The sequence below is a fragment of the Mixophyes fleayi genome, chromosome 6, assembly GCF_038048845.1.
Source record: "Mixophyes fleayi isolate aMixFle1 chromosome 6, aMixFle1.hap1, whole genome shotgun sequence".
NCBI classification, from domain to species: Eukaryota; Metazoa; Chordata; class Amphibia; order Anura; family Limnodynastidae; genus Mixophyes; species Mixophyes fleayi.
In genome coordinates, this window is record NC_134407.1 from 223,328,302 (window position 1) to 223,616,659 (window position 288,358).

At 41.8% G+C, this 288,358-nt stretch overlaps 10 protein-coding genes and 1 long non-coding RNA gene across 17 annotated transcripts; 5 read left to right on the forward strand and 6 right to left on the reverse strand.

The window, feature by feature from the left end:
* Positions 1–12,246: 12,246 nt before the first annotated feature.
* Positions 12,247–28,022, forward strand: LOC142160591 (uncharacterized). Its single transcript, XR_012693278.1, has 6 exons — positions 12,247–12,320; positions 17,029–17,145; positions 23,264–23,325; positions 24,448–24,509; positions 27,733–27,769; positions 27,861–28,022. It is a non-coding gene; the product is annotated as an uncharacterized LOC142160591 (long non-coding RNA).
* A 1,825-nt stretch (positions 28,023–29,847) lies between these two features.
* LOC142160080 (uncharacterized) lies at positions 29,848–235,156 on the forward strand. 2 transcript variants are annotated; one of them, XM_075214995.1, is made up of 5 exons: positions 226,065–226,123; positions 227,777–227,873; positions 228,267–228,425; positions 228,544–228,622; positions 232,834–235,156. In XM_075214995.1, exons 2-5 carry the CDS (start codon positions 227,796–227,798, stop codon positions 235,065–235,067), a joined length of 2,550 nt encoding a protein of 849 aa, XP_075071096.1. In that variant the 5' UTR covers positions 226,065–226,123; positions 227,777–227,795; the 3' UTR covers positions 235,068–235,156. The 2 variants fall into 2 exon arrangements, with proteins under 2 accessions (XP_075071097.1, XP_075071096.1); XM_075214996.1 differs by lacking the exons at positions 226,065–226,123; positions 227,777–227,873; positions 228,267–228,425 and adding exons at positions 29,848–30,095; positions 36,662–36,857.
* Positions 38,560–44,175, forward strand: LOC142160111 (uncharacterized). Its single transcript, XM_075215072.1, has 2 exons — positions 38,560–39,018; positions 40,088–44,175. The coding sequence occupies exon 2, from the start codon at positions 40,141–40,143 to the stop codon at positions 41,803–41,805; it is 1,665 nt and encodes a 554-aa protein (XP_075071173.1). The 5' UTR covers positions 38,560–39,018; positions 40,088–40,140; the 3' UTR covers positions 41,806–44,175.
* LOC142160099 (uncharacterized) lies at positions 51,041–75,604 on the forward strand. 3 transcript variants are annotated; one of them, XM_075215048.1, is made up of 6 exons: positions 51,041–51,132; positions 57,442–57,574; positions 57,741–57,899; positions 57,979–58,102; positions 58,405–59,679; positions 74,728–75,587. In XM_075215048.1, exons 2-6 carry the CDS (start codon positions 57,497–57,499, stop codon positions 75,432–75,434), a joined length of 2,343 nt encoding a protein of 780 aa, XP_075071149.1. In that variant the 5' UTR covers positions 51,041–51,132; positions 57,442–57,496; the 3' UTR covers positions 75,435–75,587. The 3 variants fall into 3 exon arrangements, with proteins under 3 accessions (XP_075071149.1, XP_075071147.1, XP_075071148.1); XM_075215046.1 differs by lacking the exons at positions 51,041–51,132; positions 57,442–57,574; positions 57,741–57,899; positions 57,979–58,102; positions 58,405–59,679 and adding exons at positions 64,596–64,644; positions 68,165–68,335; positions 72,489–72,593; positions 73,269–73,392 and having other exon boundaries at positions 73,765–75,604; XM_075215047.1 differs by lacking the exons at positions 51,041–51,132; positions 57,442–57,574; positions 57,741–57,899; positions 57,979–58,102; positions 58,405–59,679 and adding exons at positions 66,697–67,144; positions 68,165–68,335; positions 72,489–72,593; positions 73,269–73,392 and having other exon boundaries at positions 73,765–75,604.
* On the reverse strand, positions 79,999–87,675 carry LOC142160115 (uncharacterized). Of its 2 annotated transcripts, XR_012693057.1 has the most exons (5): positions 87,296–87,675; positions 86,958–87,116; positions 86,773–86,839; positions 83,255–84,541; positions 79,999–81,667 (listed from the first exon to the last, which is right to left on the reverse strand). XR_012693057.1 is itself a non-coding variant. In XM_075215076.1 (4 exons), the coding sequence occupies exons 1-4, from the start codon at positions 87,473–87,475 to the stop codon at positions 83,331–83,333; spliced, it is 1,617 nt and encodes a 538-aa protein (XP_075071177.1). In that variant the 5' UTR covers positions 87,476–87,675; the 3' UTR covers positions 79,999–83,330. The 2 variants fall into 2 exon arrangements, 1 of the variants encoding a protein (XP_075071177.1); XM_075215076.1 differs by having other exon boundaries at positions 79,999–84,541.
* Positions 100,254–108,348, reverse strand: LOC142160079 (uncharacterized). The gene is made up of 6 exons (XM_075214994.1): positions 108,042–108,348; positions 106,521–107,026; positions 103,318–103,461; positions 102,779–102,964; positions 102,582–102,660; positions 100,254–102,316 (listed from the first exon to the last, which is right to left on the reverse strand). Exons 2-6 carry the CDS (start codon positions 107,007–107,009, stop codon positions 100,611–100,613), a joined length of 2,604 nt encoding a protein of 867 aa, XP_075071095.1. The 5' UTR covers positions 107,010–107,026; positions 108,042–108,348; the 3' UTR covers positions 100,254–100,610.
* LOC142160097 (uncharacterized) lies at positions 120,566–127,412 on the reverse strand. Its single transcript, XM_075215044.1, has 6 exons — positions 127,285–127,412; positions 124,163–124,653; positions 123,170–123,322; positions 122,758–122,937; positions 122,557–122,680; positions 120,566–122,438 (listed from the first exon to the last, which is right to left on the reverse strand). The coding sequence occupies exons 2-6, from the start codon at positions 124,640–124,642 to the stop codon at positions 121,267–121,269; spliced, it is 2,109 nt and encodes a 702-aa protein (XP_075071145.1). The 5' UTR covers positions 124,643–124,653; positions 127,285–127,412; the 3' UTR covers positions 120,566–121,266.
* Positions 134,321–140,792, reverse strand: LOC142160084 (uncharacterized). Its single transcript, XM_075215007.1, has 6 exons — positions 140,739–140,792; positions 138,850–139,234; positions 137,069–137,224; positions 136,532–136,720; positions 136,344–136,407; positions 134,321–135,988 (listed from the first exon to the last, which is right to left on the reverse strand). Exons 2-6 carry the CDS (start codon positions 139,213–139,215, stop codon positions 134,349–134,351), a joined length of 2,415 nt encoding a protein of 804 aa, XP_075071108.1. The 5' UTR covers positions 139,216–139,234; positions 140,739–140,792; the 3' UTR covers positions 134,321–134,348.
* LOC142095509 (uncharacterized) lies at positions 146,722–149,636 on the reverse strand. Its single transcript, XM_075178454.1, has 5 exons — positions 149,417–149,636; positions 148,132–148,238; positions 147,520–147,708; positions 147,326–147,440; positions 146,722–147,192 (listed from the first exon to the last, which is right to left on the reverse strand). Exons 1-5 carry the CDS (start codon positions 149,634–149,636, stop codon positions 146,744–146,746), a joined length of 1,080 nt encoding a protein of 359 aa, XP_075034555.1. The 3' UTR covers positions 146,722–146,743.
* On the reverse strand, positions 167,517–180,475 carry LOC142160085 (uncharacterized). Of its 3 annotated transcripts, none has more exons than XM_075215009.1 (6): positions 180,420–180,475; positions 176,208–176,593; positions 170,251–170,415; positions 169,855–170,043; positions 169,652–169,730; positions 167,517–169,330 (listed from the first exon to the last, which is right to left on the reverse strand). In XM_075215009.1, the coding sequence occupies exons 2-6, from the start codon at positions 176,571–176,573 to the stop codon at positions 167,796–167,798; spliced, it is 2,334 nt and encodes a 777-aa protein (XP_075071110.1). In that variant the 5' UTR covers positions 176,574–176,593; positions 180,420–180,475; the 3' UTR covers positions 167,517–167,795. The 3 variants fall into 3 exon arrangements, with proteins under 3 accessions (XP_075071110.1, XP_075071109.1, XP_075071111.1); XM_075215008.1 differs by having other exon boundaries at positions 169,652–169,775; XM_075215010.1 differs by lacking the exon at positions 180,420–180,475 and having other exon boundaries at positions 169,652–169,775; positions 176,240–176,320.
* LOC142160122 (uncharacterized) lies at positions 192,948–200,298 on the forward strand. Its single transcript, XM_075215086.1, has 3 exons — positions 192,948–193,015; positions 197,055–197,133; positions 198,163–200,298. Exons 2-3 carry the CDS (start codon positions 197,100–197,102, stop codon positions 199,482–199,484), a joined length of 1,356 nt encoding a protein of 451 aa, XP_075071187.1. The 5' UTR covers positions 192,948–193,015; positions 197,055–197,099; the 3' UTR covers positions 199,485–200,298.
* Positions 235,157–288,358: the final 53,202 nt, after the last annotated feature.

A 288,358-nucleotide genomic window follows, 5' to 3' on the forward strand; every position in this document is an offset into this window, starting at 1 on the left:
CTTAAATTGGTCGGGGGGTGGGAATTGCTTCCTTGTGGCTGGTAAATAAAAGTTGCACAAAAGACCCCTCAACAGGCTCTACAAGAGTACTGATATTGAAGAGAATTACTAAACATCTAACTATGATCCAGGACGGGTGCTCTTTGGCTGTTTGGGGTTTGGACTCTCCTCTTAGGGCTACTGTCTGAAGCTCCATAATCCATGAGCTCTTGTGTCGGGTCATTGTCGGCATTTTCAAAATTTAAATTTTCAATACCTCTTTCTTTTATCGCGTTTGCTACCAAAGGTCTCAGTGCAGTCTTCTGATGTTGGGCAGTCTTTTTGCTTTTTTTCCATTGCTTCTCCCCCTAGTGGTGGGTGTATGGAATTGCTGATCTTTTATGTACTTTCTCATGTGATTGACGATGTCGCTTTTGAATCTCCTACACTTGAAGTCAGCTCTGAGCACAGTATAGTATTAGACCTCCTTTGCTCCAGCATTACTCTAGCATTCCTTGTGATACATTGTCTTGAACCTGTGTAACAGTTTTTCAGCTTCTTTCCTAATCCTGACCTTCTCTTTGGATTGACCTTACCATACTTTTGCCGGCCAGTTCTAACCCTTCAATGCCAGCTCATTATTAACCTGGCTAATTTTGACATACACTTTTGTCCCTGTGTACCAGCCTGTCATGCCTGGAACCTGGGCAAAGGGACGCAACCTGTGTGTCACCTACAGTGGAGCCAAATTTATTTGTTAGCATCCCTGGTGAAGACCGGCAATATGTAAGACTCCACACCTTTGGTTGTAGTAGTGCTAATCTAGTCCAGGTTTCATAGTTTCTCAATGCATACTAATGGATCCTGCTGGTAATTTTACAATGAGATACATTTTACAATATCTTGTAGGATGAGTCAATAAAAAAGATGCGAGACAGAACCAACTTATGCAGATTTTGAAAGATATTTCCACTTGTCTGAACACCCTCCAGAGTACTTACTTTAGCCATTCCAGCCTCTCTGCCAGTACCAGTTGGTGCTCCTATTTCTCTGGTGATACCATCTCAACTGTGGATTACAATCAACTGAAATTTGATGTTGACCCCAAAGACTGTAGGGACTTCTTGAATCAATGTGTTATCAAAGTTAAATTTCTTCAGGGAAATTTCCTTTCCGAGAAAGCCAAAGAGGTCTACTTTATTTTCCTTCTGACAGGTCAAACACTGGCCTCGGCCTTGCCTCTTAGGGAGTGCAACAATGCACATTTACAGCTCCTCTTTCCTACTTCTGTTGATTTTAGTACTCTTCGCCTTCACCATAGCTCTCAAACCATGGGCCAGAAAGCCATACAGTTCCGTACCTTTCCATCAAAATTACAGTGGTACAATGAAGCCTTGGTGGTGAATTTTTGGCAAGTTCTCTCAGATCGTATCAAAGACATAATGACCTCCCAAGGACTACTGTCTTCTAGACAATCTGATCTCTTTAGATAGCAGAGTGGATATATGGTCAGGGAATGTACACTGCAAATAAAGCAGACTTGTTCCAGTATTAAACTGGCACTGCACCTGCGGTTTCTCAGGAGGTGCTCATTCAACTAAGTCTCATCTTGGAGGAATGTGAACGGAGGTTCAAAGACAATCTATGCCTATATTGTGCCAAGACAGGGCACCTGTTGACATCCTGCCCCGATCATCCAGGCTATGTCAGAACCTAACTAGGAGAGGCCAATTTTATGTACACTACAAACTCTCCCTCCTCTGTTAACTCATCTACCTTGGTTACCCTGTTAGACACAATCTTACCTTAGGTCTAATGTTCAAAATGCTCAGGAACACTGTGATGTAGGCATTTGTTCAAAATATTCTGTCTGAGTTCCTTAGACCTCAGAAGAGGAGATCTTGTGCTTCTACCAGCATACAATAATTGGCAACTGGATCTCAATATGTATATAACATAGGTGGTGTTACAGTTTGGTAACAACTCTAATCTTATATTTAGTGTCACCATGGGCAAATTCCTTTATCTTATTCTGTAAATAACCATATACACTTTTTACTCACCATTCCCATTTTATTTACAACCATATGTATTCATTCCTAGTTGATCATTTCTCCAGTTCTTTCACTTGGTTTGGTGCCACCATATGTAATACAGAGCTGAGTCATATGTAATACTGAGCTGTGCCATATATAATACAGTTATGCCCTATGTAATACTGTGCTGTGACATATGTAATACTGGGTTGTGAACTATGTAATAAAGAGCTGTGTCGTATGCAATAGAGAGATGTGCCCTATGTAATACTGATCTGTGCTATATGTATTACAGAGCTGTGCTATATGTATTACAGAGCTGTGCTATATGTATTACAGAGCTGTGCTATATGTAATACTGAGCTGTGCTATATGTAATACTGATCTGTGCTATATGTAATACTGAGCTGTGCTATATGTAATTCTGATCTGTGCTATATGTAATACTGAGCTGTGCTATATGTAATTCTGATCTGTGCTATATGTAATACTGAGCTGTGCTATATGTAATACTGAGCTGTGCTATATGTATATGATTACTCCCATTTTAAAAGAACAGAATTCTGACCCTATCTCTCTCATAAATTACCGTCCCATCTTCCAGCTCCCATGCCCCTCCAAGCTTCTCGAGAGAATTGCCTACACTCGCCTCACACACTTTCTCACAGCAAACAACCTATTGGATCCTCTTCAGTCAGGCTTTCGCTCTCAACACTCCACAGAGACTGCGCTGACCAAAGTTGTCAATGTTTTGATCACAGCAAAAAATAATAACCAATACTCTCTTCTAATTCTCCTGGATCTCACTGCTGCATTTGACACTGTTGACCACTCTCTTCTCATACAAACGCTACAATCCCTAGGTCTTGAAGGCACTGTCCTATCCTGGTTCTCATCCTACCTATCTAATCGCTCTTTCAGTGTTAATTTCTCTGGATCCACCTCTGCTCCACTTCCTTTATCAGTTGGAGTTCCACAAGGCTCAGTCCTAGGTCCTCTGCTATTCTCTATCTACACCACTTCTCTTGGAAAACGAATAAGCTCCTTTGGATTTCAGTATCATCTCTATGCGGATGATACACAAATTTATCTATCCTCTCCTGATCTTTCACCATCTGTGTAGTCTCGCGTTACTGACTGTCTTTCTGCCATTTCATCTTGGATGTCTTCTCGCCAACTCAAACTCAATCTCTCAAAAACTGAATTAATAATATTCCCACCCAAAAACGGAAGCTTCCTGCCTGACAGTTCTATTTCTGTCGATAACATGACCATAAATCCCACCCCGCAAGCTCGTTGCCTAGGTGTAATCCTTGATTCACAACTGTCGTTTATTCCCCACATCAACTCTATATCTAAATCATGTTACATACACCTAAAGAACATTTCCAGAATACGCACATATCTGACACAAGACACTGCAAAAACATTAATTCATGCACTCATCCTCTCCCGCATCGACTATTGCAATTCCCTCCTTACTGGTCTTCCCAAAGTCAGACTTGAACCCCTACAATCTTTTTTGCACGCAGCGGCTAGATTGATTTTCCTTCCAAACCGTTATTCCTCTGCTGAGCCACTCTGTTAGTCTCTACATTGGCTGCCTGTATTTCAACCAATCCAATATAAAGTTCTTCTACTAACATACAAGGCCATCAACAAAATTGCACCGACATACATCTCCTCACTTGTCTCGAAATATCTCCCTACTCGATACCTCCGTTCTGCACAAGATCTACGTCTCTCCTCCACTCTCATCACATCCTCCCATTCTCGGTTACAGGATTTTTTCCGGGCTGCACCCACTTTGTGGAATTCCCTCCCTCGCACAGTAAGACTTTCCTCTAGCCTTCAAACCTTTAAGTGTTCTCTGAAATCCCATCTCTTCAGACAAGCTTATAATATTCCTCAACCACCATCTTAATCTCCCTAGGTTACACTATTACCACCCTCTACACAGCTAACACAAGATAACAAGCTCCTGACCAACATTGCTACACACACAGCCCACTCAGTACTTTTACCTTTGCAGTCTGGCTGGTCCATTGTGCAATATGATGTAGCACATGCCCTTGTGTTTCTAACTCCCATTGTGCTATAGATTGTAAGCTTTCGAGCAGGGTTCTCTTACCTCTCTGTCTGTATGTATTACCCAGTATTGTCTTATCAGTGTTTGTTCCCAATTGTAAAGCGCTACGGAATTTGCTGGCGCTATATAAATAAATGTTGATGATGATGATGATGTATTACAGAGCTGTGCTATATGTAATACTAATATGTTACATAATGAATCCAGCTCTACCCCAATATGTAGGAGATGTATACAATTACAGCACAGGGAGGATGGTAATTTCAGGTAAAATGGCCACATGGTAATGATTAATATCCTCTCCTGATGTTAGGAACCCCTCTGTCACGGGCACTAGGAGTCTTTACCCAGGGATCACCAGGTGATAGGCTTACCAGAGCAGTATAGATGGTAATATGGTACTCTGGTAGCAGGGTGATCACGGAACAGGAAATAGCAGATGATGGAGATGCTCAGGAAAGTCTATGACTAGCAGCACTGGTAATATGGATGTAGAAATACACGAGGAACTGTATGGACAAAGGACACGTGAAGGTAGTCAGTGGTCTGCGGTAGCAAGTTGTACCACTGCTATAGTGAGGAGGAATGTCCAACAGAAACGAGGAGGTGATGAGAGTCAGCGGTCTGCGGATAGCAAGTTGTACCGCTGTCTGAGTGAAGGAATGGAATCCACGTGGAGGTATCCGGGGAGTCAGTGGTCTGCGTTAGCAAGTTGTACCACTCCTATGTGAGAGGATACTGGAACAGGTGACACAGGAAACAGGGATCAGTGGTCTGCCTCTAGCAAGTTGTACCACTGAATATATATGTGAGGAGGAGCACGGGGAGAGACTGCAATACAGGGGATACACGGGCACCTTAAACTTGATCCACAATAACATGCACAATATATTAATGACTGAACAGCACTGCAATAATAGAAAGTCACTTGAGGTAATCCGGCACAAGATAACACAGTCAATGATGGCAATAGTCTCAGCGGATAGTAAACTCCAGAGGAGAACAAACTCAGTCCAGCAAGATATGCAATACACCAGCACAGTCAATGAGAAGTATGCATACCGTGGTTCAGAAGCAGGCTGTCAGACAGGAGTGCAGAGATAGCTGAACGGCTGGAGGCCGGCAGGATGCGAAGTCCCTGGAGGGGTGAAGCGGTAATCAAGTAGGTGCAGCGCACAGGTAGGTAGACCAGCAGGGGAACAAATACTCAGGAAGCAGTAGTATGTAGGACTGGACTCCTGGAGGACCCTGAAGAGTAGCGATGATCTAGATGAGATGAAAACAGTGAGGCGCAGATCCGATGCAGACTGGCGAGTAGAGACCAGCGGGAACACGGAGAAGCACGGAGAGCGGGTCAGCTGTTGTAGGACGAGTAGAACTGAGAAGTAGCAGCAGCAGGACTCTGCAGATACACGGAGGTAGCGGATAGCAACCAGCAGGTGCAGCAACGATGAAACACGGGAGAGCAGAGCTGAGCTGGAACTGTTGAGCACGGAGAGTAGCGGATAGGAATCAGTTGTAGCAGTCTCGAGGAAATACGGGAGAGATGAGATGAGCTGAAGACTGAAGCGCACGGAGGCAGCGGATAGGAATCAGCTAACAGTCATGATGGCACACAGGTGAGTTGAAGTAGATTGAAGACTGTAGTGCATGGAGGCAGCGGATAGGAATCAGCTAACAGTCACGATGATACATAGCAGAGTTGAAGTGGCTTGAAGACTGTAGTGCACGGAGGCAGCGGATAGGAATCAGCTAACAGTCACGATGATACACAGGAGGGTTGAAGTGGTTAGGAAACCACAGGAGTAGAAGTGGTCTGGAAACCACAGGAATCAGCAGCGCTGAATACACGAGGAAACACAGGAACACCTTCAGAGGCTCATGGGGAATGAGACTCCAAGATCAGGCAACGTGGTATTGACCACAGGTGCTTAATATAGGGAGTGTTGCCTGATCTGCCAATTAAGTTAAAGGAACAGGTACTGAAGGGTTTGAAAGGGCTGCGCATGCGCAGACCCTCAGGATGGAGGACGGCCACGGTTCCTAAATATACGGGAAGAAGCACTCACAGTCCGGTGAATGACACCCTCCAGCCGGCACAACACAACCCGGAGTCTACTCTGCCAGTCAGGTGTTCACTGGAGCCCCTGATGGTGGGGACAGAGTGGGCCGCAGACTGACAGAGGGTCGTGAAGTGTGTACCGGCTGGGGAGAACCCAGGTAAGCGGAGTGAGGTCCACGCAGAGGTCAAGGGCCGGCAGCAGGTAGCAAGTCCAGTTAACAAGCCGGGGTCAAGGGTCACAGACAAACAGGAGAAACGGTAAACAGGCCAAAGGTCAGGGTCACGGGATACACAAGCGAAGTCCAAATCCAAGCCAAGGGTCATACACGAGAGGTGAGCAGAATACAATACACAGGAACAGGAACAAGCAGGTCAGCAGACTGGGAGTCAGAAGCTATAACCGGCAATGAGGTAGCAGACCTCATTGCCTTAAATAGTGACCCCAACCAATCAGAGCCTAGCTCTGCAAGAACACAGCCCATTGTATTAATTAGCCCGCAGGCTATCTAGATGCGCACGCGCCCAGCAGTTCCCCTTGCTGGGACGCGGCGCTCTCACACTCAGCGTCCCGACCGTTGCCTAGGCAATGGTCGGCCCAAACCCCCGGAAGTGACGTCCCGGTCGTCATAGCGACGGCCGGGACGGAGGTAAGGGAGTCGCGGCGGCTGGGCACCGCCGCTGCTCGTAACACCTGACCCCATGAAATATGGAGTGTGAGTGGGAATGTGCCGCCTTTTCCTCAATTTTCACCTTGATACACAGAATCCTGTATATCAGCACAGCAGTGAGCCAGCGGGATACAGGAGTCGTCAAATACAAATATAGATAATTATTTTATTGGTTTACACATCTTTAAACTGGTAGTAATTGTTATGGAATATAATTTAGCACCAATGTTCTTTTACTTTAATGCTTTTCCTAGTTAAATATAGAGAACGGAGGAGGAGCAAAATGCTGGTTAATAGAAAAGGTTAAATCTGTATTATTAGTCTATAAAGATTCTCCAGCCTATCAGCTGGGGATCAGTTGGTCAATAGTAGATTGACTGAATACAACAAAAGTTTATAAGACAGGGACAACAGCAAATTTGGGAGAGACGTGAAGGATTATGACAGTAACAAAGTCAGAACATTTAGGAAGTACAAGAACCTCGCCATTAATTTGGGTAACTCCTATCCCTAGAATAGGAATTACTTTTGAGATAATGACAAAGATAGAAGAACTCTAATAGATCACCGCAAATTTCCTTATGGAACCCCTTCTCTTGAGTATAAAACTTCTAAGGCTAATAAAATTCCATTCAATCAGAGAATATCTTTGGGGACATGTAATACTTCTGACAAGCAGTCAGACACGCAATGTACGACCAAAGTGAAAACAGCAGATCCAGGGCAAGGCCTAAAATATATTCAGAATAAGTTAAAACTTGTTTGGAAACGGATCTAGAGAGGATACAAGAAGCTATTACTCACAAATATGAATTCAAGCCTTTTCTCCAGAAAACACCAGAATATTTAAAAGAAGGAGAGGAACAAGAGATTGAAGAAAAATTTCTGCAAAAGAAATAATTGGAATAATACCTAAGGGTATTTTTTTTTTTTTTTTAAGATTTTACTTTTGTAAAGGTCAGTAGAAAGTTACATTCTGTATAGCAATGTGATAGAAACAGTTTAGGCATACACATGCATTAAAACATACAGCGTCTTATTAGAAAAGAATACAGGTAAGGATGTTGACACGATTTTTCAATAAGGAAAGCTGCAACTTCAGAGAGAGAAGTTAGACAGAGGAGAGTAAGGAGGGGAGGCGGCGTGGCGGACCGCCTGAGAATAAGAGAGAGGAAGCAGTGGAGTAGAATATGGAAAAAAGAAGAGAAGGATGAAATAGGGAAAAAAGGATCCAGATGGAGCGATGCTGTAGAATCACATGATGAAAGGAGTTTGGATTTGGAAGTATGAGGTCCATGGCGCCCAAACCTTATTAAATGATTTAGAGGTATTGCGGATAATACATGTCATGCATTCCATTTGATAAATGTACCAAATCTTACCGATAATCGTTTGCAGTGTTGGCGCAATGGGCTGCTGCCAGTGGCAATTTGACATAGGGCAGCAGAGACTACGTGGCGAAACATTTTCATTTGATGTTTAGTGGCCAAAGGGATCCCGAGAGGGAGATGGAAAACCCTGGGGGAAAATGAGATGTCAAGTTGCAGTAGCTGTGAAGCAAAGTCCCGAAGTTCCATCCAGAAGGGAGTAAGTCTGGGGCATTGCCACCAGATATGGAGGAAGGACCCTTCTGTGCCACAACCTCTCCAACATGTGCTAGATGAATATGGGAAGATTTTTTTGTAGTTTTGCTGGAACCAAATACCAACGATAAAGAAGTTTATAAGCATTTTCTTTCAATTTAACACAGATTAAACTGGAGGCTGAGTTAGTTCTTATTTCCTCCCAGTCTTCATTGTCTAGTGTTTCCCCCAAGCCCTCTCATGAGAACCTCGGTCGTCCGAATCGGGGACTCCGAGTTCCCAGTATTGTAAGGAAATGAGACCTTTATTAGAAGACCGCTGGAGAGAAAGCGATTCGAAAAAGGTCAATGGTCTACAGCCTAAAGTTAGTTTATTGGTAGAATGAAAATATCTTAATTGCAGGAATTGGAAAAAGTATGCGTTTGGAGTATTAAGTTTTGTTTTTAAGTTATCAAAAGAGGGAAATGAAGTGTCTTTGGTGATATCGTTAAGGTAGCGTATATTTTTCCGCTTCCAGTGTGCAAAGGATGGAATTATACACCCTGGTGGAAATTTGGGGATATCAAAGAGTGGAATGATCGGGTTGGGAGCAGGAGCAAGCTTAAATTTCATGTTTGCTCGATCCCAAAGAGTAAATGAGTGTGCTACAATTGGGTGATGAGAAACGGACTGTGGGCGACTAGCACGAAGGAGCCACAGGAGAGAGGATGCGGAAGAGATACCCAAGCTTTCAGCTTTGATCGAGACCCAAACTCTGGAGGAGCTAGGAAAGTTACATAACACACATCGGGCAAGTTGTGCCGCTAAATAATATCCAAGGGTATTTTTAATCTCTCATCTAAACAGTTAAATTCTAGTAAAATGGCTGTACTGGGAGAGGTTTGACTTTGCACTCTTTGCAGAGCCTAATTTGTTTGATCTGTACCTTGCGTTGAACCAATATATTAGAGACATGTGTCGGCAATGTTATTTTGCATTGAAAGATTTTAAGCACAAAAAATGGATGATTGCCTACCTGTTATATTACATGAGACAGATTATCAATGTTTAGAATTTTTGGAGGATCTATGGGGAAATAACAATACCATGAATACTAAGGGAGAAGATGTTGTCCCAATTGTTGATGTTGATGTTTTCCAAACTCAACATATGGGATGTAAGACTCCATTAGTAGTGAATTTACTACATTTAGATTCAAATCTATTTTTTAACACTTTACATCAAAAAAAGTTCATTGTTACAATGCTTGTATAATGCTAAAATGATGGAATTTAAATAATGATGCCATAAGGATTACATTAAAACTATATATAAAAATAAGCATAATATATAAAAAAAAGAGTGGATAGCTTTAAAAGAATTACAAGCAGATAAATCAATTACTATTAAGCCAGCGGACAAGGGAGAGGGAGTGGAGATTTTAGATACTGCAAATTATGTGAAATAAGCCCTTCGACAATCCTTCTACAAACACCTTGAAAACGATCCTACTATTGTATATGAGAATGAATAGAAAATTCTGCTAGATGGAGCTCTGTCCGAGGGGGTCATCTCCAAAGGTTCATGGTGTTTTTTGTTTGTACAGCACCCAGTAGTCCCATATAGGGAGCAATAGGGAGTCATCAGTATTTATGTCATGCCCACTGTTACGCCCAATGACACTACTCCTAGATACAGTTATCTAATATATGTGCCAGGTGACCTATGACCTCAGTCAACTGTGTGTGTTCCTTCTTAACTCACTATCCACGAGTCCGGCAAGGGTTTCCCGAGCCAACCACCAGTAGGGATAAAAATATACAACCATCCCAAGAATTGCTACCAAGATTTGGGTAGAGACACTGTGCCATATATCAAGGTGAGCCCTGAATTGTACACACACCTATCAACACATAAATACCCTGTTACTCCTGAGGATTTTTCTGTAGCTGAAGAACTGGGCCAGGTGGTGGTTGCTGAGAGTTCACAGGATTACTAAATATGAGTGGCACTGGAGACTGGCAAGAAGTCGAGAAAAGCAAGACAGTGATCAGATTTAGCAGGAGAGACAAGACTGGAACCAGATTGCTGAACCAGACTGCAACTAGATTGCTGGATAGGACCGAACCTGGATTACTGGAGTGGGCTGTAACCGGATTGCAGACTGCGTTATCTGAGCAGACATTACAGACTAGACTGCAGGCTGCTAGAGACCAGGTTTGCATCTAATCAACATTGCACTGGCAATGGGTTATAGCTCAAGGAAATCCTTCTATAGAAACTGCTATCCCCTGATGTGGTGGCTGCGGTCAGGTGAGCTGATGCAGCACTCTGACTGGCTGAGAGGGGGCAGGTGACAGAATCCAAGATGAAGGCACCCAGGCACTGGTTTAGGAGGGATCTCTGAAGTTGAGACCGGTTGGGCAGCACCCTGCAAGGAGACCTGAGATCAGCACAGTGAATCACAAACACAGCCAAGAAAGACAACGGAGGAGCAAGTAACAGAACCTGAGAATCCGGTGCATGACATACCCTTTACAGTAGAAAACAATAAGGGGTTACACACTATCAGGTCAGTCAGAAACAAGACAGTGGAAAATGGATGGAGCTCAAAACTCAGATAATAGCATATGGTAACATTTACTACCTGTAGGCTCTACCTTCTGATGGAGACCTCTGAATGTCGACCTCTTCTTCTCTACCCAGAGTAAGGTAAATGCTGCTCTCTGATTGTTTGGAGGTAGCAGAATCTGGGAAGTGACAACATCTCTGACCTAGGCATTGACACTTTTACCTCTGCGAGTGGTGGTGTCAGAAGAGGTAGAAAAAGAGCTATGTGAGAATAAAACTCTCAAAAATCAACTTGGCAAAGACTGAAAAACCAAATAATGTTTATACAGGCAGAGAAGGATAGACCTACCATTCTGTTAAATCTGCTAAGTCAAGGGGATGTAACCCCACCAAAAAACCTTTGCAAGTGCAATCCAAGATGAGGAGAGAGAACCCACCAGAGGAACTCTTTCCAGAAATTTCAAGTCAATAGAACCCCCCCCCCCCCCCCCATGAGATTGAGGGGCCTGAGAAGTTTGCAAAAACCCTCTGCATGCGGAGCAATGAGCTGGGACTGCAGCACAAAAGTTGTCTATCTCTAACTTACTACTTGAGCAAAGTGCTGGAAAATGTTAGATATTTATTGCTCAGTTAGGGGATTTGTTTTCATGCTGTCTAAAGGAAGAAAATCACTGCAAGTCTGGTAAAAGTCCAGTCCAGTACTGGACATGGACAGTATTATTTTTCCCCTTTATAAGCACCAAACACATCAGCAGATTTACTGGTGTCTATATTCTTCTTTCCGACTTTCATGGTCTTATCTTGTTTACAGGCTGATGGCTGTCTCAATTAAACGCATCATTTTCTAAGTAATCCAATATAATTTATAAACCATAATTAAGTACAATAAGAGTTATCGTAGGATTCAGTGGTGTTGAATCAGGAGGGTTTGTAATCTATCTCTATTCTTTTATGGGTATTTTGCTGCTCACTGTAAACATCTCCTGTTCCTTCTCTTTACCATACCAATCTGTAACCCCTGTGGTTGTATATTAGTACAATGATGGTCCACCAAGATGGACCACCTGGCTGTAGCTCAGTCCACATGATATGAAGTCTTGCTGTATCCTGTGCTGCAATGTAGTCACTGAAAGAGTTAAATGAACATAACTCACATTCTTCCTTAGTTTACACAGGCACAGCTCCCAGCATCTACATATACTGGGCACTAAGTTTACTTTGGAATAAACCAATCAGGTTACACATTTGATACGTCTGAGATAGGTTTAATTGCAAAATATTTTTCTATAAAATCTGCCCCTGTAGCCATTGCTCCATCAGATGAAACCTCAGTGATCTCCTGCTGAGACTCGGGTAAGTCTGAGATATTCAATGCAGAATGCTCTGATTGCTCTATGTGTTTATAATTGTCCTTATTACAGTCCCAGCTTAACAGCCTAAAGCTGGGTACAGATCTATGTAATTATTGAACAGATCACACGATTCACAACCGTCTGTTCAGATGGTTCAAGGGTGTATACGCTCCCACGATCATGTTTTATCGCACAAAAACACATAACATCTGTTAATTTGGTTTTCTAAACTTTCTAAAAACCACGATCAGCGACAGGAAGATGTTGGGGAAATGTGGCAGTGTGTACACACTCATGACCAACAGTGCAGGCAGATCTCTGTAGTGTGTACACACTCATGACCAGCAGCGTAGGCAGATCTCTGTAGTGTGTACACACTCATGACCAGCAGCGTAGGCAGATCTCTGTAGTGTGTACACACTCATGACCAGCAGCGTAGGCAGATCTCTGTAGTGTGTACACACTCATGACCAGCAGCGTAGGCAGATCTCTGTAGTGTGTACACACTCATGACCAGCAGTGTAGGCAGATCTCTGTAGTGTGTACACACTCATGACCAGCAGCGTAGGCAGATCTCTTTAGTGTGTACACACTCATGACCAACAGTGCAGGCAGATCTCTAGTGTGTACACACTCATGACCAACAGTGCTGGCAGATCTCTGTAGAGTGTACACACTCATGACCAGCAGCGTAGGCAGATCTCTGTAGTGTGTACACACTCATGACCAACAGTGCAGGCAGATCTCTGTAGTGTGTACACACTCATGACCAACAGTGCAGGAAGATCTCTGTAGTGTGTACACACTCATGACCAACAGTGCAGGCAGATCTCTGTAGTGTGTACACACTCATGACCAGCAGCATAGGCAGATCTCTGTAGTGTGTACACACTCATGACCAGCAGTGTAGGCAGATCTCTGTAGAGTGTACACACTCATGACCAGCAGCATAGGCAGATCTCTGTAGTGTGTACACACTCATGACCAGCAGCGTAGGCAGATCTCTGTAGTGTGTACACACTCATGACCAGCAGCATAGGCAGATCTCTGTAGTGTGTACACACGCATGACCAACAGTGCAGGCAGATCTCTGTAGTGTGTACACACTCATGACCAGCAGTGTAGGCAGATCTCTGTAGTGTGTACACACTCATGACCAGCAGTGTAGGCAGATCTCTTTAGTGTGTACACACTCATGACCAACAGTGCAGGCAGATCTCTAGTGTGTACACACTCATGACCAACAGTGCAGGCAGATCTCTGTAGAGTGTACACACTCATGACCAGCAGCGTAGGCAGATCTCTGTAGTGTGTACACACTCATGACCAACAGTGCAGGCAGATCTCTGTAGTGTGTACACACTCATGACCAACAGTGCAGGAAGATCTCTGTAGTGTGTACACACTCATGACCAACAGTGCAGGCAGATCTCTGTAGTGTGTACACACTCATGACCAGCAGTGTAGGCAGATCTCTGTAGTGTGTACACACTCATGACCAGCAGCATAGGCAGATCTCTGTAGTGTGTACACACTCATGACCAGCAGTGTAGGCAGATCTCTGTAGTGTGTACACACTCATGACCAGCAGCATAGGCAGATCTCTGTAGTGTGTACACACTCATGACCAGCAGCGTAGGCAGATCTCTGTAGTGTGTACACACTCATGACCAGCAGCATAGGCAGATCTCTGTAGTGTGTACACACACATGACCAACAGTGCAGGCAGATCTCTGTAGTGTGTACACACTCATAACCAGCAGTGTAGGCAGATCTCTGTAGTGTGTACACACTCATGACCAGCAGCGTAGGCAGATCTCTGTAGTGTGTACACACTCATGACCAGCAGCGTAGGCAGATCACTGTAGTGTGTACACACTCATGACCAGCAGCGTAGGCAGATCACTGTAGTGTGTACACACTCATGACCAGCAGCGCAGGCAGATCTCTGTAGTGTGTACACACTCATGACCAGCAGCGTAGGCAGATCACTGTAGTGTGTACACACTCATGACCAGCAGCGTAGGCAGATCTCTGTAGTGTGTACACACTCATGACCAGCAGCGTAGGCAGATCACTGTAGTGTGTACACACTCATGACCAGCAGCATAGGCAGATCTCTGTAGTGTGTACACACTCATGACCAGCAGCATAGGCAGATCTCTGTAGTGTGTACACACTCATGACCAGCAGCATAGGCAGATCTCTAGTGTGTACACACTCATGACCAGCAGCGTAGGCAGATCTCTGTAGTGTGTACACACTCATGACCAGCAGCGTAGGCAGATCACTGTAGTGTGTACACACTCATGACCAGCAGCGTAGGCAGATCTCTGTAGAGTGTACACACTCATGACCAGCAGCGTAGGCAGATCTCTGTAGTGTGTACACACTCATGACCAGCAGTGTAGGCAGATCACTGTAGTGTGTACACACTCATGACCAGCAGCGTAGGCAGATCACTGTAGTGTGTACACACTCATGACCAGCAGCGTAGGCAGATCTCTGTAATGTGTACACACTCATGACCAGCAGCCTAGGCAGATCTCTTTAGTGTGTATACACTCATGACCAGCAGCATAGGCAGATCTCTGTAGTGTGTACACACTCATGACCAGCAGCGTAGGCAGATCTCTGTAGTGTGTACACACTCATGACCAGCAGTGCAGGCAGATCTCTGTAGTGTGTACACACTCATGACCAGCAGCGTAGGCAGATCACTGTAGTGTATACACACTCATGACCAGCAGCCTAGGCAGATCTCTGTAGAGTGTACACACTCATGACCAGCAGCATAGGCAGATCTCTGTAGTGTGTACACACTCATGACCAGCAGCGTAGGCAGATCATTGTAGTGTATACACACGCATGACCAGCAGCGTAGGCAGATCACTGTAGTGTGTACACACTCATGACCAGCAGCGTAGGCAGATCTCTGTAGTGTGTACACACTCATGACCAGCAGCGTAGGCAGATCACTGTAGTGTGTACACACTCATGACCAGCAGCGTAGGCAGATCTCTGTAGTGTGTACACACTCATGACCAGTAGCGTAGGCAGATCTCTGTAGTGTGTACACACTCATGACCAGCAGCGTAGGCAGATCTCTGTAGTGTGTACACACTCATGACCAGCAGTGTAGGCAGATCTCTGTAGTGTGTACACACTCATGACCAGCAGCGTAGGCAGATCATTGTAGTGTATACACACGCATGACCAGCAGCGTAGGCAGATCACTGTAGTGTGTACACACTCATGACCAGCAGCGTAGGCAGATCTCTGTAGTGTGTACACACTCATGACCTGCAGCATAGGCAGATCTCTGTAGTGTGTACACACTCATGACCAGCAGCCTAGGCAGATCTCTGTAGTGTGTACACACTCATGACCAGCAGCCTAGGCAGATCTCTGTAGTGTGTACACACTCATGACCAGCAGCCTAGGCAGATCTCTGTAGTGTGTACACACTCATGACCAGCAGTGTAGGCAGATCACTGTAGTGTGTACACACTCATGACCAGCAGTGTAGGCAGATCTCTGTAGTGTGTACACACTCATGACCAGCAGCCTACGCAGATCTCTGTAGTGTGTACACACTCATGACCAGCAGCCTAGGCAGATCTCTGTAGTGTGTACACACTCATGACCAGCAGTGTAGGCAGATCTCTGTAGTGTGTACACACTCATGACCAGCAGCGTAGGCAGATCTCTGTAGTGTGTACACACTCATGACCAGCAGCCTAGGCAGATCTCTGTAGTGTGTACACACTCATGACCAGCAGCGTAGGCAGATCTCTGTAGTGTGTACACACTCATGACCAGCAGCGTAGGCAGATCCTTGTAGAGTGTACACACTCATGACCTGCAGCGTAGGCAGATCTCTGTAGTGTGTACACACTCATGACCAGCAGCCTAGGCAGATCTCTGTAGTGTGTACACACTCATGACCAGCAGCCTAGGCAGATCTCTGTAGTGTGTACACACTCATGACCAGCAGCGTAGGCAGATCTCTGTAGTGTGTACACACTCATGACCAGCAGCGTAGGCAGATCTCTGTAGTGTGTACACACTCATGACCAGCAGCGTAGGCAGATCTCTGTAGTGTGTACACACTCATGACCAGCAGCCTAGGCAGATCTCTGTAGTGTGCAGAGTCTCGATCTTTTCTGCAGATGGTTATGAGTTATGAAGATCACAGATCTAAAGGTAAATCTTGTAGATGTGTATGCATGAATCAGCAGGTTTATCCGAGGTTTCACTTGTGAAATCATTACATAAATTGCATCTGAACTAAGATTACATTGGTGTGTACCCAGCTATAGACAATGTACAATTCGGATGTTAGTAATCTGACTTCAGCAACCTGTCTCCTTAATCTGTCCCAGTATTTGATCTCTGCAATCTTAACAATCGATCTCACTAATCTGTACCTGTATCCGATAGTATTAATCTATCTCAGCAATCTGTCATAAATTTATCTTCAACAGTCTCTTGATCTCATCATCTTATATTATCAGCCAACAGCACCTGACGATTCTACTTAATGTGATGAATCTTCCCTTGTCTCATAAATCCATAATATCTTATCCACCATTATTTCTCTAATATGTTATATTCTTCTATAGTATTACATATTTTCTTCCCTTTATTCATATCATTGTGTTTCTCTGTACATCCCGCACGTTGCCTCCTGTGATCGTTGTATTCAGTTCCACCTCCCGCAGTAATGATGTGGAAGTTGCTGTATTTGGTTGTCTTCGTTGGGATTCTCCTTCCATCGTCCATCAGTTTTCCCACCCCCAGTGGCTCAGATACTGGGGTAGAAAGTGAGTATTTTATCTATAATGCAGTCTCCCACTACATATTCTCTACATTTGTATTAGACTCCATACAATATGCATTTGTAGCTTATAATATAATATTACAGTACAGAAATCTACATAATACTGTATACAGGGTTGTTCTATGTGTGTGTGTTACATGTAATGCCAATTTTATGTATGTACATTTAGATTATCCAGGGACTCTATCATAGCGACATATGGAACACAACTTGTGAGGTTTCCACCCTAAAACATCTGCAGCATGGATCCCGTTGTCCCACTTTTTCTTAGAGCTGTCCCATTTTTTCCACCTGAAATCACATATTGCTTATTTTCCCCTCTGCTCACGCAGGGTCTGATTCATGTCTGGTTGTTAGTCCGTTTGCTGTATCTTGTGTGAGCTTGCTCTGCGTATGCTCCGAATTGGACCTTTATTACATGCAATTGATGTCTGATACAAGTGACATTTACAACTGCCTGCGTCTTGAGAGGGAGAGTGGGGTAAGGAAGGGTGGAGTATAGTTGGCTGTGTACGGTATGGGTGTGCCAAGGGTGTGCGGAGAGTGTGCCAAGGGTGAGTATGATTGCCACAGCATTGTCCTTGTTTTAAAACTACACATATGCATGCCACCAGCTAGACATTGTATGTACAGTATGCAGGAAAGGCATCTTTCTTTATTTAATGTTAAAGAAAAAATTAACCAATTTTCTTTAGTGATTATACTGCTAAAAGTTGTTAATTTAATTTAATTTACCATATAACATATTATTAAGTTTGTACAAACATGAATCAGGCCCATAACCCTCCTGATGATGGGCAGCACGGTGGCTCAGTGGTTAGCACTTCTGCCTCACAGCGCTGGGGTCCTGAGTTCAATTCCCGACCATGGCCTTATCTGTGTGGAGTCTGTATGTTCTCCCCGTGTTGTGTGGGTTTCCTCCGGGTGCTCCGGTTTCCTCCCACACTCCAAAAACATACTGGTAGGTTAATTGGCTGCTATCAAAAATTGACCCTAGCCTCTCTTTCTCTCTCGGTCTGTGTGTGTGTATGTTAGGGAATTTAGACTGTAAGCCCCAAAGGGACTGATGTGAGTGAGTTCTCTGTACAGCGCTGTGGAATTAGTGGCGCTATATAAATGGTGATGGTGATGATGATATACAGCTAGTTTAAAAGCTCCTGCTTTCTGGGTAGTTCACCATTTCCAGGACAATCTGCCCCCCCAATTTTACTCTGACCAGCACCAGGCTGGCAGCACTGTCAATACCCAAACAGCTTAACCAATCCTAGTGCTGCCAGCCTAGGCTGGTACTAACAAAATCAGTGGACTAAAAAGCATGGGGTCCCTCTGATTTTACTATAAACAGCACTAGGCTTTGTCTGCAAGGAAACCTGCAGAGTGGGGTTACCCTGTCATAATGCCAAACCAGCCCCAAGTGGGTCAACATGTGACTGGATTCACAAGGGAGATTGGGTCCACAAAATATAATGCGGATCATCCCAGCATGCCCTGGCTGCCATGGCATGCTGGCACTTGTGGAACCACAAGTGCCAGCATGCCCTGTCACCCAAGGTCCAATGGGACATGTACTGCACCAAAGGCAAATCTAAAGAAAAAGCAGACAGCAGTGTAAATATTACTTTAATTGAATTAATACCACCCTGAAATATCCCTCATTCACCCTATTTATTGCAGAACTATATCCAGGGTCTTCATCTGTAATGAATCCATAGAGCTGTGGCTTGGGAAAACACAACAATCTCTTAGACAATGCTGTACCAGCTCTGAAGAGCTCCCGTCGCATTTGCAGTTTTTTCTAATAATGCTCCATTTAATTAAAAATATTTTGGTATCCACATATATATTAATTTGCTTTGCTGGGGGATAAAACACAAAAATCATTACTAGGTCTTAGCTTATTCCAAACATACATATATCTTTAAATGACACAAAGTTATTGCCACATTTTAGAAATAGTTAGAAACAATTAGATTTCAAGCCAGTGAATCTCTCTGGTGAGTAGCATTTGCCTGCAATATAAAAATCACTCATTAAACAAGCCTGAATAGAGAAAATGACTAATTATCCTGATTTGTGTCACTGAGTGTATTGCATTGAGTATGGAGAAAAGAAAGAAAGCCAGAGAGTTGTCTGAGGAGGTCAGACAGGAGATTGTAGCCAAACGTCACGACACCAGGATGCCCAGAGTCTTTTTCCTATGGCCTACTGGTTGGGAGTATGACCGAAGGTGATCGGCAATGACACCATCAGATCAGCGTTTACAGAGATACCTTCAGCCAAATCCAGTACCGTGGAAGTCTGAAAACATCCTACACCAGTGGTTCCCAAACTTTCTCAGCTCGAGGCACCCTTAGGGTCACCATAATCTTTCCAAGGCACCCCTAAGCAAAAATAATTACCGGGTAGTCCTGTTTTTTAAGTAGTTGGGTCAAAATGACGTAAGATGTATTTAGACCCCTTCACCATAACATTGTGTCCCTTTATCATATCACTGCACCCCTTCACCATATCACTCTGTATCCCCTTCGCCATCTCACACTGTTTCCCCCTCTTCATCAGCTCACACCCTGTGTTCCCCTTTTCGCCATCTCACACTCTGTGTTCCTCTTCATCAGCTCACAATCTGTCCCCCCTTCAGCATCTCTCTCTGTCCCCCTCCTTCAGCCTGTCTCTCTGTCCCCCTCCTTCAGCCTGTCTCTCTGTGTCCCCCTTCAGCCTGTCTCTCTGTCCCCCTCCTTCAGCCTGTCTCTCTGTGCCCCCCTTCAGCCTGTCTCTCTGTGCCCCCCTTCAGCCTGTCTCTCTGTGTCCCCCCTTCAGCGTCTCTCTGTCCCCCTTCAGTGTCTCTGTCCCCCTTCAGTGTCTCTCTGTCCCCCTTCAGTGTCTCTCTCTGTGCCCCTTCAGTGTCTCTCTCTGTCCCCCTTCAGCGTCTCTCTCTGTGTCCCCCTTCAGTGTCTCTCTCTGTCCCCCTTCAGTGTCTCTCTCTGTCCCCCTTCAGCGTCTCTCTCTGTGTCCCCTTCAGTGTCTCAGTGTCTCTCTCTGTGTCCCCCTTCAGTGTCTCTCTCTGCGCCCCTTCAGTGTCTCTCTCTGCGCCCCTTCAGTGTCTCTCTCTGTCCCCCTTCAGTGTCTCTCTCTGTCCCCCTTCAGCGTCTCTCTCTGTGTCCCCCTTCAGTGTCTCTCTCTGTCCCCCTTCAGTGTCTCTCTCTGTTCCCCTTCAGTGTCTCTCTCTGTCCCCCTTCAGTGTCTCTCTCTGTCCCCCTTCAGTGTCTCTCTGTGGCCCCCTTCAGTGTCTCTCTCTGTCCCCCTTCAGCGTCTCTCTCTGTGTCCCCCTTCAGTGTCTCTCTCTGTCCCCCTTCAGTGTCTCTCTCTGTTCCCCTTCAGTGTCTCTCTCTGTCCCCCTTCAGTGTCTCTCTCTGTTCCCCTTCAGTGTCTCTCTCTGTCCCCCTTCAGTGTCTCTCTCTGTCCCCCTTCAGTGTCTCTCTGTGTCCCCCTTCAGTGTCTCTCTCTGCGCCCCTTCAGTGTCTCTCTCTGCGCCCCTTCAGTGTCTCTCTCTGTCCCCCTTCAGTGTCTCTCTCTGTCCCCCTTCAGCGTCTCTCTCTGTGTCCCCCTTCAGTGTCTCTCTCTGTCCCCCTTCAGTGTCTCTCTCTGTTCCCCTTCAGTGTCTCTCTCTGTCCCCCTTCAGTGTCTCTCTCTGTGTCCCCCTTCAGTGTCTCTCTCTGTCCCCCTTCAGTGTCTCTCTCTGTTCCCCTTCAGTGTCTCTCTCTGTCCCCCTTCAGTGTCTCTCTCTGTCCCCCTTCAGTGTCTCTCTCTGTCCCCCTTCAGTGTCTCTCTCTGTCCCCCTTCAGTGTCTCTCTGTGGCCCCCTTCACTCTCCTTTACTTACCTTCTTTCCTGACGTCCTCTCTGCTGCTGCTCGTCACTGAGGCTGACGGTCGTGATGAGGTCACGCCCGGCAGTCAGTGAGGTGGAGGATCCAGCGCTGGATGATGGGTAAGGTTTTTTTGTTTTTCTTTTCAGTTTTTTTCGTTTTTTTCTTTTTTTACTATGGCGATCGCGGCACCCCTGTGATAGTTTGGGAACCGCCGTCCTACACCCTGGAAAATATCCAGATGAACAAACACAGGTTTATTGAAGAGAAGCAGCATCAATAGAAGAAATAGCACTTTTAAACAATTGTACACTCAGTCATACTGCGGGGTTGTGTCAAGACAAACACTGGACACGGGCACACATGAGTAAGGTGTAAGGCCATTGTCAGGGTGAGGGTCTAAATAAAATATTAAACTGATAAATAAGAATGTACATGATTTCCCCTTAGATAAATGTGTTTGAAAACATTTGGTTACTCAGCCCAGGTAATTGGGCAATAAAGTTAAGCTCAGGAAACTCATTTAACCTATGCAGATCACAGCCACGCATTCCCTCTGATCATTCATGTAATTTCCTATTTAGGGTAGACTGTCTAATTAAGGCATTGTAATAACAAAGTAGCCCACTAGGTGTAACCGGATGGACCTCCTATGCCTCCTGTCTGTTGTGTTGCTGGGGACCAGCTGGGGTTGTCTCGCCACCGTCACATTTCTTTCTCCCAAATGCGCCCTCTAACCGCAGTAGGAGGGGCTTTAGCTGTTGCCACCACTAGACTCCTTAGTGGCTCCAAGAACTGTGTCCTTCTGGATTACTGTCGCAGCTAGTGTATCCTGTCACTGGTACCCCTGACCTCTTCCTTCAGATCAGGGTTGCTGTGGATGGTTCCCCCTGGCCTATCACACTGATCAGAGCTGCAGGTAGTGGGCAGAGCGTTGCTACTGGGAGCTGAGTCCCAACCTCAAAACAGCTGGATAATGGATTAGATTGGTCTAAACTGTGGTCACAGGAATTACAGCAGGTAAGTAGTCGTCAAAGCAGGTTCATAAAGCAGCGATGTTTATTAGCTCAGGAAGTCCTAAAAAGGACAGTTACATACTTACTAGTTGAGGTACTAGTGATATCCAGAATGTACAGATGGTATAAAAATACATGGTCAAACAGTCCTCCTTTTATACAGATTTACACAGATACCCTGGCAGGAGGCAATCCAGCCTTCTGCCCCTCTAACCAATTCAGGTGCTTCATGCAGCCTGCACATAAAGCAGCCTAAAGGAATTTAACACCTTATTACATTGCTGCTAGCGGCACCACTACGTCTGTGATTTTCTATTGAATGTTTACCATCAGGATATAACATTTCTCTAATCTTGTTTTGAGCGCATTTTAACTTGCAGTATTCATATTCACCTGTGACCACTTGCACAGGGAGTCTACCAGTAAGAGTATAATTACCTCCTCCTATCTTTTAAGCTCAACAGAAGTTTGGTCACTGAGTGATGAAAAGGTCTAATTAACATGAGATTACCTGTCTCCAGACAGTTGCAAAACCCAAATATTTCATACTGTCTCAGAAATCCATACATTATCATACAAAACACATACCAATATAAAATAAAACTCCATTTGCAATGATAGACAGTGGGCGTTGATCCACATCAATTACCACTAACAAGTGGAACAGGTTGACAGAACACAACTGAAAAAGCCATTTTGCACTAAAGAAAAAAAAAAAAGAGTACAGAATTTGAGCATAATTTCACCTGTATTCACATCCATGTGGATCTTGAGATGCTTTTCGATTTGAATCTGTGTGTTAGTAAACTCTTCCTAAATGGTACTTGTCACACGTTTACAGACACAACAAAGTGCGGGATACACATGTGCAATAAAAAGTCATCAGAACTCAAGCAAAAAAAAAAAATTAATAAAATAAATACCTCATAATACTATAAACAGTGGGATGTTGTTAATGCATACTGTACATACACAATGCATGTGTGTGTTCTCTTGCTTGCATGTACATGTTCTGTGCTAGCTAGGGGCACACATACGTGTAGTTTTAATACAACACAGGAGTAACCCAGACAGATAACACTAGCTCGGTTTAGGACATCTTTACATGTGATACCCATATATAGCGCTAACATTTCTCTATACCAAATGTTTTAACAAAGAGATAAATATTACATAGCTTAGCACTAAATTTACCCCCAGCCCTTGTCCTTCTCTTCACAGGTGCAGATACGCCTCTGTCTAACGGGTACATGGTTGAGAAGACATTCAGTCTATTTCCTATGGTATGTAGTTACATCTTGTCTATATTCAAATGTTATCATTCTACTCTACCCTACAGCAAAACCATTTCTTACCATTGAGATTTCATCCCAATACATCCAACTATGGAGTGCAAACCAATCTGTGTGACTATAGTGAGTGACAGCCTAAAGGTAAATGTTACACTTTAATAAAAGTATGGCAAGTATAACGTAATCACAACGACGCCACTAAGACAATACATAAGTTAATGAAACGACATTACACATGAGTTTATATTTCTTTTTGAAATACAACACACCCTCCTTCAGCAGTAACTTTATTATTAACGTTCTTGATTAGAAAGACGCTGCACATAGCACTCTTATACCTCATAATAAAATGAAAACACTGGGAGGTACAGAAGCAGCTTTTAGACTTTTTTTAGACCCCATCAGGCGGTATTCTGAAGATGTGGGAGGGACTTCCGCTGTGTGTATGAAGGGGGAACTAACGCGGTACAGTGGAAGGTCAGCGTAACACTGAATTATGTGTTTTATCTTCAGAAATAAAAATGTCAGTTTGGGGCATTAGTGATCCTGTAAGAGCAATTTTCTTATTTATGTCACTTTTACCCTACATAAGACAAAAATATATATTTATCCTAATACATCACCGAAATAATTTGTTTTTATTTACTCAGATATTATTATTATTATTATTAATATTTATTTATAAGGCGCTACAAGGCATCCGCAGCGCCGTACAGAGACAAACAAAATCACAATACAATGGGAGACAGCACAGTACAGTAAACACAGCAACTCAGTACGCTCAATGCACAGCTAGAGAGGGCAGGGAAGGGGGAGGGAGGATCCGAAAACGACGGGGCCCAAGAAGGGGGGCGCGGAAGACAGGGGAGGAGGGAGCGAAAGTGGACGTGGGGTGGAGGACCTTTGAGGAGGAGGGCTAAGTAGCTGGAGAGCAGAGTTAGAAGTGGTGGAAACAGGAGGAGAGATGGCCCTGCTCAGAGGAGCCTACAATCTAAGGGATAGACAGCGAAGAAATTATTTATTCTCCCTGCAAATAAAAAATGCTTAAAACAGAAATGTGTAAGAACGGGTCAATGAACTAGTTAACTTTGACTTTTAATTTTTTTGTTTCAGATGAAAGAGTTCTTAGGAGCCTGGGAGTTAAAAGTTTCCACTTCTCTGTGGGGCAAATAACGGTAAAATATTTTTACATAGGGCATACAGGGTCTGATTGAACATCGGATGTAAGTCATACTTGCCAGCTTTTTGTTAAACCCATCCGGGAGTTCCCAGAGAGGGTATGGGTGGCAGGGGCGGGGCTTGACAAATCACATAAGTTAGGCTACGCCCCATGACACAATGAAGCAAATGCCTCATTTTACAGTGGGGGCGGGGCCAAAATGACGGGATTCTTTGAGAATCGCGCCATTGCAGCCCTAATTCTGCCCAGTTCACTAGGAAGTGGGCAGATTCGGGAGGATGCCCTACTCTCCCCGGAGCCAGGAAGACCTACCCTGGAAATCGAGAGTCTCCCGGGAATTCCGGGGGAGTTATGGGCAAGTATGATGTAAGTCCATTTAGCATCTTGTTTGAAATAGCTCTATACAGGTGTCAGAAGGGGATATACTCCAATGAGCGCAATTACATTCACTGCTTGTCCAACTGCAAATGACACTTTTGACTGCCTATGACTTGAAGGGCAGAACAGTGGAGGGATGGGAGGGATGGACACAGGCAATGTACAACAAGGGTGCGCCAATGCGGATGAGGCTGACTCAAGCCCGGGGTTTTTTTATAAGTATGTGTTTGCAACTTTATTGTTTGCACCAGCTGCAGTGCAAGTGTAGGGGCCGACTGAAAGTGATAACTGGTATGATATCATCTTTGTATTAAAAACTACAGGTATACAGCTTAATTCTTGATGTACTTTTACCTCCCGGCGGTAGACATGAGAGGGAGTGGAAGAGGGATCTGGGCTCCCCCCCCCACCCCCCGGAGGAGGACTATTGGGAGATCATAAGGGTACAGGTTGCCACCAGCTCTATCTCCACTTTGGTTTAGGAGAACGCATATAAAATACTCTATCGGTGGTATTACACCCCTGACAAACTTATTAAAATGTTCCGCTCTAGTTCTCCGTTATGTTGGCGGGGTTGTGACCAGATGGGATCCTCTTTACATATCTGGTGGACCTGTCCTAAGATCTCCTCCTTTTGGGACCGAGTCATGGTTCTCCTCTCCTCCCTCCTCCCACGTCCCGTTCGGAAAGACCCATGGTCTTTTCTTCTCTGTTTTCCCCTGATTGATAATAACAGACAGTCTGCGAAATTGGCTTCCCATATCCTTGCTGCTGCGCGATGCCTAGTTGCTAAGTCATGGAAACAAGCTGAGCCCCCCACTATGGCGGTCTTACTCCTATATTTGTTTTATTGCCCAGATGGAACAGATTACATAACATCTACTCGATAAGGATGAAAAATTCCACCAGATTTGGACCCCTTGGCTTTACTTATAACCCCTTAACTTCTACACCAGCTCCTTCCTGTTGAGGGAACTCCCTTTGTTCCTTATTAGCGATCGGCTCATGGGTGGTCTGATTTTTTAAGTTGCTCCGCTTTCCCGAGTGTTTGGGTAGTATTTTCTTCTGCACTTCATTTTTTCTTTTTTTTTCTTTCGGTGACGACCAATGTCCCCTGGTTACTCAAATGTTTGGATGGTTCTCCCTGGCCTATCACCTATCACACTGGTCAGAGCACCAGGGTAGCGGTGAGAGCATTGTTATTAGATGTTGAGTCCTAACCTCTGAACAGCCGGATAACGGATTAGAGTGGTCTAATCTGCAGGTTCCAGGAATTACAGAAGGTAGGTAGGCGTCAAAAGCGGGATCGTGAAGCAGTGATGTTTATTAGCTGAAGAAGTCCTTATAAGGACAATTACACACTAGTTAGTGTGACTAGTGCTCTCCAGAAGCTTATATGGTATAATACAAAACATGGTCAAACAGGGCTCTTTTTATACAGTTTCTGACACATATTGCCAGGGGATAACCCCATCCCCCTGAGCCTAGCTGGCACCACAAAGTCTGAGATATTACAGCCAATATTTTCCCTCATGATGTAATATTTTTTAGACTTGGAGATAAGACGATTAAATTGAAAAAAAATTACATCAATTTGTGATTTTCCAAATCACTCGCTGTTCCATTATTCAGGCAGCTTTAAAGACACAGAATGAAAAAGCTACACAGGATAGAAAGGTAATGACCCCCTGAAGTGCATTCAGACTAAACGAAACTCCGAGATGAAAATACTTCATTTTCATGGGAGTTCCTTCCTTACAAATACAAGCTTCCTCCAGCATGGCATATTACCTCATAAATCAATACATGAACAATTTGAAAATAAATACATCTACACTCCAAGCGCCAGGACTTAGTCCTTTTCCTGCACTGCGTGCCAATTGCTAACTGACGCCACAGTGCCCATGAATTAAATATTTACATTTAAAAGAGAAAATATACCATTTAATACATCTTTAATCCTTTAGTGCTAAGGTTTAACCCATTCGGCCATCAACATAAGGTATTAACCCATTCGATCCTGCAGCAGTCATCTCTATAAAGCTCTCCACCAATTGTAGTCAGTCCCTCCTAGAGGAGGTCATGTGACTTGTTTCCCAATGCAACCCTATGCTGGTATCTCCCACATCTGCTTAGATTAGATATAGAAATACAATACTTCTTGTTGAATCCTTTGTATTGCACAGTTGTGGGAGACAGGGCCTTTGTTTGAGAGCATTATGTGATTGGATGGACACAGCGTTTACATAATCACGTTTCATGAAATCCGGCACAGAAGAACCCGAAAAAATTCTAACATTGAAACAGTCTGTAACATTAAAACATTAGTGAAAATTAATCTATTATATTAGATGCTCTGACCAAATTGAAAAATTTTCCAGCGTTGGGGTTATGAGTTCCCGACCATGGCCTTACCTGTGAGGAGTTTGTATGTTCTCCCCGTGTTTGCGTGGGTTTCCTCCGGGTGCTCTGATTTCCTACCACACTCCAAAAAGCATACTAGTAGGTTAATTGGCTGCTATCAACATTGACCGTAGTCTCTCTCTCTTTGTCTGTGTGTGTGTGTTAGGGAATTTAGATTGTAAGACCCAATGGGGCAGGGACAGATGTGAGTGAGTTCTCTGTACTCTCTGTATATAAATAAATGGGGATGGTTATGATATCTACACACAAGACAACTCTCCTATAGATTTCTTTCTGCAAGTTAAAACACCTAATATCGGTGAGTGTACCTCTCCTGGCAGTGATTCATGGGGCTATCTAACATCAGGATTATATGGGACTTTGATATATGGTCACTCTCGTCATCTGGTACTGATCACATGTTTTCAACTTTTCAGTCACATGGCCCCATCATCAAAGTGTGCTGACCTTCACGTACGTATAGACCTACATACCCACACTCACCAGCATACACACCTTTACTGGGTAAATTAATATAGCACATATTTTTCCATTATTAATGCAGATATGAAAGAAGAAAGATCCTGGATCACATGACCACCCTATTGATCAGAAGATGTCTACCGGAGCTTGCACTGGATTATGGGTAGCTGCAACTAAGTTTGGAACCAGTGTTCTCTGGACATAAAGATTTCCTGCTTATAATAAATCACACACACTGCATTAATTTTTTGCTTTGAGTTTATTTTTTGTTTACAATATGTGTGTCTGAAACTCTATAGAGTACATCAATATTACCTTTTTACTTATAAAAAGAGGAATTAACTAAATATATGGTTATTTAATTGACAAAGAACTCTGTTGTCTAGGTACAACGCAATATATCTGTAAAGTGACCCAAATCCCATTTCTATCCAACAGACCCATATTTCAGGAGATTAATGTACAATAGAAAGTCCATAGTCTGATGTCTACTATAGAATAAAGGACCCATAGCTTCGTGACTAATGAACAACACAAATCCTACTGACTGGTGGCTAGTATACATACAGACATCATTCCCTGGTGGCTAGTGTACAACAAAGCCAACAAGGTAGCAGTCTGGTTTCCTTTTCACTCTGCTATTGGTGGACACATAGTTTCACCAGACCCTTATGGATTCTTGCAGAAAGAAGAAGTCTAGTTAATCTTCACAGTTCTTCTGCAACTCTCCAATCTTCATTCAGTTCAGAACTGTAATCTTTAGCCAGTCCTGACACTTATTTCCTTCTTAATCATGAAACCTTCTTTCGTTGTATGAAAAAGGGTTCTCTTAAACTCATGGCATATGTGTGATAGCTTGCCTGGCTGACAGACAGCATCAGGTTTTGCTCGCAGCTCACCATGGCTTAAAAACTTCACAGATATTCCTTTAACTTGCCGGTATGGATAGAATCTCCCATTTAAACAATTTAATATATCAGCCACAGTCTTACTTTTCGTCAGTGAACGGCATCTTTAATTTAAATTCTATCAGAAAAGTGCTTCCATGTTGTTGAGATAATTAGTATGACAAGGTTCTCACGCGTTTCTCCACTTCTTACAATGTGGTTTCATCAGAGAGTGTAGATTTATTACAATTCTCCTTCCTTCAAAAGAAAATTTGATCCAATAGAATTCAACTGACAATTAAACACAGGTGGGTCATTACTGTCATCACTAAACTGAAAAACTCTAATTCCGTTACAAATGGTTGGTGGTCATAAGTTATATTCGTTCATAAAAAATCAATATCACTAAGCATATAAATATAGATATATAAATATAAAATCTTATGTGTCTGTTTAAAATGATCTTAGAAAACAATGTATGATTTTATACTTTACTCTCCTTAAACATCTCTATGTTTATTATGCAATTTCTAGAACATTAATCTATTTTGTCTACTACTTTAGTAACTTGTAGCAGTAGGCAAGTAAAAATATATTTAACACTTCATTTCATTATACAATTGTTAGTTACTTAAACATCATAAAAAGAAACAATTATATTATGCTTAGGTCACCCAGGTCTAAAAACTCTTCCATATCCTGTGATGTCAACCAAATTAGTTAAACCTTTTGGATTTGACCAAATTCTAATCTATTGTGCAGCATGGGCAAATCTAACTACAGACACCCTATAGGTTAATACATAGTATTCCTTAAAAAATATGTGGAAGTTTAAATAGTACTTGATCTATTTCACCTAAGGGATAAAATCTGTGAGATACTAACTAGTCTAACTCTTCTAAGATGAAAACTTCCCCAAACCTAATAAATCCCATTCAACTCAATGGACTCATCTAATCCTCTGGGGAACAAAGATCTAAGACAGTGTTGGCTAACCTGTGACACTCCATGTGTAGGGAAACTACAAGTCCCAGCATACCCTTCCAGCAATAAGCTGCTATATACTGGCAAAGCATGCTGGGACTTGTAGTTTCACAACACCTGGAGTGTCACAGGTTACCCAACACTGCTCTAAGGGAACAGATCCAGAAGCCCCCTCTGACTCTAGGATGTATTTGTTCTATTGCAGCCACCCTACAGTTACAATTACTATGGACGGTTACTGTTCTGTATATGTCCCGCAGTGACGGACTCCGGGAAAATGGCGGCGCCGGAAGTAATCGTCCTGCACTGCGGGGGATTCTGGGAGTTGTAGTCTGTGGCGGTGATAGAAGAAGATGGGGAGAATGTGTCCTGGTGAGATGATTCTGCAGAGAGAAGGAAACAGAGATACTGTCACTGTGTACTGCTGTATTTACCTACATGGACAGGTATATCCGTCTGACTGCAGCATCTATCCCTATAACCCCATGTATACATGTATAGTACTCCCCTGCTGTGTCTGTATCTCCTCCTCCTTTATGTATAGTACTCCCCTGCTGTGTCTGTATCTCCTCCTCCTTTATGTATAGTACTCCCCTGCTGTGTCTGTATCTCCTCCTCCTTTATGTATAGTACTCCACTGCTGTGTCTGTATCTCCTCCTCATTTATGTATAGTACTCCCCTGCTGTGTCTGTATCTCCTCCTCCTTTATGTATAGTACTCCCCTGCTGTGTCTGTATCTCCTCCTCCTTTATGTATAGTACTCCCCTGCTGTGTCTGTATCTCCTCCTCCTTTATGTATAGTACTCCACTGCTGTGTCTGTATCTCCTCCTCCTTTATGTATAGTACTCCCCCGCTGTGTCTGTATCTCCTCCTCCTTTATGTATAGTACTCCCCTGCTGTGTCTGTATCTCCTCCTCCTTTATGTATAGTACTCCCCTGCTGTGTCTGTATCTCCTCCTCCTTAATGTATAGTACTCCACTGCTGTGTCTGTATCTCCTCCTCCTTTATGTATAGTACTCCACTACTGTGTCTGTATCTCCTCCTCCTTTATGTATAGTACTCCCCTGCTGTGTCTGTATCTCCTCCTCCTTTATGTATAGTACTCCCCTGCTGTGTCTGTATCTCCTCCTCCTTTATGTATAGTACTCCCCTGCTGTGTCTGTATCTCCTCCTCCTTTATGTATAGTACTCCCCTGCTGTGTCTGTATCTCCTCCTCCTTTATGTATAGTACTCCCCTGCTGTGTCTGTATCTCCTCCTCCTTTATGTATAGTGCTCCCCTGCTGTGTCTGTATCTCCTCCTCCTTTATGTATAGTACTCTCCTGCTGTGTCTGTATCTCCTCCTCCTTTATGTATAGTACTCCCCTGCTGTGTCTGTATCTCCTCCTCCTTTATGTATAGTACTCCCCTGCTGTGTCTGTATCTCCTCCTCCTCCTCCTTTATGTATAGTACTCCCCTGCTGTGTCTGTATCTCCTCCTCCTTTATGTATAGTACTCCACTGCTGTGTCTGTATCTCCTCCTCCTTTATGTATAGTACTCCACTGCTGTGTCTGTATCTCCTCCTCCTTTATGTATAGTACTCCCCTGCTGTGTCTGTATCTCCTCCTCCTTTATGTATAGTACCCCCCTGCTGTGTCTGTATCTCCTCCTCCTTTATGTATAGTACTCCCCTGCTGTGTCTGTATCTCCTCCTCATTTATGTATAGTACTCCCCTGCTGTGTCTGTATCTCCTCCTCCTTTATGTATAGTACTCCCCTGCTGTGTCTGTGTCTCCTCCTTCTTTATGTATAGTACTCCACTACTGTGTCTGTATCTCCTCCTCCTTTATGTATAGTACTCCCCTGCTGTGTCTGTATCTCCTCCTCCTTTATGTATAGTATTCCCCTGCTGTGTCTGTATCTCCTCCTCCTTTATGTATAGTACTCTCCTGCTGTGTCTGTATCTCCTCCTCCTTTATGTATAGTACTCCCCTGCTGTGTCTGTATCTCCTCCTCCTTTATGTATAGTACTCCCCTGCTGTGTCTGTATCTCCTCCTCCTTTATGTATAGTACTCCCCTGCTGTGTCTGTATCTCCTTCTCCTTTATGTATAGTACTCCCCTGCTGTGTCTGTATCTCCTCCTCCTTTATGTATAGTATTCCCCTGCTGTGTCTGTATCTCCTCCTCCTTTATGTATAGTACTCCCTTGCTGTGTCTGTATCTCCTCCTCCTTTATGTATAGTACTCCACTGCTGTGTCTGTATCTCCTCCTCCTTTATGTATAGTACTCCACTGCTGTGTCTGTATCTCCTCCTCCTTTATGTATAGTACTCCCCTGCTGTGTCTGTATCTCCTCCTCCTTTATGTATAGTACTCCACTGCTGTGTCTGTATCTCCTCCTCCTTTATGTATAGTACTCTCCTGCTGTGTCTGTATCTCCTCCTCCTTTTTGTATAGTACTCCACTGCTGTGTCTGTATCTCCTCCTCATTTATGTATAGTACTCCACTGCTGTGTCTGTATCTCCTCCTCCTTAATGTATAGTACTCCACTGCTGTGTCTGTATCTCCTCCTCCTTTATGTATAGTACTCCACTACTGTGTCTGTATCTCCTCCTTCTTTATGTATAGTACTCCCCTGCTGTGTCTGTATCTCCTCCTCCTTTATGTATAGTACTCCCCTGCTGTGTCTGTATCTCCTCCTCCTTTATGTATAGTACTCCCCTGCTGTGTCTGTATCTCCTCCTCCTTTATGTATAGTACTCCCCTGCTGTGTCTGTATCTCCTCCTCCTTTATGTATAGTACTCCCCTGCTGTGTCTGTATCTCCTCCTCCTTTATGTATAGTGCTCCCCTGCTGTGTCTGTATCTCCTCCTCCTTTATGTATAGTGCTCCCCTGCTGTGTCTGTATCTCCTCCTCCTTTATGTATAGTGCTCTCCTGCTGTGTCTGTATCTCCTCCTCCTTTATGTATAGTACTCCCCTGCTGTGTCTGTATCTCCTCCTCCTTTATGTATAGTACTCCCCTGCTGTGTCTGTATCTCCTCCTCCTCCTCCTTTATGTATAGTACTCCCCTGCTGTGTCTGTATCTCCTCCTCCTTTATGTATAGTACTCCACTGCTGTGTCTGTATCTCCTCCTCCTTTATGTATAGTACTCCACTGCTGTGTCTGTATCTCCTCCTCCTTTATGTATAGTACTCCCCTGCTGTGTCTGTATCTCCTCCTCCTTTATGTATAGTACTCCCCTGCTGTGTCTGTATCTCCTCCTCCTTTATGTATAGTACTCTCCTGCTGTGTCTGTATCTCCTCCTCCTTTATGTATAGTACTCCACTGCTGTGTCTGTATCTCCTCCTCATTTATGTATAGTACTCCACTGCTGTGTCTGTATCTCCTCCTCCTTTATGTATAGTACTCCACTGCTGTGTCTGTATCTCCTCCTCCTTTATGTATAGTACTCCACTACTGTGTCTGTATCTCCTCCTCCTTTATGTATAGTACTCTCCTGCTGAGTCTGTATCTCCTCCTTTATGTATAGTACTCCCCTGCTGTGTCTGTATCTCCTCCTCCTTTATGTATAGTACTCCCCTGCTGTGTCTATATCTCCTCCTCCTTTATGTATAGTACTCCCCTGCTGTGTCTGTATCTCCTCCTCCTTTATGTATAGTACTCCTCCTCCTTTATGTATAGTACTCTCCTGCTGTGTCTGTATCTCCTCCTCCTTTATGTATAGTACTCCTCCTCCTTTATGTATAGTACTCTCCTGCTGTGTCTGTATCTCCTCCTCCTTTATGTATAGTACTCCTCTGCTGTGTCTGTATCTCCTCCTCCTTTATGTATAGTACTCCTCCTCCTTTATGTATAGTACTCCCCTGCTGTGTCTGTATCTCCTCCTCCTCCTTTATGTATAGTACTCCCCTGCTGTGTCTGTATCTCCTCCTCCTTTATGTATAGTACTCCCCTGCTGTGTCTGTATCTCCTCCTCCTTTATGTATAGTACTCCCCTGCTGTGTCTGTATCTCCTCCTCCTTTATGTATAGTACTCCCCTGCTGTGTCTGTATCTCCTCCTCCTTTATGTATAGTACTCCACTGCTGTGTCTGTATCTCCTCCTCCTTTATGTATAGTACTCCCCTGCTGTGTCTGTATCTCCTCCTCCTTTATGTATAGTACTCCCCTGCTGTGTCTGTATCTCCTCCTCCTTTATGTATAGTACTCCCCTGCTGTGTCTGTATCTCCTCCTCCTTTATGTATAGTACTCCCCTGCTGTGTCTGTATCTCCTCCTCCTTTATGTATAGTACTCCCCTGCTGTGTCTCCTCCTTCTTTATGTATAGTACTCCACTGCTGTGTCTGTATCTCCTCCTCCTTTATGTATAGTACTCTCCTGCTGTGTCTGTATCTCCTCCTCCTTTATGTATAGTACTTTTCTGCTGTGTCTCCTCCTCCTTTATGTATAGTACTCCCCTGCTGTGTCTGTATCTCCTCCTCCTTTATGTATAGTACTCCACTGCTGTGTCTGTATCTCCTCCTCCTTTATGTATAGTACTCCACTGCTGTTTCTGTATCTCTTTTTCCTTTATGTATAGTACTCTCCTGCTGTGTCTGTATCTCCTCCTCCTTTATGTATAGTACTCCCCTGCTGTGTCTGTATCTCCTCCTCCTTTATGTATAGTACTCCACTGCTGTGTCTGTGTCTCCTCCTCATTTATGTATAGTACTCTCCTGCTGTGTCTGTATCTCCTCATTTATGTATAGTACTCTCCTGCTGTGTCTGTATCTCCTCCTTTATGTATAGTACTCTCCTGCTGTGTCTGTATCTCCTCCTCCTTTATGTATAGTACTCCCCTGCTGTGTCTGTATCTCCTCCTCCTTTATGTATAGTACTCCCCTGCTGTGTCTGTATCTCCTCCTCCTTTATGTATAGTACTCCCCTGCTGTGTCTGTATCTCCTCCTCCTTTATGTATAGTACTCCACTGCTGTGTCTGTATCTCCTCCTCCTTTATGTATAGTACTCCCCTGCTTTGTCTGTATCTCCTCCTCCTTTATGTATAGTACTCCCCTGCTGTGTCTGTATCTCCTCCTCCTTTATGTATAGTACTCCCCTGCTGTGTCTGTATCTCCTCCTCCTTTATGTATAGTACTCCCCTGCTTTGTCTGTATCTCCTCCTCCTTTATGTATAGTACTCCCCTGCTGTGTCTGTATCTCCTCCTCCTTTATGTATAGTACTCCCCTGCTGTGTCTATATCTCCTCCTCCTTTATGTATAGTACTCCCCTGCTGTGTCTGTATCTCCTCCTCCTTTATGTATAGTACTCCACTGCTGTGTCTCCTCCTCCTTTATGTATAGTACTCCCCTGCTGTGTCTGTATCTCCTTCTCCTTTATGTATAGTACTCCCCTGCTGTGTCTGTGTCTCCTCCTCCTTTATGTATGGTATTGCCCTGCTGTGTCTGTATCTCCTCCTCCTTTATGTATAGTACTCCCCTGCTGTGTCTGTATCTCCTCCTCCTTTATGTATAGTACTCCAGTGCTGTGTCTGTATCTCCTCCTTCTTTATGTATAGTACTCCACTGCTGTGTCTGTATCTCCTCCTCCTTTATGTATAGTACTCTCCTGCTGTGTCTGTATCTCCTCCTCCTTTATGTATAGTACTCTCCTGCTGTGTCTGTATCTCCTCCTCCTTTATGTATAGTACTCTCCTGCTGTGTCTGTATCTCCTCCTCCTTTATGTATAGTACTCTCCTGCTGTGTCTGTATCTCCTCCTCCTTTATGTATAGTACTCCCCTGCTGTGTCTGTATCTCCTCCTCCTTTATGTATAGTACTCCCCTGCTGTGTCTCCTCCTCCTTTATGTATAGTACTCCCCTGCTGTGTCTGTATCTCCTCCTCCTTTATGTATAGTACTCCCCTGCTGTGTCTGTATCTCCTCCTCCTTTATGTATAGTACTCCCCTGCTGTGTCTCCTCCTCCTTTATGTATAGTACTCCCCTGCTATGTCTGTATCTCCTCCTCCTTTATGTATTGTACTCTCCTGCTGTGTCTGTATATCTCCTCCTCCTTTATGTATAGTACTCCACTGCTGTGTCTGTATCTTCTCTCCTTTATGTATAGTACTCCACTGCTGTGTCTTTAACCCCCTAACCCCCGTCCTCTGAATATGTCTGTGCTCCCCTGCTGTATGTATCTATCCATGTACCTGTCCTGCCTTCTGCCCTCCTGCTGTGTCTATCCTTGTACCTGCCCTGCCTTCTGCCCTCCTGCTGTGTCTATCCCTGTACCTGTCCTGCCTTCTGCCCTCCTGCTGTGTCTATCCCTGTACCTGTCCTGCTTTCTGCCCTCCTGCTGTGTCTATCCGTGTACCTGTCCTGCCTTCTGCCCTCATGCTGTGTTTATCCTTGTACCTGTCTTGCCTTCTGCCCTCCTGCAGTGTCTATCCCTGTACCTGTCCTGCCTTCTGTCCTCCTGCTGTGTCTATCCCTGTACCTGTCCTGCATTCTGCCCTCCTGCTGTGTCTATCGCTGTACCTGTCCTGCCTTCTGCCCTCCTGTTGTGTCTATCCCTGTACCTGTCTTGCCTTCTGCCCTCCTGCGGTGTCTATCCCTGTACCTGTCCTGCCTTCTGTCCTCCTGCCGTGTCTATCCCTGTACCTGTCCTGCCTTCTGTCCTTCTGCTGTTTCTATCCCTGTACCTCTCCTGCCTTCTGCCATCCTTCTGTGTCTATCCCTGTACCTGTCCTGCCTTCTGTCCTCCTGCTGTGTTTATCCATGTACCTATCCCTCTAACTATTGTCTTACATGAAACCATTAGAAGTATTCAGTGGTCCTTCCTGCTGATGTCAACTTATACCCCTCCCTCTTCCATGATAAGTACCAAAATCCCAACCACCTGACCTTGCCTGATGGTGGGCAAGGCAGGAATGGGGTGACTGAGAGTATAATAAATCTCACTGTAATCTCTTTTAATAAAGAATGAATCTGACTGGTGAGGTGAGACTAGTCATATCAATCTTCTCTATATTACCAAAACTAGGACCTGCTTGAGATGCAAGGGATTCTGGGAATACCTTAGACATATCTAGAGACATAGTCTCCGTGTGTCAGGAGGATTGAGCAGGACCCAGAGCCCCATCACGGTGCCTCCACCTCACTCACTGATACATGAGAGAGACAATGACCAGAAGATCCTGGAACTGACCAACAAGGTCATCCAGCTGCTGACTGGAGAGGTGATTGCTGGGAATGGGACATTATACAGTAACACCAGGGGATGTGTCTGGGTGATGACCATTGTGTGTGTCAGGTTCCTATAAGGTTAAACCAATCCTAAAATTGAGTTACAATAACGCCATGTTCTAATCAAGCGCTCACTTGTAGTGCCCAGTTCCACCTTTATTTCGGAACTATAACATATCAGTATTTCACACCACATCATGAAGACCATTCAGCAACCAGTGGATCTCTGTCCCTGATTCATCATGAATGTTGGATCATTTGCACCGTAAAAAATGTATCACAGTGAACCCCATGCATTCTAGTTGGAATATAAATGGTCAAACATGCTGATATTGTCGTCTGCTGACCAGAATTTCGTACCTTCACAATGAAATAAGGCCACAATTTGTTGTGTTATTTCCATTCATATAGAGGCCACAAACACACAGTAATGTCAGGCTAACCTCCAAAAGTGACCATTTGTGTGAGAGAATCACTTTTTCAGGAGGCCACCAAGAGACCTATCTCAACGCTGGAAGAGATGGACGAAATTTTCCATGGGACAACAATAGTTGTTGAAGAAACCTCACATGAGTTCTTGTTTATGGTTTTCCAGAAAACATGTGGTCTGTAAAGATTATATGGTCTGATGAGACAAAGAATAAAATTGGCCTCAATGCTAGGCTCTAAGTTTGGTGCAAGACTAACACTAGGCCTCATCCCAAGAACACTGTCCTTAGTGGCGGGAACGTAATGTTATTGGGACGCATCTCTGCTTCCAGGACTGAAAAACTTATCAGATTAGAGGGCAAAAGGTTTGTAACAAGATGTAGATAAATTGTGAAGGAAAACCTGCCCCCGTCTGAAAGAGACCCAGGACTCGGAGAAAAGACTTGTGCTCTAGCAGGACAATCACCCAAAGCATCCAGCAAAATACATTGATCCCTGAAGAAGCCTAGTGCAAAACGCGTTGGATCAACCAGCTTTGCCCTTCAAGGGCTACACAGACTGACCTTATTACCGCTGAGGATAACGAACGGATCCGGTCACGCATGCGCAACTCTGCCGACTATGAGATTGCCCGCTACTTCCAGGCTGTTACATCGCTCTACAGCGCATCGCCATTACTGTACATCGGTTTTCTTGGCAACAAGCAGGAAGCTGTGAGGACGGTACTGGCCCTAATTACCTAAGGGTAAGTCCTTTATTGCAAAGTCCGTTTCAAGATTTCTCCACTGGATTTCACTGTCGGCTGACAGACCCAAAGGAGATTTGTGCATTTGCCTATCTGCACAGGACTTGCTTTACTTGCCTTGTTGGTGGTATAGTGGACTATTATTAGCCCCACCAGAGAACCGCAGTATTTATGGTTCCTGTGGATTTATCAGGACTTTATACGGACATCGTTTGCCTGCTTCTACGGTATTTAATATGCTTATGTGCCTTTTTTATAATACTATGTCAGTGTAAATTACACTGTAAGGTTGTTACCTGTTTACTGCCTTCATTAAATCCGGTTTTGTTATCACTCACTGTCCCCTCTGTTTCAAGCGCCAAGGGAGTTATATCCAATCTAATCCTCCATTAGGGTTGAGCTATCCCTATATTCCCCCACTCCCAGGTGGCTGCTTATCCACTGACACGCTACATTAGGGAGCGCTGAACACCCATTTCCACAAATCCAGCAAAAGACACATTGGTTTAAATAGATCAAATATCAATGTCCTGGAATAGCCAACACAAAGCCCAGACCTGAATTCCATGGAGAATCTGGAATTATTCAAAAACTGCTGATAACGAACAGTCAACATCCAACATTTCTTCGCTCTGTGTGACTTCCTCAGCGATATATTCCACCACAATTCTATTACCTTTGATAATTCTTTGACTGGATGGACCACAGAATAATCTGACAGCCTAACACGGCTTTACCTATTAGCGTTAATACTCTGTGCACATGTGCACTGTCTGGCCACGACTGAGTCGAACTAGTCAATTCATTAGAAGTGGCAGTCACCCACATAGGACCGGGACCCCCAGGGCGCTACGCCTAGAAGGATCAAACACCCCGCCCCCCCCAGACTTTGTCCCACTACCACCCGCCAAGAAACAACCATCCCAGGATTATCATACTGAGATCTAAAGTAGGACTTATCCACACAAGCTTGACAGTAGGTATGGAATCTATATTCCCGTTTCTACATAATGCTTGGACTTGCATTTTACTGAGACCAACATTATTAATACCCTTCTTCTTTAGAGGTCACCATAGGTTTTACTGCATTTTGAATTTTGTTTTTGGAACTCTTTTTATTTCCTATATTGAACCTATTCACAGTGTTCAGTTTGTCTCCTTTGTAGTATAGTGCAGAGCTTATCTGCTATTACGTAAGGACTAGGACCAGTACATCATTTGATCTGTTATAATTAGTCATTAATTAATTAAATTAAATTGTATTGAGGAGCTACAGTTCTGTTTTGTTTGGATATACATACGGTACTTATTTTGATGGAAACAAACCAACACACTGAGATCACCTGCACTGGTTATACCCTGATACCTACTTAGGACACTATGCCCCATGCCCTTTCCATCTTATAGAGAAACTTGCTTTTACCTATTTAATGTTAGAGTCTGGGAATCTCTGTACTCGAGCAGCTCCCGTAAACAACTAGCCATCAGAATCGAATAGTCCTTGCACAGATCAGTTTTTACCTTTTTGCTATCAATAATTTTGTGATGGCATTTTGTGTATAGTTATATTTAGTTAACATTATAGCTGGATTAATTGCTTTACCGGCAATGATTGTACTCATCTTTATACATATTCATCGATCTTGACAGTATTCATCCAGCTTGATAGTAGTAACTTGGAAACGTCACAGCAACATGATATCATGTATGGCCAATCCGACATACATCTTGGCTGTTCAAAAGCCCTTCTAAGTGGATCAGAAATATAGGATGAGTGGCCAGTGACTCGCATGGGTGGCATAATTGGCTGACTGGTATAAGGGTGTTGCTCGTGGCTATGCCAGACATATGGTAAGCTTTTGCTGCAACGTGTCTCTAATTCTGCAACATATTGGGTGAGTTCACAATGAGACAAACGTTTTACGTTTTTGAGACTATGCCAGAATTATACATAATGTGTTCTAAATCAAATGTTTTTAAATTTTGTATGGTCATTGAGAAGTCTACCAAATGTTACTTGTTTAATGCAGTTAATCTGTTTTCGTACAGATGGATCCTGAATCCGTATCGACCATAGAGAGCTTAACTTTTTAGCGGTTTCTATGAATCAGGAGAAGATGGCTACTATACAGCCAACAAGACAGACACAGTGTGTGTCTTCTTATCTTAAAGAGGACTCAGCCTCATGTGATGGAGGAAACCTCAAAGACACTGACATTTATACACCCACAGATCATACACAATATACATCTACTGATATTAAGGAGGAATCAGTCTCATGTGATGGAAGAAACCTCACAGACACTGACATTTATACACCCACAGATCATACACAACATACATCTACTCATATTAAGGAGGAATCAGCCTCATGTGATGGAGGAAACCTCACAGACACTGACATTTATACACCCACAGATCATACACAATATACATCTACTCATATTAAGGAGGAATCGGTCTCATGTGATGGAGGAAACCTCACAGACACTGACATTTATACACCCACAGATCATACACAATATACATCTACTCATATTAAGGAGGAATCCGTCTCATGTGATGGAGGAAACCTCACAGACCCTGACATTTATACACCCACAGATCATACACAATATACATCTACTGATATTAAGGAGGAATCAGTCTCATGTGATGGAGGAAACATCACAGACCCTGACATTTATACACCCACAGATCATACACAATATACATCTACTGATATTAAGGAGGAATCAGTCTCATGTGAGGAAGGTAACCTCATGGACAGAGAGTATGCTTCCATTCATATAAAGGAGGAAAAGGATTTGTGTGAAGATGGAAAGCTCACAGAGATAGAATATACAACAGTTCGTATAAAGGAGGAATCTGTCTCATGCGATGAAGAGGATATATCAGGCACTGACATTTATAAATGCACAGAGATCTCTACACATTTGGCAGAGGAATCAGTCTTGGATGAAGGTTTGGAAAGTCTCACAGACCAGACAGAGATAGAATATACAACTGTTCGTATTATGGGGGAATCGTCATCATGTGAAGAAGGAAATGTTACAGATAGCGATATTTACACAGCCAGAGACCACACTTATATGGTCACTCGGACAGAAAAACGCATTAAAGCACCTTGCAACACAAGGAAAGTGCACAAAACTTTGAACTGTAACGAATGTGGAAAAATCTTCTTCCGAAAATCAGCTTATCGAATACATCAAAAAGTGCATAGAGGAGAAGCCATTTATTCGTGTTTGGAATGTGGCAAACAGTTTTCTAGGAAATATTCATGTGAAAAGCATCAGCAGACAGCCCATTCCGGAGAAAAATCCTATAAATGTCCCGACTGTGAGAAATACTTTACTTCTAAATTAAGTCTGACTTTACACCAGCGGATTCACACGCGGGAGCTCTCATTTGCCTGTGAAGAATGCGGGAAGAGTTTCACTAGTAACTCGGCACTTATTAAGCACCAGCGCATCCACACAAGTGATAAACGTCTCCTCTGCACTGAATGTGGGATGTCTTTCAATGATAAATCAAATCTTATTAATCATCAGATCACCCATCCGATACAGCAGTCATTTCTATGCCCTGAGTGTGGGAAAACATTTAACCACAAGTCAAATCTCGTTGCCCATCGCAGAATTCACACCGGAGTGAAACCATTCTCTTGCCCAGAATGTGGGAAATCTTTTAACAGGAAATCGCATCTCTTAATGCACCAAAAAACTCATAACCCAGAGGAGCCCATTGCAGAAGAAGGGCAATAATTCAGACAAAATCCAAGTGTTGTCTTACAACTCAAAAATCTTGAGCATCCCAGTATAAAGAACAAATTATGTACAGGGTTATGGTTCAGTGTGACTGTATTTAGCTCTGTATTCTTGATGTAAAAAGTAGAGTTTTAATATCGTGAAACTCCCCCAACACATATATTTTTAGATATGAACAATGAAGTTAAAAAACATTGTTCATTGTAACTATTACCTCCCTTGCTTTACTGTAGACAGTTAAAGTCCCTCACACATTTTTTGGGATATGATGCCGGTTAAAGGTGGGACTGCAGTTATTTGCGCTGCTGTGACATCACTGACCCTCCCCTATGTGTGTAGTCACCAATCCACACTACATTTGTGTACAGTAAGCCTCACACATTGTCTAATCTGTTAGACGTTCCTCCTAAGATGGTAACCAGCTGCAGAAGAGGGACAGAGTATAGTAGACATATTTTTGTTAATTATAAATACTTCAGTTATTTCATTTATATTATTACATTTGGCAATGTGCAGACTTCAATCTGTATAGTAATGTCCAATAGTGTTGAGACAGGATGGACCTCCTATGCCACCCTGTTGTGTTGCTGGGGACTGGATGGGCTTGTCTTGCCACTGTTCCCTTTCTTTATCCCAATTGCGCCCCTCTAGATGCAGTAGGTGGATTTAGATCCGCCTACTGCATTTAGATCATTTCTGTAGTTTACAGCAGGTAAGTAGGCGTCAAAAGCAGGATCTTAAACCAGTGATATTTATTAGCTTAAGAGTCCTTAAAAGGATAGTTACACACTAGTTTAAGGTACTAGTGATCATCCTGAAGTTACAGATGGAATAATACAAACAGGGCTCTTTTTATACGGTTTCTGACACACATATTGGCAAGAGGTAACCCAGCCCCATGATCCTAGCTGGCACCACAAAGTTTAAGATATTACATCAAATGTTTACCTTTGGGATGTAATATTCTCTCGACTTGGAAATAACTCAATTTTAAACTTAACAAAATTTACATCAATCTGTGATTTCCCAATTTACTTGCTATTCCATTATTCAGACACAAGATGAAAACGCTAAACAGGATAGAAAGGTAACGGCCCCCTGCTGTGCATTCTGACTAAAAGAGATAGGTTGGTCACTCACAGTGAAGAGACTTATTAAGCATGGGATTTCCTGCCTTCAGAAGCTACATAAAGAAATTTCCTCTTACATGACATACAGCCACAGAAATCAATACATTTCCAATACAACAATCATCATCATTTATTTATATAGCACCATTAATTCCGCAGCGCTGTACAGAGAACCCATTCACATAAGTCCCTGCCCCATTGGAGCTTACAGTCTAAATTCCCTAACATACACTCACACACAGACAGACACTAGGGTCAATTTTTGATAGCAGCCAATTAAGCTACCAGTATGTTTTTGGAGTGTGGGAGGAAACCCACGCAAACACAGGGAGAACATACAAACTCCACACAGATAAGGCCATGGTCAGGAATTGAACTCATGACCCCAGTGCTGTGAGGCAGAAGTGCTAACCACTAGGCCACTGTGCTGCCCCATCCATACATACAGATTAGGTGCATATTCTGAGTGTTACAACCAGCATACAGAACAAGAGAAATGGTATTGTTCAGATGTACATACATACAACAATCGGTACATTTGCTATGATATACATTGGCCAATAATTAAAATAACTTTATATAATAAGTTATCTATAAGTGATCCAGCCACAAGTGTCTTTACTTGTTCTTTAACATCCTTCTTTTGAGAATGAGTGCTTGTACTAGACCTTAGTTTAATGAACTTTGAGGGGTTTCCTGAGATAATGATCCAGCTTTTACCTTTCTCATCCGTCTGCTACTCTATTTTACGTTTCTTCCTGCGACAATGTATTTTACTGTTTCTATGGTACTGACGAGAGCAGAACATTTCTCCTGTTTTCTACATAGAAAGTGTAACTAACGGAAACGGTGCATTTAATTTCTTATAAAGAATTATTTAGTAATTAAGAGGAGATCTCTGTTTTCTAAAAGGCAACCTTCCACTCTTGTTTGTGCATTGTCGTGTGATTGTGTCAATGTATTCAGTGTCCGGACAAGTGAGATAAATGCAATCAAATGGAAACTATTTTCTTAATTAATGTCCTGTAATTGTTAATGCATGCAGACCTATTTAAAAATGTGCTGTATATAGAGCCAATATGCTGTAATTCTTAATCGGTCAAATAGTTGCTTGTAGCTGTCAACTGCAAGCTAACTGGGACGCCGCTGTGGCTATATTTAACGTATTGTGGAACTGGTATATAAACAGACACAGTGCTATCACAAAAACAACAATAAACTCAATATTTGATAGTAATTGCAGAAGTCACTGGCTGTATTATGTAGTATGGTCCATATATATGTCCAGAATAGAAGATTCCACTGCACATCTATTCCAATGCACTTCAATTGTTTCATGTTGAGTTCCTCTTTAAATAAGCCTTCTGTAAAGTAGTAATTGAGACTTGCTGGATTTTCTGTTTGTGTATGTAATTGTTTCTGCTTGTAGCAGAGGATACGTTGTTACGTCTATTGAGTATATTTTATGACATTACAAAAGCATGGTGCGATACAAGTGTTTCTACACCTTATTTCAGGTCATATCCCCGTCTCACTGCGGACAGAAGCGTCTGTACAATTACATTATTAAAAGGTGATGAACACATCATCATTTATTTATATAGCGCCACTAATTCCGCAGCGCTGTACAGAGAACTCACTCACATCAGTCCCTGCCCGATTGGAGCTTACAGTCTAAATTCCCTAATATACACACATAGACAGAGAGAGACTAGGGTCAATTTGATAGCAGCCAATTAACCTATCAGTATGTTTTTGGAGTGTGGGAGGAAACCGGAGCACCCGGAGGAAACCCACGCAAACACAGGGAGGACATACAAACTCCTCACAGATAAGGCCATGGTTGGGAATTGAGCTCATGACCCCAGTGCTGTGAGGCAGAAGTGCTAACCACTGAGCCACCGTGCTGCCACATCTGTCAGGCATTAGACACAGGTAAAGTGGATTTGTTATTCCCACAGACAAATCACCTTGGTGATTGTAACCCCTTCATGCCCACAGGCAGACTATAATTATTAGTTATAGAGAAGTAACATGACTACTATTATGTCAGACCTGTGAAATAATGAACTTGACACTGAATGACCAGAATCCTTAGTGGTAGGTATACTAATGTGCTGGCTGTGTGTGGGGGGAGTCTGTGTAAGCGCTACGATGTCCTCCACCTACAAGGTAATACTTGTCTGATCATAGCCGTCGAATCTGTAGGTGGTCCCTAGATGTCCCATGGATTGACGTCTCGGGTGGTGTACTCCTATTGGTTTTTCACCAGTGAGGTGGTGTAGTGTGGGTAATAAAGAGAGCTAAGTAAGAATAAGACTATGGTAGTTCTAAGATGTGCTGGAGTTGGTGTAGTAAGGAGTCGGTGCATGTGTGGCAGATGGAGATGTTTGGTTGTGGGGTTAGGATACAAGTAACACTAGGGGGTAAATGTAAGCTGAGATTTTTCCGGCAGGTTTGAAAAGTGGAGATGTTGCCTATAGCAACCAATCAGATTCTAGCTTTCATCTTGTAGAATGCATTAAATAAATGATAGCTAGAATCTGATTGGTTTTTCAACCCCGCCGAAAAACTTTCAGCTTGATACATTTAGCCCCCCAGGAATGAAATTAAAGTGGAGAGATGAGAAAAGGAACCCAATAATGCATAAAAGGAGAAACAAAATGTAAAAGCAGAAGAACAACACAAACAAACATAAATAAATATAAGAAACTATGCAGTAGTCCAAACGACTTTCGCCATCCTAGTTGGTTTCCTCAGTGGGTTCTCTGTAAGAAAATAGAAGCCACCAAACATGCCATAAGTTACCCTGAGGGTATTTGCATCTCCAACAATTTTTTGTGGGTAAAGACTCCTCATGTAACTCCTTACCCTATACTTTGGTAAATCAGGTAAAGTTTCTTGCAAGAAGAAAAAGTCAATTACCTCTATAAACCTGCTAGGAGGACCGTTGTATGTAATCATGTTTTCAAAACTTATCAGTTTCCTAATGAAATATAGTCTCCCCACTTTTGGTGGGCTTGGTCTGGCAAACTTGGCCCTTTTGTAAGAAACTTAGTTTTTCTTCAGGCTCTCACAAAAGTTGTTTGTTTGTTTTTATACCGGGCATTTTCCCATATCTTCTGCGGGGGAGCTAGGTTCAGATTTTCCAGTAAAGGACCATTATCAGGCACTGCTACTGCGTGTAGATGTCCTAGGGGCTACTCATCCATCTTGCCTCCCATGCAGACCCTTGCTGTGGAACATTTAAGACAACGAGTGCAAACATCTAACAATGGAGCAGTGAATGCTTGGAAAGGAGCTGAGTTATATACTCCCTTGTCTGAACCCCTCAGCGCAAAGTAGCCCTCATCCCTCCATGGCCACCAGAAACTCTCTTGATTGGGTTTAGCTGGACATACACAGTAACCACTGATACATGGCACACACAACTTAAGACCATGTTTTTGCAGGGAATAGTACGCTTAAAAAACTAACAAGCTACTGCCTGGGATATATAAGAAAATGGTACCCATTAGGCCACAGCCCTTTATTACTGTTGCAAGGAGAAAGACAAGACCAAGGAGGGCATGACCTTTCACCCCATTCAGATGTGCTGTCCTTGGGATGTGCAGCAGAGGGAGTAGACCAAGTGTGACGTTCAATGCAATGCAGAATCTTGTTCCTCTTGCTGGGGCAGGTGTTTGATTAGAACAGGGTACCGGGCCGTTTCATTAAAAGTTAAGCCCGCCTGAGACCCTCTCTTTTTGGAAGGGATCCTGGGGCATTTGCTTGTGTGTTCTTACATGCTACCGTATGGCTTCTGCAGTGTGCCTGTAATAATCGGTTTTCAACGTGCTATAGCCATTCGGTGAATTGGTAAATGAATCTCGTATGTTTTCAAAGATACTTAACTAGGTATTTTTTCTGTACTCACGAGTAGCAATTTCGGGTGAGGTCAATGTGATCAGAACATCCCAGACTTTTTGTATCGGATGCTGGAGTTGCTCTCGAATAACTTGGAGGACACTCCTCACTCGTTGGCACTGAGAAAGAGGCATTTCCATGACTCTTACAGTGTTTTTATGAGTAATAATAACGTTACGAGCCTATATTGTTCCCAGCATTCCGGTGAGCCAACTAAGAGTGTTGTGATAAGTTACTACCATAAGTTAACTCTCATACCGATAAGGTTGTACCTTCTTAACAAAATATAGCTCAGCACTCCTTCTTGGTAGTGGCGTATGCTCATATGCCACTTCTCTGTCTCGTAGCTTGCATGAGATGAAAGTTATGAGTCCAAAGAGACCAGCAGGTACGTGGGCTATTGTGTTCAGATTGTAGAAGTCTTTCTCACACTTAGAGAACAAGGGCCTGACACATGTTCATATGTAAGCCTGTTTGCGTGCCGTATCGCGAATGAAATTGCTCTGCGCATGCTCCGAAATGGACTTTAAGCCAATGAATGCAATTGCATACATCTGAACCCAAATGACACAAGGCGGAACGGAGGAGGTAATGGGCGTACGACTAACATAGGCCATGTAAAATAAGGGTATTTAGATGCGGCCAATTCAAGTCCTGGGTTTTTCCTAAGTCCATTTGGTTTCAACCGTATTACTTGCACTAGCTACAGGGAGGGGTAAGTGCCGACTGATCGTAATGACTGACATGGCATAGTCTGAGTTTTAAAGACAACACATATGCGTGTCAGTAAATGCCACAGAAAATGTGTATACAAGTAAGGTAGACTTTAACAACATATTGTATGTACAGTACGATTAAAAGCATCTTGTTTTTTTAATGTAAAAAAAATATTAAATATTCCTGCTGTTAGTAATGATTGCACTGCTAAGAGTTGTTCATTTATTTTGAAATATAAAAATATTTGTATTCATTCTTATGTGACCTTATATTGAACAGACGCTACTGCGTATACTGCAGACTGTTCTGTATGTCTACGTACGTCAGGTACTATGTAGGCTGAGGGTACTTACACCCAGATTCAAATGGAAGCATATCTTGAGATATACACTCGGATTTGAATACAGTCGGAACTATGCACGAGTTCTTTGCTCTCTTTTAAAATGCAACTTGCGTGCAGGTTGCGTCTGAACATGATATAGGCCACAAGGCTCAAGATTCAGAAATGAAGATTGTAAGCTTGTCACGGTTCAGAGGTCGAAGGACCCTGAGATCTGCCTAATTTGGCGTTACCTGCATGGGAGGCCCGGAGTCTAACGAGAAGGATGGTATTCACCATCGACCCCCGCAAGGGGATATGGGCTTGGCTGCTTCCAAGCCGCAGGACACGGCCCTCCTAGCTGGTATTAGGCGAGGCCTAGTGGAGAATCCCTAGTACAGGGATGATGGTCAAGGACAGGGAGCCATGAGCAACACGTCCACACAGTAGAAGAGACTCAAAGAACTGGCAATCATGGATTGTCACAGCTGTCTTTAGGTAGTGCAGCCACTAGGGGGCATCAGCCAATAGCCAAAAGCACAATGTGTCTGGCCATGCGCAGACCCCATCAAAGATGACTCTGGCCTTGTGTTTTCCTCTTTCCTCATGTTTTCCTGCCTACATTATCTTCTCCACTTGCGCCCCCATTTCCGGCACCTTCTGCTTGATCTTCTAGTCTCTGCTGACAGCGCCTCGTGTCCTGCTTGTTGTGCCCATGCTCCTGGGCACAAGCTTGCTTGACTGCCCCTTGACTGTATACTGGTACTGGGGGCACACACACACTGTTTACTGGTACTCGATGCACACACTGTATACTGGTACTGGGGGCACACACTGTATACTGGTACTGGGGGCACACACACACTGTTTACTGGTACTCGATGCACACACTGTATACTGGTACTGGGGGCACACACTGTATACTGGTACTGGGGGCACACACTGTATACTGGTACTGTGAGAACAGACTGTATACTGGTACTGGGGGCACACACACACACTGTATACTGGTACTGGGAGAACAGACTGTATACTGCAGGGGTGGGCAAACCTGTCCTCAAGGGCCATATCCAGTTCATGTTTTTAGGATTTCTGTCTGTAGAAACAGGTGGGATAATTACTGACCCAGCCAAATAGATTAACTCAGCTGTACATGATTAAAGAAATCCTAAAAACATGAACTGGATATGGCCCTTGAGGACAGGTTTGCCCACCCCTGGTATACTGGTACTGAGAGAACAGACTATATACTGGTACTGGGGGCACACACTGTATACTGGTACTGAGGCACACACACTGTATACTGGTACTGGGAGAACAGACTGTATACTGGTACTGGAGGCACACATTATACTGGTACTGAGGACACACACTGTATACTGGTATGGAGGGGATAGACTGAATATTGATAGTGTGGGCACAGACAATATACTAATGAAGATAAACAAGGTGCTAAATAAAATTGTATAATATAGAAAAAAAAGTGTATATAGTAATAAAATGGAGCAATTACCCCTAAATGTAAAACAAAACAAATATTTATCTAAAACATCTGTAGATGGCAGAATGATATGTGAAAATTGACTAAGAGTTGGTATAAAATATAAAACTTTTTTTTTTAAGAATAAAACAGCCAATTAATGACAAATATAAAACCAATATATAATATATACTGATAATCATTCAGAAACTGACTGACACATCTTTTTAGAAAAACAAGAGACATTTGTGCAGAATCGGACAAAGATGAAATGAATGCTGTTTTTATCTCAATGCAGAATCAATTACATTAGGAACTCAAATTCAGTCCAAAAGTATTAGGAAAGATTATAAGAATATGAGCCACATGAAAGTCATTAAAGGTCGAGTATAATCCCTCGGAGCAAAAAAGACCCAACGCATTTCACAAATAATCTAGTGTTGTAAAGAGAGGTAATTACTATTGAACACAAGAGCACACGATTCTGTAGATAGATCCTCCACACCTGACAATCATAGGCTTACATCCCGTATAGCAGTCAGTTACATACACGTCAGTGGCCAATTTACTGAATGAAGATGAAATTTGCACACTAAACCTTACATATCCCATATATAGTATCTGTATATCTCCCATCTACAGATAGATATATATATATATATTTGTTTTGTTTTTACATTTAGGGGTATGAATGTATAATGGTATTAGGCATTGGGAATAAATTCTGTATACCAGTGATAGGCAACATGATGCACTACAGGGGTCGCTCGGCTGGTCCTTTAACCCTCATAGGGGCCGTATATTTCCCTTAATTACAACAATTAAAGAGACACCAAGGATCCAATTTAATTCAGCGCACTGTGCGTCAGGAGCCCCCGACACGGTCTTGGGGCCCCTCCACAGCAATGCAACATCTCAGATCTTGCCTCACACCTCATAGAGGTGGGCGGGTATATGTTGCGTACGTGATGAACATTGTGGTAACGTTCAGCCTCACATCAGGCTGGATTGAAACGGCGCCCAAGCTGCTATAACGTATCAGTGGGCAGTTTAAATAAGTATTACCAGCAATCACAAACAAATCTGACAATAAAGCAGGAAGGAGCTGGAGGCCGCAGGTGACGTCCCGGGAGGGCCGGATGAGGCCCTTGGGCCCCCTGTTGCCCAGGACTACAGTTATTGACCCTCACACCCTTGCCACTAGTTATTTTATATTGGGTGGGCGTGGCTTTGTCACATGGCTGTTGTCATTGCCCCGCCCACCCACCATCAGTGCTCCCAGGACCTTTACCTAAGCTCTCTGTAGTCTGACATGTCTCCCACTAATCCTGGAGTCTCCCCTGCTGTATGTACGCCCTGTTCTCCCCACTGTGGTGCCTTCCACATCATACAGTCATGTCTCCTGTAATGTGTATTATCTCACATGTTCCCACAGTGCTGTATTATACCTGGTACCATAGCTGTAGTCAGCTACTGTTTATTAAGGAATGTCCTCCACACAGGGGAACACAGCTCCCCTTAACCTCAATGACAATAGATCTCCGGAAACATGGCCGCCGCCGTAGGCAGACTACAGAGACGCCGGAGACAATATTATGCAGACATTCGCCCTCTGGTGACCAGACAGAGAAAGTCTCTGCGAGGAAATGACTACAACACCCACAATCCTGTGCGGGGCACAGCTGTCACTTCCGGTGTGGCGTGTAAGGGTCTATAATGGAAGTATTCCTGGTACTTTATCTTGTTGTCTGCCCAGTGATGTCTGCTGGAAGGTAATATCTCTGTTATTACATGTATGTACCATATAATATCCAGTATTACAGCACTGTGATATTGTATGCCACAGATATATCACTATGTTATTATACAGGTTTGTATTATATCAGTATTATATCAGTATATACTTTTATGTCTGTATCCTCTCACTATGTTTTCATATATCACTGGCATTATTATATACCTGTATTACTACACTGTAATGTAACTGATATTGTATATCTGTATTATACCGCTACATTATCATATATCTGTATTCTGCCACTGTCATTATATAGCACTGATCTTACTGTATAGCTATATTATATCACTATATCACTGTATTATCATATGCAACCTATATATCTGTATTCTGTTATAGCACTGATATTGCTGTATATCTGCATTATATCATTCTTATGTGCTAATTATATATCTGTGTTCTGTCATTATAGTATTATATAGTACTTGTATTATTATATATTTGTAATATACCATTATATCATCATTTATCATGTATCACTTCGATCAGCCACAACATTAAAAAACCTGGCTAATATTGCGTAGGTCCCCTTGAGGCCTGGACTCCACAAGACCTCTGAAGGTGTCCTGTGGTATCTGGCACCACGACGTTAGCAGCAGATCCTATACGTCCTGTAAGGTGTGAGGTGGGGCCTCCATGGCTTGGACTTGTTTTTCCAGCACATCCCACAGATGCTCGGATTGAGATCTGGGGAATTTGGAGTCCAAGTCAACACCTTGAACTCTTTGTCTTGTTCCTCAAACCATTGCTGAATGATTTTAACAGTGTGGCAGGGCGCATTATCCTGCTGAAAGAGGCCACTGCCAACAGGAAATGCCATTACCATAAAGGGGGGCACTTGGTCTGCAACAATGTTTAGGTAGATGGTACGTGTCACAGTAACATCCACATGAATGCCAGGACCCAAGGTTTCCCAGCAGAGCATTGCCCAGATCATCACACTGCCCCCGCCGGATTGCTTTCTTCCCATAGTGCATCCTGGTGCCACCTCTTCCACAGGTAAATAACGTACCCAGCCGTCCACATGATGTAAAAGAAAATGGGATTAATCGGACCAGGCCACCTTCTTACATTTAGTCAGTCGCGGCGAGCACCGCCACAACTCACTGTATCTCCTCCTGGCGTCCTGGCCGTCGCTATGACGACCAGGACGTCACTTCCAGGGCAACGGCCGGACGCCGAAAACCGTCTCTAGGCGCTCTGGCAGGCTGAATAGCCGGGCGCATGCGCAACAGATATCACAGCCTGTGGGCTGATTAAGTAGCCTATTAAATGTACTAGCCTGTAGGCTAATTAATCTATTTTGTCTATTAGGCAGGGGCTGTGAGTGATTTCAGAGCTAGGCTCTGATTGGCTGGCAGTAGTATTTAAGGCAGTGAGGACTGAGCCTCACTGCCGGTTATAGCTTTGCTGTCCCAGTCTTGCTGACCTGCTCCTGTTTGCTACTCCCTGTCCTGTGGATACTCTGTTTGATTCCCTGTGTATGACCCCTGCTTGGATTTTGGACTCTGCCTGCTTTCTTGTGACCCTGACCCTTTTGGCCTGTATTTTGGACTCTGCTACCTTGCCTGTGACCCCGACCTCTGGCGTGTTAATAGACTACCCTGCTTGCCTGTGACCTTTGACCGTGGCTATCGTTTGACTACCCGCTGCTTTCTACCAGTCTCCTGGCCTGCCGCTGTTGTTCTGCATTACCAACTGTCAGGATGAGAGCATAAATCTGATATGCTGAAATAGAATATTCAATGTCAGGACCCAAATAAATCTTTGCATGAATACCTAAATTAACCTGATCCGTCAACTCAGATAAATGTGTGACCAAATGAGCCCAGGAGGAGGTAATTGAATTAGGTAAACCCTTTGTGCAGAGACCAGCTCAAGATATGCAGATCACAGACATCCATTGTATTTGATCCTGTATTTCCCTACCTGGGTGTAAATTGGAGAGCCAGACACCTAGGTGCAAATCTTGGAGACTCTGGTATAAAAATCTGCATGGTCTCTATGCAGGTATATAGAAATATGACCTTCAAAGGAAATGTTGTCATAGTTCATATTTTGGGGAAATCTGGATGGCACTCCGTACTGAGGGGCAAAAACCACACAAGGGTCTTAAAACATAGATACCAACTGCACAGGGAACAGCTATAATCACATGTATTCCAGGATGAGATTGGATATTGTTGTAATCTCATCATATTTGGTATTTAAACGTGCGGGAGATTATGACCGGTTTTTGAGGGGGGTGTTATTTCTCTGAGATATATCTGTGAAGAATTACCAACAGGTCAAAACTTAGGAATAGTTTGACCAAACCTGAGGTAACACCCAGGGGACATTTCCGCCCCCACATTAGATTCACACTGCCCCTGTGAACGCCGACCCATTTGAGTTTGCTTAAAAATCTGTGTTCTGAGGGGAAAAGCTGTCAGACTTTTGAGGAAATCAAGTGACATTGATAAGCTGTCCATCTTCCTAGCCAAATTCCCCTTGGCCAGAATGCAATTCATGTAAGTGCAAATCTGAATGTAATCCATTTTATTTTAAACTGTTTTTGTTTGTTTTGTCAATATATTGTTTATTCATTATTTTTCTTTATATCTGAATGCCCTGTATTTTCGTGTATTAAATCTAAAATTTAATAAGTTGCGTCCTTGATACTCTAAAGAATCCATAGCCTGTTTAAAGAGATTGCTCGTCCAGGTTACCCTGTGTGTGATTTGTTGATACATTTGATTAACAAGCTGTGTGTGCTTGTATTTACATTTGTGTAATAGTCTGGAGGTGTGAAGAGTTAACCCTGTGTGTGCTGGTGTGGGTCTTGCTAGTTTGTGGAACTGGAAGCCTGTGTGCCAGCGTGGGACAGTATATTGGGGTCCTATTGCCCGTACCCAATAGGTGGTGGCTGTACCTGAAGTGTCTGGGGGTGTGATAGCGCTGTGTTTGGGGACGATTCCGTAGGTCTAGAACCTGTGTGATAGGTGAGAGAGACAGCGGGCTGAAATCGTGTGTGACCTCATACAGCAAACACCCCAAAGTCACAGCAGCTTGTTCGTGACACCAACCCACACTACATCTGGAGCTAAGGCCTGGGGGCATCCGAGTACCAGTGAGCGCATCAAACTCTAAGGGAAAGGCGGCTGCTATAGGTGAAGACATCCGCCATCTAGTTCTGTGGTTGGTGATCAGGCCAGCAGCCTAACACTTCCATTGCTCCAGGGCCAATTTTTGGCACTCATGTGCCCATTGTAGGCGCTTTTGGCGGTGGATAGGAGTCATAATGGGCACTCAGACCGATCTGTAGCTGCACAGCCCCATACGTAGCAAGCGGCAATGCACTGTGTTTTCTGACACCTTTCTATCATAGCCAGCATTATTTTTTTCAGTAATTTGTGCTGCAGTAGCTCCTCTGTGGAATTGGACCAGACAGGCTAGACTTTGCTCCCCATGCACATCAATTATCCTTTGGCACCCATGACTCTTGTCAAAGTCGCTCAGATTCTTACACTTGCCCGTTTTTCCAGCTTCCAACACATCAACTTCAAGAACTGACTGTTCACTCACTGCCTAATATATTCCCTCTACAGGTGCCATTGTAACGAGATAATGCCATTCACTTCACTTGTCAGTGGTTTTAATATTGTGGCTGATCAGTGTGTGTGTATATAAAGTGACAAAGGGAGTGGTTTACCACAGCCCTCTAAGAGAGGAGTTAGGTACTCTGTGTCTGCAGTGAGGTCAATCAGAGCAACTGAGAACTCCTCTATAAAGACAAGGTGGGAGTGTCACCTGTCCATCAGGCTAGGGCTGTGGAAGGAATGTAAGCCTGAATTGTTCATTATGTCAGTGAGACTGATGCTGAACAAGCTGCCTGGTGTCTAGGGAGTTCGTCTCTGATTAACTTAAGGTCACAGTGGTCGCGGCACTCTCTGCTGTCTGTTGGTGGCGTCCCGGCCGTCTCCATGACGCCCAGGGCGTCACTTCCGGCTCCCCCGTCCCGGTTGTGTGGGCAACAACCGGGACACTTCAGGCTCCCTGCCGCCGCTCTCGGCCAGCGGTCAAACAACCGGATGCGCGCGTGCAGGGCTGTTAGGGATCAGCCAATTAGGGCTGATTAGTATGCACTGCTTTCACTCTTCTCTTCCATTGGCTGCAGTAACAATTAATTATGCTGGTGCTGGGAGCACTTGCAGGGCTTTGCCCCGATTTGTCCGTTGTATTATTTAAGGTAGTGAGTACTAAGCCTCACTGCCGGTTATAGCGTTCTATTCCAGCCTGCTACCTGCTCCTGTGCTACATTGGTGTTAAACCTTGGATTGCCTTTTTCTGTGTATGACCCTTGCCTGTTCCTGGACTCTGAGCTTTGCCTGTGACCCTGACCTTCTGCCTGTACCCGGACTCTGAACCAGTGCCTGTGACCCCGATCTTCTGCCTGTACCAGGACTCTGAACCTTTGCCTGTGACCCTGACCTTCTGCCTGTACCCGGACTCTGAACCTTGCCTGTGGCCCTGACCCTGCTTGTACAAAGACATCTCTGCCGGTACTGACTGGCCAAGTGGACATTACCATCACTGTCCAGTCCCTACTTCGTGTATTACCTACTGTACCAGTGTGCTGTCGTGTGACCATAAACTTGTACTATGCTGAGTGTAAGTCTTGGGGGCATCCGAGTACCTGTGAGCATAACCAGTCTCTACTGGAAAGACTGCTGCTATAGGTGAAGACCTCCTTCTCCTAGTTCTACAAGTTTATGCTGCACTGGTGGCCATAACATTATAACCGGCCCAAAGAAGATTGAAGGTAATTCTATCATGGACGACAGCAAGCTGAACCTTTCTCCAGCCCAGGTTCTGGGCACCCACACCCAGGACTCCCGTTTATTGTGGAAGTGGATGCCTCTGATGTAAGAGGAGGCGCCATTTTTTCTCAAAAAGATCCACAAGTAAGAAATTGCATCTTTGTGCATATCTGTCCAGGAAATTCTCGTCTGCTGAAGTTAATTATGATGATGGAAATCGCTAATTGTTGGCCATCAAGTGGACTCTCGAAGAGTGGCGGCATTGGTTAGAAGGAGCAACCCATGTCATTACTATCTTCACTGACCACAAGAACCTCCAGTATATTCAGACTGCCAAAACTCTAAATCCCCGGCAGGCCCGCTGGGCTTTGTTTTTCACCCGGTTTAACTTTCTCAACACATTCAGTCCAGGTTCAAAGAACACCAAAGCTGACTCTTTGTCTCGGCACTTTATGGCATGCCATCCTCAGCCACCTGACCCGCGCCTGCCCAGAATGTGCCAAAAACAAATCCTCTAGGAACCGTCCTTGTGGTTAACTGCTACTCTTGCCTACTCCGAGCAGGCCTTGGACCCATCTTTGGATCGACTTTATTGTCGACCTCCCATGGTCCTCGGGTCATAACACCATCTGGGTGGTCGTTGACCGTTTCAGTAAAATGGCACACTTTGTACCCTTACCCAAGTTGCTGGATAACTATAAACATAGAGAAAGAAAAGTTGTGTTAGATGCACTTCAACTCTCAAAAATAGTAGGAAATATTGAGCATTGTACCATATTCAAGGTAATAAAACTTAACTCTTATTGACCCAATATTAAAATAGAATAACGAAATATAAAATGTGTAATGTGTAAGTGATTAAAATGTGCTGTAAGCACTTTCTATTCAAAAAGTAAAAAAGTAAATCTGAAAAAATTAAAATAGAGTAACCCATATGCTATTGGGCTCTATATAACAGTATAAACTATGCTTTTTCAAGACCTTGAAGAAGCACAGCGAAACGCACGTGCACTTTGATCCATTAATTATCAGAGCAGAATCTCGTGGCACTCAGAATAGGCTCCTTATACCCAAAGTTAGTGGAGCTTAAACAGGTAGCTAGCAATGCACTCCCTGTGATTTTCCTAGAGACCAACAATGACGATATATGCTGGGCTTATTGGGCTGGTGTAGGAGATGGATTATATAGAAGTAGACCATTCTCTAAGGGAAAGGCGGCTGCTATAGGTGAAGACCTCTTCTCCTGGTTCTACAAGTTTATGCCGCACTGGTGGCCATAACAGCTACATTGCCATCCTGACAAATAAAGCAAAGTACAAAGCAGGAAGTCTCTTGTGTGTGCATCATCAGGAGTGTGCTTGTGCCACTATATATATATATATATATATATATATATATATATATATATATATTATAAAATCATGCATTTTATGATTTATATATTTCTAATTTATTAATTTTGGCTCTACCTTTTTTCATTTCAGATAGTATATGTAGTATCAATATTTAGTGAGATTCTCCCTTCCACATGGACTAAGGATGAGCAAGTACAGGAATGAGATGACTGAGAGGATTTTAAGCCTCACTCTGGAGATCATCTGCCTGCTAACTGGAGAGGTGAGGGATTCTGGGAATGTCACAGTGACATCACTCTTCTATAAACAAAGATGATTTGGCTTGTAGAGAATGTCAGGGATGTGGGAATGATTTCATCTCTGAAGGGGAAAGTTCTATTGAGTGGATGTACTTTTTGTCTAAGAGAAATATTCCCCTTGTTATGTAGGACTATATTGTTGTAAAGAAGCCTGGTGAACATGAGATACTTGGCAGGACCCAGAGCCCCATCATGGTGCCTCCACCTCACTCACTGATACATGAGAGAGACAATGACCAGAAGATCCTGGAACTCACCAACAAGATCATTCAGCTGGTGACTGGAGAGGTGACTGCTGGGAATGGGACATTATACAGTAACACCAGGGGAAGTGTCTGGGTGATGACTGTATCATTGTGTGTGTCAGGTTCCTATAAGGAGTGAGGATGTCACCGTCTATTTCTCCATGGAGGAGTGGGAGTATTTAGAAGGCAACAAGGATATGTACAAGGACGTGATGATGGAGAACCACCAGCCCCTCCAAACATTGGGTAAGGGGTTAACTTACTATTAAATGTGCTAAGTAACAGGATTGTTAACCTGCCATAACATAGTTTAGAGGTTTGTGGTTGCGTCGGCAAGATCCTGAAAAGTCATGGCCAAGTGCCTCGTTTTCCAAGACAAATATAGATGTTTGATCAATAGAGTTCTGATCTGGATAGAAGTAGAAAAGACAAGTGATGTTTATAATATTGATATGAATTATTAGTCTAATACTTTTCTTATCCACATAAGCCTACTACATATCATGTTCTTACCAAAAGTGTATTCACTATATATTTATATTCTTCAGATAAATCTATGGCTGATGAAACATCATCTGAAGAATTTTACGCCCGCACCAGCTTATGCAATTCTATAAATGCTGAAAAAACTAATATTAAAACTCGTCAAGCAAAATGCTTGAAAATTAAGGAAGAAAATGAGGTGAAGAAGACATCTAAGAGCGATGTGACTAATCTTACCAATCAATCTGTCTCGGCTGAAGAAGGAAATGTCACCAACACGGACATTTATACACACGTGGATCGTACACAGCATATACCTACTTGTATTAAGGAAGAATCGGTTTCACGTGAACAAGGAAACGTTACAGACATCAACATTTATCCACCCACAGATCATACACAATATAGATCTTCTCCTATTAAGGAGGAATCAGTCTCATGTGATGGAGGAAACCTCACAGACACTGACATTTATACACCCACAGATCATACACAATATACATCTACTGATATTAAGGAGGAATCAGTCTCGTGTGATGGAGGAAACCTCAAGGACCCCAACATTTATCCACCCACAGATCATGCACAATATAGATCTACTCATATTAAGGAGGAATCTGTGTTGTATGAAGAAGGAACTCTCACAGAAACTGCCCTTTATTTACCCCCAGACGTATGTGAGGAAAGTAATCTCAATATATTTACACCGATGGACCAACTATATAAAGATATTGACATTCTGGAATTTAGCAAATGGGACATCAGTCCAGAGAAAATACAGAACTCCTCATTGGTGAACTACCCTGAGTGTGAGGAGATTTTCACCAACAAATCAACTTTTCCAGTGAATCAGAGGACTTCTGTATTAGACAAACCAACTGGTTGCCCTGACTGGTGGAGATGTTTTGGTAGTAACTCAGATCCGGTGGTGCCACAGAAAGCGCACACAGCTGCCAAACCGCTTGCGTTTTATGAGCGGGAGAAAAGATTTACCAAACAATCTGACTTTTTTAGGCATCCAAGATTTGATCCCAGAGACAAACAGTTCTTCTGCTTTGAATGCGGGAAATATTTCTCCAGTAACCCCCATCTCATCCGCCACCAAAGGATTCACACGGGCGAGAGACCGTTCTCTTGCTCGGAATGTGGAAAGAGCTTTAACCAGAAGTCTATACTTGTTACACACCAACGGACCCATACAGGAGAAAAACCCTTCGTGTGTTCAGTTTGTGGGAAATCTTTTATCAAAAGTTCGAACCTCGTCACCCATCAAAGGGTTCACGGAGGGGAGAAGCCATTTTATTGCCCAGAGTGTGGAAAATCGTTCATGAAAAGTTCCAGTCTTGTTGCGCACCAAAGAACTCATAGAGGCAGAAAACAATTTACCTTTCTCTGATACCAGAAACTTTCTGGAATTAAAAATGACTTGTAACAGAATAGTAATTAATTATTTAAAAAAAACTACATATTATTCTTAATGATAATTGTGAAAACTCCCCTTGCTGAATAAATCAAGGCTGCTCCTTCATTTGAGATTTTTTTTGTTAATGTTTCTCTTAATGATATGGTCTTTCTATTCAAGATATGTCTGACTTTATATACAATATAGAATGGAAAATCGTAAACAAGTCTGTTTTGTATTTTTCCTTTAATCGTTATGCTTCCAGCATATAAACGCTATGTTTTGTTCGTATGGGAGTTAAAGTCCCATGAAAAAAATAAGATGTGTAACCAAGCAGGTTGGTTACATTTTATTCCTTGGTTTCATTCTTCATACTGCTATTAATTATTCACAATTCTGCAGACTTTCTACAGTGTAATGTGACTACCATGGCAACCACAGTCACATGGCATATGATGTAGTGAGCAGAGAGGCTTTGGAACGCCCCTCTGAGCTCTGTGAAATCCTCCTCCCTCTGCCATATGTGTCTGGCAGCCATACATTTTTTCCTCCAGAGCGATTTTGAAAAGGAAGATGATGATTTGTAAAATCATATGCATACTTAAAAAGTACATGCCATTTTAAAGGGAAAAATGTCTTATTTGGGAGTGCTGCTTTAAACTAATTATTTTAAATTGAAATGATCGCAGGTACATTTTCAAGAGATTTATAAGTGTATGTTTACAGCCATTCATTGTCTAATGAAAGAAAAAGTTGCCTGTTATTTTCTGTGTAATATATGTATTTTTGAATAACATCAAAATCTTTAGCAAAATTGAAATATTACAGAGTTTATATAATGTCACCAAATAAACACATAAATCATAAAATAAACAATGGGAATTGATTTTGTGAATTTACTATTTAAGTGATCGTTATTAAAGACCACTTTTACAGATAAACTGGATGCTAGTGAATTAGACTACATGTTTGCTACTTATATGGATTTGAATTAAAACTTCTCAGAAACATTGATGGTAGGGATCTTTGTTAGTGGAATTGTGTTCTTTCGCTGATACCGATCTAAACTACACACTGTTTAGTACTGTGCCTGGACAGAGTGACCGGTGCATGCAGCATTATTTTACAGGGCCATCACATGTGGCTGGTCTCCCTTTACAAAACAAGTATCTCCAGCTGATTTCTCTAGAGGAGCCGAACCGCTTGCCTTCTGTTTCATTTCACGAAAGTTGACTTGGAGAAGAGGATGCTACTACTGCTCCCTACTTCTGATTAGTGAGCTTCCAGATCACACAATTCAGATCTTGCAAGAGTGTGTACGCTCCCTCGATCGTGTTTTATCGTACTAAATGACATCGCATCTGTTGATTTGGTTTCCTAAAACTTCCTAAAAATCACGATCAACGATGATGTCGGTCAAATGAGGAAGTGTCACGACCAGCAGCGAAGGCAGATGTCTGTCGAGTGTACAGAGTCAGGATCTTCCCAGCGTAAAGGTAGCCAGTCTGGGCTTGTCAGCATGACTCCAGGCAGACCTGCCGCATGGTTTAAAAAAAAAAAAACGTTTGCCAATAGCAGCCAGTTCCAGCAGCCACTTTGAGAAAACTGTAGTCCCGACAGCTAATGGTGATACAGAGTTCCCCAGCAACACACCTCTATATCCCAGAGTCCTGCACACTAACTACACACCACACGTGAGCTCTGTTCTCACACCTCTTAGACTCCCCCCGCACTCGCACCAAACACAAACAGGTGCTTTCGCTTCTCCATACACACATGCACTCACTCGTGCTTGCTCCCTTTCAACGTACACATTATTATCATTTATATAGCGCCAGCATATTCCATAGCGCTATACAAAAGGCAGATGTCACACATACACAAACATTATTTCTATTTTTATACATGTGCACTCACACACGTATATACACATACACACGTGTACATGCGCTAACAGATCCCCGTAGCTCTATCTACAGAGTAATAAACAATGGATTAAATATGGAGGTAACTTAACGACAGAATGGAGTAAAATGTTACTGGGATTAAACTACTCCCTCCTGAGAGTGATTTAGTAACGTCTTATAATATCTTGCCTAGTACACTATGATGTAATGGATGTAAGGATTATATGTACTTTATATGCCCTCAGAGATATGTCTGTAAGGTAAATTATATTGTATCCTGTGCTTGTCTGTGTCTCTGATCACTGAAAGGGTAAATGGATGGTTTGTCCATGTTCATAATACACCATATTGGAGTTGATAACAGAATTGTAGGTTATTGTATGTGGAGGTTAATAGATGTGTGGTACTTGGGCGTTCTAGAACCCGGTGGAACAAGGGAGTGACGTGGGTAGCTCCTAGGCGGGGCCTATCTGCCTAACAACTTGGACTCTACGATTGTACTGGTACAAGAAGAATTATTAAGAGGTTTAGTAAAAAGATGCCTCTTGAGAACATGTCATTTCGTATTTTCGACATGACAGAAACAGCGTTAAAAGATGTAAATTTTATTTTACCTCCATAAGAAATAAGTTATTAATAAAAAATGATGATGTTTGTCTTATTATTATTAGGATGGACAAGTCCAATATATATATAGTATGTATATACACTATATGGACAAAAGTGAAGGGCAATCTTAATGCTTCAGCACACCAAGTCATTTTGGATAATGTTGTGCTTCCAACGTTGTGGCAACAGTTTGGGGAAAGCCCTTTTCTATTCTAACATGACTGTGCCCCAGTGCACAAAGCAAGGACTACAAAGACATGGTTTGATGAGTTCGTTGTGGAAGAACTTGAATGGTCCGCACAGAGCCCTGACCTCAACCCCATCAAACACCTTCAGAATGAACTGGAATGGAGATTGCGAGCCAGGTCTTCTCCTCCAACATCAAGGCCTGACCTCATAAATGCTCTACAGAATAAATGTGCACAAAAACATCTTGTGGAAAACCTTCCAAGAAGAGTGGAAGCTGTATGTGTGTGTGTGTGTATATATATATATTCCTACTACATGTGCCAAGAATTTTGTCGTTACATGTAAATGATGCACATATTGTCAGACGCCGTCCCCGCTGATCTCCTGTCAGACGGGGAACGGACGTCTGACCTCCCGGCGGCAGCTTCCGGCTTCCTCTGTATTTTCGGGCGCATGCGCCCTGCCTTCTCCAATCACCGCCTCCTCCTCTCCGCCAATCAGTGCATCATGACCATTATTTAAACCTGTCTCTGGCGTCATTAGGGTGCCAGAGTAACAGGTTCACCACCAGTGTTCCTGGCTTCCTTATTCTCCATACTCCTGAGTATCCTGCTTCCTGATTACCTGTAGTGACCTTGGCTTGGCGACCATTCTACTCTTCTGTGTGACCCATTCTGTACTTTGACCTCGGCTTGGCGACTATTCCTTTGGATTACCCTCTGTACCTGATATTCCTGATTGCTGTGACCCGGAACCGTCTGACCTTTCTACACTACACTGGTGACTGGCTAGTAGGACCGCGACCTGCGTGCCCTGTGCAGCAAAGTCCAAACCTCCTTGCGGGGGTCCCTGGTGAACACCAGGGGCATGTTAGACTCCGCGCCTGTTAGACCAGTTGCGCTAATACCGGTTAGTGTTTACTCCTCTCCAGTATCCCTAGGCCTACGGCCTGACACATATATGGAAGACCTATAAACCTTACATTGTGTTTCAGTGTATAGTATGATGAATAAACACTGTACTGGGTGTAATATATAGCCTCATATCTATCATTGTGTATATACAAGTGTCTTTCACATTATATAACCCTCTGTTGGGGCCCCCTTTTCATCCAGCACATAAAATACAGAAATATCTAGTATCAACCGGCAGAGAGTGTAACTGGCAACGACTCAAATACCAACGAGCCAAATATTTGATGACAGTAGTTAGACGTTATTAACCACCAGTTGTCCTTTTAAAAAGAGTTTAACAATTACCCTACAAGCTTGTATTGTAACAATAACAATACAAAGGAACAGAAGCGGTTTGATAAATACACAATAGAGCCGACCCCTTGGGCACAATACGATGGACACCGGTTATGTCTCTTGTCCTGTCAGCAAGGGACCAGGTCCAGCCTAGTGTTACATCGCTCTCGGTAGGCACACAGCGTAGCGTGGACCCACAGCGTGCAAATGGAGTGACGAGGACACTCCGCACTAACGTCTCTGGGATTTCAGTACAAAAGAGCTTGAACCGATATCAACCAATGTCCTGTAGTTACAGTCACTTTGGGGTTCTCAGGATGTGGGGTACTGACGATGGCCATCAGCCTATTGGTGTAGCTGGAGCTCAACATTTCATGAGGCGCTGTATAATGAAATAAACATGGCTGTAGTGTGCATGCCGCCATTCATCATCATGGATTTCTTCTGCAACACCAAACAGTCAATAACACAAAGAGCACATAACACAAATAAATATGGGATCAAATGAATAAACCTCTCAAATGAGGGCTTTCCCCCCAAAATAAGGTCAGTGGGTAGGCATGGAAATATATATACATGTAGCTTATATGGTGACAGACATTTACATCTTTATTATTAATAACACATTGAGCATGGTGAGAGTTGTACTAGAAAGGAGACAGCGGCCACTCAGACATCACGTCCTCTATCACATCGCTCTCCACGCACAGCTCGGCGCTATCACCTCTCTGATTTGCTGACTCGTATCATGTGACGGCTTTACTCCGCAACAGTTCAGCGCTAGGATTGAATAACGGTAATATATTGTTTTCTACATCTGTCCTCCAGATCCCCGACAATATGGCGCCCGTTACATACCCCTCTGACTACAATTCCCACAACTCCCAGCTCACTAACGAGACTGTCTCTGTGTTACATATAAACATTTCCCCCATTCACTGCTGAGAGGTAATAGATTCATCTGTATCTGTTATATTCTTTATCACTAGTGCTCCAATATCTGTGTATTATTATATTATCACACTCTAATATCTATATATCAATATATAATCACCTACACTGTAATATCTATATATCAATATATTATCACCTACACTGTAATATCTGTATATCATTATATTATATTATACACTGTATTATCTGTACTCATATTATCAGCTACAATGTAATATATGTATAGCATTATATTATATTATACACTGTATTATCTGTACTCATATTATCAGCTACCATGTAATATATGTATATCATTATATATTATCACCTACACTTTAATATCTGTATATTGTATTACATTATCACTTACATTGTAATATCTGTATCTTATTATATTATCTTATACACTTAATTATCTGTACTCATATTATCAGCTACAATGTAATATATGTATATCATTGTATATTATCACCTACACTGTAATATGTGTATATTGTATTACATTATCACTTGTAATGTCTGTTGCTCATTACATTATATTATCACTTACATTGTAATGTCGGAATTTCATAGCATATTATCAATTACACATTAATATCTGTATCTCATTTTAGTATTACACACTTTAATAACTACCTTATCACTTACTCTGTAATAAACATATCTCATTATATTGTATTACACATACACTGTCATCATTATCTTGTTGTGTTACACTGTAATAATGTGGTTCAGCATTGTAAATTCTACATCATTATCATGTAGGATAATAGAGTTCTAAGGGGGGATTCTTTTAGGTCTGTGATCACAGAGAATGTTCCTCCAGCACCTCTCAACTTCCGCTGTACAGCTCCCACCAAGTCTTGTTCTCCTGTAGCCCATGATCACAGTGAATGTTTTTACAGCACCTGCTGCTCCCACCACATCTCTTACTCCTCAAGTCCGTGATCACAGAGGATTTTCCTCCACCACTGGTTGCTCCCTCTTCTCTCATCTTCCAATCTTCCACTCCCACTATTTCCAGTTGTACTCTAGTCTGTGATCACATAGAATGTTCCTACAACACTTTCTGCTCCTTCTCTCATGTGCTGCTCCCACCACGTCTTGTTCTCCTCTAGGGACACATATATCAATCTTATCATAAAGTGAAAAATAGTTTTCAATCCTTATCACATTGATAAGGATTGAACTATTTCTCAAATTTATGAAAAACGCAACACAGAAACAACTGCTCCTTCTGTGATAAAAAAAAATCACACTTACCCCCCTCTTCGGAACGCGATGTCTCCGGATCTCCTCCTTGTCCTCTTCGTTTTTCTTTACACTGGAATTGTGCATGTGCAGTTGGAAGAACTGGACATCTGCACAGACATCTCCGCTCTGTCTCTGCAACTATAGTTGCAGGGAGCGAGCGGTGAGTGACAGGGAGGGATCATGTGATCCCTCCACACATGCGCTGTCCAGCTCTGCTCTTCGAAATCCTTCAATTATGATAATGTACGCCAGCTTCCGAAAAAAACTTTTTTTTCGGAACTTGTTAGATTGCGGTTGGGAGCAGTCACCATACTGTAGAACGGTGACTGCTCCCATATCCACGATATCTGCTGCAATGCACCTTTCTTAAATATGCGGGACACATGGATTTTACAGTAAGTGCACGATAGTGCACCATCACTGTTTGTTAAATATGCCCCTTTGTCTGTGATCTCAGAGAATTTTCCTCCACTACTGGTTGCTATCTCTTCTCTCATCTTCCAATCTTCTGCTCCTGTCATGTCTAGTTCTCCTCTAGTCTATGATTACAGAAAAGGTTCCTCCAGCACTTTCATCCTCATCATTATCACCATTTATTTATATAGCGCCACTGATTCCGCAGCGCTGTACAGAGAACTCACTCACATCAGTCCCTGTCCCATTGGACCTTACAGTCTAAATTCCCTAACATGCACACAGAGAGAGAGAGAGACTAGGTTCAATTTGATAGCAGCCAATTAACTTACCTGTATGTTTTTGGAGTGTGGGAGGAAACCGGAGCACCCAGAGGAAACCCACAAAAAAAAACGGGGAGAACATACAAACTCCTCACAGATAAGGCCATGGATGGGAATTGAACTCATGACCCCAGCGCAGAAGTGCTAACCACTTAGCCAGCGTGCTGCCCCCACTTTCTTCTCCCTCTTCTTTCATCTTTGGATCTGCTGCTCCCACCAAGTCTTGTTCTTTTCTAGTCTATGATCACAGAGAATGCTCCTACATCACCTGCTGTTCCCTCTTCTCACCCATCACGTCCCTCAGCATCAGTTTGGTGTAACAGAATAAACTGTGGGACAGGAGAAGATGGAGTGGGTTAGCCAGGTGTCATGTTTGACCAGTCATTACAAATGAACTTTATTTTGTGTCTCTCCCTTAGTTAAACATCTGCCCCTGTTACATAGAAGAAACCCTGGACCAGGGTCATAGGTTGGGTCTAGTAGTCTGGAATGTCCTATAACTGAGAGTATATTGGTATAGTGTAAGTGAGCTGATAAATGATGGATTACTGTAACCAAAGTGTGTGTGTCAGTGTAGACAAAAGCACGTAAAACAAGAAAAACACAATGGTACCTTATTTTCTTAACTTAACAGGTAAAATAAATCTGTAAATGGTATCATTTTGGCATCCTTCCTTTCCTATATATTCTTTTCAATATACATTTTATATTAGAAAGAGCGATTGCCAAATGCAATCAAGTATCAAGATATCTGAGAGTGACAAAAAAAGGAGCAGAGAGCGGTCAAAGAGGAGACAGACTAAACCTCTCAAGTCTTCTCCTAGCTGCATTTAGGGATAAACAAACCCTATGTCTAATATATACTTTGTTGTTTCTTCACATTCAAGCTTCTCTCAAAATCTGAATCCTTCATGAGTTCCCTTAATTGTTGTCCAACAAATTTATCCTCTTTAATTTTTGCATAACTTATTCTAGGAAACTTGTTCTTTAAGAAAAGAAAACCTTGGTCATTATGATCCATTACTTTGAGGAAATTCTTCATTAAACTCAGTTTAATATGCAGTGGTGGTAGGTACTCAGGGGTCACAAGAGTAAACAAAAAAACGCAGATTAAAGCTCTATTTAAAAATGGAGAGCGACTCACTCAGAATTACAGAATTACACATACACAGCTGATTCCTCAACTTTATTTTCTGCTTCGACATAAATAAATGATTAATAGGGAATAGCGAATGCATTTAACATCATTTTTGCTCATTATAAAAAGTTTGAAGTAAAAATAAATAATTTTTTAAAATTAAGAAAAATAACCATACAACTGGCTGTTTTGAGCAAAATGTATGATTTGTTTAAAAACAAGTATGTCTGTCACAAAAAAGTGGAGGCCTTAGGACAAATTCTGACCTAATTTTCGGAATTGGCACCCAAAAAATACATAAGAAGCAGCAAAAATTAGGCATTTAGCAAAATCATTGTTGACCAGTGTTATTAACATACATTTCTGCTTATGCGGAACGCTCATGTTTTTGTTTGATGTTTAGCATCTGGAGCAACTGTTTCTGTCCGCTGAGGTCACCTTATGATAGGTCTCACAAACCAGAAGAATTCTCCGACCATTTCAAAGGAGCCTGAAGATGGAGAAGGACCGGGACAAAATGACTGAGAGGATATTAAACCTCACCCTGGAGATCATCTACCTCCTGACCGGAGAGGTGAGGGACTCTGGGAGTATCACATTGACATCACTCTTATCTCTATCAGTAAAACAGGGACCTGAATGTAGAGGTGAGGGATTCTGGGTAAAACAGGGACCTGGCTGGAGAGGTGACGGATTCTGGGAATGTCACAGGGACATTATCCTTGTGTCTATTAATTAGGCTTGATTTTATCATGCTAAAGCGGACAAGAAAAGTGCTTCTCGTATACAACGAGTCATGTTTTTTGTATTTAGCTGGTGGAGGGAAGGATAATTATTATTATTCAAAGTGGAAGAGGGCGCAGCTGAAACAAGAGGAGAGAATGTGGCTTATAGTGGAGATTGGGACAGCTGTGAGGGTGTGAATAGTATCATCAGGGATAAGGAAAGCTTTAAAAAGAGATCGGTTTTTAGAGAATGTGTAAAAATTTGAAGGCTGTGGGAAAGCCTCATTGGGCGTGGTAGGGAATTCTTAAGTGGTGAACAGAACGGGAGAAGTCTTTTAGCCGCGAGTGAGAGGTGGTTACCAGAGACGAGCCAAGGTGCGGGTAGATCTAAGAGGGTGGGAGGGAGAGTAGTTTGATAAGAGATCTGAGATGTATGAAGGGGTGGTGTTATTGAGGGCTTTGTAGGTTAAGGGGTGAGTAATTTAAATTTGATTATGAATTCAGATATGAAGCGATGAGAAAGGAAGATCAGTCATGTAGCAGCATTTAGGATGGATTGAAGTGTGGATATATGGGTGTCGATGATGAGAGAATGGATAAGAGTTTTGGTAGCATGTTGAGTTAGAAAAGGGCGTATTCTGGCAATGTTTTTAAGGTGGAATTGACAGAACTGGGAGAGAGTCTGGATGTGAGAAATAAAGCAGAGGGCGGAGTCAAGTGTGACACCAAGATAGTGGGCTTGGGGGACTGAGGAAATCATGGTGTTATTAACAGTAAGTTAAATTTGAGGGCAGATGGTGACTCTGGCAGGAGGGAAGATAATAAGCTCTGTTTTGGATATGTTGAGCTTTAGGTAGCGTTGGGACATCCATGTGGAGATAGCAGGAAGACATTTGGTTACACGAGATAGTAAAGAAGGAGAGAGGTCATCAGCATAGAGATGGTATTGGAGGCCGAATATGGGTGAAATTAATTCTCTGAATGGCTGAATGAACAAAAACATTTGCAACTAAACGCCAGTGAATAGCTACCCACATGTGAAAGGTGGTTTATTGAAATGTACAGCGTAGAGGTGGTATTGGAGGCCGAATGAGTGAATTAGTGCCCAAGAGAAGAGGTGTACAGTGAAAAAAGTAAAGGGCCAAGAACAGAGCCTTGTAGGACCCCAACAGATAGTGGGAGTGGAGGGGAGGATGTGCCAGAGGTAGAAACACTAAAGGAGCGTTTCGATAGGTAGGAAGTGAACCAGGAAAGAACTGCGTCACAAAGGCCAATGGAGTGAAAAGTGTGTAGGAGAAGACGGTGATCAACAGTGTCAAAAGCAGCAGAGAGGTCCAGGAGTATGAGTATGGAGAAATGACTTTGCAGTAAGTAGATCATTAATCATTTTTGTGAGAGCAGTTTCAGTGGAATGTTGGGGGTGGAAGTCTGATTGCAGAGAGTCGAGAATGGAATGAGAGCAGAGAAAGTGAGACAGGCGTTTGTACACTAATCGCTCAAGTAGATTGAAGGCAAAGGGGATGAGAGAAATAGGACAGTTGTTGGAGAGAGAGGCTGGATCCAGAGATGGTTTCTTTAGAATTGGTGAGATGAGCACATGTTTAATGGTGAATCGAAATGTGCAAGTGGAGAGAGACAGATTGAAGAGGTGAGTTAGAGGTGGGCATGCAGTGGAGGAGAGGGAGCGTAGAAGTTGGGAGGGAATAGGGTCTAGTGGACAGGTTGTAGGGTGAGATGATGAGATTAGTGTAGAGACTTCATCTTCAGTTACTGGAGAGAATAAATTAAGGGTGGATTGGGAAGTGTAGGTGAAGGTGTGGAAAGTGGGTGGAATCTGGCATGAGAATTATCTTGTTGAATGGTGTCGATTTTAACTTTGAAGCAGGTAGAAAAATCATGGGCAGTGAGGGAGGAAGGAGGAGGAGGTGCAGGTGGGCAGAGAAGTGAGTTGAAGGTGGCAAAGAGGCGATGTGGGTTAGAAGACTGGGTGGACATTAGAGATTTGGAGAATGTTTGTTTGGCAATTGAAAGGGCAGCGCTGTAAGATGAGAGGTTGAATTTATAGTGGAGGAAATCGGGATAGGAACGAGATTTCCTCCAGTGGTGCTCTGCAGTGGGGGAGCACTTTTGTAGGTAGCGGATCTGTTTGTTGTGCCATGGCTGGGATTTGGATCATCGGAGACTATATGTAGTAGCTGGAGCTGCATTGCCTAGGGCTGAAGTGAGTGTTTTGTTATAGAAAGAGGCAGCCTGATTAGGACAGGACAATGCTGTCATTGGAGAAAATAGTTGTTTTAGTGAAAATGAGAAGTGGATTGGGTTAAGAGTACTTAGATTTCGTTGTGTACGTGTGTATTTGGGTGCAGGGAGGGAGGTGAGGCTGAAGAGAAGAAGGTTGTGGTCAGAGAGTGGGAAGGCTAAATTGAAGAAACAGAACCAATTGGGCTTAACTTCTCTTTGAAATTATGTCTGATTTTCTAAATGCTTCAAAGGGGAAATCTTCGTATGTGTTTAAATATAGATCTATAAAGTGAAAACCAATTCTTCAACAAATACATCTCTCAGTTGATTTATGAGTTGCAAAGAATTTTTTTGTTCTGCCAAAGTTGAAAATTATGGAAAGTTTAATCAGTTTTATTTGTTATTCCTAAGGTATCAGTACTTGTCTTTCTTTTGTAAGTTCATATATATATATATATATATATATATTGAGAGAGAGAGATTGGGGGCGCCTCCTGTAGTTATGTCTTGTTGAGCATTATGGAGCTCAGTTACAGACGGGAGTAAATTCAACTACAGGGTGGAATTTTGTACCTCAGCAAAACCATGCTGTTCTGCATTTAAACTCGGTTACCGAAAAGTAGGTTATTAGGAATAGACATGTGAAAAAGATATTGCACCCACTTTAAGAGCTATGTTTTTATATATATATGAGTATAATCAAGCATTGATAGGTCTTATAATGTGATACATTTATTATCATGTAACAGGCGATAACAGATTTTACTTTGCTTCATCATTTGATCGTCAAGAAGTTCTACCTTCTTTATATATAAAAGCAAAATCTTTGGCTGTTTAGTCTGCAGTATTTATGTTTATGATAACATCTTGCCAAGGAGAAAAAACAACTGCAATGATCTCCCATAACCAGTTGTTTCTGCCCATCAGTGTGGAAAGGTCTATAGGGCCATTTGCAAACAGTTTGAACGGTGAGAAAGATTACTTATAAATGGAGAACATTGAAGACAGTTGCCAATATTCCCAGGAGTTGACGTCACAGCAAATTCACCCAAATATCAGACCATGTGATGCCCCATATATCACAAAGGTTTTAGAATATTGTAACAAGGAGTGGGCCAGAATACATGAAATACGATGGAAATGACTGATAAACTCGTACAGAAAATGTTTACTTCACCTTATTGATGCTAAAGGTGGTTCTACAAACTATTGAATTATGGGGTGTACTTACTTTTTCACACGTCTTCTTCATGTTGGCTTGATTTTTGTTCCATAAATAATGCCAAAGTAAAATATTTTATGTGTTACTTATTATATTACATTAGCTTTAGCAACTTTTAGGACTTGGTGAAGACTGTTTGATTGTTAATTATATCCTGATATGTAAAAACACAGATTTGAAAAGAAATTGGCGGCACTTTCTTTGTCACTGTATATACTTAGACATTCTGAACTTAAATTTATGTACTAAGGGGTATATTAAATACAAAGCAAAGTACTGCCGGAACCTCACTTGATGAACCTTCGCGGCGATGTCCGAACTGAAATCTCGCCTCATAGAGATACCGCTACCGTAATAACCAGAAGTGCATGCAGGAGGATATCGCGTAAGGCTCCTGCGGCTCTTTACAGTCTATTGAATTCCTCCATTAGATTATAAAACAAGTTTATTCTTCGTTGATAACAAGACGTGCTTTAATATGTACGGCTTTTACATTAAAATACAACTTGTATTTCTGATTCTGTCTCCAATTATAACAGTGCTCCGTCACAGTACCTCCACCTCACTCACTGATACATGAGAGGGACAATGACCAGAAGATCCTGGAACTGACCAACAAGATCATTCAGCTGCTGACTGGAGAGGTGACTGCTGGGAATGGGACACTATAAAGTAACACCAGGGAATGTGTGTTATTATTATTTATTTATAAGGCGCCACAGATTCCATAGCGCCAGAGAATTGTACAAATACAGATAGGACATTACTATTAGAGTAAGAAAAATCACAAATACACGAGGCAGTTACGGATAAGTGGCACAGATGAGTGTGAGTAAAACGGGAGACGAACAGAATTTAGCAAAAGTGATGACAGGACATACCAGGAAGACGGACTGTAGACAGACATGAGAGAGAGAGGACCTTGTCCATAAGAGCTTACTCTTTCTAGAGTGAGAGGTAGTGAGAGACAGTAGGAGCGACGAATAAAATGAAGATGTGGGCGAAGGAAGAGGAGGTGATAACAAAATGGTTAACAGGTGGTAGGGTAGATGAGCATGAAGAAGTGAGTTTTGAAGGAGCATTTAAAGGATTGTAGCTTAGGGGAGAGATGGGTGAGGTGGGGTAGTGAGTTCCAAAAGTCAGGGGCTGCACGGGAGAAGTCTTTTAGGTGAGAGTGGGAAGGGGTAATGAGAGGTGAAGAGACAGAGTCATAGGTCAGATACAGAGCAAGGTGGTTGGGTTCGGGTGTCCGTCAAGACGAGGTCAGAGATGACAAAAGAGATGTGTCTGGGTGATGACTGTATCATTGTGTGTGTCAGGTTCCTATAAGGTGTGAGGACACCACCGTCTATTTCTCCACGGAGGAGTGGGAGTATTTAGAAGGTCACAAGGATCTGTACAAGGGCGTTATGATGAAGAATCACCAGACCCTGACATCACCGGGTAAGATAACATTGAATTGTTATTAAATGTGTCATATAAGAACATAAACTAAAATGGTTGCAATCATCCGAAGACTACTGGAGAGTCAGGATCTGAGAGGTGGGATTAGTGCACGTTAATACTTTTATAGACTATGGTGATCTTCTTAATAAACATGTGACATCACAAGACTGGGCAACCACTAACCCTGACCTTGGCAATTTGGGAAATATATACATGTGTGGGAACACCAATGTTCATGCCCACATTTTGTAGGAGTCTTAGTCTGCACCCATACCTTTCTGAATCAACATCATCTTTTAGAAAACAGTTTAGATAATATGTTACTTCTGTTACTCAAAGTGAACTTGCTGTGTATTTATCTCATTACAGACTCATCAATCTCTTACAATGAATCTGCAGGAGAATTTCATGCCCATATATCTTTATACAATTCTGCAAACACTGACAAACATTATAGTAAAACTTCCAAGGAAGAAAAATGTGTAAATATCTATGAAGCAAATGAGATTCAGAGGACTTCTGTGAGGGATGTGTCCTACAAGTCAACATCATTTGAAGAAGGAAACTTCACTGACATTTCTACAAACAATGATCGTACACAATATACGTCTAGCAATGTTAAGAAGAAATCAGTTTCATGTGATGGAGGAAACCTCACAGACTCCGACATTTATACACTCACAGATCACACACAATATACATCTACTCATATTAAGGAGGAATCAGTCTCATGTGATGGAGGAAACCTCACAGTCACTGACATTTATACACTCACAGATCATACACAATATACATCTACTCATATTAAGGAAGAACCAGTTTCATCTGAAGAAAGAAGTATCAAAGACACTGATATTTATAACCCCACAGATCATATACAATACACATCTACTCATATTAAGGAGGAATCAGTCTCATGTGATAGAAGAAACCACACGGACGGCAACAGTTATACAGCCAACTATCTTAAACAATATACATCTACTCATATTAAGGATGAATCAGTCTTGTGTGAAGGAAATTTGACCGATTTGGACAACTATATACACACAGATCATGCACAATCAAAATATAAGTCCCCTGATATTAATGAAGAATCTACCTCTATATTTACCAATGAAGGTTTCACCGATGACATTTATATGCCTAGAATAAATGCATACTGTAACTCCGAATCTTCTAGACATGAAAACACTTGGAAGATTGGTAGACAACAAATGGATCTTAATTTGTCAACGTTGACTCATGGAAACTGTAGAAATGTTTCCAACGTCATGAGAGACAAATCCTTCATATGTTTCGAATGTGGTAAATGTTTTTCTAGTAGTCCACACCTCATCCGGCATCAAAGAACTCATACAGGGGAAAGGCCGTTTGAGTGTACAGATTGTGGTAAATTTTTTTCGAGCAGCTCAAACCTAATTATGCATCAGAGAACACACACAGGGGAAAAACCATTTGCCTGCTTGGAATGCGGGAAACGTTTCGCCCGCAACCCTCATCTTATCAGACACCAGAGAATTCACACAGGTGAGAAACCCTTTGAGTGTTTGGAGTGCGGCAAGAAATTTAATCAAGACTCAAATCTCCTGAAACATCAACGGACTCACACAGGAGAAAAGCCATATGTGTGCTTAGACTGTGGCAAGTATTTCACCAGTAACCCTCATCTTCTGAGACACCGGCGAATCCACACAGGAGAAAAGCCATTTTCATGCTCTGAATGTGGGAAATGTTTTTCCAGCAGCTCAAATCTTGCTACTCACCGCAGGACTCACACAGGAGAAAAACCTTTTTCGTGTTCGGACTGCGGGAAATGTTTTGGCAAAAGTTCAAATCTTGTTGCCCACGAGAGAATCCATAAACCATTTTCATATTCAGAAAGTGAGAAAACTTGTCATAAAAATCTTGCTACCTATCAGACAAATCACCACAGAGAGGCCAGTTCCAATGAGGAAAATGTCTTGTTAAATTTCAGAGAATTTGCCGAGGAGACAAACAGTTTTCTTGGTTATGAGATAGAAAGTGAATGGATTTAAGCATAAAATGTTACCTATTCACAAAAAGGTTGTTTTAGCTTTATTTTGTTTTAGTGTATAATAGAACAGTAAAAAAGGAAATATATTTTAGCACTGTGGTGAATGTTGTATATGTCTTAATGAGATGCACAAGTTATTACAAACATTGTTTGCTATCTATAGTTTATTAAACTACTTCTATAGAAAACAGACATTTATTTTCTTCTAGCACAAATCAGATTATGTCTCATGTTTTGAACCTGTGGATTGGGCTCCAAAAATGGCTTCATCATGCCATTTAGAGATCTTGTACTTAGTTTTATATTCCTGTTTTATTATTGTTATTTTGTTCACATCAGCTTGTTACTGTTTATTTTATTTCTTACAGCAATATTAATTAATCTTAAAGGAAGTTATTATTAATAATAAGTCACAAAGCTGATTCACAGGCAATTTGGGTCTCGGCAGAAATTCTTTGGAGTTCCGTCCCCCGATGAGCTCTGTGACCATATAGTATTTATACAGGTCACAGAAATCCGAGGCGGCTTCTGATATTACACCATTATCGTGTGTTTATATAGCACCTCAAACGTTCTGCAGCTCTATACAAAGATAGGACGAGACAATGTAACAAGCCGGATGACATAATCTGACGTGATAAATATAGTAGTAGGACGTAATTGGCGTGACAAGGAAAACGGACAACAGCACGGGTGAGAGAGGGCAGGTTGCATGGTAGAATGCCGACATCCGCTTGTGGGGTGGAGCAAAGTGCTCCGCGTGGGAGGAGACTAAGAACTAGATCGTCGGACTTTAGGTCACATGTAAATGAGAGGAACAGAGTTCCGTGGACACAAGAGGAGGGAGAGCTCATGATGATGATATCCATAATAACTTACCATAGGGAGTGCATTATTCCCTATAATACACAAATTTTCCTAGTGACACCCATTATTTTCACCATTTTAACCTGTTTGAAATCTGTTCAAACTATAATAAATCATAAGTGGTGGAATATATAAAGGGGACAATACAACAATTCCTATGACAGGAAACCTGTATACTATGAAACAAATGACCATAGCATAACATGTATGATAATTTAACTTAAACTATCCACTCCGCCACTTATTCAATGTGACCTCCATCCTTGGTATGGCAGCTAGAGATCCACCCCAGTACTAGACAAATCCCGGGTAGTCGTGACACCTTACAATGTACAGCCATTTACATTATTTAGTATCAAGCTCAATGGGTTTTCCTTGCTGGATACTGAATTGTACGGTCTACAGGGGTCCATTGTAACAGGAGTGGTTTAAAAATCACTGTGATCTAAACATTCACTGTCATTTATGGCTGAAGGGAGATTAAATTTATATGTAGCACAAGACTTTAAGGGGAAGGCAAGAAATAAGGGATATTTGCCATCCCAAGGTATGGACCGCCGACAGAACGAGAAAAGCGTCCTGTTGCCTAGCAACGGAACGCGCCTTTTGCGCATGTGGGCCCGGAAGTACATCCCACTGCTAGGCAACAGGACGGGATTTGCTACGAGAGGCAGGCGGCCGTCCCCAGCACCTATGCCTGATTGCGGGGACAGCGTCTGACAAATATTAGTACATTCTCAGGTATATTGTACTTTTATAGTGTCTTGTCGTATAAGCACATTGGGCCCGATTCATTAAGGCATACAGAGCCAAAACAAAATGAGTAAATTTGCACCTTGGCAAAACCATGTTGCATTGGAGGGGAGGTAAATTTAAAAAGTAGGGACAGATTTATATCTGGGATAGGGCATGTCCAAGATCAACTTTAAATTTCAGTGTAAAAATAAGTTATCAAGTATTTGTGTGCTACATGAACAAGCAGGGAGTATTTTCCTTACGTGCAAAATAATAAACTAATTTGCACTCCTTGCATTGTAACAGGGTTTGTCCAGGAGAAAAGTTTACAAGTCTAGGTAGTGTAAGAAAAAAAGAAAAGAGGGATGCTAACATATGGAACAAATAGGCAAGTGAACAGAGGGGAAAAGAATGTAAGAATATACAAAATTATAGGGTCAGAGTCAAAAGAGAATCAAGTACAGATAATAGGAAATGTGAAGGTTTACCCGCTGTACAGAGGTGTATATGTGGATATTGTGGAAACTCCCCAGAAGAGAAATGCATACGGTGGTGTCACAATTCTACAGACAAAGAACCAAATTCACTATTATATTTACTCAAAAAAAAAAAAAAAAAAATTATAATTGTTGGATTTGATCCAAATCCCCCCCAGCTCTATTATTATTATTATTATTATTATTATTAATTTTTATGTACAGGGCACCACAAAGTGTCCGTAGCGCCGTACATATACAAACAATAGGACAATACAAGGTGAAACACCACGGTACAGTTAACAATAAGCACTATAACTCCAGAGGCTCAAAGCACAGCTAGAGAGAAAGGCTGAAAGGTCAAGGGTGAGGGATATTTAGCACAAGCAGGAAACCTGTGCCCAAGAGGGTGGGCGCGGCTGACAGCTAAGAGCTGCTGAGAGGAGCAGAGAAAAGCGAGAGGAGACAGAGGGCAGAAGGTCCAAGAAGCAGGTGGGCTGAGTAGCTGGAGAGCAAAGTTAAAAGTGGTGTAAACAGGAGGAGAGAGGGCCCTACTTAAAGGAGCTTACAATCTAAAGGGAGGGACAAACTGAAGATGCAAGGGTGATACAGAGATAGAGTCACACGGGACGAGAAAAGAAGGGATGAGAGGGAGAGGTAGCCGACAAGGTGGGTAGTTAAGCAGATGACTGAAGGGTTTTTGAGAAAAGGTGGGTTTTTAATGCCCGTTTGAAACTGCACAGAGATGAGGTTGAAAATGTAGGGAGCAGTGGAGTTGGCGAGGGCCTAACTCTGGTATTTCTGTGGGTTGCAGTAACATTAACTTTAAATGAGAACAAGGGAATGAATCACACACAATGGAAAAATGTTGGTACAGTTTTTAATGATGAATCACTTGTATGAATCTCTGAATTGAAACTCTCAATTGTATAGGTTTGTTTTGAACCATTTAGGAGAAAAGACTATACATATGTAGACCGTGAAACTAAATTTACCATATATAGTACAGATATGTATTTGGGAAGATTACTATGCAGAAAAACAAAGGTTAATTATTTCTCCATATATGATTATATAACCACCATAATGTCAAATTATTTGACTAATAGGATGTGCCAACAATTTTGTTCTAAGAGAGGAATAAATCACACCTATTTAAAAAATTAATAAAGAAGGAAATCATACAACACAGAATGATTCTAGATTACTTGACCGCACAATCAGGAGGATGTTGTGTAAAATTAAATACACAGATTAGAGCTCAATGTTGTACATTCTTTACCAACAATACTGATGACCCCGAGAAAAGTCCCATGCCTGTGATGGTGGATGGTTTGGCTGGATCCATCTTCATGGTTTTCTGGAATAGGTGGATGGCTTTCTGGTTTATGTCACTCACTCATAAAGTTGATTCTATATGCCTTGTATTTTATGATCATGATATATTTGATTTTTTTTTAAGTGTGGATGCTTAGCTATACAATGCTGTATGAAGAGAACAAGTAAATTACTAATCAAAGAAACAAGGCAGAATGAGACTGAATTCTATGAGAACATACAGGGAAAGTGAGGGTGTTGGATGTCTGCATACCCTACATTGAGAGGATGGAGTTGTAAAAGTAATTTTAATGGAAAATACCACATTTAGTACATTGCTTATGTATTACGTTTTTATAATCACAATTTGCAAATAACTGTATATATATTACTAACAGCTTTTGAACGTGTGTACGTGACAAAGTGCATTGTCTTTAGCTTAAGACAGGAAATATCACATGATGGATACAGCTGCAGTCCAAATTCATTGTATACAATATATAAGGGTAGATTTACTAAATTGCGGGTTTCAAAAAGTGGAGGTGTTGCCTATAGCAACCAATCAGATTCTAGCTATCATCATTTATTTAGTACATTCTACAAAATGACAGCTAGAATCCAAATGGTTGCTATAGGCAGCATTTCCACTTTTTCAAACCCACAGTTTAGTAAATATACCCCATAGGCTTGTTTATCTCTAAAGAACATACTAGTAAGAAAACATAAATGGAACTTATATTTAGTATGACGAAGTATATCCTATTAAGATTATAGAGTATAAGTTAAGGCATTTTAGGTGTGCTATGCAGTTGCACACTTCAACCCTGGGCTGCATCTCAGATAAGGGCTCTGGCTTTTGCTGAATAAAACGTCATATTCTTATTCATATTGAACAAGAACTCTTTTAAGAAACTCCATTTTACAGTGTGTACCAGTCTTCGTGTTCCTGCCTTTACTGTGTATTCAGTATCGCACAATGCCTCCACTTTGGTCTAAGTACTATAGGACTTTGTGGGGTAGTTGTCTGGAGTTAGCAACACCAAAGAGAGACCTAGGAACCCTCTGCCCCCTACACTGGACCACAGGCACATACAAAGGAAATATTACTACACCAGACTGGTCTTAAGTAGCCACACCGACATGGTTATTAATGAGATTAATTTATAAATAAATCTCTGACTATAACAATGGTTAAGGGTAACTTGAGAACAATACTAATATCCAATACACAAATTACACAGGCCTCACTAGTTTTACACCACTATGAGGTACATGTATCCCTTCTAATGACTGTCTTGTAATTTCTCTCTAAACACGAAAACTATCACTAGTAACATACACTAAACACTATCACAGTTAATTTAACTTTGCTAATACATATAACCCAAATGCAACTGAATATTAGACAAATGCATACAATCAAGGAGTCTTTGTTAATAGGCAGGTAAAATACAGATCAGTTTTTCTCTTTCCCAGGTGATTTGATAAAACACACTCCATTGTCCGTATTTCCTCCAATTTAACACAAATTCAGAATATAATTTACACCCCGCTGCTCCCTCTCTTCTTCTAAGGCATAAGCAGTCACTTTAACAAAGGTGGTTCTTTGACACAGTTATAGGCTTTCCCACTGATAGCAGTTTGGTGCAGTTTTTCTCAGTTTTAAACTCAATCTTCTGTCCCTTATCTATCTGTCCTTACACTTCACCCTTGTTATTATATCACAGTCCCGCAAAAGGATATTATACAATAGTCTTCAGGCCTCCCCACCTGTTCCTTACCTAATAACACAATGCTCAGTCCAAGCAGACCTCCGTTTACCTCTCCACTTGTCTTCCTGCAGAGTATTCTCCCGGCATCATATACCTTTAATTTATCTAGTACATTTGCTATGGACTTTTCTTTTTTAGAAGATTTGATAAATCTGGCCCCTCGTGTCTTCTCTCCCCAAAACGTCACCATAGTTCCACGAAACTGCTTCTTGTTTGTAGTTGGGCTGTGTCAGTTGTTTTGGGGACCTGCTCTTTGTATGTGTCTACTAACTCTCAAGCGTAATAATTTGCCCAATATGAATCATAGGCACTTCAGAAGGTATACCACATTAGTAGAGTTACATGTGAAGAAAGCTTAAATTGGGATCTTAAAACTTTTAGATGGACGATAGACAAATTTCACCTATGTTGTACTAGCGCAATTCTGACAATTGAGGTGAACCCAGGTACCAATATTTCCATTTCTCTTCTGGAAGTGTAATGTCAGCCTTTGCCCAAAGATTTGCCCTTAAACTCCATATTTAGGATTATATTGCAGTATACACCAATATTTGTGTATATCCTTCTTATAGGATCCTGGATTGGAGTTACAAGTACTGACACATACTCTTTGGGATGTGGGAATTAGGCTGAGCGGTGTGCCAGTCAAAAATACAATTTTCATCCATAAAGCTACACAAGGCTTTTATAAATGGACAATATTGTTTGATATTAAGAATCCTTGTGCCAAACTCTACCATAAAGGTTTTGGCAAAACTTGATGCTACTGCCGATTTCATCAATGTACCTTGTAGATGAAGGCAGAAGTCAGATTGAAACCTACAAAAATTTTAGCCCAAAATAAGCCCTAGAAATGTCAAGAGAAAGTAAGCAAAGAATTAGACAAGGTAGCATCTTTCAACTATTGAGTTTGTTATGTAGTTCCTGGGTGTGAAAATACTACATCATATGGGGTAGAAGGAAGCCGGGTGAGATTTGGGGTAGGTGTGGCTGCAGTTAACTTCAGGTACACTCTCTGCCGGTCGGTGCAGGCAAAACCTGTGTGTTCCTTGGTTTTGTGACACACCCTAAAGAAGACGAAAATTGCATTGGTGACAGTTTAGGAAACAAGCTCCCTGAATTGAATTAAAACATGGGATAGATTAGATCTAATTGCTATTACACATTATGTACCATGGCTGGCAATACAGTAAAAAAAAGACTAAATGTGAAAAAAAATTCCCCCCAATACAGCTTAACCAACCCCAGTGCCTCCAGCCTAGGCTGCTACTAGCAAAATCGGTGGGCCAAAAAGTGTGGGGACTTCCCGATTTTATGATTACTATCACTAGGCTTGGTGGAATTATAGTAGGGAATACGTCCTGACCATTTCATCCTCCTTCGTCAGCTCCACTGAAACTTACATCATGTAGCAAACTATAGAGTTATATTCTCAGATTCACATCTGGGACCAGTTAAAATCATTTCCTTAAATATTAATTCTCTTAATTTCCCACACAAAAAAGATGACTGCCCGAGTGCTTAACGCAGATAGAGGGGTGATGCATAATTTTAGAAAAGCATTTTGCTAATCTATAATAACTCATTGTACTAATGTTGTGGTCACTTTTTTCCCTTCCCCATTTTGTACCCATATTCCTTATTTTTAAAACCAATAAATATTTCAGAAAGAAAAAGTTAAATAATAATCATGGGACACAAAAAACAAAAATCAGAATACAGAATGAATGGTAATGTAAAGTCAACAGCAACAGAGGAAGGGAGCTTGGAGTTTTACCAAGATCAGCAAACAGTGAAGTCCCCAGTGGGCAAAGCCAGTAGGATACTTGGTTGTATAGGAATTAGTAGCAAGAAGAAAAAAACACACTACACCAATGGTTCCCAAACTGTGCTCCGCGGCTCCCTGGGGTGCCACCGTGATCTGACAGGGGTGCCACGGCCAGGTTCGATGGTAAGCAAGACGGGGGACTACTTGGTAATTATTTTGGATTAGGGATGCCTTGAAAAAATTATAGAAACCCTAAGGGTGCTTCGAGCTGAGAAAGATCCACTGCACTACACATTAAGAAAGGCAGAATAGATGAACCTTTGGGTTATTTTATGTTGTCAAATTCTATAATTCCACATTTCTGCCAGCAACAACCGTTACAGGGGGTGCAATGGCTACGGGGCACCAAGCCTGCACATGTGGAAGCCACACATGCATTCTCAATGGAGCAGACCGGAGTCTGTAGGATGACGAACCACATCACCACCCCCAACCCCAAATTTTGCAATGGGGCCTGACCCTCAGCAAACCCGCGACACACTGAATGACCTCCAACATTTAGCCGGTGCTGAATATAGCCCTTCGCCCAAGTAGCTGTAGTGTTATTTGTTTACTGTATTGTACTGTTATACCACGTACTGTCTTGTTGTTTTCCCCCTGAACAGCGCTGCGGACCTTATGGGGCGCCCTATATATAAAGGTTAATAATAACACATAGGTTCTTTAGGTATATTATCGATGTGGCTGAACTAATACGACATTTATTTTATCTAGAAAATAAAATGGTTTTATTATAGACCTGTTGATATTTTGGCTTCTGAGGCGCATACAATTCTCTAGACAAGATATTTCCCAACATTCAGTGCATATGAACAGATTCACTCACATGTGGCTTTGATAATTAAGTATGGGATTGTGTTGGGAACATTCCCCAAATTGGTGTTTTTGAAACTTGTCCCTCCTCATCGGTGACGTCTCTTACAATGTTTGGCGAGATCACAGGCCCTCATGAAACTTTGGCTGCATACGTTACAGGAGTATGGTCTCTCGCCGGTGTGGCCTCTTAAATGCGTATTTAGCCACAGTTTACCCAAAAAACGCTTCCCACACTTAAAACATTTAAAGGTTTCATTCTCAATGATCGATCTTGATCCTTTCGGACAGGGAGAAACGGGAGCTGACTGGCTGATCTTTTTCCTGTGGGATTTGCTGTGTAACACAAGTGACGATTTATTGTAGAAAGTTCTGTCACACTCGGGGCACCTCAACAGTTTGTAAATAACAGGAGGTTTTGCAGGAGGAAAAAGTTTTTCTGCTATATGAATTCCCTGATGTGAAACCAGATCCGACATTAAAAGAAAACACATATCACAATCAAAACAGACAAATTTTACAGATATATTTTCTTCTGCTGTTTTTTGTATCTGTATGTGATTTGCGTTTCTATTTCTATTATCATATGAGAGCTTTCCGATTTCTTCAATATCAGTAGATGTATATTGTGTATGATCTGTGGGTGTATAAATGTCACTGTCTGTGAGGTTTCCTCCATCACATGAGACCGATTCCTCCTTAATATGAGTAGATGTATATTGTGTATGTTCTGTGGGTGTATAAATGTCACTGTCTGTGAGGTTTCCTCCATCACATGAGACTGATTCCTCCTTAATATCAGTAGATGTATATTGTGTATGATCTGTGGGTGTATAAATGTCAGTGTCTGTGAGGTTTCCTCCATCACATGAGACTGATTCCTCCTTAATATCAGTAGATGTATATTGTGTATGATCTGTGGGTGTATAAATGTCAGTGTCTGTGAGGTTTCCTCCATCACATGAGACTGATTCCTGCTTAATATGAATAGATGTATATTGTGTATGATCTGTGGGTGTATAAATGTCAGTGTCTGTGAGGTTTCCTCCATCACATGAGACTGATTCCTCCTTAATATCAGTAGATGTATATTGTGTATGATCTGTGGGTGTATAAATGTCAGTGTCTGTGGAATTTCCTTCACATGAAGTTGACTCAGTCATATTTATTCCATATCTGCTCAGTCTCTGTGTATAGACATTGCAGTAAATAGCAGCTTGGTTATTTTGAGGAACATCTAAGATATTAAGAGAACATGGAGCACGTAATCTGCCCAGGTTAGGTCCAGTTTTGGATGCATCTGTGAAAAGAAACGCACTCTGATTAGACAAACCAATCAAAATCACCTTCTCTTATACATGTGATCTCTATCAACATATCCATATTAATACAAGTAGGCTGAGCTAAGAAATCCTTAACAAGTATGCAGAAAACTGTGAAACATCGTGGTCTATGATTATTATCATCAGAGAAAGAGCAGAACTGAAAGGTTAAGGCGCTAATTATCATCAGATATACACCTCAAGTGATTGCTTTGGATAAAGATTGTTTGGATATTGAGGAGATGTAGATTACTTAATAACCATTGTTCTTTTGAGTCCCATATTTTATATATATATATATATATATATATATATATACATATACAAGTTAACCCGTGCATGATACTCATGCATTCTAGTCAAATCAAGCTACTTAAGGTGTTAAAAAGGTTCTTGTCATGCATTTGGGCCTAGCCCAGGCCTCCTCAGGGGAAGAGCGTTACTTCCCGACGCAAGCGCCCTTTTTTAACGTGGTTTTGTCCACATGTCACCACCTCATCATTTTTCTCCATCACCTCATCCTTCATCTTCATCGCCACATCCTTCATCAAGCTACTTAAGGTGTTAAAAACTCCCCACTGTCACCCCCGGCAACCACCAACCACTCCCAACTGTCACTTCTCCTTCAAGAAATATATAGGTCAGTGTATAACTCTGCCCAGCAGGTGGCGCTTCAGCTTGGTTGTTTTTTTTTTCACACACGCCCCTAGGCATTTATATAGTAGATATATATATATATATATATATATATATATATATATATACTGCAAGATTCTCTCTTCAATTTGTGATATAATGTATTTATATTTGCGATTGGGTAGTTTAAAGTATTGCCCTGTTTTAATTATTGGTCTGTTGGAGGTTCTTTAGCTTCCCCTTTGAGATTTTTTTCAGGTGTGTTTGTCTATATATGATTGAAATGCTGTTAGATAGCCCTTTCTGTGAAATAGAAGCAGTATATATGGTCCTCTTAACAAAGGACTCTGAAGTGAAGGAGCATTGTACAACGTGTGTGGGAGATAGTGATGCAAATTCTGTCACAAACTGCATGGGATCCAGGAGGGCAGCTGTTCTTCCAGGAGGACCCCCAAAATTCGTGATCCTCCCATCATTCCGGAAGAGTAGCCAAGTATGCTTAAATCTAAAAATATAGTATTTATTGTAGCTCTTTCTAAAAGGTATTGGAATTCTGGTATTATTATTTTGCATTGTATTTTACTGCATTTCATGTTGTTATTTGTATTTTGTAGTAATTTTTTGCTATGGTTGCTATGAAATACCGAGCCACTGATCCTGCAGGCTGATACGAGCCTTGGCTAACTAATGAGACTAACCCTGATGATGCCTTCCTGGCAGGCTGGACAATCCTCCCCTAGGTCTAACTAACCTGGCTCGGCGCATGTGCTGCTCTATGACGATGCATACGCAGTGAAGACTCCGGAGTTGCGAGTACCACAGAGTCACCACCGGGACAGCCTGTTATGGGACGTGCTGTCCCACTAGGACTTTTTCAGAAATAGGACTGAAACTTCATCCGTTATTGCTGGGAAAAACGGTCATATGGGATGATGATTAGCAGGAAAATATTCTGGTTGGTCATAAATAGACCTTTTATACTCTCAGCATATAAGTTCAGCTTCCCCATTGTCGTTATCATTATATTAGCGGTTACATTTTTGTATTTGGAGACATAGGGCCTGAGTCATTAAGGGGAGCATAGCAAAAAAAAGGAGCAAGTTTGCTCCTGGACAAACCATGTTACAATGCAAGGGGTGCACATTAGTTTATTATTTTTCACATAAGTTAAATACTGGCTGCTTTTTCATGTAGCACACAAATACTTGATAACTTTATTTTTACACTGAAATTTAAACTTGATCTAGGACATGCCCTACCCCAACTATAAATCTGTCCTCCCGGTTTAAATTTACCTCCCCTCCAATGCAACATGGTTTTGTCCAGGTGCAAAGTTATGCTTTACTCTCCTTAATGACTCAGGCACATAGTGTTTGTCTTTTAATATCTGGGGGCATATTAATTGTGTGAGAGACTTTAACATTGTGTATAATAATATATATGAATTAATGTGAGTTTATGCTTTTTTATATCATCAGCGAAAAACTCTACAGTCAACAGAACATAAATGGCTAAATTCACTTCCTGCTTTCTGATACGCTCAACAAACAATGGTTATGAAGCCTCTTCTTACCCAGTGATGTGAGGGGCTGATTATTCTGCATCATCACATCCTTGTGTCCTTCTAAATACTCCCCCTCCTGCATGGAGAAATAGACAGTGACATCATCCACCTTATAGGAACCTGACACACACAATGGTCATCACCCAGACACATCCCCTGGTGTTACTGTATAATGTCCCATTCCCAGCAGTCACCTCTCCAGTCAGCAGCTGAATGATCTTGTTGGTCAGTTCCAGGATCTTCTGGTCATTGTCTCTGTCATGTATCAGTGAGTGAGGTGGAGGCACCGTGATGAGGATCTGGGTCCTGATAGGTATCTCATGCTCACCAGACTTCTTCACAACAATATAATCCTGCATATAGAGAGACACTAATAGATATCACTGTGTAGAAAGACAGATACCCTGCGCACAATCATGTCTCTTCCTAGACACAAGTACATCCGCTTACTGGATCCTTCCCCTTCACAAATGTGTAAATCATCGCTTTATCCTGAGGTGTTGTCATTATATAGATTCCCAGAACCCCTCACCTCTTCAGTCAGCAGATATATAATGTCCAGGGTGAGATTTAATATCCTCTCAGTTATCTTATTCCAGTCTTTGTCCATTTTCAGGTTGGGCTCTCGGTCTTCTGGTTGGGGCCAGCAGGTATGTCTACTGCACAGATTCAAATTTACATTCAAAACATGATCATAATTTTCATTGGTCATAACTTTGCTGTACTACAGTAAGGGCTGTTTCCATGGACAGATTGACTTTTTCAATAATGTTGTCGGATCATCTGGCTGCTACTGGTAAGATAGAGCCTTTCCTGAGCTCCGGGTCGACTCAAAACAGTGTGTGTAGGTCCTTGTAATGCTTAGAACAAGCTACAGAATTCTATTCCAATTCTCATAAACCCTAACTAAGACATTCATAATGCAGTTAAAATAACTGGGAGCTCCCTGGCCCGAAGAGCTTACATTCTAAATTGTATACTGGGAAAAACATACAGGCAGATGGGGGTGAATTGTATATTTTCAAGGGAAGTTCCCTCAGCTGGTAAAATGATACGGCTGCCCATAGACGCTTACATTGTGTGCTTTCATTTTGTACAGTACTGTGTACATTGGTGGTACTCAACGCATTTCACAAGAAGTTACAGAGGGGATTCTAAATCCTTTCCTATGTGTATATAATATAGTTTTATATATAGACTGTTTGCTATATGTAATAAGCTCCTTTGGATTTCCATAACTCTTCCATGTGGATGACACTCACGTTACCTCTCCTCTCCGGAACTCTAAACAACTGTGTTGACCCGCGTTGCTGAATGTCTTTCTGCCATTTCATCTTGCAATGTCCTCTCGCCCCATCAAAGTCAACCAGGCTTCATCTAGAGAGGTCTGAGCGTGTAACACTATCCACACATACATAGTATATTATATAGAACACATTTCCTTTATCTGCGCATCCTTTCTGCTCTTATTAGCAGTGTAATAATTAGAATGTGACACTAAATGCACATTCTATAAAGTCCATTTTGCAAAAGGGAGTTTTGTGCCGTGACTGCTTTAATTACTTTGATTAATCTCAATTTGATTCCCTGTATAAATATATATTTGATCTCCCCCCTAGTTTCTCCCATGGACCCCCACCTCTGGTGGACCAGTCCAATTGGTACCCTATAACTTTGCTGCCTATGTGTTATCCTTAACTCAGAGATGTCCTATTGTCTGCATCCAAATCCTGTTACAGAATATATATGTATATCAGTAATAGTCTACTGCAAATCCCTGCTTACTAAACACCACCCAACTGTCCCGATTTTGGATGGACTGTCCTGATTAGTGAACCTGGGAAGGGGCGGGGCTTACACTAATGTTTTACTCAAAACCGCACATTTCTCGGCAAAGCTAGGTTGGGTTTAAGTTGTATTGGGGACATTTTTCCCCAATTTTCTTAATGTCGAGTGGTATGTTACTATCGCCCCTACAATCTATTTTGAATGCATCAACAAGATTAATTATCTTCATCACAAATGGGCAGCTCTAGGAAGAGAGTGGACAGTCCAGCGAGGAGCTGTAGGAGTAATCTGCAGGATGCCTGTAAGACTGAGAGGCCGTTGGAGCCTCACAATGCTGGGGTCACAAGTTTGATTCCCGATCAGGGCACTATCTGTGTGTCTGTGTGGGTCTCCTCCGTGTGCTCCGGTTTGCCAAAAACATACTAGTAGGTTAATTGACTTCTAACAAAATGGACCCTAGCATGTGGGTGGGGGTGAATTTAGTTTGTAAGCTCCAAAGGACCAAATACTGATGTCAATGATTACATATTCTATTTTTCTTTCAAATATTGAAATAAATGGTCATAAAATCTATTAATACCACTTAATGTTAACCAAATATTTTGTGTGTGTATGTGTGTGTGTGTGTATGTGTGTGTGTGGGGGGGGGAGATAGCTAAAATTAAAATAAATTCATTTAATTATTAGGCTGCAAATTCTATGTTATAAAAATATGCAGAATTGCTACATGTTATTTTGTCAATGCACCAATATGTAACTTCTGCAATGTTACAAAGCTCCCAAATGCTGCACTGAAAAGGGAGATTGGTTCAGGACAGTATCCTAATGAGCAAGAAGTGGATTAATGCATAACTTGATTAACTACTAGATATTCCCATTTACAGCAAGGACTATAAAAGGGAGAGATGAGAAAACATGCACATTTACACCTGCCCAGGAAATGGTTCTGCTCCAGTTATAAATTGTGGGCTGTAGAGCAGATATATATTAAACTAATGATATGCACAGAATATTACCTTCCATCAGACATCAAAAGACATCCAGCACTCTCAGTACAAACATTCCACACACAGGATGTGATTCCTTAGCAGAGCAAGGCATTCTGGGAGTTGTAGTCTGCAGGATGTAGCAGACAAGACTGGCTGAGTATTACATTACATTTACATGCATAAGAAGAGGAGAGCTGTGCTGGTGATTGATGTGCAGCTCCCTCAGAAGGAGATCCCATTATCCCTTTTATGTGCATAGCAAGGCATGATGGGACTTGTAGTTCCACAAGTGCTGCAGAGAACTTTACTGCTTATTTGGAGCTGTGTACTATTGCATTGTGCTGTATTAAAGGCATGTTTGTTTTTACAACACTTAACCAATTCAGCACATGTTACTGCAGTTGGAAGGATGTGGGAAAATCAGAAGCAAACTATTATCACACCAGAAAAAAGGAAGTCAGTGTGATGTATAAATAAGTTCTGCAACATCATACTGTTTAAATATATACAAATAAATAAATGTATAAATGTACAGTTCTGAACCAAAAATGCAGTGATCCTGACATTAAAATTGCTACAGACATACAGCAAGCAACCACTAGTACACATACATTTATATATTCTACCAACATTTAGAAATATGAAATTGGGACAAAAAAAACCCACCTCTGATTCAACAAGACCCACCTCTATCTGCCCACTTTTGTGTAACCCTTGCCTCATTTGAGGTCTGCGAATATGTACTGACCTACTAAAATAGGGACAGTTGGGAGGTGTGAAATATCGAAGTCTCCCCACTTTCTGCTGGCTTACGACAGACATTTACCGAGGAAGGGAATGGTGTATTCATACCATACTTGCCAACTTTTTGTAGTTGGCGTCCGGGAGCCTCCCGGGATGAGGTGGGCATGCAGGGGGTGGGGCTCTGAAATTGTGTCATTTTGGACCTGTCTCCCGTGACGTAATGACCAAATGCCATGATTACCGGAGAATCGCGGCATTTTGGACATAATTGTGTCCACTTCATTAGGAAGTGGACAGATGCGGGAGATTGCCATGTGCGGACCCCGAAGTTTACCAGGTTGCCCATCACTAACTAAAACATACTTGTCTACGTTTAAAAAAATTATTTCAGTGGGATTGTGCGAGCACAACCAAGACACGGCAAATCATGGAGGGGACATGCCCTGCTCCACCCATGGGTGTATCCAGTGATACCTAGAGGCGTAAGCAGAACCGCCGGGTGCAATTTATAGTGTGAGCAGCACGCCGCCAGAGATGGTTTGTGTATGGGTGGCACACTGCCAGAGATGGTTTGTGTATGGGTGGCACACCGCCAGAGATGGTTTGTGTATGGGTGGCACACCGCCAGAGATGGTTTGTGTATGGGTGGCACACCGCCAGAGATGGTTTGTGTATGGGTGGCACACCGCCAGAGATGGTTTGTGTATGGGTGGCACACCGCCAGAGATGGTTTGTGTATGGGTGGCACACCGCCAGAGATGGTTTGTGTATGGGTGGCACACCGCCAGAGATGGTTTGTGTATGGGTGGCACACCGCCAGAGATGGTTTGTGTATGGGTGGCACACCGCCAGAGATGGTTTGTGTATGGGTGGCACACCGCCAGAGGCTGTGCAGTGTAGACGGGCTGTAGGGAAGATTATTTTTATTTTACTGTAACAGCGATGGCGATGCAGGCGATAGCCAACAGCGCAGCAGTGAAATTACTGCCACACTACATCAAGGTCTCTCACGCAGATACATGGGCACCCGAACACTTGTGATAACGAGGTGAATAAGGAGAGCAAAGGAGAAAAAAAAGCCCCATCGCTGTGATACAGGGTCATGAGTGGGTTGAAGCAAAGCGCTAAATTAACTGTGTAAATTAGCCATTTGGAACACCAAGGGTAAGTTGTTCATAGGTCTTAATCTGCAGGTGTGAGTAGGAGCAGAGGAAAGACCCCTCGGATCCCTGCAGAACCCTCCACCAGTACACAGATGGCTTACCATAACTAAAGTAAGACAAGTAAGCAATCTAAAGAAGTTCCTACCCAGAACATATGTTTTAAATAACATGAATATTTCGCAGATCTCCCTTCATCACTGCGGCCCCTGCATGACATTGTGCCCCTCATTACTCTCATCACACTGTGCCCTCTTTTATCATTACACTGTGCCCCCTCATAATCATACTGTGCCCTCCATAGCTGAATGTTCCATGCTTTCGTTCTGACAGCTCTCTGGTATGACAACATTTGGTCTTTTACCTTCCTGACCTGACAGTGGCACGATTGGATTACGTGGTTCCATTGTTAGGTTAGAGACAGAACATCCGCTGAAGTCTGGCATCTCATGTGACATCACTGTTTCTTTCTGTTGTACATGTGCATATTCATTACATGTTGAACAGTTGCTGACAAAGTCTCTGATCTCACTTCGCATGTTGGGCTACTACAATGCATCTTTCGCTTCTCTCTAACATGCATCACCCCCGATGAGGCTTTAATGTATGCGTGCTAGTATCTCTGGCCTTAAAGATTTAGGTATAATGACCCTTGGTCCCTTATACAGGACACGATTCTGTACGGTGATTTCATCTCTGAATGATCAGTAGTCCCTCACTGTGAGTGGTGTCTGCTCTTTCAAATCTGGCCATCCAGCCAGTAGAATGGACTTCAGCATCTTCAAACTATCATCACCCATGGAATGCTGCATGATCTTATAGAGTCATTGATCTGTGATGTTCAGTTACTTTGATTGGCCGATCTATGCAATGTCAACCTGCACTTGGTGCACTGTGTAGACACTGGTCGGATCCTGATTTCCTGTTGCTCTGCTGAGAGTTTCCCTGATGTACATCTCAGGGCCTAGCTTGTAGATTACATTGAGGTTGTACTGTTGCAATGCATGCTCTGAAACCGTTTTGGTGCACATAGGAGGCTTCTTAAAGATGGCAATTAACGGCTTGTGATCTGTCTCTGCTGTGATTATTTTCCAACCATACAGATAATGATGAAAGCGGTGATGAGCAAACACCATGCTCAGCCACTCCTTTTCATAATTCTGCTCAGTTGCGGTCAATACCGTGGAAGCAAATGCTACTGATTGACCCTCTTGAATCAGGCAACCTCCCAGTCCAGTTTTGCTTGAATTATCTATATAGTGACTGGCTTGGTAACATCATAATACTTCATCACTGGTGTTACAGTGACCAAAAATATTTGATTTCCTGCAACGCTCATGTTTTGGAAGCCAGTGCCACATTGTCTCCTTTTCCAGCAGTCTGAAAGTTGAGGCATAAATTTGGCCAGATATGACACAAACCCAATGAAACGTTGAACCGACTTCACATCTGAGGGCTCTGACATCTCCAAGACTGCTCTAATCTTCTCTGGGCTGACTCTCAAACCTTCAGAGGACAGGATATGACCATGGGAATGGTCCTCTTTAAACATCCGCTTCTTTGTTTGTCTCACCACAGCCAGCCAGATGAATATCATTTGCTATTGACTCAATGCCACTAGCCCAGTCAAGAGCTCAAGTTGCTTTCGCTAGTAGACTTCGGGTGCAAGGGAGATGCCAAACGCTAATTTAAGCCATCTTTTCCTGCCCCACGGAGTCCAAAAGGTTGTCATATAGCTCCTTTTTTCATCCAGCTTGCAGTGCAGGAGTGCATCCAAAGCATCAAACAATGCATGCCCGTGTTTTAGACAGCTTGTGCAAGACATCCTCCATTGTTGGCATGATGTTGTGAGATCTCCGCGGAGCTTGGTGAAAACATTTTGGATCAATACAAATTCTAAACTTCTCAGATATTTCCACAATGACCATGTTGCCTATTCAGTCTGTCGGTACTGACACAGGTGCAATATGGCTGTGGGCTTCAAGCTAATTAAGTAGAGCCTTCACTCTTGGATTTAAGGCTGTGGGCACATTGCGTGGGTCACAATGAAATGGTGGGACACGGACAAAGGTCAAAATGTACATACCTTGAGATGGACTCGATTGGCCTTTTGAATACATTCTTAAGAGCTGCTCTTTTGTCAGTGGTACGGAAAGAATTTGTTCCATCTTGTGAGCCTCAGATGGAATAGAGAATTGCATTAGTCCCAGTTGCACACATGTAGAACCAAAGGTTTTTGTTACGATTTCACAATCCCAAAGGTAAGCTCGTACGTACGTCCACGAACAGCACATTCTGTTTGGAACCATCCTAATGATTTCATCAGAATAAAGCTTTAGTTTGGCATAACTTGGCTGTAGTGTGGTTCTAGGTGTTAGATTCATCTTGTCTCTCAGACTCATCACATGACATGACATGAGTCTAACTGGCAGGGTAGCCTATAATTATTTACGGTGAGATGGGCAAACCACTTTGGCCTGCTGATCTTACAGTTCCAATGCATTCTGTTAAGTAGATCACCTCAGCACTGTGGAAGTCTGCGTCAGCGGATTTGTTTCTTCTAAAGTGTTTAAGGTTTGACGAAAAAGGCCGAATATGCAATGCTGCCACTGGAATTCTCCTTCTCCGGCAAGGGAGTCTCTCCGTGGAGCAATATGCCATTCAATTTAGAACCATGGCATCAGAGCTTCGGTGGAATAACAAGGCCCTGATTGCTACCTTTTGGCAGGATCTCTCGGACTGGATCAAGGATGTATTGGTCTCTCATGAGCTTCCTACCTCTCTTGTCGAATTGATATCCTTATGTGTCAAGGTAGATATTCGTTTCAAAGAACAAAACCGGAGAAAGAGCAATCCCGATGCAGTTCCAACCGGCTGGCACCCAATTTCCAAACCCCTATTCAACAGCCACCTGAAGAAGCTAAAATTCGATTTCACTTACGGCCATTGATGGAGGCAAAATGACAGGGGGACTCATCCACCTGAGGACGGTCCCTCTAACACTCAAGATTGGAGTATTGCATAAAGAAGTTATTTCCTTCCTAGTGATACCCAAAGACATCAATTCTCTTATTCTGGTAGTTCCTTGGTTGCGTCTTCACTCCCCTTCTGTGGATTGGCATACCGGTGACATTCTATTGGGGAGTACTCATTGTCATGCTAATTGATTTTCTAAAGTGGTTCCTATTGTTTCCAAAATTAGCGCCCTACTTAGTAGTCTCCAAATGCTGCCCACTCAATACCGGAGCTTTGCAGATGTCTTCTGCGAACAAGCCACAGAGTTACCACCTCATAGAGATTGGGACTGTGCTATCGACCTTCAGCCTGGTATACCCATTCCTAGAGGGCATTTTCCCTTTGTCTATTCCAGAGACCATAGCGATGTCTGAATATGTCCAGGAGAATCTTAAGAGAGGATTTATACGAAAATCGTCTTCTCCTGCAGGTTTGGGGTTCTTTTTTGGTGATAAAGAAGGATGGGGGTCTCCATCCCTGTATTGATTATCAGACACATTGAATAATAGATACCCTCTCCATTGATCTCTGAACTCTTCGACCGGATCAAGGGTGCTACTATTTTCTCCAAGATAGACCTTAGGGGTGCCTACAACTTAATTAGGATAAAAGAAGGGGACGAATGGAAGAAAGCATTCAACACCCATGATGGATACTTTGAATACCTTGTAATGTCCTTTGGGCTGTGCAATGCCCCCGCGGTATTCCAAAACTTTATGAATGAAATCTTCCAAGACCTTCTCTATCAATTCATGATAGTCTACTTGGACGACATCGTTATTTTCTTTTCAAACCAACAATCGCACCGTAACCATGTGATGGAGATTTTGAGTCGCTTGAGGAAATATCATTTATTCTGTAAACTCGAGAAGTGTGTCTTTGAGCAGGAACAACTGCCATTCTTTGGTTATATTATTTCAGGGACCGACTTTAAATGGATCCGTCCAAACTTAAAGCTATCCTGGATTGGCCACAACCATCTGGCCTTAAGGCTACTCAACGCTTTTTAGGTTTTTCCACTTATTATCGGCAGTTCATAAGGGGGTACTCTTCATTAGTAGCTCCCATCACGGCTCTCACATGCAAATCTGCCCATGCCAAAGTTTGGTCTCCGGAGGCGATCAATGCCTTTAAGAAACTCTAGACCTTATTCTCTTCGGCTCCAATTCTTCCTACCTGCAGAAGAGAGTTATGGAATTGGCAATAAAGAGTTGTTAGCCATCAAGTTGGCTCTTTCAGAATGGAGACATTTACTTGAAGGTGCTCAATTTCTGGTAACCATGTATACTGACCACGAAAATCTCTTATATCTATGATCAGCACAGTGTATAAACCCTGCCAAGCCAGGTGAGCCATATTTTTCTCCCGCTTTGATATCAAGATCAAGTTTCGTCCGGGTTCTAAGAATACCAAACCAGATGCTCTTTCCTGCTCATTTGATGCCTCTGATACCGAATCTTCTAACCGAAAGAAGCTGTCCTCCTGGTAAAACCTTTGTAGGTGTCCACTTATGTTCTAAATTATTGCATTGGGCTCACTTTTCTCTCTTCTCAGGCCATGTGGGCATTTGAAACACCTGGGAACTGTTTTCTCGAAAGTACTGGTGGCCTTCCATACGTACGGATGTTATAGCCTTTGTTTCTGCATGCTCTAATTGTATCCAGCTAGTCTCTAGGCAAAAACCATTTGGTCCTCTCATACATTTACCAATTCCTGATGTTCCGTGGTCCCAAATCTCGATGGATTTTATCCCAGACCTTCCTGTTTTCAAGAACTGCACCGTTTTTGGGTTATTACTGACCACTTTTCTAAGGTTGCACATTTTGTTCCCCTCAAGGGTCTTCCATCATCTTCCCTTTCAGAGAGGTCTTTCATCTGGTTGCCCTAAGCACATAGTTTCTGATTGGGGATCTCAATTTGTATCTAGGTTTTGGAGAGCCTTTTGCCATAAATTAGAAACTAAGCTCAACTTTTCTTCTGCATACCATCCCGAGACTAATGGATTGACCGAGAGAATGAATCAAGATTTGGAGAAATTTCTGAGCTTCTACGTTTCTGCCAATCAGAAGAATTGGGTTGATTTGCTTCCCTGGGCACAGTTTGCGCACAATTATCATTATCATAAAGCAACTTCCAACTCCCCCTTCTTTATCTTATATGGTTGCCATCCCAGACTACCAGCCTTCTCTTCTCTTCCTCAGTTGGAGGTACCAGCAGGTTTTCAACCATCTGGGATTCTGTGAAGACCAGTCTGAGGAGATCTTCTATCCGTGCCAAGAAGGTGTACAACAAAAAAGGAAGCTAGTTCCTCGTCTCACCCTAGGGGATGAGGTGTGGCTCACCACTCAGAATATTTGGTTGAAAGTTCCTAGTAAGAAATTGGCTCCTAGATTTATCGATCCCTTCGAGATTTCCGATATCTTTAGATTAAGATTAAGACTTCCTTCTTCATTAGGCATCCCCAATGTTTTTAATATCTCTTTTCTTAAACATGTGGTCACCAATCAATTATCTACTACTAAGAGACCTCCTGTTGTAGTTCAAGATCAGCCAGAATATGAAGTCAAGCAAATTCTGGATTCCCGCCGATCCAGAGGTGTTTTGCTGTTCTTGGTAGATTGTAAGGGTTACGGTCCCGAGGAACGTTCCTGGGTTACAGCTTCTGATGTACACGCTCCGTCTTCTTCTAGCTTTTCACAAGAAATTTTCTACCAAGCCCTTTTAGGGTGTCCAGAGTCCACCCTTTACATAGTGGGTACTGTTACACTTACCTCTCCTCACTCAAGCGCCGTGATCGCTTCTTCATCGGTCCAGCGCTTCCAGGTATCGACAGGTCACACGATCGCTTGTCGGAGCAGTGAATTGGAACTGCCGGTATACTTAAACCACACTCTCACGCCTGTCCAGTGTCAGAGCAACTTGTATGTATCCTGACTCCTGACTAGTACTGTGCCTTGGTACTGTGCCTATCTCCTCTGATTCTCCGTGTTCCAGTTCCTGCTTGTCTGACCATCCCGGCTCTCCTAATCCTGTGTACTGTACCTGGCGTTCTCGACTACTATAGTTATTGGTCCCTTCTGCCTGTTTATACTGTGTACCATACCCCGGCTATCCTGACTATGTTGTTGCCTGCTGATTCCACTCCTCAGATTGTGTACCACATCCTGGCTATCCCGACTATGTTTTCGCCTGTGTTCCTCAGAAGTCTCCTTTCTGTCTCTCCCGCAGTGCTACCTCTAGAGGCCGACCAGTGGACCTCAACCTGCGAGCAGGGCCGGATTAAGGGAATGGAGGCCCCTGGGCTATGGGGCCCTCCATTCCCCGCGAGGCCCCCAATGTGAGCCGTCCGCCGCCCCCCACCCCCCGCGAGGACCCCCCCAAGCACTTACCTGTCAGTGCAGTCCTCTGTCCCGGCGCGCTGTAAGCTCCTTACTGAGGAGATCTCGCGAGAGTTCATGAACTCTCGCGAGATATCCTCAGTAAGCAGACTACAGCGCGCCGGGACGGAGGACTGCACTGACAGTACTCAGCAGCATCGATCGGGCCGGGGGCGCCCCCGCCCCCGCCCCCGACCGATCAATAATGCTGCTGAGGAGTTTGAAGGGCGCCCTGGATGCCCGAGGCCCCTGGGCTATAGCCCAGTTAGACCTCGGGTTAATCCGGCCCTGCCTGCGAGCCCTCAGCACCTAAGTCTATCCCGCCTTGCGGCGGTTTTTGGTGAATGCCACGCCACAATAAACCTGCAACAGGCACTATTTTTGTTGAATTATAGGCAATGGTCTTTGTTAGAAAAAAGTAGGGGGGGATATAAAACTAAACGATTTATAATTTCTGTGTAATTATACATTTTTACGATAATGTCACTTGCACATACCTGAAATTGCTAGTGGATATTGTTCAGGCAGGAGTAAGGCTGCAATGAAAGAGTATCTTACTTCTGTGACAGCTAATATATTTCAGGACATACTGTGACTCTGGTCTTCCTGTTCACTGTTCCAATCCGTGCCTGTAACTAAAAGCATAAGCCTCTCCAGGGATCACCCGACTTCTATAGTGCCAATGAGGGCCAGAACTGTAATCCATCATGTGACGAAATGAGTGGGATAACCCTGTGAGCATTCGGTGTCTCATTTCTCACATAATGTGGATTATAGTACTTTTTATAGCCCATGCTTTGTTCCCTAGCTCACCAGACTACAACTGCATTGTCCAATAACATGTGGCTAAGAGGACATTGTAGTTCAGTGTACATATGTATATTGTGTATTGTATATTGATGACTTGCAGTAAGGTTGCTATTCATTGTCTTTAAAGTGAAGCCAGGGGGATTATGGGTAGGGATCAGGTTGCCATGTGCTGGAGTAGGAAAACTAATTAGTGTCCATTGTTCTCACCAGGCTAGTCAAGACAGGCCATCTAACAGGGGAGGTTCTCTGGAAGGACAGCTCATCTTCACTCCCCTGTCCAACTCCCCCCCCTCCCTAGTCCAGCACTGACCAATGGTTAAGTAGAATAGACCCAGGGGTTTGCCCAGGGAGGGGAAAGACTGTGGAAATTAGACCTGGGATATAAGGAACAACTCCAAGGGGGAGGGGGGTTCATGCTGAGATTTCATTCATGAAGGTGCATCTAGTTTTGAATTATTGTTTTCTAACTAGTCTCTATATATGCAGCTGAGAGGGATTCATGGGTCGTGAAGTCTGGACAGCAGGTGACTATATCTCCTTAAGTTATTGGGGTAAGGGAGAGATGATGTGGTAAACCTGCCTGGCATTTATTTACTGTGTGTACATAAGACTCTAGTGTTGTTTGTATGACAATAAATATACTGTTGTATTTTTATAACTGCATTTTGCCTGAGTGACCATACGAATCCTAGAAGGTGCTGGGTAGACTTCCCTGGCATAGGAAGGCACCCGTGGGTGGCCAGCCAGCGTGAAGTGGGTAGCATTGGGCCAGATACACCCGGTATCTTCACACATCACATGACATCTGTAGAGCCAATCATGCCCTGAGCAGTCATGCGAATCTACTGCAATCAGCAATGACAGCGATTCAGCTACTGGGGGCTGGTGCTAGATAGGAACATGACAAAGAGCGTGCTGTGCATCATTGGTACTGGCAGATTACCTAATCTGAGCATGTGGGGGGGTTTCTGGGAAACTGGAAACCCCCCTGCACGTGCGCATGTTCTATATAAACTATCTGGGCATCATATCACATGCATAATGCACTAAAACATAATCACTAGTCAATTGTTTCAGCATAATCATTTATCATCCTACCCTTCATCAGGCTTATCAGGAGATATTATATACACTTGTCTCAAGAGCTCACACTTACTAGACATGTAATACTTTCTCTCTTCCTGATTTGAGTTCAGTTGGGTGGCTGATTAATGGTCCCATAACTGGAGTTGACAAACTGATCATTAAATGTCTGTAAACTATACTGTTGGTCAAAATACCCAAGTCCCCCCTAAGGCTCTTACTGCTGTGTTCAGTGCAGAAAAGGGCGTTCAAAACATAACTCAGGACGTCGTAGACCATTCAGGTGGCAATCATCCATGAGCAAGTGGCTTTAGTTGGATAATCTATAGACTAGCCCAATTTATTGTTTAAGAACAGAATCTTTGTACACAAGTCATCACATGGTAAATTTGCTTTGGGGTACAGCTCCTTTGCTTTTTCAGTAATCACTTTCATGAGCATCAACCCCCCGCCCCCCTCCAGCCACTGAATCATGAGATTATAAAAAAAAATGTATATAACACAATACACAATAATTACACACGTAGACAAAATAAACTTTATTAAGGAAACTTGTCCAAATTAAACAACTCCTCTAAATTATTGAGAAGCGACTAAGTTATGTGCCATTTGTGTCCATGGCAGCAGTAACAAAGTGATCACTTCCGGTATTTCAGATTCAGTGGGCACTTTCTCCCTGAGGCTGTAATATGCCATCCTTTGTATTCCTGAGAACCCCACTGCGATATAAGGCAATGCGTGCCGGCAGCCTCCGCATTTACTGCATGCAGATCATTTCTTTTCCAATGGAATTTTCAGTTATTGAGCAGAATGTCACTCTCCACAGTCTGGTTATAGAAACGACTTTCTTTTACACCAATACTTTGATGAGTAGCAAGAGCTTAATGACAAAAACGAATCCCACATTCAGAGCACTTGATTCGTTTTTTTGCCGAGTGGTTTACCTGATGTTTAGCAAGGTCCAAGTTACTTTTAAAAGCTTCGTGACAATCAGGACAGTTGTACAAAATCACCATCATGTCTGGCCTCTCTTCAATTGTGTAAAAAGGTTTATTACTATTTTCCACAGGCTTCTTGCAACCTAGCTGTGACGAGGTAGCATTATTGTTCGTATTTTCAAGATCTCCAACCTCAAAATCTGTAGAAATCTTAGACTTACATGAATCCTTAGCAGATGTAACAATGTCAGTGTCTGTAAGAATTCCTTTTTCACACAAGACTGATTTCCCTTCAATATGAGCAGATGGATGTTGTGTATGATCTGTAGGTGTATAAATGTCAGTGTCTGTGAGGTTTCCTCCATCACATGAGACCGATTCCTCCTTAATATGAGTGGACGTATATTGTGTAGGAGTTGTGTCTTTGAGGTTTCCTCTACTACATGAGCACTGAAACCATTTTTCTCTGTTGTGCATTATCTGATGTCTAACAAGGTCCAAGTTATTAGTAAAAGATTTGTCACAGTCAGGACAGTTGTACAGAATCACCATAAAGTTTGCCTTCTCGTGAATTCTGTAAAAAGGTTTCTTAATATTTCTGACTATATTCTTCCCACCTGATATTGACACGTTAGCATCAATTGTTGTGTTTTTACTATTTTCAACTATAACAGCTGTAGAGATTTTAGATTTAACTGCATCTTTAGCAGATGTAACATTGTCAGTATCTGTGAGGTTTCCTCCATCACATAAGATTGGTTCCTCCTTAATATCAGTAGATGTATATTGTGTATGATCTGTGGGTGTATAAATGTCACTGTCTGTGAGGTTTCCTCCATCACATGAGACTGATTCCTCCTTAATATGAGTAGATGTATATTGTGTATGATCTGTGGGTGTATAAATGTCAGTGTCTGTGAGGTTTCCTCCATCACATAAGATTGGTTCCTCCTTAATATCAGTAGATGTATATTGTGTATGATCTGTGGGTGTATAAATGTCACTGTCTGTGAGGTTTCCTCTATCACATGAGACTGATTCCTCCTTAATATGAGTAGATGTATATTGTGTATGATCTGTGGGTGTATAAATGTCACTGTCTGTGAGGTTTCCTCCATCACATGAGACTGATTCCTCCTTAATATCAGTAGATGTATATTGTGTATGATCTGAAGGTGTATAAATGTCAGTGTCTGTGAGGTTTCCTCCATCACATGAGACTGATTCTTCCTTAATATGAGTAGATGTATATTGTGTATGATCTGTGGGTATATAAATGTCAGTGTCTGTGAGGTTTCCTCCATCACATGAGACTGATTCTTCCTTAATATGAGTAGATGTATATTGTGTATGATCTGTGGGTGTATAAATGTCACTGTCTGTGAGGTTTCCTCCATCACATGAGGCTGGTTCCTCCTTAATATCAGTAGATGTATATTGTGTATGATCTGTGGGTGTATAAATGTCACTGTCTGTGAGGTTTCCTCCTTCACATGAGACTAATTCCTCCTTAATATGAATAGATGTATATTGTGTATGATCTGTGGGTGTATAAATGTCAGTATCTGTGAGGTTTCCTCCATGACATGAGGCTGATTCCTCCATATTGTTAATAGATGTATATCCAATTTGGCTATTTTTCAATGTATCTGAAAGAAATGCAACACAATGGATTATGATAATGTACATGTTATTTTGCCTCCAAACCAAGGGTAGATAACTAGAATATCTATCTATCAATATCCCTTCTACTTTAGGATATATTTGGTATTAGAATACAATTTTGCTTGTACCACTTGTTTGAGATGGATTTACTGTACAGCTCTCTAGATATATAGTATGTTACAAGCTGTCTACAGACATGATAACATTTTCTAAATACACAAACATTGCAGAGATTAAACCACCTCTTACCCAGTGATGTGAGGGGCTGGTGATTCTCCATCATCACGTCCTTGTACAGACCCTTGTGTCCTTCTAAATACTCCCCCTCCTGCATGGAGAAATAGACAGTGACATCATCCACCTTATAGGTACCTGACACACACAATGGTCATCACCCAGACACATCCCCTGGTGTTACTGTATAATGTCCTATTCCCAGCAGTCACCTCTCCAGTCACCAGCTGAATGATCTTGTTGGTCAGTTCCAGGATCTTCTGGTCATTGTCTTTCTCATGCATCATTGAATGAGGTTGAAACACTGGGCTCTGGGTCCTGCTCAATCCTTCTGATACACAGGGATGGCTGCTGGGTGCCACATGCTCACCAGATGTCTTCTTCACAACAATATAATCCTACATAGAAACACCAATATATATCACTGTGCAGAGTGATAGACACCTTCCATACAAACATGTCTCTTCCTAGACACATGTAGATATCCACTAGCAGGCTTCTTACTCTTAAAACTATAAAAATATCCCCTGATCGCTGAAGTTTTCTAAATAAGAAATTATGTATACATGCCCCAGAATCCCTCACCTCTCCAGAGATGAGCAAATAAACATTGCTGAGATAAAACTGGTTTAATAAAGAGATAAGTGATGTCACTGTGACATTCCCAGAATCCCTCACCTCTGCAGTCAGATCCATGTTTTATTAATAGAGATAAGAGCGATGTCACTGTGACATTCCCAGAATCCCTCACCTCTCCAGTCAGCAGGTAGATGATCTCCAGTGTAAGATTTAATAACCTCTCAATGATTTTGTTCCCATCCTTGTATTCTTCTTTGACGTCAGATAAATTTTCTTTGATATACTCATTGGCTCTCTTTGTCAAATCTGCGTTAGCCTAAACGTGCAAAATATACAGGATCACTAAAGATATTTCTTTAGGTGCATTTACAATTGAACATAAATACATTTTCATATATACAACTATTAAATTTTTTTTTCCCAACAATAAAAAAAAACATTGTTTATTATTAGCACTAATTACTAAAATACATCATTTAATTTCATATTAGGCAGCAGTGGCCAACCCATGTCACTCAAACCGCATTCGGCTTTTTCAGTGTGGGAGGTGTGAGGGGTAAGTATGTGAGATCTGATGGCATGTGAACAGGTTGATGGGCATGTGGGGAGGTTTTTTGGCATGTGGGGAAGTAAGATGGCATGTATGAGGAATGTGAATGAATCTGATGGCATGTGGGGTGGCTGATGGGCATGTAAGGGACATGTTGGGGAGGTCTGATGGCATGTAAGGGACAGGCTGGGGAGGTCTGATGGCATGTAAGGGACAGGCTGGGGAGGTCTGATGGCATGTAAGGGACAGGCTGGGGAGGTCTGATGGCATGTAAGGGACAGGCTGGGGAGGTCTGATGGCATGTAACGGACAGGCTGGAGAGGTGTGATGGCATGTAAGGGACAGGCTGGGGAGGTCTGATGGCATGTAAGGGACAGGCTGGGGAGGTCTGATGGCATGTAACGGACAGGCTGGAGAGGTGTGATGGCATGTAAGGGACAGGCTGGGGAGGTCTGATGGCATGTAAGAGACAGGCTGGGGAGGTCTGATGGCATGTAAGAGACAGGCTGGGGAGGTCTGATGGCATGTAAGAGACAGGCTGGGGAGGTCTGATGGCATGTAAGGGACAGGCTGGGGAGGTCTGATGGCATGTAAGGGACAGGCTGGGGAGGTCTGATGGCATGTAAGAGACAGGCTGGGGAGGTCTGATGGCATGTAACGGACAGGCTGGGGAGGTCTGATGGCATGTAAGGGACAGGCTGGGGAGGTCTGATGGCATGTAAGGGACAGGCTGGGGAGGTCTGATGGCATGTAAGGGACAGGCTGGGGAGGTCTGATGGCATGTAACGGACAGGCTGGAGAGGTGTGATGGCATGTAAGGGACAGGCTGGGGAGGTCTGATGGCATGTAAGAGACAGGCTGGGGAGGTGTGATGGCATGTAAGGGACAGGCTGGGGAGGTCTGATGGCATGTAAGAGACAGGCTGGGGAGGTCTGATGGCATGTAAGGGACAGGCTGGGGAGGTCTGATGGCATGTAAGAGACAGGCTGGGGAGGTCTGATGGCATGTAAGAGACAGGCTGGGGAGGTCTGATGGCATGTAAGAGACAGGCTGGGGAGGTCTGATGGCATGTAAGAGACAGGCTGGGGAGGTCTGATGGCATGTAAGAGACAGGCTGGGGAGGTCTGATGGCATGTAAGGGACAAGCTGGGGAGGTCTGATGGCATGTAAGAGACAGGCTGGGGAGGTCTGATGGCATGTAAGAGACAGGCTGGGGAGGTCTGATGGCATGTAAGGGACAGGCTGGGGAGGTCTGATGGCATGTAAGAGACATGTGATAAAATCTGGAGACGAGGTTTGTTGACAGGAGGTGAGGTCTGTTGAACATGTAAAGGACATGGGGGTGGGGGGCGGTCTAAAGGCATGTGGTGAGATTTTACAGCAGGTGTAGAGGTCCGGTGATGTGGAGGGTTTGAAGTGCATGTAAGGGGCATCTAAAGAGGTCAGAGGGGCATGTTGGCCATTTATGACCTTTTTATCCAACAGGCCCCTCCACAGTGAGTAGCAGCGTGAGCTTCTGTGAAGAGACTACGAGTAGCCCTTTGAACCCTCCTCCGCTGGACACAGCAGTGAGGTGAGATTTGTGTTGATTTGGTGATTATTGTGAACATTTTATCAATGTTGGATATTTTCTTCTTCACTGATATTGTAAGTTATGGTACATTTCAATGTATGTGTGTACGGTATGTATGCGTGTATATGTATATGCGCGCAAATATAACTCTCTTTGCGGACCTAGAGATATTTTTTGGCTCTTGGTCTCTGGTCGCCCACCTGTGATATAAGATATGCCTCCCTTCCGATATTAACAGACTATTGTTTACCTCCCTGTTACAGTGAAACTTTATAGTGTTATGTGACGCCTTCTTTTACAATCCTCTGTCAGTGTGATTTACCCAATTAACATTTATCATAATTCCTTACCTCTTCAGTCACTCACGTGATACATACACTGTGGCACAGGAGAGGGAGAGGGACAGACTAGGGTCAATTTGATAGCAGCCAATTAACCTACCGGTATGTTTTTTTTGGAGTGTGGGAGGAAACCCACGCAAACATGGGGAGAACATACAAACTGCTCAAAGATAAGGCCATGGTTGGGAATTGAACTCATGACCCCAGTGCTGTGAGGCAGAAGTGCTAACCACTTAGCCACCGTGCTGATCCAGCTCACAGCAGCTGGAGTAATGTATTTAATTCAAACTCTATCTGTGTGGAGTTTGTATGTTCTACCAATGTTTCCATGGGTTTCTTCCCGGTGCTCTGGTTTCCTCCCACACTCCAGAAACATACAGGTAGATTAACAAACTCTATATGTGTGGAGTTTGTATTTTCTCCCCGTGTTTGCGTGGGTTTTTTCCCACACTCCAAAAACATACTAGTAGGTTAATTGGCTGCTAACAAAATTGACCCTAGTCTCTCTCTCTCTCTCTGTCTGTGTGTGTTAGAGAATTTAGATTGTAAGCCCCAATGGGGCAGGGACTGATGTGACTGAGTTCTCTGTACAGTGCTGCGGAATTAGTGGCGCTATATAAATAAATGTTGATGATGATGAAGATGATAATAAATGCAATATAAGATTATCTACAACTTTCTCCATGGGAGGTTAGTTAACTAGTTGTGTAATCATCCTCTCATCTGTATATCAGACCAAGTTCTGACCAATGTATTCATTTGCTTGACCAACATAGCACTTAAAACTTAAAATAGTCCTCAGAGGGGAAACAGAATAAACTATTTAAATCTACATTAACCCATTTCCATAACTTCAGCCTCTAATTTCAATGCAGGATTCTGCAAAAACAGAATTGACGAGAATCACTTACCGGAACATATTGACAACATTTTGGAAAATGCAATGGTCCGTTGTCAGTTAAATCAATGGAATCGTTGGCGCTTTGGTTTACATTATCATGAATTGAGATTTTCACCTGTCCATGCTTGGGGCCAGGTTGGACCCATGGAATAGCGGAGTAATCCATACGTGCTTTCTTACATGATGGTTTCAATGGGGGGTCACTTGGGAATACTGTTGGAACAGCATCACTTTTTAAAGTTCTTTTCTGCCCTCGGAGAACGTAGGACTGGTTTGCAAAATGTTCTGAACATATTCGGAATGGGTCATTTCTCCCCATTTGAAATATTTTCTCAGCGGTTTCATTAAAGTTGTGGATCACCTGTCCAGACTGCTCAACGTGCCTCAGCCATACTTTGATCCCCTCCAGACTGCTGGGAAACACATGCATGACTGTATTCCCATAATCCACTTTCTTCCGTGAATAATTGGTGCACCTGTCGACAAAGCACTTCGCCATTTTCTTCTGTTTTAATTCTGTAAGAAATCAAACTTTTTTAATTAAGTACATGCTGCAAACCTCGTCTATAATAATAGCATCTGGGAGTCAGTAAACACAGACATTGCGATGGTGACAGGAGTAACTGCATAAACATTCACCCGGCGACCGATTAATGCGGTTCAGCTTTATAACTGTGATATTTGGAAATCGTATGTCATGCAAACATTTGTGGAAAAATATATTTCAATGATATAGGGAAGGCCTGGCCAACCTGTGACTCTCCAGGGGTTGTGAAACTACAAGTTCCAGCATACCCTGTAAGCTATCAACTGGTTATTGGCTAGAAGAATATGCTGGGGCTTATAGTTTCACAACCCCTGGAGAGATACAGGTTGACCAGGCCTGTATGTAGGGTATAAGCCATTTTCTTTTGAAGCAAGTCTCCCTGGACGTTTACATATTTTTTGAAGCTGCACCTTACAACTCAAATCCCCAACGTAGCAGCGGAACAGACAGGGCAGTAATGATCACAAACCATACTCTGCCATTAATGCTGTTGAATATCCCACATGTTTGAGCTGGAGAAACGTTGTATGATCAAATGCAGCTTAGAGAAAATGACAGAATGGAATAATTTCTTTATATCGGCACCCAGATTGTATTAATACAGAGCTACAACGAGGATCAATACAAAGATAATTAACTTGTCATGCACGTGGACCAACACCTTGCAAAATGTAGTGCAGACATTGAAAAATAAATGCATCAATGTGATTCTGCAAGAGAAAAACTTGGCTTTTAAAGTAAATTTTCCCAAATACAGGTGAAAACCGCTGTAATGTTCTACAGAGGGATCTGGGGCACTTAAATTCCACCAGTAGTGGGGTCTCCCATCTTCATGTCATTTGGGGGGTTGAGAGTGAGTGGTGTAACCCTTACTTAACCCTGTGACTCTTAAAAGTACTGCTGGGACATATGGGGTTAACATGTGATTGGCATAATGCTACTGTACTGCCCATACAATCCATTCCCCCTGCTGCCCATACGTACCCCGCTAGTTGTGCACCTGTGTTCCTCTGTTCTTCTCTGCCCCCCGGCCAGACCCCTGCAGCCCAGGATAAGTTGCATTGAACATGTAACTTTTGTTTAAATGTAGCAGCTTCAGGTCGTGAAGATGTTGTCGTCAGACCAGATCGTACAATAAGTGCTCAGCACACTGTATCTTTCTACAAGTGCAGCACACAGACTTGTGTTATTGGGGCTGCCTGGAACCAGCTACCCCTGTCCAGGAAATTGTATTATGTCGTTGGAATCATGTCCCATTCTTACAGAACGCTGACCTGGAACAGCAATCAGTCCCAAGTCATGTGACAAGCTGAACCAATCCGAAAGCTACAAGCGTACAGCCCTACTGAAAGACAGGAGGTGGGGGAGAAGGGGGCTGGGGGCTGGCACTCAGCCTGTTTAACTCTTTCCAGGCCCGTCACATTTCTGCAAACCTGGAAATCTACACATAAGGACCCTAAGCCCAATATACCACTTATCCAGACCCAGCAATGCTTTCAGAAAAAAGATTTCAAAGAAGACACAAAAAAGCAACAATGTATTGGTAAATGAGTGCAGTAAAATGTATACAATAGTTGGGAACGATCTGTATTTATCAAACAGAATCTACTTTAAATACACACATAGAGCTTACGCAGCTGACAGACTAATAACACAACACTTCAAACAACAGAAAAGGTTATAGGATTAGGGCAGGTACACCATGACCACTAGGGGGGGCTGTCTCATGGCAGCTCATTTGTAATATGGGCAGTATTGTGAAATTGAATGCAAAGTGGGGTTATGGTTTTTTTTTTGCCATTTTTAATTTTTGTAATCTTTCGCTCCACGTGTTAACCCCTTCACGACCAAATGTGACTCAAACCCCTGTGATCAGATGCAGAACACAGGAATTTTTATTTTCTCTTTAATTTTTCTACTTTTATACTAGTTCTTTCAGATTTCATCAGATACCCCACTAGGCGTGCCCTAATTTTAGTACTAATAAATGCAGAATTGTACGGTGGCGCAGTGGTTGGCCTTTTGGCTAAGATTAAGTGAGTACCTGTCCAAGTAGGGAATTCCTGCACGTGAAAGGGCCATGGGAAAGCTTGGTCTGGCCAGAAGGCCGGGAGCTTGAAAGCCTTGGGATAGTGCCGCTGGAGTGGTGACCCAGGGGTGCCGGAACTTGAACCTCACTTTCAGCTACCACTTTTCCTTGCCCTGGCAGGAAAATTTTTTAACATCTTGGCCGAAAGGCTGGGGCCGTTTAGCCCGGCACTATTTATTTTCGCACTATTTTGTCAATTTGACTTATTTTTTTTTATGTTTTTTTTCACTTGGATTGAATGGGAGTGCAGTAGCCCTTATGGGTCCAATCCCCTGAAGATCTAGGGGAGGTGGTGTGGTCCCAGTGGCTCCCACTGAACCCCTCTGAGGTCTCCCTTTTCAAGGGGAGGCAGAAGATTTGGTGCCAAGGGGGAAGCTCTGGCAGAACCCTTGGCAAAAGGGACCCCCCCTAGCATTGCGGCGAAGGGGGTCTGAAGACCCTTGCCCCTTAAGGGACCTTATGGATCCAGGGGTCAGGTATAAAGGGACCCTTCCTCTTTTGAGGAGGGTCTGAACCGCAACCCTGTGCACGTCTTTTGAGCACCTCACTAATTTTTTCGCGCACTCGGGAAGAAAGCACGCTTAAGAAATTAGACTATAAGCACCACTGGGGCAGGGAATGGTGTGAATGAATAAGACATTCTCATTAAAGCACAGTATATTGGAGCTATAGAAATAAAAGGTATTAATTACAATAGCAGTTACTAACGGATCCATTTCAGGATGGAGGAAATAATAAAGCCTTACATTGGACTTCTTATGACAAGCTTGTAATGATAGACTAATAATGAATTGGGTTTCACCTCCAGACAACGTTATACTATTCCACACAAAATCTACAGGTTATTTACCTAAAGTACTGCAAAGTCTTGCGCACCTTGTTCCGCTCACAACATGGGGTACAGCATCAGAATCTCTGATATCGAGGACACTGACCGCTTCCATGCTCCAGCAGAATGTCTTGGACCTTAGTGCCAATGACTTAGACCTATCCATAACTATTTACACTTCATTTGCATCCATGCACCTGTCCCTAATGTTTGTCTTCGCCATTCTACATGATTTGTTATTCCTAAACTCCTCAGGCTCACACGTCTACATCTGCCTCTTAAAATTACATTTGTTTATATTGATTGTTCGAATATCCAGGCTCGTCTAGTCCTTCTAAAATGTCAGGGCTGAGAGCTTATCATGATTACTATGCTGAGGACGGCAATAAGAGGAGGCAATTTATGTATTTACTAACTACAACTCCATAGCACAAGAACTTGAGGCTTGCAGTCCACAATCCCGCTAAACTTAAAATCTTCACACCACAAAGTCCATAATGGTTCCTCACTCCTCCGTAGACCCTACAATTAACCTTAACCACATTACATAAGATCAGGTTGTGGGTATCTCCAGTATACATGGAGTCCACAACTAACTTTCACAATCTGATTTTTTTTCTTATACAGTATATAACTCCCTTGTTCCAAAACTTAAGGCCCCTAAAGCTTAGCTTGCACTCTCATCTCACCATGGCCCACTATGGTTTCAATTACATTTTACACCAACTTTACCTATTTTACTTCGAGAAGTCTGATGTGACTTTCAGGGCTCATTTAGAAAAGGAATATTTTAACTTTGAGTTCATTCCAATGAATCATTTGTGTTCCAGGGTGCTGCCAAAGCTACTCTTAAGGGCCACATTTTTTTCTGTGGTGGTGCATAGGCACAAACAATGTACACCTACCACACCCTTAGTGCTCAGCTATCTCTGGCTGTTGCTGTTTTTATATGCCATCCTACTGCAAATTAACAATCCTATTTTGACAAGAAATCTGCCTTTGAGACATCTTAACACTCTGTATCATTCTAATTCAGATAGCATCTTCTCTCACCATTACAGTAAGGCTGGTAAACACCTGGGTTTGAGGATATTAAAGATGTACAGTCAAGATTGGACCCCAATGCCAGAAAATGATTTCCCTTTGGGATGCTGGGGGTGAGACACATGTTGAATGTAATTGCTTCTATTGACATTCACTCCTTAAACGCTGTCCTTGCATTCCAGCCATCTCAGGTGACCATGTTCTCTCCTTCTGAAGCACATCCAGCTGATAGCACGTCTTTGTAGACAGGTGGTCCATGTGGTGTGAGCACGTGGTAGGATTGATGCCCATGCCTAGTGAGACTAGGTCTGTGGATCATGACCTATAGGTTCCCCATTGGAAAAATACGTGACTCCTTTGCAGAGGTCCTTAGTGAAAACTCCTTACCTTAGGTTGAGACCTCACCAATAGTTTCCAGCATGATAGGTTTACATCTTTCAAAATTTGTTACGGATCCATGAATCTGACTTCAAGTTCATTGTTGATCATTCAGTTGCCAAAACATGCTTACTCCTGTTTGGACTACCCTATAATATCTGGGGAGATTAAGCAAGTTATAGCTCCTGAATCTGATGGGTGTTGCAAAATATAATCCTACAGGAGGCGGTAGTCTAAGGTCTTCAATGCTCTTCTCTTTGCGTGCTTTAGCCAAGATATTGTAATGATTGTCCTGAGGTTTAAGATTGCCATTTATCATTTTAATGTTACTGCCTCTATAAATATCCTAGATACTGCATTTTGCTCATGTAAGCTCTGTTGAGCTTGAGTTTAGTTTCTTGGGGAAGTACTTGTGTCTTCTCATCTATGCCTCAACCTTGAGAAGTTCCTCACTTTCTGCCAGTGTAGCTTTAACTGCCAAATAACAAGATTTAATTAATGATGAGTAATTATGTTTATACGCCCAGCTGCGTCTGGTGTCAAGTTATGCTGTACATATAGTATTGTTCATCATAGGAGGCGTCAGCTCTTTGCTAGAGTCTGAACCCACGCTGTACATACGGTTTTAATAGCACTAAGGCCTCAGATAGTCGTCATTAAAATCTGCCAATTCAAGGATGAGCATCATGAGTTTCCCCCACCTTCTTTCTACAGCCATGGTTTCATGCTGTGAGACTGTCTGAAAGTGTCCAAATGTAGAGAGTTCCACTAAACATCAACTAAATAATTTATTTTCTTCCAGAACATGCAGGAACATGGTATACCTTAGGGGTAGATTTATTAAACTTTCTATAAAGGAGAAGTGGAGGTGTTGCCAATAGCAACCAATCAGATTACAGCTATTATTTCCTAGAATGTACTAAATAAATGATAGATAGAATAAGATTGGTTGCTACGGGTAACACCTTCGCTTTTCCTTTTTGGAAGGTATGATAATCCTTAGTCACTTCTATGTGAGTGCTATCAGAGTGGACATTATGCACAATACTGCTCATCACCACCCAATCCTCTGATTTAATTAATCGCCTTGTCTATAGGTCTCACACAGGAGGTGCAGAAAGACTGATATAGATTCAGCCCTGAAATGACTGTCCTCTCATGCTAGTTTACTGGTCTTTGATTCTTCATGTATGGCATGAAGAACATTGCCTCCACCTATTATACTGACATTCACCTAAAATATATAGTAGAGCATACATCTCTCCTCCTATTAGGAACACATGTATGCCCTCTGCCAACTTTCATCATCTTAAATACCATTCGGATGCTAAGTTCACTCACTGCATTTGCTTCTGCACCTAGAATGAAGAAATCCAGGTCTTAAGACTGACATAAAATTTATCAACTAACCCGTAAATGTGTCTTTCAAGATCTAACTGTATGTAACTGAGATGGACCATCAAGTGGCTTAAGCAAAAATCCTTCCTGCTGAGATCTGTGCTACCTTAAATTCTAAGCAATAGGTTTCTGGAACTCCTGGAGCCTGTGGACTAAAGAGTGCAGAGAGCATACATCCATCTGCAGATCTTACTCTATAGGAAATCTCCTCCTTCTACTGAAAAAGTTGCACTCATATTCAACTTGGGTCTGTAACTCCCTTATGCTCTGTCAATGGGCTGGAACCCAACCTGGTTCTAAACAGGTCTTCCACCTTTCTTTACTGATGCATATTTCATGTGCTGGAGAAGAGAATTATGGGAGTTCGGTGTCTTCTTTAAACCTTGAAAATATACATTTCATCTGTATGCTGCATCTTTCATTTTCCAATGAAGAAAAGCACCTTTCCTTACCTAACGTGTTAAATCCCTAATCAGTTGAGCAGAGACAGGGAAAATAAACTTACCTGGAGAGTATATTAGGTGACTCCTCATTCACTCCACAGCAGCCCCAAACCCTAAGAATCTTCAGCCTGGACACTCCTCTTCATATTGGCATCAACAGCCAGCTTGTGTCCTCTTTGGAGCTCCCCATGCCTTTGGGAACCGGCAGTGGCTCATTGCACCACACTTTTAACCATTTTACCCGATAAATGAAGTTGGAGACATGATTACCAGACAGTGTAAAAGGTGAGATTGGGTGGTGGTATTCAGTATATCGATGCTGACTACACCGACAAGACTTACCACAACATCTTGAGTCCGGACGGCTACTTCCTGACGAGGATCCATCACAACTCTTCTGTGAAGCTACTTGGAGCAATCCCGAAGAATGGAGATGCCTGGCGGAACTGGATAACACTGCTCTTAAGGGGGATATGTAACTATGCGGCCATGTACAACCCTTTGTAAAGTACATTGTTACATTACCACCTTAAGAGCAGCGTTAACAGTGTTGCCTATGTCAGTGATGTCATCCAGTCCCGCCGGCGTCTTCTTTCTTCAGGATTGCTTCAAGTCGCTTCACAGAAGAGTCGTGATGGATCCTCGTCAGGAAGCAGCCGTCCGGACTCAAGATGTTGTGGTAAGTCTTGTCGGTGCAATCAGCACCGTTATTACGTACCCCACCCAGATTGAGGGGCACAGGACTCTGCTTTATGCTCTTCAAACTTGCATTGCTGGATTGATGCTGTAATTCACTGAATGCCTGTTTTCACCAAGAACCACCGCAAGGTGGGATGGACTTGGCTGCAAGGGAACTGCAGGTCGCAGCCCTTGGTTTGGCTCCTAGACGTGAGAGGGACAGATTAAAATGACAACAAAATAGGAGAGTAATAGGGTACCTTGGGGAGTGCAGTGTAGGTTCGCTGGTAGGTAGTAGACGGCAAACTGGGCTGAGTAGGCGGGAGGTCTGGACACAAGCCGGTTCGGTACACAGGATTGAACAGGAGAGTAGTCTGGTCACAAGTCGGTTCGGTACATGGGTCAAATGGCAGCGGTACACAGGATTAAACAGGAGAGTAGTCTGGTCACAAGCCGGTTCGGTACACGGGTCAGGCAGCAGTACACAGGGGAATCCACAGATGCAGCCAAGACTGGAACACAGATAATCAGCCAAGCAATGTGCTGGAAACACAAGGGCAGAGTCAAGAGGACTAACCTGTTGATCTGACACAGGTACAATGTCAGATCCTCCTTTTATTTCAAATACCCCGCCACGAGATCACATGATGTGTTTTCTGACGGGGAGTCACGTGACCTCCTCGCCACGAACCTGTAAGTGCGCCTAACAGCGCTGGAACGAGGACAGATAAGCGCACTTACAATGCCTGATTATCCTGTTGTCGGCTCAAAAAAATATTGTCTACAAGCATACAACGCTGCACAAATGAATGGATCCAGAGCCCACCCCCAAAAAGCTGAAAGACACCTCTGCGTAAGCTTTTAATTAAGTGTGATTGCTACAAACTCTTTTTTAATTCTTTTTTCATAGTTCTTTTCCTGGATGATGAAGTAAATGCAGGAAACCCTTGCTACAGAACAAGACAAACAAGGAACAAAAAAAGGACAGAAATCAAAGATTACAGGGGACGTGAGGCCTGGTCAAAATAAATGGACTAGGTCTCTAGTGGACTTAGAATCTATGTCCGAAGGAGAATCAGGAGAGGTTACAGAAGATCCCATATTGTGTAACCTGGATGTTGTTAATTTAATACTTAAACATATCAATAAGTTCATGAGAACGGATGCTACAACAGTCCCTCAGGAGTTTTTATAAACACCAAGTTTGAAAAATCTAGTGTACAAGGAACGGCAGATTTTGGACAAAAACCAGAATAACATGAAGAGATTTAACCATATGTATCCCTTTCAGTATGTTGTCTCTAAATGGAGTCTCGTGTTCAAAAATGATTTAGCTATAGCAAGAAATAATCCTATGGATAGGAAAATGGAAAGCTGTAGCCTGGGCTAATACTTTACATTCAGATATTGAATAAATTGAAGAAAAGATTAGTAGAGAATATCTACTGAAATTTGTGGAAAATATGCAGAAAAGCATAGAGTTCATTTGTGAGGCCTCACTGGATTCTACTGTCCCCTCTTATAGATATTGGACTTCAGCAATAGTGGCAGGAAGGGCTCTTTGGCTACATCCGTGGGCTGCTGATCTGCAATCAAACTAGCACATGGCTTTGTTTGCATTTGAAGGTACTTTCCTTTTTGGTCAAAAACCTGATTTGATGGTTAAGAAAATCACTCAAGGTAGAGCTAACCGTCTGCATGATAGAAGAGGAAAGAGTTTTTCTTATTCAGCTAGAAAACCATTCAGGGAAGCTTGTACATATCAACCTGGGAAACTGTATTCTAGGCAGTTTACAGTATTTGTTAAAAGCAATGAGGATTGTTCCTGCTCCCTCAAATCAGGTACGCACTGTATTTTCTTTCAAAACTGTTCCTAGTACAGAAACCATGAAGTTTCATGAACTGTTCTGCACTTACAAATGTTCAATGAGTATGTGATATACAAGACATTTCTAAATGGAATCAGCCAGTTCCATTCTCAATATAATAGGAAAGGGAGATTTTTTTACACTTCTATTGCAATACAGCACCATTGATTCCTCAGATCCTTTATCCAGAGTTGTATCTTCCAGTTCACCTGCCTTTCATCTGACCTTTCCACATCTCCAGATCTCGTCTATCGGATGTCTCTGTGACAAAACAAGTCTGATAACACCTTAACCAGTCTGTTCCTCTTTTCTCACAAAATGTGGATTATAACATGTACTTTTTATAGCCTTTGCTTCTGTTCCCCAGCTTAACAGAGTACAACTGCAGTGTCTAATTACATGTGGATAAGTGGACATTGCAGCCATGCCTAGATAAGAGACTTCTAAATTCCAGGTTACCCATTGTAAAAACATGTTGGCTGTTAATTCAGTGATGTTCTTATGTATTGTTCTCAAATTGAAGGCCGGTGAGTTATGCGTAAGGATCGGGTAGTCTCCATGATACAGATGAGGAGGCTGGAGCTACATTCATTCTCTCCCCTCCTTTCTCTACAGGAAGCATGGAACAACTGGGGACCCTGTGACATCACAAAGTAGCATAAGAGGTTAATTTTAGGACGGGTTAACTGTTATCTGATATTTGGAGGTGTGGAAGGTCAATTAGTACCCATTGTCCTCCACAGGACTGCCTGAGACATTCTGAGAAACAGCAGGGGAGCCACTGTGTAATAACAGCTCATCTCCACTCCACCTCCAACCCCCTAGTCCAGCTCTCACCAATGTTTAACAAGGAGAAGCCCAGGGGTTTGCCCATGGAGAGGAAAACAGGGTGACTATTTTTTTGAGATGCTGTCCTCTACCAGTGGAATACATTGGCAGATCCATGGGTCGTCAATTTGGGACAACTAGGTGACTGTAACTCCTTAAGCTAGTGGTGTAAGGGACAGATAATGTGGTGAACCTGCCTGGCATTTACTGTGTGTATATAATATTCTAGTGTTGTTTTTATTACAATAAATGTACTGTTGTACTTTTCTAACTGCAATTGCCTGAGTGACTATACAAACTTTAGAAGGTACTGGGATAGGCTTCCCTGGCATAGTTAAGCACCCATGGGTGGCCAGCCAGCATGAAATGAGTAGAATTTAGCAAGAAAACCCAGTATCTTCACCGTCTCTATTTCACAGGTATTCTTCTGTGGGCAAGGTGGTATATGCAAAACCTACAAGTAAATCAACTAGTCCAGTTTGATCACATCTTAGAATTTTACGGTCAATCTATCAAAAGTCACAGAACAGTCATTTGACTGGTAGCAACGTCCAAGGTTAAGAAGTCACGGTATGGCTCTCAGAACCAGAAGGGATGGTGCTCACGACAGATTCAAGATCCACAGGTTGGGAAGCTCATCTGCTTACAGAAATATTACAAGACACATGGCCAAAGAACGAAAGACATCTCCACACAAATGTTCTAGAAGTGAGAGCAGTTTGCCACCCAGTATTTTCACTTTCCTACAACACAAATATTTCAAGACCTTGACAACAAAATAAGAGAACAGTAGTTACTTTTATAAGCAAGCAAGGAGGCACATAGAGCAAGAATATGATGTGAGAAGGGACAGCAGTAAAGTCCTGGACAGAACACAATCTAAAATCCCTTTCTGCACTATTTAGCAGGCAAGGGATAATATCAGAGCAGATTACCTCAGCGGCGTCAGATCCACCCAATTGAATGGACCTAATATGAACAGGTGTTTAAGCTACTACTTCAGAAGTCTTCCCAACATGGATCTTATGGCAACAGCCCAGAATGTCAAGGTAATCCAGCTTTACTCTCATCACTAGGACAATAGGGCAGAGTAGAGAGTACTATATGTCAATACCATGGAACTTCAAGTTAAGATATGCGTTCCCTCCTTTCCCCATCATTGTTCGCATTCTGAGGAAAATCAAGAAAGAAGCAGTAGCAATCCTTTCATTTTTGTCTTGATGCCTATGGTTTGCAGTGGTTTGGAGAATGCATCAGGAGCAACCTTGGCCTCGACCATGCATCAGATCTTCTATACCAGGGAATAGTTCTTCACCCAAATCCAGACTTCCTCTCTTTGATGATGCCATGTAGATTGAACAGTCACTATTGAGAAACAGGTATGTCTCTGGTAAAGTTATTGATATACTGATCCAAGCAACAAAACATAATAATTCTATTATTTTAGAATTTGGAGAACATTCATTTTCATCTTTAGTATTCCTTCTTGACTCTAAGCTGGCATCTAAAGACCTTAGTTTTCTTTCTTTTTTTAATCAGTAAAAAGATTTTGGCCTAGGATGAAACTTTTTGTGGCAACTTGGGATCTCAATATTATTCTGGATGCCTTAAATTCAGATCCATTTTAACCTTTGCAAGATATTTCCCTGAAACAGCTCACTCTTAAAGTATTGTTTCCAGTAGCAATTACATCTGCTCGTCAAGTGGTAGAACTACATGCTTTTTGGCATAAAGAACCTTTCTTAAACATCTATGAGGACAACTGTTACGTACTCTGTTTTTCCTGGAGGTTCCCGCTAAGGATGTGCTCCACCTAAACTTACTTTGGCAATATGGATGAGAAATGTCATTGCAAAGTCCTTACAAGAGTAATGGGCATAAAGTGCCTGAAATTCTAAACGCACAAGCAACTGGATGGTCATCTCTTCATAACTTCACCAGACACTATGTTCTAGATCACATTCTCTGCAGACATGCAGTTTGAGAGGAAACCCCTTCAAGAAGTCAATGTTGTTGTTTTGAGGCTTCCCAGTTTGATTATACTACTTTAATATGTTGCATTGCAAAGATTTCCATGGAATAAACACAGGAAATGAGAATTATGCTAATTTCTTTCCCTTGAAGAACTCCATGTCAGCCCTATGTATTTATGTTTTTGTAGGACAACTTGGGATGTTTTTTAAAGACACCAGAGTGAAGGAGTCACTCTCCTCAGCTGATTATGGTTATCCCATTGTAAGTACTTCAAGGAAAAGAAAAATAAATTAACAGTAAGTATAATTCTTATTTAGCGATGACCGCAACAAATTTCCCCTCTGTTCTCTCACATCAATAAACAGCAGTAGTGTATGGCTTAAATTCCATGCTAGGGCCTCACCATTATCAGCTGTGTAGCATTTTCAGCAAGCCACAGCTGACAATTTTGGAATAAGGCTACCTTCAGCTTTGGTAATTGTTCCTCTGCACCTAACTTAACATAGACAGTGCTCATTCATCCACTGCCCTATTCATTATTTATAAAGTATATTGGCTTGGCATCACCACAGACCACATTGCACTTCTTCTAAACACCCAGAGAAAAATCCAACTTAAGTTCCCTTCGCCTTCTCGTGATACTTACATCGTTGGGTTTTGCTGATCTCCAAAGCACCCCATAATGCTTCATTTTCCTATATTTATAAACACTTATCCAGTTATTCTGGCTCTTCAATCTGGCCCAACCTAAACCTATCATATTCACGTATTAGCCTTCTCCTTTGAAGGTTTCACACCTATTTCTGATTGACATACCTTACTAGCGCACCCTTTATGTAACCCTTACAATTAAGTTTTACTTTTCCTTAAAATACACCTCATAGGAAGTCTGTCGAATTTTCTAACTAAAACTAGCCTCATTAGAAACCCCAAACTCTCTCTTACTTTGGCCTCTTCACAACACCAGGGCTTGTGCCTCCACTAGCAGAACCTAGGTATTCGCCTAGAGCACTAGCGTTTAAGAGCACCAAAAACCCCTGAGTGACATATCACTCATTCAGTGTTCTTCTTTACTTCATGGTGCTTGTGTGTCCAGACCACCGGCATAGGGACAACAGCTGGAAGCTTAGCTGTTAAGCTGCTGTTCCTGCACGATGGTAAAGGGCAGGGAGTGCGACACTAGCCAATGTTGTCACAGCCCAGCGCCATATAAGGGAAGGGTGAGAGATGCCCAGGAAGAAAGGGGTGCACCTAAGGCCTGCGCAACATCTAATACTCCATTCTCTCTCTTCATATAGTAATATTGTCCTTGCACAAGATCTGATGGCATGCAGCAGGACTGAGAACTTGACAAAATCCTATATTTGTTAATATTTTAAAGCTTGTGGATTGTATACATCGAACTATTGTGCCAAAGATAGCTTTTCCTGCATCGTTTTTTTGCGTGTTCCTAATGTTATCACTGTATGTACAAGTGACGTTGCAGCAGAATATGTTAGCACTATATCATGGATGCCGATGATAAGGACAGTGCAATGGCAACAACTCAATGGAAAAAGGACTGGGTGGCATCATGCCACACAACAGTCCAAGCTCAATTAAATCTTCAAAGTGGTGAATATTGGTGACACTACAGGGTCTTCCCATTAAGTTATTTAGAGGAAATTGTGTACTATATATAAAAAACATTCTGGATATGAATACCTCTTTGAATTAAAAAAAAACTAGGTAAACCCTTAGCAGAAAAACTAAAAATTATTTATGATAACCTAAAGAAAGAACCTCATGAGCACTAACAAGTGATTTTCAATAAAAGGCTGCAACATACAAGACTTCAACACTTCCAGTATTATATACTACCACCAGAGCTCTGTGCACTTGGTAAACAGGTAAAATATACTGCTGCTAACTGGGTTTTTATTTATTAATATAAGTTGATGACTGACAACATAAAACCTTGAAAATTAAGACATCAAACGTATTTACCTCAGCAACGTAATGAGGATACAAACATGTTTAATTACGAGAGGTTATTTTTACAGAACAAGCACCAACACACGTGAAGATATCCAGGCGGGTAATAAACAGTCTTTAATAAAGACATTGTAATTTTCAATATGAAAAAAAAAAAAAAAATTGTGCAAAAAAATAAAATAAAAATGTGTAACTTAGATGTTCCATGGATCAAGTTTAATTTGTATTTTGTTTTTTAAATGAAAAAAAGAAAAAAAAAACAAAACTATTCCCTGCAATAATGTCTAAAAAAAAATGGAAAGAAAAAATGTTCACACTTCCCCAGCAAGAAAATCTTCCTTCTCAGCTATTGGTAAAATATAGATGCTTGATGGAACGACTAATACTTTGGCCACAAAATTCAAAGGTAAGACTCAAATCCTAATACAAAAACAAAAAGGAGGTCGACATAAGATAAAAGATGGTTAGGCACCACCATTGATGTCATCAACATGGACTTGCATAAATTTGGAAGGGCAACGTCCGACAGACAAGATTGGCATGCTAATGTTCATAGGGTCACAAAGAGTTAGACTAAACGCACTAATTGTAAAACAACACGATAGTAAAAATGGCTTCATCCATGAAGAATTCTGAAATGTCTTACATGGCGTGACATTTGAATGAAAGTAACTACACGGTTTATGCCTTTGTAGGATCTGATGTCTCACAAGATCTGCTTTACATACAAAACATCTCCCGCATTTCGGGCACCCAAAGGACTTCTCTCCATGTGAATTGCCTGATGTACAATCAGATTACTATTTCTGGTGAAACATTTCCCACAAATGGGACAAGAATACGGTTTCTCTCCTGTATGGCCTGTGAGATGGTTTATTAGACTGGGCTTGTTGGAAAATAATTTCCCACATTCAGGACATGTAAGTCTCTCTCTTCTGTGATCTCTTCGGTGATTAGCAAAATCAGATCTGCGAACAAAGGTTTCCGAACACTCCGAACACTTATAAGACGTATCCTTCTTGGCATGGGAGACGTTTCCTTCTTCACTCGAAACCGATTCCTCCACAACAGGAGTAGACTTATATTGTGTATGATCTTTGGAGGCATAAATATTACTGTCTACAACACTTTCACCTTCATCTGAGGCGGAACCCTCCTCAATTGGCGCAAACGTATATTTTGTCTGTGCGTGTTTTATAAGGGCACAAACATCTGTGTCTATGCTATTACCTTCATCAAAGCCTAAAAAGTCCTTCTGTAAGTGGTTTTCATACATTTTTGGAGGGTGTTCTGTGTGAGTAGATGGATGTGGAGTATATATTTCAGTGTCTGTGATGTTTCCTTCATCGCAGGAGTCTGTTTCCTCATCAACATAATTAGGTGCATAGTGTCTGCGGTCTCTGAGTGTATACATGTCGGTGTCTGTGAGGTTTTCTTCTTCATCGGAGATGGATTCCTCTTTAATGTGAATAGATGTATATTCTATGTGATCTGTGGGTGAATAATCATCTGTGTCTGTGAGATTTCCTTCTTCATCTGAGATGGATTCCTCCTTAATATGAATAGAAGTATATTCTATATGGTCTGTAGGGGTATAAATGTCGGTGTCTGTGAGGTTCTCTTCTTCACATGACTCAGATTCCTCCTTAATATGAGTAGGTGTATATTGTGTATGGTGTGGAGATGAATACAGGTCAGTGTCTGCAACTTGTACTTCTTTAAATGAAATTGATTCCTCCTTAATATGAGTAGATGGACTTGGTGTATGATCACTATGTGTAGAAATGTCAGTGTCTGTGAGGTTTTCTTCTTCACGTAAGACAGATTCCTCCTTAACAAGAGTAGATGTATATTCTCCAAGCCTATTTACCAACATATCTGAAGGGAGGAAACACAAATTAGAATTTAGCAAAAAAAATATACATGTTATTTTGCATTTGCAAAGGCAGTTACATACAATACACTGTAATTATGTAGAGATTAAACCTCTTCTTACCAGGTGATCTGAGGGACTGGTGATTTTCCATCATTGCATCCTTGTTAAGATGCTTGTGTTTTTCTAAATTCTCCACTTTGTCCATGCAGAAATAGACCGTAGCATCCTCACACCTTATAGGAACCTGAAACAAACAATTATAGTCACCATCCAGACACATTCTCTGGAGTTACTGTATAAAGCGCTATTCCCAGCAGTCACCTCTCCAGTCAGCAGCTGAATGATCTTGAAGGTCAACTCAAGGATTTTCTTGTCACTGATTTTCCCATCTATCAGTGGAGGGATAACGATGGGTTTCTGGGTTCTGCTCAACCCTTCTGACACTTGGTGAGCGATGCTGGCTGTCACACGCTCACCAGACTTCTTCACAACAATACAATCCTATATGTGGAGAGACTAATAAACATCACTGAGCAGAGAGACCAACACCCTCCTTACAAAAATGTCTATTTTGGGACAAAAGTACACATACCCTATAGAGTCAGCATCTTCCCAGTCCCAGTTTTATAAGTAAAGCCAAGATTGATGTCACTGCGACATTCCCAAAATCCCACACCTCTCCAGTCATATCCCTGTTTTATTAATAAGAGTGACATCTCTATGAATCCCTCACCTCGCCAGTCAGCAGAGAGATGATCTCCAGAGTGAGATTTAATATCCTTTGGGTAATTTTGCTTCTATCCTTCTCTGTACTGGACTTTTCTTTGGTATCTGGTGAAGGTTGTTGGAAATACTCAGCGGATTGATTTGTTGAATCTATATTAGCCTATAAGTAAAACAGAATATATCAGACGGTACCTATATAACCATATTACGTTTCACCAAATTGTCCACCCAGCTCACATCACCCACCAGGAGTGGACTAGTCACCCATCCCGTTTAAATGCATGGAAGAAGTGGACACATCATTTATGCTCTATATGAGCAGCACAGGCAGCCCGTGGTATTTGTTTGTACTGCCTGTTAAAATCTGGAAAAGAGTCCTTACACGAAGCTTAGCTTAGGCTGCGACAGGTAAAAGGAAAGTGAAGCTTGCCTGAAAGAAGCTCCACTAATGCGGATTAGACTATGCCAATGGTCTAGTGAGCAGGTAGCATGGGTGCCCGCTTGTCATTTGTGAAGTGAAAGGGCTGTGTAGACCTGGTATTCCTTCATAAAATACCCTCTTCACTTGCCAAATGTTACTATTTAATAGAGCTTCAGTGAAACATGGGGGTAACAGAACAAAATATTTTAGTTTCATGCCTTACATAGGACAAACTTCCATTTTATGGTTTAACCCGTTAATGACTGGGCTCTGCATCTAGGCCACGTGTTCTTACTGCAGCTAGAATTGACAACCGCGCACTCTCATGACTTCTGCGTTCAGCCCCGATGCCAGATAGTCAGCCAGAAATGGTTATAAGCTATTGTACGCTGCAGAGCATATGCAACAAGGCTCAACTGTATCTTGTCACAAAGGCTGGCCATTAAGCAGTTAACAATAGCTGGCCATGAATTGGTTAACAATTCAAACCACTACTTATTAACATGTGCTTTGTTAAGAGACTTAGAAGACTGTTAACATTTGTTCTATATTAGAGCCATCAGAATGACTAACACTTACCGGGTCACCCTGATGATGGCCCGGGATAAGTAAAGGGCTGATGTCAATGAGATCTAATGAATTAGGCTGTAGGGAATTCGTTCTTTCACCATCACCCTGACTTGCGTTTGGCACCGAGGAATCTGTACGTGTTCTCTTACATGGTGGTTTCAACTTTTGTTCAGATAAATCTTCAGAAGGGATGTCTCGGAAGATGGTTGGTATTGCATCTTTTTTTAAAGTCTTCCGCAGTCCAAAAGGGATGTAGGATTGTTCTGTAAAATGTTCTGAGCAAATTCGGAACTTGTCATATCTCTTCCCCGCAAATATTCTCTCAGCCATTTCATCGACATCCCCAATCACCTGCCCACTCTTCTCAATGCACCTCAGCCACGATTTGATTTTGTCCAGACGGTTCGGAAACACGTGCAGTACTATATTCAGAGAAGAAAACTTCTTTCTCCCAAAGGTGCTGCATCGTTCAACAAAGCATCTCGGCATTTTTCTTATCTCTGGAGAAGAACAAAAGCACCTTATGTACAAAACGGAAACAGAGTGAAAGCAGGTGTTTTGCATTGAAATTAGAAAAGGAGGGAAGTCGAAAGGGACAGAAAACTACTAAATCCAGCCCTTTCACTACAGGGTCTAAATCTATCCATATGCTGAAATCTGGGAAGAGTTTAAAGCAGAAAAAGAGGGGTGCTCACAAGGGAGCGAAGGCAGAAACCACCGGTCCTAGTAAGATTTCTCAGAGAATTGATGAGACAAGTGAGAAACGATCCAGAATGATGTATTCACACTTGTCAGGTTCAAACTTTTAAGGACCAATTCTCTGCAATTGTGAAATAAGGGAACAACTCCACTGTTTTACCAGTTGAGGAAAATGATTTAACATATATAATCCTTTTAGTGTGAGGGTAAATCCATACTGATTGGTAGGGCTGAATTTTAGGGCTACGTTTGGATAAGCGATTGATTTGTTTCATGCCTCACTCTGGGTTTGTGTGAGCTTTTCTCAATCAAAATATTACATTTAAACCTACAGGAAAATCTACAATATGAAATTGCTATTTAGTAATTGGTAACGTCCAAGGAACAAACTTCGATATAAATATGATCCAACTCTCCTTTATGGAGCACTAGAAATACTCTTCAACTTGCTCCCGTCTCTCTGGAGGCTGAAAGAATGAGACTCAGGGAAATTGAGTAACAGTAAGTATGCTGCTCAACCAGTCTTCTAAACACCAACTTAACAGCTGCCAAGCTTAATCGACCCACAAACTTAGTCCATCCAGCAGTGTGCTTGAAAACAGGAAAAAGGTTTCAAGTATGCTATACAGATGGTCACCGACGAACTACATTATGCTCGACCATCGGGGAAATAGAGAACTGTAAGATTGCATGAAAGCTGCTAGGAAGAATAGGGCTTCCCCAGGATGGACACAAACGGATTCAGTTACAAAATACTTTAGTGACTTGTTTTAAATTAATCAAAGGGCCAATTTTTAAGTGTGCGACTAAAAATTTATAGACTAACCCCAGAATGCTTCCAGCCTCCATCCCATCACTAACCACCATATACAGAGCATCACACAGCCCCCAATCTTCCTATCCTGTGCTTCGATATAACCCTCTTTCTTATCCTTAGAAGAGTTATAGCTATAATATTCATACCTGATGCCCAATACCTCTTCCCATTTGTTAATCACCATCTGCAAAGCATCACATCTCAACGTAACTTTTCTTCCTATAGTTACCAGTGTTATGCCCCCCAATATTCATACCTACTACCCATTATAACCTCATACATCTGTGTGCCCCTTTCCATCACTAACGACCGCATACAGCACATCACACAGCTTGTCACCCCTCCGCGTTCCTATCTCATGCTTCTATACACCCCTCTTTCACATTCTTAACTATATTAAACCTCTAATATGCATATCAACCACGCATTACCACCTCACCTTCCTGTATACCCCCCATCTACATCATTGTACCTCTTGGCCTGCTTCGCTAGCCCTGTTTTTTAAGCTTCGGCCTACTTCTCGCTGATTTCTACCATCCCTTTCACTATCTGTCCCAGAAATAATCTGATATGCTTTACTATGTCACCTGTGTTTTTAAATATTTTGTTCTTTCTGTATCATGTTGTGTCTTGGTTCTGTTTCCTGTATATGTAATGTACGGCGCTGCGGACCCTTTGTATATAAGTCAAATATAATAATAATAACTACCATGGAGAAAGCATCACATCCTGTCTTCCTATCCTTTGATTCTATACACCCCTTTCTTATCCTTACCAGTACTATACCCTTTAATATTAACACCTACCACCCATTACCACCTTATGCTCCTGTCTACCTGCATCCCATCACTCAACACCATCTGCAGAGCATCACACCCCTATTCCTGACTACAGAACATCAGACAGCTTACCACACCCTGCTCTTCCTATCATTACCATTGTTATACCACCTAATATTCATACCTACCACACTTCCCCATCACTAATCACCGCGTACAGATTATTACACAGCTCCTCACACCCCTCCTCCTGTCCTGTTCTTCTATACCACCCCCTCCCAATCACTAACCAGAGTATTACACATTATCTTTCCTTACTGTACCTCTATGTCCCCCCCCCTCCAGTCATATTCTCATGTCCCCTCCTCCCATATTCTCATGTCCCCCCTCTCATATCCCCCCTCCATACTCTCATGTCCCCTCCCTCTCCAGTCATATTCTCATGCCCCCCCCTCCCCCAATATTCTCATGTCCCCTCCCTCTCCAGTCATATTCTTATGTCCCCCCCCCATATTCTCATGTCCCCCCCCCCCCAATATTCTCATGTCCCCCCCCCCAATATTCTCATGTCCCCCCCCCCCCAATATTCTCATGTCCCCTCCCTCTCCAGTCATATTCTCATGCCCCCCCTCTCATATTCCCCCCTCCATATTCTCATGCCCCCCCCCCCCCTCCACAGTATTACACCTGAACCACCCATTACACCCCTGCAGGGTATTTGTCACTGTCCATTATAGTCATCATGTAATGATACCGTAACAATGTACTGACACTACACCGTACAGATACCACAGGGACACGTCAGTAATACTCAGGGATACTATAATAATACTCACCTCACGCCCCCGGCGGTCTCAGGACCAGAATACAGTAATAATACGGTAGATATCAGGCCGGTTGCTACGGGCCCCGTCCCTGGAAACCGTTGTACGGACCGGATATCCGGGTCAGGTGACCGCTGCTCGGGTCACGCGGCCCCGTCTGCACCAATCACAGCGCATCAGCCGCACGTTCCCGCCCTGCCAATCACAGCTCGTGGAGGAGGGAGGAGGAGAGATGTTATCTATTGTGTCCTCCATTGTTGTGACGTGTTCTGTGTTATATCAGCAGTGATAGTGCCAGACATTGTTATATATCTCTATATACACCAGTCACAGTGTCCTGTACATAATTATATACAGCTATACAGCAGCCATTGTTATATATATATATCTCTATATACACCAGTCACAGTGTCCTGTACATATTTATACACAGCTATACAGCAGCCATTGTTATCTGTATGTATATATATATATATATATATACACACACACAGCAGCCATTGTTTTATATACATATATATATATATACACACACACACATACATACATACACAAGTTAACCCGTGCATGATACTCATGCATTCTAGTCAAATCAAGCTACTTAAGGTGTTAAAAAGGTTCTTGTCATGCATTTGGGCCTAGCCCAGGCCTCAACCACCAACCACTCCCCACTGTCACCACCGGCAACCACCAACCACTCCCCACTGTCACCCCCGGCAACCACCAACCACTCCCCACTGTCACCCCCGGCAACCACCAACCACTCCCCACTGTCACTTCTTCTTCAAGAAATATATATATATATTTTTTAAATCTTTATAAACACTTTTAACAATTAACAAATTAAATTAAAAACATCTTAGTATACCAAATTTCAGCCCTTTCTGAATTTTTTTTCCCACACACACACACTAAGAATTTAGTAGGTCAGTGTATAACTCCGCCCAGCAGGTGGCGCTGCATTTGGTTTTATTTTTTCCACACACACACACAGACTAACACACGCCACTAGACATTTATATTATAGATATATATATATATATATATATATATATACATACACACAGCTATACAGTAGCCATTGTTATCTGTATATACAGCAGCTATTGTTATCTGTATATGATCATCATCACCATTTATTTATGTAGCGCCACTAATTCCGCAGCGCTGTACAGAGAACTCACTCACATCAGTCCCTGCCCCATTGGGGCTTACACTCTAAATTCCCTAACACACACACACACAGACAGACAGCGAGGGAGAGACTAGGGTCAATTTTGATAGCAGCCAATTAACCTACCAGTATGTTTTTGCATTATATATGTATATATACAGCAGCCATTGTTATCTGCTCACAGTGTCCTCCATTATACTGTGATGTGTTATATCTATATATACACCAGACACAGTGTCCTGTATATAATTATATATGTATATATATTGTAGTATAATCAGGGGAATAGGTACTCTCTCCTTGGGGAAGATGTGATGAACAGCAGCAGTAAACCACACAAGTCCAGAGATTTCAGGTTAACAGCCACAGCTAGTTTATTTACCAAGTTGCAAACAAAACTTAAACAAAAGTTTAAACAAAAGCCATCTGGCTACTAGCTAATTCATTTTAGCAAGACCCTCTCTCAGATGTTGGACCTTGTGTCCAAACACACAGTCAACCTATCATTGCTCACCACAGCAGAGTGTCTCAGGAGGCAGCTCACCTCCCCAGGTCTGAGAGCATGGTTGAATATCCCAGCTGCCTTTTCACAGACACCTCACAGGTGCATCTCCTGATCAGTCTGTTTAAAAAAATAAACAGGAACCTGGGACTTTCCTGCCATTTAGCTCTTACCCTGCGCTTCTGTGACAATATATATATATATATATATATATATATAAAAAAGCACATCAGAGAATAATGGAGGACACTGTGAGGAAATAACAATGGCTGATATATATATATATATATATATATACCGCCTCCGGGTGCGGTCACATGGTCCTGAATGCGGAAGTGCGGCTGGACGGAGCGGCGGGGATCAGGTAAGTCCGTGACACTTAGTCTAAACAGAGCCAGGGATGGGCGTTTCCTTTTAAAGGGAAGGTGGGTGTGTCACCTGCCCATCAAGCTAGGCCTGTGGGAGGAGTGTCAGGTATATAACCCTGCTTGTTTCATTGTTCAGGGAGATCAACGCTGGGATAGCTGGCTGATCTGGACAGAGAGCTGGTCTATGTATAGAAAGCGTATAGGGTCTCCATAATTGCTGTGCAAGTATACGGTGTCAAAACATTATTACCAGGATGGCCTGGTGTCAAGAAGGCAAGCAAAAAGCCACTTCTCTCCAGGAGAAGATATATATATATATATATATATATATATATATATATATATATATATATATTGGGGCAAGAGCCCGCTACTGCAGAAGCACACGCGAACAACAACTTCCTTTTTATGGTGCTTTATTGTCAGGATGGTAAATGTTTGACACCGTATACTTGTACAGCAATCATGGAGACCCTAAACACTAGCTATACATAGTCCAGCTCTCTCTCAGGACCAGCCAGCTCACCCAGCATTGGTCTCTCTGAACAAATGAAACAAACAAGCTTTTATACATGATGCTCCTCCCCCAGCCTTAGCTTGATGGACAGGTGACACACCCACCTTCTCTTTAAAAGAAAACACCCATCCCTGCCTCTGTTTGCACAACCAGACACGCCCTGTCTGTTTGCTGAGAGGAAGGATTTCAGATCATGTAAATTTAACCAAATTTAAACTATTGCTTTTCATACATAAGTCTTCACTCTAGGTGCATTACTGCACAAATGTTTTACTCTACTTCCCTGCTTTCTCTGTATATTGCCAGCTAAATGCCTCCTTTTGTTACATATCCCTCCCCCTAGCGTCTCCAAGTCGGGGGACACGGACTTCGCGAGGAGCGCATATTTTCGTGACAATGCATCTGCATTCTTGTGCAGAATCCCAGATCTATGTTCTACTGAGAACTTGAAAGGTTGTAGTGCCAAGAACCAGCGGGTTACCTTGGCATTTACCTCCCGGTTGCTCTGCATCCATCTCAATGGTGCATGGTCTGTTATTAAGGTGATCTCTCTGCATAGGAGATAATAGCGCAGAGCTTCTGTAGCCCATTTTATGGCGAGACATTCTTTCTCCACAGTGGTATATTTTTGTTCCCTTGGAAGCAACTTATGACTTAGGTACAGGACAGAATTTTTTACTCCATTCTTCTCCTGTGACAAGACTGCACCTAAACCAACACCAGAAGCATCAGTTTGAAGGAAGAACCTCCGGGTAAAATCCGGTGCTTGTAGAACTGGGGAGGAACAAAGAGCTAACCGAAGATCAGACCAGGCGGTTTCTGCAGAATCAGACCAGGTTAATCTATCTGGACAACTTTTTTTTAACATGTCCGTAAGTGGAGCAGCTCTAGTGGCGAAGTGGCTTACAAACCGCCTGTAGTAACCTACTAAGCCTAAAAAGGTTCTTAACTGCGACTTTTTTTCTGGTCTTGCCCAATTTTTGACTGCCTCCACTTTGTCTAGCTGGGGTTTTACATGCCCTCAACCAACAATGTACCTCAGATATTTGGCTTCTCTCATGGCTATGGCACATTTCTCTGGGTTAGCTGTTAACCCTGCTGACCTTAATGAAGCTAAGACCACCTCAACTTTGGCTAAATGTGATCCCCAGTCTGGGGTATAAATCACTATATCGTCCAAGTAAGCGGCTGCATAAGCTGTGTGAGTTCATAGCAAATTAATTCATGGCCCTTTGGAAGGTGGCAGGTGCCCCATGCAACCCAAAGGGTAGGACTTTATATTGATAGAGACCATCAGGGGTGGAAAATGCAGTCTTTGGCTTGGCCGTGGAAGTCAGGGGAACTTGCCAATAACCCTTTGTTAGATCAAGGGTTGTTAAATTATTGCTACCAGCAAGATTTTCCACTAGTTCATCCACACGTGGCATCGGATAGGCATCAAACTGCGACATACTGTTTAGGCGTCTAAATTCATTGCAGAACCTAATTGTCCCATTGGGTTTCGGGACAAGCACAATGGGACTATTCCATTCACTAGTGGACTCTTCAATCACATCTAACTGGAGCATCTTCTCGACCTCCTTTCTCACGTCCACCCGTCTGGCTTCTGGAATACGATACGGCTTCTGCTTTACAATGACTCCTGGCGCAGTGACAATGTCGTGTTCGATTAAGGTAGTGCGCCCAGGAATGGAAGAGAAGACATCACTGTTCAGACGAAACATTTCTTCAGTCTGTTGTCCCTGCTGAATGGACAAAGCTGGCTCTATGGGCACTTCAGACTTTTCAATGGCATTACTCACTACCTGAGGAGAGGTTTCCTCATCATGCCAAGGTTTAAGAAGGTTGACATGATATATTTGCTCCTCCCTTCTCCTACCTAATTGGCGGACTCTGTAATTGACAGGACCGACAGCCTCTAGAACTTCATATGGACCCTGCCAATGGGCAAAAAGTTTGCTTTCCTGGGTGGGAACCAGGACTAGGACCTTGTCATGAAAGGAGTACCCTGATCTGTGAGAATTTCTTTGGGTATTCCCAATCGTGTAAACATCAATACAAGTTCCTTAGCTATGTTGCTGGACTTTACGTTTCATAGGGGAATTGCCTCTGGATATCTGGTTGCATAGTCAAGCACCACTAGTATATATTGGTGCCCACGTTGTTCAAAACTCCCAAGTCAGTACAGTGAAACTCGAGAATTACTCTGAAGGCCAGGTGTTCGCTGGAGCCCCTAGTGGTGGGGACAGACTGGGCTGCGGGCCGACCGAGGGTCGAGTAACGTATACTGACTTAAAGGAGTTCCCAGAAGTGGAGTGATTGGTGGACTGTAGTATAAGAAGAATCCTAGGTCAAAAGGTCACAGGCACAGATGCAATATCCAAGGGCAAGCGAAGGGTCAAACTCACAGGCAGAGAAGCAAAATTCGAATTCCAGGCAAAAGGTCAAGGTCAGAAGAGAAGGGTCACAGGTCCAATAACAAGCAGGGGTCAAAACACGGGTAGTCAAATCCAAGGTAGCAGGAACCAAAATGGATAGCACAAGCAGGCAGCAGGACTGAGGACAGAACGCTATAACCGGCAGTGAGGCTGCAGACCTCACTGCCTTAAATACCAGTAGTGGCCAATCAGAGCCTAGCTCTGAAATCACATGGGCAGGCTCAAACCTGCCATATTAATCAGCCCACAGGCTTGTGGGCGCTTCTGCGCATGCGCCCGGCTGTTCCCAGCTGCCGGGACGCAGCGCCCCTGTAAGTAGCGTCCAACCGTTGCCCTGGCAACGGTCGGGTAAAGGCAGGAAGTGACGTCCAGGTTGCCATAGCGACGACCGGGACGCCTGCAGGAACTAGGTGAGAGTCGCGGTGGTGCCCGCGGCCGCCGCGACTGCTAACAGTACCCCCCCTTGAGGAGGGGTCAAGGAACCCCGACATCCAGGTTTCGTGGGAAACTTATTAAAAAACTCTTTAATGAGCCTTTCAGCATGGAGGCGCCTCTGTGGTATCCAACATCTCTCTTCTGGGCCGTAACCCTTCCAGTGGACTAGGAATTGAACTTGGCCTTGAACCGTCCTAGAGTCGAGGATCCTTTTCGATGATGTATGCCTGGTCTCCGTTCACAATCAAAGGCCGGGGCCTGTTAGAGGAAGGCTGACTGAATTTGCTGGGAGCCGCTGCTTTCTTTAGAAGAGAACAATGGAATGTTGAGGGTATTTTTAAGGAAGGTGGTAGTCTCAGCCTGAACGCCACTGGATTTATCTTTTTCTCGATTGAAAATGGTCCAATGTATCGGGGCCCCAGCTTCTGAGTTATGAAAGAATGACCCTCTAATCAGGTGAAACAAATACGGTCCACAACAGTTGGACTTATCCTTTAATGTGTATGATTTGTTGGTGAATAAATGTCAGTGTGTGGAATATTTGCATCATCATGGGACTTTTTCCTCATCAATATAATTAGGTGCATGCTTGTCACGAGCTGCGGCGGTACTCACAGCCGCCGCGGCTCGCTTCCTGTGCCCGCTGGTGTCCCGGCCGTCACCTTGACAACCGGGACGTCATTTCCACCTGGGACCCTACACTCCCCCAGCGCCGCGTCCTGGCAAGTGAGGGTAGCCAGGCGCGTGCGCGCAGCGCTCCACCTGTGGTCTAATTTATGTGGCAGGGACTGTGTGTAATTCAGAGCTAGGCTCTGATTGGCTCCCTATAGTGTTTAGGGCAGTGAGGTCTGAAGCCTCACTGCCGGTTATAGCTTGCAGTTACCTGTTCTGCTACCTGCTCTGCTCCTTGTTCTGTCCTGTCGATATTCTGATTGGATTGCCTGTGTATGACCCCTTGCCTGGATTTGGACCCTGCCTGTGTTTCTTGTGACCCCGACCCCTGGCGTGTTTACCGACTTTCCTGTTTGCTCATGACCCTTGACCACGGCTCGTTTATTGGATTCGCTGTCTGCTGCCTGCCCTCGACCCTTGCTTGGACTTCAATCCGCTTTCCTGGGTTCTCCCCAGCCGGTACGCATTTCACGACCCTTTGTTAGTCTATGGCCAAGTCTGTCCCCACCACTAGGGGCTCCAGTGAACACCTGACTGGCAGAGCAGACTCCGGGTTGTGCTGTGCCGGCTAGGGGGGTTCCTAACAATGCTATACATGTCTGTGAGATTTTATTCATCTGAGACCGATTCCTCCTTAATATGAGACATATATTGTGTATGATCTGTCTGTGTATAAAAGTCGCTGTCTGTGAGGTTTCCTCCATCACATGAGACTGATTCCTCCTTATTATTACTAGATGTATATTGTGTATGATCTGTGGGTGTAATAATGTCAGTGTCTGTGAGGTTTCCTCCTTCACATGAGACTGATTCTTCCTTAATATGAGTAGATGTATATTGTGTATGATCTGTGGGTGTATAAGTGTCAGTGTCTGTGAGGTTTCCTCCATCACATGAGACTGGTTCCTCATTTATGAATTCAATAAAACATCTCCCAGCTAGTGCAATTCAACAGTTTTTTTTATAGAAGCTATACATATGGAGGAAAAAAAGTAGACATAGTGAAAACCCGTTTCCCTTTACCACGCTTTCCATGAGCAATTTGATTCTCTGCAGCATGAACTCCTCGATGCATAGCCAGATCATATGTCGAAATAAAACAAGTCTGGCATTCAGGACATGGTAACAGTTCAGAAAGATTGTTTTCTGATGTGCGCTGCAACTCTGTGTGATCCAATTCCTCCTTAATATGAGTAGATAGGTATTGTGTATGATCTGTGGGTGTATAAATGTCAATGACTGGGAGGTTTCCTCCTTCACATGACACTGGTTCCTCCTTAATATGAGTAGATGTATACTGTGTATGATCTGTGGGTGTATAAATGTCAGTGACTTGGGGGTGTCCTCCATTACATGAGACTGGTTTCTCCTTAATATGAATAGATGTATACTGTGTATTATATGTGGGTGTATAAATGTCAGTGACTGGGAAGTTTCCTCCTTCACATGAGACTGGTTCCTCCTTATTATAAGTAGATGTATATTGGATATGATTTGTGGGTATATAAACATCACTGTCTGTGAAGTTTCTTCCTTCACATGAGACTGGTTCCTCCTTAATATAAGTAGATTTATATTGTGTATGATCTGTGAGTATATTAAAGTCACTGTCTGTGATGTTTCCGACTGATTCTTTCTTAACATGGGAAGTTATATCTTGTGTATGATCTGTGGGTGTATAAATGTCAGTTTGTGTAAGGTTTTCCTCTTCACAGGAGACTGATTCCTCCTTAATATTTGTAGATATATACTGGGTAAGATCTGCGGGTGGATAAATATCTGTGAGGTTTCCTCCATCATATGAGCTGGGTTCTTCCTTAATACAAGTAGATGTATATTGTGTATGATTTGTGGGTGTATAAATGTCAGTGACTGGGATGTTTCCACCTTCATCTGAGACTGATTCCTCCTTAATATGAGTAGATGTATATTTTATATCATTTGTGGGTAAATAAAAGTCACTGTCTGTGATGTTTCCTCTTTCACATATGAATGATTCTTTCTTAACATGGGAAGTTATATCTTGTGTTTGATCTGTGGGTGTATAAATGTTAGTTTCTGTAAGGTTTTCCTCTTCACAGGAGACTGATTCCGCCTTAATATTTGTAGATATATACTGGGTACGATCTGCGGGTGGATAAATATCTGTGAGGTTTCCTCCAACATATGAGCTGGGTTCTTCCTTAATACAAGTAGATATATATTGTGTATGATCTGTGGGTTTATTAACATCAGTGACTGTTATGTTTCCTCCTTCCCATGAGACGGATTCCTTCTTAATATTAGTAGACTTACATTGTGTCTTTGCTGTGGGTATATAAATGTCAGTGTCTGTGAGGTTTCCTTCTTCACATTGTACTGAGTCCTCCTTCATATGATCAGATGTATATTGTAATTGTATATGATATTTAGGTTTATAAATATTAGTGTATATGAACTTTCCTTCTTCACACAAGACCAATGCATTCTTCTCAGATTTCTCCAACTTGTCCTTTGGCTTCAAGATTCGACAGCTGTTTGACTGCTGGCAATCACTAATAACACTTGTATTCATGTCTACAGAATTTGAAGAAGAAATCGAGGTTTGAGATGTATTTTCCTGAGGGCCACCTGTAAATGGAGGAGTTATTTTTCTTTTACTCCAATGTCATCTGTCAGACTTATACTGGAAACAATTATTACACAAATGTATAATTAGTAAGTAGTGGATCTAGATCAGAACACAAGTTCTAAATCACAATCAAATTTCAAAAACATTCCTACATATTCAAAAACACCAAGCTTGGTTTTCATACATTGCTTTATTATTACTGCTTTATACTATACAATATAGTGTATTTACATGTAATTTAATCCTTGCATCTATTCAATATATTTTTACTGGACAGCTCTTAGACTATAGACATGTAACAAAGCGATGCCATGTGTTGGCTGTGTATACAACCATAACTTAAACTCCTCTTACCCAGTGACATAAGTGGCTGATCCTCCATCATCACATCCTTGTGTCCTTCTAAATACTCCCACTCCTGCATGGAGAAATAGACAGTGACATCCTCACACCTTATAGGTACCTGACACACACAATGATACAGTCATCACCCAGACACATCCCCTGGTGTTACTGTATAATGTCCCATTCCCAGCAGTCACCTCTCCAGTCAGCAGCTGAATGATCTTGTTGGTCAGTTCCAGGATCTTCTGGTCATTGTCTCTGTCATGTATCAGTGAGTGAGGTGGAGGCACCGTGATGGGGCTCTGGGTCCTGCGCAATCCTCCTGACACACACGGACTGCTATTGCATTTGACACACGCAGAAGATTTCTTCACAACAATATATTCCTATATATTGGGAGACACTAATAAATATCACTGTGCAGAAATACAGACAAAGTCACTTCCTGGACACGAACATTCACCAACTCTTTCTTTCCTCTATACTAATGTGTGGAACATCCCCTATACATGCAATTTTCTACAATCAAAATGTTCTAATATGTCACAATCTAATGACAGCTGTGTTTCCACTATTTCCCATATTAATACTTTGCATATTAAATTGGTACAGATAAGTGATGTCAATAAGTGATGTCACTGTGTCATTCCCAGAATCCCTCACTTCTCCATTCACATCCGTTTTATTAAGAGAGATAAGAGTGAAGTCACTGTGACGTTCCCAGAATCCCTCACCTCTCCAGTAAGCAGGTAGATGATATCCAAGGTGAGATTTAATATTCTCCCGGTCATTTCTCTTCTGCCATTAACTCTACCAGACTTTGCTTTGTAAGCTCTTTTTGCTTCTGGTGATTGTAAATGATGTTGGAACTTCTTTAGATGTTTATTTGCCTAGAAATAAAAGAAAAGCTACATTGCTGGCTTGTAAAATCTAACACGTTTAGTGGCGGCTAAGTAAATGGAGTTTTCTTCTTTATTTAAGAACTAACCCCTACAGTGCTAAGGACGAATGGGATTTGTCCTCTACATGACCCCCTATAGTGCAAATGATGAGTCCCAAGCATCCTCTGCATCTAAGGGGTTAAGAAAACCCACAGGTAACTTCCCACTTCTTTGGGTTTTCTGATTCTGACTGAGGAAAGTAATCTTTCCTCCATTAGAATCGTGCGCGTATATATGGGCAGTCCATTAAAGTCTTTGGGAAATGCCAGGGATAGGGGAGGCTCTTTTAAAGCCTCTATCTTCCTCTCCCTGGCACTTAGAAAGTTGGGACTGACCTTGTTTGAAAGAGGGAGGTCCCCTCTCTCACACGATGGTAGCTCCGCAGGCATTAAATAAATATGTAATGAGCCCAAACATGATCAGCGGTGAAGTGGGTTAAATTCTATACTTTACCAATAATAGACCTTTGATGGGGGTCCGTTCCCTGGGAAGCCCATCATTCGCTCTATTGAACAGGGTCCTGGCACTCACATATTGCTGGAAGCCATGTACCTTCGGTGTAGCTTGGCATCCCATAGCAAGAGATATCCAACGCAGCGACTATTTTAAAACTTAAGAGCTACTGTGTCAGATCTCACTTGTTTGGGAAAAAAAACAACATACCCCAAGGTGATCTGCAAAGGTCATGGTAGGTTCCAAGGGGAGAGATATAACCAAAGCACTATTATTGGGAAGGGAGGAGATTTAATTAAGTTCTTAAATAAAGCGACATAAATTGCAATTTGTAACACTCTCACACACAAACATCTTCTAGAGAACATCTCCTCCAGACACTTTCTTTAGTTAAAATGCAATTTAGGTGTTGGTGGGGGTCATGCAAGCTGAACTACTTGAAAAAATCCTACACCTGTTCAGGGCGTTGAACTACAGGAAGCAAGCCTGGTACTCACACTATGAATAATGGAAGATAGAGATGCACCTCCCTCCTATCATGGAAATCTACTGAAAAGGGAGATTACGATGGACCTAGGTAAAATACTTCAGTTTTAGTGTGTTTATGTGCTCTTTACGAAGAGTACTGAGAATTTGAAATCCAATGTCTGTGGTCACATTTGCCCAAGTCAGCAAACTTTGCCTTTTACATTGAGTACTTAGCAAAGGAGTCAGCTAAAGTCTAAATGAAATAAATCCATATTTATTTTCCTGGCCCTTTAAAATGTTGCACTGATTCTATAAATTTATTGCACTTGCGTCTAAAACTGGCGCACCTGTACCTTACTCTTGGTACCGGCTATAATTAATGTGCTCACTACAGCAACAAAACGATTTGTTAAATTAATCCAGGTCTTTAAAGCAGAAACAGTTTGCCCATCAACTTATCCATTGTTGATTTCCGAATTTCTTAACGCGTGGATCGTAAAGTCATTTATTTGTACTGTGGGAGTATAATTCCCATAATGCCCTATGGGATGATAACATTCTGCACAGCAACCATCAAGGTAACAAATCCTAGCTCCTTGAAAACTACTGTAATACAAACCATAGTTTTAACCAAGAGTCTATCCCCAACCTACCCGTCTGGTCAGTATCTCTCTTCTCAGCTTACTGTGCAGTATTTTGGCACTTGCTGCTGTACCTCCCTGCTTTGCGAAGATTGTCGGAACGGCGTCTTTCTTTAATTTCTTCTTACCTCCACAGATCATATAACAGTGTTTTGAAAAATGTTCAGAACAAACTTGATACGTGTCGTATTTTTTGCCCTGGTGTATTTTCTCAGCCATTTCATCAAGGTTCTTGAACACTTGTCCGCCTCGCTTGATTGATCTCAACCAAGTCTTGATTCGTTCTACCGTGGTTGGAAAAACATGCAGAGCGACATTAGCCAAATTCTTTCTCATTCCTGCATAATTGTAGCAATAATCAACAATGCATTTTGGCATTTTTTTTGTTCTTCTAATTCTGGAAGAAATAAAATTTAAAAAAATAACAGTTTCATAAATGTTTATTCACCTGCCTGAAGTTCAGAGAGATGATTTATATTCCATTATGACCTGACTATACTGGAAGCAAAATCAGACAAGAATCCTTCAGTTCTCACCTCTACACAATGATTATAAATTTTCAAAGATCGCAGGAAAATTTGCATTTTATGGGGAAGCTGAAGCCAGAAACCAGGTGAAACCTTTCGCTGCCAGAAACCCATTTCAGTATTGGGAGAAGGGGTTATCTCCAGTGGTGGAAGTAAGGGGTGTACAGTGGGATGTCATACCGCCACTTCTCCTTCTGCCTTCCTTGTAAAACTATCAGATTTCAGGCACTTATATTATATATTTTATTATTAATTATATATTTATAAGACGCCACAGATGCTGTAGCACCGGATACAGAAGCAAGTAACAAATAGATGAGGTAATACATGTCTGTAGGCAGACATGGGACAATAGGTAAAGTGGACCTTGCCCGCGAGAGCTTACATTCTAGAAGAGGTATACCACTGTGAGTGTGTGTATATATATATATATATATATATATATATATATATATATATATATATATATATATACACATACACACACACACACACAGTGGTGGAAGTGGGGGTGTATACAAGGGTATGTCATACTGCTACTACTGCCTTCATTGTAACACTATCATGCTGCAGTCAGTTATACTTATATATATATATATATATATATATATATATATATATACACAGTGGTGATCAAATTCCATTCACATACATTATATATGTATACAGTGGTGGACGTGGGTGGTATACGCTGTTATGTCATATCACCACGTCTCCTACTGCCCTCACTATCACATCCCAGTCACTTACACAGCTGGGTCTCATGACAATGATGTAGAACAGGCGTTTGCTGAGCAGAAAGTAACAGTGCCACAGCAAAGAGTTCTCCGCTAGGGAACCATAAAGGAGAGGGCTCCAGTGCGCAGGTTAGTGTGAGAAGCTCTTAAATAAGAGTAACATGACAGAAAGCTGGAGCAGAAACTTGAGACAAGAGACAACTGAGAGAAAAGAGTAACAGTGCAGAAATAAAGAGTAATAGAAAGTATTCGGGGAGAGAGTAAGCTAGAGCATATAATAGGCGTCATTTTCTCAAAAGCACAAAAATCTCAGAAACTAAAATAATAAGAATAACACACTACTATATTCACAGCACTTATACCAAGTGCTTGGTGTTCCTTACCCAACAAGACGATATGGTACTATCAGTGTATATCAGCCATTCCTGGCAAATACAATGTGCCGGTAACATGATTACAGTAAATTGTTCCCAATTGTAAAGTGTTGCAGAGTATTCTGGTGCTGTACATATACATAACAATAGCCCACTGCATCTCATAGGGAATTGGTTTTAAAGGGCCAACCCCCCTCGCATTCTAGTTGGCTGCAGACTGCATTTATAAATACAGGATAAGAGCACTTCTCCTGCACACTGACCTGAATGGGATCCTGCCCAGCAGCAGCACTGCAACCCTCCTGATCTCTGTGTCATGTGATCTCTACACCAGTCACATGGTGCAAGCTGGGCACCACCCACTTCCACCCTGTCAATCAGACACTGGGCAGCCTTAACCCTCTCACTGCCTGCAGGATTTACTGACTTACATCTACTGAGCGGAGGTGTTTTTTGTGCAATGTTAAACTGATGAATATAATGTAGGTCCTGTGCAGGCACTGGAGAGTGACTGTCTCTGTAGTATTTATGTTTATGTAGTTTAGCTGCTTAGATTGTCAGCTCTTCAGGACAGAGTCTGAGTTTCTCTTTCTGTGCTGTGTCCCATGGTGTGCAGGTAAGATGGTAGGGATCGCTGCACTGTTATTATTTCATTAGAGGAGGATCTTCTACCAGTCACACAATTGGCATCATTTTAGAATAATTTACAAAGACACGTTGATGCTAATAATAAAGTATAACAGTTTAGCAGTATGGATTTAGTGTAACACGTACAGGTAAGTGGACATTCTCAGTCTGTATTGTACTTTACAGGATATAATTCATCATTATGTGTATATTTATGTGTATTTGAGTACAAGATCGTAGGTACAGGCTTGTAGTCCTGCTCTCTGGTTTGTACACTACTTATTTGTACAGGTAAGTGAAAAATCATGTTTTTTATCAAATAAAAGACAATCTTTGTATAATTGTTTACAGCTAAAATAATAAATAAAGCACCCTGTAATAAATAAATAAAAGATTAGCTCACCATTGTTTAAAGAAACAAACTTTTGGTGCAGCAATAATAATAAAAACATTTTGCCTCATAATTTGTATAACAATATATTGTCCTAATAAATACTTACCTGAAATCTTCTTTTCTTGCTTCATAAAGACAAAATCTCTGGTAAGCCCATCTACTTAATAGCTGGGCAGCCAATCAGGAGTAGTCTCTTATACGGATACCCGTATGCTGTTTGGGCTATTTCACCTGTGAGAACCAGATTTGTTTGTTTGTTTGTTTACTAAAAAGCGGCAATCTGCCTTGCTAATTACATGATACACTGGGCCTGAGTCATTAAGGACAGTAAGGCAAAATAAAAGAGTAAATGTTCTCCAGAAAAAAACATGTTATAATACACGTGGTGCAAATTAGTTTATTATTTTGCACTTAAGTTAAATACTGGCTGTTTTTTCACGTAGGACACAAATACTTGATACCTTTATTTTTACACTGAAATGTAAAGTTGATCTAGGACATGCCCTTCTCCCAACTATAAATCTGTTTCCACATTTTACATTTATTTTACCCTCCAATGCTTTTGCCCAGGTGCAAAGTTACTCCTTTTTTTATGCGTTGCTCTACTCAATAACTGAGGCCCACTATGTATAAAAATACATTTGACCTCCCATATATAAAAATCAGGATGGCAACCTGATATACAGAACCCCTTCATAGGGACTAGGGAACATAGGAACCGAGTACCAACGTGGGATAGTAATCTAAGCTCACATAGAGATTGATGGAATATAAATCACATTTGTCTTAACTTCAAAGAAGTTCACAGGAACTAATGTAACAATTCCACTAAATAGTAAGAGTGTGTAAGGGAAACATGCAACAACTGAGTAATACACCGGCTTTTATCAACCTCCTCTACTCAAACTGCAGAATGGTGTAAAATGCTCCCACGGGTTAAATACTGAGCAAAAGAAAAAAAATAGAACATTTATTATCAAGTAATCTTGATAATTATTCTTACCAACCTTGAGGATGGTAAGAATGCAGACAGCTCCACAATCACATTGACTCCCCAAAAGACTGACAACTTCTAATATAAATTGCATCATTCTTAATAACACTGGTTTCCACCTTCCACCCCTTGTGAGGTCGCCACACCAGGTTTGTGAATATGCTAATGACATCCTTTATGGCTTTTCAACACAAATTTCTAACCCCTTCTGTGCTTGCAGGGTGTAATCATTTATATTTTATGTTATTATTTTATTAACTCATGATTAGTCCATTATAACATAAAATAAGATGTTTTAGATGCGAACAGATGGAGCCATCTTCTTTAGCTCTTGTCCTTGACAGCCTGGACTGGCTGTCTACAGAATTTTTTATCTAACTTGTGCCCTCTACTTTGTCTACCTAATTATGGTTTTTGCTTTTAAACCTGAACTTTTAGGATCTTGGACTTCTCTATGATGCCAGGAAGCAATGTTGTCAACCACATTATGAATCATGAGACACTCGGAAGTCTTAATAATTTCTCTGTGAAAAATGATATCAGGAACATAGAAATCCAATAAAGTCCAATAAATGTATAAAATGTTTTCAGTGAATGCAACAGCTGCTTCCTTACAATGGAAGCACAGGTGCACAGCAGTGTTGATATGCAGGATTCAACTGTATTTTTTTTTTTATTAAAACACAAAACTGCTTATATACTAAGCCAATTATGTGAAGAAAAAATGACATCATATCTCACAAACATGCAAAAATGTTCTGTTTCCTAAATGTGCAATGCTGTTTCCTATTCAATTTATATCAGCCATTACAATGGGTAGAATCCCTTTCCAGTTTAGGTAGATAACACACAAAGACGTTATATAAGGCAGCTTCTCTTCTTCCTGGTTTTCCCTGTTTGTATAATAGGTAGGTCAGGTAGCTTTTTATTGTTTTATGTAGGGCAGTGGCTTACCTTCTCCGTCCCAGCAGTGCACCATCCGATTGAGTATACTTAGGATTGGGCTGGCTACCCAGGGAACACCAGTCTGCTACCTCCTCTGGGAGCAGATCAGCTATAGAAAATGAACATTTGGCACCCATTTTCGAACATTGGCAATCTGCACATGTGCATGCACCGTGTCACCAAGATGGAGAAAAGGCTAAGGAGGACTCGGAACTGTTCTACAGCATTCCCTTCCTTGCTCACAGTTGGTTGCAGCAATCCGGAGCTGGCAGCAAAATGGAGCCTGAGTCAAACCCCAAAGGGCACCAGCACTAGGTAAGCCCCTAAGTTTGTGGTGTTTGATTTTTTATATGTTTTTGTCATTATCTGTCTCTGGCAGCTCCTGTCTGCCAAGAACTTTGTTGGATTTTGCCATTATATCCAGCCGGCAGTACCACTTTTCCACCAAAGGGGCCACTGTGGTACTGGGACTGCTCTCCCACCTGCAGGAGTTTAGCTCGTTCCTCCGGGATGCTTAGCACCTGTCCCTGGCCTATAAAAGTCTGCCTTCCGCAGCAGCCCTTGCCAGTTCATCTGTTGCCTTTACCTCTGCTGGTTCTCCTGTGTGTAATCCTTGATTGAATTCCTGGTTTTGATCTTTGCTTGACCCTCTGTTTTGGCACCTTCTTCTGTTCTCAGTGTTGGAGAATTACAAGCTCTTCGGTGCAAGATGCCATTACTGAATGTCTAGGCAGATAAAGCCAATTCAGCTTCCTGAAGTAGTAGTTACATTCCACATTAACCAGGTTGTATTGCCATTTTTTTGTCCACAACCTAGCACTGAAAAGAAAAGGAAAAAGGCATTCTTTGGACCTGATAAGGGCAATTTCCATATATTTATCCAGGACAGAAGGATTACAAAGCACAGAACAATTATTTGAGATTCCTGCAGAGCATCAGAAAGGGTGTGCCCCTTCTAGACAAGTCATTTCCAGATGCTTTAAGGAAGTAACCCTACAGGCATACAAGAGTATGCAAGTGATCTTGGGGGCTCACTCAACATAAGCAGCAGCAACATCTTGGGCAAGAAGGCTCAGAACCTTCGCTGGTCATTATCATCTGGATATCTTATCCTCCATCGACTATCAGTTTGGGAGACATTCTCTGTACAGTCACTAGATTCCTGATTTAGCTGCATATGTGGCAGGTTTTTCTGTGGCCCTTCCTCAACTATTCTTTAGGTACATCCCATTGTAATGGATGCTATGGTGGATTGAAGAGGAAAAATGTGAATTATGCTTAACGTTAATTCCTTTCCTAGAAATACCCCATGGCAGCCAAGTCGCTTACCCAAACTTGTTATGTTTACATTTTTCACAGAAAGCTTTGGAAGTCACTCAAAGACATAGAGGAAAAGGAGGAGCTGCCTTATATACCGTCTGGGGGCATTTTTAAAGCTGTCTCTACTTAAACTGGAAAGGGACTGTACCCATTCCAGATGCCATGGAGTATTTAGAGGAAAAGGAATTAAGGATAAGCATAAGCCACATTTATTTTTTGGCATGCTAGAGAACGTGTCCACCTTCCAGACCTTTTCACTAGTCTCTCCACTGTCATTAAGCCTTTGTTCCTGAAGAACAGATGTAACTTTCAGGAAATTTAAGCAGTCTGGAGCACCTGACTAGATCGCTACAGGCATCCAATCAGAGTGCATAAGCTGGTCCAACTACATAACATCAAAGTTTTGCATGGTAATGGATAAAATTAAATATCCTTAATTATCAGAAGTTATTATCAGAAGTTATTTTTACATAACAAGCACGGACACATATCATACAATATTCAGATGGTTACCAACAGTCTTTAATAAAGACATTAATATTTTCAATATGAAATAACATTAAAAATGAAATTGCGCAGACAATCAGAATGGATAACATAGATGCTATTTCTAATTTTGCAAATAAGAAAATAATTAATCTAAGCATTTTCTCATAGTCCAAGGTTATATTTAACACTTGCCTAGCAAGAAAATCTTCCTTCTCTTCTGTGAATTGTCTGAGTTTTTAAAGAGAAGCTGTCGACAAACTACCAACAGCATTGCAGGAGTGGTCAATGGTAAAGCTTGAAGACTTGGACACTTAGGTACGTGCTGTATTTTACACAAGATCGCTCTGTGTGTGCCCAGTAGCGAACTATACGCCAGAGAAGGTAGCAACATCTAATTCATCTTTGAGCGCAAAAGACCGTTACTACAGCCTACAATTTCATGGGCAGAACAGGAAGGGGAATGGGCGTATGCGCGGTCAATGTACAGTAAGTGCATTGCCTAGTTCGAGTGTACACAGCACCTCATTCAGGTTTTGGGCACATGAAAATAAAATCCGCTTCTTGTTGAATACAGACATGCGTGTGCCCGATTTAAGTGCGTTTTTAAAAAAAAACACCATACACCAAATTTGCGTGAAGGAAAGACTCATTGGTGAAGAGCCAATGCTAAAAAAAAGATTGAAGGCAAATAGGAAAGATTTAAGATGGTTAGTCACTGGTGCCAAGAAAATGCATTAGATAAAATCAGGAAGATATTGTCTTACAGAGAAGACTGGCATGTTATTGTCCATCAGGTCAAGTAGAGTCGATCTCCACTGAATGTCTGAAAAATTAACTAGCAAAAGTTTCCTCATATTATAGTAAAGATGTCGTCTTCCACAATAGAGTTTCCACATTATCTTACATGGCACTGTGAAAAATTATCTACATGTCACGGAAAATAATTGACCAGTTTATCTCTCATGAATAATCTGATGTTTCACAAGATCTGCTTAACATAAAAAACATCTCCCACACTCCAAGCACTTAAAGGATGTGTCACCTGTGTGACTTCTCTGATGGGTAATCAGATTGCTTTTTCTGGTGAAACATTTCCCACAAATGGAACATGAATATGGTTTCTCTCCCGTATGGCCTGTGAGATGGTTTAAAAGACTGGATCTATTTGAAAATAATTTTCCACATTCAGAACATGTCAACTTCTCTCTTCTGTGACTTCTCCGATGATTAACAAGACCCGACTTACGGGCAAAACATTTTGAACACTCAGAACATTTAAAAGGCAAATGTTTGCCAGCTTCTGGTAAATTTCCTGCTTTAGATGAGATGGATTGCTCCGTTACATAAGTAGCCATGTGTGTACAGATGTGGGTGTCTGTGAGGTTTCCTTCTTCATCCGAGGTGGATTCCTCTGTAATAGGAGTAGATGTATATTGTGTATGATCTGTGGTGGTATAAATCTCACTGTCATCTTCATTTGAAGTGGAACCCTCTTCAATTCAAATAAATGAATAATTTGCCTGTGCATTTTTTATAAGTTCAAAGATGTATGTGTCTATATTTCCTTTGTCAAATATTGGATATTTTTTATGTTTTTGGTCAGGTTTATACACTTTCTGTGTACATGCTGTGTGAAATGATGGATGTTCGTTCTTTTTATGATTTGTGGATGTATCCATATCAGTGATGTTTACCCCCTCACATGAAACTGATTCCTCCTTAACATGAGTAGATGTATATTGTGTATGATCTGTGGGTGTATAAATGTCAGTGTCTGTGAGGTTTCCTCCATCACACGAGACTGATTCCTCCTTAATATGAGTAGATGTATATTGTGTATGATCTGTGGGTGTATAAATGTTGCCGGCTGTGAGGATTCCTCCATGTGAAACTGATTCCTCCTTAATATGAGTATTTGTATATTCAGCCAGATAATTTACCAAAGCATCTAAAAGAAATAAACATAATTAGATTTCAGTAATAAACATGCATGCTACTTGTATTCAGAAAGGCAATTATATACAGTATGTGGTGACCACTGCTCTCTAAGCAAATATGAAAATTATTAAATCACCTCTTACCAGGTGGTGTGAAGGTCTGGTGGATCACATCCTTGTACAGATCCTTGTGTCCTTCTAAATACTCCCACTCTTCCATGGAGAAATAGACAGTGACATCCTCACACCTTATAGGAACCTGACACACACAATGGTACAGTCATCACCCAGACACATCCCCTGGTGTTACTGTATAATGTCCCATTCCCAGCAGTCACCTCTCCAGTCAGCAGCTGAATGATCTTGTTGGTGAGTTCCAGGATCTTCTGGTCATTGTCTGTCTCATGTATCAGTGAGTGAGGTGGAGGCACCGTGATGGGGCTTTGGGTCCTGCTCAATTCTCCTGACACAGAAGGATAACTGCTGGGTGTCCCTCTCTCACCAGACTTCTTCATAACAATATAATCCTACATATAGAGAGACATCAATAAATATCACTGTGCAGAGACACAGACACCCTGCACACAAACATGTCTCTTCCTAGACACAAGTACACCCGCTTAATGGATCTTTCCTCTTCACTAAATGTATAAAACGTTCCGTTATCCCTGTGGTACGTATAAAACAAAACATCTTGCATGTCCCAATCTAATGACAGTATTTCCCATATATGTTCTCTGCATACCCCCTATTTATTAACAGGAATAAGACTGATGTCACTGTGAGATTCCCAGAATCCCTCACCTCTCCAGGCATGTTCCTGTTTTATTAATAGTGATAAGTGTGATGTCACTGTGAGATTCCCAGAATCCCTCACCTCTCCAGGAATGTTCCTGTTTTATTAATAGTGATAAGTGTGATGTCAATGTGACATTCCCAGAATCCCTCACCTCTGCAGTCAGCAAATAGATGATCTCCAGGGTGAGATTTAATATACTTTGGTTAAATTTCTCCCTGTCCTTGTCTGTAGGGGACTTTCCTTTGGTTTCTCGTGAAGCTGGTTGAATATAGGTAGTGGATATACTTGTTGAATCTATATTAGCCTAAAAGCAAATGATTAAAACAATCAGGATCACTATATCTTCAGTTATATGTTTGCAAAACAATATAAAATGATTATAATCCAACAACAAATACCACTAATTTGTACAGACACTAATGTATGAGCAGTATTTAACATTGGATGCAGTGACTACAAAAAAGGAAACACCAGAAAGGAATCACATGTAAAATGAAAGCACGCCAATCTGGAATAAGCAAGTAACACCCACACTCAGTGGCCACATGACAATGAGTTCAGTGTACTCCACAGTTGCCAAAACCCAAACCAATAGAGCACCTTTGGGCCGACAAATCTGCAGCAATTGTGTGATGCTATCAAGTCAACATGGACCAGAATCTTTAAGGAATGTATCCAGCTCCTGGCTGTATGTACGTCATGAAGTATACACACTGTTCTGGCCATACTAGTAAGGTGTAACTAATAAAGTGGCCACTGCGTGTATACAGCTTATTTGAATGATCTAGAAAACAGTGCATTTTCAAAACAAAATAAGAAAAGCATTATTTTGATTACAAATAACACCTGTGACATTGGTATTATACCTTAAGAAGGTCAATCCCAACAGTAATGCCATTAATAACCCCAGATATAATGTCAACTAGAAAAAGGTATAATACAATCCTGCATCTATTTTACGTTGCTTGTAGGACCAGCCAAAAAATGGTGTAAAAGTCAGTTAAAATGGAAAAATGTTAGAAAAAACCTATGGCACAGCACTATAAAAGCTCAAAATACTGTATCAGGGAATTATTTATAAAAATCAGGGAAATAAGCCAAAGTAAATAAAATCAGTGTAAGGTCAGGGGAAGTAACATGGGGTTTTGACTGTATATATTCAATTTCTGGAAAAGTGCTCAGAGACCATAAGCAGGTAGCGTAGGGCCATTAACTGTGGACAGTGATTAGGAAAAGCTTACAATGTCAATGATAGATTCCGACATTATGATGACTATCTCTTACCGGTTCACATTGATGATGGTTTAGAAGTAATGGGTTGACGTGAATTAAATCAAACGTTATGTTAGAATTAGGCTGAAGTGAGGCTGTTTTTTCTCCATTATCATATCCCTGGGTTGTTTATGGTCCCGTTGGTTCGGCATGTGGACTCTTACATGGTGATTTCAACCTTCGCCAGGATGGACTTTGGGGTGGGACGTCTCGGTAGATTGTTGGAACAGCATCTTTCTTCAAAGTTTTCCGCAGCCCACTGGACCAGTAAGACTGCTCTGTAAAATGTTCAGAACAAACCCGGAACCGCTCATTAGTTTTCCCCTCAAATATTTTTCCAGCCAGTTCATCAACATTCCCTACCGCATGGCCACCCTGCTCCATGCACCTCAGCCATGTCTTGATTTTGTCCAGGCTGTTTGGAAAAACGTGCAAAATTATATTCAGTTTCTCTCCTCCATAATTGTGGCATCTTTCAACAAAACATCTGGCCATTTTCTTTACTTCTGGAGAACCTCGAAAACACTTTATGTACAACTGGACATAGAGAATAGGTGTCTTCAGGCTGCAGTTACAAAACAATAGTGAAAGAGCTGCTTAGAGATCTAAAACATCACAGACAGACAAATAGAACATTAGGTTTAATATTACATTAACTAAACTGAAAAATGAATGTTGAATTAATGGAATGTCTATTTTATTTACTGAATCATTGCAACATTTTTTTCTACATCCATATGGTTTTAAATGTTGTTTTCATTTACTTTGCTTTCATGTCAATTTCTTGCCTAACCTCCTACCCAAAAATCACAATAAATCCTGTGTGTTCTCTCCCCTATACTGACCCCCAGGTGTACGACATCACTGAGTTCATAAAACCCAGCTCCCATTTTTTCGCCATATTCCCCTCACACCCACTTTCTCCTATCAGTGTATTATCTCCCAATGCCTAACCACCCAGAATGAAATCTCCAGCACTATGAGCCCAAACCCATTCATTTACTCTGTGTGCTCTTTATCCTTTACGGCTGTCATTTGTGGACATTGTAATCTACTTTTTCCACCTTTTAAGAGGATGATTATTATTCGTGTTATGCCGATTTTAATACTATCTTGAGTTGGCATCACTTATTCGGGCAACAGCTATTCATGTTACACCACATTGTGACTTAAACCCGATACTCCTCTCAGCGGATAATGCACACTCAGTAATAGGTGACTGAGGAATGTGTTAATTGGCACTAGCTGGTTTCCGTATTTCAGTTTATATCTGAAGGATATATATTATACCAACTAGATGCATTATGGACGCAGTATTGTAGCGCTATTTCAGCGTGTATTCATACAATTGTGAGGATATAGGTGAAACTTTGCAAATTAATTTTGCATTTTAATCACTTATCGCCCCTTTTTTTATTCTATTTTCTTTTTAATTATTTCGCTCATTTTCTTTCCATTTTTAATCAATTCAATAAAAGTTACATTTTATAGAGCACTCCAGGAGTGCCTCATACTACACTGTCTTTTCTTCCTCCCTCTCCCCCCCTTTTCCCCTTACATACTATTTATTACAGTGTTGGGTGCACCCCCGATTAAAGTTTCTCTTTGTTCGGGTTCAATAAGATCAACATCTTATTAGTGTTCTTGTCATTCTGCCCAGTGCGGTTCTCTACCCCCATGTTTTTGCAGTTATTTCCACTGAAGCGTGACACCTTCTTCCCATAGTGCATCCTGGTGCCATCTCTTTCTCAGGTAAACGGCACACAGGCACCTGGCTGTCCACATGATGTAAAAGAAAACATGATTCATCATTGCAGGCGGACGGCAGTTGGGGTAAGCAGAACATTGTCTCAGCTCTTTGCTCAAGCTCCCACTTTTCCTTATTACTGCAAATATAAAGCTTTGGCTAATTCTGAATACTGTTGGCAAATGTCACAGCAGCTCTGAGGATCGACTTTATAACGAAAAACAAGGCTATTTTAGGATCTACTGAACAACCTTCTCTGTCCAGCTGTGGGACCCACAGAGCTTAACGGTCATTGCTGTTTCAACATCTGTTCATCTACTCAATGATCTCAATTGTGATTGCTGTTATCATCTTTGTTTGGCTGCTAGACCCTCTGCACCCAACTGTCAGCATCCTCCTGGACCTCATCGTGTTAGAACGGTAGAAACTGCCTACTCCATTAACCTCAGCCAAAAGAGCAGTAAAGTATCCTTCAACTCTTCCATTGCCCCACACAATTTGGATCAATTGTTCCTTTCCACTTTCTCATTACCTACCCTAATACACATTCATTCACATCTCTCCATAATCCACCTACTCACTTTACAGTCCCTCCTATTTACTGTCACCATACTTCTCTCCAAACACCTCTTCTTTCTCCATCATCCCATTCCCCCCCCGATTATAATTTCCCCTTCACTACTTCCCTCCTCACTAGTCTGTACACATAAACTGTTTTGTCTCCTGCACACACCACACTCACCAGCCTACAAAAGCAGAAATTAACCTCCACAAATCCTCCTCGTATGTCTGCTTTCTCACCCTGCTTCTTCTCATGGCTGCTGGTGACATCTAACCTAACCCTGGACCCCGTACAATTCCTATTATCTGCTCATGCTCCTCGCTTCACCCCAAACCTTTCCATCCATCCCGTACTTCCAATCCCCCTAACCTTATCCATATATCTCCACTACCCTCTCTTCCCTTCTCCTGTGCACTATGGAATGCCAGATCTGTTTGTAACAAAGTTGCATCCAGCCATGATCTATTCATTTCTAAATCTCTCAACCTCCTTTCCATTACAGAAACTTGGCTGACCTCCTCTGACACTACATCCCCTGCAGCTCTCTCCTACGGGGGACTCTCACTCAGCCACACTCCCACACCTGGAAAGAGGTTGTGGAGTAGGCATTTTACTTTCTCCAAGCTGCACCTTCCAAGTCATACCCTTCATGCTCTTCCTTTGAAATCCACACTATCTGTCTATTTTATCCATCTCCATCTTCTTGTTGCTGTCATATACCCCCCCCCCCCAGGTCCAGTTTCCCAATTCCTTGACAACTTTGCTGCCTGGCTCACTTGATTCCTATCCTTTGACCTGCCTACTCTCATACTAGGCGATTTCAACATTCCCATTGATAATCCCACTGTCTCTTCTGCCACTAAACTTCTTTCACTTGCTTCCTCCTTTGGTCTCTCCCAATGGACCTCATCAGCCACCCAATGTGATGGACACTCCCTTGACCTTGTCTTCTCCCATTACTGCTCCATCTCTAGTTTCGCCAAATTAGCCTTCCCACTCTCCGACCACAACCTCCTTTCTTTCAGCCTCACCTTACCTCATGCCCTCACACCTGCACCCAAATCCACACATACACAACGAAACCAAAGTACTGTTAACCCAATCTATTTCTCATTTTCACTAGAACAACTATTTTCTCCAAAGACTACATTGTCCTGTCCTAATCAGGCTGCTTCTTTCTATAACAAAACACTCACTTCAGCCCTTGACAGTGCAGCTCCAGGTACTACATATAGTCTCTGATGAGCCAAACCCAAACCATGGCACAACAAACAGACCCACTGCCTGCAAAAGTGCTCCCACACTGCAGAGCGCCACTGGAGGAAATCTCGTTCCTATCCCGATTTCCTCCACTATAAATTGCCAAACACATTCTTCAGATCTCTAATATTCACCCAATCTTCTAAGCCACGTTGCCTCTTTGCCACCTTCAACTCACTTTCTGCCCACCTGCACCTCCCCCTTCCTCTCAGTCCATGATTTTGCCACCTATTTGAAAGACAAAATCGACACAATTCAACAAGATATTTCCTCATGCCAAATTCCACTCATTCCACCCACTCTACCCACCTTTTCCTACACTCCCCAATCCACCGTTAATTCATTCTCTCTAGTAACTGAAGACAAAGTTTCTGCACTACTCTCTTCATCTCCTCCTACGACCTGTCCCCTATTCCCTCCCAACTTCTCCGCTCCCTCTCCTTCACTGCACACCCACCTCTATCTCACCTCTTCAACTTGTCTTTCTCCACTGGCAAATTTCCATCCTCCTTTAAAAATGCGCTCATCTCACCAATTCTAAAGAAACCATCTCTCAATCCAACCTCTCTCTCCAACTACCTCCCTATTTCTCCTCCCATTTGCCTCCAAACTACTTGAGTGATTAGTGTACAAATGCCTGTCTCGCTTTCTTTCCTCTCATTCCATTCTCGACTCTCTGCAGTCGGGCTTCCTCCTCCAACATTCCACTGAAACTGCAAAGTTACAGTGGAATGATCAATTAACAAAGTGATAATTGATCTACTTACTGCAAAGTCTAAAGGTCATTTCCCCATACTCATTCTCCTGGAACTTTCTGCTGCTTTTGACACTGTTGATCACCCTCTTCTCCTACACACCATTCACTCCATTGACATTTGTTGCACAGTTCTTTCCTGGTTCACTTCCTACCTATCGAACAGCTCCTTTAGTGTTTCTACCACTATTACATCCTCCCCTCCACTCCCACCATCTGTTGGGGTCCCACAAGGCTCTGTTCTTGGCCCTTTACTTTTTTCATTATACACCTCTTAACTGGGGGCACTAATTCGCTCATTCGGCCTCCAGTACCACCTCTATGCTTATGACACCCAAATCTACATCTCTTCGCCGGACCTCTCTCCTTCTGTACTATCTCGTGTAACCGTCTTCCTGCTATCTCCACATGGATGTCCCAACGCTACCTACAGCTCAACATGTCCAAAATAAAGCTTATTATCTTCCCACGTGCCCTCAAATCTCCCTCACTGTCAATAACACAACAATTTTCTCAGACTCCCAAGCCCATTGCCTTGGTGTTACACTTGACTCCACCCTCTGGTTTATTTCTCACATCCAGACTCTCTCCCAGTTCTGTCGACTCCACCTTAAAAACATTGCCAGAATACGCCCTTTTCTTACTCAACGTGCTACCAAAACTCTTATATATTCACTTTTCATCCCCCATCTTGACTATTGCAACCTTCTGCTATCTGGCACCCATAAATCCACAGTTCAATCCATCCTAAATGCTGCTGTAAGGCTGATCTTCCTCTCTCACGGCTCCACATCTGCTGCACCACTTTGCAAATTCCTACACTGGCACCCTGTATCCCCCAGAATCAAATTTAAATTGCTCACCCTCACCTACAAAGCCCTCAACAACACCACCCCTGCATACATCTCAAATCTCTTATCAAAATACTCACCCTCCCGCCCTCTTAGATCTACCTCTGGCCTTTGCCTTGTCTCTTCTCTGGTAACCCCCTCTCACTCCCGCCTACAAGACTTTTTCAGTGTTGCTCCCCACTTATGGAATTTCCTATCGCGCTCAATCAGACTTTCCCACAGCCTCAAATCTTTAGACGCTCTTTGAAAACCCATCTCTTTTTTAGAGGTGACCTTATTCCCGATAACACTTTTCACACTAATGCACCCTCACAACTGTCCCAATCTCCACTTTGAGCCGCCCTTCTTGTTTCAGCTGTGCCCTCTTCCACTTAGAATGTAAGCTCTCTAATGAGCAGGGTCTTTCATTCCCTTTGTTTTCATGTCTGCGTTTATTTTGTCTACCTTGTTGGGTCACTGTTTTATGTATTTACTGTTATTTCAACTGTACAGCGCTGCTGAACACTGTGGCGCCCTACAATCAGACCAGGCCACCTTGTTTAATTGCTTCATAGTCCAGTTCTGGCGCTCACGTGCCCATTGTAAGCGCTTTTGAGGGTGGACAGGGTTCAGCATTGGCACCCTGACCGGTCTGCGACTATGCAGCCCCATACGCAGCAAGCTACAGTGCACTGTGTGTTCTGACACCTTTCTGTTATAGCCAGCATTAACATTTTCAGCAATATGTGCTACAGTAGCTCTTCTGTGAGATTGTACCAGACAGGCTAGCCTTCGCTCCCCACGTACATAAATGAGCCTTGGGCGCCCATGACTCTGTCGCCGATTTACTGGTTATCCTTCCTTGGACTGCTTTTGGTAGGTACGAACCAATGCATACTGGGAAGACACCACAAGCCCATAGATTGTAAGCTTGTGAGCAGGGCTTTCTTACCTCTTTGTATTACCCAGTATTGTTTTATTGCGGTGTTTGTCTCCCAAGTTGTCTCCAATTGTAAAGCAGTACGGAATTTGCTGGCGCTATACAAATAGATGATGATGATGATCACCTGCCGTTTTGGAGATGCTCTGGTTCAATCGTTTAGCCATCACAATTTGGCTCCTGCCAAAGTCGCTCATATCCTTATGCTTGCCCATAATATCACCTCACACGGTGTATAACTAATGTTGAAGTCGTATAATTGGATGAACGAGAGTATATTGGTTTAATATTGGTTTGCCGTGCGTATTGCGAAGCGTACGCCACGTGTTACGTGACGTGGTGCGTTCGCACGGTAAAATACGCACGCACACACTCGCATTACAACAGTTAGTTATTTATATAATTTCATATTGGTTCTGTTACACTGTAATTCAGGAGCAGATAGTATTCGGTTTATTATTAGTCTATATATATATATAGTGATTATATGTACATTGTAGTGTTATTAAAGGTTTAGGTAATAGGAAAGGTGTCATGCCTGATATCATATTGAAGCCCTAATCATCAGCAGCTGTCCGGTGCAGTCGGCGAAGAGATCGCACATTGCATACTTTAGTTATTGATATTAGAAAGTAAACCTTTGTATGATACTGGCTATGAAAGGAGCAGACCCCCTGGAGAGAAGACCCCCACCTTTGGATTCCTTAGATTGAATCAACCTATTACCTGTCTGGCCTGGACCCACCCAACGTCTGGACCTATAGAAACAATCTACGTCATCTCTATTGTTAACAATGAAACACTGACTGTATATATATTAGCTGCATCTCACTGGGGCCTCAGTCAACTCTGACACAATATTCTATACAGAATATTGTCCATCGGGTCCGGTGGGTGCGCAGCGTGCGCAAGCGATTGCATTGGTATGTACTTATCTTTTGGTATTGGCTGTGCTGTACTGTACTTTATCATGATATAATAATGTATTGAATTGTTGACTATTTACATCTGTTAAAAATAAATCACTTTGTGCTTTGGACACACATACAATTGATTGGGCAATGCTTATTTTAAAACGATAAAATTACTTTAATAATTTGGGGGCTCGTGAGTTAGGAGTTACGTTACCGGCAGGTATGCAACGCTTACGATATTCGGTTCCTCAACAAAGGGTGGATTGACGGACGCGTCGCATAAAGCAGAAAAGAATGTTATGTGTTCAAGACCTGTGGTTCACTGTGTGTTGCGAAACCGAATGTCCGTTGTTGCATAGACTGAAGGAACGCTAATTAGAATCTAGGGACAAGAAAGAAAAATGTTTCTTTTCATTGTCGTTTTATGTTTTAAAGTGTATTGCATTGCTGTGCGTATGTGTATTTTCTGCTGTGCGTACGCGAACTTCCGGTAGATTTGCCACGTGGTTGAACAATCGTTTTGATAGTTATTATATGCATAGTATAATTACTTGTGAAAGCCTCTGAGACATTATTACTATTGTTGGGAACTTTTGATTTTCTGCGCAGAAAAGGTGTATAGTGTGTGATTTTGTAACGTAGATACACTGTTTATTGTTGAGGTGCTCAGTTGCTGTCTGACGAGGCGGATTGCCCAACTGAAGGACGGTATACAGGGCAGGTATACCGAATGCGAAAACGAAGTTTTCGCAAAAGTGCTACCAATAGATCGCAAGGTTTGCTAATAATTAGTATTGGTAGGCAGTGCGATCCAATCGCACCGTTAGTGCGAATTGGTGAAGCAGCTAGGAGGAATTATACTGGAAAGGCAGGTTGATTGTATCGACTTTGCGCTCCCAGCGATAATAAACTCAGCAGATTTTTTGTGGTTGAGCCAGGGTATCGAGGAGCTGATAGCCCTTGGGGCCCACAGTGATATTTCTGTATTAGGGATCCTCGCCTGGTGCGAGAAAAGCGAGTGAACGCGGCTAACAGGAAATACGTTCACCGAGCATAATAGATCTCTAGCGGTGAGTATAGCAACAGAGTTGAAATTATTTGGTGGAAAGAACAGAGCATTGCGGTGTGTCTGTATTTCACATTTGGCCGGAAGGAACAGAGCATTGCGGTGTGTCTGTGTTCCGGGTAGAAAGTATATTGTTCAACATGGGTGCTAGGCATACGCTAGAGATTGCCAATTTACTGCCTAAGGAAGGTCTTATTGAGTCAGCGAGATTTCTCATGTGTGCAAAATATGGTGCATACGCAACTGTGTATTGTGACACGTGGGTCGAAATGACCAAAGATTGTGATAGGCCTTTCCCAACAACAGGGAGTTTTAATGCAGAGGTGCTAAATACCGTAAAAGATAAAGTACGGTTGATTAAGTCAACGAAAGTGAGAAATGCACATAATCATTGTTTAAAATCGTGGCAAATGGAAGGCGAACGCACAGCGGAAGTGAGTGTAAGGAAAAACACGTGTTCAGCGGAAGTAAGCGTACCGGAAACAAGCATTCCGGAAGTGTGCATTGCAAAGCGTGGCGAACTGAGCGCAAACACGCCCCCGATAAATTCGGTCGGGGCGGGAAGTACAGCCAATACCAAAAATGTAAAAACTGTAACTAGTAAGTTGTATGTTGTTTTAAGTAACGTTAAAAGTAATGTTTCAGGACAAAGAAGAGGAACGGTCCCACCAGCAGGGGCAGCTGCTGAAAGTGGTGAGAATAATGAAAAGGTTAACACAGGGGGAGACATCCATTGTACTGCAGCAGCAATTTCAGCAACTAGTTTTAGTGATTTGGTAGACTTACATCCTGTCTGCACAGCAGCAGTTCCCAATGGGAAAGCAGACAGGAATAGTGATGTTCCCTTAAAACATGTAGCAAAGCATGATCCATGCACTAGGTCTGAAACATTTTCAATTTTGTCTGATTTCCCTGATCCTAGGAAAGATTTGACCAAATGTCAGCAGTTTATTAGATATTATGGTAATGTGTATGAGCCAACTAATAACGATTGGCGAGTATTATTGAAGGCCTGTCTTCCTCTCAATAGTGATATACAAAAGTTCATTAATGATTGTATGTTGGAGGAGGATGAATCCTTAACCGAGGATGATAATCAGAACAATATTAGACATATAATCACACAGTTGGCTATATATTTCCCAGTGATAGTGGACTGGAGTAAAATTTTTAGTATCCAGCAAAAAGATAGTGAAAATGCAACAGACTACTTTTGCAGGGCTCTGATGGAGATACTGGGGTACCAGACATAAAAGATAATGAAGATTACAGAGAGGTTGCTGTTCACGTTCTAATGGATGGACTCAGGGAAAACTAGAAAAAAAGGGTGCAAACTTCATTACCATACTGGAGAGGAAGTACTGTAAGTGTTCTCAGGGAGTCAGCTATAGAACATGATAGAAGTATGAATAAACAGAAAGAGACACTAAGTGATAGGGTAATGATAGTAAGTATCCCAGCACTAGAGGGACTGCACACACGACCACCAGCATACAACCCACATAATAAGAAACATAGAAAAATCAGGTGTTTTAAGTGTAACGAAGAAGGCCATTTCGCAAGAGATTGTAAAAAAGAAGAGAAACAACATGAGTTGAGAAAGTGTTTTAGATGCACTAAAATGGGACACCAAGCACAGGACTGTACAATGACAAGAGCGGAAGCAAAGAGACTTGGCCCATCTAAGGGGGAATCACATAGACACCCACAGAGACGGCGCACACAAGTCTCGGAGACTTCTCAACAGTTTCCTGTGCACCTCATAGCCGCCAATGCCTGGGGGGAGAAATATAGCCGACTCTAGAGTTAAACTGTGGTAAGTATTAGTGTGCAGGGAACAGATTTAAAAAGGTAATCTTTGTTGATTTTGTTTGTTCGTTTTATGTTGTCACATGTTTGTTTTCCTAAATCGCTGGCCGATGGCAAAGAATAGAAATGTTTGTTTTGTTTGCTGTTTTAAGATAACTATCTTGTTTTTCTTCTCACAGGTAAAGGGGACACAAAAGGAGTATAGACTTAGTGATCAAAAGGGGAGATAGAGAAATAGAAGAATCACTCTTGAAAGACAAATTAACAATAGACAATTGGAACACTCTTTTGTTTTAGGCTGCAGTGTCTCATGATAATTTGTTTGGCTGAGAATCATTATCCAACAATGAAGTATGTACATACTTTGCTCCAAAATATTGTTTTATGTATTTCAGAGAAAATATGAGTCACTAAGAGTACATTTTTACATTTCTCTATCATAAGTTAGAAAAGTCCGTTGAAAAGGTATGTAGTCAATGAGATACCGAGTTCTTACTGAACAAATGACGGACGACACTGGATGGCACTGTTAAGACCCCCTAGTCAAGTATGGGGAGGGGTCATAGTTAGCAAATAGCTAAGGGGAACAGTGGAATGAATACAGCCATTTCCCCATAGAGTCAGAGTCCAATCCAGCTGTCATTTTGTTGTAAAAATCTCCCTTTCTACATGTATGTTTGTATTCAAACCTTTGTATTACCATCATTCATTGCTTTCCTATTTCTCATTCTTTACACAAACGCTAGTCTCTCTCTCTCTCTCTCTCTCCCTCTCTCTCTCTCCTTCACTCTCCCCCCCTCTCTCTCTCTCCTTCCCTCTCCCTCCCTCTCTCTCTCTCTCTCTCTCTCTGCTCTGGTAGAGATAAAATCAGACACAGTCTCAACAATGGGGCTAAAACATATTTTTATGTTTTTACATAAGACAAATTCAGAGATACACACACTAGATTGACATGAGTTACAGAAACAGTCAGGGGTTTTGTTTTCATGTGTATAGAAACTGCTGATTTTTTTTAAGCAGAAAGGTTCTGTTGTGGAAATACGATTCATGTTTTATAGATTGCATATCTGTTTTGGTTTTTTTTTTGTTTTGGTTCGTGCCTCCTGTACAAAAATGTGCCTTTTTATGGATGCACAAAGGGTGGAGACAGGAGATTGCTAGAGGATAGGCATACGGATATGCATCTCAGTATAGAACATTGGAGTAGGATTTTTACCACAAGATACGACATAATGTGAAACCCTAGAAAATGTAGAATTTTCATGTTTTATATTTTTTCACTGTTAGACAGGCATGTACTGGATACTGTTATATTTGAAGAAAGTGTTATAGAGATAGACACCTTTGCCTTTCCCACTTAGTCAAGTAGCTGAATATGAGGTACTGAGAATGACATGTGAGGTGGCAGAGGGAAAATCGATTGATATACATTGGTCTTCAGCATTTTTCTAGTCTAGGGGGCGATGTTGAGGTGACTGAGAAATCGTTTTATAGCAATACCAGCACATGATTAGGACACTACATAGAGGACTTTAGACAGTGACACAGTTACCAACTGAAGTAGCTGCTAGTAAGGTCCACACTTACACGCACAACCATACAGGGCTGTCACACCAGGGAGAACATAGCTGTCAAATAGACAACAGGGTTTTATGTGACAGCTAACAAATCTATGTTTTGTTTGTTTTTCGTTGTATTGTTTTAGTTTTAAAAAGGTGAACACACACACACATGCACGCATACACATATTGGTTGATATAGGAAGATTTGTGTTACCTGAGGGATAAACTGTCTGGAAGGTGAAGAGATGTGGTGAGGAGTCTGGTGGACTCTGGAGAGATGGACAAGGTAGACCAATAGAACCATCCCATATCCCTCCTGCTGAAGGGTTTTCCTCCAGGTAAAACAAATACACGTCATCCAATTACCACCATGCAGGATCCTCAAGTATACACAGGTGTACCAATGAAATATGTCTGGGTAGAGGTGTATTGAAATGTGTCTAATGTATTACTGTATCATACTCAAAGCTTTTGTTATTCAATGTGATAGTCCTAGAGTTATAATAGATGATAGGGGTATTCATGTTATTGATAATAGATGTATAATGTATGAGTAGTGGTAACAAATCACATACTTTCAGTTAGCCATAAACCAGTGTGAACATAAAGTAGTGGTACTCGGTAGAATGAATTGAATAGAATAAGAGTTGGAACTTGATTGAAGTGCCACTAGTCCTTTCCCGCTACCAAAAGAGCACCCCTGGGCAGACTCCTAACCTGTCAGTTTTTGAAATGTTCTTGACCCCTCGTGAGATGAGATTGTAACTGGGAGGCTAGGTTAGACCTTGAGAGAAGGTAAATAGTGAGACAGTAACCAAGAACGTCCAAAACACTGTTTCCTGAAAGGTCACACTAACTGTCAGGATGTTGGATCAGGAGAGTAAGTTGTGGAGCAGTAATTTCTTAAGCTTAGGTTATTTGCCAGACAGGTACCAGGTGTAGGCTACCAGCCTCACGGCTTCAAGGGTAGCAGAGACACACGGGTGCCCATACCACCCACTGCAGAGGGGCCAACACTCAGAGAAGGGTCCAAGGGCACTCATGAGTTTGTACTGGAAGGCCTCGAATGCAGTTAGTAGCACCTGAGCCAAAGGCTAAGACTGTTGTCCAGCATGAAGTTGTAGTTTTTCCTCTTTTGTGTTCTCTCATTTCACTCTCTTCTCAGGACGGTTAATTCTTTTGATTATTGGCAGGTGACAGAGACTGGTTCAGGTAATGATAAGGAGGTATTGGGGAGGAAGAAGTTAGTAGCATAATCAGTCCGGCCAATTACTCTATTCAATTCAGGGGTAAAGGAAAATTTGGAAACCTTGGAGCTTGGAGAAAGTGCGAGGGGCTATTGTCTGAGTAGCATTACGTCCGTAAGTACGGCGACCCCATAGTTAAAAAAGAGATACACCCAGCGATGCCAGTCCAGTAATATCCGGACTCGAGCAGGCATCCTTGAGAATGATTATCATTCTTGGGAGGGTAAGGTTTTAGACCAAACAAAGTGCTGGGTGTGCTCACACGTGCCTCAGTGATTATATCAAGTAGGATTAGTTCTCTTTCCACTAAATATTCTTGAGGTACCCGAACTATAGGCGGGAGGTCACTAAGGGAAAAAGTAGGACACCTAGGTCCCTTAGTCTGAAGTCTCCCAATGCTTTGCAAGCCGATCACTGTTAAATCTGAGTATTGAGAGACTGGGAAGAACGAACAGACAATAGCCCGCCCACAAGTGTTGATGAAAAGAACTGGTGACATTATTAGATGTGTGTATATTAACGCAAGCTGAAGGAGATTGCATATGACATTATTGATAGACATAGGATGATGCTATTGATGAACATGAAGTGTTTAAATGTATTCTGAGCTTAAAGACATGCGTTGGACAGAAGAACCTGTTAAACTTGAAGAACTGTAGTAAAGAATTCTGTATAGCTGATACATGTTCTACTGTACCTTGTGCCTTTCCAAATAATGTATTAAGTGTTTTATTGCACCCTTGAAGGGCATACAAAAAGTTATCTCCAAGCTCCAGAAGTGTACGGTTTATAGTAAAAAAAAAAAAAGAAATCGTTTAGAGGATTAAGACTCTCTCTTATGATAACTTGTTCAGATCAACAAACAGCGTGGACATACTCCAAGGGGGATTTGTATTACATAACATTGAAACGTGGTACTGAGATCCTGCATATAACATCTTTAAGGTGATAGTTTATTGTACTATCAAAGGGTGGACTGTTGAAGTCGTATAATTGGATGAACGAAAGTATATTGGTTTAATATTGGTTTGCCGTGCGTATTGCGAAGCGTACGCCACGTGTTACGTGGCGTGGTGCGTTCGCACGGTAAAATACGCACGCACACACTCGCATTACAACAGTTAGTTATTTATATAATTTCATATTGGTTCTGTTACACTGTAATTCAGGAGCAGATAGTATTCGGTTTGTTATTAGTCTATATATATATATATATATATATATATATATATATATATAGTGATTATATGTACATTGTAGTGTTATTAAAGGTTTAGGTAATAGGAAAGGTGTCATGCTTGATATCATACTGAAGCCCTAATCATCAGCAGCTGTCCGGTGCAGTCGGCGAAGAGATCGCACATTGCATACTTTAGTTATTGATATTAGAAAGTAAACCTTTGTATGATACTGGCTATGAAATGAGCAGACCCCCTGGAGAGAAGACCCCCACCTTTGGATTCCTTAGATTGAATCAACCTATTACCTGTCTGGCCTGGACCCACCCAACGTCTGGACCTATAGAAACAATCTACGTCATCTCTATTGTTAACAATGAAACACTGACTGTATATATATTAGCTGCATCTCACTGGGGCCTCAGTCAACTCTGACACAATATTCTATACAGAATATTGTCCATCGGGTCCGGTGGGTGCGCAGCGTGCGCAAGCGATTGCATTGGTATGTACTTATCTTTTGGTATTGGCTGTGCTGTACTGTACTTTATCATGATATATTAATGTATTGAATTGTTGACTATTTACATCTGTTAAAAATAAATCACTTTGTGCTTTGGACACACATACAATTGATTGGGCAATGCTTATTTTAAAACGATAAAATTACTTTAATACTAATATACAAAATTACCTTAGATGATATATAATAATATATATTTTCACCTCACATGGCATGTGACCCTCCCTACTCTTTGTTTTCATGTAAGCATTTATATTGTCAATCTTGTATGTCCCTGCACTGTAGTGCTTTAAAAAACACATTTATATATATTTATTCAGTACGTGGCACTCGAGATTATATAACAAGCTGACCCTGGTGCTAACCTCCAGTCAGAGAACATTGTCGTGCTGTATATAGATCCAGTATAGCAGGCACTCAAGGTTTTAATGTGGCATAGAAGTAGCAAATGTCAATTTTTTCCCCAAAGATTACAACGTTTCAGTTAGAGTATAAATTTAGTCATGGATAGCATAAAAATGAGACAAAAGTAAGCAATATATAGAGACCAGTTAACTACGCACCCAGGCGAAGAAATCACTGGAAAAGAATCCACCCTGGTGCTGTGACGCGATTGAAGTGCCAATGATTGGGAGAAAGCAAGAAAAAAAGTGTATGCTTCAATCAAAAACCACCAGTTCCTTAAGCACCCAATGGTAGTTATTTCCTTTGTATGTGAGTATCTGAACAATCACTGGAACGTCACAGCACCAGGGCGGATTCTTTTCCACTGATTTCTTCACCTGGGTGAGTAACGGGTCTCTATATACTTCCTCCACTTCATCTCCTGGATTCTCCTGTATTACCAGTGACCTTGTGTCAGGACTCTGTCAGTTTAATGTGTTCACAAGAATTAGACCCTGATGGCTGATACCCTCTGATGCCCAACAACTTTATATACATCAGCAGGACACTTAACAGTATATATAGCAAGTGTAAAAGAAATGCAGTCTGAGGATAGAGGTTGATCTGGAGCAGTGGCAGCCTTATATCCTGATAGTCTGCAACATAATTCTTCTAGTAATGTAATAATTCTGAAATTTTTCAGATATAGAGCAACACAACAATTTCCAGGCATAGTTCCCAGAGGTCTCTTGGAGAACGCCAAACTGAGGTCCAGAATGCAAACTAGAATAACAGTCATAGTATTCCAACAGTACTAGTAATAATGTCCATATGACATCAGATGTCTTAGAATAAAATACAGCAAATTCTGAAGCAGCAGTAATTGTCACAGGCACGAGTGTAAACAGATGCAGAATGGGACAACAAAGACACAGGGTGACAAAAGCTGGCCATGGTACAAACTAATAACTGCTTCAGTGTAGAACAAGGATCAAGTGTCATTTGTCAGCCAGTTAGGCACCAAGTAATCTCATAACAAAGATCACCAATGAAGATGCGGATGAGATGTGCAATAAATAGAAATGGTCAAATTGGAACCAGGTCAATATGGCAGACAGGCAAGCTGTGGTCAGAATGGAAGCAAAGTCAGTACACATGAATGCGGAGTAACAGGTATGCTGGACACTGGTTACTGGTCAGGATTTGACTCAATAATCTAGCAAAGCACCTTTCTAGAGAAAGGATCTTATAGCAGCATGTATTCACCAGGCACTTACATGAGCTCCACAATCGCCTCCATACTGTAATGCACATATCGCTCATAGAATACTCAGACCTCACCAGACAGGGGCACTGCTGCCAGGGTTTGTGATGCATTGATCTCAACTTTACCTGGATTTGCCCATATTGCCTATGACCTCTAAGTTAACTCCTGAATTTATCCATATTGCCCATGAGCTCTGGTTGGTCTCCTGGATTTTCCCATATGATGTATGACTTCAACTGCATTTTGTAGATTTGCCAATAATGCCTTTAACAGTGGTGGGCAACAGGCGGTCGGTTGCCCTCCAGCAGCCTCGAGTTGGTTGCTCCCAATTGTACTTATACACTGATTTGTTAATAAGAAAGAGAATAAGACAGAACAGGAGCAGCAACGGCTGTGTCATATGACCTCCTCTGCACAACGCAGGGAGGTCACACAACTAGAGGGAGTGCAGTGTGCTCTGCTTATTAATGCTTTCCGTACTATGTTGGTGTCTTCCCAGTCACTGCTGTGCAGGTTTGAACGTTTTACATAATTTCGTTTGTGACTGCAGTGCAAGAAAAAATGGCTACCCCACTTGTGATTTGCATGAATGAAGAGCAGCGTGCAGAGATTCGTTTTTTTACGGTCTGAGGGTGTGTCTGGTGCCGATATTTAATCGAAGACTTTGTCCACAGTATGGAGAAAGTGTTTTGTCACGAAGAAGTATGTATGAATGGATAGAGAAGTTCAAAGAAGGTTGCACAAGTGTCAGCCATGAAGAAGGAGCTGGACGCCCATCCATGTCTACGACTGATGAGAACATTGAGTGTGCACGTGAACTGATTCTGTTGGAAAGACGAGTGACAGTGGACTATGTTGCAAATTATTTGCAAATCAGCATGACTCTGCCTATGCAATAATCCACGACAGACTTGGGTTTCGAAAAGTTTGTACGATATGGGTGCCGAAACAACTCACGGAAGAGCACAAACAGAAGCATTTGGACATCTGCAAACAAAATTTGGACCGATACTCTAAGGAAGATGAAAGTTTCTTAAAAAGAATCATTACTGGTGATGAGACATGGATTCATCACTACAAGCCTGAGAGTAAACAGCAGAGTATGGAATGGAAACATCCTCAATCGCCAACCAAGAAAAATTTCAATAGTTAACCATCAGCTGGAAAATTGATGCTTACAGTTTTCAAGGGCCAGTATTGGAACATTATCAGGAAAAAGGTTCAACAATTAACAGTGCTCGTTACAGTGAGATACTCACTGAAGAGCTGAAGCCTAAAATTCAAACAAATTATTGCTGACAATCTACGTCCGCACACAACTGCTCACATGTCGACACTCTCCATAAACTTGGTTTTGAGGTGTTAAAGCGTCCTCCACATAGTCCTGATCTAGCCCCATCGGACTATCACCTGTTTGGTTGCCTGAAAGAAGCCCTAGGAGTACGAACATTCACGGCTGATGAAGCGGTGAAGACAGCAGTGCATTCTTTGCTCGCAGCTCAGGCTAAAACTGTTTTTAACGAGGGAATACAAAAGCTTGTTGACAAATGGACAAAATCTATTAAAAAGCAGGGAGATTATGTCGACAAATCATATATTTGTCTTTTCTGAAAGTTGACTAAAATAACTTCTACAGTCAGAGTGCGGATAATTTTTGACTCACCCTCGTAGTTTACAAACTTTACCAATACATAGTAGTTTTTCTTCTTTTATATTGTAGATGCCATTCTCACTGAAGTGGAAAGTGTACAACAACAAAAAACAACAGCACCCCTAACAAACACACAAAGATTAAATGGATTGGGAATATAAAAGTATGCAAAAAGATTATACCTTGAACTGTGACAATTGTTCTGGTTATGGTTTTTGTTGTTATAAAATAGTAGGTGTAATTAAAGTTGTTGTTTTTTTGTGTACAATTATGTTTAATGTCTTGTCACTTTTGAGTGTTTCCCTCTATATTCTTGAAGTGCCACCTATGTAACTTGGAGATTTCCTATCAAACAATGGATGAAAGGACATTTCAAGTTTCAAAAGAGGCTTCCACCTTATAGTTGTAGTCACACCTCACACTTACAAAGTAATTGACCACTAATTTGCCTTTTTTGCTCATCTCAGTGTTTTAACACTTTTCAGAACCTGTGCATATATGTGTTCAGATTTACATTTGTTAATCAAAGAGTATAGAAATTTGTTTTTATACTCATTTATTGTGAACGCATCACTGTTGGATAACTTTATTCATAATTTAGTCACACATGTTTTACCCAAGGCTCCTCAGAATACACTCTCCAAAGAAATAAACAGAAAGTCTTTGTCCTTTGTAGGGACGGTCAAGATAAGATGGTTGGAAAAGGAGAACCCTTATTGCTATGCAACATTCTTGGAAAATGTTACTTACACCTGTAACTAGTAGACTGAAAAGTGGCAGCACATTACGATGGAATTTAACCATAAATGTGGAGGACCGTTATATAATTTTAATGGAAATTATTTCTTACTAAAGCATCTGAAAGGGGCCAACATTTGAGTCTACTAGGAGAGTCAGGGGTAGCGGGAATACAGTTTTAACCGGTACTGGTTTATTTACTTTGTGAACTTTCTGATGTTTCTGGAGATTACCTTTACCATGAAAGCATCTCCCACACTCCAGGCAAACAAAGGGCTTCTCTCCTGTGTGAATTCTCTGATGTATTACAAGAGTGCTTTTCCTGGTGAAACGTTTCCCACATGTTGGACATGAATATGGTTTCTCTCCTGTGTGGCCTCTGATATGATTTGAAAGATTTGACTTATTGGAAAAGTATTTACCACATTCCGAACATTTCAGTTTCTCTCTTCTATGAAGTGTCTGATGATAAATGAGATCTGACTTACAATGAAAACATTGTAAACACTCGGAGCACTTAAAAGACATAGATGTGTTGGTGAAATTTCCTTTTTTACATAAGTCTGGTTCCTCCTTAATATGGGTAGATGTATATTGAGGGTGATCTCTGGTCGTATAAATATAAGTGTCTGTGAGATCTCCTTCACCAGAGACTGATTCCTCTTTTATATGAGCGGAAATATATTGTGTATGATCTGTGGGTGTATAAATGTCAGTGTCTGTGAGGTTTCCTCCATCACATGAGACTGATTCCTCCTTAATATGAGTAGATGTATATTGTGTATGATCTGTGGGTGTATAACTGTCAGTGTCTGTGAGGTTTCCTCCATCACATGAGACTGATTCCTCCTTAATATCAGTAGATGTATATTGTGTATGATCTGTGGGTGTATAAATGTCAGTGTCTGTGAGGTTTCCTCCATCACATGAGACTGATTCCTCCTTAATATCAGTAGATGTATATTGTGTATGATCTGTGGGTGTATAAATGTCACTGTCTGTGAGGTTTCCTCCATCACATGAGACTGATTCCTCCTTAATATGAGTAGATGTATATTGTGTATGATCTGTGGGTGTATAACTGTCAGTGTCTGTGAGGTTTCCTCCATCACATGAGACTGATTCCTCCTTAATATCAGTAGATGTATATTGTGTATGATCTGTGGGTGTATAAATGTCAGTGTCTGTGAGGTTTCCTCCATCACATGAGACTGATTCCTCCTTAATATGAGTAGATGTATATTGTGTATGATCTGTGGGTGTATAAATGTCAGTATCTGTGAGGTTTCCTCCATCACATGAAACAGGTTCCTCTTTAATATGAGTAGATGAACATTGTGCACGATATGTGGATGTATCAGTGTCTATGAAATCTTCTTCACATGAGACTGGTTCTTCTTTAATACTGGTAGATATATATTCTGTACGATCTGTTGGTTTATAGATGTCAGCATCTTTGAGATTTCCTTCTTCATATAAGTCCAACTCATTGGTGATATTTGATACAGATTTCTTCAATTTGTTTCTTTGGTTGACAATTTGAAAGCTTTTTGATTGTTGATAATCTCTGTTAACACTTGTATTCATGTTCGCACAATTTGTATAAGAAATCCAGTTGGAAGATTTATTTTGATTCTGAGAGGCACCTGTAGAAAAAATAAAATTACTTGGCCTTTTCTTAAATAACGCAAATATTTGTGTATAATACAATCTTAATATCTTTTGTTGCTTCTGATTACACTGGGTACTGTTGGCAAGTTTACTGTTACCTTCTAATCTTTTATCCAACTTTTCTAGTTCTTCAGAAAACTTAAGTAGGATTTTCATGATTCATATACACTGGTACATTTTATTGTATTCACTTACTATTTAGTATATAGATCTGACAGTATACATTAGTAACACAAAGTTATACATTCAGTGATGAAGTGTGTGTTATATAAGTAGCCAATTAAACCACCTTTTACCTGCTGATAGGTGGGTCTGTTGATTTTCAATCATCACATCCTCGTACAGAGCCTTGTGTCCTTCTAAATACTCCCACTCCTCCATGGAGAAATAGACAGTGACATCCTCAAACCTTATAGGAACCTGACACACACAATGGTACAGTCATCACCCAGACACATCCCCTGGTGTTACTGTATAATGTCCCATTCCCAGCAGTCACCTCTCCAGTCAGCAGCTGAATGATCTTGTTGGTGAGTTCCAGGATCTTCTGGTCATTGTCTCTCTCATGTATCAGTGAGTGAGGTGGAGGCACCATGATGGGGCTTTGGGTCCTGCTCAGTCCTCCTGACAGACGGGGACAGCTGCTTGGTGTGACACACACACCAGATTTCTTCACAACAATATATTCCTACATATTGAGAGACACAAATGTATATCACTGTGCCGAGAGACAGGCACGTCTTGTACAGACATGCCTCTTCTAGGACAGAAATACATCTAATCACTGGATCCTTCCCCTCCACTAATGTTTAATTTATCCCGCTATCCTTGCAGTTCCAAAACATATTTTATGTCCTGATAAAATGATATAGGTGACATTCCCAGAATCCCTCACCTCTCTAGTCAGCAGGCTGATGATCTCCAGGGTGAGATTTAATATTACTTGAGTCATCTCGTCCCCATTATTGACCATTTTGGCCTTTTCTTTATAGCGATATTTTCCTTCAGATGAACTTTGCTGGGGATATTCAGTGGGTCCCCTCTTCATATATTCCTTAGCCTAGAAGTAAAAGATTAGAGGGATTTAATGAAATATAGTACATTTCATGCAGGTATGAAAATTCAAACATTAACAGTATAGCCTGAATATTCCCAAATTACAATATGCATTTATTAACATACACAGACAGCATTCTAGGGATAATCAATAGCAAGCCTTGATCCTCTTTCTGTCTTGAGCTTCCAGCTGTGTTTATGGAAATGTAGTTCTATAGCAATTTTCCAGTCTATTTTCCTAACACAGGATCACAAACACACACACACAAATTTAAGAGCCAATGTAGTTAGAAGCTGACTAATTCACTATTATATCTTTGGATCAAGGGAGTAAACACATTGGCGGTGTGATAATAAAATAATTGTGTTAATAAAAATTGTTAGAGGATCTGCCTGTAAGGGAGATTAATTAATGTAAGTTAGTGTTTAGTCAAGCTGTCAATATACACATCAAAAATAAGACCCCAATGGTTTGTAATCCCTGTTGTCTAATATTAAGTCTCTATATCACAATAATACAATGAACAGCATATGTAGTAAGTGTAAAGGAACTAAGTGCAACTAAATACTTTCTGATTCAAATACACATTTACCCAGCTTGATACACTTGATCATCATCATCACCACCATTTATTTATATAGCGCCACTAATTCCGCAGCGCTGTACAGAGAACTCATTTACATCAATCCCTGCCCCTTACAGTCTTCAGTTCCTAACACACACGCACACACACAGACAGACATAGAGAGAGACTAGGGTCAATTTGATAGCAGCTAATTAACCTACTAGCAGGGGCGGGCTGGGCCGGGGGGCAGGGGGCATCGGTATCCCCCCGGGCCGCTCAGACTCTCCGCTTTCATGGCCGGCTGGGAGGTCGGCTGGCCGCCCCCGGTGCATTTTCTCCGGATTTTTACCTGCGGCCGCATCAGCGCCCAGGCGGCCATGATGACGCGGCCGCATCCCGTGTAATGAGATGCGGCCGCCTGTGCGTCCCCCGCCTGAAATCTCCCAGCCCGTGCCTGCCTACTAGCATGTTTTTGGAGTGTGGGAGGAAACCGGAGCACCCGGAGGAAACCCACGCAAACACAGAGAGAACATACAAACTCCACACAGATAAGGCCATGGTCGGGAATTGAACTCATGACCCCAGTGCTGTGAGGCAGAAGTGCTAACCACTTAGCCACCGTGCTGCACTTGATGTCATTAGACATCTTAGAACCACCTGAACATGGCACCAACGTTCAAACGTTTCAGAAAAAAATCATAATGTCCTCTAAAACAATTACTAGGAACTGATTCAACACATCACGGAATACATTGTTCACAAAATTTTGGAAAGTAGCTGGTGCATTAGAGAGTTCAAAGGACATGACTGAGTATTCAAAATGTCCACAGTGAGTATGGAAGTCTGTTTTCCATTCATCTCCTGATTTGGACTAAATTATACGATCTTTGAAGATTGAGCATTGTAATAATGTTCACAGTTCGTAATCTTTAAAACATCTCAGACATAAGTGGCAATGGAAATCTATTGTGAATGGTAATGTCATATACACGGTCGTAACCCACTATCATTTTCCTCTACAAGGGAAACTGACGGATAGATGAATCCCTTTTTTAAGTTCACATGATCTTCTGTAGTATGTAGAAGCAAGATACTGTCTCTTGATTAACTTTGCTGAATGCAATGCGAGACCCATCAATGGTTTCTAGGAGAATAGTGGTAGCTTTTTCTGTCAAAGGTATAGTGTGCCTTTTTGCAAACCCAATGTCCATAAGATTCCCCATGGAACAGAGTCCACCAACGCACAAGAGGATATCAACAAACACCTCTCTCCAAGGACAAAGGAATTGCAATATAACATTTCGGAATGCTGGCTTTAGTGCTCAACTGATTCACCCAAACAGGAGGTTCAGCATAACCCAGACCCTCAAGATGCCTGGGTTCGATTGTTCCCCGATAACTCGATAACTTGTGATTTTTCTTCCAAACTGGACGTTCAGCCAGTGCGCACAATAAAGGCATAAATGGAGTTCTCTTTTGGCAATTTCTTGTCCAGATAATGGACCACGAACAATGCCTACTTGTATAGGTTCAATATCAGGATAAAGAGTTCTATTAGTCAAAGGCTTAGGCTCTGAAAAAAGGGAACTAGTAGTAAAATGGCTTCTAATTTTCCTACATTTTTCTTGAGCATGTACAGTTAATCTGGTATGTATTGCAATAGAACAGTCTTTTAAACTATCCAGGTCCACAGGTGGGTCAATTTAGGCCAATACATATTTAATTTTGTCATTAAATCTCAAACGAAGCTGATATTTCTTAGCTGCCATATTCCATGCAGTATCATCCATCCATTAGCGAAATGCCACCACATATTCAAAACAGATCGCGCACCCTGGCCCAATTGGACAGGTCAGATTCAGCAGTTGTATCATGGTAAGGATCATCAAACACTTTTCCAAATGCTTGTATAAAGACTGTGAAGGAATTCAATAGTGGATCTTATCTTTCTAATATGGAGTAGCCAAGGCTAATGCTTCACTTTTCAACAATGTCAAAATCATGTCCATGTTTAGCGCCTTAGTAATTTCTTGGGCACACCTCAAATACTAAGAGGGACTGAGTCAGAAATTACTGCTACTGTATACTTTTCAGGGAGTTCAATTTTTGGTTCAATCTCTGCTTGCGAGAAAGCAGAGGCAGAGGACATACCAGTGAGACCTCTTTGTAGATCCTCCAAACCATTCTGCATTGCAGACACTTGCAAAGTGTGAAAAACTTGCACCAAAGTTAGTTCCTTAGGAGATACAGATGTCCCAGAAGTATCCATGTGTGGGGCCAGATTATTCTGTCAAGGCATGGTCAGTAACCACATCAAAGATAAGACCCCAATAGCTGGAAACTCCTGGGAGTAAATGTATCAAGCTGCGAGTTTCCAGTGGGTTTGAAAAGTGGAGATGTTGCCTATAGCAACCAATCAAATTCTAGTTATCATTTATTTAGTACATTCTACAAAATGACAGCTAGATTGGTTGCTATAGGCAACAACTCCACTTTTCAAACCTGCCGGAAACTCTTAGCTTGATACTTTTACCCCCTGATGCCCAATACTCAGTCTCTGTATATCATAGTAATACAATTGCCAGTATATGGAAGTGTAAAAGAAATGCAGACCTGGTCTGAGGGATGGGTTTGGCCTGAAGCCTAGGCATCCAGATAGTCTGCAACATAATCTTCACGTGGCACCATGTAGAATTTCATTCAATCTGCCATGTAAAGCAGCTAAGAACATATAATACCTCCCAAATTTTCCACCCACGGGACAATACTGTACCAATCGGGATGACGGGACAGAAACCCTAAAATTGTGAATGTCCCACCTAAATAGTGTTGGCTGAGAGGTATGGAGTAGCAGTTTTCGTATACAATAGTATTAGCAATAATTATGTCCATGGTAACATTGGAGTTCTGAGATTTAATATATTAGTAGTTCACCGATTCTGAATCAGCAGGAATTATTCCAAGCATCTGTACACACAAATGCGGAATCTCCAGCCAGAGTACAGCACCTGGACTACACAGTGCAAGATGCAAATAGCTGGCGTGATATGAACAGGAACTGCACTAGGACTGTCCATACAGCATCAGAGTCCTGATGATTAATGCATTACCACGTTTACTGATTCTGAAGCAATAATAATTGTTCCAGGCATTGTTACAAACAATCCGGAATCTCCAGCCAGCTGCTGAGTACAACACAGTGCAAATTGCCAGCAGATGGACCAATGCAAATGGAAACTGCTTCAGGATAAAAGGTCTGAAATGAATGGCAATCGGCAAGTAAACAAACAATTCAGGAACAAGATCACCAAGCGAGGTCAAGCACAGGGTGCAGATCAAAGATACAGGTAGCGGTGGTCAAATGGGAAGCCAGGTCAGTATGGCAGACAAGCAGTGGGCAGAATGGAAGCCAATTCACAAACGAACTGTAAAAGGTCTGCTGAACACTGGTCAGGATTAAACTCAATCTGACACTGAGCCTCTACAATGACCAGATCTTAGAGCAAGAGGTATGTGCCCGCAACCTGTATGATGTCAGTGCTCATCACAAAACTACCTCCATGTCATAATATACACATAGCGCTCAATGGGGCATATTCAATTGTTGTCGGTTTCCGCCGCGGAAAAAGTATTACCGTTATTACGGTAATACTAAGCCGGATTTCAGCTCACAGCTCCCTGAGCCGCGAGATGAAATCCAGCGTGAAAAGTACCGTGATAACGGCATTTACGCGCACTATTACCGTAATGACAGTAATAGTGCGCGGGGCGCGTTACTTTAGGCTGTAACGCCAACAATTTAATATGCCCAATCAACAGTATTTGGCCTCACTTTATGCTTCAAGTGCCCAGTCCTACTGCCAGCCTCCTAAATGTCCGGGAGTGATAACATCTTGCAAGTTTCTTTCTAATAACACATGTAATCCTGGACTTCTAAGTCACTGACGGGGCTACTGCTGACAATGTTTGTGACACCTTGATTTAATGTTTTTTTTTTAATCCAGTATAACAGCAGTTTTGATTTTTCTCATACTTTTGCTTTTACATCAAAGCAGGCTGCAAACCATGCAGAGACACTGAACTGAGTGTGCCTACTGTTAGCATCCGTATACTCCTCTCTGACAAGGCAGTGAAGGAGATCTGGAGACCAATATATGTGTTTGTTTATGGGCAGCACGTGACTTAGTGGTTAGCACTTCTGTCTCACATCACTGGGGTCATGAGTCTGATTCCCGACCATGGCCTTATCTGTGTGGAGTTTGTATGTTCTCCCCGTGTTTGCGTGTGTGTGTTAGGGAATTTAGACTGTAAGCTCCAATGGGGCAGGGACTGAGTTCTCTGTACAGTGCTGTGGAATTAGTGGCGCTATATAAATAGCTGCTGCCTATGATATTTATGTATTCTTCCTCTCTATTGTTACAATAGCACCAGGAAATTTCCCAATGCTGTCACTCACTGGGGGACATCTATAACATGTGGCAGCGGGGTAGAAGACAGCGGATCTCCAGGGTCAATTTAACCCATATCTATGTCATTATTAATGTCGCTCCTATAATTATGTTGCACTTACATTAGAAAACTCCCGCTAGCATTTACATTATTTCTGGTGCTGACTGTAATCATTACCGTGTTCCGTTGTGTTAAGTAAAAAATTGCGTGACATTTTTAAATGTACTTGTTGCCAATTTGAGTGGTTGCAATCATTTTGTGGGCTGAATATTTATGAGAATACAGCTTATGAAATCAGCCCCTCTTGAGTACTGCTCATGAAGGGCCCCAGTGGCGTAACTGATTCCTAGTGATTTGATTGGCTGCATCATCATAATTATTAGTTTAAACTACAAAATCACTGCCTCCATTGTTAAAAAAAATGTATTGCAATGATTTACTAAATTAAAAGGATATGTTCTTCCTATTTTACAAACCTCAAGGTATCACTGCATTACCTGGAGGCTGATTCCATTGCAAACCGATCGTGTAGTGAGCTATTAGCACAGGGAGAAGGAATACGTTCATACCCCTCCTATGCACTTAACAGAAGCATTTCCCTTTCTGCACGCTGACAGCTCAATGTGTGATTGGCACTCTTATCCGTTCTGTGGATTGCAACACATATAATTCCCCAACGGTCCAAATAACTCTTCCCACCCACCACAGGCGCACGACACAGATACTAGCTACTCCTGATGACTATCCTCTACCGATGAGCTCAGTTTTATGCTAAACCTACCTGCCTGCTCAGTAGCGCTCTTCTCTGCTTACTGTGCTGTTCTTGAACGCATGGAGCTACACCTCCCTTCTTTGTGAAGATTGTCGGAACAGCGTCTTTCTTTAATATCTTCTTCTCTCCACAGACCAGATAACAGTGTTTTGAGAAATGTTCGGAACAAACTCGATACGAGTCATGTTTTTTGCCCTGATGTATTTTCGCGGCCATGTCGTCAAGGTTCTCGAACACCTGTCCGCCTTGCTTGATGGATCTCAACCATGTTTTGATTCGGTCCACCGTCGTTGGAAAACCATGCAGAATTACATTAGCAATATTCTTTCTCATTCCTGCATAATTATGGCAATAGTCAACAATGCATTTTGGCATTTTTTTTTAGTCATCAGATTCTGGAAGATAAAATCCAGGGATACATTTTACAGACAAACAACTCTGACGAACATTAAATCATGTCCACACTTTAGGACAACTTTCAGAAGCAAAATTGTGAACTATGTCGAAGTAACTTTTAACAAAACTAACAGAAATACATATAAATTCACATATATCACCAATACATAGAACTAATGTATTATGAAGGCCTGTATTTTTAAACAAGACGAACTTTACCCTAGTTTTAGCTGAAAAACAACTTACGTAATGTTACTAATGAGACATAGGTTTTTAGTAATTTTCCATTACTGCACAATTCATGAGAAAAATAGATTAGATCATGGTCATATGATTGTATGTAGCAATATCACCGGATATGTCCAAAAGAAATATTGGCATCGTTAAAGGTCATGCTGACCATCCAATAGAACATGTTATTTTAATGATAGAGTGCCAGCAGTGATGTAAGCTGGAAAGGTGTGTTTTGAAGTAAGAAGGAGTTTCATATTCTATAAAAGAATAAGTTAATCAAATATAGGGTGTCAATTGGCATTTGAGACCCTGGGCGTATGTCTGCTTCGTCCAGTATGGATGTATCTATGTATAATACCTTTTTAATAAATTATAGAAATATTATATTTTGGAAACCTGCTCATCTCATCTATTATTTAAAGAGATGGAAAGTAAAATTACTTATACAACTATTTTGAAAAACATTTGCAAATTTCAAGTTTTTTGACAAGGCAAATTTTGTGGACTCCTTTTCCCCAATCAGTTTGCCAAGGGGACTCCCCGTCCATCAAGACCTGGCTGTTGCCCAACACCTTCAGAACTGTTAAGGTAATTGAGATAAAATTGTGATCTTGGGGGAAGATTTTTATCCACTGCACAGCAGACATTCTGTGTGTTTAGGCCTATTGAAGGATACAATGGGCCTCTCTGAGTCACTCATGGCTGATAATTGAGTATAAAAGCATGTAATGAGATATTTCAGTGATGGACAACAAGCAACCCTTGGGCTGCATGCGGCTCTCCAGGCTTTACATGAGAGGTGGTAATTCCACGATTACCACCATTCCGGCACCGAAGACACCTACAAGGAAAATTCGAATGTATAAAAAAATGATTTGAATATAACCAGACTTGTCTCCAAAGCGACGCTGTACATCTCTGATCGCAGCAGCATCCTCCTCGCAAGTTATTCCATATACACAGATGTCCGGCACAAGACTTTGACGTCATCGCGACCTGAATCAATCTTAATTTAAAGTGGCAATGGCGGTGTTTAAACACTTAACCCGACACACATCTGTGTATTCGGAATAACTTGCGGGGAGCATGCTGCTGCGATCGCAGATGTACAGCGTCGCTTTGGAGGTAAGTCTGGTTATATTCAAATCGCTTTTTTAGACGTTCGGATTTTCCTTGTAGGTGTCCTCGGTGTCGGAATTTTCCTCACGGTTAAACTGTACCCCACCCAAGATCCTTCCTGCTTTGATGTCAAACTTGTTTGTGATAGGTTGTAACACTTGTTTATCTTTAATTAAAATGCCTGCGGATATGTTATTACAGACACAGCGGATATAACAAGTCTACATGCCATTATTGAAAATGCTGGTTTTTGTGTCTAAAGCCTGAAATTTTGCAATACCCCAGCAAGGTGACATTACAGATGAAAAAAAAAGTCTGACAAAATGTATCTTGATATCAGGGTGCAATTTCAATAAGGGTGTGTAGACTTTGTATATCCACTGTAGGGGCCTCTCTTTGATCAAATGTTTTGTTTTAACTTACCACTAAGATTAAGGGTAATGAGAGGGCCTTTTAAAGGTTAGAAGGCTGGCCCATGTGGCAGCTGAATTGTACCCGGTTGCCTAACACTGAGCTATATGGTACAGGAAAATACAATGTCAAACATCTCAAGTTCTGTCTCATATTTGCATATACATTTGTAGATATTATAAGAGGTCCTGCCCCTTAGGACATGCATGCCCAAAGGTGATTAATTTTATTGGTTGCATCCTACCATGACCATGGTCTCCTAGAGCCTGTGCAGAAATAGACCGTGTGCTTGGTGCCTAGTCAAGGAGGAAACATCTAAGCACCTCTTTTGGGATGGTGGCTCTTCACAGGCATTGGATGTCCTGGAACATAAACTCAGAGACAGTCTGCCTATCATACGAGTCAGAATTTTATGGACTATATCCTAGCACCCAAACTTACAGTGCAATCAGGAGGCCTGACGCCTTATCAACCGTGTGCTGAAAGGGAGATTATGTCTATCCACGACTATCACAGGCGGATTCACATCATGGCCAGACTATTCCATCATGGACAGTCCCGAGGAGGAAAAGGACTAAAATACCTCCTCTCCCTCTCTGTATTTCTATAAAGCCTTAGGCTTGTGACTGCCCCTCCCTTAGCCTCCTTCCCTTCCCCACCACACAGCTTGAACTTTGCTGAATGTCTTGTCCTATTTATACACCTTTCTCTTATATGTGTCTTTTTGTCAATAAAGCTTGTGATTACCCTCCTCACCAACCTACCTCCCCTCCTCACACTCAATGCTCTTTGTAGAAGCAGTTGTCTTCTTTAAGTGATGAATGGATAGTGCAGACTTGATGTATAGTGTAGGATGTTATATCGTGTGCCATGTCTTGTATTGTGCTATAAAGTGCGACTGATTTATGTTTCATGGTGTATTGTGTTTTAGCTTTGCCGTGAGGCAGAACACTTGAATGTAACGTCTTTTTTTTTCCGTATATTTTCATGCAAATAAAGTATACATGTTTCAATAACAAAAAAAAATAATCTATCTTTTCCTTTTTTGTAACTTATTTCATTTATTAAGTATTCTTCTGATCCTCAGCAGAAGAACCAAAGGATACAAACTGGTTTGGTTTTGCTGCATACATGATACGCTATAGAGATTTAAACACCCACTGAAGTCTGACCTTTAGATGTGTTCTGCTTGTCACTACCTGATGATTGCGGAGATGATAGCGGCAGCTGACAAAACCCCCTTCTCTCACCTGCCAGTGACAAGTGACCATTGTGTACAAGGACTCTTCTGGATGCACGCAGATTATTATTGTCAGTGCTTAGCAGCGCCAGTGGAGAATACAAGGCATGAGTGCAGGACATTCTGCTCTAATACAGACATCCCTGCACCCACCCGGAAATGACAGGGAGCTACGGCCTATGAGCAATCTAGATAGGAGCGAGATGGAAGTGTTGGCTGACGCAGCGATGGCACAGTGGGCGAGGAGCTGTTGGCACAGTGGATGGCATGTGGGTGCCACAGTAAATGGTATCCCAAGGTGGCTTGTAGGACCTTGCCAATGCTCCTATTTCAATACACATTGTGCGTTATGACCCTTACACCTCCCTATATGACCCATATATTGAATGCAATACACTCCCATTCTTCTTACTATTCTAATTAGTTGTGTGAAAAGATTTTTCCTGGCATTAATTATTGCAACAGCTGAGTCAAGAAACCAGGAGCAGAGCATTGGGTGAAGTGTTAGAAATGGGGCAGATGGAGTTTTTCAGAAAAGTGGTCCTCAGACAGCCATATATTTCTGTAAGGTTGTAGCTAACCCAGAATGGGATTACCACAAACAGCCATGTACAATCAACCACATATGTAACACACAGATTGCATGGCTCCATTGCTGCATGTTTGCATATGATCAGCTGCAGCCATGCATGTCTGCTAATTGCAATGCAGCCTGTGTATCCTATAGGTGTCAGTGGCTGCTCTGGGCATTTGTGTGTTCATTACAGAGCATTGGAGTAACTGTTTTATAAATAAAAGATAATAATAATAATATAACTGACCTGGAAACTATTCCAGAAGCAGCAGCTCTGCAGTCCTGACTTCCGCACCATGTGGCCAATATACCAGTCACATGGTGCAAGCTAAACACACACAGACACACTCCCCCCTCCCTCTGGCTGATTAACCCTTCCAGTGCACACAGGAGAAGGATCTCCCTTTTGGTGGGATATTTATTAAAAAACAAGACTAATTTATATAAACTTATTTATATCAGAGTGGAAAGTGCTATTATTTACCATTAATAAAATGTGTTTTGTCTACAGATTTTAAATAATAATACTAATTAATACTATGATAATTAGTAAATCCAGTTATTTATTTTTTAATCAGCTACTACCATTATTGCTGGGGTGAGATACATTGACTAGTATTTTGTCCTGGGCAGTTATGGCATCCTTGCCTATTGTCCTGAAAGGCATGGTATAGGGGAAGTAGTACTGGGCAGATGTCTTTATCTGGACCACTTCTTTTTTTCTGCACATTGGGTGTAACTCTCAGTATATGCTGAGTTTGAACCATGTATGTATGGATATCTGCACAGCACCACTTCTCCTGTGCTGGGTGTAATTCTCAGTATATATTTAAATTCTGTATATATGTATTTATTCTTCTTATTCTAGATGTATGGATAAATACACAATACCACTTATTTTATTCTGCACACTGGGTGTAACTCTCAGTATCATCATCATTACCATTTATTTATATAGCGCCACTAATTCCGCAGCACTGAACAGAGAACTCACTCACATCAGTCCCTGCCCCATTGGAGCTTACAGTCTAAATCCCCTAATATACACACACACACACACACACACACACAGAGACACTAGGGTCAATTTTTGATAGCAGCCAATTAACCTACCAGTATGTTTTTGAAGTGTGGGAGGAAAGCGGAGCACCCGGAGGAAACCCACACAAACACGGGGAGAACATACAAACTCCACACAGATAAGGCCATGGTCGGGAATCAAACTCATTACCACAGTGCTGGGAGGCAGAAGTGCTAACCACTGAGCCACCGTGCTACTCAGTATCTGTTTGTATTCTGGATATATGGATAAATACACAGTACCATTACTGTTTTTCTCCACACTGGGTGTAACTCTCAGCATACATTCTTATTCAGTATATAGAGACATATCCACAGTACCACTTCCCTTGGTCTGTATGATGTCTGTTGTTCTCAAATCCACTCTTATTCTGTTTATAAGGACATCTGCACAGTACCACTTCTCCTATTCTATGCTCTGGGTGTAATTCTTAGTGTATGTTTTCATTATGTATGTATGTACATCTGCACAATACCATTTCTCTTGTTCTGTATGCTGGATATAACACTCAGAATATGCACCTATTCTGTATGTATGGATATATACACAGTACAAGTTCTCTTATTCTTTATACAAGTTGTAATTCTCAGTATCTGTCCTTATTCTCTATGTATGGATAAATACGCAGTGCTGTTTTTCTTGATCTATATGCTGGATGTAACTCATTATATGTTCTTATTCTGAATAATTTGGTTCAATATACAGTACCACTTCTTTTGTTCTGCATGCTGGATGTAACTCTAATTATCTGTCCTTATTCTGGATGTACAGTACCACTTCTCTTCTTCTGCACACCGGTGTATCTCTCACTATCTGTTTGTATTCTGGATGCGTGGATAGATCCACAGTACCACTTCTCTTGTTCTACATAGTGGAGGTGTCGCTCAGTATATCTTCTTACTCTGTATGTATGTATGGACCTCCATGGCACATAAGTTAAATACTGACTGTTTTATCATGTAGCACACAAATATCACCTTTAAATTTTAGTGTACAAATATCAAGTATTTGTGTGTTACATGAAAAAACAGTCAGTATTTAACCTATGTGCAAAACAGAAAACTAATTTGCACCCCTTGCATTGTAACATGGTGTTGTCCAGGAGACTGAAATAAGAAACTTCTCAATTTAAGATCCTTAATGAATCAGACCCCTAGTTCTGATCCCTATGCGGCAGAACAGTTGCAGGCTGGCTGGGAGGGCCCCTGCACCATAGTACAGTGCATCAATGATGTCAATTATGTAGTGGCAAAAGATGATGGCCAAATGAGGCAGAGGGTAGATCACATCAACGTGCTCCAAGCTTATCATGACAGGAAAGCGTGTGTATTAGCTGTGTGTAGCTTAACTGAGAGCGATCAGGAGTCTGATCCCTTGGTGGATTTAGCAGTTGCTGCAAAAGAGGCAGGGTCCAGGACGCGGGCTGACAGGATTCAGCCCGGGGGGCGCACAGGAGGCCGCATCACATGACACACGATGCGGCCACGTCGTTGATGACGCCAGTTTATTATGCCGAAATATTGCATCGGCGAGGGGGAGGGGGGCTGGGCGGCCGGCCCTAACAGTGGTTGGACTGAGCGGCCCGGAGGACCGATGCCCCCCTGCCCCCCGCCCCAGCCCGCCTCTGGCAAGGTCCCTAGCAGACACCCACTGCAGTGAAGAGCCTTGTAATGTAATCTCAACTTGTGGTTTGCTAGATGACATGAGTCTGAACTGCAAGTGTCAATAATCTGTTGAAATTAGCCAGACCAGGAAGTGATAGGCAACTCTGGCGAGTTTGAAGCCCCACAGTTGTAAACCATCTAGCCAAGCAGAAGGAGCAGAGGTGAGAACTCACGGTCCTGTGAATATTCCCGATCTCAGGACATCCCTAGCTCACTTCGAAAGCCTTGTGACAATTGGGAGATCAATCTGTCCTTATGACTGGTGCCCCCTTGAAAAATATAAATTTGCGCCCTCCTCCCCTTTTATAAATTTGTTCATTCAATAATACCTTTCTTGTTAAAATACAAATAATATATAATAAACCTTAATAAAGAGAGTAATACAAATAAATACATTAAACAGCAAAGATGTATTGCTATATGAATAATACACATGAAGAATAAGTATTCTTTGTAATAAAATTTAACCATTTTTGGCAAATTAATTTGGTGAAAAGTATAGAAAAATGCCCCCTCTTTCATCACACTTTTGCCCCTTCATCACACTGTTCCTGCTTCATCACACTATGTCCCCTCCTTCATCACACTATGTCCCCTCCTTCATCACACTATGCTCCCTCCTTCATCACACTATGCCCCCTTCTTCATCACACTATGCCCCCTTCTTCATCACACTATGCCCCCTTCTTCATCACACTATGCCCCCTCCTTCATCACACTATGTCCCCTCCTTCATCACACTATGTCCCCTCCTTCATCACACTATGTCCCCTCCTTCATCACACTATGTCCCCTCCTTCATCACACTATGCCCCCTCCTTCATCACACTATGCCCCCTCCTTCATCACACTATGCCCCCTTCTTCATCACACTATGCCCCCTCCTTCATCACACTATGCCCCCTTCTTCATCACACTATGCCCCCTTCTTCTTCACACTATCCCCTCTTTCTTCATCACACTATGCCCCCTTCTTCATCACACTATCCCCTCTTTCTTCATCACACTATGCCCCCTTCTTCATCACACTATGCCCCCTTCTTCATCACACTATGCCCCCTCCTTCATCACACTATGCCCCCTTCTTCATCACACTATTCCCCCTCCTTCATCACACTATGTCCCCTCCTTCATCACACTATTCCCCCTCCTTCATCACACTATGCCCCCTCCTTCATCACACTATGTCCCCTCCTTCATCACACTATTCCCCCTCCTTCATCACACTATGCCCCCTTCTTCATCACACTATGCCCCCTTCTTCATCACACTATGCCCTCCTTCTTCATCACACTATGCCCCCTTCTTCATCACACTATGCCCCCTCCTTCATCACACTGTGTCCCCTCCTTCATCACACTATGTCCCCTCCTTCATCACACTGTGTCCCCTCCTTCATCACACTGTGCCCCCTCCTTCATCACACTATGCCTCCTTATTCATCACACTGTGCCCCCACCATTCATCACACTATGCTCCTCCTTCATCACACTGTGCCCTCCTTCAACACACTATGTCATCCTTCATCACACTATGCCCCCACCCTTCATCACACTATGCCCCTCCTTCATTACACTGTGCCCTCCTTCATCACATAGTTCCCCCTTTATCAACAAGGGGCACATGTACAGTATTTACGTTGCACTTTTAAACTTTTGTGGTGGGTAAATGACCCATAGGGGGCTATTAAATCTGAGACGGATGCAAAAATAACTAATTAATTGCATTTTTATTCTCTTAATCTGCTCGCCATGCTCAGGGTGGTGAGAAGATTCAGTGGGGTTCTAGCACAAATGTGCAGGCATATGACAAAAAGCAGAGATTAAAGATCTTACAATCTATTGGGAAAGGGCTGTGACAAGTGTGGCACAGAGCGGGCAATGGCACTATAGCAGGTACCAGTGTAAGTGGTATTGAGTGCTGCGGAATTAGTGGCGATATATAAATAAATGATGATGATAGGTGGGAGCAGGGTTGGTGACTTTGGGAGGAGGGCAAGCTATGATTTGGACATTTTAGGCTTTAGGTGGTGTTGTGACATATATATGGATAATACTTTCATTATATTAGAGGAACACCTGTGTGTAATACTTGCACTCTTCATTGTTCAGATGTGTAAATACTTTATTTCAGGAGGTAAATAAATAGGAATATGTGTTATATGTACCAGACCTAGCCCACAACTTATTAGTCACCTTGTTCCAAACACTAGATGCAAGAATTCAGCGTCTATGACCAAAATTTGCAGAACTGCGGCCATTTTCTTGTGGTTCAAATCTCCGCGATGAGGGACATAAAGCTGTAATATGTATTTTCCCCCCTATCATCATACTGTGTATAATATACAATGTAACCTCCTAACGACACATCCGGGTTCTAGGTCAGACAGAGTGTTGGGGATTTACTGATCTAGAGGAGGTGATATAATAACTATGTGATGGCATACTTGCCAACTTTTCCTCTATGGCTTCAAGGAGATGCCGGGGAGGTGGGCGGGGCTTGACATATTGCATCATTTTGGTCCCGCCCCCTAAACCATTGTCACAATTTGATGTGATATTTGCATTATTATGCTCCCCGCCACTTATCTATTGCGGGGGCGAGAATCAGGAGGTCACCCAGTAATGCGGGGGTCTCCCGGACATTCTGGGAGAGTAGGCAACTATGCATTAAAGAAAAGCAGCTAATGAATCTCTAGAGACTGAAGTGTCTTTTACATTTCTGTCTCCATTACTGAAGTCATGTTTTCTTACCTGTCAGTCTTTGATTAAATCTTGGCCTCCTAGAAAATGGCCACCTCCATGGGCATCAATACATGGACATAGGTCACAATTTCTGAACTGTGTCATCATGCCACAGATGGCGAATCCAACCACGTCTTGTACTGGCTCAGCATCTGGGAGAATGCCAGACTCTTCAGGGAGTGAGGGAGATCACCCCTATTTCAGGGAGTCTCCCTAACATTCAGGGAGAGTTGGCAAGTATGGTTTACACAAAACAATTGGTTAATCACGTATCGATTAAGGATTCTGAAAATTACCCGAGACCCATTGCGTTATTAATGCAGAGAAGCCTTCAAGACTGGACATGAAATATTGCTTAAATATGCAGTAATAATTATAAGTGTATTGTATTCTGTATCCCCATATCATTCTTTGATTTTGTTAGTCATCCTGTAAGCTGTCTATGTCTTTAAAACATTAACAAAAGAGAGTTAAGGAAATGTAATATATTTGGAGGGAGTACCGTTTATAGAACATTATCCATTTTACACAAAATTGTCGACTGGCCTATCTGTACCGCTACCAGTGGTGTAGTACGCCTGGAAGAGGAGAGAAAGCTGAAGGCAGAAGCACAAACCAGTCACTCTACAAAGCTGGAGCTGTGCGGAGATGATGGTTTCCCAGTAGATCTTCTAATCAACCTTGTCCTCTGTCACAACCACACTAATTTCCTACTGCCTCCACACATTTATAGATGATTTAAGTTAGTGGAAAGATGATTATGTGGGATGTTAAGGACAGATCTATCTAGAGTGCAGCCATCTGTACCTACTGACCCCATGCCACCTCTTTTATAGTAACTTTACTCAACAGTTTTCAGGTGGCCTTGCATGGCTGGCCAACTACACCTTTGTTTCTGCTGACTTAATCTGATTGGTTGCTATAGGCAACTTTTATTCTTTTTCAAACCTGAAGCTTGATAAATTTACCTCCAGGACACCTTGGGGGTAATATTTACTAAACTGTGGGTTTGAAAAAGTTGAGATGTTGTCTAAAACAACCAATCAGATTCTAGAAGTCATTTTGTACAATGTACTAAATAAATGATAACTAGACTTTGATTGGTTGCTATAGGCAACGTCTCCACTTTTTCAAACCTGCAGCTTAGTAAATATACCCCCTTGATTCATAGTTGTAGTGTCTGTGTAGGCGTGTTGTAAACTCTCAAGGATGTGATTGACGTCCCGTTGAGATTTAACGTTCATGCCTGCGTTTTTCAGATTCCCAAATTTAGTTTTCAAAGCCACTAAAACCAGTGTTTAGTGCCCTTAATCCCTTTGCTTCAGCACCTAATGCAGAGGCCATGAGCATCCCTTACTCCTAGACTTTCCACGTCCCCAGACATCTCCTCTGTTTATTTGTCCTGTCTCTATGCATCTTTCCAGCATTCATACAAATACTGACTGCTGAGTAAGTGGTGAAACTTCTCTGACCTTCTGCTGAGGAAGTGGTGAAACCTCTCTGACCGTCTGTTGAGGAAGTGATGAAACCTCTCTGACCGTATGCTGAGGAAGTGGTGAAACCTGTCTGACCATCTGCTGAGGAAGTGGTGAAACCTCTCTGACCGTCTGCAGAGGAAGTGGTGAACCCTCTCTGACCGTCCGTTGAGGAAGTGGTGAAACCTCTCTGACTGTCTGCGGAGGAAGTGGTGAAACCTCTCTGACCGTCCGTTGAGGAAGTGGTGAAACCTCTCTGACCGTCCACGGAGGAAGTGGTGAAACCTCTCTGACCGTCCGTTGAGGAAGTGGTGAAACCTCTCTGACCGTCTGCGGAGGAAGTGGTGAAACCTCTCTGACCGTCTGTTGAGGAAGAGGTGAAACCTCTCTGATCGTCTGCGGAGGAAGTGGTGAAACCTCTCTGACCGTCTGCAGAGGAAGTGGTGAAACCTCACTGACCGTCCGTTGAGGAAGTGGTGAAACCTCTCTGACTGTCTGCGGAGGAAGTGGTGAAACCTCTCTGACTGTCCGTTGAGGAAGTGGTGAAACCTCTCTGACCGTCAGTTGAGGAAGTGGTGAAACCTCTCTGACCGTCTGCTGAGGAAGTGGTGAAACCTCTCTGACCGTCTGCTGAGGAAGAGGTGAAACCTCTCTGACCGTCTGCGGAGGAAGTGGTGAAACCTCTCTTGACCGTCTGTTGAGGAAGTGATGAAACCTCTCTGACCGTCTGCTGAGGAAGTGGTGAAACCTCTCTGACCGTATGCTGAGGAAGTGGTGAAACCTCTCTGACCGTCTGCGGAGGAAGTGGTGAAACCTCTCTGTCTATACTGCGCATGACCAGAAATGGAGGTTGCGCCAATAAATGCAATTCTTGTCCGGGCGCAAATGGCGCAACTGCCTTGTACTTGAGTGGTAGAACAGGGTGGAAGAACATAGGCAATGTACTGCAAGGGTATGCCGGGGGGGTTCCAGCGCAGAAGCAGCCAAATCAAGTACTGGTTTCAGCCATATCACTTGCATCTTGATTTATGTTTTTAATGTACAAAAAACTAATTTTTTATTTTTTAACAATCCATGATTTTATTAATGATTTAGTTTCATATAATTTATTTTAGGCGTTCTGATGTCACATTATACTACACAAACACTTGTGCACTCTGTTGTACCTCTCAACATACAGCAAGTAACATTTAGGCAGAGGGTACTTACACCCAGATTCAAATGGAAACGCATCCTGAGATCCGCTTGGATTTGAATATGGTTGAACCTACGCTCAGGTTCCATGTTCTTTTTTTAACTGCAAATTGCGTGCAGACTTGAATCAGGCACAATGTGTGTATTGCACAATCACTATACAAAGTTAGTAGAGCAGACAAATTGTCGTGGACACATAGCAGATCATGGATAGGCATCTACCCTACAAAACCTCCTGTACATCAATCACTTTCCTCAAACCCTACTCATATTCACACAATAGAATGGGCTTACTCTTGCCACACTGTCTCTCTGCCACCGGTGGTTTTACTGATTAGTCTTTGGGTTGCCTTAGTAACTTGCCCTTACTGACCAATCCTACTGGTGTCACTCGGCCACCAATCACCGACTGCAAATGCCAACTGCGCACCAGTTGTAGGAGAGTAGTTGCTGCCACCGCCAGGCTTTTTCATTGTCACCTTACTTCTTGGAGTTGTGTAGCTGCTGCTGCACCTCTTAGCTGGAAGTATTTTTTGTCCATACAGGATGAATCAGGATAAAAGTGTAGCTGGCAGAGCATTGATTCTGTGTTGGGTTCAACACAGGGAACAGATTAGAGGTTCAGTTCTTCTTTGTAGGATTATAACTGCTGGATTTCTGTGTTCAATTTGGATTTGTTTACTGGACCTTGCTGCTGGATCTCAGCCTGCCCTTGAACTCTCTGCCTGTTTATTGTCTTAGTGTACCTCTGATGACCATTCTCTTTTGTGATCTGTTTGTCTTGTTTTGTCTGCATGTTGCTCCATAGCTGCGAGTCTCCCTGACTCTACCTCACTCACAACTGATAACAACTATACACTACTGGGATCAAGTCCAGGGGGCATCCGAGTACCAGTGAACAGTGTGGTTCTGGGAAAGGTGGTTGTTAAAGGTGAAAAACATCCTGCACCATAGGTTCTGTACAGGGGGTTATCGGTTGCTGATTGTGGGCTTCACTTCATGTTCCAGATATTCTGGCTGTGAGAAGACACTCTGCACTATGTCAATGCTTGTTTGAAATACAAATGCACAATGGGTTACAGACCTACTTACCGTAATGTCTATATGTATTTGCATACATGATGTCTTGGTGGAGAACCAATCAAAATAAAAATATGAATGTATATAAATGTTTGATCCTCTCCTATCCTCCGAACTTTTCCCAAACTTCAGAATCTTAGGAGATAAACTATTTCCAAATATGCAGGTGTACATATGTTAACCCAATTTCACTCCTGCCTCAATTTAGAATAACATTATTAATGAAGGTGTTTTGTAAAGACAGGGAATATTGGAATTTGAGGGCTTTAGTCTTGTCAATTAGCACGGTAGTGTGAAGAATAAGATTCTTCTCAGTGACACCACAGATGGAGGAAGTTTGTGGACTTAAAAACCCCTGTAAAACTACCCTTGGTTGTCAATTTTGTGGGAAATGCATTCAGATAATACGATCAACGTAAGTGTTCTATTTCTGTATTTTTATCCCTTATATTTTTAACTATTGCATTTATTTTATGTCATTTATTATATTTTGTTTATTGAATCCAATGTCCAGCACCTCTTTTTATATTGAATCTGAGGTTTAGTTTTTGTCTTTGTTACGCTAACATATCCATAAGTCTTTTAAGACGGGAATGGTTGCTTGATCGTGTTAACCTTTGTATTGCTTGACTCAGTTAACCCTTTTGCCCTAATAAAAGAAGTGGTGGCAGCTATTACAGGTGTATGGATAAAAGAACTGTTTTCAGGGTGATTCAGTGATTATGACATATAGTAGGCCCTACAAAGCACTGTTGAAAATGTGACAAACCACTCAATCTCATATTCAAATTCCATTAAACGATTGAAACAATTTAGAAGACCACAACTTCCCCCTCACAATAATCACCATACCTTCCCTGACAAACTTCGCCTTTAGTGCTGACAAAATGCATTGGTCGCTAAGGACGCTTCACATTGGACACTGCTAACACTCTTTTGGAAGTGCTGGGCTTTCATATTCCCATCGACAGGAGTCACAAGGCTGGTCATTTCGGCTAGCAGCAAGACACAGCATGAGAAGTCCGAAGAGATGAGCTAACCACTTCCACACTGTCCCCTTTTTGAACCTCACCAAACCAGGCACCACACCAAGGAAAGGCAAGTGGACCAAGGAGCCAAACCACAGTGTGATGTGACCTCCGCTAAACCAACAAGTTGATACTTACCCATTATACACCCACCTAGAATACCTGACATTAAACCATCGCATCTCCTTGCATGCACCTAGAGCTGGCCAAGGAACCATGGGCACAACACAAGGATTAAACAGACTGGTTAAGCAAATAGGAATTTACACTCCATACCTATTGCATTCAAGTGTCTAATTTACATTTATTTATTTACTTCATCTTACTTTATTTCTAGTTTATTGTCTACTACTTTTGATTCTATATTTGCATTTACACATTAATACACTACTAATGTTTACTGTATTGAAATAAATAGATTTACTTTTCTACATTTAAGTGCTTGCAAACTAGATACCAACAACCAAGCAGAGCATCTTCTCTCAGTACTATAACTCCACACTGTGCCTTCCACTACCACTAATCGTTTTTGCTATGACCTTTTCTAGGCTATTTACCCAGCCTCAACTGGGCATAAAAAGAGAGCCTCACAAGCCATCTCTTAAAGGTAATCCCCCAGCACTAACTGTCTACTTTTCCCTACTTGGATATTTCACTGTATTCTCTCTAAGGCTCTTTCTTTATAGCTATGAACAGAGTCTCAGCCCCTATTTTACGAAAGTGCAGCAACGTGTCACATTCCAACACTTCAACTTGCAAAGTAGAGATCTCTGTGCCCCTTTCAATGGATACATAAGTTTGATCAAAGAAATGTCGCCACCGAATTTCAGCACAAGCATAACTTTCTGGTATCTTGGGGTTGAATGTGCAAGACAGATTTTAAATGCTAATTATTATTATCTGTGCCCTGTAGGGATCAGGGCAGAGATGGAGAAGAGGAAGCTCAGTCGAAGAAGAAATATGGGTGCATGAGTCAAGTAATGAGATGGAGAGAAGAGACAAAGGGCTAAAGGCAAAGATAAACAGGAGGAGGCGGACACAAGGAAAGAGGGCCCTGCTCAGAGGAGCTTACAATCTAAAGGTGAGGGGGGAGACTGACAGGAGACAAAGAGTGGCAAGATTGGGTGAGGAACGAGAGCACCGAGGTGAGAGAATCACAGGAGTAAGTAGGAGTGGGCGAAGTGTAGAAAGGTTAGAACAGAAAGAGAGAAGAAGGTTGAAGGAGGGCAGTGTTAGGTGGAGGAAGGGTAGGCTAATCTGAACAGATGGGTTTTGAGGGCGCTATGGTGTGCTGCGATTCTACAATAAATATTTGTGTTACCTATTTCTATGGTGTAGAAATGGTAGTCCATGTTACCCCTGGGTTGTATGCGGTTGGAGGCTGACCCAGTTTGCAATTGCTGCAAAGTATCTGCCCTTGATGCTCAATGTTTTGATTGCCTGTTAAACTGTGATGTGATCTATAGTTGCAGTATTGTATTTTTTGTATTGTATTGTATCATGTCAGGACAGGCACAAAGAAGCCAAAATCGGGCTCCACTGTATAGGTGCGGGCCCCAGCTGGGAGCCACAGGAAGAGGTATTGTATCGAGACCTGATGCTGTGACTACATCCATTTCACTGCTGCTATAAATGCGAGGCTAAAAGACAACAGGCTATGTCTTCTCTATCCCAGCAGGCAGCTTTATGGTAATTACTCCTTTCCTATCTCTGCTGCCCGGCCACTGTGGTGAATCCAGAGGGTGATCGCACCTCTCCCAATTGCCCCTATTTTGGCAGGACGTCCTGATTTGCAGCCCACAACAGGAGCAGGGATTAATGGGAGCAGCATCCTCTGCCTGCCCCTTGGCCGCCAGTCATATGTAAATAGTATGAGACAGCTGCCAGTGTGCTCGTTAGGGGAGGGGGTCACCGAATACGAAGCCCCTTCCTCCAGGAAAATAGCTAGATCCACCCCTGCTTGCCCACACAGTAATACTCACATAGTAGCACAGCTTCCAACATAAACACATGCAAAATCAGGACAAAATAAGCCACATTATAGGTCTCCTCTGGGAGATCTTGGACACTACTGATAATACTGCTAGTAATGTTACAGACAATATAACTATAAACATTGAACAATAAAAAAAAGATTATAACGTGTCTGCAATGATGGAAAGTGGTGTCCATTATCATGTAGTATGAAGCTGTAGGATAGTGAGGTAATGTATGTAATGTATGCACAGACACACATGCTGCACTGTACAGCTGTATAAATACTATAAATAAACAGGAACATGTGTTATACATACTGGAGCTAGGACCACATCTTACTAGTCACCTTGTACTGAACCCTAGACAGAAGGCAGCATTTATTATTGCAGATAATCCTGTCTAATACTGAAGAGTGGCGGCCATTTTCTAGAGGACATCAGCATCTACTGTATGACGATAACAAGCACAGCGGCGGCCATTTTCTTGTGGTCTACCAGAAGGACCGAAATCTTTATAAGACATTTCATCCACTGTGTGAATGTAACCTCACATAGACATCCGGGTCAGTCATAGTGCAGGAAATGTACTGAGCTGGAGGAGGTAAAATAATAACTCTCATATATTGTTATAGGTTATATTATTATACATATATCACTAATATACTGTATTATATATATACACACAGTAATGTAATAACTGATCTGTATTATACTATATAATATGTCACTAATATACATCATATACTGTAATATATACACATAGCAGTGTAATAACTGATCTGTATTATATTATACATATATTATATCACTAATATACATCATATACTGTAATATATACACATAGCAGTGTAATAACTGATCTGTATTATATTATACTATATATTATATCACTAATATACATCATATACTGTAATATATACACATAGCAGTGTAATAACTGATCTGTATTATATTATACTATATATTATATCACTAATATACATCATATAATGTAATATATACACACAGCAATGTAATAACTGCTCTGTATTATATTATACTATATATTATATCACTAATATACATCATATACTGTAATATATACACACTGCAGTGTAATAACTGTTCTGTATTATATTATACTATATATATTATATCACTAATGTACATCATATACTATAATATACACACACAGCAATGTAATAACTGATTAGTATTCTACTATATATTATATTACTAATATCTGTCATATACTGTACTATATACACACATCAATGTAATAACTGCTCTGTATTATAGTATACTATACCCCAATCACCCACAACATTAAAACCACTGAAAAGTGATATAACACTGATTATCTCGTTACATCGGCACCTGTCAGAGGGTGGTATATATCAGGCAGCGAGTGATCAGTCAGTTCTTGAAGTTGATGTGTTGGAAGCAGGCAAAATGGGCAAGAGGATCTGAGCGACTTTAACAAGAGCCACATTGTGATGGCTAAAAGACTGTGTCAGAGCAAGTGTAGTAACTAATCCAGCGCTAGAAGAGTGACTTTGTAGGGTAATATATGTGGATGAACAATTACTTCTCTTTGAACAAAGATAAATGTCACTCAAAATGTCAAAAGTGTAAGCAATACGGCTGGTCACATGAATAAGTGATTTAATATGCTAATAAGCATAGGATAAAACAGAGCAACTTAAAAATGCAATAAGCAATGGAAAAGTTATATCAATCCTCAAAATAACCAATTTAAACTAAACATCCAATGAAATATGAACTGTTATGACAAAATTCACAGAATAGTCCAAAAAGAAGAAGCTATGGTTCAGCAAAAGGTGTGGATAAGGATTAGAAATGTGATGCTCTGGACAATGTTCTGCTGGGAATTTTCCAGGCATTCACGTGAATGTTACTTCGACACGTACCAGCTACCTAAACATTGTTGCAGACCAAGTATACCCCTTCATGTCAACAGTATTCCCTTAGGACAATGGCCTCTTTCAGCAGAATAGTGCGCCCTGCCACACTGCAAATATTGTTCAGGAATGGTTTGAGGAACATGACAAAGAATTCAAGGTGTTGACTTGGCCTCCAAATTCCTCCGATCTCATATTGTATACTGTAATGCATACACACCTATGCATTAACTGGGGTGTAGTATATTATACTATATATCACTATTATACATCATATACTGTAATATATGCCTATAAATCAATGTAATAATTTGTATTATATTATACTGTTTACTATATTGCTTATAATGTTCTGTAATGCATACACACAGCAGGGTAATAACTGATATGTATTAGATTATACTATATATTATATAACTAATATACATCATCTGCTGTAATATGTACACACAGCACTGTAATAAAGGATAAATGCACAGTGATATACAAGGTTAATGAGTTGGGATAAGACAAAATAGGGCTCTGTTCCAGAGACGGAGGAGTTGTGTGTGTTTTGAGAAGGGTCAGCTGTGTGTAGTGCGGCCATGGTAAAGCGATGTGTTTTACTTTAATAGTATTTGAAGCTATGAAGGTTGGGGGAGCGTTTGATAAGACATGGGAGGAAGTTCCATAGGAGGGTAGTAGCAGTAGAGAAATCTTGTAGGCGCTCTAGACCGGTGGTGATGAGATAGAAGGTGAGGCATAGCTAATAAAGTAATATTAGAGGGCACGAGGGAGAGTAAATGGTGGTTTGAAGGGTGAGCAAGAGTCAGATCTTCTAGTGATATAACAGTGAAAGCTAGTGAACTGGTAGAAAGTTTGGATGTGAGAAATGAAGATGCAGACAAAGTCGAGGATGACTCCAAAGCAGCATGTGTGTGGTCAGAGGGAAGTATGATGCCATTGGCAGCGAGGGAGATTGTGGGGTGTTGGGGATTTTGGAAGAGATGATGAGTTTGCTTTTGAGCACGTTTAGCTTGAGGTAGTATTGTGACATCCATGTGGACCTCACAGAGAGGTAGCTGGACATACGGGATAGTAGATAAGGACAAGGTTTGGGAAGAGAGGTAGATTTGGATGTCATCAGCATTGAGATGGTATTGGAGGCTATAAAGAGCAAGTTAAATTCCTGGGGGAGGAGTTGTATATTGAGATGAACAGAGGTAAAGAACGAGAGAACCATGCCACAAAGACAGACTGAACAAAGGGTGTGCAGAAAAAGAGGATGCTCAAAAGAGACAGAGTGGTTAATGAAGACAATAATGGATGAGAGTGATCCTTCGACTTGGCTATGAGAAGGTTTTTCATCACTTTATTGAGGGCAATTTCACTGAAATGAAAATTGAGGAAGCCTGATTGCATTGGGTCAAAATGGGAATGTCAAAGGAAGGACAGAAGGTGCAGCATGTAGAGAGGAGGGTGCCTTACTCAACCACCCTGTTTGTCTCCTGGTCTGCGAGTGAGGGTAGATAAAAGCCCCCAGTAGGAGAGGGCTGCAGGGAAGACTGTGCTGTAAGAGCAGAGCCAGAGTTTGGTGATGGAGAGGAGGTTAAGGGAATGAGATGGCCGTGGATGGATGCTAGGTTGTTGCAGAGTGCGACAGAGAAGGCAGGGTAACTGGGAGACGTGGATAAAGGATTGGAATACTTACTGGAGTGATGGGCTGGAGCGTGCCACAGGAATGGATGGTTGAGATTGCAAAGGGTATAGGGATGGATGCAAAACAAAGAGTGCAATAGAGATAACATGGAAGGATGAAATGGGTGAGAGTTTTACATCGGTGTATGATAGACAGTGAGGCATGATTCCTGCAGACAGGTGAGTAAAGAGGAGGAGAGAGAGAGTATAGAAGAGAAGTGTGGAGGGAGACATTAGAAGTAGATGCAGACGGCAGAGTAAATAAATACCAGGTAGGTGGGGGAGGGAGAAAGGAAGAAGGTGGGATTGGGGGAAGGGACAATTCATGCAATGGCGCTTAATATGATATCATGGAGAGGAATAAGATTAATGAATAAAACCTGGGAGATTATGAGATCCTGGAGAGGTGAGAAAGGAGGTAGAACAGGATTCAGTAAAGATAACATGGCAGAGAATAAGAGCATGGAGAGATGTACAGTGACAAGGAGACAGAGAACATCATGAGAAACAGCAAATGGCAAAATGACATCTGGAATGTAAACATATATTACGGCAGAGTATAAAGACAAATGACACAGTGACAATAGACCAACAAGATCATTCAGCACTGTGACTCAGTGGTTAGCACTTCTGCCTTACAGCACTGGGGTAATGAGTTCAATTCCCGACCATGGCCTTATCTGTGAGGAGTTTGTATGTTCTCCCTATGTTTGCGTGGGTTTCCTCCGGGTGCTCCGGTTTCCTCCCACACTCCAAAAACGTAGGTTAATTGGCTGCTATCAAATTGACCCTAGTCTGTGAGTGTGTGTGTGTGTTAGGGAATTTAGACTGTAAGTTGCAATGGGGCAGGGACTGATGTGAGTGAGTTCTCTGTACAGCGCTGCGGAAATAGTGGCGCTATATAAATAATGATGATGATGATGCTTCAGCTGGTGACTGGAGAGATGACTGCTGGGAATGGGACATTATACAGTAACACCAGTGGATGTGTCTGGGTGATGACCATTGTGTGTGTCAGGTTCCTATAAGGTGGATGATGTCACTGTCTATCTCTCCATGCAGGAGGAGGAGTATTTAGAAGGACACAAGGGTCTGTATAAGGACGTAATGATGGAGAATCACCAAAACCTCTCATCATCAGGTAAGAGGAGGTTTAATCACCGTCATGTTTGCTTAGAAAGTCACATTATATTTAATTTATGTCTTATTAGACTAGTATAGTATAAGACCTGTATAGTAAAACTGTATCAGACAGATCTAAGGATATAATCATATATTGCTTTGTACAAAAAAATCATACAGCAAGAACCTGATTTATCAAAATTCTCATCATTGAAGAAGTAGGAGAAACATTGAGAGTAAATGAGTAAGTATTACAGGTAGCATATAACAGTAGACAGATATAAAGCCTCTCATAGTTTTGCATTAATTTAACAGTTTGAACAAATGAATTTGCATGTCAAGAACAAACTTGTCAGAAGTGCTCAGTATCAATCAGCAGCAGCAAAAGCCAGTAAAATTATGTCCCACATAATCATTTCTATTCTTTATAAGAGAGTGACATACAACCTTGTTTAGATCTCATCTAAAGTTTTAGTCAACAGTTCCTAAAATTTATCATGCAGTAATCGTCAATAACAGTATTAAAGAGTATTTACTTTTTACAGTAGAAGAAATAATGATATTGAATAACATTTCATAAAGAAAAGAGAGCACCCGAATACATTTGTGGTAATGTGAAGTCTCAGATTGGGTGACCATTCACAGGTCTACCCTATACAAGTACCCCGTTTAGGGGGCAAAGATTCCACCCGTTACAGTCGATGATACATTTCAGACAATTGCCCCAGTTGAGATACATTTTGTTTCTTGCTGGAGGTCATATCGGATCTAGACTGAAATACCGAATAGAGTGGTCTCTATAACATAATTTTTTCCACTTTCATGCGTGATGGGATTTCTCTTTGGATGTGTGATGAATTCTACTTTGTAATATAATGTATATTATTTTTTTTTATCTGTGTTTGATCTGTTTTCCTATTATTTACATCTAGTAGTGGCTATGGTATCCCTTGAGTACATTTAGGGATGAGGAGCTCAGTGAGGCATTCAATAGAATTTTACTATTGCATTATATGAATACAGATGCTAACAAAACTATTTTTAACAGGTGACACCTGGATTTCTGGTTATGTAGGCATGGATTCAAGTATAAAAAATGGGACTAAGAATCCCATCCCATACGAAGAAAGAAGCCCAAGAGAGAAGCCCACAGATCATACACAATATAGATCTATTCATATTAAGGAGGAATCAGTCTCATGTGATGGAGGAAACCCCACAGACACTGACATTTATACACCCACAGATCATACACAATATACATCTACTGATATTAAGGAGGAATCAGTCTCATGTGATGGAGGAAACCTCACAGACAGTGACATTTATACACCCACAGATCATACACAATATAGATCTATTCATATTAAGGAGGAATCAGTCTCATGTGATGGAGGAAACCTCACAGACAGTGACATTTATACACCCACAGATCATACACAATATACATCTACTCATATTAAAGAGGAACCGGCCTCATGTGATGAAGGAAACCTCAGAGACACTGACATTTATACACCCACAGATCATACACAATATACATCTACTCCTATTAAGGAGGAATCAGTCTCATGTGAAGGAGGAAACCTCACAGACACTGGAATTTATACACCCACAGATCATACACAATATACATCTACTCCTATTAAGGAGGAATCCGAAAAAGGAAACTTCACGGACACTGATTTTAATTCAGTAACAGATCATCCTGTTAAATCAGATTATATTGCAGGTCAAATATTAGAAAACAACTCAGACAGCACAATGAGCGAGATTGAAGTTATTTACCAAACTCCTACACAATCCACTTTTGGTGATATCTCAAATCTAACTAAATATCAGAGAGCTCACTCTAAAAAAAAAATCCCACAATGTTCCCAGTGCGGGGAATATTTTTTGAGAAAAGCCCAACTTGTCATCCATCAAAGAACTCATACAGGACAGAACCCACTTGAGTGTTCCGAGTGTGGTGTAACTTTTCTGACCAACGCTCAACTTCTTATCCATCAGAGAACTCACACAGGAAAGAAGTTATTTCAATGTTCGGAGTGTGGGAAATGTTGGCCCGATAACGCCCAACTTGTCTTACATCAAAGAAGCCACACAGGAGAGAAGCCGTTTGTTTGCTCGGAATGCGGGAAACGTTTTCTGTGCAATAGTCATCTTGTCGTACATCAGAGAACTCATACAGGAGAGAAGCCATTTGTATGCTCTGAGTGTGATAAATGTTTTGCCGTGAAAGAGTATTTAATCCGGCATCTGAGAACTCACACCGGGGACAAGCCATTTGGGTGTTGTCAATGTGGGAAACGTTTTAAACATAAGATATCACTTGTTAATCATGAGTTTGTTCACAAAGATATGAAATAATTGACATTACCCGAATGTGAGATAAGGCTTCTTGATTGAAGGACGGTAGACAGAACTTTAGACATCAATCAGCTTTTGACAACTGTGTAATAACAGTTTTCCTATATCTTCCATTTATATAGTTTTTTTTTAAGTTGAATTATTACATCTAAGTACGCAGTTTAGATGTTAATTAAATTGTAAAACAAATTAATATGATCGACAAACTCTTTATCTCTGTCAATCAGCTTTATTAGGAATAAAGTGGTAAAATATGAGCAAATACGCATGTAAAATAAGCACATTTCATACAAGGAAGTCTTATATGCTAAAACGTCTTCGACTTCCTAGTAAAACATTTTTTTAATACATTACTGAAAGTTCATAGAAATGTTCTTGGTTTTTTTTCAAATTAATTAGGACACCATCTTCCACAATCATGACTGGAATTTCACAGTGTCATTTAAAATGTGTGACTGTCGTGGGTCAATTTTAAATAAATGATTACATTTGTGTTTTAGATTTGTATTGTTTTACAATTATAATGTTAATTTGCTGATAGTAGGTCCAAAAGTAAGCTTTTTTTTATTTATCATAATTCTAGACCAGTTTATCATAATTATAGACCAGTTTGCTTAACATTATATTCACAAAAGTCATTTTAGCCACTACCAGTTTTGAGATCATGTATTCCATTATCACAGTAGCGGACTTAAAAAGTACTTTTGACATTTGTAATAATAATACATCATAATATTTGGATTGGCGGTTTTTACAGTACTTTTAAAGGGAGGCATTGGATACTTGAATAAACCCCTTGTCCCGACATGGATTATTTCATTGTACTGTAATATAATAATTTTTGAAGTTAACCATCGGCAGACCGTATGTGTTCTTTACCTCCATTCAATGTGTGTTGGTTTCTTCAGGCTGTTTGAGTCCTAAGTGAAAAACATTCACAGGATAATCTTTTATAAATATAATATGTGTGGCACCTTTTATACATTGACAATTCAGAGCATTCTTACATTCATCAATATTTCCAGATAAAATTTGTTTTATTCTAAAGTTTCAGGGTAAGAGTTGTATTTCTCGAGTGTAAAAAAAACAATCAGGACCACAAGAATAAAAGTGATTGTAAACTAACTTCTATTACCAAGGCTGATACACAGTGATCACGTTGGGTTTGTGCTGGGTTGAAAGGCCCGAGACAGTACTACAAAAATGATAGATCTCATCCATCACTCTTTAAAATCTGAATCTGTCTCCATCCTCTTATCGTCAATGCCGAGAAAGTCTGCGACAGAGTGGATTGAGGATATATGTCAAGGTTGCTGTGGCATATGGGTGAGATCCCAACCTGCACTCATAGGATGTTTACACTATACAATGCACGCTCAGCTAGAATTAAAATTAATTGATCTTTATATGCCCCATTTAATATTAGTAACTGCCCCAGGGCAGGTATTCCCTCTCTCCTCGCTGATAATATTTGTCTTCTGTTTGGATGCCGCTGCACGCTCAATTTGAAAGAATCTAGATATAACGGCTTAAGGTGGGGGACAAAGAATATAAGCTGAACGCTCTTTGTGGATGATCTACTAGTGACACAAATCCAGTGGTATTGGTCCCTAATCTAGTAGCAGAATTTTGTGTATTTGGCAAATTGTCTAAGTAAATTATTCAAAATCTGTTGCATTAATCCGTACGACCATGACCCATTTGGTAAAGGGCATGAAACATGATTTCCCCTTTGTTTGGCACCACTCCTACCTAAAATATTTAGTAGTATATATTGCAAAATACCTTATCAACTATTTAATACAAATTTTTGTTAAACTGCTTACTAATCTGCGTAAAGATTTGAAGGGCTGAAAGTGTAAAAATATCACCTGGATGGGGAGGATTAGCATTCTTAAAATGAACTATTATATCTGCTACAGACCTTGCCCAAACACATCCCTCTGAAATGGATTGCAGACGTTCAGAAAGTGGTTAGTCTTTATATATGGTGGTAGAAGCCCCATCTGAAACCAGAAGTAATGTATAGAAGGAGACACCGAGGGAGCTCCCCCACATCACCAGTTAGTATAGCTCTATTATGTTAAATAGAATACTAGTGTGTCCAGGGACATTGATTCTAAACAGTGGATTGAGATAGAGAAAAAGGCGATGTGGTTACCTACAAAGGTAACGCCCCCGATCACGAACCCACCACTACTTTCACTCTACCATTTCACCCACTGTCACATGTTGGAAAAGTCTCAGATATCGGAATGATATTTCAATGGTGGTATCTCATTTGACATCTTTTGTTGTTAATACGCAATTACAACCAGGGCTACACCCTGTGGGTTTCAAAAGGTGGCTGAAGGTGGGAGTCTTCTAGATTGGCCAGCTGGTGGACACTGGTGATGAGCGTCCCTTTGAAGATATCCAAACTAAGGGAAACTTTTCCCAGATGGGACAATGGAAAAACCTACAGGTTTTCCAATTCCTTAACACAAAAAGGTATGCTTGGAGAAATCTATAAAGATTTATATTTTGAATGACTGTAACTCCCTAAAATCCAGAGCATTCAATATCTCAACTGTATAAGCTCATCATAGAAAACTCCTATAGTTCACTCCCCCGTTATGGAAAGGCATAGGAGAAAGACCTTGGATAATGGGTCAAAATCTTTTAGATGACACATGCAAGCTCCCTGAACATGTGTGGATTTGAAATACAGTTCAAACTGATCTCTCGTCTCTAAATTTTTATAGATATCTTTAGTAAGGTATTTCTAGCGTTTTCCTATCCTTGCTGGAGATGTTCAGTAGGCCCAGGTAATCCTATTCATGTCTGGTGGGAATGTTTGAAAATCAGAACCTACTGAGATATAGTGAGTCTCCAAGGAGAAACTTGAGGGGGGATGTGACTAGAAATCTGGAGTTTTGGCTCCTTAATCTGTTGACGTTACCATTCTCCCCACAAAAGAAATCTGTTTTAAAACACCTTGTTAATGCCACAAAGTCGGTGATCCACATTAGATGGAGATCCTCCTCTCTTCCAATCGTGTCTGACTGGTTCTCCAAATCAGAATTCGATATGGCTTTGGAAGATGTGTTATCAGTAGCAGGGGATAACCGTGACAACTTCTACATCATTGGTTTAGATGGCTCAAAACCCACCGTCCTTGGGATCCAGCAGACGAAGACACAGGGAGAACTTAACCGCTCCAATGAATATTAGCGCTAAAATAAAATATGTTACCTTCATCTGAAATCCTTGGTGGTGGATAGATAATGTGTTCTAGGTCTAAACTTAGATTCTAATCTATATGAGATATGCTGAACCTTCCTCACTTTAAATTCAGATGTAGGTTCCTTCATCCCATTCCCACTGCCCTTCTCTTTCCCCTCCCCACTTTCCTAATTCAAGCTCACCTCACTTCTCCTTCCCCAATTCAGTTTGCTTTTCTATCCTTCTGTTTCTAGTTTCATATATTAATTAATTTGGATTATGATAATCAATGCTCTGATGTATCAGTAATGCTTATGTGTTATGGAAGAGGTTCTTATTTGACCCATCTTACATTATGTTCTTATTTCACTTTTATTGGCAATATATTGTACAATGTAATGTAAGTTTAAAATGTAATAAAGTTTAAACAAAAAAAATGAGGTAACCTTGATGCTGGGATGCAGGCTTAAATGTTTCGATCAAAATATGAACCAATACCTCAAGTTTTCATTTTGTTAGATACACACAAATATACAGCGTTAAGGACAAGTGCTGACAACAATTGTCTTTTTATTTTGTATACGTATAGGGTGTTTATATTGCCATGCAGCTCATGCCGTGTATAATATGGGATTTACTGAGCACAGGTTTATTTCTTCTCTAGTTTATTTAAGGCCTTTTGGGTGTGGCTTTCAAGCCAGCCCTTGCTAGATGTAATCCCCTATACATGGCAGGTGAGTGTAGCTGATTTGAACTGCATTTTATGCTGGAATGCAGGCTTAGCTATTTTGATAAAAATATGAACCAATTCCTCATGTTTTCATTATATATGATATTATATTCTATATGTCTACTTAACTTTCCCTTTCTATATAATTATTATTACAGTAATTAAAGGTTCTACTTAAGCAATCATATTTATATTAGTTATATCAGTCAGGCAATAGTTAGTAGGTAGTTATTAGAGTTTATCATTCAAGCAGTAGTTAGTATTAGAGTAGAGGAGCAATATAAACACTTATATCAATAGAGTTCAGACAATAGTTACAACATTCAATGTATCAACAGTAGTTCAAGTTAAGTAGTGTTCACAATAACTTTGTGATAAAGTGCAGCGAGCAGTAAACTGCATTAGCTGGAGATGTGAGGAGACGTTGGTTAAATTACTTCAGAGATAAACGGGGAGAGAATCACCTGGAGAGGACAGAGAGGGGAAAGGGGCTGGAGAGGACAGAGAGGGGAAAGGGGCTGGAGAGGACAGAGAGGGGAAAGGGGCTGGAGAGGACAGAGAGGGGAAAGGGGCTGGAGAGAACAGAGAGGGGAAAGAGGCTGGAGAGGACAGAGAGGGGAAAGGAGCTGGAGAGGACAGAGAGGGGAAAGGGGCTGGAGAGGACAGAGAGGGGAAAGGGGCTGGAGAGGACAGAGAGGGGAAAGGGGCTGGAGAGGACAGAGAGGGGAAAGGGGCTGGAGAGAACAGAGAGGGGAAAGGGGCTGGAGAGGACAGAGAGGGGAAAGGGGCTGGAGAGGACAGAGAGGGGAAAGGGGCTGGAGAGGACAGAGAGGGGAAAGGGGCTGGAGAGAATGGGGGGGGGGGGTAGGGTGGGGTGGCTGGAGAAAACGGGTAAAGAAGGGGTTGATGGGGGTGAAGAGAGACTATATGAAGAGAACAGGGGGAATATGTGGCTGGAAGAAAAATTAATTCTGAATGCTATTAATTCAATTTTGAGGCTAATTGAGTGGAAGGAGACCTGTTAATTAAAAACAAAATCTACTGACTTAATGTATAACTGGTTTGGGGGGAGGCAAGAGGGAGTCCTAGATTTTTTTACCCACTGCTCTGCTTTCCAGAAGGTGAATAATAGCTATCTCATTTTTTAAACAGGGTTCCAACATTCCAGGATCTGACCAAGCAGCAAGTGAGCCTAAGATACCAGCAGTTGGATTCCCATGGAACTGGGCCAAATATTGCCAGGAAGCCAATTGCAGTCGAAATAGTTAACAAAACAGGAACAGAGAAAAGAAACGATCAGCAAAGACCTATACTAGAATGCTGACATTGTGAAACAAAGTTCACAAGATCTGTTTATGTTAATTGATTTGATGAGTCCAATCATTCATAAGTTGATTCTCCTGTCTTCCAGCTTGTCTTGGAGTGAATTATTGGTTGTTTCTTAATCTTAGAGGGTGCCAAGTGCTATAGGCAGCATCACTAGAAAATCTTTCATAATGCCTTCTATTGTTAGAGAAACCCTGGATAAAAGTAATAGAATAAGGTGATGCTATTTTTGTATTTGAATCTATCTAGAACAGTGGTGGGGAACAGGCAGCCAACCGAGCCTTCACCTGCGGCTCCCAGGCGACTGTTCATGATCTTATCAGAACGGGGGCAGCCGACCCGCGTCACATAATCTCCTCTAGCAGGGAGGTCACATGGTATACCTAGAGGAGGAGGGAGTGCATAGTGCAGGGAGGTCATATGGTATACCTGGAGGAGGAGGAGAGAGTGCACAGTGCAGGGAGGTCACATGGTATACCCGGAGGAGAGAGTGCACAGTGCAGGGAGGCCACATGGTATACCCGGAGGAGGAGGGAGTACACAGTGCAGGGAGGTCAGATGGCATATCTGGAGGAGGAGGGAGTGCACAGTACAGGGAGGTCATATGGAATACCCGGAGGAGGAGGAGGGAGTGTACAGTGCAGGGAGGTCACATGGTATACCAGGAGGAGGAGGAGTGTACAGTGCAGGGAGGTCACATGGTATACCTGGAGGAGGAGGGAGTGCACAGTACAGGGAGGTCACATGGTATACCTGGAGGAGGAGGAGGGAGTGCACAGTGCAGGGAGGTCACATGGTATACCTGGAGGAGGAGGGAGTACACAGTGCAGGGAGGTCAGATGGCATATCTGGAGGAGGAGGGAGTTCACAGTACAGGAAGGTCACATGGTATACCCGGAGGAGTAGGAGGGAGTACACAGTGCAGGGAGGTCAGATGGCATATCTGTAGGAGGAGGCAGTACACGGCGCAGGGAGGTCACATGATGTATCTAGAGCAGGAGCGAGTGCACCATGCTCTCTCTACTTCCTCTGTGCGGAACTTTTGAAGGCTGGAGGACTGCACATGTGGTCCTTGACCTATTTCACTGTGCCACTCACTGGTCTTGAACATACTAATACTAAACGGTGCGAGGTGCCATGATGTATCTCTGGAACATTCCTCAGAGACACATTGCCTCGATGTTCTGACTCAAATATCCGTTCATTTTCCCTCCCTTTCCATACAGATGATGTCCAAGAAAAGCTAGTGTCACGGGCACTAGGAGTCTTTACCCAGGGATCACCAGGTGATAGGCTTACCAGAGCAGTATAGGTGGTAATATGGTACTCTGGTAGCAGGGTGATCACGGAACAGGAAATAGCAGATGATGAGATGCTCAGCGCTGAGAAGTAACAGCAGCGGGTCTCTGCGGGAACACGGAGGTAGCCAATAGCAACCAGCAGGTGCAGTAACGATGGGACACCAGAGCAGAGTTGAACTGGAACAGTTGATCACGGAGAGTAGCGGGTAGCAATAGTGGCAGCAGACTCAAGGAAACACGGGAGAGTTGACAAGGACTGAAGACTGAAGCGCACAGAGGCAGCGGATAGGAATCAGCTAAACAGTCACGATGAAACACAGACGGGTTGCAGGTTGAAGACTGTAGTGCACGGAGGCAGCGGATAGGAATCAGCTAGCAGTCACGATGATGAAACACAGACGAGTTGCAGGTTGAAGACTGTAGTGCACGGAGGCAGCGGATAGGAATCAGCCAAACAGTCACGATGATGAAACACAGACGAGTTGCAGGTTGAAGCCTGTAGTGCACGGAGGCAGCGGATAGGAATCAGCTGGCAGTCACAATCATGAACAGGTGAGTGGATGTGAATGAAAGACTGTAGTGCACGGAGGCAGCGGATAGGCATCAGCTAACAGTCCCAATGATACAAGGTAGAGTTGAAGTGGTTAGAAGACTGTAGTGCACGGAGGCAGCGGATAGGAATCAGCTCACAGTCACGATGATACAGTAGATGGTAGAAGTGGTATGGGAACCACAGTAGTAGAAGTGGTTTGGAAACCACAGAGGTAGAAGTGGTTTGGAAACCACAGGAATCAGCTGGGCTGAATAAACGAGGAAACACAGGAACACCTTCAGAGACTCATGGGGAATGAGACTCCAAGATCAGGCAATGTGGTGATGACCACAGGTGCTTAATATAGGGAGGTTGCCTGATCTGCCAATTAAGTTAAAGGAACATACACTGGAGGTATAGAAAGGGCTGCGCATGCGCAGTCCCTCAGGATGGAGGACAGCCACGGTTCCTAAATGTCCGGGAAGAAGCACTCACAGTCCGGTGAGTGACAGTACCCCCCCTTTTAAAGGTGGGCACAGAACGCCTGGAACCGGGCTTGTCCGGATTTTTTGAATAAAACTTCTTCAGAAGGGCAGGAGCATTAAGATCTTCAGCTTTGATCCATGAACGCTCTTCAGGACCAAAGCCCTTCCAATGAACGAGGAAACGGAGGACTCCTCGCGAAATTTTTGCATCCAATACCTCAGTAATCTCGAAATCCTCCTCCTGATGAACTTGAACTGGCTGCGGTGCTGAGGGAGGAGTCGAGAAACGGTTGATGATGAGAGGTTTGAGCAAGGACACATGGAAGGCATTGGAAATCCGAAGATTCTTAGGAAGAAGAAGTTTAACACATACTGGATTGATAACTTGAATGATCCTATATGGACCAATAAAACGAGGGGCGAATTTCATAGATGGAACCTTCAAACGAATATTTTTGGTAGATAACCAGACACGATCTCCAATTTTTAGTGGTGGAATAGCCCGCCTCTTCTTATCTGCGAAAGACTTATATTTATTAGATGTCTTCTTTAAACAGGTTTTGACCTGAGACCAGATATTTTTGAAGGTTTGACAAGCAGTCTCCACAGCAGGAACTTGGGTGGGCGGGAGGGCAGGAAATTCCGGAAAAGACGGATGGTGACCGTAGACCACAAAGAATGGAGTTTTGGATGATGACTCATGGTACATGTTGTTATGGGCGAATTCAGCCCAAGGGAGCAATTCTACCCAGTTGTCTTGGTTGGCTGAAGAGAACATCCTAATAAAAGTCTCAAGATCTTGATTGACTCGTTCCGTTTGTCCGTTAGATTGCGGATGGTAAGACGATGAGAGTGCTAATCGTATGCCCAAGGTTTTACAAAGGGCCCGCCAGAATCTGGAAACGAATTGTACTCCTCTATCCGACACAATCTCAGACGGACATCCATGGATGCGGAAGATTTCTTTAATGAAATGTTCAGCCAGAGTAGACGAGGAAGGTAAACCGGACAGAGGGACGAAATGGGCCATCTTCGAAAATCTGTCTACCACTACCCAAATAGTATTGTGATTCTTACTTGGTGGCAAATCAGTAACGAAATCCATACTAATATGGGTCCAAGGCTTGGACGGAATGGGTAGTGGTCGCAGCAACCCTGCTGGAGTTCTGCGGGAGGATTTGAACTGAGAACATAAATCACAGGAAGCAATAAACTCTTTGACGTCTCTCCTCATTGAAGGCCACCAGTAACTACGAGAGAGAATCTCAAAGGTCTTGTGTTCACCGGCGTGTCCAGAAAAACGAGAGGCATGGAACCACGAAAGGATTTTCCTCCTCAGAGTAGGAGGCACAAGGGTCTTCCCAAATGGTAGCATTTTGGTGGATGAAGCAGCCAGAGAAATACATTTGGGGTCTAGAATAGCATGGTTGGGAACCTCTTCTACATCAGAGGACGTCACAAAAGCTCGAGATAGAGCGTCAGCTTTCTTGTTCTTAGCGGCTGGTTTGAAGGTTATAATTAATTCAAAACGGGAAAAGAAAAGAGACCATCTTGCTTGACGAGGATTCAAGCATTGAGCAGATTGCAAATATGACAAGTTCTTATGATCCGTGAAGATCGTCACCGGATGGCGAGCTCCTTCCAACAAGTATCTCCATTCCTCTAATGCAGCTTTGATGGCCAGCAACTCCTTGTCCCCGATAGTATAATTTTTCTCTGCGGGCAGAAGACCCCGAGAGTAGAAGGCACAAGGATGTAATTTTTGTTGCTCCGAGCGTTGGGAGAGAATAGCTCCTAAGCCCACATTAGAGGCATCTACTTCTAGGAAGAAGGGGAGTGTCACATCAGGCTGTCGCAGAATGGGAGCAGATGAGAAGGCCTCTTTGAGGATTTGAAAGGCTTGGAGAGCCTCAGATGACCATTGCTTAGTATTAGCCCCTTTCCGAGTTAGGGCCACAATGGGAGATGCAATGGATGAAAAGTCTTGAATGAAGCGTCTATATTAATTGGCAAAACCTAAAAAACGCTGGATGGCACGAAGAGTAGTTGGCTGAGGCCAATGTAGTACAGCATTTACTTTGTCTGGATCCATCTTCAGGCCAACTCCGGAAACTATATACCCCAAGAATGGAATCTGGGGTAACTCGAATGAACATTTTTCCAATTTACAGAACAACGAGTTTTTCCGTAGTCTGGAGAGGACCTCTGCCACATGTTGGTGATGAGAAGGCAGGTCCTGTGAGAAGATCAATATGTCGTCTAGGTAGACAACGACACATACATATAATAAGTCCCGAAAGATCTCATTGATGAAACCCTGGAAAACAGCGGGGGCATTACACAGCCCGAAGGGCATTACTAAATATTCGTAATGCCCATCTCTGGTGTTAAACGCGGTCTTCCATTCGTCACCGGAACGGATTCTAATTAAATTGTAAGCACCACGAAGATCCAACTTAGTAAATATCCGAGCTCCCCTGATGCGATCAAATAGCTCAGTGATCAGCGGAATGGGATACCGATTCTTGATAGTAATGGCGTTGAGTCCACGAAAATCTATACAAGGGCGTAATGATCCATCCTTCTTTTTGACGAAGAAGAACCCAGCTCCAGCGGGAGAGGTGGAAGGTCGAATGAACCCACGCTGGAGATTCTCCTGTATGTACTCAGATGTGGCTTGAGTTTCAGGTAACGAGAGAGGATAGACCCGACCCCTGGGAGGAGTCTTGCCAGGTAGAAGGTCGATCGGACAATCCCAAGAACGATGAGGAGGAAGACGTTCAGACTGAGCTTTATCAAACACATCGGCAAATGAAGCATACTGAGGAGGGAGTCCCGGGGAGGAAGATGAGATGGAAGATCGCTGTACTTTAAGAGGAATAACTTGAGAGAGACAACGATGGTGACATTCAGACCCCCAAGACGTAACTTGAGGGGTGCGCCAGTCAATCTGGGGAGAGTGACACTGAAGCCATGGAAGGCCTAAGACAATCGGACTTGTCGTAACTGGAAGAATTAAAAACAAAATTTCTTCATGGTGTAGTACACCAATCTGAAGGGTTACTGGAGACGTACTCTGGGTGATGAGACCATTGATGAGGCGTGATCCATCTATAGCCGTCACAGTAATGGGTGTTTTTAAAGTGATCACTGGTAGGGACCATTGATTCACTAGTGATTTAGAAATGAAATTTCCTGCTGCTCCGGAATCAATCAATGCCTGTGACTCAAAGGATTTGGTAGCAAAGGAAATCGTAACATCAAAAGCGCAGACTTTAGATTTCATAGACAATGGAGAGGACTCCAGGGACCCTAACTTCACCTCTCCAGAACTAGTTAGGGCCTGGCATTTCCCGATCTCTTAGGGCAAGAGCTGAGCATATGCGTGGAATCAGCACAATAGATACAGAGTCTATTCTTTACTCTTCGTTTCCTTTCCTCTGAAGATAATTTGGAACGTCCTATCTCCATGGGAATCACAGAGGATGGAGCTGGACGAAATTGAGGGTTTAAACGAAGAGGTGCTTTGACAGCTGTTGTTTTCTCAGACTCTCTTTCACGAAATCTCATATCTACACGATGGCAAAGAGAGATCAAATCTTCTAGTGACGAAGGAAGCTCTTGGGTACTCAGTGCATCTTTAATTTTATCGGAGAGCCCCTGCCAGAAGGCGGCAACTAATGCTTCAGTGTTCCACTGAAGTTCAGAGGCTAAGATCCTAAATTGAATGACATACTGTCCTACTGTATGGGAGCCTTGTCGCAAACGAAGAATGCTGGAAGCAGCGGAGGTCACACGACCTGGTTCATCGAACACACTTCGGAACGTGGAAATGAATTTGGCACTATCTTGTAGAATTGGATCGTTTCTCTCCCACAGGGGGGAGGCCCAAGCCAGGGCTTGTCCCGAAAACAATGAGATAAGATAGGCCACTCTGGAACGATGGGTAGAAAAATTTTGAGGTTGGAGTTCAAAATGGACTGAACATTGGTTAAGGAAACCTCTACAAGTTTTGGGGTCCCCGTCATATTTTGACGGAGTAGGCAGGTGAAGCGTAGGAGCTGTAGACACCTGGGATGGCACTGGGGAAACGGAGGAAAGCACAGGAGCTTCAATATTAGCTGTAACAGTCTGTCCAGATGTTCCTTGGGAGGTTAATGATTGGTAACATTGAAGTAACAGCTGTTGGCGAGCATCCTGTTGCTCCACACGGCTGACCAGATGCTGCAGCATCTCTTTAGCGGTAGGTTCCGTATCTGGATCTGTCATGGCCTGATCTTACTGTCACGGGCACTAGGAGTCTTTACCCAGGGATCACCAGGTGATAGGCTTACCAGAGCAGTATAGGTGGTAATATGGTACTCTGGTAGCAGGGTGATCACGGAACAGGAAATAGCAGATGATGAGATGCTCAGCGCTGAGAAGTAACAGCAGCGGGTCTCTGCGGGAACACGGAGGTAGCCAATAGCAACCAGCAGGTGCAGTAACGATGGGACACCAGAGCAGAGTTGAACTGGAACAGTTGATCACGGAGAGTAGCGGGTAGCAATAGTGGCAGCAGACTCAAGGAAACACGGGAGAGTTGACAAGGACTGAAGACTGAAGCGCACAGAGGCAGCGGATAGGAATCAGCTAAACAGTCACGATGAAACACAGACGGGTTGCAGGTTGAAGACTGTAGTGCACGGAGGCAGCGGATAGGAATCAGCTAGCAGTCACGATGATGAAACACAGACGAGTTGCAGGTTGAAGACTGTAGTGCACGGAGGCAGCGGATAGGAATCAGCCAAACAGTCACGATGATGAAACACAGACGAGTTGCAGGTTGAAGCCTGTAGTGCACGGAGGCAGCGGATAGGAATCAGCTGGCAGTCACAATCATGAACAGGTGAGTGGATGTGAATGAAAGACTGTAGTGCACGGAGGCAGCGGATAGGCATCAGCTAACAGTCCCAATGATACAAGGTAGAGTTGAAGTGGTTAGAAGACTGTAGTGCACGGAGGCAGCGGATAGGAATCAGCTCACAGTCACGATGATACAGTAGATGGTAGAAGTGGTATGGGAACCACAGTAGTAGAAGTGGTTTGGAAACCACAGAGGTAGAAGTGGTTTGGAAACCACAGGAATCAGCTGGGCTGAATAAACGAGGAAACACAGGAACACCTTCAGAGACTCATGGGGAATGAGACTCCAAGATCAGGCAATGTGGTGATGACCACAGGTGCTTAATATAGGGAGGTTGCCTGATCTGCCAATTAAGTTAAAGGAACATACACTGGAGGTATAGAAAGGGCTGCGCATGCGCAGTCCCTCAGGATGGAGGACAGCCACGGTTCCTAAATGTCCGGGAAGAAGCACTCACAGTCCGGTGAGTGACAGCTAGTAGACAGCACATGTTGAAAAGCATTGAGATTATGCAGAAAGGCGTGGAATTTTTTGTGGGAAGCATCTCTGGATACCATTGCTTTCTCTCCAAGGACAATGGCCTTAACAGCTTTGGGCAGCAGACACTCATTTAAAAAAATAGCCTTACTGTCTTACCTTTGCAGGATCCCTACATTTTGGAAATAAGTTGGACACAGTTATACAGAGGTCCTCTGTTGCTAGGACTAACTACTTTCCGCAAGATAAAGGATCTAGATATCCTTCTTCATATCATCAGCACTTCAGGGATGTGAGGAGTTTCATGCCAGGGAGACAATATGACAAAATATGCCAGTCACTACTGCATTCAAAAACAAGGGATGGAGGTCAAGTCAGAGGACTTGGCAATGTCTATTACCGAGATTAGCTCCCATTGATACCAGTAGGAGACAATTTCACAGCATGCAGACCCACACCATCATTGAGCATTCATTGTTGAATATTGTAAAAATGGGTATATAATAAAGTTTCATCAGTACCCCAAAGCAAACCTTTGTCCAGTCCAGAGGTTCATCTGTAAGGCAGAATTAGTAGCTCTACAAAACAGTCTGCAAACTGGAGTCTCATGCAATCTCTGGTAGATCAAGAAGGCACTGGTTTTACTCTAGGCACTTCTTGGTCAGAAAGGCATCAGGAATCACACAGTCCTGCACTTGAAAAGGTTCAACAAGATTGTCCATGTCAGACATTTACTCATGAAGTCTGTGAATTCCATCCTCATGTCTATAGCTAACGGGGACATAGATCCATAGATCTTCAGGATGCCTGTTGTCCTATCCCTGTGGCTGTTGAACTCAGAAGGTTTCTCAGGGGTGGCGACATCTCCAAGGACATTTACAAAGTCACACATATAGTGGAACTGAGGAAGGGAGGGGTCAAGATATGGTCTTATCTGGGCGCCATTCTTGTTGTTCGGAATTTAGAATGCAATATTGATTGCAAGACTGCTCAAGTAATACAGTTTCTGGATCAGTATGGCTGGTTTGTGAACAAGGTGAAAAGTTGTCTTAATCCATCACAACAGATTCATTCCCTGGAGGTCCATTATAGACACCAAATAGAAGAGAGGAAAGATGTATCCAGTTCCTAGCACGTCAGCTGTAGACTCAGAGGCAAGTCCCAGAAAGGTCTGAGATTGGTGGGGATGCTCAAATCCATGAGCAAGATGGCATATCCAAGATCTCCGGTTGGAACTTATAAGTAAATGGAATTACAGAAGGACTTCTCTGGACCAGGTCGTTACCCCGTCAAAAACCACCAGACAGTCGCTCAGGTGGCGGCTCTGCTCAAAGTTAACAATGAAAGGAATATCACTTCTGCAACCATAGTGGGTAATTTTAACAACAGATGCCTGTCTCACAGGTTGGGGAGCTCACCTTCAAGGACAAGTGGTTACAAAATGTGAGAAACCTTCATGTAAACATCTTGGAAATTAGATAAATATAGAAGGCAGTTCAACACTTTCATTCTCACCTGAAAGGGAAGTAGCTAAGAACTTTCTCAGACAACAGAACAATGGTAGACTTTATAAATCAGCAAGGAGGCACCAAGGGGTAAATGTATCAAAGTGTGATTTTTCCCATTGATTTGAAATTGCTGCAGATGGCTAGAGATTTAATTCACCATATGAATTAAACTGCGATTTTGAGAGTCCAAAATCCAATCTCCGGCGATTTGTGTCGATTTTTAAAACACTTATCCCACCGGCGAGTTTAGTCAGAGTCGCTCCATTTTTTATACCTGCTTCTGATTGGCTAGATAGCTTCCACAGCATGCTGGCCATTCTTAACATAACAGGAGGCACAATACAAGTTTTACTTATGAGGGCAATTATGATCTATTGTTTAGAGAGGCAAAAATGATTATTAATTATCTTATAGGGGCAAAATTATTTTATTAAATTAGTGGCCCAAATTTCATGTATAGTTAGGGTACAATGTTTTGCAATGTTGGAATTGCAGTGTGCATCTAAGTGAGTGAGTCAATTAATTTCTTTATGAAGTCCTCTGACAGTTCGAGAGTATCCAGACGTGGAATTTCATCAAGTATCTATCATCCAGCTTATTTGGCCTATTTACATTGAATATCTTGGGAGGATTACATTGTGACTATTTCTGTATATATGGACTGTTTATCGGGTTCATGAGGACAGTTACACCATTCTAGTCCATATACAGATATTTTTCTGTGTCTTTATCCATACAGTTTTAGTCCCAGTGTTTTTTAGATTTATGTTTTTAATTGTTTATTGCAATATTTTGTGTGTTATTTTTGTTGGTATTTATTGAGATAGTAAACTATATGTATGTAACCATCTCTGGTTTGACCGCTTCATCTGTACGTTCTTTCTTGACTTTCCATTCCCTTTTGTCCTTACAATAATATCAGTAATGAAAACAAAGTGAGAGCACTTGTAAAGGAATAAGTAGTAGTGATAATGCATAGTGACTGCTGAGTTGTAGGTATAAAAATTTCAACTGCAGACTTACTGCCCTCACGTGGTGTTTTACCAAATTGCAGGCGGAGGTGAAATTAACCCTTTTGATGCTTGGGTGTTGTGTTTAAATAGTTTGGTGCGTTGTTGCTTGTCCAAAAAGTGACCCATATTTCTAAGCATCCAAGGCCTCTCCAGAACATTTGTTAGCAGTAAGGTGGAAACAAAATGAAGAGGCAACAGTTATAGGTGAGTTAGTCATGATAATACTGTATAAGGGTTATATTGTAGATAAGAATACATCAAAAATAGAGTATTGCTGCCATCAAGTGGTTCTTTGTAGAATTGCTTGTTGAGAAAAAAACGTAACACTTACATTGCTGGAGTATTGTGTTATCTGCAATGTCCATAGCAATACTGTAATTTAATTAGATATTTTACTAATCAGATTATGTATAAACTTTAAAGCTGTAAAATCTTTGTTTGATAGCAGAAACAATATATGCGTAGCTGAACTAAACTTTATGTTTTTATGTCTCCTCTGGGACCCACTAATTATGTTTCGCAGATTAAATGCAAAATTATGTTTGCAGGGAGTTTTGGCTCCTTGTTAAAAAAAATCCAGCCAGGCTTTACTTAAGCAGCTGGTTATCCTGAAACTGGGCAGCTGCCAGAACAGGGCGGGGGAGGGGATTATTTATTGAAGCTGAAGTTTGCTTGCAGACAATATTGTGAATGGGGACAGAAGGTAGTTTTACATGAGCAGCCGGATCATGCTTTCTATTAGTACACTACTCAAGGGCTCACTGCTGCTATGATTTTTTCTTTTGCCATATAGTAGTGTTGGCACACCACTGTATGTTGAAGCGGTTAAATTGCTGTTGGCTTAAAGCGCAATGTCCAGTGAGTGTGATAAACCAGTAACTTCAATGCAGGATCATAGAGAGCGATCAAGTGACTCAGGAAGAGTGGAGCAAGTTACACAATATCAGGAATGTTTCTTATCTGAATATTTTTAGTCGTTGATCTCTTTGATAGACCTGATTTTTTAATGGCTCTATATTTGTTCAAAGATCAGTGCCACTCGTGGTCAACTGTTGTTTAAGAATTGCAGATTTTGCCTTTTTTTGCTCCAGCTGATCGGTAGGAATGCCTATTGAGGCACTGTTGGCTTTCAGTTCGCCAACCCAGCTTTGAGTCCAGTCTGGAACGTTTATTTCATGAGGTCTGATAGTTTGTGAAGTTAACTTGAGGGTATTTGCTTTTAATCTTCAGGGTCAGGACTGGTAGACTTGGAGGTTCTAGGATGGTTTTGAGGCTAGATTCCCTCTCTTTTCTTCTTTCTAGTGAAAAAATCAGCCTTAGCTTGTGTTGTTGATTTGCAGCTCTTTTGAGAGGTGTTATAAGAAAATGGTATCCTGTTTGCCTTAAAACTGTGTAATGAATAATGTGACATTTGCTTCACTCACACTTGCCTGGATAAGCAACTGAATATCCATCCAAAGGCGATGTTCAGTCTGCGAGGCAAAGGCTCAACGTACCGGTAAGCAGCCTCTGCTCCCAATCAGAGGTTGATCTCCGCCTATGTTGCTCCTCTTGGCAGGAACGTTTTGAGCCAGAACTTTGACAACACGGTAGACTGATGGAAGCATTTCCAGTGTTACAACTCCCCAACAGTTAACGACATAGTTCCACGTGGAAAGGGAGGGGACTGATGGAGGAAAGTTAGGCCTCTATGACAATCAGCACTAAACAACCCTCCTTGAGGACAAAATATTAACATTATATATTTTGTCCAGATGAGGTCCCCTAAAATCACCAATAACATATTTTATTTTCTTCTCAAACATTGGGAGATAATGTAGGATTGTTCCATGCAGAACTGCGGCTAACCCATGCCCAGGGCTTAAATTTGTCATCAGTGCCTGGTAAAAAAAAAAAGGGTCCAGCAAACATGGGGACACACTACCTGTGCAGAGGCTCTAAGATGCCAGAACACAAGAAAACATCCCAAAATGAACCCATCTAGAAAAGTATATCTCCTCTCTATTCTGACCAGTATTAATTAGAATTTATCACCAATAAATGTTGATTGAATTTTTTTAGCAATGGATTTGTTCACACTCAAAATGCATTCAGCTCCATGTTCATGCAGGGCTAACATATGCGTATAATTTACCCATTGTCTGATTATACGGTCCATGTAAAAAAGTGTTTATTTTTTCAAAATGTGAAATAATGCTCCCCCCCAAAATTCCCACATCAGTCTGGGATAGTCTGACATTTATGTCAGTGTAACAGAAGCACTGGGGAAGTTGTTAATGGGAGATACATGTGCCCCAGGTTTCTGTCGTATGTGTTTTAAAACCCCAGGGAGAGTGTGTATTTGGAAAGAAGGTTTCCAAACAGAAGTCCGGATTCAGTAAGTCGGTCAAAGCGTCCCTGGGGTTATGAATGAAGATAGAAGGGAAGGCTCCATTCATTAGATTCATTACGATTCTTCCAAACAGCTAGCCAGTTGCTGGCTAATCAGAAGTTTCACCTGTATGGAGTAAGTAAAAGGTTGTGAGGCTGCTCTCTCACTGTCTGGCGAACAGGTCAGGGGCCTGCTGAGAGATACTGCCAACCTGATCTTGCGAAAGCAGTTACTTTGTTTAATAATATTACAATGGTTTTCAAAAATTAAGCAATTGTTTTATAAAAACAACATTTAATCATGTGTTTCATTCAACTAATATCTGAAACAAAAGAAACTCACCAAATAACAACACTCAATTTTATCTTATATCTACATACAGGAGGCAACTTTTATTTTTTTTTGAAGCAGTTATTTGAAATTAGTAGATATAATCGTGCAAGAAGAGGACGTGTAAAAATATAATTACTTTTTTATTTAGGCATTCATATAATTTCTGAATGATTGATTTGATAATATGACCCTAAATTTGACACTTTTCCAGCAACTGCATATATTTCATCTACCTAACTACATAATAACCTTTTACTTGAACACTGAACTTTATATATACATTATATATATATATATATATATATATATATATATACACATATATATATATATATATATATATATATATAATCACATCAGCTATTTATATAGCGCCACTAATTCCGCAGAGAACTCACATCAGTCCCTGTCCCATTGGAGCTCACAGTCTAAATTCCCTAACACACACACAGACAGAGAGAGAGATACACTAGGGTAAATTTTGATAGCAGCCAATTAACCTACTAGTATGTCTTTGGAGTGTGGGAGGAAACCAGAGCACCTGGAGGAAAGCCACGCCAACACGGGGAGAACATACAAACTCCACACACATGGTCGGGAATCAACCCATGACCACAGTGCTGTGAGGCAAAAGTGCTAACCACTAAGCCACAGTGCTGCCCATACACTTAACCAATAACTTATAGAAAGAGAAAGGATCGGGAGAAATAAAGAATATTAATTATGTATTGTGCTGACAGGAGAGTTGGTTCATTACAGATAGTAGCACTCTAATCCATTTTATAAGTACTGTTACTGGTTGTGAGCCGGATAACTTATCAAAGGCATCCAATGCTATGATCAGCCTCAACATTTATTTTTATAGCGTCAGCAAATTCCGTAGGGCTTTGCAATTGGGAGTAAACACAGTAATAAAACAATACTGAGTAAAACAGACAAAGAGGTGAGAGGGCCCTGCTCACAAGCTTACAATCTATGGGACAATGGGAGTTGGATACATGAGGTTAAGTCTACATATTACATTTCAGTCCAGCCAGGCTGCAAAGGTAAAACCCCCAAAACAAAAGAAAAGGGATTAGTATGCTATATGATCCAGTCACACAGGAATGCTTGTCAGAGGGTTGTTGTCTTGTGTGAATTGTGTAACAGTTCGTTATAGGGTAAGTAGTGAGGTTAAGAAGATGATTGAGGAATATTCTAAGCTTGTCTGAAGAGGTGGGTTTTCAGAGAACCCTTAAAGGTTTGTAAACCAGAAGAAAGTCTTAATTTGTGAGGGAGGGAATTCCATAGATTGGGTGCAGCTCGAAAGAAGTCCTGTAAATGGGAATGGGAGGATGTAATGAGTGTGGATGATAGACGCAGATCTTGTGCAGAACGGAGTTGTCAAGATAGGACATATTTTGAGACAAGAGAGGAGATGTATGTTGGTGCAGCTTTGTTGATGGCCTTGTAGATTAGTAAAAGTATTTTTTATATTGGAATCGGTAAAAAACAGGCAACCAGTGTAGAGACATACAGAGTGATTCAATAGAGGAATAACGATTTGCAAAGAAAATCAATCTGGCTTCTGCGTGCAAAATAGATCATGGGGTTTGAGTCTGTTTAGGGGAAGACCAGTAAGGAGGGAATGTCAATAGTCAATGCGGGAGATGATGAATGCATGAATTAAGGTTTTTACACTGTTTTGTGTAAGATATGTGCGAATTCTGGAAATGTTTTTTAGATGTATGTAACAAGATTTAGATATAGATTCGATGTGGGATACAAAGGATAGTTCTGAGTCAAGGATCACGCCTAGGCAGCGAGCTTGAGGGGGTGGGGTTGAAGGTCATGTTGACAACAGAATTAAAAATGTCAGGTGGATAACTTCTGTTGGTGGGTGGGAATATTATTAACTCTGTTTTAAAAAGATTGAGTTTGGGTTGGGCTGAGGACATCCAAGATGAAATGGCAGAAAGACATTCAGTAACATGGGACAACACAAATGTCGAGAGAACAGGAGAGGATAGAAATATTTGGGTATCATCCGCATAAAGATGATACTGAAATCCAAAGGAGCTTATTAGTTTTTCAAGAGAAGTGGAGTAGATAGAGAACAGCAGAGGACCTAGGACTGAGCCTTGTGGTACTCCAACTGATAAAGAAAGTGGAGCAGAGGTGGATCCAGAGAAATTAAAACTTAAAGAGCGATTAGAAAGGTAGGATGAGAACCAGGATAGGACAATGTCTTGAAGACCAAGAATTGTATTGTTTGTATGAGAAGACAGTGGTCAACCATGTCAAATGCAGCAGAGATCCAGGAGAATTAGAAAAGAGTAATGCCCTTTAGTTTTAGCAGTGATCAAATCATTGACAACCTTAGTCAACGCAGTCTCTGTGAAGTGAACGAAAGCCAGACTGAAGAGGATCCAATAGGCTGTTTGTGGAAAGGAAGCGTGCGAACCGAGTCTAGGCAAGTCTCTCTAGAAGCTTGGAGGAGCACGGGAGCTGAGAGATGGGATGATAATTTGAGGGAGAGTTTTGGTCAGAATTTTTTTTTTCCAGAATAGGAGTAATCACTGTATGCTTGTATAATGACGGGAAGATACCAGTAGAGAGCAAGAGATTACAGATTTTAGTTAGAAGTGGAATGAGCACAGGAGACAGGGATCTACCAATTTATGAGGGAACAGAATCAAGAGGACAGGAGGTAGAGTAGGAAAATAAGAAGAGAGTAGATACTTCTTATTTGTGGGATGAAATAAATAGTAAGTGTCAGAGGGTACTGGGAAGGAATTGAGCTGATTGCTTGTCGAGGAAGAGGATACCATTTTTAGTCTGATCTTATCAATCTTGTCCTTGAAGTACGAAGCAAGATCCTGGGCACTGATGGTAGTGGGAGGGTTTGGGGTGGGAGGACTGAGAAGAGATTTAAATGTGTTAAAAACGTGATTGGGGTTAGAAGCCTGATCATAGATGAGAGATTGGAAGTATGTTTGTTTTGCAGTGTCCAGAGCATTTCGATAGGACTGGTAAATAGAAGTATATGTGAAGAGGTACGACATTTACCCCAGTGACGTTCTGCTTTATGGGAAAGTTTTTGTAGATTTCGTCTTACTTTAGTGTGCCATGGCTGACATCGAAGTCGACGTGTAGTATGAAGAGCCGATGGAGCCACTTATAATTATTAACTTTGATTTTTAAGGCGCCACAATGCTCCGCAGCGCCGAACAGTAGGGAAAACAGTACATAAATAAAACAGGGACATACAAGGTAGACAAAAAAAATTAAATAAAAAAGCAGACATGAAAACAAAGGGATGAAGGATCCTACTCATTAAAGAGCTTACATTCTAAGTGGAAGGGGGCACAGCTGAAACAAGAGGAGTAAATGTGTCTCAGAGTGGAAATTGGTATAGTTGTGAGGGTGCATTAGTGTGAATATTGTTATCAGGGATAAGGTTACCTCTAAAAAAGAGCAGATGTGGAGCAGTGAGAGAGGAAGATCAGTCTTGCAGCAGCATTTAGGATGGATTGAAGTGTGGATATATGGGTGTCAGGAATGCCAGATAGCAGGAGGTTGCAATAGTCAAGATAGGAGATGATGAGAGAATAGATAAGAGTTTTGGTAGCATGTTGAGTAAGAAAAGGGCGTATTCTGGCAATGTTTTTAAGGTAGAGTCTACAGAACTGGGAGAGAGTCTGGATGTGAGGAATAAAGCAGAGGGCGGAGTCAAGCGTGACACCAAGATAGCGGGCTTGGGAGACTGAGAAAATTGTGGCGTTATTGATAGTGAGGAAGATATGATGGCAGGTGGTGACTCTTTAGGCAGCGTTGGGACATCCATGTGGAAATAGCAGAAAGACATTTGGTTACACAATTAGTACAGAAGGAAAGAGGTCAGGGAAAGAGATATAGATTTGGGTGTCATCAGCCTAGAGGTGGTACTGGAGGGCAAATTAGTGCCCCAAGAGAAGAGGTGTACAATGAAAAAAGTAAGGGGCCAAGAACAGAGCCTTGTGGGACCCCAACAGATGGTGGGAGTGGAGGGGAGGATGTACCAGAGGTAGAAACACTAAAGGAGCAGTTCGATAGGTAGGAAGTGAACCAGGAAAGAACTGTGTCAAGAAGGCCAATCAAGTGAAGGGTGTGTAAGAGAAGAGGGTGATCAACAGTATCAAAAGCAGCAAAGAGGTCCAATTGAACATGGAAAAATGACCCTCAGATTTTGCAGTAAGTAGATCATTGGTCACTATTGTGAGAGCAGTTTCAGTGGAATGTTGGGGGTGGAAGTCTGATTGCAGAGAGTCTAGAATGGAATTAGAGGAGAGAAAGTGAGACAGGCGTTTGTACACTAATCACTCAAGTAGTCTGGTGGCAAAGGTGGAGGAGAGAAATAGGGTGGTAGTTGGAGAGAGAGGCTTGATCGAGAGATGAAAATGTGTCTTTGTAGAGAGACAGGTTGAAGAGGTGAGTTAGAGGTAGGCATGCAGTGGAGAATAAAGGACATGCGGGGAGGATTTGTGGGTGTGAGGTTTATTTTTTTTTATGTAGGCTGGTGAGTGTAGTGGGTGCAGGAGACAAATCAAAGAGGGAAGTATGCGATCGGCCAATGACCGTCGCCTCTCCTCCACTCTGATCACCTCATCCCACTCCAGAATTCAAGACTTCTCCCGAGCTGCCCCCCTGCACTGGAATGACCTCCCACGCTCCATCCATTTGTCCCCTAACCTGTGCTCCTTCAAACAGGCACTCAAAACTCATCTCTTCCTCAAAGCCTACCAGCCTTCCACCTAACTCTCTCTCCATGCTCACTCTCTTCACTTCGCTCCTCCTCAGTAGAGGGGAGCACTTGGAGGATACTTTACCGCCCCCTGGCTGGGGTTAATGGAGTAAGCAGTTTCTGCCATTCTGACACGACGTGATCCAGGAGGATGCTGACAGTTGGATACAGAGGGTCTAGCAGCCAAATAGAGATGATAACAACAATCACAACTGAGCTCAGTGAGTAGATGAACAGATGCTGAAACAGCAATGCCCGTTGAGCTCTGTGGGTCCCACAACTGGACAGAGAAGGTTGTTCTGTACATCCTAAAACAGCCTTGTTTTTCGGTATTAAGTCGATTCTCAGAGCTGCTGTGACGTTTTCCAACAGTATTTAGAAATAACCAAAGCATTATATTTGTGAGAATAAGGAAAGTGGGAGCTTGGGCTAAGAGCTGAGCCAATGTACAGCTTAATCAAGCCACTTAATCAAGGCCAGTTGCTACGGTTGGGTGAAAATGAGGTACTGTAGTCTCAGGGGAGGAGAATTTAGAGATTGGGGAGAGAAGGTGTTGGAGAGAGGTGGAAAACTGTTGAAGATTAATAGAGTTAAGATATCTGCGGGTATGAGTAGGCCTAGTGGAGTTTGACAGCAGAGAGGTTAGAGCAGTGGGGATGAGCGTGTAGCTGATAAGGTGATGATCCGAGAGGGGGAAGGTGTGTTAAGGAAATCAGAAACTCAGCATAGTCTAGAAAAAAGAAGATCAAGGCAATGGCCATCCTGATGAGTAGATGATTCAATCCACTGGGAGCTGTCGAGTGAGGTTAGAGAGAGTATTTTGGAAGCAGCTTTGAAAGGTGGATTATCAATGGGTATGTTGAAATCACCCAGGATACCTAATGCTATCTTATTAATTTATATGGACATTTCCACATTAAAGGCACGTACTTGCTGGTGTTATGGACATGCTGCGGAAGCATTCCATTTGTGTTGCGGTTTTTGAAACTCACCTTGTTCTATCCAAACGCATTCAATGCCAGTTAATGTGTTGTGGAAGCCCACAGTGAGCTCAAATGGGCTCAGAACACCGGTGAAAATTGTAACAAACATTTGACATGTGTTTTCGCTAGAATTCAATAAGTGCTAATGTAACACAACCAAGGTTCCGGCATAGAGATAAAGAGGTATGTGCCTCTTTAGCGACAATATGACTAAAGGGCACCAACTGTCAGCAGAAAGAGAAAGGTGAGCTCACTTGGGTACAGTGTCAATTTCAGGTCATCTTAACATGTTGTATGTAAAGGTGAGTAAATATTTCTAAGCCTAATGACTGGTGCTGATACCTAATTTGGGGTGACTGAATAAGAGAGATTTGTGCGTAGAGCTGGAGAGGAAATGTCACATTTTATGTTGCATTTGATATTTGCGTTGTCGTTCCTCATTTTGCTTTTACCTTCTTTTGTCATTTTGTTGTGATAATTGCTTTCTGTTGCCATTAACCCTTCCTTTGTTCTATAGCCCAGTCCTGTGCAATACATCTAAGTCAGTTGATTTTACAATTGTGTTGAGAGAATGGCTGGGAAGAGCAATCACCTACCACGGAGCATGTAGTGATAACTACATGCTCCGTGGTAGGCAATTCTAGACCTGGAGGGAGTGATTCGGACATGCTGGGCACACCCATGGGGGACGTGACATGACCTGCTGTGACCCTCTCGTGCACGTGTGATAGTAGAGGGAGGATAGCAGAGGAATGGGATAAACAGTACAGGGCAGAGGAAGAATGGTTGTAAACATGGAGGCTGCTAAACCTGAGTGACAGAGGGATGCATGAGAGTGGTCAAAAACACAAAATTATCAAAGAGAGGGGGTGTGATAGCCATACGTCTCCACTTTGGAGCTCTACAAAGGGGCGTGGTCATATCTCAACGGAGGTGTGGCCACCGCAGGGACAGGCCTAGTGCTTATGAAGCCTAGTGCCTGTTCCTCAAAGCCTACCAACAATCCACTTAACCCTTACCTCGTTGCACCTTCGCAAACATCCTTCTCTTGTTCTCCCCTCTCTCCACCAGCCCCACCCTTCTCTCCCTTACTTTAATGGCTCCCTCCTGTACCTGTTTGTCCACCCTCCCTTAGGATGTGAGCTCGTATGAGCAGGGCCCCTCTCCCCTCCTGTCTCCATACCTGTTCTTCTACTCCATCTTCACTCATATGTCTGCCCGGAGTTCTGAAGTATTGGTACTTTGTGTTTATTGCTGTGTACTATGTCACCCTGTATGGTCTCCTGTTTGTATTATGTACGGCGCTGCGGAAACCTTGTGGCGCCTAACAAATAAATGATAATAATAATAATAATATGAAGACCATTACCCATCAAAAGAAAATTTAATTGCCAGGCGCTGAGCAGCAGGGAATGAGTTGTACCTCCCCCTTTCCGATCTGCTGGACTAAGGTGTCTGTAGTCAGGACAGCAAGACATTGTCCTAAAATTGGGACTATCCTGCCTGAATGGGAACTGTTGGGAGGTATGCAGTTCATTAGGGAGACTCCAGGCAGTGGATGGAGGGTAACAGGAACTCACATGAGCGTGTTTCATGTTATCCTTCTCTAGCAGTGTTTCCAGGTAGAGTGATTCCTTCCTTTTCATCTCCTTTTTAACTCTAAATATGACAAATAAATCTAAACACACACTTAAAAAAAACTTTGCAGTCTCAAAGACTAATAAAAATATATCTTGTATATACACAAGACCTAGACCCAGATGTTGTAAACACTAGAGGGAAGGCAATGTCTATATAATAGAGAAACACATACCTCCCACCTTCAAGAAAGTCTGAATAAGGACAGTGTGTTATCAAGATAAGATGGCGTACCATGTCCCCCCGAAGGCATGTCCTGCAGCTGGTACGCGCTGCATTGAAAGGGCATCATTCAGGGGAGCATTTTTCCCAATTGTCCCAAAATCAGGACCAAGTTCTGGTTAATCTGGGCCAGTTGGGAGGTAGGGGAACACCTGTGAGTATTACTGGAGAGTGGTGGATACTTATAGCACAAAGACGGGGACTCTCCCTGGACTCATAGGAGCGTATGGCAGCCTCACAGATCAGGTCACTCCATCTAGTCAAGAGGGTGGAGCCTGAATAATGCAATTTTCACCTTGACTTTGGGATCTCCCAGAGGGGACATCCAACAAGTATGACAGAGATGTAAGGTGGAGGACAGTAACATACACACACACTACATTGTACACATGAATAAATAACTTATATCACATGGTAACAAGCCCATAACTAGACACACACTATATGGAGGAGAGCCCTGTGTGATGGAGGACACTGAGCACAGGTATAATTACTGTATATCAGGTGGTAAATGAAGGACAGATGATACCAGCACTGGAGCTGTCTCCCTGCTGTACACACTATATGGAGGAGAGCCCTGTGTGATGGAGGACACTGAGCACAGGTATAATTACTGTATATCAGGTGGTAGATGAAGGACAGATGCTGCCAGCACTGGAACTATGTCTTCCTGTTCCCCATGTGAGAGGATACACAGCGGCGGCCATTTTCTTGTGGTCCATATCTCCTCAACGGAGGACAGAAATATAAAACAAATTTCTCCCCCTGCAGTATGATACTCAGTTTAAACGCCCATAAAAAGAGAGATACTTCCGGGTCAGTCAGTGCTGGAACTATGGTTGGAGCAGGTAAGATAGCTGTTATATATGTTATTATTATACATCTTATATCACTAATATACATCATATACTGTAATTATACACACTGCAGTGTAATAACTGCTCTGTATTATACTATATATTATACCACTAATATACATCATATACTGTAATATATACACACTGCAGTGTAATAACTGTTCTGTATTATATTATACTATATATTATATCACTAATATACATCATATACTGTAATATATACACACTGCAGTGTAATAACTGTTCTGTATTATATTATACTATATATTATATCACTAATATACATCATATACTGTAATATATACACACTGCAGTGTAATAACTGTTCTGTATTATATTATACTATATATTATATCATTAATATACATCATATACTGTAATTATACACACTGCAGTGTAATAACTGCTCTGTATTATATTATACTATATATTATATCACTAATATACATCATATAATGTAATATATACACACTGCAGTGTAATAACTGTTCTGTATTATATTATACTATATATTATATCATTAATATACATCATATACTGTAATTATACACACTGCAGTGTAATAACTGCTCTGTATTATATTATACTATATATTATATCATTAATATACATCATATACTGTAATTATACACACTGCAGTGTAATAACTGCTCTGTATTATATTATACTATATATTATATCACTAATATACATCATATACTGTAATATATACACACTGCAGTGTAATAACTGCTCTGTATTATATTATACTATATATTATATCATTAATATACATCATATACTGTAATATATACACACTGCAGTGTAATAACTGCTCTGTATTATATTATACTATATATTATACCACTAATATACATCATATACTGTAATTATACACACTGCAGTGTAATAACTGCTCTGTATTATATTATACTATATATTGTATCACTAATATACATCATATACTGTAATATATACACACTGCAGTGTAATAACTGATCTGTATTATATTATACTATATATTATATCATTAATATACATCATATACTGTAATTATACACACTGCAGTGTAATAACTGCTCTGTATTATATTATACTATATATTGTATCACTAATATACATCATATACTTTAATATATACACACTGCAGTGTAAGAACTGTTCTGTATTATACTATATATTATATCATTAATATACATCATATACTGAAATATATACACAACAATGTAATAACTGCTCTGTATTATATTATACTATATATTATATCACTAATATACTGTAATATACACTGCAGTGTAATAACTGATCTGTATTATACTATACATTATATAGTGTAATATATACACACAAATGTAATAACTGATCTATATTATATCACTAACATACATCATATACTGTACTATATACACACAGCAATGTAATAACTGATCTGTATTATATTATACTATATATGATATCACTAATATACATCATATACTGTAATATATACACACAGCAATGTAATAAATGATCCGTATTATATTATACTATATATTATATCACTAATATACATAATATACTGTAATATATACACAACAATGTAATAACTAATCTGCATTATAAAATATTATTGTACCTATATTATTATAGATGCTCTAGCAGTAATATAGAAACATTTACCTTTAGGATAAAAACAATACTGAGGATGGAAAAATACAGGAACAAGATGACTGAAATGATAATAAATCTCACCCTGGAGATCATCTGTTTGCTGACTGGAGAGGTGAGGGATTCTGGGAATATCACAGTGACATCACTTATCTCTAGTAATAAAACAGGGACATGACTGGAGAGGTGAGGGATTCTGGGAATATCACAGTGACAACACTTATCTCTAGTAATAAAACAGGGACATGACTGGGGAGGTGAGGGATTCTGGGAATAGCACTGTGTCATATTAAAATGCAGGATACTGTGGAAACACTTATTATTAGATCTGAACATAGAAGATGTTTTGGTTTAGAAAGAAACTCATTGATATAGGGAAGTTTTATGCATTATTGAAGGGAAAGGATCCAGTGAGTGGAAGTACCATACTTCTGTCAAGAAAGAGATATGTCCGAAAGGTGTCTATCGCTCTGCACCTTGATATCTATTAGTGTCTCTCTATATGCAGGATTATATTGTTGTGAAGAAGTCTGGTGAGCATGAGGTACTTGGCAGGACCCAGAGCCCCATCACGGTGCCTCCACCTCCCTCACTGATACATGAGAGAGACAATGACCAGAAGATCCTGGAACTCACCAACAAGATCATTCAGCTGCTGACTGGAGAGGTGACTGCTGGGAATGGGACATTATACAGTAACACCAGGGGATGTGTCTGGGTGATGACCATTGTGTGTGTCAGGTTCCTATAAGGTGGATGATGTCACTGTCTATTTCTCCATGCAGGAGGGGGAGTATTTAGAAGGACACAAGGGTCTGTACAAGGACGTGATGATGGAGAACCACCAGACCTTCACATCATCTGGTAAGAGAAGATCAGAGACAGATTAACAAAATTATAAAGAGGGCGATTGCTTGGGACCAATGTGTTTGCTAATTTGAAAAAACGTTTTGCAACCAAAACTCTTAGTCCCTAACCATTCATTAACTAAAGTTGTGTGTAGAACAGGGAGGCCTGTGTGATGAGCTATTCTAGAAGTCCATGACATAAGGATGATTGACACCAGTTTATTGGTAACCAAACCTTTGCTCACCCAACCTACAGCTAGGAAATGCTAAGATGATCTCTCCATGCCATGAAAAAGCAATGACATCGCCTTCTAAGCGAATGATTGCACGCAAGCCATGCCAGGAAGATGCGCCCACAACATTACAAATCAAACAGAACTCTGTGGCGTTCTCATCAACCAGCTTTAATGTAACCAGCTGCTCATTCCAAATTTGTAGTCGGTAGATCTACGGTTTTGTGGTTTTTTTTTTGGTTTTTTTTCCCCTGACACTGTTAATTAATGCACTCATATCACGATCCACCTGTATGCTCCCATCAAGTGTTGCTGATTGCTGTTTATTCTATGTCCAGTATTATGGATATAGAGAAAAATATAGGGAAGTGAGGAGACAGACCATGTGAACCTTCGTGAGGAGACAGATTGCCGACCACCTGAACCTTCGTGAGGAGGCAGATGGCCGACCACCTGAACCTTCGGGAGGAGGCAGATGGCCGACCACCTGAACCTTCGTGAGGAGGCAGATGGCCGACCATCTGAACCTTCGTGAGGAGGCAGATGGCCGACCATCTGAACCTTCGTGAGGAGGCAGATGGCCGACCATCTGAACCTTCGGGAGGAGGCAGATGGCCGACCATCTGAACCTTCGGGAGGAGGCAGATGGCCGACCATCTAAACCAGGGGTGTCCAACCTTTTAGCTTCCCTGGGCCACATTGGAAGACAACGAGTTGGTTTGAGCCGCACATAAAATACACTAACACTAACGATCGCTGATCATCCAAAAAAAAACATAGAAAACAATGCTAATGCTCCCTTGTTGTTGCTCAGTGCTTCAATGACATGCTAATGGCTGCTGTCAAACATCAAGTGATATTGTTACAACATTTTATGAAGGGCTTCAACACAGCAGCCATTAAGACAGGGAGATAAGGTCCGTGATGCTCCAGGACCAGGTGATTTTTATGCACTGGTCTTTGTCCCTTGAAATAATAATAAAAATTCCCCCTTAACTTACCTTTTAATCAGCTTGTTCTCCGATCCTCTTCTCTTGTTTTCTCCGTTTCACTACTACTGATAGTTTGCGCGGGTGACTCTTCTGTGCTGCGCTCCGCAATGGATGTTGGGCGTGATGACGTCACGCCCGACATTCACTGCGAGCGACCGCACGGAGGAGGAGACCAGGGAGGGGGCCGGAGCGTCAGCTGACGTGATCTCGTGACCGCAAGGTAAGTATTTTCTTTTCTTCTTTTTTTGCAGGATTTTTTTTTTTTTCGTCAACAGCGTTGCCCCCTTGCCACAACCAAAACTCCTGCTGGGCCACGTTTATAGGCATGCTGGGCCGCATGCGGGCTGCGGGTTGGACAAGCCTGATCTAAACCGTCGTGAGGAGGCAGATTGCCGACCATCTGAGCCCTCTGCAATCTTTCTTGGGCAAATGCTGAGATTGGGAGGGGTTGGAGATTTTTTAAAACTGTTACTTGCAAAAGATTTGTGGCTACCTTTACACGGTTATAACTTAAAACACAAAACAAAAACATGTCCTTTTGGTGACGTATAACTTAATACCTTGTTGGAAATGTAATGGTTGCCGGTGATGGCACAGCAAGACTCGGCACAAGACATTATTTCAGGGATTGGCGTAGATTCAATGGCATTATTTTCAAAGAAAGTAATTTTTTTTTCATCCCTCCCTGACACTCTCTGAACTGTCAGCATTCTGTATTCCTTATTACCACCTTCAAGACTTCTCCTGTGCTGCTCCTGTAATTCTCTTTAGGTGAAGGCTAAGTGCCCATTGTGAAAGGTTCCTTAAATCCCCCTCTCTCTCTTTTGGGACACTGACAGAATGGCCTAACTCTGCTTTGTTATTTACCCCCATTTATGGGTGTACAGAAGGTCAGTCACTCACCTCATAAATGTTCTGACTGAATGTATATGCTGTGTATATGTATATACTAGACATAGCCTAAAACTATCACTGTGTGCAGGCTATGAGAAAACTTATGACATTGTGTCTTCCTGATTTCTGTGATCTTTTTTTTGTACCTTTCCAGACCTAGCCCTGACCCCAATTATGTCATACATTGTCCTCAATGACACCGCACATATCTCATGCCCTTAGGCCACTTACTAAAGCTATTGTATTGTGAGTGGATTATTACACATCAACAAGAGTGATAGGAGAACCCTCCGAGGAAATATATTGATTATTGGGAAGAGAAAGCAAATAATGGAACTGTACTGCATAGTGAGCTCTGAAGATAGCCTCCATCAACATTAGTAATAGACTTGCACAGCTTTGCTTTTTACATAGTCTTCTACACACATCTAAGACTTCAAGTTGGGGGTGGTAGAATATATTGATTAGTGGAGAGGACACTGGGTGCACTAGAGGTATTCTCATCAAGTTAAAAAACACTACTGTATGACACATTATTTTCTATAGCATTGAAGTAGAAGCTACTGCTTGCAGGTGGTGTGAATTCATTGACGCATCTCTACTGTAAGGCAGCACAGTGGCTAAATGGTTAGCACTTCTACCTCACAGCACTTGGATCATGAGTTCGATTCACGACCATGGCCTTATCTGTGTGGAGTTTGTATGTTGTCCCCGTGTTTGCGTGGGTTTCCTCCCACACTACAAAAACATATTAGTAGGTTAATTGGCTGCTATCTAAATTGACCCTTGTCTGTGTGTCTCTGTGTGTGTCTCTGTGTGTGTCTCTGTGTGTGTGTCTGTGTGTGTGTGTCTCTATATTAGGGAATTTAGACTGTAAGCTTCAATGGGGCAGGGACTGAAGTGAATGAGTTCTCTGTACAGCGCTGCGGAATTAGTGGCGCTATATAAATAACTGATGATGATACTACAGAAATGTGATCTCTACATAGTGCCCTGATAAATGCTCCTAAAATATGAGCCCCATGGGCGAGTAGCCCTCTGCCACATGAGATATGAAGTGTTTGATCCAAGGGACGTTAAATCTAGCATATAGATATTCCTACTACGTCATTATCAAAAACTCTGAAACTTGCACCACTGCTACGGGACACACAAAGATTTGCCTTCTAAGAGACTTATCTTACATATACACGTGCAAGTCACAATCCTGAGTCATGCTGATCCCTGTATTTAAGTGTAGGGATTAACAAAATAGGGAAACATTTAGGGCTAGATTTACTAAGCTGCGGGTTTGAAAAAGTGGGGATGTTGCCTATAGCAACCAATCAGATTCTAGCTATCATTTTGTAGAAGGTACTAAATAAATGAAAGCTAGAATCTGATTGGTTGCTATAGGCAACATCCCCACTTTTTCAAACCCGCAGCTTAGTAAATCTAGCCCTTAGTGTTAGACTATCCAAACTGCTCTGTTTCAAAATTTATGGAAGACAAACATCCCCAAAACATTGCCTATACGTGGTGTTGACAATTGTCATGCAGTTTGGTTATAATACACACTAATTTATTGGCCCCTGAAAATAAGGATTAAAATGGTAGGCTCAGCTAAACATCAACTACCAACATCTGTATAACTTATACAAGGATGATCTTATCTATAATATTATGTGAACTGTCAGGCACAAGTTCATACAATTCTATAATATATATTTAGTACAGTTACCATTTTTTCACTTATTTGCCCCATAATCCCTCTACCTCCCCTCGGAGCGCTCCTGTCTGATTGACCTGTTATAATCTCTACTCATTGTGTGTGTGTGTGTGTGTGTGTGTGTGTGTGTGTGTATATATATATATTATGGGACATCATTGTGGATAGGGTATGATGTAATTTGGGCATGGCAGACTTAATTTAAGACCATAACATATGGCATGGATTTGCTGATAGTCTGTACAGTCCCCTTAGCCAGACATGGCTGATCAATATATAAATGTTGGTGATGTTTGATACACTCACTTTGAAGGAAAAATGAGAAAGAGTTTTGCATTCTGGAGAGAAACTAGAGCATCCTCTGAAAGAAAATATAACAAAATTGTTTTATGTTTTGCAGGTGTCTCTCTGGATAAAAATGTGTCCCACACCAGGTTCTCGCCTTTAGATTGTGGAGACATGAATAAAAGTGTTATCGGAAATTGCCAACATTCCAAATGCTTTAAAACGTGTAATAACCAAGATGATTTGAAGAAATCGGTAACGCGTAAGACTAAGGAGTTGGGTTTAGGTGAGAGAGGAAACCTGAAAGCCACCCCCGTTTACACACCCACAGATCATACGCAATATACATCTACTGATATTAAAGTAGAACCAGTCTCATGTGATGGAGATATCACAGACAACAATAGTTATACACCTACAGATTATACACAATATATATCTCATATTAAGGAGGAGTCAGTCTCATGTGATGAAGATCTCGCAGACACTGACATTTATGCACTAAGAGATCATACACAGTATACATCCGATCATATTAAGGAGGAACCAGTATCGGGTGAAGGAGATGTCACAGACATCGATATTTATAAACCCACAGATCATATACAATATACATCTTTTAATATTAAGGAGGAATCAGTCTCATGTGACGGAGGAAACCTCACAGACACTGACATTTATACACCCACAGATCATACACAATATACATCTACTGATATTAAGGAGGAATCAGTCTCATGTGATGGAGGAAACCTCACAGACACTGATATTTATACACCCACAGATCATACACAATATACATCTACTGATATTAAGGAGGAATCAGTCTCATGTGATGGAGGAAACCTCACAGACACTGATATTTATACACCCACAGATCATACACAATATACATCTACTCATATTAAGGAGGAATCAGCCTCATGTGATGGAGGAAACCTCACAGACAGTGATATTTATACACCCACAGACAATAGTCCATATATGTCTCATATTAAGGAGGAATCAGTCTTGTGTGAGGGAGAAAAACTCATTGTCAGCGATACTAGTACAACAACAGATTACACATTTGCATCAAATTATATTGAGAATCAAATTAAACAGAACAATTCTTTAGTAACAAAACATATTAAATTGAATGAACCTGTTGAAATGATTCACCAAACATCAGCCACAGTAAGTAATATAAATAAAATATCTAATAATCAGAAATGTGTAGCTGCTACATCGAATCTTGCCCAACATCAACTTATGGACGGAAAGTTGGAAAATGTTGTGTTTTTGCAACTGCGTTTTGGCTCATCTCATCCCGGACATACTAGCGGTCATATTGTACAGAGACCATACGTAGGTTATGAACAAAAGAAAACTTTTGGTGATATCTCAAATCTTACTAAATATTGGAGAGCTAACTCTAGGAAGAAAATACCACAATGTTCTGAGTGTGGGAAATATTTTTTGAGGAAAGCCCAACTTGTCGCCCATCAAGTTACTCACACAGGACAGAAACCCTTTGAATGTTCTGAGTGTGGGAAATATTTTCTCACCAATTCCCAACTTGTAGTACATCAAAGATCTCACACGGGAGAGAAGCCGTTTCAATGTTCCGAATGTGGAAAACGGTTTGCTGAGAAAAGGGTTTTGGTGAAACATCAAGCAAGTCACTCATTAGAAAAAACATTTCCTTGTTCCGATTGTGGTAAACGGTTTACTGAGAAATGGAGGCTAGTCAGCCATCAGATTACTCATACAGCAGAAGAATCATTTAGCTGTTCCGAATGCGGGAAACAGTTTTTTGAGAAATGGAGGTTCGTCAGCCATCAGAGAGCTCACACAGGAGAGAAACCATTTGAATGTTCTGAATGTGGAAAACGATTTGCCGAGAAGGGATATTTAGTCAGCCATCAGAGAACTCACACGGGAGAGAAACCATTCCAATGTTCCGAATGTGGAAAATGCTTTGCTGAGAGAGGGACATTAGGCAGACATCGAATAACTCATACTGGAATAAAGAAGCACACCTGCACTGAATGTGGGAAAGATTTTAGAGAAAAATCAACGCTTATCATACATCAAAGAACTCACACAGGAGAGAGACCATTTCAGTGTTCTATATGTGGAGTGCAGTTTGCAGAGAAAAGGAAGTTGGTCAAACACCAACGAGTTCACACATGCGAAAAATGCACATGTCCAGAATGTGGGAAGGATTTTACAAAGAAGTCATCACTTGCTAAACATCAGAGAATTCACAGCAGAGAAAAAACATATGCATGCTCTGAATGTGGGAAATGTTACCGATATAAGTTATCACTTGTCAAACATGAGCGGATTCATAAGGGAGAAAAATAATCGCTGGATTCCAAATGCTGTAAACAATTTGGGGTCTCATTTAGAGTGAGAAACAAAAAAAGTAATTGAAATAAAAAAAAATAGTTCAACATGTTGGTTGTGGACTAGTTTTTTGTTTACCTTTTCTTTTCTGATCCACTTTTTCTTCGGTTTTTTTATGCATTTTACCAAATGACAGCAGTAACACAAACCAAACAACTGGTTGTACTAACAGTAAATGGAGAGCCACAAACCCATATATCCCTTTCACACATACCTGTGTAATATATCTGGTGAACCAAAGGACACAACTATAGAATCTATCAAGGCAGCATCTGCTACTGTAGGTTATAGAGGAGGAGAGCATTAGTAGTAAGAGTGAGATTAGATTCTTCACAGCAACCTTCACACCCTTGTCATAGCACAGAACACTGTAGCCTACTAATTCCGTATAAAAACATAGCTTTTTGATCTAATAGTGTCAGAATGCCTCTCTTCGCAGCCATTGGCCCTCAAAAACCATAGTTCCGAGGCGGTCCTGGTTCGAAGTCTCTCATTGAACGAATAGACCCGGATTTTAGGTCTACTTTGGATCCCACGATACTGGGTATCGGGGGCAAATCTGCCTTCTTGACTGTGGGGATTTGAGGCCCTTATCTTCTGGGGCTGGCTAAGAGTAACTGCCCTGCCTCATGTACTTTGGAACCCGCTGCCGAACACGGCTCACTAAAGTCTCTAGATAAGAAGCACAGACAATATGCTAATCCTTGTTGATAGTGATGTTTTTCCCCTGGCTTAACCCCTTACTGTCATTTTGGAGTGAGAAACACTCCAGGTTCACTGTAGCCAGTACTCGGAGTAGATGCGGTTGGCATTTGTCACCATAAATAAGTGTTTCTTAATAACCCCCAAGGCCATCAGAGCTTTTTTTATGAACACAGTTTTGGGTTGTTTTTATTAAAAAAAAATTACATGAAATGCAGCAGTGGCAGAGGGCAAAATTTAAGAAATATTAGAGGAAGTACCATAATGAGAGGGAGTCCCAGACAGAAAAAAGGCTTAATCTTTCTTGGATGTCCTGGGTACCACACTCTCATCACATCATCATTGATTAAAGAGTCTTATCACTATTTCACCAATTTAAGCACTGTAGATAAAGATTGAACATAAACATAAAAACTGGGCATAAAATCAGCCATTTTGCACCTCAAGATTTGTACAATCGAAGACCTTTCTTGTGTAAGTGGTCTATTAACTATATTACTTATCTAGACATATATATTAATACAAACTTTTCACAGACTTCTGCTCTGACCCTTTTGGGTGAACAAAAGAACAGAACATCTAAAGAATGGATACTTTGCCCTTTATTATATAGAAAAATGTAAATTTTTTTTTTTTTACAAACATCAAAATTTTTTAATATCATCAACCTTTATTATAGCGCACGCAGATTGCGTAGCGCTTTACAATTGGGAATAAACAGTAATACAACAATACTGGTTAATACATACAGAGAGGTAAGAGGGCCCTGCTCGCGAGTTTACAATCTATGGGACAATGGTTTGATACACGAGGGTAAGTGCTGCATGATATTGCATATTTGTCCAGCTAGAATGCAAAGGTTAAAAAGCAGTGGACTGTATGATCAGTCACACAAGTATGTTGTTCAGAGGGTTGTTGTCTTGCGTTAGCTGTGTAAAGGGTGGTAATAGGGTAACTGGGAGATTAAGGAATATTATAAGCTTGTCTGAAGAGGTGAGTTTTCAGAGAAGGTTTGAAGACTAGAGGGAAGTCTTATTGTGCGAGGTAGTGAATTTCACAAAGTGGGTGCAGCCCGAAAAAAGTCCTGTAACCTAGAATGGGAGGATGTGATGAGAGTGGATGAGAGACACAGATCTTATGCAGAATGGAGGTGTTGAGTTGGGAGCTATTTTGAGGCAAGTGAGAATTTTATATTGGATTCGGTGTAAAACAGGTAACCAACGCAGAGACTTACAGAGTTGCTCAGCAGAGGAAAAAAAATAAAATATTAAAAAGTGAAAGTTGGATGTAGGATTGTTTAGTTTGTCCCATTACTTTTGGTCCCTTAAAAAGTGGGAGGCACATATAGAAACCATTGTACTTCCTACACTGTTCACTGTCGACAGCAACAGATTCCAAATGCAAATGTCCCACCTAGAATCAATTTCAGACCTTTTACCTGCTTAATTGATGATGAAATAACGAGGGAATAGTCCACACATGTCCATGAAATAGGTTTTGAGTCGATTGTCCCATTACTTTGGGTCCTTTAAAAAGTGGGAGGCACATATAGAAACCGTTGTAATTCCTACACCGTTTACCTGATTTGGATGTAAATACCCTCAAATTAAAGCTGAAAGTCTGCAGCTAAAGCACATCTTGTTAGTTTATTTTCAAATCCATTGTGGTGGTGTATAGAGCCCAAAATATGAGAATTGTGTCGATGTCCCAATATTTATGGACTTGACTGTATGTGCGTATTCTGGAAATGTTTTTTAGATGTATGCAACATGATGTAAATATAGAGTCGATGTGGGGAACAAAGAATAGTTGTGATTCAAGGATCACACACAGGCAGCAAGCTTATGGGGTGGGATTTATGGCCATGTCGTCAGACAGGAAGCTTCTATTAGTGGGTTGGAATACAATAGCACAAAAGAGCAAATAACATTGAACAAACAAGTAAGTACACTTACAATGAATAAGTTCCCTTACAATGAGATATAAAATAAATTAAGCAGGTGTGGTAGAAGGTAGGAAAGAAGAAGGAAGGAGTAGAAGGCTATGTTGAGGTGGGGAAGTAAAGGAGGTTTAGTGTCACATTATTAATATCTAGACTGTAAGGAATGGTTCACTAAGTCAAGGCTTAATTTGAATGAGATTTTGATGGACAAATTGGTGGTGGAACAAGTGTTTATAATTAATTAGAAGGTTAAGTGGACATTGATAGGAGCAGCCCAAGGACTCCATAGTTTGTAGAAAAAACTAGAGTATTTTTAATGATATTCATCAAATAATCCATGTGGTGTGAATTTCAAATTCTTTCACTTAGCTGCTAAATGACGTTGTCACAGCTAATGGTTATTGACATAAGTTTGTAGAACAGGATGTAGAGGTCTTCACCTTTAGCAGCCGACCTTCCTGTAGAGTTTGTTGCGCTCACAGGTACTGAGATGCCACCAGGTCTTATGCTCTATGTAGTACAAGCTTAGGATATAACCGTAGCGCGGGCAAGGGGATGACGGCAGGAGATAAACGTAGTCAGAGACAGACCAAGGTCAAAAGGGCACAAGCAGGCAGCAAGGTGAGGTCCAGGCAAAGGGTCAGGTCTGGCAGAAAGACAGGATATCCGAGTCACAGGCAGAAGTCGGGGTTACCAGCAATATATCACGGTCCAACAAACAAGCCAAGGGTCATACACAGAAGGGTCTATCCAGAACTACAGGAATAAGTACAAGAGTAGGTCAGCACCCAGGTAACTGAGCGCTATAACCGGCAGGGAGGCTAAGCCTTCCCTGCCTTAAATACTTATAGTGGTCAATTGGGAGCAAGCTCCACAAACTAGATAATAGGATCTAATTGCCACAAGGAACAAATTGTGCATGTGCACAATTAACAGCTTGCCGGGTCGCAGCGTTTAATAAAATAATTGTAATACACATGCCCCGGTGTGTGTACCTACCGGGACGCGTCGGGAACTGGGAAGGCGTCCCGACCGTTGCCCTGGCAACAACCGGGTTGAGGCGGAAGTGATGTCCCGGTCGTCATGATGATGGCCGAGGCGAGGGGCAGTAAGCACAAGCGAGTCGCCGCGGCTCGTAACAGTAGCAGCCAAAATAATATGCCTAAATAGTTAGTTCTGATGTCGTATTGCAGCAGGGATAGGGAAGGGGGATTTTTCTATTTGGGAGATGGAAACAGAAAAGGTTTTGCAATCCAAAAGGTTTTTGGCTTAGGTCGCTCCCATATTATGAATGAAAGAGACCATCTGTGAGCAGGGTCTGCAGCAAGTATTAGGTGCAAGGGGGGGGGGACATTTAATACAACCGACTAGGATCATAATACCAGCAGTAGATTAGTTTGCAGGCATTTTCTTTAATTTTAATGCATTTTGAGCTAGATGCTAAGTAATTTCAAACATCTGCCGACTCCTCTCCTTCTAGTGTTTTAACAAAATTGGATTTTGTGCAGGAACTTAGTCCAGGAGTTGGTAAGAACTAGAGTCCATCAAACGACGCTCTTACAGTTTCAAAGTAAAACAAGGTCTAGCAGACATTACTGAAGGTTTTGATAAAAGTTGGCTGTGGGAATCGAGTACTTGGACGGAATCTCTGCGAAGGATGGAAAGGAATACGATGGGGCTAAATCTTGAGCATATGTACTCCAGCTGATAGCCAGGTAGCAAAAGAGGATGAGTGAGGGAGAATTGTTTTATTTGCATAATACCAAATATATAAAGAAAGATAAAATAAGATGAGATTTAATAGAAGAAGACTGTCAAGCCTGGGCTATCAGTGCTATCAAGTTCTATAGCTAAATAAACCTTAGAGTTACAAGAAGAAAGAAGAATTCCATTGGAAACACTGGACGAGCCGTGAGGGTAGGTAATAAGGTCTCTAACATTATGTAAAGGTTAAACTTTAAAACTTCTGTTTACCTCTATATTAAGGAAGAATTTCCCACCAATTAGGTTCTTAACTCAGAAACATTATGCAGCCTCAGTTGAAAGCACTTTCGGAGCGGGCATTTTGGAGAATCCAGAAAATATGTTGCTTCTAATTCTTCAATGACTTGTTTAAATAAGAATTGGAAGTGAACTATTTATTGGATTCATTAAAGTGCCCTCTCCTAAAGATGTGGGACAAGCTCCTCCTCTGTGATATCACTAACTTACTGAAATGAAATTTGAGAGCAGCATGCCTTATAAACAATAGCATTTACCCCCAAAAAATATCTAGAAATAATTATACAGTGGCTATATTTCTCCTAAAAGAAGATTATGGGTTTATCAAATGAGCAATATACAAACAAAGCTGAAGCCATGTTCCACAATATAACAAGATGGAAACTATTACCATAACCCTCAACAAAATGGGTCATTTCTTGTTTAATTTGGTAAACAAAACTCTAGGGTACCAGTGTTGCCTGAACAAGTAATTTAAAGTACATATTTTTGTGTTTTTTTTATATAACTTTATAGACAGTTGTCAGTGCCAGAGAAGCATAGACACAGAGCGTTGTACTGGTTGGATATCAAGAGAAGCAATATGTTCAGACCTCCATGAATCAGGACTTCCAAATAGTAAAAAGATTCCACCAACAATAAAAGAAATGTAATGTACAAATATGAATTTGGATCCAATGGAATAGGATTAACTTTACACAATAAAACATATAGGGCCTGATTCATTAAGGAAAGGTAATCAAAAGTAAATAAGGCAAAACCATGTTGCATTGGAGGGGGAGGTAAATTTAAAATGTGATGGCAAATTTATATTTGGGGAAGGACATGTCCTAGATCAACTTTAAATTTCAGTGTACAAATAAGCTATCAAGTATTTGTGTGCTACATGAACAAATAGACAGTATTTTCCTTATGTGTAAAATAATAAACTAATTTGCACCCCTTGCATTGAAACATGGTTTTGTCCAGAAAACTTGAGTAAGAAAACTCAATTTTTTGTTTAACTTTCCTTAATGAATCATGGCCATAGAATAGAATGTCGTCTACATACAGTTCCTCCAGCTCCCTAGCGTCCAAATCCTTAAAAGGACTAGAGAAATGAAGGATTGAGTACACCATTAGTGTAATCCACTGCATATTATGAATTGGAGCTTCTGTAACGTAAAGGATGGGGAGGGTTTGGAGCTTTGGATATTTTACAGGTTGTTGTTTAAAAGTGCAAATGTAAATTTATTTTGAAAAGGGAAAGAGCGAATAATCAAAGATATGTTGATTTGTTCTTATTGCTGCGATACAAACTGCTCCGAAACAAATATATAGAATAGGTCACAAGTAAGTGACCCCTCCATCCCCAATCCAACACAAATGTGAGAGAGTAAACTACGCCAATGCTCCAAGGCTTCTCCGCACATTGGCAACGAAGAAATGGTGAGATTCAAAACCACGGCGGTTTCTAACATGGAGGCTGATTGGACAGAGCTGTGTTGTATTAACAGCACTTGTGTATTGGGAAGGAAATATACCCCATTTGAAACAATACAAAGCCAGAGAACTATGAAACAACTTCTGCAAGTTCTTAAAATGATTTCGTTTCCTGAGGTTATAATCAGCAACGTTTGTTTATATTGCACCTGCAAATTCCGTAGCACTTTACAATTGGGAACAATCACCGTACTAAAACAATACTGGGTAATACAGACAGATAGAGGGGTAAGATGCTTACAATCTATGGGACAGGGAGTTTGATACCTGAGGGTAAGTGCTACATGTTCATCATCAACATTTATTTATATAGTGTCAGCAGATTCTGTAGCGCATTACAATTGGGAACAAACAGTAATAAAACAGTACTGGTAAGAATGCCCTGCTCACAAGCTTACAATCTATGGGACAATGGGAGTTTGATACCTGAGGGTAAGTGCTACATATTGCACATTGATCCAGACAGAATGCAAAGGTTAAAAGTGATTTGTATGCTATATGATCCAGTCACACAGCAATGTTGGTCTGGGGTTCAGAGGGTTGTTCTCTTGTGTGTGTAAAGGGTGGTAATAAGGTAACCTTATATGGTTGAGGAATATTATAAGCTGCCTGAAGAAGTGGGTTTTCAGAGAATGCTTGCAGGTTTGAAGATTAGAGGAAAGTCCTATTTTGTGAGGGAGGGAACTATGCAAGGTGGATTGAAAGCCTTAAATGGTAACAGAAGTATTTTATATTGGATTTAGTTAAAAATAGGCAACCACTGTAGAGACTGACAGAGTGTCTCAGCAGTGAAAGAACGTTTTGCAAGGAAAATCAATCTAGCCATTTCATGCAAAATAGACTGTAGGAATTCGAGTCTGATTCGGGGAAGAACAGAAAAGAGGGAATTGCAATAGTTAATGCGGGAGATGATGTGTGCATGAATTAAAGTTTTGCAGTGTTTTGTGTGAGATATGTGTGTACTCTGGAAATGTGTTTTAGATGTATGTAAAATGATTTAAATATAGTCGTTGTGGGGAACAAAGGATAGTTCTAAGTCAAGGATTACACCTAGGCAGCGAGCTTGCGGGGTGGGATTTATGGTCATGTCAATAGAAATGTCAGGTAGGTAACTTCTGTTGTTGGGTGGGAATATTATTAACTCTTTTAGAAAAACTGAGTGAGTTGGTGAGAGGACATCCACGATGAAATGATAGAAAGACAGTCAGTAATGTGGGACAACACAGATGGCGAGAGATCAGGAGAGGATAGACAGATTTGGGTATCATACTCATAGTGATGATTCTGAAATCCAAAGGAACTTGTTAGATTTCCAAGAGAAGAGGTATAGAAAATACCAGAGGACTTAGGCCTGACTCTTGTGGTACTCCCACTGATACGGAATTCGGAGCAGAGGTAGATCCAGAGTGACTAAGTGGTCTATCATTAAACTCCTTCAGTACACTTTGCGGATTATCTTTCTTACATTGCAATAAGTAAGCAGCCGTCTTTCATCAGAGACCTGTAGGAAAGATCTTATGACATTTTTTAGTTAAAAAAAAAAGTGTAGGGTATTCATGGAGATTTGACGTAAAATTTTCATGATTTGCATCAGTGACGTGGAGCAGCATGTTATCTGTGGGATATCCACTTCTGTGGTCTAGCCTCCACACCATTACAAATACTGGAGGAATGAGATAGGATTGCTAGTTGTTCAAAGGTGAAGAGCACTAGAAATGGGGCACCGCAGACTTCTACCTCACTGCCATGGTAAGTGAATAGTGTGAGTTCTAGCACTTTATATGTGGAACATCTGAACATGTTAGTCTTACTCCAGATATCAGTCTGGTTATAAGAAGTTAAGCAACTTATATAATTAGCTGGGATATCATAATTCACGTGTTCCGTGTATAATACTCTATAATGATAGCAATAAAGATCTAGTAGCTATCTACACACCTAGCTTATTTTGGCTTCCTATTCCATGATCAGTAGCATTGTTTATGTATATATCGAAGTGGTGAACACCTCAATAACGTCAGATTCACCCCACACTTGAATCTGTCCATAAGAAGCACAGAAATTCACCTATTAGTAGGAACCTATCAAGCCATTTGGTCATATATTACCAATGTTATCAGTCTTGGTAGTAGTGTTCCTATTAGGATGTGAATCACTAATTATATTCTAGTGGATACCTTCCTAGACATGGTTATTTGTTAGCAGACTCATCATAACCCAATAACAGTTATATTTGGGTAGAAATCCCAATATAACCCCCATCTCTATTATTATCTAATAAATGCAGAAACGTTGGAGAAATAGCACGTTTCCATAGTTGTCCTATCGATCTTAACAGTTTTTGATTTTTTTCGGTCAATCATACCACATATTTCACTCCTCAATATTTACAAATTGTCATTATTTTAAGGTATACTAATAAAATTTCAGTAAGTTTTATATTAATTTACTTTATTGTCCTTAGAGTGCCACAAAGACACATTAGGTGTTTTTTAGTGTTCTCTCTTAGACTTAACTATTTGTGAGGGTGCACCTATCTCCAGGGGTTGAATAATGTACCATATTCAAATATATCTCTTCACTTGGAGCTTTTAGGATTATCCTGGTGCGATAGGGAGGTTCTTTATTAGTATTTTAACAGTCAGAGGCCTTCTCTGCATTGAACAAGGATAATTCTGGAAGCAGAATGATACTGGGTGATACCGAAGGTATTACATAACCTTCTGCGGCTATTATCTCTAGCCTTATGCAACATGAAATTGAACATTATTGGAGTCCAAATTGAAGAAACTTTTACAGATGGATTCCTCTATAAGTGCACTAAAGGGTTAATATACAACAGAGATTTCCTATTGAGTCCTTTTTTGTCAATCCACTTGGACTTTGGGTAAGATGTGAATTTTATATTGTAATATGTAGTCTTTCCAGTGTATGTTTTTACTAAAAAAGTTTTTGGAATTTTAATATATTTATGGTGGTATTTTTATTTGGTTTTAGTAATTTTGTTTTGTTTTTTTACTACTATGAGAATTTGTTTACAGTTATCTCAAAGAAAAGAGGAGCAATTACTATTACCAAAATCTGTGACTATGTTAATATGTGGCTTTATAGAAGGTTATTTATTGTATATCATCTCATTACTTATGTTAGGGTTTTGGTTATACTTGAATATTATGTTTTTTTATATATATATATTTTACATTTATATATTTCCCTTTTGGGATCATGTGGAAGCGCCCATTATTATCGATTTACCTGGATAAGAAAAGTTGTTCTAATACCTGATACAAGATGGTCTGAAAGAAATATCAGAGACTGTGCCAGCATTACTAGAAGCTGGAGTTTTCAGACCCACAGTCAGTCCTTTCAACTCTCCGATCTACCCAGTTAAAAAAAAAAAGATAGATTCTATGGTCTGGCAATCGATTATAGGGGAGTTAATGAGGTAGCACCACCATTAGCATCAGCAGTTCCATATATGACTACTGTGGTATAAAAGATTATCCAAACAGCCGGAGAGTGGCATGCGGTGGTGGATTTGGCCAATGCATTGCTTTCCATTCCTGTAGCACCTGAGAGTCAGGATCAATTTGTTTTCTATGGGGATGGACAGCAATATACTGTGACAGTAGTTCCGCAGGGCTATTTACATTCACCCAGCATTTGTCATGGTTTGGTGGCAAAAAAATTAAAACTGCTGAAAGTCTTGACCTGTATCATTATATTGATAATTTCAGGAGCAATAGAGGAAGAAGTACAAAAAGATTTAAAAAATATTGACTGAGCCCGGATGGAGAAGATCACCCATCATTTGGATGATAAGGATGACAAGTTCCACCAAATCTGGGCTCCCTGGCTCTACGTGTAATCACTAAACCCGCCCATACTCCTCCTTGTGCTCGGTGCTGCCCTTTGTCTCTTGTCTCACCGTGGTTCCTTAGTTGCCAAACCTTCCGAGTTGTGCCCACCTCTGAGACACCTCTGAGATCACTTCCAATATTTACCTCCGATTTGTATTTTCCCTTCCGATGACGGCTAGTCAACTATGGGCACAACTGACAAGTGAATTGAAGTCCAGAGCCTGGTTCACTGATGGCTCGGCACAATTAATATAGAATGGACGAGTATGGACAGCCACTGCCTACCAACCAATAACAGAAACCATAATCAATGAAACAGGTGACGGTGTGTCAAGTCAATATGAAGAATTACAGACTGTGGGCATGGTCCTTCATGAAACAGGGGGAGATGTAATATATAGAAAGACAGTTGGACTTTTAACATGGATGCCTACATGGAAACAAGATCACTGGCAAGTACATGGGAAAGAAATATGAGGGAGGTCCTGAAGGATGGGAGCCTATCTAGCAACCAATGCTCTGTGTCAATTGGACATATAAATACACACAAAATGTTTCCTCATAATGATGTAGCAGGGCAACTAGCACAATTAAGTGTTTGTTCCCTGATAGAGGCAGATGAAGATGATGAACTGAAAAGATTAGGAGTTGGGACACAGAGGTGCACAAGGCACTAGAGATTTGGCCAACCAAAAGGCAATATCATTGACACACTTGATGGACAGAGACAATGTTGTCAAGTGTCCAACATGTCAAGAAGTAAACTACAGGAAACACTTGATGGGTGATGTAGGCTCTATACATCGACAAGTGTGGCAAATTGATTTTATAGTACCATTACCTACAAGAAGAGGTGATCTAAAATATTGCATTACAGCCGTAGATACATACTCAGGAGTTCTTATAATACATCCGTGTAAGCATGCTACACAAGAGGCGACACTTACATTATTACAAGACATACAGAAACATTATGGTTCTCCTATGGAGGTCCAAGCAGACAATGGAACTCACTTTACTGGTCAACAAATCAGAAAATGGGCCAAGGAGGAGGGAGTACATTGTGTGTATAATACACTTGACTATGCTCAGGCTGCCGGGCTTATAGAGAGTTTGTTGCAAGAGCAAGTTAGGAAAATTACCCCAGATCATACATTGAGAGATGGGGTGATAAGAAAGTTAACCAAAGGATAATAGGAGATCAAACTCCTTTCCAGTGAATGATGACTACCCCTGTGATACCCCCGCCCCCTTCTACAATACTTTTCAGTAAGAAACAACTAAAATTACAGAAACATTAAATTGAGGTAGTGCCCCATGAAGAACACGAGTTCCCCATGGGTGATGGACACAAACAGGGATACTGCAGACCCCATGTACAAAGTAAACACAGGGATACTGCAGACCCCATGTACAAAGTAAACACAGGGATACTGCAGACCCCATGTACAAAGTAAACACAGGGATACTGCAGACCCCATGTACAAAGTAAACACAGGGATACTGCAGACCCCATGTACAAAGTAAACACAGGGATAACAAGTTTAAAAACTAAAACTTCACCGTATTTTATACTAGTACAAAAGGCGATAGAACATTGGTCGCGTCCGGTATGAATTTTCAACATTGAATATGTTGACACTTATCATGTCAACACAAAAATGTTAACAGGCTGAATACCGACATATTAATTTTGTCGATAAGCTTAAAATGTAGACAGTGTGACTGTAGAAAGTTAGTAACATCAACAGTCACAATGTCGACATTAAGCAAGAAATGCCGGAGAGTCCACTGGCTATACAGCCCCCCCCTTACCCCTCCGCCCCCTACCTCTCTCCTCCCAAAACAAATTAAAACTTGTGTTGGCAGGCAGTGGACCCAGCAGCAATACTACGCCGGACCTGCCGGCACAAAAAGGGTTACAAGATTTTTTTAAAAAAGTTTGTGCCCCCCCTCCCCCAATCAGATTAACCCTAGTGTGGCCAGCCTAATGCTAGTATTAGCAGAATGGAGGGGACAAAAAGCGTGAGTTCCTCCCCGATTTTACTACGACCAGCACTAGGCTGTGCCAGTCGGAGCTGGTGGCACTATTGCACGGGAACCCGCAGAATGCCCTCGGAATAATTTTACTAGATTTGTTTTACTTAAATTTTGTGTAGGTGCACTACAGGTGACAGTGGGACTCTGGGTGCCAGGACATGCTGGCATTTATGGTTCCCCAAGTGCCAGCATGCCCTGGCAGCCATGATTATGCAGTACTACAAGCACCAGCATGCCCAAACTGTTAATGGCAGCCTGGACTTTATGGGCCTGTAATCCACCAACACAAAGTGTCTTTATTATTTAAATATATTTTATTTCCCCACTCCCACCACTCAAGGGTCTGTGAAGAGCCCTAGCGCTTTCAGCACAGGGCTGGTTACTGCTAGGGAGGGGGCCACATTTTATTTTGTGGACCTCACTCCCTAGGGAATCCAGCCCATGCTGGCCAGTCTGGGGCTGGTTGTCATTATGGCAGGGGGACCCCACGCTGCAGTATCCCCTGCTCTAGTGCCACCAGCTCCGACTGACTAAGTCTAGTGCAGTTTGTGTCCCCTGAAATTTGCTTGATGAACATAAAACCTGTTTATTTTAACCTCCAGGAGGTTCATAGTAACTAACAAAACAGTCCTGCTAAATACTAAGTAAAAATAGTAACATTTTAAATTGTACAAATTACTGCTGGCAATCAGTTTGTTAGGTTTTTACTGTATTAAAATTGTATACTTTATTATATCAACACAAACTAGTTTTTATTTCACTTTTCATATGAGAATATATGTACGTATATACACTTTACTGCATCATTCTAGTGCTCTCTGTGCGTTCGGATTACATTACTCTGCAGTTTACTAAGAAAAGACTTCACACAAATGTCTTGTTGGTTTTATGTATCCTTGAATTGATGTTAAAACTCAGGTTAGACCTTGTAAGAGAATGTAATGGCAAACATTGTTCACAGAAAACCAAACTAAACTGAGTGGTTTCTATCATCATCATCTATTTATATAGCGCAACTAATTCCGCAGCGCTGTACAGAGACCGCACTCACATCAGTCCCTGTCTGATTGGAGCTTACAGTCTAAATTCCCTAACATACACAGACAGAAATACAGACTAGGGTCAATATGATAGCAGCCAATTAACCTACCAGTATGTTTTTGGATTGTGGGAGGAAACCGGAGCACCCAGAGGAAACCCACTCAAACAAGGGGAGAACATACAAACTCCACACAGATAAGGCCATGGTTGGGAATTGAACTCCTGACCCCAGTGCTGTGAGGCAGAAGTGCTTACCACTAGGCCACCATGCTGCCCAATAAAATGTTTTTTTTAATATGTTGTAAAGGTATACTAATGAAATGTGATAGCACAATCATGGGAGTATAAAGTGAATGTACACTCTACTGTTATGGGCATAAGATAAACGTCTCTCTTGGCGAGATTTATCCATTCTGAATTTGATCTACTTTTTTGTGAGAACAATCTACATGGTTGTGTAGCACATCTGTTGTGCTACATGGCTGCTTGGACCTTCAGTTGCACAGACTGCAATTGCTTGATTAATGTTCGGAATCAAGTCCGGTGACGCACTGTATCTAGCGTGAATTCGCTCTGCGCATGCTCCGAAGAGGAACTTATGCCAATGAATGTAATTCCACGCAATTCATGTCCAAATGCAAATGACACTTCCAACTGTCTACAACGTAAAGGACGGAAAAGAGATAGGAAGAGGTGGACAAATGTAAGCAAAGTACTGCAAAGGCGCTACGACGCAGATGCAGCTGATTCAATAGTAAATATGCTCGTTTCAGAAGTATCATTTGCTCCAGCTACAGAGGTAAGTGCCGACTGATAGTGATGACTGTCGCGGCATCGTCTTTATATTAAAAACAACACGTGCGCATGCCACTAGATAGCTATTCCCACTGGAAAATAAATGGGTTTGGGTGTAGTGAATTAAACAATGCGTGACCACTAGGGCTGTCTAACTAAAGTATCGTTTATTTGATATAAAGTACATAATATAAAAGAGTAACAATAATGCAAAACATAATACAAAAAGTAAATTAAAAAGTGATACTTAGCCAATAAATCTCCAGCTGTGTGTTCAGTCACAGATCTCCCTAGGGCCCCGCCTTCTCCGCAGCGGTGCGTAAACTCCAAAGCTAGGAAGGACCACTGGTTTCAACAGATGTTTGGCTCTAACAACAGACACTTGTCATCCCTGCAGTGATCCGGGATGAGGCGAAGTTATGTCATAGCAACTTTATTATTTGTAGTCCAGAGGACGAGGGGTCCCAGAAATCAGTTACATATAAGGGATAACCATGATTTTCAGACAGTCTATTGGTTTAATACTGATAAGAAAGCTCGAGCATGTGCAGTAGGCCCAAAGACAACTCCCTAACTAGAAATGTGGAGATAGCACAGAAGATGCAAATAGAGAATCAACACACATTGTACATACAGCACATTGGGGACATCCTGATTTATGTATTTAATGTAAAAATACATATTAAGAGTTGTTCACTTATTTTATTATATTTGTGTGCTTTCTGATGTGACTTTATATTACACATATACACGTTTATACCCTGCACTTTGTTCTGTCTACATACCGCAGTAAGAGTTTAGGTAGATCACACTTACACCCAGATTCAAATCAAACCGCTTCTCTAGATCCGCTTAGATTCAAATACAGGAAGAAGTTCCGTGCTTTTAACTGCAAGTTGCCTTCGGACAAGCCCCACGTGTGTATTCCAGTGAACACACAAATTTGTGAATTAGCAGCTACACTATTGTAAGAGTGACAGCAATCTGACTCCATGATAGTGCTGAATCTGCAGCTAACCACAGTATGTGATGACATACCATGTCTGTATTGTGTGACTGACAGCAATCTGACTACATGATAGTGCTGAATCTGCAGCTAACCACAGGATGTGATGACACCATGTCTGTATTGTGTGAGTGACAGCAATCTGACTACATGATAGTGCCGAATCTGCAGCTAACCACAGGATGTGATGACACCATGTCTGTATTGTGTGAGTGACAATAATCTGACTCCATGATAGTGCTGAATCTGCAGCTAACCACAGGATGTGATGACATACCATGTCTGTATTGTGTGAGTGACAGTAATCTCACTCCATGATAGTGCTGAATCTGCAGCTAACCACAGGATGTGATGACATACCATGTCTGTATTGTGTGAGTGACAGTAATCTCACTCCATGATAGTGCTGAATCTGCAGCTAACCACAGGATGTGATGACATACCATGTCTGTATTGTGTGAGTGACAGTAATCTCACTCCATGATAGTGCTGAATCTGCAGCTAACCACAGGATGTGATGACATACCATGTCTGTATTGTGTGAGTGACAGCAATCTCACTACATGATAGTGCTGAATCTGCAGCTAACCACAGGATGTGATGACACCATGTCTGTATTGTGTGAGTGACAGTAATCTCACTCCATGATAGTGCTGAATCTGCAGCTAACCACAGGATGTGATGACATACCATGTCTGTATTGTGTGAGTGACAGTAATCTGACTCCATGATAGTGCTGAATCTGCAGCTAACCACAGGATGTGATGACATACCATGTCTGTATTGTGTGAGTGACAGTAATCTGACTCCATGATAGTGCTGAATCTGCAGCTAACCACAGGATGTGATGACACCATGTCTGTATTGTGTGAGTCACAGCAATCTGACTCCATGATAGTGCTGAATCTGCAGCTAACCACAGGATGTGATGACATACCATGTCTGTATTGTGTGAGTGACAGTAATCTGACTCCATGATAGTGCTGAATCTGCAGCTAACCGCAGGATGTGATGACATACCATGTCTGTATTGTGTGAGTGACAGCAATCTCACTGCATGATAGTGCTGAATCTGCAGCTAACCACAGGATGTGATGACATACCATGTCTGTATTGTGTGAGTGACAGTAATCTCACTACATGATAGTGCTGAATCTGCAGCTAACCACAGGATGTGATGACATACCATGTCTGTATTGTGTGAGTGACAGCAATCTCACTCCATGATAGTGCTGAATCTGCAGCTAACCACAGGATGTGATGACACCATGTCTGTATTGTGTGAGTGACAGCAATCTGACTCCATGATAGTGCTGAATCTGCAGCCAACCACAGGATGTGATGACATACCATGTCTGTATTGTGTGAGTGACAGCAATCTGACTCCATGATAGTGCTGAATCTGCAGCTAACCACAGTATGTGATGACACCATGTCTGTATTGTGTGAGTGACAGCAATCTCACTCCATGATAGTGCTGAATCTGCAGCTAACCACAGGATGTGATGACATACCATGTCTGTATTGTGTGAGTGACAGTAATCGCGCTCCATGATAGTGCTGAATCTGCAGCTAACCACAGGATGTGATGACATACCATGTCTGTATTGCGCAAGGAATGCAGCCATGAATTGCTTTCTGCAGTGTGAATTGAGTGTGACCTTCAATAGGTTTCCTAAATTTTAGATTGTGTGTAAACAGACTTAATTGGACATGTCAAACGGTAAGGTTTTTTTGTCTATGAAATATAAATATCAATATAGTGATAACAGGGAGGGCAGCATGTCCCAATGGAGGAGTCAAGGAAACCAGATATTTCTTCCTCGCATTTGCTTGGCTAGAACACTAAGCTCAAAAAAGTCTCAGGTGCAATGGTTGGACCACCTCTTTAGCTGAAGTCATGAGACCTAGTACTCTGAGTCACACTTCTGTTGTTGTCCATGGTGGTCTTCTGAGAAACAGCACCCCCTTTATTGATTTTTGCTTGCTCTCGAAAGAAAGCCTTTCCTTGTACTGTATCTAGACACATACCGAGAAAATCTATCCTCTGCGATGGACATAGATGACTCTTCTATATTATTTAACCATGTTCCTTCTGGCTCTGCAGTACACTATTGGTGGCTCTGCACTGCTTGCTGAAGATGTGGTATTAGGATACTGTCTAGGTAGGGCCATAGAGATATACCCTTCTTTCTCAGGTTTGACATGACCACGACTAACCCCTTGAAGGCCATGGTGATGTTGACAACCCAAAGGAAAGACAATTATAACAATAGTGATTGTTGAATACATTAAATATGAGAAATCTCTGATGTGCCTGGTAACTTGGAATGTGCAGGTAGGCGCTTTTCTAACCTACTGATGTTGGAAACGTTCCTACCTCCACAGCATTGAGGACTGTTCTCTTTGTGCTGCTGAAACTCTGTAAATCAGGGTTTTTTCCCCAACATTTTTAATACATTTCTCCCAGGATCTAGGATTTGGTAATGTTATATACTCCTTCTAGAGGTCTTAACAGAAACTCCAATCTGGAACCCTGCTCTACTGTTGCTAACACCCACTGGTCTGTAGTGGTTGATGTCCATTATGCCAAAAAACTTTTAATTTTGCCTCCTACCTTGACATCTACCTCATTGCTGGTGAGAGCACTGCCTTGTATAACCTCCTCCACGCCTGTAAAGGCTTGCTTCCTTATATTCTCTATGTGAATTTATACCACCTGAGCACCTCAGAGGAAATCTTTTACTAACCCTATTCTGGAGTAGCCAACTTCATTTTCTCCCTGCCGTTTCGAAATGATGGCAACTAATTTCTGGCCAAACATGTAATCCCCTTCCAAAAGGACTGATATCAGTTTATTCTTGAACTGTGTATCTGCTGTCAGTGGCCATAACCATAAAACTCTTCTGATGCTAAACAAAGAAGCCATCGTCCTAGAGTCCAATCTGGTTGCATCTAGAGATGCTTCACAGATATGTTCTGTTGTCGACTATTTCTTGGACAAACTTAAGAAGCATATTCCTCTTTATTCCATCTTGTATATATTTTACTAAATCATTATACCAGATACATAATGCTTTACTCTTAATACTGCCCCTATTATGAAATGAGGCTGTTAAGCTTCTCCTTCAATTTTTCTGTCCATATCTCCTTAAACGAATATACATCCTCAATGGGAATGGTAGTGTTTTTGGATAAACTAGCTGCTGCTCTTTCCACCTCTCAAATCCTAGTCTCCTCTGGAGAAATGGGAAATATGCGACAAAGTCTATTCATGTCAAGAAAATACTTATAATACCTGACATAATGTAATACTGTTCCAGATCAACATCACATCTCCGGCTCATTGGTGGGATCACTTAGGACCCTGTACAACAACAATGTGATCTTGTTATTCCTGTGAAAAGTGATGCCAAAACTGCAATAAGTTCCATGCATGAGTGATCTGCGCCAGTCTTATGTTGATGACACACATTACACCTATATCTATAGATGATAATTAAATTATAACATGGTGATATACTGTGTGCCTGGAACTTTGATCTGTCCTCCATAACTCAGTGGTGTCAGATAAGTACACACTCTGAAAATACATTTATGAGTATTTTTTACAATTTACATATATACAATTAACATATTTTACAATATTTGGAATAATGCTTCAACCCTGTTTCATGTCTGTCAGGTCAAATAAATGGCTTTTCTCCTTTGTGAATTTTCAAATGTGTAGAAAGAGCTAATTTATATGTGAAACATTTGTAACACCTATTAAACTGTTTTTCACGTGTTGAGTTCTCAGATGCTGAAGAAGTTTTTTTTTATGTGTAAAACAGTTTCCACACTCAGAACATGGAAATAGTTTCTCACCTGTGTGAGTTCTCTGATGTCTAAGAAGACCTGATTTAACTGTAAAACATTTCCCACACTCAGAACATGAAAATAGTTTCTTACCTGTGTGAGTTGTCTGATGTCTAACAAGACTAGATTTAACTGTAAAACATTTCCCACACTCAGAGCATGGAAATGGTCTCTCACCTGTGTGACTTTTCTGATGTTTAACAAGACCTGATTTAAGTGTAAAACATTTCCCACACTCAGAACATGGAAATAGTTTCTCACCTGTGTGAGTTGTCTGATGTCTAATAAGACCTGACTTAACTGTAAAACATTTCCCACACTCAGAGCATGGAAATGGTCTCTCACCTGTGTGACTTTTCTGATGATGAACAAGACCTGATTTATGTGTAAAATATTTCCCACACTCCGAGCATGGAAAAAATTTCTCACCTGTGTGAGTTTTTTTATGTTGAATAAGACCTGATTTCTGTATAAAACATTTGCCACACTCAGAGCATGGAAATGGTTTCTCACCTGTGTGAGTTCTCTGATGTCTACCAAGTACTGATTTCTGTGTAAAACATTTTCCACACTCAGAACATGGAAATAGTTTCTCACCTGTGTGAGTTCTCTGATGTCTAACAAGACCTGATTTAACTGTAAAACATTTCCCACACTCAGAGCATGGAAATGGTCTCTCACCTGTGTGAATTCTCTTATGCTTAACAAGATATGATTTCTGTATAAAACATTTCCCACACTCTGAACATCTAAATGGTCTTTCCCCTGTGTGAATTCTCTGATGTTCAACAAGAACTGATTTCAGTGTGAAACATTTCTCACACTGAGAACATTGAAATGGTCTCTCTCCTGTGTGAATTCTCCTATGCTTAACAAAGTCTGAATGATATATAAATTTTTTACCACATTCACAACAGGAAAATACTGTATTACCCCTATGAGCTCTATTATGTATAACAATATCTGAGTTATCAAGATAACATCCCTCATGATTAGAGGGATCAGATGATATTTCTGCACTGTGATGTACTGGATGTATATTTAGGGTGATGGCGTTTTCTTCTGGAGAAATTTGTATGATAGTATCTTCTATTTTAAAATCTGGAGACAAATTGAGAAATTCCTCCGAGATTTTCTTGCTTTTGCGTCCACCTGCTGGAAATAATTGTACATAAATGTCTTGTTTGTACACTGAGGAGCAAATTGTCATATTATTAGTGAGTTCAAGATGTTCAGTTGTTTCATTTTAATTTGCAAATTAGGAACACTTTATCATAATTATAAACTTACAAAAAGCTAATATGACTTTTGTTTAAGACCATTGGATAACACAACACAACTGCATTACCAAGCACAATACATAGATCCAGCAACAGTGACATGCCTGTGGCCTAGACACATTGGACTACTCCACCCATAATGCAAACTTTGGGAAGTAACATTTCCCAAGCCAGTGACATTGTCCAACCACAATGCCTATCAACTCACTGACCTCACACAAACACTGGAGTCATGGAAGCAGAGAAGACTTGGGGTATATTTACTAAACTGCGGGTTTGAAAAAGTGGAGATGTTGCCTAAAGCAACCAATCAGATTCTAGGTATCATTTATTAAGCACATTCTACAAAATGACAGCTATAATCTGATTGGTTGCTATAGGCAACATCTCCACTTTTTCAAATCTGCAGTTTAGTAAATATACCCCTTGTGCTAAAATAGCAGCATCTACACTACTTGACTTTCTCCAGATGGACACAAAGAAAACAGTGAAGTAGCCTCTCTATGTCTCTCTGGTCAACCTCAGGTGAAGTAGCCTCTCTATGTCTCTCTGGTCAACAGCGACTACTAATTTAAACCGCGGCTTTGGTGTAGACAAGCATAGAAAGGGCAGGAGAGCAGCAGGAGAGAGCAGTATAGTCGGAATTAGCAATACAGAATGACGACAGCACAGAGCGGAGGAGAACATCAGGACAGAGAAGGAAATTGGAGCAGGACACAGATGAACAACAACAACAACAGAAAGCCTAGGGCAGAGCTGGATACAGAGACAGATCAGAAGATGAAGAGCAACACAGTAGATAACCAGTATTTATGTATTTAGCTAGTGTGTATTTGTTACAAGTGTATATACAAATTAATACATTATAGTAAGAGTTGCACAAGAGGTGTACAGGTGGGGAAAATTCTACATGGAAACAAAGCTACATGAGGACAACATCCAACGATCATCTGTGAGTCATGTTATCCTCCACGTCAAGCACCTGCCTTGTGCATGGCCTGGACACTCACTGCTCAACTGTTTCTCAACCTTGATTCTTACAGCAGCAGTTTTATTATGACTTGTTGGTTTCATTTATGCAGTTGCTTGTACTCCCACCTTCAATCACACACACTGCTCCACTTACTCTGACTCTCTAACTGGCACCCAGCTCTCCTTTTCCTACTGATCATACTCGGCCTCCATGGTGTACCTTACATTTTATCTGATGTTGTTTGCCTAATGTTATATAGGTCCACTCCTGCCAAATGTATCTGTCAAATCTAACTGTGTTTTACTCACCCATCCCTCAATTCTACTGTCCTAACTACTCTCCATTCCCTTGCTGATCTCATTATGTCTTTTCTCTGCTGCTTCCACTTTTCTCTTCTCTCCCTTCACTCAACCTTTTTCTTTATCATCTTTACCTCACCTTACTCCTAACATCTCACTATTCCTCTTGCTGTCATACTTTCAATTGTCTACTCCACGCTTATCTTTAGCGTTAATATGATTTACTCCTCTCACTCTTGACTTCTACCCCTATTCCTCTATTTCCCTTGACCAAAAATCCAATATTCTCACCTCTCCTCCTTGTACCTTCCTTTCCTCCTCCCTATCCCTCTGCACCTGATTTGATTCACTGCCCCCATCTTTCCCCCTCTACCCCCATTCCCCATGTTTCCCTTAGTCCCTTTCGGTGCTCTTCTCTCTGCTTCCTACTGTTCCTTTCTACCCCTCTCCCACTTCTTTCCCCATGGAAATCTATTCCCTCACATGACTCTCCCTTCCCTTCTCCTGCATCTCCCTCTTCCATCCAAACCCCCCAAATCAGATCTGTCTCCACTCCTCTCTCACCTGTTGTTCCCCTTCCCCCTGGCCTGCTGACAGGTCCCCTCCTAGTTCTGTTTCTCGTCCAATTCCAACCCTCTCTCCCCGTCATGCTCCTCGCTCAAAATCATACATACCCTTGCATTCCAGCAACCTCAAAAACTTCTCTCTTTTCTCTATCCTGTGGTGACTGGAATGCCAGGTCTCTCTATAACAAACTGACCACTATCCATGATCTCTATCTCTAGAGCCTTCAAACTGCTTGCCATCACTGAAACCTGGCTATTCCCTGAGTACACTACCTCTCTCGCTGCTCTCTTTTGGGGGCTTGTCCCTTTCCAACACACCTAGACCTGGTGACCATCAAGGTGGTGACGTTGGTATTCTTATTTCTGCCTGCTGTTCTTTCCAGGATCTTCCCGCTGAACCCTCTCTCGCTTTCTCCTCCTTTGAGGTACACTCCATCCACCTCTTCCACCCTGCCCACCTCCGGTTTACTGTTATCTACCATCCTCCTGGTCCAGTCTCTCAATTCCTTAAACATTTTGCCACCTGGCTCCCTTACTTTCTCCCCTCTGACCTTCCCTCTCTTAACCTGGTTGACTTTAATATCCCCATAGACAATCCCTCAGAACCTGCTGCTTCCAAACTTCTCTCCCTCTCCTCCTCACTCGATCTGGTGTTCTCACACCTTGGTACCGTCTCTGACCTCAACAATTCACTTTTCCCTCTTTCTGACATCCATCTACTCTCTTTTAGCATCTCTCCACTCCTCTCACCTTCCCCAGCCCCAAAACTTACTCTCACCAGGCTTAACCTTGCCACCATTGATCCTACCATGTTCTCATCCACCCTAGTCTCACTCCTCTCGACCATCATCACTCTTTCTTGCCCCGAAGATGCCGTCTCCTTTTATAATCACACCAACAACACTGCACTTGATTCTGTCATGCCGGCAGTCACCATCAAGCTTCATCGGTCCCCGTCTCAACAGTGGCATTTCAAACCTACCCACTACCGTCAAAAATGCTCCCATAGTGCAGAACGACTCTGGAGAGAGACAAGCATTTCTGCCAACTACCTTAACTTCAAATTCATACTCTCTTCTTTCAGTTCTGCCCTATCACTATCCAAACAATCCTTCTTTAAAGTTCTCATTTCCTTCCAATACTCCAACTGCCGTCGCCTTTTTGCCACCTTCAACTCCCTCCACTCATTGCTCTCCGCTATCGACTTTGCTACCCACTTCACTTTCAAAATTGGGAAAGTGCCCCTCCCTCTTACACCCTCCACAGTGGATAATATATCCATCCCCTCCTCCCAACCCACCTTTCATCACTTCCTTCACCACGGTATCTGCAGATGAAGTCCACATTCTTCTCTCCTCCTCACCCACCTCCACCTGCCCAAATGATCCCATCCCATCCAACCTCCTCTGCTCCTTCTCTCTTGAGGCATGCACCCACTTTGCCCACCTCCTCAACCTTTTGAAGTCGTATAATTGGATGAACGAAAGTATATTGGTTTAATATTGTTTTGCCGTGTAATTGCGATCCATACGCCACGTAACACGTGGCATGGTGCGATCGCACGGTAAAATACGCACGCACACACTCGCTTTACAACATTTAGTTATCTATATAATTCGTATTCATATTGGTTCCGTTACACTGTAATTTATGAGCAGATAGTGTTTGGTTTATTATTAGTCTATATATATATATATATATTGATTATATGTACACTTCAGTGATATTCAAGGTTCAGGTTATGGGAAATGTGACATGTCTGATATCATACTAATCCCCTTTATATTTGCGACTGTCCGGCTCACTCTGCGAAGGGATCGCAGAGTGCATACGCAAGTTATTAATGTTAAGGAATAATGGACTATTAGGATTAGTAATCTTGGCGGGAAGATCAGAGCTCATCCCCTGGAGAGATGACCCCCTCCTTTGAATTCCTTAGATTGAATCAGCCTATGACCTGTTTACCCTGGACCCACCCAATGTCTGGACCTATAGAAACAATCTACGTCATCTCTATTGTTCACTGTGTAACACTGTACTGTATATAATCATAGCTGCACACCCCCTGGCCCTCAGTCAACTCTGACACAGTATTCTAACAGATATACTGTCCACCGGGTCCCGTGGGTGCGCAGCGTGCGCATGCGATAGCATCGGTATGTATTTATCTTTTGGTATTGGCTGTACTGTACCATAATATAATAATGTATTGAATTGTTGACTATTTACATCTGCTGAAATAAAGCACTTTGTGCTTTGGAAACACATACAATTGATTGGGCAATGCTTATTTTAAAACGATAAAATTACTTTAATAAACCTATCCCTTCTCTCCTCCATTAAACAGGCTATCGTCTGCCCTATTCTCAAAAAACCATCCCTTGACCCTGCCTCTCTCTCTAATCATCGCCTTATCTCTCTCCTTCATTTTACCTCCAAACCTCTCGAAATATGCTGTCTACAACTGCCTCATCTCCTTTCTATCTTCCCACTCACTTTGATCCACTCCAATCTGGTTTTTGCTCCCACCACTCCACCAATACTGCCCTCACTAAGGTCAATAATGACCTTCTTTTCTCTAAATCTAAAGAACACTACTCCCTTCTAAACCTTCTCGACCACACTACAGCCTTTGATAGCGTTGACCACTCCCTCGAAATCTATAGGCGTCTATAGAGTCCTCTCCTGGTTTTCCTCTTACCTCACCAACTGTTACTTTTCAGTCTTTACACATGTCTGCACATCCTCCACTCTTCCGCTATCTGTGGAAGTTTCCCAAGGTTCCGTTCTTGGCCCCCAGCTCTTCTCCCTCTACAGTTCCTCCATTGTTGACCTTGTCCACTCCGTTGATCTCAAGTACATCTTCTGTGCTAAAAGATATCTATCCTTCATCCCTGACCTCTCCCCTTCCCGTATGTCTCTTGGCCTTCTCATCTTGGATATTCCAGCATTTTCTTAAACTCAATATTTCCAAGACAGAACTAATCCCCTTCCCCCAAGCCAGGGCTCCCTTATCGCCCCACCATCTTTCTGTTAATAATACTACCCTCCTTTCTGTCCCTCAAGTCCGATGCCTTGGGGGTCATCCTCGACTCCTCTCTCTCCTTCAAATTCTGTACCTCTCAAAATCCTGCTTCTTCCACCTCCAGAACATATCCAAAACACAGCTCTTTCTTACCACGGAAGCCACAAAACTCTTATTCACTTGTAATCTTGATTACTTTAACCTGCTTCCCTCTGCTCTATCTGACTATCACCTTGCCCTCTTAAGTCTATCCTCAATGCTGCTGGCCAGCTTATGTTTCTCTCCCTCCGCTCTATCTCTGTTGTCCCTCTCTGCCAGTGGCTACACTGGCTCTCCGTTTTCACTCTTCACCCTTACCTTCAAAGCTCTTAAACATTCCCCCCCATCTCCAACCTCATCTCTACCTATACTCTTTGCTGCCCCTTCCGCTCTGCCAATGACCGCCGCATCACTACTTTATTGATTACGTCTTCCAGGACTTTGCCCGTGCTGCTCCTCAGCTGTGGAACGATCTCCCACACCCTACCAGGTTAGCCTCTACTCACAAAGCCTTCAAGAGTGTCCTTAAGTCAATCATATTAACCTTACTCCTAACTCCCTTGTCTCTGTTTTCACCCCCACTCCCCAATCGATACCACACTTTTTGTGTCATCCCCTTTCTTTTAGGATGTAAGCTCTCACGAGCAGGGTCCTCTTTCCTTGTATTCTCCTTCTACTAATTCATCACCCTCTGTACCTCTTGACCTGCTTCCCCAGCCCTGTTTTCTTGAGCTCAGGTCTACTTCACGCTGGTCAATACCATCACTCTCACTCACTGTCCGTAAATAATTGATCTGCATTAACACTTTATCTGTATATTTGTTTATTCAGAATGTGTGGTCTTTGTAATTTGTTCTTCGTGTATCAAGTAATGTGTAATGGATCATTGCTTTCTGTACATGTCATGTCGATAATAATAAAAATATTGTTATCCAAGCACAGAGTGGAGGGGAGCTATTGTCCCATGACAGGTGTGTGGTTATAGTTCTGTGTGTTTTCTTTGTGAAATCAGCTGTATTTTGCTTTGAAGTTTTAATATACACATACAGAACTCATATCAAACATTCTAACATTAATACACATGGAGGATCATGGGTAATGGTGGGTCTCATCCCATTGATCAGTGATGGAACCACAATGGTGTTATACAATAAACTGATGTATTAGTAACATTAGTATGTGGTGAGGAGACTGGTCAGATCTCTTGGCTGGTAGCACAATGATATGATGTGAGGAGGAGAGCAGGAGTCTAATAGGGGCTGATGGCTCCTGATGTATGAGAATCACCAGAGTGTGAGGAGGAGACTGGTCAGATCTCTGGGCTGGTAGCACAATGATATGATGTGAGGAGGAGAGCAGGAGTCTAATAGGGGCTGATGGCTCCTGATGTATGAGAATCACCAGAGTGTGGGGAGGAGACTGGTCAGATCTCTGGGCTGGTAGCACAATGATATGATGTGAGGAGGAGAGCAGGAGTCTAATAGGGGCTGATGGCTCCTGATGTATGAGAATCACCAGAGTGTGGGGAGGAGACTGGTCAGATCTCTGGGCTGGTAGCACAATGATATGATGTGAGGAGAGCAGGAGTCTAATAGGGGCTGATGGCTCCTGATGTATGAGAATCACCAGAGTGTGGGGAGGAGACTGGTCAGATCTCTGGGCTGGTAGCACAATGATATGATGTGAGGAGAGCAGGAGTCTAATAGGGGCTGATGGCTCCTGATGTATGAGAATCACCAGAGTGTGGGGAGGAGACTGGTCAGATCTCTGGGCTGGTAGCACAATGATATGATGTGAGGAGGAGAGCAGGAGTCTAATAGGGGCTGATTGCTCCTGACTCCCCCACTGGGCTGATACATTTCCTCATTAGTTTGTACTGACAGAGGAGGGTATAGAATAAGAGATTGTTGTAGTGACTGAACAAGGAGAATATGTGACTCTTCTCTGTAATAAGTGTTTATTACTGACCTGTGCTGATATCTGTAGGGATTTCCTCCTCCTTACATTGCTGATCAACCCTCACATACGTCTCTTCTTCTCCTTGTATATCGTCTACCTTAATATTAGTCAAATCTTCACTCTAAAGAACCATAAAACAATAAAATACCAATGTAATAATGTCTGATTTCAATAATCATTGTATAAAACACACAATGCTGCTCTACATATCATATGGTGAAAAGTCACTTTGGTATTTGGTGAGACCTTAAATTCGATCTACCTGATACTCCTGTAGGATACTGTGATTTTCCTCTGTACAATACTGTGAATAAAGAGGACGGGGACATCTCTCTGGGGTATTTCTATTACTGGATCCATCTGTAGGAGACACACAGGCACAGAATACATTGTTTTTTAGTGATTATCAGATGAGATGTGTACATTTATCTAAGCAACCCATAGTTTGAAAGGGGATGTAGAGAATGCTACATTTACAGTATATAAGGAGGCATCTCTTATACAACCATAAAGTTATTTTCATACTCGAATAAACTGGCTAGATCAATGAGAAGTATCAACAACAGTAAGCTCATAAGGAAATTGTCTACCAGATAGTATTTGATTTTAGGATATTTCCAAACTGAACCTTCTGGATGGACGCTTGTACCCAGCTTCTTCCACCTTACAAGGCAGTCAAAGGTATTTTTGGATGAAGCCAATATATTAGCATGAAATATATATAGATTGTTTTATTTTATTTCATTGTATCATTTTATTTGATGTGGTTTTTATTACTGTAATTATATATGTCCATGTGCTGAGGAGAGATGTGAGCAGCTAAGAACAGATGTTTCTTATCAATTGCTGTTGACCAAAAACATTCCTTACTTCTTAAAAACCCCCATCACAATCCATGGACCTCAACGGACTTTAGAACGCCTATATACTAGCTCAACCAATTGTAATATGAAATTTGAATTGTAATACAACCTACTTTTGCACTGGTTATAAAACTAACAGTTTAGCCACTGAAGGGCAGAATTTCAGACTTGAAATTTGATGATAATGGGCCTGATACTTTAAGGATCTTAAACTTAAGAAACTTCTGATTTAAGTCTCCTGGACAAAACCATGTTACAGTGCAAGGGGTGCAAATTAGTATTCTGTTTTGCACATAAGTTAAATACTGACTGTTTTTTAATGTAGCACACAAATATCAACTTTAAATTTCAGTGTACAAATAAGCTATCAAGTATTTGTGTGCTTTTATTTAGTTAAATGTTTAAACATTTAATAACAATGTAGAATTTATCCCACTCCTGAGGGACAAAAGGTATTTTTCTGGAACCCTTAATGTCAGTTTGACCAATTTTGTGTAGCTGGGCTTGTGGTACTCAGTTCCAGTTGCTTTTCCCACACTACACTTTTCAACAGGATGTTCAGTTTCAGACATTTTTGGAAAACACAGAAATTTCTTATAAAAAAAGTTATTTTACAACATTAGAATTAAACACAAAATAACCACAGAAAAATATAAAACATTCTAGCATAATGGTATCTTCTGATACAGAACACCTTCACTCTAAAACAGATAGCAGAGGACTTACCAGAGTGCATGCTCAGCAAGAATGAATCTGATAGTCCAGTGAACATGCCCCAACCTGCCTTGAGTGACATCACCTTTTGAGAATGCTGACAGCTACTATTGTTTCAGAAATTACAGAAAAGCAACCAAGAAGGGCAAGTGGGCCTTATAGGGGTCATGTTTATGAGGAATCTAACAGTGGTGTTTAAAATTCCAAATGGGAAACACCTGTGGGTAAATTTATCAAACTGTGGGTTTGAAAAAGTGGAGATGTTGCCTATAGCAACCAATCAAATTCTAGCTGTCATTTATTTAGTACTTTCTACAAAATGACAGCTAGAATCTGATTGGTTGCTATAGGTAATATCTCCACTTTTTCAAACCCACAGCTTGATAAATTTACCCCCTGGTGTGCAATATTATAACTAATTACTTTTAATTTTTAAGGAGAAAATTTAATATGTAATTATTACTAAGTACCGAATATATACAAAGATTATTACTATTAGTACACAGGGGGGTCATGGATAATGTCACATGCGGTCTCATCCCATTGATCAGTGACTGAAACACTATGGGGACATCCCTTATACTGATGTATGAGAATCACCAGAAACTGTGGGAAAGAGATTTATTACAGATCTTTTGGCTGGTACTGTACAATAAAATGATGTGAGGCCACCAGGAGGGGCAGATGGCTCCTGACTCCCCCACTGGGCAGATACATTTTCCAGATAAGTTTGTACTGACAGAGAAGGGTGTAGATAGAGATTGTTGTAGTGACTGAATAAGGAGAATATGTGACTCTTTTCTGTAATAAGTGTTTATTACTCACCTGTGCGGATATCTGTAGGGATTTCCTCCTCCTTACACTGCTGATCACCCCTCACATACATTTCTTCTTCTCCCTCTATAACTTCTATCTTAATATTACTCAGCTCTTTACCCTATATAATTAGCAAAACAATAAAGTAGAACTTTAATAATGTCTGATGTCATTGAGATTATACAGTAGAATATCAGTGTATGAGACACACACAGCTTCTGTACAGATCATATAGTGAAAGGTTGCTCTGGTATTTCGGTATTTGGTGATAAAATCCCATCTACCTGATACTCCTGTGGGATACTGCGATTTTCCTCTTTACAATCCTGTGAATAAAGAGGACGAGGACATCTCTCTGGGGTTTTTCTGTTACTGGATCCATCTGTAGAAGATACATAATATGTGATCAGATGATGTGTGGGCATTATCCTAAGTAACCCACAGCTTAATAGGGAAAGCAGCAATGACTCTCTATGATGCAGTAACTAAGTATAGATAAAGTTATTGTAATACACCAAAAAGCAGGTGGGATCAATGGGAAATGTCAACCAGTAAGTTCTATAAGCAAGGGGATAAATGTGTAACAATAGTGTTTGATTTTACAACAGTCCATACAAATAAGGAACAATGTATGGTAGGGTCTTCAGTTCTCCAGCACTATGAGGGCAGAGGGAAACATTTGGTGTAGTACCATAGGAATATAGAACCATCTGGAGAGAAGCTTGTACCTAGCTTCATCCATTTACTACTGATGGAGAGATTGTGTATTACCAAGTACATCTTTGGCTATTGTCTATCTGAAAATGCCTTGATCTGGTCTTCTCACACATCAGTGCTGTTTCTCACCTCAACAAGTCACCTTTCCCTCCGTCTGACCCCCATCTACTATCTTTTAACATATGTCTATCCCTCTCATCTTCCCCAGTCCCTAAAGCTATGCTCACCAAGCGTAAGCTTGACACCATTGATCCTACCATGTTCTCCTCGTCCCTGGTCACACTCCTCTCCCCCATCACCTCTCTTTCTTACCCAATGAGGCCATCTCCTTCTATATTCACACCTTTATTACTGCACTTGACTCTGTCACCCAGCTATTACATTCAAGATTTGTTGGTCTCTACCTCAACCGTGGCACTCCAAACTTACCTGCTATCTTCAAAAATGCTCCCGTAGTGCTGAATAACTCTGGAGAAAATCACGCACTCATGCTGACTTCCTTCACTCCAAGTTCATACTCACCTCTTACAGATCTGCCCTATCACTCTCTAAACAATCCTTTTTAAAGGCTCTCATTTCTTGACAATCCTCCAAGCCCCATCGCCTTTTTGCCACCTTCAAATCCCTTCTCTCCCCTCCCCCACTTTCATAGCTCTCTATAGACTTTGCTACCCACTTCACCTTCAAAATTGAGTCAATACATCTTTACATCTCCTCTCATTAGTCCCCTTTTGACCCACCCTCCTCTGTGGACACTATCTCCATCCCCTCCTCCCTATCACTACCTCCACTTCCTAGCCAACCGTCTTCCTCTTCTTTCACTTCAAGTCCACACCCTTCTCTCCTCCTCAACCCCCATTCACCTGGCCACATGACCCCACACCCTCCCACTTTGCCCACCTCCTCAACCTATCCCTCTACTCTGGAACTTACCCCTCCTCCTTTAAACATGCTCTCATCTCCCCTATACTCTAAAAACCATCCCTCGACTCTGCCTCTCTCTAATCATCGCCCTCCTTCCTCTTACTCCAATTTTTTTTAACGGATTGTTTACAACCATCTCACCATCTTTCTCGCTTCTTACGCACTCCTAGACCCACTTTAAGCTGGTTTTCGCTCCCTCCACTCCACCAAAAGTACCCTCACTAAGGTCACTCATGACCTTCTCTTTGTTAAATCTAAAGTACCCTACACACTTATTATCCTTCTCGACCTTTCTGCTGCCTTCGGTACCGTTGACCGATCCCTCTTTTTGCAAACTCTCAAATCTATAGGCCTCTGCATCACTGTCCTCTCCTGGTTTTCTTCTTACCTTACCAACCACTCCTTTCCAGTCTCTACCCCCCCACACACCTTTTCCTTCGTTCTTGCCCCCATGCTCTTCTCCCTATACACCTTCTACCTTGGTGACCTCATCCACTCCTTTGGCCTTCAGTACCACCTCTGTGCTGTTGATACCCAAATCTATCTTACCTCACCCCTTCCCTCATGTGTCCTACTTTCTTAAACTTAATATTTCCAAGACTGATCTAATCATCTTTTCTCCCTGCCAGGTCTCCCTCACCTCTCCCCCTCTCTCCTTCTGTTAATAATACTACTCTCCCTTCCGGCACTCAAGTTAGATGCCTTGGGGTCATCCTCAACTCCTTCCTCGCCTTCAAACCACACATTCTGTACCTCCCAAAATCCTTCTACCTCCACCTCTGGAATATATCCAAAATACGGCCGTCTCCACCACAGAAGCCACCAAAACTCTTATTCACTCACTTGTAATCTCATGCCTTGATTACTGTAACCTCCTTCTCTCTGCCCTACCTGACTCTCACCTTTGCGACTCTTAAGTCCTCAATAACCAACATGTTTTTTTTTCCCACTGTTCTATCTCTGCTCTCCCTCTATGCCAGTCACTACATTGGCGTCTCATGGCCTACAGAATTAAATCGAAACTTCTCACGTTTAAAGCTCTCAATCAATTCTCCCCTCCTATATCTCCAACCTGACATCCACCTACACTCCATGCTGCCCCCACCACTCTGCCTACGACAGCCACCTCACTACTTCAGTGATTACCTCTTCCCACCACGCCTCCATGACTTTCCCTGGCCTACTCCTCAGGTGTGGAACACATCTCGCACGTCCAATCAGGTTAGCCTCCACTCTCAAAGACATCAAGCTTGCATTCAAGACTTATTTATTAATTCAAGCCTATCCTTCCTCCTAACTTCTTTGTCTAGCCTTTCACCCCCACTTCCACAATCGATACCACACTATTTGTGTCTCCCCTGTCCCTTAGGATGTAAGCTCTCACAAGCAGGGCCCTCTTTCCTTGTGTTCTCCTTCTAATATTCCATCACCCTCTGTACCTCTTGGCCTACTTCCCTAGCCCTATTTTCTTAAGTTTAGCCTACTTCATGCTGGTCACTACCATCACTCCCATTCACTGTCCCGTAATTAATTTGATCTGCATATTTGTTTATTCTGTATGTCTGGTCTTTGTATTTTGATCTTCATGTAGTGTGTTATGGATCACTGCTTTCTGCATAATAATAATAATAATAATAATAATAATAATAATAATAATGTCTCCCCAAAATCTCATTCCCATTTTCTAAAACAATCCGGCAAAACATCAACTGCGGAAACCCTAAGACCTACCATAGATAACAGACTTTGTACATATACCGAAATAAAGCGGAGGGGAATTAGGTGGAACCAGATATGGGACCATCTGGAAAATGCAAAGTAGACGTGGAGGAGCTATAATTTTACACACATTACACCTATCAATAGATTCTGGGCAGAGGTTGTATAAGAAGATCTGCCTCAGTATAAGTAGGTAGCTAACAGGTCACATGATATCTGTGTGCCCAAGTATTACACTGACTGTCTGGACCAAATGAAGCAAAAAAAGGAGACACATAGGAAGCTCAAGAAGCTGAGTGAGTAATGGTAAGAGCTTGAGCTTTGGATTTTAAAGTTTTTGACAACCATACAATTATTGCACGGGGATAGAGATGTCTGGCAAAGTAGTAGAGAAAAGGAAATCATCTACAAAAGCTGCAACCTTATGGTGGGCAGGGCCCAACTTGACACCTGTGAAGTTTGGGTTGCCTCTAATTCGATGAAATAAGCCAATCCAAAAGGGGAATGGACTTCTGGGAAATTCCATTAAGATAGCAACCCTTTAAGTTGATAACTTTATCCTTTAGGTTTTTAAAGCACAATGCAGATTTGTATCAACACAGAATATCCCATTTCAGTCAGCCTATATCATCGTTGGATTCCTTTGTGCAAGATACAATATTCTGGTCATCATGTGAAGTGCTACATGGACACCCAACAACCAAGATAAAGGATCAGCGAGATAGCGGCTAGCCCTGTCTAGTACCAATGTGAATGTGCACTTTATCTGAAAGACTGTCATTTACTCACACTCACAATAAGGAGTGTGAGCAGAGGAGATGGATCCATTTCATAAGGTTGTGAACTTTTAACACTTGTCTTAGTGGCCTCCAAGAAAACTCAGCTTATGATGAAAGGACTTTTCTGTTCGAATAAGAAGCAATTGTCACAATCTGCCTGCAGCATACTGCTTTGCCTGGCCGCTCCTGCCTCCTGGACTATCAGACTTTATCATTTGTGTTCATTTTATGTGTTAGCAGCAGTACCTCTGATCACCAGAGGTGCTGCTATTGTGCCTGTTGTGCTCCTAGTTCCTTAGGAGTTAACACTGCTTCACTCATCTCATGCACCTGGGTGTGTTCCATTTATACCTGTCTTTCCCAGCATTCAGGGCTGGTTATTGTTGTCCCATCCTGTTGTTCTTACCCTCTGCTGTGCTTGTGGTTACCTGCTATCTCTCCATATTACCACTTACCTACATCAGCCATCTACCCGGTATTTATTCCTACATTTTCCTGTATATTCAGTATTTCACCATTAGATTGTTTCCAGCAATAAACTTCTTGTGTTTTCACCTCATTCCTGGCTCATGAGTTGCACTTTGTATTTGAACCGTGACAGCAATATTACAGTGAGGCCCCTGAATTCAGCAATGTATAGATGAATAAGTGGATTAAATGAAACATCTTGTGAAGGTCAAATCACACACCCATAATGTGCATCATTTTACATGTAATCATATTGGTAGTGTAGTACTAATATAGCCTCTACTCTCTGTTGAGGGTCATTACTTCAACACTGTAATTATATAGTTCTTTAACCCTATCCCCTATTTACAATTCATTCTATTCTTCTTTGGTTTATATATTATTATCAGTCATATTTATAATCTTATATTCTAGGAATTATCTTTTAGTGCAATAAATCTGGGACTTAGTAATCATTATATTATTGATTAAAGGTTGTTACTCCGATTCCTTGTGACCACAATGGTTCATGCAAATGGTTAACACGATTCTGATTAGGTGGATTAATCACGTTGCTTGTTTCCTATGTCAACTGCATACCCAATATTTTGCTAGTTTGGTTACCTTCCCCTTATTTATCCCATTAAGGGCACATGATGAAACGCTCTGGCCAATCCCAATCCCTACAATAAGCTAGATATTGCTAAACAAGCAATAGACATTATGTTTGAGTTTTGATATATATTTTTAATCAGTGTATTTGTAACATATTATATATTTTTTTCATAATAGCAATTCACATCTGTTCTTATATTCACTCGGTCCATAAGTGTGACGTGTCTAATTGTTAAGATATGCGAACCAGATATGTTAGATACATTGTAAAATAAGCAGATAATACTATGCCATAACTGTGGTATGATTTTATTCTGTGTTTTATGTAACCATTTTAATACATTAGCACCAATGCTTGTCCTTAAATTGATTCCGTTTCATAAATCCGCCATATCAATTTGCCAATTACACGGACCAACAGCAGGTATATAATACAGAAAGAGAGACTTGTTACCATTCACCCCTGAAGAAATTCGCCAAGGCGAATGAAACGCGTTGGGTCACGCCACTACATCTCTGACGTCACCCGGAGGTAAGGTGCGTTCCACTGTGGAACGCACGTCATCTCCTTCCTGTTGTCGGCAAATCACTACCATCAAGGTTTACCTCGTGACCGATAGTTAGACCAAGGACACCGCTGGACTCCACTCCTATTGCTGGACTGTTGAGGTTTGTTTTTTAGACTGCACATTGGACCCTGTTGCCCTTTCCCTTATCTAGTGACTTATTGGGCTTAAGAGACATACCATCTTCACACAGGGCTAATTCCAGGAGCCTCTACTACCCCGTTAGAGGTGGACTTCCAGACATTGTGTGTTTTTTGTGGAATCCAGCACCGGTTGCTTTGTTTTTATTCATTACCAAGTGATCATTTCTATAATTGTTCATATGATGTTTTATTAAATGTATTGTTTACTATGGTTATGAGTATCACTACTATACTTAGTCCAATTCATATGGTCAATTGGGTGCATATTGGTTGTCATTTTTCATAATCCATGAATTTCCAAAACATTACCACTATTCACATGTTTTTAACCCACTGCAAAGACAATTGAGCACAATTACGTTATTATTTTGCTGGATATTTAAAGGGATAGGATATTCCCTTATAGTAATAGCTGCTCTTGCCTTTATTGGAGTTGAGCGCTACCTGCATTCATTATTTGTAGTACTAATATATAGCTTACCTCAAATAGAATAAAAAGAATGGAATCAGTACATATATAAATAATATTGCTACTAGTGCACAGGGAGTATCATGGATAAAGTCACATGTGGTTGTGTACAGAGAGGATCATGGGCAATGTTGCACATGGTCTCATCTCATTGATCAGTGATGGAATCACTATGGTGACATCCCTTGTACTGATGTATGAGATTCACCAGATAGTGTGGGGAGGAGACTGGTCAGATCTCTGGGCTGGTAGCACAATGATATGATGTGAGGAGGAGAGCAGGAGTCTAATAGGGGCTGATGGCTCCTGATGTATGAGATTCACCAGATAGTGTGGGGAGGAGACTGGTCAGATCTCTGGGCTGGTAGCACAATGATATGATGTGAGGAGGAGAGCAGGAGTCTAATAGGGGCTGATGGCTCCTGATGTATGAGAATCACCAGAGTGTGGGGAGGAGACTGGTCAGATCTCTGGGCTGGTAGCACAATGATATGATGTGAGGAGGAGAGCAGGAGTCTAATAGGGGCTGATGGCTCCTGATGTATGAGAATCACCAGAGTGTGTGGAGGAGACTGGTCAGATCTCTGGGCTGGTAGCACAATGATATGATGTGAGGAGGAGAGCAGCAGTCTAATAGGGGCTGATGGCTCCTGACGTATGAGAATCACCAGAGAGTGTGGGGAGGAGACTGGTCAGATCTCTGGGCTGGTAGCACAATGATATGATGTGAGGAGGAGAGCAGGAGTCTAATAGGGGCTGATGGCTCCTGACGTATGAGAATCACCAGAGTGTGGGGAGGAGACTGGTCAGATCTCTGGGCTGGTAGCACAATGATATGATGTGAGGAGGAGAGCAGGAGTCTAATAGGGGCTGATGGCTCCTGATGTATGAGAATCACCAGAGAGTGTGAGGAGGAGACTTGTCAGATCTCTGGGCTGGTAGCACAATGATATGATGTGAGGAGGAGAGCGGGAGTCTAATAGGGGCTGATGGCTCCTGACTCCCCCATTGGGCAGATATTTTTTCCTCATTAGTTTGTAGTGACAGAGGAGGGTGTAGAATAAGAGATTGTTGTAGTGACTGAACAAGGAGAATATGTAATAAGTGTTTATTACTGACCTGTGCTGATATCTGTAGTGATTTCCTCCTCCTCCTTACACTGCTGATCACCCCTCACATACGTCTCTTCTTCTCCCTCTATATCTTCTGTCTTGATATCAGTCAGATCTTCACACTAATGTTGGATTTCATTGTGATTAAACAGAAGAATATCAAGGTATAACTCACATGCAGTGGCTCTACAGATCATATAGTGAAAACTCACTTTAGTATTTTAGTATTTATTGAGAACCTAAATTTCATATACCTGATACATTTGTCGGATACTGTGATTTTCCTCTGTACAATCCTGTGAATAAAGAGGACGGGGACATCTCTCTGGGGTATTTCTGTTACTGGATCCATCTGTAGGAGACACATAATGACTGAATACATTTGTTTATAGGTGATGACCAGATAATGTGTATATAGATGGCCCTTAAAACTGCTCTCCCCTTTACCATAAATGAAAGTCTCCTCTTACCGTGTGATGTGAGGGGCTGATGATCCTCCATCATCACGTCCTTGTACAGACCCTTGTGTCCTTCTAAACACTCCCCCTCCTGCATGGAGAAATAGACAGTGACATCATCCACCTTACAGGAACCTGACACACACAATGATATAGTCATCATCCAGACACATCCCCTGGTGTTACTGTATAATGTCCCATTCCCAGCAGTCACCTCTCCAGCCAGCAGCTGAATGATCTTGTTGGTCAGTTCCAGGATCTTCTGGTCATTGTCTCTGTCATGTATCAGTGAGTGAGGTGGAGGCACCATGATGGGGCTCTGGGTCCTGCTCAACCCTCCTGACACACAGGGATGGCTGCTGGGTGTCTCACTATCACCAGATGTCTTATTTACCACTGTGTAATCCTGTGTATTGAGGGAGACATTAATTAAAAGCTAAATTAAACTCCACCAATATGGAGTTTTTATTTATGATTCAATTGTACATAATATACAAGAAGTGTATTATGACAGGATGGAGCTCCTATGCCACCCTGTCTGTTGTGTTACTGGGGACCAGCTGGCCTTGCCTTGCTACTGTCCTCTTTTCTTTCTCCCAAATGCGCCCTCTAACCACAGTAGGAGAGGCTTTTGCTGCAGCCACCACTAGGTTCCTTAGCGGCACTTAGAACCGCTTCCTTCTGGGTAACTCTCGCTGCTAGTGTACCCCCTTGCTGATACACCTCAGCTGGTACCCCCGACGTGTTACCTTCAGATCAGGGCTGCGTTGGATCCGTCTCCCTGGACTATCACACTGGCCAGAGCTGCTGGGTAGCGGGCAGAGCTTTGGTACTGGATGCTGAGTCCCAAACTCAGAACAGCTGGAGAACAGATTAGATTATGTCTAATCTGTGGTCACAGGAATCACAGCAGGTAAGTAGGCATCAAAGCAGGCTTCTTAAGTAGTGATGTTTATTAGCTCAGAAAGTCCTGAAAAGGACAGTTACACACTAGTTTGAGGTACTAGTGATATCCAGAAAGTACTGATTGTATAATGATACTACATGGTCAAACAGTGCTTGTTTTTATACAGTTTTAGACACAGCCTTGCATGGGGTAAACCATCCACCTTTTCCTATCAGGCCCAAAAGGTCCTTTCATTCAAAGATTAACATCAGTATGTGAGATGTTCTTTAAACTTGGATTTTAAATGCAATTTATACTATTCTGTGATTTCCCACATCACATGCTATTTACATGGTTCAGCAAGGTTCTAGCTCACCAGACAAAAGGCCACTTAGGAAAGAAAGATAACAGCCCCCTTCTGTTTTTTCAGGCTAAACCAATGTTGGCCACTTAACGTGAAAGAGATCTAATTAGCCTTAATGAGGATTTCCTCTAGAAATATTACAAAACCAAATTGTAACATATTGTCTCAAAAGTTACAAATCAAATTTCCTCCAATATTTACCTATTGTAGCAGAAATCTGTACATTACTGATACAGAAGTATAACACAGTATAAAGAATCACTACATTTGCAATGATATAAATTGGCGCCTACACAACTAATTGAAATACATTTCTACAATAAATTATTGCTACATGATCCAGCCACAAGTATAACATACAAAAATCATGGGAAGAATAAACTTTTAAAGAGGAGGAAACATTCTAAGGTCACTACAGAACGTTGTGTATAATGTGGGCACAGAGCTGTGCACATGGGAAATATTGTGAGGGAATATAGAGAAGAATAAACGAGGATAACAATGATATCAGCGACACTAGCAGCAGCAATAGGATACAATGTCTGACACACATGGAGATCTTGTCATCTGCTTCACATAAATTATGTAGGTTTTGGCACAGATGACATTCTATAGTAACGTCAGGACAGCTATATTATGCTTGGAACAGCAAAAACAATACTATTTGGCTGTAAATGATATATAATATAATTTTAATATTATAATAACAGGACACCAAAACCTGCTCCACCTGTTCTATAATAATAAGACACCAAAATCTGCCCCACCTGCACTATAATAATAGGACACCAGAGTCTGCTCCACCTGTACTATAATAACAGGACACCAGAGCCTGCTCCACCTGTACTATAATAACAGGACACCAGAGCCTGCTCCACCTGTACTATAATAACAGGACACCAGAGTCTGCTCCATCTGTACTATAATAACAAGACACCAGAGACTGCTCCACCTGTACTATAAAAACAGGACACCAGAGTCTGATCCACCAGTACTATAATAAAAGGACACCAGAGTCTGCTCTACCTGTACTATAATAACAGGACACCAGAGTCTGCTCCACCTGTACTATAATAACAGGACACCAGAGTCTGCTCCATCTGTACTATAATAACAGGACACCAGAGTCTGCTCCATCTGTACTATAATAACAAGACACCAGAGACTGCTCCACCTGTACTATAAAAACAGGACACCAGAGTCTGATCCACCAGTACTATAATAAAAGGACACCAGAGTCTGCTCTACCTGTACTATAATAACAGGACACCAGAGTCTGCTCCGCCTGTACTATAATAACAGGACACCAGAGACTGCTCCACCTGTACTTTAATAACAGGACACCAGAGTCTGCTCCACCTGTACTATAATAACAGGACACCAGAGTCTGATCCACCTGTACTATAATACCAGGACACCAGAGTCTGCTTTACTTGTACTATAATAACAGGACACCAGAGCCTGCTCCACCTGTACTATAATAATAGGGCACCAGTTTGATCAACCTCTATTATAGTAAAAGCCACCACTCTACTCCATTTACAGTATAGTATAGTGAGACCAGAGACTGCTCTCATCGCATTATAATAATAATATCATTACCCTCTGCCAGGTACAACAATGTCTCTTCTCTGCTTCCTCCTTCTCAGCAGTCACCCGGAAGTTCCTAACCAGATTTTATTCACTTCCGGCTTTTGGACCGCAGCATAGTGGAACGCACAGACAGGAAACTGGATGGAACGCACAGACAGGAAGCCAAGTGGGACGCACAGACAGGAAGTAACTACATAGGAAATTAATGATAGAGATCCATCTGGGCCCCCATAGGTCATACACGGGCAGTAGTAATAATACTGTATACATCCTCACCACAGCTGCTGGGAGTTGTAGTTCTCCCACAGTGTTAGCAGCAGATGCTGATGGTTTGGTGCCACATTTGGTCATATTTACTTCTCCTTGTCTGGCTGCATGGGCTGTTATGTTATTAGGTCATTAAATTATTATTCCTCCATGTTATTTTCCATATCACTGTTTGTCAGTTTCTGGACCCATCATGGTAGAGGATTTGCTGTCCTCCACTTGGTTTGCATGTGATCTGAATAAATGTATTGGAGGTATTGCTTTGCTGGATTTTTCCTTTTTGGTCCCATTGTATTAATGCCAAGTAAAAGGTTTGAAGATCCTCGGATGGGCTTCAGCTATATCCAGGTTGTAGGATTCTTCTACGGTGTTGGTCACTGCTGGTAGGTAGGAGGCCTTAGTTATCTCTTACATGCTCTGTTATTATCATAGATTTACAATAGACATCATTGTCTGTCAGTGGTGGGAAGGTTGAGGATGAAAGCTGGTAATGAATGTGCCCGAGGTGAGATAGTAGGAATAGGCAGAGAGGAAGAAGGTCAGCTCCCTGAACACAAGAACAGGTAGTGAGTGGAGGGAGGAGAATGAGTAAAACAATGTTGGGATGTTGGAGGATATGGAATGTGGGGGGAGATGTATTATTCAGGGTTCTCTTGATGGGAAGGAGCTGTGATAATTGGTGGAGGATCATAAAGATCTGATGTGTGGCGTGAGTAAAGAATTTTATATCAGTTTTCTAGAAATTCTCTCGGTTCGGTTTTGAAGGTGGGAACTTACGTTTTAATACTTACTATGGGACCGATTGGTGCTGTTCAGTCCTTAGAGGACTTTTGGATATGGAACAATCTGTATTCATGGGGTTGTGGACGTTGCTGTTAATGTTTGCTGGCTTTATGTTTACGTATTGGGACACATCCGTTCGTTACCATTGTGGGATTCATTAGCACATTTGGCTTGCTTATATATGCTAATTAGACATAGCATGTGATTGGACTTCAGTCAGGCACTAATCGCTGTGCTATCCAGTTAAAGTGTCTGCTTTTCATTATTCCCTTGCAAGACATATATTAATTTCACCTTTATCTATGAAATAATAATTATATATCAGCTAGCCCCGCTTTGTTTATAAGAGATATGGAATATGCAGATCATGTGACATCTGAGTGATAAACAAATATTTATTCATTTTATAGTTGCATTTTTGTTGAAGCATTATTGTTCTGAAGTGGATTTGTACTTCTACATATAAGGTCTTAATTTTAGTATTGTTATATAAATTCTGAATGATTTTGGCCAAGATCGGCTTTTAAGTCCAACACAGAACTCTGTTGTATTTGAGCAGGTTGGTGATCGTTGGATTATAGTTGGAAGTACGTCCTACCAACTGGTTATTTTCCAGAAAAGAACATCATGGATGCAGCTGAAATAACCTGCGTTTCCATATCGTTAGCAAACGGGAATATATACACTCATTTCACATCTTATATCGGGTAGTTGTCGTAATATACCAAAAGGGGACTGTTTTTATTTTATGTCCGCTGTCATATTGTAGGTGAAAGTTATTAATTGCACTTTGCTGCCTCTGGAGTCTCTTCCTGCTAATTTGTGTCTGCCTGCATCCTGCAGGCCTTGTCTTTCCACTGGCGGATGCCTCCTGCTTCATCCGACTTCCTCATGAAGCCCACCTGTCCGACCCTGCTGCCTCCTGGCTTTCTCCTGATGCCAGCCTCCTCTCTCATCACCCAGGTACTCTTTGCTCCTACCAGTTTCCACCTCTCTACCCTCACCCCTTGTCTCCTCTCCCTTTTTGCACCCAAGGTTATTTTCCTTAGTCTCCCTTTCTTTCATGAACCATTCATCCCCCAGATACTGTCAACTTGCTTTCTCTCCCATCTCATGCACACATACATCTATTGCATACACACTTCATCCTATCTCTTAGACCCAAACCACATTGCCTGACCCCTCCACACACTGCGCTCCAAACTCACTCTCCTTTCTCTTTCTCCCCTCTGAACCTGTTAATTTCCATCCTAACCTATCCCAATACATTCACTTTTAGCACCATGTTCACTTACGCATTGAGGTTATTCCCCCCAGTCCCAATTCCCAGTTACTAGATAACTTTGCTGTGTGGCTCCCCTCCCTCCTCCTGGCCGAATTCAACATCTCGATTTACGTCCCAACCAAGCCTGTAACTTCTAAACCACTCTCATAATTTTTCAGCGTCTTTCAATGGACCGCCTCACCCTCCAACTCCAGTGGCTACTCCCTTAATATGGTTTTTACTTATCACTGTGAAATTTGTGATTTAGCGAACTTACTTTTCCCCCTTTCTCACCGTCTCTCTTTTAGCCTTTCCCTTAGTCCTTGGCTTCCTTCCCTTCTCAAGGCCACCTTCACCAAGCAATGCTAATGACATTCTGCTCGTCATAGTACTCACTCTCTCCTGCACTTTCACCCTTTCCTGCTCTGACCTTGCTGTATCTGCAACCTTTCTTCTGCCCTTTACTCTGTAGCCCCTGCCGTCACCACCTGCCTTCGTAAATTCAAGCCCCAACCCTGGCATTCCAAATGCACAGAAATCTGCAGAAACGCTCTTGTACTGCTGAGCAGCATTGGAGTAAATCGCATTCTCTTGCTGACTTCCAGCATTTCAAATTCATACTCTCATCTTATAGATCTGCCCTACCACTGTCCAAACAGGCCTATTTCAAACCTCTGATCTCTTCTCAGTCATCCAACCCCATCGCCTGTTTACTAGTTTTAATTCACTCCTCTGCCCTTCCTCTCCTTTCTCTATCTGCCCCAGATTTGTCAACCCATCTCACATCAAAAATCGAAACCATCCTCCAGAACTTCGCCTCCCATCAGACTCATCTCCCCCTCAAGCCTTTCCTCTTTCTCCCCCTCCAGTCTCCCCACTTTCTACTCCTTCTCTGGAGAGGAAGTCGGGTCCATTCTCTTGTACTCACCGAATCCCCACTACCTGCTCCCTAGACCCTATTCCCTCCCACCTTCTCCACTGTCTTTCTCCTACCACCTGCTTCCATCTTACCCATCTCTTCAACCTGTCCCTCGCACCAGGCTTCTTCTCCTTGTCTTTAAATCATGTCCTCAAAAGACCCTCCCAGATCCAGACTCTCCCTCCAGCTATCGTCCCATCTCTCTCTCCTCATCTTTGCATCCAAGCTTCTACAGTGGATTGTCTACAACTGTCTTACAACCTTCCTTTCCTCCCACTACCTCCTAGACCCACTACAATATGGCTTTTGTCCCCTCCACTGCACAGCAGCTACTCTTACCAAGGACAATAATGACCTTTTGCTGCCAAATCTAAGTTTCAGGTCCCCTTTACTCAAACTCTTACACCTCACTGCTGCTTTTGACACCATCAACCACCCTCTCCTCTAGCAAATCCTTCCCTGCTTTGGTCTGCGTTACACTGTCCTTTCCTGGCTACTATTTTACTCCCAACATTCAATTTCTTTCCCAAGCATGTCACTTCCACCTTAAATACATCTCCAGTATCAGATCCTTTCTCAACCTGGAGGCAGCCGAGACTATCCTCCACTCCCTTGTTATCTCTCATCTGGACTACTGTAACCTCCTTCTCTATGGCCTTCCTTCCTCCTGCCTCTTCCAGCTCCAATCCATTCTCAACACTGCTGCCCATCTTATTTTCATTTCCCGCCGCTCTACTACACTGGCATCCTTTCCGCTACCAAGTCCAGTTCAAACTCCTTACCCTCACCTATAAAGCCCTCACCCAATATCCCCTTATATCTCCAGCCTCATCTCCCTCCCACCCACTCTGTTCTGCCAACGACCGCCACCTCCAAGACTTCTGCTGTTCTGCGCCCCTCATTTGGAACTCACTTCCTCTTCTAATCAGACTTTTCACCTCCAGACATACAAATAAATATATCTCTCTATTTTTGGGCTAAAGGACACACAATAATTACAGACTGCTATACAGCTATAAACAGACTGAAACAAATAAAATAGGTCACAATGGAATTATAAACAACTTTAGCTTTTGTACATGTTTTTTGTTTCTTATAACTTCACATTCCTTGAAAAACATTTGTGTTTTTGACAATATTCTAAGAAGGTGGCCATTTTGTAATGTATTCTGAGTATAATATACTTGAAAAACATTTCAGTTCACTAACCTCTTTTATACCTCACTTACATGTCTCCAAATTGGAGCCACAGCATTGACCTGCTCGGTTATAGCCTCTCAGATGCGGAGCTTCACGGGTGGGTAGCTGCCGGATAGTGTGGTGCAGCCTATCCACCAACCTCCTGGTAGCTGAAGTTGGGCTGCTTACAGTTAGTGGACACTTGACTGGGTCCAGGCGTCTCTTCCTCAGAATGTGACGGTCCAATTATACAGAAACTATATGCAGCAAAATACCAAAATGGATACAGAAAACCACAAAATGACACAATCCATCTCTTCAGCTTCATATAGTGTCTGCATTGGTGTATTCTCCCGGCATTTGTTGAGTGAGAATGTCACTTACTGCGTTGGTACGACCAACTTTTATGACTGAAGGAGATATAACAGGTGCTCCATAATGTACAAGTGAAAGGAATGTGTAGTCCACCATTTTACATATGGTGTTGAAGGGAACCATGATTTATGTTCCTAGGCTCATACATGTCCTGCAAGCCAATCAGTGAGTACAATGTTGAAAAGCCTCAATCACTGCAAACAAGCGGGCTGGTAGCGTCTACAGGATGGCGCTCAAGACCCTGACTAAGGTTATGGACCTTTTTTTGGATCCTGCCCCACAGTTCATCCGTAATGCAGACAAAAATTTAGCCTATGAGGCTGCAAAATTTAATTTGCAGGGCAGAGTTGATTGCAAGCACTCTATGGCTCATATATTGAGGGCCACTGGAGTAAACGCCACAGGAGATAGCTGTAGTGCGTTGTGGAATTTTGGAGGGACTTTCCCAGGGGTATATATTCACTATTACAGATAGGTACATATGATTAGAATTTTATCTGGACCATGTACTTATAGCCCAATATAGAACATAAAGTATTATGTATAATAATGTGGATTGTAATATGCTTCCTTCTACAAAGTACAAGACAGACTATGTAATAGTTATATGTCAGTGTAATGGCTACTCCAAAAACATACTGGTAGGTTAATTGGCTGCTAACAAATTGACCCTAGTCTGTCTGTCTGTGTATGTGTCTGTATATGTGTCTGTGTGTGTGTGTGTGTGTCTGTGTGTGTGTGTGTGTGTGTGTGTGTGTGTGTATATTAGGGAATTTAGACTGCAAGCCCCAATGGGGCAGGGACTGATGTGAGTGAGTTCTCTGTACAGCGCTGCGGAATTAGTGGCGCTATATAAATAAATGATGATGATGATGATACTTGTGCGATTACATTCAATTTAAGATATGTAGTTGATAATAAACTTCATAGGTCAAGTCTTTAAGCAAGTGGTGTAAAGGTGTTTGTGATAGACTGTGTAATGGTGGAGTAATGGTCCATGTGCGGTGTTTGTTTGCAACCATACAATGATGGGTCAACTGGTGTAAGAAAAGCACATTTGTAAACTGTGACTGGGGTCAATGTGAAAAGGTGGGGTTCCTCGGATGAGGACACCACCAGACAAGTGAAGAAGAAGTAATTTTGGATCCTACTTTTATAACTCTGTAAGGATGGCTTCCCAGCCTATAAGATTTGCCACTATTAATGTGGCATCCATTCTGTCCAAACGAGCTCGTTACATGGCCTTTGATTTTTTTCAGCACGATTGAGGCTGATTTTTTATTTTTGCATTAGACCAGAATAGGCAGGATTGCCGACCTACACAAAGCCAAGAGGGAGTGGAGGCGTGGGCCCTCATATTGGTCTCTTGCGGCCGAGCCGTATGGTGGGGTGGCGGTTCTTTTTACCGACATGATAACTGTCCAACGAGTTATAGAACTCCAAGTAGGATGATGTATGATTTTGGATATCAACCTGAGAGAACACGACCTAAGATTGATTAATATCTATGGTCCACAAACTAAATGGGAAAGGAAGTGTCTTTTCAGGGAGATATCTTTTTTCGGCCCGGCAGATAGTCTTTGGTGGTGACTTCAACACTATTATTAGGACCAAGGACAGGGAAGGTTCAAGGACATCTCTGGGCTATGACTCCATTTTTCTAGTTAGCATGACGATTCAGGCGGGTCTGGTGGATGTGCATGTTCGCCATTCTTCAGACCTCACGGGTTTCACTTATTATAGAGGTAGCTGGAGGTCTAGGATAGATAGGTTTTTTGTTAAGGAGAGCTCAAAGACTTTGGCTCCTGAGCTGAAGTTGGTAGAGTTCTCTGACCACGTTTACCCTATTGTATCCTTGAATGCTTCAGGGACTCTTCAGAAAGGTAGAGGCCTTTGGCGTCTGAACTCTAAGCTCCTAGAGGAGGAGGTAATAAGACAGTCCTTTAGGGACTTCTTTGAATCCCAAGAGACACTTTTGGAGGCAGGTTGGAGTAGGTCAGAGTGGTGGGAGGTATTTAAAAAGAGGACCCATTTTTGTATCCCCCGTTAACCTAACAAATCTCAATAAAAACGATTAATGTAAAAAAAAAAAAAAGAGGACCCGGAGTTTCTTCCGTGACCTGGTAGCTAGAAACAACTTGCTAAGAGAAAATACCTATTCGGCATTAAGAAGGAAACTTGGATTCCTGATCTCTGAACAGGGAGATGGTGGGGAAATCTCCAGAGTGAAGGCTCAGATGAGAGAGGTGCAATATGACTGGTTTTCTTCCTTGGTTCTGGAGAGGGACTATGGGAAGTACCACCCGCCCGACCCTTACCTGAACTGTAGGAAGTCAGTGGATATGAAAGAGGTGAGGGGCCTGTATGATGTTGAGGGTGTTCTCAGGGAAGATAAGGAGGGCATCCTTGGTGTTGTGCAGTCTTTCTACTCTGATCTCTTGTCTGAGAAATCACTAGACAGAGAGAAGATGGACCATTTCCTGAGGGAGACACCTGGTCTTGAGGATCTCAGCAGTTCGCTTGAGTCTTTGGGCAGTGAGATAACGGTGGGTTGTATAAAAAGAAATCTCCAGGCCCGGATGGCTTAACCTCCGAGTTCTTTAAGATCTTTGTGCACATTTTGGCTCCACGCCTCGTGGAGGTTTTTAATGAGAGCCTGGAGAGAGGTTTATTACCTCCCTCCATGAGGGTTTCTGCACTTATTTTGCTGTCCAAAGGGAAGGATCAGTCGCGTATTGAGAACTGGCGTCCCATAGCCTTCTCAATACTGACAGAAAGATTTTGGCAAAAGTACTTTTTAATAGACTGATGCAGATCTCAGGTCAAATGCTTCCCCCTCACAGCATTGCACTGTGAAAGGCCGAAGCAGCTTCAGTGCTGTCCTGGGGTTCCGGGAGGCCATTGAGCGGTGTCGGGCTGAGAAGTGGGGAAAGTATCTTTTAGCTCTGGATCAGTCAAAGGCCTTTGACAGGGTGTATCACGAGTACCTGTGGGCTCTCTCTTCTGAGGTATGGTCTTCCAGTGCGGGTGGTGAATTGGCTTTGTACTATTTACAAACAGGCCGAGAGCTTCCCTCTTGTGAATGGTTGGGTAGGTCCATCCTTTGTGGTCAACTGTGGTGTAAGGCAGGAGCCTCCTCTTGTATGTATTTGCAATAGATACTTTCATTCGAAGGATTGAAGGCGGCTCGATAGGAGGGGTGCTGTTGGGTCCGGAGTGTCCTTTGAAGGTTGTGGCCTACGCGGACGATGTCACTGTCGTCTTGTCGAGTCCTGCGGAAGCAATGGAGGTAGCAACTCTGGTCTGCAGGTACTCCGAGGCCAGTGGCTCGAAAGTAAACCAGGAAAAGAGTGAAGTTTTCTGGATGGGGGAGGAAGGTGGTCAGTTCAAACTTCCAGACAGCCTTCCCCGGGCCAGTAGTAAGATCAAAATTTTAGGAATTCAAATCGGACCTGGTGATTATGTCAAACAAAACTGGGAGATAAAACTGGAGGAAGCTTCTCAGGAAAGTGGAGAGCTGGAGGAGGTGGAAGCTTTCTCTAAGGGAAAGAGTAGACCTTGTGAAGACCTACCTGTTCCCGGAGTTTCTGTACATTAGCTATGTGTGCCTTTTGCCATAGTCTTTATGGTCTAGGGTTTATGCAGTTTTCTTCCTTTTACTTTGGGGGAATAAGCTGAACCTGATCAAGCGAACTGTGACCTACAGATCGAGGAGGGATGGTGGCCTGGGTATGGTAAACCCAGTGCTGTTCTTTCTAACAACTTTTTTAAAGTTCCACCTCAGTAGTCTCTTTTTTGAGACTCTTCAATGGGTAGGCTTTAGGGTCTGGGTGCATCCCTTCCTTAATGTTTGGATGGAAGGTGGCAGGGTGAGGACCTTCTGGGTCTGTCATGGGTATCACTAAGGGACTGCCCAGGTGATTTGTGTTCGGTGGGTCTTTCCTTGGTTAATTCCAGGAGAGTTCCTCTGACGTTTTGGGACATTGCCTGACTCTCTTTCCATGGGAGACTCTATGTGAGAGGGAACCTGAAGTATAGAAGTGCCGATGATCGTGGTTGTCCACGGGAGGAGTGTTAGGTGAAGGAGGAGACCATGGACCACTTCTTGCTTGAGTGCCCCTTTAACATAGCAATTTACAGGAGGGTTTCCAGGTCCTTGGGTACCCCTTGGCTTTTGGGGCTCAGTTACCCTGAATGGGTCTATGGTGCATTCAAGGATAGTTGGCGGGATTTTGATTTTGGCACCCTTTTTTTAGTTAGTTTAGTTACTAGATACTTCACTTGGAACGCTAGGTGTCAGGTTTCCATTAGACAAAAAGTCCTTCCCTGTGAAGTGGTGGTGGGCGACATTCTCCATGAGGTTCGGAAGTTAAGGGATATGGAGAAGCGCCGGATGAACAATGCAAACTGGGTCAGACTTTGGCGGGGTCTGAGGCCTCCGTAATGGGGCCACAGGCCAGTGGCTTTCTTTGTCTAAGGCTTGCTGTCTTTTCACCCCCCCCCAGATTTTCTGAATCAAATGTAATTTTTCAATATGGCTTTGCATATGCCTTAGTTACTTCTTCTTTGCTTGTATTGGAAATTTTTGGGTATATGGGTTTGTATAGGTTTGATATGATGTTACGATTTGATTTCTGTTGTTTATTTGGTGTAGGCACCCTTTCTGTTTTATGTTATGTTTTTATTGATTATTTATTATGGACTAAAGCTGGACTTTTAAGGGGCATTTTCCCCTAATATATATTTATGTTTTATGCTTTGGGTGCCGCACTTGGTTTAGATTGTCTATGTAAGGTTGTAAGATTTAAATAATAAAAATATTTTCAGCCATCGCATAGTCCATGGGCATCCTCCGTTGTATTGGTTCCCAAGAAGGACAAAACAACGCGGTTTTGGGTAGACTACCGCCGGTTGAACGAGGTGACCGTGTCTGATGCCTATCCCCTGCCCCGAATTGAAGCTCTGTTAGACGACTTAGCTGGAGCAAAGTATATTTCCACCTTTTACTTGAGCAACGGTTATTGGCAGATACCGCTGACCCCCGAGGCTCAGGAACGGTCAGCATTCATCACCCCATTTGGCCTGTTCGAGTTTAAGTCCATGCCATTTGGGATGAAGAATGTGCCCGCTACCTTCCAGCGTGTGGTTGATTAACAGCTGGAAGGGTGTAAAGGCTTTGCTCAGGCGTACTTGGATGACATTGCCATTTTCAGTAAATCCTGGGAGGACCATCTGAGACATGTAGGGCAAGTGTTGGAGAAAATTCAGTGGGCAGGTCTGACCATCAGAGCAGACAAGTGTCAAATGGGGATGTCAGAGGTGCAGTACCTGGGTTATCGTGTGGGGGGAGGTAGGGTTAAGCCAGAACCAGCTAAGGTAGAGGCAATCCGAGACTGGCCCCGGCCCACAACCCAAAAACAAGTACTGGCCTTCTTAGGGACCTCAGGCTACTACAGACGTTTTGTTTCAAACTTTAGTACTGTAACGAAGCCCCTGACAGATCTCACTAAGAAGAAACTCCCCAAAGTAGTTGACTGGACACCCGCTTGTGAGCTGGCATTTCAGTCATTAAAGGAAGCCCTGGTTCGTGCTCCAGTTCTGTTGGCGTCTAATTATGATAAAGGACTTTATTGTGCAGACTGACACATCACAGTATGGACTGGGAGCAGTACTTAGCCAGATGAGGCCTGATGGGCAGGAGCACCCTGTAGCCTATTTGAGCAGAAAACTGCTAAACCGGGAGGTGGGGTATGCCACAATTGAGAAGGAATGTTTGGCCTTTGTTTGGGCAGTGAAAAGACTACAACCTTATTTGCATGGATGACATTTTACTGTGGTGACTGATCATAATCCTTTAAAGTGGCTACAACACACCTCAGGACAAAAAGGGCCGGTTGTTGCGCTGGAGCCTTGCACTTCAAATTTATGACTTTGACATAATTCAGAAGCAAGGAAAGGCTCACAGCAATGCGGATGGACTGTCTCGGCAGGAAGAGCCAGAACCTCCGGATCAACTCCCGTAACCCTAGGATACTGCGGACCGGGAGCCAAATCGTTGGACATGGCACCCTGGTTGCTGCATGGACAAGGGGGGGAGGGGTTTGACTGGATCACTATTAAATAACTTTTGGTAAAATTTATTTAAAGCGAATAGCGCAGGATACTTATTTATGTAATTGCATTTGCACTTATTTTTTGATAGTTATATTGTGAGATAGGTAATTTCTGAGACCAGGGGAAAAAAATCGTCTCTTGTCTAACTTTGCTATAGGAAATGCCTATTTCTGATGTATATATCTGATACAATGAGCCTGTGTTTACAAAGCCTCTTGTGTATTGTGATGTGGGAAACTAGCTTGTTTTGGTTTTTGTTGTTCTGTGGAAATGTGTATTCGGCTACTGTCTGAAGTATTCATGCCAGTCAGACCTTTTGACTTGCTAGTGAGTCTCCTGTCTCTGAAATAAGATCCAGGAAATCACAGCAAGGTTTTTAAGAATTTCAAAGATAATCCGTTCTCCGGCTGTGTCTGATGTTTGGACCCAAGCGTTTCCAGTACCAACACTCTGCCTGCTACTCATGCAGCCTGGTCAGTGTGATAGGTCAGGAGGGATCCATTCACAGCAACCCGGATCCATAGTAAGAGGTCCGGAGGTACCAGCCCAGGTACACCAGCAACGAGGTACGCTACCAGCGTCAGTGACCCAGAAGAAACCCGGTACTGGATGGCGGTAAGGAGTCCAGTGGTGGCAGCATTATAAGCCCCTCCTACTGCGGCAAGAGGACGCATTTGGGATAACGAAATGGATCGGTGGCAAAGTAAGCCCAGTCGGTTCCCAGCAACAACAGACAGGGTGGCATAGGTGGTCCATCCTGTCACATAAACGTACTAATTTTCTTTATAAAAAAAAAAAAAAGAAAATAAATCTATCTCTAAGAGAGAGAGATATTATTTTATGATGGAAAGGGGTAACAGGATTGACTCATGTAGCTAACATTTATTCATGTAGATAACATGAATACAAAGAGATAAGCATAGGGCTAGTGTTAATGGAACCAGACTTTGTCAGCTATAAAGATCCTTTCTGATTTGGTCAGCGCTGGAGAACTAACTGATCGGTCACACAGACGTCTGTCAAATCAACTCTGTTTATTGAGGCTTTAAGCACTAGTATTTATACAAAGAATATTGCATGCTCAACTTATCTTTATGCTTAAATTTTGTAATAGTTATCACATTTAGTTGACATTTTTGTTTACTATGTCCTTTAAACATCTCTGCAAACCATCTGCTCATGATCACCCATCTTATCTTGCAGCCTGTATTATGGATACCCGGTTATCTCAGTTTTACAGTTCTTCTCTCAGCTTAGAGAAGAACTTGTCATTCTAATCACAATTACTGTAACTGTGCAATTCTGCAAGTAAGATATCCTAACTAATTTCAGTCTGATACCAAATATTTCTATACAAGTTACATTACTTAATTAAAGACGTCATTATTTCTTTCACACTAGCAAAGAACTGGTTTAAACTAGTCTCATGAGAGAGGAGGGGGTTGTTTTCAGGATTTTATAAGGCAGCCAATCTAGATAGCTTTAGGCTTAGTTGGAATGTCGAGAAAGCTTTGTCCAACAAATTATGCTTATGCTTAGTGCTATCAAGCAACGAGGCTCTCAGGTCCAGACCTTCCTCAACAATCAAATTGTATTCCGCAGCTAAGTACCTACTCTTAAGAGTTAATGTCCATCCTGTAACATTTGGTACCAGAAGTGGGGTGTGACATTGCAATTAATGACAGATAAAATTCGTACTATTGAAATTGTTTATTGTACTTAGCATTTGTGCTGTGTTAGTGGGGTTTATTTTGTATAAACTGCATACAGGTATTAGACTGTTGTAATTTTAGTGTGTTTAAGTGGAAAAAAAATCAGGAAAAGAAAGTCCACTCCCTCCGTGGGTGTCTAGTTCAGGACCCTGGGCTCCCATTCCTCACAAGTGTAATAAATATGTTGTACTGGAACAATTGGCAGATCCTCACCACGTCGCTGTGAATTTAGAATTGTCTCTATATAATACCATTGAGCGGATGGCTGCCGCAAAAGCAGGGTGGATTTGTCTGCAAGCGCTATAAGATGAGACAAAGTGTAGAGAAAGGGTAGAAAAAGAACTTTTACAAGTTACAGAGCATCATCATCATCATCAGCTATTTATATAGCGCCACTAATTCCGCAGCGCTGTACAGAGAACTTACTCATGTCAGTCCCTGCCCCATTGGAGCTTACAGTCTAAATTCCCTAACACACACACACACAGAGACTATGGTCAATTTGATAGCAGCCAAATAACCTACTAGTATGTTTTTAGCTAATTCTCCTCTGTATTTTTTTTTTAACTTGAAGAACCATAAG

Excerpts from the sequence above, each read along its gene's own strand:
- LOC142160111 (XM_075215072.1), top strand. The coding sequence starts at position 40,141 with ATGAATCAGGAGAAGATGGCTACTATACAGCCAACAAGACAGACACAG.
- LOC142160099 (XM_075215048.1), top strand. The coding sequence starts at position 57,497 with ATGAGCAAGTACAGGAATGAGATGACTGAGAGGATTTTAAGCCTCACT. Across the intron at positions 57,575-57,740 it reads TCTGCCTGCTAACTGGAGAG|GACTATATTGTTGTAAAGAA; the intron begins GTGAGGGATTCT and ends CTTGTTATGTAG. Across the intron at positions 59,680-74,727 it reads ATCGTTCATGAAAAGTTCCA|ACCTCATCCGGCATCAAAGA; the intron begins GTCTTGTTGCGC and ends CTAGTAGTCCAC.
- LOC142160115 (XM_075215076.1), bottom strand. The coding sequence starts at position 87,475 with ATGACCAATGAAAATTATGATCATGTTTTGAATGTAAATTTGAATCTG. Across the intron at positions 87,117-87,295 it reads TATATCTGCTGACTGAAGAG|GATTATATTGTTGTGAAGAA; the intron begins GTGAGGGGTTCT and ends CTCTATATGCAG. Across the intron at positions 86,840-86,957 it reads TTCAGCTGCTGACTGGAGAG|GAGGGGGAGTATTTAGAAGG; the intron begins GTGACTGCTGGG and ends TTCTCCATGCAG.
- LOC142160079 (XM_075214994.1), bottom strand. The coding sequence starts at position 107,009 with ATGGCGAAGTGCTTTGTCGACAGGTGCACCAATTATTCACGGAAGAAA. Across the intron at positions 103,462-106,520 it reads AATGTTGTCAATATGTTCCG|GCTAACGCAGATTTGACAAA; the intron begins GTAAGTGATTCT and ends TTGCACGTTTAG. Across the intron at positions 102,661-102,778 it reads TTCAGCTGGTGACTGGAGAG|GAGGGGGAGTATTTAGAAGG; the intron begins GTGACTGCTGGG and ends TTCTCCATGCAG.
- LOC142160097 (XM_075215044.1), bottom strand. The coding sequence starts at position 124,642 with ATGCCGAGATGCTTTGTTGAACGATGCAGCACCTTTGGGAGAAAGAAG. Across the intron at positions 122,938-123,169 it reads TCTCTCTGCTGACTGGCGAG|GATTGTATTGTTGTGAAGAA; the intron begins GTGAGGGATTCA and ends CTCCACATATAG. Across the intron at positions 122,681-122,757 it reads TTCAGCTGCTGACTGGAGAG|GTTCCTATAAGGTGTGAGGA; the intron begins GTGACTGCTGGG and ends TGTTTGTTTCAG.
- LOC142160084 (XM_075215007.1), bottom strand. The coding sequence starts at position 139,215 with ATGCCAAAATGCATTGTTGATTATTGCTACAATTATGCAGGAATGAGA. Across the intron at positions 137,225-138,849 it reads GAGAGATACTGACCAGACGG|GCAAATAAACATCTAAAGAA; the intron begins GTAGGTTGGGGA and ends TTTTATTTCTAG. Across the intron at positions 136,408-136,531 it reads TTCAGCTGCTGACTGGAGAG|GAGTGGGAGTATTTAGAAGG; the intron begins GTGACTGCTGGG and ends TTCTCCATGCAG.
- LOC142095509 (XM_075178454.1), bottom strand. The coding sequence starts at position 149,636 with ATGGAGCAGGGTGGCCATGCGGTAGGGAATGTTGATGAACTGGCTGGA. Across the intron at positions 147,709-148,131 it reads TCTATTTGCTGACTGCAGAG|GATTATATTGTTATGAAGAA; the intron begins GTGAGGGATTCT and ends CTCTATATGTAG. Across the intron at positions 147,193-147,325 it reads CCAGACCTTCACACCACCTG|ATGCTTTGGTAAATTATCTG; the intron begins GTAAGAGGTGAT and ends TATTTCTTTTAG.
- LOC142160085 (XM_075215008.1), bottom strand. The coding sequence starts at position 176,573 with ATGCCAAAATGCATTGTTGACTATTGCCATAATTATGCAGGAATGAGA. Across the intron at positions 170,044-170,250 it reads TCAGCCTGCTGACTAGAGAG|GAATATATTGTTGTGAAGAA; the intron begins GTGAGGGATTCT and ends CTCAATATGTAG. Across the intron at positions 169,776-169,854 it reads TTCAGCTGCTGACTGGAGAG|GTTCCTATAAGGTTTGAGGA; the intron begins GTGACTGCTGGG and ends TGTGTGTGTCAG.
- LOC142160122 (XM_075215086.1), top strand. The coding sequence starts at position 197,100 with ATGATGGAGAATCACCAAAACCTCTCATCATCAG. Across the intron at positions 197,134-198,162 it reads CCAAAACCTCTCATCATCAG|GTGACACCTGGATTTCTGGT; the intron begins GTAAGAGGAGGT and ends TATTTTTAACAG.
- LOC142160080 (XM_075214995.1), top strand. The coding sequence starts at position 227,796 with ATGGAAAAATACAGGAACAAGATGACTGAAATGATAATAAATCTCACC. Across the intron at positions 227,874-228,266 it reads TCTGTTTGCTGACTGGAGAG|GATTATATTGTTGTGAAGAA; the intron begins GTGAGGGATTCT and ends CTCTATATGCAG. Across the intron at positions 228,623-232,833 it reads CCAGACCTTCACATCATCTG|GTGTCTCTCTGGATAAAAAT; the intron begins GTAAGAGAAGAT and ends TATGTTTTGCAG.